At 41.9% G+C, this 227,572-nt stretch overlaps 1 protein-coding gene across 3 annotated transcripts; it reads right to left on the bottom strand.

Annotated features, from left to right (window-relative positions):
* Positions 1–8,824: 8,824 nt before the first annotated feature.
* Positions 8,825–189,607, bottom strand: LOC139378784 (sodium/potassium/calcium exchanger 2-like). Of its 3 annotated transcripts, XM_071121281.1 has the most exons (10): positions 188,671–189,607; positions 76,394–76,435; positions 72,469–72,577; positions 63,209–63,223; positions 28,325–28,423; positions 23,330–23,415; positions 12,499–12,633; positions 12,083–12,172; positions 10,801–10,967; positions 8,825–9,229 (listed from the first exon to the last, which is right to left on the bottom strand). In XM_071121281.1, the coding sequence occupies exons 1-10, from the start codon at positions 189,583–189,585 to the stop codon at positions 8,980–8,982; spliced, it is 1,908 nt and encodes a 635-aa protein (XP_070977382.1). In that variant the 5' UTR covers positions 189,586–189,607; the 3' UTR covers positions 8,825–8,979. The 3 variants fall into 3 exon arrangements, with proteins under 3 accessions (XP_070977382.1, XP_070977383.1, XP_070977384.1); XM_071121282.1 differs by lacking the exon at positions 63,209–63,223; XM_071121283.1 differs by lacking the exon at positions 76,394–76,435.
* Between the last annotated feature and the right edge of the window lie 37,965 nt (positions 189,608–227,572).

Raw genomic sequence — 227,572 nt, 5'->3', positions numbered from 1 at the left:
TGTAATGCTAATTTCTTCTCTCACATTTTTATTACTTCTTAGGCATTGTCTTCTGAGTTTATCAGCAGGTGGGGACTGGGAGCCCACAAAATAGCGCTCCCGGCTGCATAAAGTTATACTACAGGGTACAAACGAGTAATAAGGCCACACCAAGCGTTTGTACAGTGGTTCCTCCTTTAAAAGTTGAGTTTACACCGCGGGACTCAAAAGGTACACAGCGTCACGGCTTCATTGCTCCAGACCACCACAAGGGGAAGTTAGAGCACTTATTATGCGCATTTGGGTCCCAAGGTTTTTATATGACCAATCATATAGAGTGGTTCCAATGACTAATTTTACGCGGGCCACCCATCCCTGGTGACTTCAGCAAATATGGCTGACAAAGCATTATGGGGAAGCTAATTTAAGTAATTATATCGTCATAACGAGTCAATCAAAACATTTACAATTGAGAGGAATATGTCATCAGTACCTAGTGGATTGGGAGGGGTACGGTCCTGAGGAAAGGAGTTGGGTTCCCTCTCAGGACGTGCTGGACCGTTCGCTGATCGATGATTTCCTCCGTTGCCGCCAGGTTTCCTCCTCGAGTGCGCCAGGAGGCGCTCGGTGAGTGGGGGGGTACTGTCATGTGTTGTCATATTATGTCTTGTTCCTGTTCTTTCTCTTCACTCCGTCTCCCTCTACTGGTCGTATTAGGTTACCTTCTCTTCCTCTCCTTCCCCCAGCTGCTCCTCATCTTCTCTAACTACCTCGTTCACCCTTTTCCCACCTGTTCCCTTTTTTCCCTCTGATTAGGTCTCTATTTCTCTCTCTGTTCCTGCTTCTGTCTTTGTCAGATTCTCGTTTGAGTTTCTCATGCCAGAACCTTCATCCTTGTCCTGTCGGAATCTGCCTGTTCATCTGATGTTACGTGTGATCAGGTACCTCTGTCCTCTACGACCCGCGCCTACCCAGAGAGACCAGCAGTCTGTCGCCGCTAACCCAGCTATTCTCCTCTGCTGCTAGAAGGGGACTCTAACCCAGCTATTCTCCTCTGCTGCTAGAAGGGGAACTCTTCTGTGATTATCAGAAGGACTTTATGTTTCATTTGTCGCCCTCTCTGCGGGTTGTTTATTTTGCCATTATATACATTTGAAGAGGATCTATGTCTCACCTGTGTTTTGACATTAAAGGACTCTGTTTTTGTTAAACCGCTTTTGGGTCCTCACTCACGTGCATAACAGTTACATTTCTCCAGAAATAAAAACAAAACTGTCTTTATTTACAAATTAGTGAGAATGTCTCATCCTACAGTGCCTTGCGAAAGCCCTCTTGAACTTTGCGACCTTTTGCCACATTTCAGGCTTCAAACATAAAGATATAAAACTGTATTTTTTTGTGAAGAATCAACAACAAGTGGGACACAATCATGAAGTGGAACGACATTTATTGGATATTTCAAACTTTTTTAACAAACAAAAACTGAAAAATTGGGCGTGCAAAATTATTCAGCCCCTTTACTTTCAGTGCAGCAAACTCTCTCCAGAAGTTCAGTGAGGATCTCTGAATGATCCAATGTTGACCTAAATGACTAATGATGATAAATACAATCCACCTGTGTGTAATCAAGTCTCCGTATAAATGCACCTGCACTGTGATAGTCTCAGAGGTCCGTTAAAAGCGCAGAGAGCATCATGAAGAACAAGGAACACACCAGGCAGGTCCGAGATACTGTTGTGAAGAAGTTTAAAGCCGGATTTGGATACAAAAATATTTCCCAAGCTTTAAACATCCCAAGGAGCACTGTGCAAGCGATAATATTGAAATGGAAGGAGTATCAGACCACTGCAAATCTACCAAGACCTGGCCGTCCCTCTAAACTTTCAGCTCATACAAGGAGAAGACTGATCAGAGATGCAGCCAAGAGGCCCATGATCACTCTGGATGAACTGCAGAGATCTACAGCTGAGGTGGGAGACTCTGTCCATAGGACAACAATCAGTCATATATTGCACAAATCTGGCCTTTATGGAAGAGTGGCAAGAAAAAAGCCATTTCTTAAAGATATCCATAAAAAGTGTCGTTTAAAGTTTGCCACAAGCCACCTGGGAGACACACCAAACATGTGGAAGAAGGTGCTCTGGTCAGATGAAACCAAAATTGAACTTTTTGGCAACAATGCAAAACGTTATGTTTGGCGTAAAAGCAACACAGCTGAACACACCATCCCCACTGTCAAACATGGTGGTGGCAGCATCATGGTTTGGGCCTGCTTTTCTTCAGCAGGGACAGGGAAGATGGTTAAAATTGATGGGAAGATGGATGGAGCCAAATACAGGACCATTCTGGAAGAAAACCTGATGCAGTCTGCAAAAGACCTGAGACTGGGACGGAGATTTGTCTTCCAACAAGACAATGATCCAAAACATAAAGCAAAATCTACAATGGAATGGTTCAAAAATAAACATATCCAGGTGTTAGAATGGCCAAGTCAAAGTCCAGACCTGAATGAAATCGAGAATCTGTGGAAAGAACTGAAAACTGCTGTTCACAAATGCTCTCCATCCAACCTCACTGAGCTCGAGCTGTTTTGCAAGGAGGAATGGGAAAAAATGTCAGTCTCTCGATGTGCAAAACTGATAGAGACATACCCCAAGCGACTTACAGCTGTAATCGCAGCAAAAGGTGGCGCTACAAAGTATTAACTTAAGGGGGCTGAATAATTTTGCACGCCCAATTTTTCAGTTTTTGATTTGTTAAAAAAGTTTGAAATATCCAATAAATGTTGTTCCACTTCATGATTGTGTCCCACTTGTTGTTGATTCTTCACAAAAAAATACAGTTTTATATCTTTATGTTTAAAGCCTGAAATGTGGCAAAAGGTCGCAAAGTTCAAGGGGGCCGAATACTTTCGCAAGGCACTGTAATTAATGCTTTTAAGTGATATCCTCTGGGTCCACATTGTACATTTTTTTTGTATATGTCTGTTCCCCAAAATAAAATAAATTCAATAACATTAAGTGGAATTACACATCCTTTTACCTCAGATTGGTGATGTTAGTATAAAAGTTTAGTTTCCATCTACGTAACAAATATCAGAAACTTTCTGTCCAAAAATGATGCAGAAAAATTAATCCATGCTTTTGTCACTTCTAGGTTACCGGCTATTCCGGCTACCCGGATAAAGCACTAAATAAACTTCCGTTAGTGCTAAACACGGCTGCTAGAATCCTGACTAGAACCAAAAAAATTGATCATATTACTCCAGTGCTAGCCTCCCTACACTGGCTTCCTGTCAAAGCAAGGGCTGATTTCAAGGTTTTACTGCTAACCTACAAAGCATTACATGGGCTTGCTCCTACCTATCTCTCTGATTTGGTCCTGCCGTACATACCTACACGTACGTTACGGTCACAAGACGCAGGCCTCCTAATTGTCCCTAGAATTTCTAAACAAACAGCTGGAGGCAGGGCTTTCTCCTATAGAGCTCCATTTTTATGGAACGGTCTGCCTACCCATGTCAGAGACGCAAACTCGGTCTCAGCCTTTAAGTCTTTACTGAAGACTCATCTCTTCAGTGGGTCATATGATTGAGTGTAGTCTGGCCCAGGAGTGGGAAGGTGAACGGAAAGGCTCTGGAGCAACGAACCGCCCTTGCTGTCTCTGCCTGGCCGGTTCCCCTCTTTCCACTGGTATTTTCTGTCTCTAACCCAATTACACGGGCTTAGTCACTGGCTTACTGGGGATCTCTCATACCGTCCCTGGGAGGGGTGCGTCACCTGAGTGGGTTGAGTCACTGATGTGATCATTCTGTCTGTCATTCTGTCATTCTGTCTTTGGGTTGTGCCGTGGCGGAGATCTTTGTGGGCTATACTCAGCCTTGTCTCAGGATGGTAAATTGGTGGTTGAAGATATCCTTCTAGTGGTGTGGGGGCTGTGCTTTGGCAAAGTGGGTGGGGTTATATCCTTCCTGTGGGAAGGCCCTGTGTCCTCGGATGGGGCCACAGTGTCTCCTGACCCCTCCTGTCTCAGCCTCCAGTATTTATGCTGCAGTAGTTTATGTGTCGGGGGCTAGGGTCAGTTTGTTATATCTGGAGTACTTCTCCTGTCCTATTCGGTGTCCTGTGTGAATTTAAGTGTGCTCTCTCTAATTCTCTCTTTCTCTCTTTCTTTCTCTCTCTCTCTGAGGACCTGAGCCCTAGGACTATGGGCTCAGGACTACCTGACATGATGACTCCTTGCTGTCCCCAGTCCACCTGGCCATGCTGCTGCTCCAGTTTCAACTGTTCTGCCTTATTATTATTGGACCATGCTGGTCATTTATGAATATTTGAACATCTTGGCCATGTTCTGTTATAATCTCCACCTGGCACAGCCAGAAGAGGACTGGCCACCCCACATAGCCTGGTTCCTCTATAGGTTTCTTCTTAGGTTTTGGCCTTTCTAGGGAGTTTTTCCTAGCCACCGTGCTTCTACACCTGCATTGCTTGCTGTTTGGGGTTTGAGGCTGGGTTTCTGTACAGCACTTTGAGATATCAGCTGATGTACGAAGGGCTATATAAATACATTTGATTTGATTTATAGTCATCACGATGACATAAGATTGATTGCTTAAAACAGATCAATATCTTTGGCTTTGTACCATTGACTTTGTCACATGCTCCGGGATGCGCAGGGGGATCTGTCATATGCCGTATGCCGTATGCCTTAACCGCCAGACCATCTCTAGGGACCCATTTATGAACTTTGAGTGGTTATATTTCTGCAGCCCTATCCCTCAGCTGTTTACCAAAACAAGTGGCAGGGTGGCAGTTCTGTTGTTTTTCTAATCCCAGACTGCAGCTTTAACATAATGGAAAATAAAACAAAAGTTCAAGTTTGAATAATTTCCTTGTTACCTTTATTCATTGTATTAGATACTTTGTGTTTTACAGTAATTTTACATAGTGGTTTTACACATCTAGATTATATGGTTAATTGTCTGTATATATGTACACCTTAAATAAATCTTACATTAACACCAATAAAATAAAAACATTTACAGTTAAAAATGTGTATTAGTGTTTGACTCACCCTATAATCTGCAATCAATGTCAGTCTCACATGCTAAACTGGTTGTTTTTGCATTTTTTGCATTCTTGCTTGCACACAATATACCATGTAACTTTGGAAACAGTGCCTCTGCTCATAGGATATTATTTGACAGTACCTTCGACACCAGACATAAATGTCACCGAGGGAATCTGGAAAAGTGAGGCTGAATGAAAAGTACAAGTGCACTATGAAATGGCAGTTTCACTAAGGTTGGGGAAGTTTGATCTCAAGAAATCAACCCCTACCTAAGAGAAAAAGGTTAAGAACAAGTGGTTTGGTGAGGTAAGACTAATGAGAGTGTGGGTAGGAGGGATTCAATGACAGAATATGCCTGACACATTCATGTACTGTATTTTAGCCACACAAACACAGTTCTCCTTTTCTCTGGATCGTACTATAGGATAAGGCAATGGGCACTATATAGCGAAGATTTAAAAAAAGGTGTGTGTGGAAAACATCTGTTATCTTGTTATCTAAATGTGAATGAGGGGATGCTCACAACTTATGTCTTAGCTTTCTAACTTGTGTTTTCATGTGTGTGCATGCGTGCAGGGAAGAAGAAATGGTTCCTTGGCAGTGACAGCCCAATCTGCCCCTTGACTTTTGCACCTACACTTTAAAGACAGGTAGAGGTAAAAGGAAAAAAAATAGTGGTAATAGTAGTGGTATAAATAGTAGTGGTAATAGACAAATAAATATCAGGAGGCAATGTGGTATCTAAAGCCCTAATTTTTTATACTAGCAAAACAATACACAAACGTGGTGTACACACAGGTGAAGTATCCAACCAATCAATCATGATATTACTGAATCCTTGAAGTGTTGAGGGTGACTTCATGTTTGATTGTTTAAAAAAAAATACTATGATAATATGAGAACAAGCTTACTATATCAATATTCTGAAAGATAAAAGTTTTATTACCACTAAAACATTAAATACTATTTTTTTAACACAATACAAACCTGAACCAAGGAGTTTTGTTCTAGATTGGTTCAAGTAAGGAATCTTATAAAGGCATATTTTCTATTTACATGTATTTTCTACGTATTTTCTTATTTTTGCGTTATGCATAAGGTTAACGTACAGTACATAATTCCATTTCATGTGTGCCGCCCATGGGTAACCAGCCCAAATTCCTCACATGCACTTTTCCTCATACATTCACATTATTTAGTTATTCATATTTTACAGTCAATTCTTGCTAATATACAGAGAGAGAACTGAGGTAATGCAGGTGTGTCTGGCCAGTTTAGATGTCTGAAAGTGAGCCACGTGGAGACATTTTGGAGGATTTCAGGAGAAATCGTTTTTAAATGTATAGGTATAGAGGTCACGATAGATGTCACGACAAGTACAGCAGTCAAATGGATGAAAATGCAATTATTAATGACACATACCAGGGTTTGGGCCGATTCTGAATTTCTGGATTTAATTAAATTACATTTCCATTTGAATTTCATAGAATTTTATTCAATTCAATTCCACTTAATTCAATTCAAATTCTTCTTCCTGTGGGGTGTGGCCAATACAATTCTGGAATTGAATTGGACTGTGTGGTCCAATGGTAATACTCGCAGAAAGCAGAAAGCACACATGTACAATCCTGACGGTCACTGATTTAACCCCCCCCCCCTTAACCTTGCTGACTTCCCTCCTCCTTGCCTGTGTTCCCTATCTAATTCTTCAATTTCTAAATAAAGATTCAGAAGATACTTATGGATAATGGAATTCCACTCTCCTTTAAAACATTTTTTAAAATCAGAATTGACCCCAACCCTGACATACAGTATACAGTATATTGCTGTTAGTTTTGTGATGTCAATGTTCCATGTACTGTAGTTTATGGGTGACTGTGAAAATGACTGCATGAGATTTGCTGACTATATAGATAATTATAGATTTCTATAATAGGTTTCCATTTGCTGCAAAATACTGGTAACCTCCATTCATTTGTTATTACTGTATACCTTTTTGTTAATCAAATGTCCATTTTTACATGGCAGAGTATACAGACTTCCCACATGCAGACAAAAGCACCCTTCAATTGAAAATAAATTGCACAAGGTTGATAGACATTAACCATACATATTGTTGTAGTTTTGTACATAGAAGCCTAACACTCTTGCGTCAAAGAAATATTGAAATGCTAAATATTTGAGAATTCATAATTTTTTGGGTAGTGATTATTCTGGCAGGTATAACAAGAAAATGTATCATGCATTTTACTGCTCCTCTAAACTTCTCTAGGAGCCTGCATATTAAAGTCTTAATTTCAAGAGTGTGCTAAACATTCACTAATCTAAGTATAGCATTTTATGACTATTTCAAACATCGAGTGCCAGTTATCTTATCTACTACCGTATTTTGACTTTACATATTGGTTATGAGTGTCCTATCGGAGTCTACACATGCTTTGTTTATTCAGAGTGAAGAATATTGGAAGCTAATATATATTTTGAGAGGCTGCAGATAAGGCCAATATAATCAAGTGCAGATTTTTTTTAAACTACCCTGTGGTTTTACTCTGAATTTTTACACCTGTGTGTCAGAGTTGTTAAATGTTTGAAAATGGACACAACCCCAATCTCTTGGCGTTATTCCAAATTGAGATCAGAAAAAATTATTCATACAAAAGTATCAGTTTCATTCGCTTATCTCAATTTTTAATCGTATCTGTAGTCTTTGTATATTGATGTGCAACCACATCTGTCCTTATATTCCAGCTTAAACATTGAGTCAATTATGTTATGTTTTTTCATTTATCTGCAATTGATTGAATTGGGTTTCAAGTTAAACATTTCCAGTAGAGTTTACATTTCCAATTGGTGTGTGAAGCATGGCAAGCTCTGTACAATATGAACTCTTATGTCCAATGGCGGGTGGAGAAGTGGATAAGATCATAAGTAGGCCTATCAGGACCCAGGAAGAGGCAAGATCCAACACCTAGAGTACATGTTACTGCTACAGTACAACTGGGCTACTACTATTTTAGTAATTAGAGCTATAGTGTCGATCCAAAAATAATACATGAATCTTCTGAACAGACATGTTGAGCAATGACATCCAGAAGGGGAGATGGAATATTTGAACTTTAGTCTTTTGGACAAAGCAAAAGATACATTTGCCAAAATCAGTTCCTATCTCCAGCTCTGCATTCAAAACTGCTTGGACTGCTTCGTATTTTGATGCTCTGTCACTAAGTACACAAGAGAGGAGATAATCATGGCTCCAAACCATATTTTAGTCTTGTGTGAATCCACACATTGTGTGGAGTATCAGCAACATCCCTTCATCATCAAACTCACTATACAACAAACACTGGAGTGACAAGTCGAGTGAAGTCATCCGGTCAGTCAGTGAAACCAGCTAAAGAGTGTCATCCAAAGTTTTATTCAAAAAGGTTTCTCACAATCTGTCCTGAAGCAGAAAGCATTATTGTTGCACCTCTGGTGTTTCATGCCAGGCTCAGCCACCACAGCTTTGTCAGAAGTCTCTTGTGTACTTCCTTCAGCCTCCTCAATCTACTGAGTATTCCACTGAGTAGTCCACTGAGTAAAACAAGTGACATGCATAAGACGGCATAGTTGCTCCTCTACCTGGCTAATACACCCCCCATCCCAAAAAACTACATCCCCGGCCATCTACAACCCCCAACCACCCGCCCCAAAATAATAATATTATTTTGTATTATTACTATTATTATTATCATTATGATGATGATGATGATTATTATTATTATTAATATTATCTACTTCCGCTCAGGTCTAGCCGTCCAGTGAATCAGCCGAGCCTAATCACGCGCCCTTATTCTGAAAGTATTTTTTTGTGTATTTCCTCTATCCCATCCCCATGCTTCTTGTATCCTGTAGAAGGAGTGAACATTTTGTGGCAGGAGTGGAGGGGTCTCAGATGGATATAGGGCAGGCGATGATCTTGTCTTCCAGCATAACGCTGACCACCAGGAAAACTAAGTAGAGCACGAACATGATGAAGCCCAGCAGCTTGCTCATCCGCCACTTGCAGGCAGCAATCGAGATGATGACGAAGATGAGCATGAGAAAGAGCAGCACAATGGCGCAGAACAGCCCGTTAGAGCTCACCGCCACAGGCCGCATGTTGTTGATAATGGACCATAGGAGCCATGGGAACGGCAGGCTGAAACACACAAAATAAACAGACACACGTGTTACATGGTCTTCAGCCATACTTAACGTTTATCTTTCAGCATCACATACATCTGTGTAATAAATCTAGATAATAGCTATTGTTCAGTTTAGACCTGAGAATGGACGCCTCTGGGTTGTAATGAATAAAGTCCCTTGGCAAAATGTCCACAGTGGGAACTTCCATGTCACCACCGATGGGCAAACCTTATTCAAATGAATAAATTTGAGAATACAACAGTTCAATTAAGTTCAATTAACTTTTACATCCTATTATAAAGTATCTGGTGTCTACCAAGCATTTATCATAAATCTGGTAATAATTGTTATCAAAATTATGTGAAGTGTGGTTTTAATTAATCCCAATGAAACCGAAAGCTACTTATAGGATAAAAACAAAGTAATACTGTAAGACTGTTACAATGTAATATGTAAAAACATACCCCAGCACTGCAAAAATGCTAATAAGAATCATCTAATAATAAACAATGTTCAAAATGTGAAAGGAACATATATTAAAATAAATTAGTACTGTAAAATTTAAAGCTGCAAAAAGTAACTTTTTGGGCAACCCAACCAAATTCACATAGAAATGTGAGATAAATATGTCATTGTCATTGAAAGCAAGTCTAAGAACGGTATATCTGTTCTATGTGCACTATTTATATGCTTTCCGTGCTTAAATGACATTTTTGCGTCTTTTACTTTCGGTTTTGTACACCAGCTTGAAACAGCTGAAAATACAAGATTTTTGGTTATGGAAAATATATTTCACAGCGGTTTAGATGGAACAATTATTCTCTACACAATACTTGCTTGTTTTGTCACATAAATTGAAATTAGGCGAACTATTCAACATTTTGCATAGTGCATCTTTAAATTAAAGGCAGTGTCTCAAATATCCGTTGGTATCTTTTTATTAATAGTCAGGCAACAGCGTTCATTTCAGCAAATAAACAGCTGTTTCAAATAAACGCCAGTTCTTGATGAATTGTTTACAAGGTTACCATAAATTACCATGAATTGTTTACAAGGTTTAATGTTTGATTTGTTACGTTAAATAATTCAGTAATGACAAAAAAATGATGGCAATCATACGTTTTTATTGCCAGTAAGAAACTGGTAGCCGCTGAGAACTGCTAGCTAACTGGCAAGCACAAAAACAGTAAACTATTTAGTGGGTACAGACCCCCCCCCCCCCCCCCCCTAGAAATGGTGAAAGCAGGAAGTGCCGAAAGGAGAATAATTATTATTATGTTCTGTAAATTAATTAAATATATTTTTAAATAGAGGCATAATAAGACAAAATAAATGTGAGATAGTGTGTAAATGATAACACATTAGTGTTCAGGAAATCAAAACATTTATTAAAATGCTAGAAGTAAAAGCTGGAACTAAACAATTAACTATGCAAATGAACAAAATCTGTGTGCATTAGAAGCCTGTCTCTAATAAGTGCCTGTTGTGTTCAGTGATTTAAGCAAATAAATACCCTTGCTATTAATTGCAATTTTACGGTAATTAGAAATTAGAGTGAATACAGTACTGATGACAAAAGCGTACCCAACAGTGATGTCAAAGATGTTGGAGCCCACAGAGCTGGACACGGCCATATCCCCCAGCCCCTTCCGTGCAACAATGACACTGGTGATTAGGTCAGGGATGGAGGTACCAGCTGCTAATATAGTCAAGCCCATAATCTCTTCTGTAATCCCAATGGTCTCTCCAACCTGTAAAGAGTAAACAGAAAAAAATGGGGTAAATAAATATTTTAAGTGGAGGTGAGGTTTAAGGAATTAAACAGCTATACTTTGACATATTTTGGGGTTTTCTTTTTTCATATTCTGCTGAAATCCCTGTATTCATGAACTCTGACTATTTAATGTGGTCTAGCTTTGATTGAGAGGTGTAGTTACACAGGCCAAAAAGCGGAAGGCTGCTGATAACAATACCACAGTGTTCTAACCCTCTGAATATCCCTCTCCTTTTCTAACTACCTTTACGTCCTGTCACTTGCTTGTGAACATGCTTGTGTTCTGGTCTGTGTGAGGTGGTTTAGCGTCTTTACAAAAGGAAACATGATTTCACTAAATGTATACTGGACAAAAATATAAATGCAACAATTTCAAGATTTTACTGAATTTAAGTTCATATAAGGAAATCAGTCAATTGAAATAATCTAATCTATGGACTGGGCAGGGGTGCACAGTTAGTTTTTCCTCCACAAAAAGGCTTTATTACAGACAGAAATAATGCCAGTTGTCTAGGTGGCTGGTCTCAGACGATCCCGTAGGTAAAGAAGACGGATGTGGAGGGCTGGCATGGTTACATGTGGTCTGCGGTTTTTAGTCTGGTTGGACGTACTGCCGAATTCTCTAAAATGACGTTGGAGGCGCCTTATGGTAGAGAAATGAACATTCAATCATCTTTCAACAGCTCTGGTGGGCATTCCTGCAGTCAGCATGCCATTTGCACACTCCCTCAACTTGAGACATTTGTGGCATTGTGTTGTGTGACAAAGGTGTACCTGTGTAATGATCATGCTGTTTAATCAGCTTCTCGATATGCCATACCTGTCAGGTGGATGGAGAATATTTGTTTCTTTTTTATCATTTGAAAGAAATAAGCTTTTTTTGCGAATGGAACATTTCTGGGATCTTTTATTTCAGCTCATAAAACCAACATGTTGCGTTTATATCTTTGTTCAGTATAGTACTGTTCTAATCTCTAATTTTTCAGCAACTATGGTGGATGCAAAACTAGGCCAGCTCAGTACAGCTTGGCTCAGTAGTGTGAAAAACCCTTAATGGTTCAATTAATTTAGCCCCCAGTGCACCCCACGTACCTGGTGAGCCCACCACACCATTAAGTAGGAGAATCCAGCAATCCAACAGATAGAACCCAGAAATGAGATGGGAAAGAACTTCTTTGCAGTCTGTTAGACAAAGGAGGAAAAGGCTATGGTTACTCTAAAGGCGTAAATGACAAATGAACATTATTGTTCTACAGGTATCTAAAGCAAACAACACATCACACTTATTATTGACCAGTTATAGCTAAATAAGTATAGACAGATACAATTCATACCAAACATGAGTCTTTCTATGCCTGTGTCCCAAATGCACCCTATTCCCTATACTACTTTTGAGCAGGGCCCATAGTGTGTAGAGCACTATATAGGGAATAGGGTTCCATTTGGGGCTATTTCTCTATCTGACAAACTGGAACAGTAAGAGATAGAAATGGAGGGGAATAACTTACTGGTTTCCTGACATCAGGCAGTGTTAGCCACAGAGGGAAGACGATGGGCATGATGATGAGGTAGGTGAAACGCTTGCGCATGGTATCTGGCCAGGACAGGCTCAGAGGCTGGTCCTCTTCCTCCTCATCCTCAGCCTAAGAAAAGAGAGCAAGTGTGGAAAAGAGAGGCTTTCTGTATCGATACAGTTTCAAAATTAAATACAGCACTTGTACATCTGAGTTCTCGTTGCAGGTGCGTCGGAATAATGCAATAAATTCAAAGAAAAGAGAAACCTGCAGTATTGGTACAGTTAAATGTGAAATTGGTTTGGAGAAATTGGGAGATCTGTGCTCAAATTGTGGTGCAGTCAGGGTCAGCCAGGCCTTTCTGGGGGAAAAAAAATATGAATACTATGATGATGATAATAAATAATAATGACAACTAAGGCCTTCGGAAATGATTATAGAGTTGGTTGGCATTCCCTCACTCTCTGTGACCTTGAGAGAGGGGTGTTTGATGACAGTGGTTTGCTCCAAGCCTGGATGAGCCTGACACTCTACTCATCAGGTGCTCATACATGGCACACGATCAAATGTCTGGACTGCTGCACCTTCAGTGTGGTCATCAGAATGCCAAACAAGTGAGATACCTCAACTTCTAAAGATAAGTAGGCAGTGGCTCACTTTAACACAGAAATCTGTCTCACCACATGACATTAATCCAAGCAGGCCTCTTCTGGCCAAAATTCCAGACCCAGTTACCTGATATATTGCATTATTGTCACAATATTGAAGACATTTTCCTCTCCCTAAAACACGCGGAAGAGGCTTAAGAACCTGAGCAATGACGAGTTAGGTATTTTCGGCTCATCTGCAGGTGTATCTGCACAGATCTTGACAACATCTAGCCTACACCAACAAAGGTGGAGCAGAAAATGTACTGTGTAGTTGCGGTACTTGCAAAAGGGATTCCAGACGTGTAGAGCGTGTTGGAGTAATTTCCAAATATGAAATTATAGTTTTGACTTTGATAGGTCATTGATTTTGTACTGCAGCTAACTAGACATTTTTACAAAGTTCGCAATAAGTGATTGTAATGAAAGTCCACCAGAACAGACCCGAGAGAGCAAGATGTAGTCTGCATTTAAGCTGATCACATAGTAAAAAAAATGTATAATGTCATGATATACTGTAAATTATACATAATATATAACATTATCAATGCATTAATTTGAGCTAACTTCCCTATCTGGGTATGTGATTTTAGTATTTTATTGTACAACTTTCATCAGCAAATTGGAGTTAAAGGACATAGTCATACAAATTAAATACATTTTATTGGTCATATACACATGTTTAGCAGATGTCATTGCGGGTGAAGGGAAATGCTTGTGCTTCTAGTTCCGACAGTGCAGCAATATCTAACAATTTCACAACAAATACCTAATACACACAAATATAAGTAAAGGAATGTAATTAACAATATATAAATATATGGATGGCCAATGATTTCAAGTCTGTGTACAGTATATAGGCAGCAGCAGTGAAGGCTATTTAACAGTCTGATGGCCTTGAGATATAACCTGTTTTTTCAGTCTCTCTGGTCCCAGCTTTGATGCACCTTCTGGATGATAGCGGGGTGAACAGGCAGTGGCTCGGGTGGTTGTTGTCCTTGATTATCTTTTTGGCCTTCCTGTGACATGTAGTTCCTGTATGCTATTACAATTACACCATGAGTCGTTAATCATGTAACATAGACTCCCGCCCTTCTTCTTCCCAGAGAGATGTTTATTCATGTTGGCGCAATGAACTGAGAATCCAAATGGCTGGACCGACTCAGACAATGTATCCCGAGAGAGCCATGTTTCTGTGAAACAGAGTATGTTACAACAGATTGTATTTTTTTAATCATTTATTTCACAGGACAGTAAGAAATGAGAGAGGGAGATAGATAGACCTACATGTAGAGCAGTAGACATATGTATCATAAAAAGTAACTGCCTGTCACGCCCTGACCTGAGTATTCTTTGTTTTCTTTATATATTTTGGTTAGGTCAGGGTGTGACATGGGTGATGTATGCGTTTTAGTACTGTCCAGGGGTTTTGTAGGTTTATGGGGTTGTTTACCATCTAGGTGTTAATGTATGTCTATGGTTGCCTAGATTGGTTCTCAATTAGAGGCAGCTGTTTATCGTTGTCTCTGATTGGGAACCATATTTAGGCAGCCATCTTCTTTGGGTATTTCGTGGGTTATTGTCTATGTGATGTTGCATGTTAGCACTCAGTTGCTATAGCGGTCGTATGGTTAGTTTGTTTAGTGTACTTTGTTTTTTTTTCGTCTACAATTAAAAGTATGTATTCACACCGCGCTTTGGTGTCCTCAATATGACGATCGTGACACTGCCTAACCCATTAAAGACATTGAGTAGTGGCTACTCAAACATCTCCAATGGTCAGTAGAACTCAAATCATAAAAGTGGTAAATCGGATGTCAAAAAGATTTCTTATCACTTAATGTTTTTCATTACTATTAGCAAATGTTAGGTTATTGAGTAAATATAACTATTTGTGCTCTGCTAATCTAAAGTTATTGAGATGTTGCAAGTTATGATTATTTAATATTTTAAAGTCAATCTAACATGGAAAATGGAAAATATTGTTCATACAAATGTTCCTTACAAAAGACTTAAAACTGAAGCAATTTCGATTTCCAGGAACTTCTCTTGGGTAGCCGCAAATGTTTGTTCACTTCAGGTTAAGGAACGTTTTAATATATTTACATAAGTTGTTTTTACTTGATTCTTTTATGTTTTACTTAAAATAAAGGAGTAGTCAGACATTGCTATTTGAGTAAAAAACACTTGGTTTATTTGTGTTGTGCTGATAAAGAATTATGTTTTTGTAAGTTATGAATAGTGCTATTTTGCTCCGTTTTTGAAAGGATTGTGGGTAATACATGTTTTTGGGACTATATGATACTTTTACACAATGTTGTAGGATTTTTAAAATATTTCTAAAATAGTATTAAGCAGTTTGTACTATGAGGTGTAAAGGATCACGATGAACAGATTAAAACCAGGGTAAATTGACGTTCAATAATGAGACAACTCAGACAAGCCATTCCCACCAAGGTCACTCCGCTCTAAATGACAAAGGCTATTGCAGCATCCTGCAATGCTTACAGCTCTACCTCCAACTATTCCTAGAGAAATTATCATTGTGCTCAACAATGCTTACCAAGGTGGGTTAAAATGACAAATCGTCAAATCCATAAAAGAATGTTAAAAATTAAGACATGACCACTAAAAATTACTAATCAGAACTACTAACGCTTGAAAAAAATAATAATTTAAAGGCCCAGTGCAGTCAAACGTGATTTGCCTGTTTTATATAATACCGTGAAAATGTTGATAATGCTCTTTTAGTGTAAGAGCTGTTTGAAAAGAGACCCTGAAATTTGCCTGTTTTAGTAAATGAGTTTATAGACAAAGTCCCAAATCTTTCTGCCAATAACTGTCATGTACTGTCATGTTGTGTCTTGTCTCTGTCCTTTCCCTTCACCCTGTCTCCCTCTGCTGGTCGTTGTTAGGTTACCTTTTCTCCCCCTCTTTCCCCCAGCTGTGCCTTGTCTCCTCCTAACCACCTCGTCACCCCGTTTCCCACCTGTTCCCTTTTTCCCTCTGATTAGGTCCCTATATCTCTCTCTGTTTTTGTTCCTGTCCTTGTCGGATTCTTGTTTGTTGTGTTTCATGCCTGAACCAGACTGTCGTCATGTTTGCTGTAACCTTGTCTTGTCCTGTCGGAATCTGCCGGCCCGTCTGAGCCTACCTATGTTTGGTAATTAAAGAAGCTCTGTTTAAGTTAATTCGCTTTTGGGTCCTCATTCACGCACCGTAACAGAAGAATCCGACCAAGAATGGACCCAGCGACTTCGGATCCTCTCCACTCAGCCGTCGGGAGCCAGGGAGCGATGCTAGGCAGACACGAGCAGGAAGTGTCTGCTGCTCGACATGCCGTTGAGACCCTGGCCACCCAAGTCTCCAACCTCACAGAACAGGTTCACCATCTCCGCCTCGATCCACCGGCCACTTCCAGGGCTTTCGAATCTCCGGAGCCCAGAATCAATAACCCGCCGTGTTACTCTGGGGAGCCCACTGAATGCCGCTCGTTCCTCACCCAGTGTGATATTGTGTTTTCTCTCCAGCCCAACACTTACTCCAGGAGCACTGCTCGTGTCGCCTACGTCATATCTCTCCTTATTGGACGGGCTCGTGAGTGGGGCACGGCAATCTGGGAGGCAAGGGCTGAGTGTACTAACCAGTATCAGGACTTTAAGGAGGAGATGATACGGGTTTTTGATCGATCTGTTTTTGGGGAGGAGGCTTCCAGGGCCCTGTCTTCCCTATGTCAAGGCAATCGATCCATAACAGACTACTCTATTGAGTTTCGCACTCTTGCTGTCTCCAGTGGCTGGAACGAGCCGGCCTTGCTCGCTTGTCTTCTGGAGGGTCTCCGCGCAGAGGTAAAGGATGAGATTCTCTCCCGGGAGGTTCCTTCCAGCGTGGATTCCTTGATTGAACTCGCTATTCGCATTGAGCGACGGGTTGATCTTCGTCACCGAGCTCGTGGAAAGGAGCTCGCGCTCTCCGTCGCCCCCCTCTCCGCATCACTACCATCTTCCTCTGCAGGCTCGGGTGCTGAGCCCATGCAGCTGGGAGGTATCCGCATCTCGACTAAGGAGAGGGAACGGAGAATCACCAACCGCCTCTGTCTCTATTGCGGTTCCGCTGGTCATTTTGTCACTTCATGTCCAGTAAAAGGCCAGAGCTCGTCAGTAAGCGGAGGGCTACTGGTGAGCGCTACTACTCCTGTCTCTCCTTCAAGATCCTGCACTACCTTGTCGGTCCATCTACGCTGGACCGGTTCGTCAGCTTCCTGCAGTGCCTTAATAGACTCTGGGGCGGAGGGCTGTTTTATGGACGAGACCTGGGCTCGGGAACATGACATTCCTCTCAGACAGTTAAAGGAGCCCACGGCCTTGTTCGCCCTGGATGGTAGTCCTCTCCCCAGGATTCAGCGTGAGACGCTACCTTTAACCCTCACTGTTTCTGGTAATCATAGTGAAACCATTTCTTTTTTAATTTTTCGTTCACCTTTTACACCTGTTGTTTTGGGCCATCCCTGGCTAGTTTGTCATAATCCTTCCATTAATTGGTCTAGTAATTCTATCCTCTCCTGGAACGTCTCTTGTCATGTGAAATGTTTAATGTCTGCTATCCCTCCTGTTTCCTCTGTCTCTTCTTCACAGGAGGAGCCTGGTGATTTGACAGGGGTGCCGGAGGAATATCACGATCTGCGCACGGTGTTCAGTCGGTCCAGGGCCACCTCTCTTCCTCCACACCGGTCGTATGATTGTAGTATTGATCTCCTTCCGGGAACCACCCCCCCCCGGGGTAGACTATACTCTCTGTCGGCTCCCGAACGTAAGGCTCTCGAAGATTATTTGTCTGTAGCTCTTGACGCCGGTACCATAGTCCCCTCCTCCTCTCCCGCCGGAGCGGGGGTTTTTTTTGTCAAGAAGAAGGACGGGTCTCTGCGTCCCTGCATAGATTATCGAGGGCTGAATGACATAACAGTGAAGAATCGTTATCCGCTTCCTCTTATGTCTTCAGCCTTCGAGATCCTGCAGGGAGCCAGGTTTTTCACTAAGTTGGACCTTCGTAACGCTTACCATCTCGTGCGCATCAGGGAGGGGGACGAGTGGAAGACGGCGTTTAACACTCCGTTAGGGCACTTTGAATACCGGGTTCTTCCTTTCGGCCTCGCTAACGCTCCAGCTGTCTTTCAGGCATTAGTCAATGATGTCCTGAGAGACATGCTGAACATCTTTGTTTTCGTTTACCTTGACGATATCCTGATTTTTTCACCGTCACTCCAGATTCATGTTCAGCACGTTCGACGTGTCCTCCAGCGCCTTTTAGAGAATTGTCTTTTTGTGAAGGCTGAGAAGTGCACTTTTCATGCCTCCTCCGTCACATTTCTCGGTTCTGTTATTTCCGCTGAAGGCATTAAGATGGATCCCGCTAAAGTCCAAGCTGTCATTGATTGGCCCGTCCCTAAGTCACGCGTCGAGCTGCAGCGCTTTCTCGGCTTCGCGAACTTCTATCGTCGTTTCATCCGTAATTTCGGTCAGGTGGCAGCTCCTCTCACAGCCCTTACTTCTGTCAAGACGTGCTTTGAGTGGTCCGTTTCCGCCCAGGGAGCTTTTGATCTCCTCAAGAATCGTTTTACATCCGCTCCTATCCTTGTTACACCTGACGTCTCTAGACAGTTCGTTGTCGAGGTTGACGCGTCAGAGGTGGGCGTGGGAGCCATTCTTTCTCAGCGCTCCCTCTCTGACGACAAGGTCCACCCATGCGCGTATTTTTCTCATCGCCTGTCGCCGTCGGAACGTAACTATGATGTGGGTAACCGCGAACTGCTCGCCATCCGGTTAGCCCTAGGCGAATGGCGACAGTGGTTGGAGGGGGCGACCGTTCCTTTTGTCGTTTGGACTGACCATAGGAACCTTGAGTACATCCGTTCTGCCAAACGACTTAATGCGCGTCAGGCGCGTTGGGCGCTGTTTTTCGCTCGTTTCGAGTTCGTGATTTCTTATCGTCCGGGCTCTAAGAACACCAAGCCTGATGCTTTGTCTCGTCTCTTCAGTTCTTCAGTAGCCTCCACTGACCCCGAGGGGATTCTCCCTGAGGGGCGTGTTGTCGGGTTGACTGTCTGGGGAATTGAGAGGCAGGTAAAACAAGCGCTCACTCACACTCCGTCGCCGCGCGCTTGTCCTAGGAACCTTCTTTTCGTTCCCGTTCCTACTCGTCTGGCCGTTCTTCAGTGGGCTCACTCTGCCAAGTTAGCCGGCCACCCTGGCGTTCGGGGTACGCTTGCTTCCATTCGCCAGCGTTTTTGGTGGCCCACCCGGGAGCATGACACGCGTCGTTTCGTGGCTGCTTGTTCGGTCTGCGCGCAGACTAAGTCCGGTAACTCTCCTCCTGCTGGCCGTCTCAGGCCGCTTCCTATTCCCTCTCGACCGTGGTCTCACATCGCCTTAGATTTTGTCACCGGACTGCCTTCGTCAGCGGGGAAGACTGTTATTCTTACGGTTGTCGATAGGTTCTCTAAGGCGGCTCATTTCATTCCCCTTGCTAAGCTTCCTTCTGCTAAAGAGACGGCACAAATCATCATCGAGAATGTTTTCAGAATTCATGGCCTTCCGTCAGACGTCGTTTCGGACAGAGGTCCGCAATTCACGTCTCAATTTTGGAGGGAGTTTTGCCGTTTGATTGGGGCTTCCGTCAGTCTCTCTTCCGGCTTTCACCCCCAGTCTAACGGTCAAGCAGAACGGGCCAATCAGACTATTGGTCGCATCTTACGCAGTCTTTCTTTTCGCAACCCTGCGTCTTGGTCAGAACAGCTCCCCTGGGCAGAATACGCCCACAACTCGCTTCCTTCGTCTGCGACCGGGCTATCTCCTTTTCAGAGTAGCCTCGGGTACCAGCCTCCGCTGTTCTCATTTCAGTTCGCCGAGTCCAGCGTCCCCTCCGCTCAGGCTTTTGTCCAACGTTGCGAGCGCACCTGGAAGAGGGTCAGGTCTGCACTTTGCCGTTATAGGACGCAGACTGTGAGGGCTGCTAATAAGCGTAGAACTAAGAGTCCTAGATATTGTCGCGGTCAGAGAGTTTGGCTCTCCACTCAGAACCTTCCCCTTAAGACGGCTTCTCGCAAGTTGACCCCGCGGTTCATTGGTCCGTTCCGTATTTCTCGGGTCATTAATCCTGTCGCAGTTCGACTTCTTCTTCCGCGATACCTTCGTCGCGTCCACCCGGTCTTCCATGTCTCCTGCATCAAGCCCGTCCTTCGCGCCCCCGCTCGTCTTCCCCCCCCCCCCATCCTTGTCGAGGGCGCACCCATCTACAGGGTCCGTAGAATTTTGGACATGCGTCCTCGGGGCCGTGGTCACCAGTACCTCGTAGATTGGGAGGGGTACGGTCCTGAGGAGAGGAGTTGGGTTCCCTCTCGGGACGTGCTGGACCGTGCGCTGATCGAGGATTTCCTCCGTTGCCGCCAGGTTTCCTCCTCGAGTGCGCCAGGAGGCGCTCGGTGAGTGGGGGGGTACTGTCATGTACTGTCATGTTGTGTCTTGTCTCTGTCCTTTCCCTTCACCCTGTCTCCCTCTGCTGGTCGTTGTTAGGTTACCTTTTCTCCCCCTCTTTCCCCCAGCTGTGCCTTGTCTCCTCCTAACCACCTCGTCACCCCGTTTCCCACCTGTTCCCTTTTTCCCTCTGATTAGGTCCCTATATCTCTCTCTGTTTTTGTTCCTGTCCTTGTCGGATTCTTGTTTGTTGTGTTTCATGCCTGAACCAGACTGTCGTCATGTTTGCTGTAACCTTGTCTTGTCCTGTCGGAATCTGCCGGCCCGTCTGAGCCTACCTATGTTTGGTAATTAAAGAAGCTCTGTTTAAGTTAATTCGCTTTTGGGTCCTCATTCACGCACCGTAACAATAACAGCTAGTTTTCTGTTTTCCCCTCCCACAGACAGTCATATCAATATTCTTGCTTGAGAAATTGCTCTTTGCTAAAAAGCTTGTTTATTTACCATTTAAAACAATCAACTGTAAGGTACTTAATTGGTATTAATTAAGGAAATGGGACCCCACATTTTTATGTTCCCGAGAATAAATATTAATAAACTTCAATTGTTATAGTTGAGTACATAATGCAATTTAGTGTAAACACAAAACTGCTAAGTATTTACAACTTAAAAAGATAACCAAATTGGTGGTGATGTCACTATATTACTTTTAGTATTGAACACTGCAATACTTTGAGTTGGGTTACTTGACTGGTTCTAGGCAACAGGTTTCCACAAAAACATGTTAATTAGCAGAACTAATTACTTTTATAGTGTGGGAAGGGGTGAGACTAAATTTGTACGTACATCGCCAAGGGGGATATGTGATCTGGTGTCGGCAGCGCTACCACTAGACCAGACTCCTGCACTCTCGGAATATTGTAATAGGAAATAAACTGAATGTAAAAGTTATAGATATATTTTTTTTATCAACCAGTTAAAAGGTGACATGACTGTAGCTGGTATATAAAAACATCTATCATGAATTAAGTATTTATTAAGGATCCCAATTAGCTGCTGCCTCTTCCTGGGGTCCAGCAACATTAAAGCAGTTATGGTACCATAATTTAAAATAAGGAAAGAGCACAAACACACCCTTTTGAGAGTGGAAAGTACTCAGATTCCCTTGTATCGAATTAAAGAGGAGGACCAGGACCCCCTTTGGGACTGCTGGAGAACAGGTCCTCACACGCCAATCAATGTAGAACACACTAAGGACTATTGCTGTCAGCCAAGTCTGTCCCTGGCTCTGGACAATGATGTATGCAAAAAAACAGGATTGTTTTCAAACCTAGGGGTATGATATCCTGTTCTAATGAGACAAAGGTTCATTCGTTGGGTTTGAAATGTAAAAAAGTTCAAGATGAAGTACCTACGTGGCATATTAAGCGGGTTGGAGCACTATAGAAGATGGACCTGATGACAGCTCAGGCTGCTTAATCTGCCATGAGCGTTGGCGCTGACAAGAGACTTGCTTGTAACCTTGGCGATGAAACAGCAGTAAAACAAAAGGGCTATTCTCTTCCTCCCTCTCCACATCCAGATGATTGAATTGTTATCAATAGCATGGCGTCCACAACCGTGCTATAATCAGGCGAACCAATATATTCTGATGCCATTTTTTTGGTTTCCACTTCTAGTCTTTGGGGATGATATATTATAAACTGTGTGGTTCAAGCCCTGAATGCTGATTGGCTGACAGCAATGGTATATCAGACTGTATACCACAGGTATGACAAAACATTAATTGTTATTGCTCTAATTACATTGGTAACCAGTTTATAAAAGCAATAATGCACATCTGCAGTTTGTGATACTGTATATGGCCAATATACCACGGTTAAGGGCTGTGTCCAGGCACTCCATTTAGCAGACACTTTTTTCCAAAGTGCTTAAAGTGGGCTTAATCTGTGCTTAAACATTACATTTTAATGATTGGAGACAGGCGCAGGAATTCATAATACTCCAAAATATACAATATGCCATGAAAAGGCACGAAGCCCAAAACAAACACGTGTACAAAAACACAGGGAGGTAACCCAAACAAAAGAGCGAGGTTAAACCTCCTAATATATACCTGCAAGACACTACACGGGGCGAGACCCGTAATAACAAGTGCACAATACACGCTGCACGAAAGCCGAAAAAACAACGCACAGGTACTCACAGACCAACAGACATGGGAACAATAACCGACAAGACAATAGTGAACAGAGGGCACATTATATACAATTACTAATCGAGGGAATTGGAATCAAGTGTGTGTATTGAGACAGTGCAGGGACGGCTAGAGGCCGGTGAAGTAGACCTCCGGGAACTGGTGCACGGAATGAGCAGCAGTACCGGGGGAATCCGTGATATGAGCAAGCAGCATGTGAGTGAAGACCCTATCTGAAGAGTCTTTTTATGCTTCACATGAAAGCAACATTTAAGTTAGTCTGTAACCTGCAGTAATACTGTTTTTTTCCATTTAATTATTGTTCAGGTTCGGCATTCCATAACTCTAAGGTTAATATCGTCGAGGTTCTACTGTATCTGACCAGTACCTTAGTAACTATGTGCACAAGTGGGAGGTATGGGAATTATTGAGTTGTGTGCCCACTTGTTTGCGGTCGGGTCTATGGGGGTTTGTGTGTGTGTGTGTGTGTGCCCCTAAAATTGGTTTCTTACCAGAGCTTCCCCTTCTTGTCCTGTAGTGCCATTCATTGGTGGTGTGACTTCCACCTCAACATTTGAGCTGTTTGGAAGATTTTTATCTGCAATAAAAGAGAAAACATAGAGAGCAATTAATGTAATTGTGGTATACAGTGGGGAGAACAAGTATTTGATACACTGCCGATTTTGCAGGTTTTCCTACTTACAACGCATGTAGAGGTCTGTAATTTTTATCATAGGTACACTTCAACTGTGAGAGACGGAAAAAAGTCCAGAAAATCACATTGTATGATTTTTAAGTAATTAATTTGCATTTTATTGCATGACATAAGTATTTGATCACCTACCAACCAGTAAGAATTCTGGCTCTCACAGACCTGTTAGTTTTTCTTTAAGAAGCCCTCCTGTTCTCCACTCATTACCTGTATTAACTGCACCTGTGTGAACTCGTTACCTGTATAAGAGACACCTGTCCACACACTCAATCAAACAGACTCCAACCTCTCCACAATGGCCAAGACCAGAGAGCTGTGTAAGGACATTAGGGTTAAATTGTGGGATGGGCTACAGGAAAATAGGCAAGCAGCTTGGTGAGAAGGCAACAACTATTGGCGCAATTATTAGAAAATGGAAGAAGTTCAAGATGACGGTCAATCACCCTCGGTCTGGGCTCCATGCAAGATCTCACCTCTTGGGGCATCAATGATCATGAGGAAGGTGAGGGATCAACCCAGAGCTACACGACAGGACCTGGTCAATGACCTGAAGAGAGCTGGGACCACAGTCTCAAAGAAAACCATTAGTAACACACTACACCGTCATGGATTAAAATCCTGCAGCGCAGGCAAGGTCCCCCTGCTCAAGCCAGCGCATGTCCAGGCCCGTCTGAAGTTTGCTGATGGCCATCTGGAGGATCCAGAGGAGGAATGGGAGAAGGTCATATGGTCTGATGAGACAAAAATAGAGTTTTTTGGTCTAAACTCCACTCGCCATGTTTGGAGGAAGAAGAAGGATGAGTACAACCTCAAGAACACCATCCCAACCATGAAGCATGGAGGTGGAAACATCATTCTTTGGGGATGCTTTTCTTTGTTTCTTTTCCTGTCTTTGGGGACAGGACGACTGCACCGTATTGAGGGGAGGATGGATGGGGCCATGTATCGCGAGATCTTGGCCAACAACCTCCTAGACTCAGTAAGAATATTGAAGATGGGTCGTGGCTGGGTCTTCCAGCATGACAACGACCCGAAACACACAGCCAGGGCAACTAAGGAGTGTCTCCGTAAGAAGCATCTCAAGGTCCTGGAGTGGCCTAGCCAGTCTCCAGACCTGAACCCAATTTAAAATCATTGGAGGGAGCTGAAAGTCCATATTGCCCAGCGACAGCCCCGAAACCTGAAGGATCTGGAGAAGGTCTGTATGGAGGAGTGGGCCACCCCATGTTCAAGAATGGCCTTTTACACGCTCACTTTAGGTTATTTGAAAATGAAATCATCTCCAAAATATCGTTAGTTTATAAACAGGTCATAGAAAGTTGGTTACAATGACAGTTTAATCCACCAGAAAAGACAGAACAAATAATACAACAAATATTGTGGTTAAACTCAAATATAATGAGTATATTTGAGTTTAACCACAATATTAGTTGTATTATTTGTTCTGTAAAAAACTATTATCAATTGGAACCTTTAACAAGTGGAAGGAAGAAAGTATTATTATTATTAACCCTGTTTTCCACAAGCACAGCAGGCTGTGAATTCTGCAAACAACGTTTCTAGGATGGGCTATTAGCAGCACAATATATATTGATCATGGTTCCTGAGTGGCACAGTGGTCTACGGCACTGCAACTCTGTGCAAGAGGGATCACTACAGTCCCTGGTTCAAATCCAGGCTGTATCACATCTGACTGTGATTGGGAGTACCATAGGGTGCCGCACAATTATTATCAATTCATTTAGAATTATATAAAAGCCCCTTAGATATTCTCACAGATCAGATTTGACCTAACAAAACATTTTGTACAAGGTAGTTGATAAGCATAAAAAACTTTGTGGATGGCGCCTCCTGAGATTCGCAGCAGTCTAAGACACTGCATCACAGTGCAAACTGCGTTGCTACAGATGCTAGTTCGAGTCCCATGCCGGCCACGACCGGGAGACCAATGAGGCGACACACAATTGGCCCAGCATCGTCCGAGTTAGGGAAGGGTTTGGACGACCGGGATGTCCTTGTCCCATCGTGCTGTAGGGACTCCTGTGGCGGGCCAGGCGCATGCACGCTGACACGGTTACCAGGTGTATGGTGTTTCCTCTAACACAAAATGTTTTTTTTGTGGATGGGTATAATTTGTATGTATAAAATATATAATAGTAATATTTAAAGTTACTAAATTGGGTACATTTATATATATTTATTTAAATGTAAATTTGCATCGGCAAGAAAAAATATTTTCTGATATACTGGAGGCCTAGCGTAGGCGACATGAGTATCACTAGTGTTGAGTAATGTGCTGTTTAACCTTTCTAGGGTAGGGGGCAGCATTTGGAATTTTGGATGAAAAGCATGCCCAAATTCAACGGCCTGCTACTCGGGCGCAGAATATATGATATGCATATAACTGGTAGATATGGATAGAAAACACTCTAAAGTTTCAAAAACTGTTAAAATAGTGTCTGTGAGTATAACTGAACTGATTTAGCAGGCGAAAACCTGAGAAAAATCCATTCAGGAAGTCGTTTTTTTGTGGTTTTGTAGTTTTCTATTCAATGCCATTACAGTATCGATTAACTTAGGACTCCATTTGCCTTCCACTAGATGTCAGTCTTTAGAAATTGTTTCAGGCTTGTAATTGTTATAAATGAGGGAGTAAGACCAGTCTGAACGAGTGGACCCTAACGTGTTGCAGAGTTTTTTCAGGCGCATCTGCATTTCTTGTTTACCTTTGATATTGACGACGTTATTGTCCAGTTGAAATATTATAGATCATTTAGGCTAAAACACAACCTGAGGATTGAATATAAACATCGTTTGACGTGTTTCTATGAACTTTACAGAAACTATTTGGATTTTTGTCTGATTGTTTTGACTGAGTTTGAGCCTGTGGATTACTGAAGAAAACGTGCCAACAAAACGGAGGTTTTTGGATATAAAGAGACTTCATCGAACAAAAGGAACATTTATTGAGTAAATGAATGTCTTCTGATTAACACCATATGAAGATCATCAAAGTTAAGGGATTAATTTTATCTCTATTTCTGAGTTTTGTAACGCTTCTGCTTGGCTGGTTACTGTTTGTAATAATTTGTCAACTGGGCTAGGTTCTGGGCTAGGTATGCTTTCTCCGAAAAGCATTTTATAAATATGACACTGTGGTTGGTTTATCAAGAAGTTCATCTTTCAACCTATGTAAAATATGTTTTGTTTTCTGAATTTTTATAATGAGCATTTCTGTAATTGAATTTGGCGCTCTGCAACCTCACTGGATGTTGGCCAGATGGGACGCTAGCGTCCCACGTAACCTAGAGAGGTTAAAGTGGTTTAGGTCTTATTTATTTAAAAAGCATATTGAAGTTAGAAGCAATAGGACTTGAAGCAATAGACTACCCACGTATGGTCAACTATTTCAGCACCGTTTCACGCTGCTCTGGGACAAGCATGGGGACTGGTCTTGATAAATCAATGAGATGTCTATTTTCACTGTATCTCTGTTTGGGTATGGGTTAGACTACAATTAGGGTGTGGAAATGTTATGCTCTTAGTACTGTAGCCTACTCCCGACCGTCACGTTGAACAGTGCCATATTTTCCATTCCATCCTCACAGAAATCCTGAGGGTTTTGTTTTTTGTTTTTCTTGGAATAGAAACACCATAATATTAATCAAATTAATTAAGCAAAATTTCTTAAAATCAATCCCATATACTATGTTCTTACAAAAAAGCTTTAAAATTCTCTAGTACAGCCAGTTTTGAAGGTTATCCAAATGCTTCTCAAAGATGCCATCTGGTCGTCAAACTTGCACTAACTAGCATTAATGGTAACAATGGCTGACAATTAAATAACGCGCCATAGAATTCTGCGGCAGCCTGTAAGCTGTGCTGAAGTATGACGCAACTGTTAAAGGAAGAACAACTGTATTAACCCCTACAAAAATGTCCATTAATTGTAATTCACATAATAATTCACATTTCCTGTTGCTGCTGGATTATTTTCTTGCTGTGAGAAACTGGTCAAATGAAGACAACATATTTGTATCAAGTAACCCATGACTGTGTACAATAATGTATATTTGTACATATGCGAACAAAACAATGGCAATGGTATTTGCGTTTCGCAAAAGCTAGTGAGCTGTTTTAGAAAACGCAGGAGAGCAGGCAAAACCTCAAGGTGGTAGCAATCCAGCATCAGGGGTTATGCGAGTAGGGTGTAGGAATGTTAGATTAGTCTGTTAATTTAAGATAAATTAAACTGAAGTTGGTGGTTACAGACACAGAGCATGGCAAAATGTTCACCATGTTTTTTGTTTTTGTCAGAGCCTGGAGTTGGCATATTGAGATTGGATGTATCAAGTTACAACTGGCACTCCTTCGACAGAGTGGTAATCACTAGATGGGCATGCTAGTAAGGACAGGCATAATGACTGTTTGGAACTTCTGTACTTTGTAACATGGCCAAATAGTGATGATCTCTGCCTGTGTGGTTATTGGAGATTATTGAATAGCGTCGACCTGCATTTCATCAGATAGTAGATTTTTCTGAACCTGTTATATAATAACAAATATCTAACAATTACATGGTTTCAAAACAATATAGAGCATTGAATGGATATATTTAAATGTTTAGCCAACTGCCAAACATACAAATGTTTAGCCAACTTCTAAACATACAAATATTTGAAGAGATCACTCTTCAACTTGTGTGCGTTTCTGATATCATTCACTTGTGTTAACACATGGGAGTACACTAGACCCCCCCCCCCCCCCCCCCCCCCCCGGAGTAGAGACCACTCACCTGATCGGCTGGCTACTCCATTAGCCTTCTCGCTGTCCTCTACTTGGCATTTCTTTTTGGCAATCTTATGAAGGATGGATGCCTTTTCTCTGAATTGTCCTGCAACATAACCATCAGGGAGTTAACTACAGTAGGGGACGTAAAGCCCTGTGTCACCTTCACAGGTCCATTGCCTGGACTCAGGGCTCCTCTGCCTTTCTCATGGTTCCAGACCTATCTAAGTTCAAAGGAAAACAGAAGCAAGTTTTCATATCACTATTCAAATTACAGTTTGAAGTCAATGTCATATAATGTACTAATGACCCAGCAATGTCCTAGATGCATGCCAGTGGGAGAGAACACTTTATGAAGCATAATCGGTCACACCCAATCTATGACCAGGTCTACTAAGCCTTTACGTTAGTTGAACCTAAATTTGTACACTTTTATTTTCTGGAGGCATAGCATTTAGTCTAAAAGATAGAACAAAACAGTTACATACAATTTAAGAGACTGATTAAGATATTGCACTTGATAATATCCATTTCAGAAAAAACATTTTGTTACTAATTTTTTGTGGACAGACTATGTAACATATGGTATCGTAATGTGTGTCAAAAGACTGTGGGATGCAAAAATAAACGAGCAACAGTTGTTCCAGTGGGATGGTTTTTCGTCACTGATTAGTTGTACAAATGACGATTTAGCATGTGTGAGCATCTTTAAAATTTTTACCCATAGACTTTAGAGAAACTTGAAGAGCAAGGGGGGTGGAGCTATCGCCCTTCTTCCGCTCCTCGTTTTAATATATTTTCTCATACAGCTCCCCTCAGAACTTATAGTAGCTGCCGCAAGATATTCTTTCGGGGTTGCCGACTGCCAACTTTGCACCAGGCAAATTCTTAATAAATGTGTCTTGATGAGGTCCATCTATGATCATTAGTAACCTCTTCTTGTCACCGTATTCACATACAACGTACCAAAATATTGTAATACAAAAGACAGTAATGGCATAAACAGAATGCAAAAATAATGACATTCAACATAGAGGTCAAAATGTCCTTACTTTACTACTTTAAATAATAAGGATGTAGATCAGATCATATTGGACAATTTAATAAAGATGGTAACCAACATTATCTGTTTTAAATTGGTGGCTAGCTTACACTACCGGTCAAAAGTTTTAGAACACCTGCTCATTCAAGAGTTTTTCTAGATTTTTTTTACTATTTTCTACATTGTAGAATAATAGTGAAGACATCAAACCTATGAAATAACAAATATGGAATCATGTAGTAACCAAGAAAGTGTTAAACAAATCAAAATATATTTTATATTTGAGATTCTTCAAATCGCCACCCTTTGCCTTGATGACAACATTGCACACTCTTGGCAGTCTCTCAACCAGCTTAATGAGGTAGTCACCTGGAATGCATTTCAATTAACAGGTGTGCCTTGTTAAAAGTTAATTTGTGCAATTTCTTTCCTTTTTAATGCTTTTGAGCCAATCAGTTGTGTTGTGACAAGGTATGGGGGTATACATAAGTCCATATTATGGCAAGAACAGCTCAAATAAGCAAAGATAAATGACAGTCCATCATTACTTTAATAAAGACATTAACATTTCTTCAAGTGCAGTCGCAAAAACCATCAAGAGTTATGATGAAACTGGCTGTCATGAGGACCGCCACAGGAATGGAAGACCCAGAGTTACCTCTCCTGCAGAGGATAAGTTAATTTGAGTTACTAGCCTCAGAAATAGCAGCCCAAATAAATGCTTCACAGAGTTCAAGTAACAGACACATCTCAACATCAACTTTTCAGAGGAGACTGTGAATCAGGCCTTCATGGTCTAATTGTTGCAAATAAACCACCACTAAAGGACACCAATAAAAAGAGACTTGCTTGGGTCAAGAAACATGACCAATCGACATTAGACGGGTGGAAATTTGTCCTTTGGTCTGATGAGTCCAAATTTGATATTTTTGATTCCAACCGCCATGTCTTTGTGAGACGTGGTGTGGGTGAACGGATGATCTCCGCATGTGTATTTCCCACCGTAAAGCATGGAGGAGGAGGTGTTATGGTGTGGGGGTGCTTTGATGTCTGTGATTTATGTAGAATTCAAGGAGCACTTAACCAGCATGGCTACCACAGCATTCTGTAGGCAACACGACATCCCATCTTGTTTGGGCTTAGAGGGACAAATTAATTAGTTTTTCAACAGGACAATGACCCAACACACCTCCAGGCTGTGTAAGGGCTATTTTGCCAGGAAGGAGAGTGATGGAGTGCTGCATCAGATGACCTGGCCTCCACAATCACCCAACCTCAACCCAATTTAGATGGTTTAGTATGAGTCGGACCGCAGAGTGAAGGAAAAGCAGCCAACAAGTGCTCAGCATACTTGGGAACTCCTTCAAGACTGTTGGAAAAGCATGAAGCTGGTGAAGCTGGTTGACAAAATGCCAAGAGTGTGCAAAGCTGTCATCAAGGTAAAGGGTGGCTATTTAATGAATCTCAAATATAAAATATACACTACCTTTCAAAAGTTTTGGGTCACATAGAAATGTACTTGTTTTTGTCCAAAAGCAATTTTTTTGTACATCAAAATAACATCAAATTGATCAGAAATACAGTGTAGACATGGCTAATGTTGTAAATGACTACTGGAGCTGGAAACGGCAGATTTTTTAATGGAAAATCTACATAGAAGTACAGAGGCCCATTATCAGCAAACATCACTCCTGTGTTCCAATGGCACGTTGTGTTAGCTAATCCAAGTTTATAATTTTAAAAGGCTAATTGATCATTAGAAAACCCTTTTGCAATTTTATTAGCACAGCTGAAAACTGTGTTCTCGTTAAAGGAGCAATACAACTGGCCTTCCTTAGACTAGTTGGGTATATGGAGCATCAGCATTTGTGGGTTCGATTACAGGCTCAAAATGGCTAGAAACAAAGACCTTTCTTCTGAAAGTCGTCAGTCTATTCTTGTTCTGAGAAATGAAGGCTATTCAATGCTAGAAATTGCCAAGAAACTGAAAATCTCGTACAATGTTTTGTACTACTCCCTTCACAGAACAGAGCAAACTGGCTCTAAGCAGAATAGAAAGAGGAGTGAGAGGCCCCGGTGCACAACTGAGCAAGAGGACAAGTACATTAGTGTCTAGTTTGAGAAACAGACACCTCACAAGTCCTCAACTGGCAGCTTCATTAAATAGTACCCACAAAACACCAGTCTCAACGTCAACAGTGAAGATGCGACTCCAGGATGCTGGCCTTCTAAGCAGAGTTGCAAAGAAAAAGCCATATCTCAGGCCAACAAAAATAAAAGCGTAAGATGGGCAAAAGAATACAGACACTGGACAGAGGAAGATTGGAAAAAAGTGTTATGGACAGACGAATCGAAGTTTGAGGTGTTCGGATCACAAATTAGAACATTTGTAAGACACAGAAAAAATGAAAAGATGCTGGAGGAGTGCTTGACGCCATCTGTCAAGCATGGTGAAGGCAATGCGATGGTCTGGGGGTGCTTTGGTGGTGATAAAGTGGGAGATTTGTACAGGGTAAAAGGTATCTTGAAGAAGGAATGCTATCACTCCATTTTGAGACGCCATGCCATACCCTGTTGACGGTGCTTAATTGGAGCCAATTTCCCCCTACAACAGGACAATTACCCAAAGCCCAGCTCCAAACTTTCCAATAACTATTTAGGGAAGAAGCAGTCAGCTGGTATTCTGTTTATAATGGAGTGGCCAGCACAGTTACCGGATCCCAACCCTATTGAACTGTTGTGGGAGCAGCTTGACCGTAAGAAGTGCCCATCAAGCCAATCCAACTTGTGGGAGGTGCTTCAGGGAGCATGGGGTCTGCAAGGCTGTAACTGCTGCAAATTGAGGATTATTTGACGAAAGCAAAGTTTGAAGGACACAATGATAATTTCAATAAAAAAATCATTATTTATAACCTTGTCAACATCTTGACTATATTTCCTATTTTCAAGTATGTTTTCATGGAAAACAAGGACATTTCTAAGTGACCCCAAACTTTTGAATGGTAGTGTATTTTGATTTATTTCACACTACATGATTCCATATATGTTATTTCATAGTTTTGATGTCTTCACTAGAAAATAGTACAAATAAAGGAAACCCTTGAATGAGTAGGTGTTCTAAAACGTTTGACCGCTAGTGTATGTAAGCAGCAACGGTTGTCAAAATTGATAAAAGGTCAACAATACAGTTCTGATAAATGTAAGATACTCAACGCTTTTAGAATTGTCAAAATCCATCAAATAATGTCTGAATATCACCTTGATGTGTTTAAACCCCATCCAAAGGTCTGCTTTGAAATGGATGCATATCAAAAACCACATGTTCCATTGTTGCCATTTTGAATGGACTGCCATGTGTGTTGATAACAGACTTTTTGGCGCAATAATACATTCACAGTGAAAATGTGCTTTGCACAAGCAACAGTTTGAATGTCCATGGCTTTTCTTTAGAGATAACTTACCTATGCAAGACACACCCTCTTGATATTCATAATGGTGTTCGCACAGGAAAATTAAACTTCAACATTTCCACATCTAATCACCTATGCTTAATCTAATACAGTGACAAAACAAAGATACCAAAATGTATTTTGTCCAATCAATGTAAACTAAATATGATGTGGCTGTCCATGCTACTGATTTCTGTGTGTGTGCATGTAAGTGCATGCATGTCGAAAAAACACGTTGACTCACCCTACTTGTAGAGTAACGTCATTGCCATCCTCCTCTTTCATGTTTCCTAAAACGGTCTATAACTCTGTCATACATTACATGCTTTTAGTTTATGTTGTCCTAGGCTACCTGGCTAAGATTCTTGATCGGTAGCCTAACTTCCTTTCATGGGCAATGATGCGCCAGGCCAGCTAGTTAACATTAGCATACTACATCTAGCTACATGTTGAACTTCCATCTTCTCAGGCTACAGGCACAATGAATGAATGTAAGGTTGGATCAGAACCACTACTATAATCATTGGTCAGTATGGAGAATTACGTAAAACCACAAGTCAATATCCTTATCTCCATTGTGAGAGAAAAATGATGTATTTACCTGATTGATTTGATATTAATGGTTAACAATTAATACGTAACAAAAAGTAAGACATTTCAGTTCTACTAATGATGTGTTTTTATGGTCTCCACTCTAGGTCCCTGAAGCTAATCTGGGTGTATAGTGAAGAATGGGTTTTACTAGAGATAGCTTAGGTTTAGAATGATCCCTCATTGTCTCATAATCATCCTGGCATCTGGGAAACTAAGCCAGGGTGGGGTTAAGACAATACCACCCGTGCAGATAACGACACGATGAACCCAGAGTGGCTTATGTTGCCCCAATCTGCTTCGGAGGGGTGGAACCAGCCATGACTAAGCATTCTTGGTGTCAGCTATATAAAGAACTCTGCATTTCTGTGAAGGTTAGACTGCTCAGTCCAACAGTCAGTATTGCAATAATTAATCAATATTAAATAAAGATAATTGTTTGAAGAAATGCCAAAGTCTCTCAGTATGAATTTCCACAACACCATCCATGGCTAATTTAGAAAAGGGCTGATTTTAGCTAGCTAGCCACCAGAGGACAACAACACAATGAAATGGAACAATTCAAGTTTTTTTCTGTCAATGATGTTTGGCTATTGATGTGATGTGATTGGTTTGAAGCCAAATTCAAACTGGCTTCCCTTTACACGTTTTTTTTGGTGCTCAAAGACCAGTCACAGCTGAGTTCACTCAGTTTAGATCAACGCTGATTGGCTATAAAATTCATATGAGCACCTAAAACTTAATTTTGGCCTGCACATCAATAAGGCTGCTGTATATTAGCAGGTGTAAAAGCTGAGTTTGCTGGAAATCCCCATTATTGCATGAGAATAAATGTATGCTTAACCCGAAAATGTGGTCAGAGGCACAGTATGGATGGTGTGACGCAATTGTGGAGCCTCCAGAGGCCAAATTGAGCTCCGTACTGCATCGCCATGCACCTCTAAAATGTGGTAACAATACGGAGGGCTCCGTATAGCTCTGCATTGACATGATTGGTTGACGGAAGGTGAGGGCGGGAGACCCTGTATAAACACAAACTCACTTCCTTGAAAACTTCCTTCAGAACAGCTCTGGCAGTAGTCCAGGCAGTGGTCCTGTGTGGCTCAGTCGATAGAGCGTGTTTTTTGCAACGCCAAGTGTTGTGGGTTCGATTCCTGCTGGGGCAACCCATACGTAAAATGTATGCACACGTGACTATAGTGCGCTTTGTATAAAAGTGTCTGCAAAATGGCATATACAGCGCAATCAGAAAGTATTCAAACCCCTTGACTTTTTCCACATTTTGTTACATTGCAGCCTTACTCTAAAATTTGTTAAGTCGTTTTTTCCCTGATCTATCTAAACACAATAACCTGATAATGACAATAAAAAAATATAAAATATCACATTTACTTAAGTATTCAGACCCTTTACTCAGTAATATGTTCAAGCAGGTTTTCATCAAGGATCTCTCTGTACTTTGCTCCATTCAGCTTTCCCACGATCCTGACTAATCTCCCAGTCCCTGCTGCTGAAAAACATCCCACAGCCATGATGCTTCACCGTAGGGATGGTGACAGGTTTCTTCCAAACATGACGCTTGGCATTCAGGCCAAAGAGTTCAAGCTTGGTTTCATCAGACCAAAGAATCTTGTTTCTCATGGTCTGAGAGTCCTTTAGGTGCCTTTTGGCAAACTCCAATGTAAAAGGCTGTCATGTGCCTTTTACTGAGGAGTGGCTTCTGTCTAGCCACTCTACCATAAAGGCCTGATTGGTGGAGTGCTGCAGAGATGGTTGTCCTTCTGGAAGGTTCACCCATCTCCACAGGTGAACTCTGGAGCTCTGTCAGAGTGACCATCGTGTTCTTGGTCACCTCCCTGACCAAGGCCATTCTCCCCTGGTTGCTCAGTTTGGCCGGTCGGCCAGCTCTAGAAAGAGTCTTGGTGGTTCCAAACTTCTTCCATTTAAGAATGATGGAGGCCACTGTGGTCTTGGGGACCTTCAATGCTGCAGAAATGTATTGGTACCCTTTCCCAGATCTCTGCCTTGACACAATCCTGTCTTGGAGCTCTACAGACAACTCCTTTGACATCATGGCTTGGTTTTTGCTCTGACATGCACTGTCAACTGTAGGACCTCAAATAGACAGGTGTGTGCCTTTTCAAATCATGTCCAATCAATTGAATTTAACCACAGGTGGACTCAAATCAAGTTGTAGAAACATCTCTAGGATGATCAATGGAAACAGGATGCGCCTGAGCTCAATTTCGAGTCTCATAGCAAAGGGTCTGAATGTAAATAAGGTATTTCTGTTTTTCACTTTTAATATATTTGCAAACATATCTAAAAACCTGTTTTTGCTTTGTCATTGAAGGGTTTTGTGTGTAGGGGTCAGAACTACATCACACGTGTTACTGAAGTGGTCGTGAATGCATATATGGGCATGCTGCATGAAAGTCAGTGCACGCATGTTGGTCATACTTTCAATCAGGCTAGTGCATTTCAATCAACATGAAAGCTTCCAAGGTCGGCTAATTTGTCAGGACTGCTGTGGTGAGTCATCGAGCTGTACCTTGTCACCATGTGTGACCTTCCAGCGAAATCATTAACTGTTCAACAGCAATCCAGTGCCACAGAGCTCTCCACCCTCTTTCTCTTTCCGCTGTCTGTAGCAATCAACACCCTTGCTCGGCACACACACTCGTTAATACATTCTGACACACTGATATGGATCACACACCCTCCACGTCTACTGCTTCTAGCCTGACTCACCATTGGAGGACAGCCCTTTCCCAGTTATCATTATTACATTATCTCTCTTTGGTTACTAGGTTTTCTGACAGTGACGCCTGTTATGCAATTCCAGGGTGGATGAGCCAAAATCAGTGACGTAAATCTTACTTGCATACTCTGTTCCGTTCTCATTGCAGATTGTGTGCAGAGGCATGGCCGATTTTGTGTCTCCAAGATGAAAGAGAGAAAGGACTGATGTGATGTTCCAATGTTTTTTCGGGGAGTCTGTGTGTGTCCTTGCGTATGTTCTTGCAGGCATGTTTGTGTATATATGTTAACGTGGAAAAGAGTCAGATACCCATACTAATCTTCTATGGTCAATGACAAGGCCCTGGGGCTGAAAGTAACCCCAAACCAGGACAGTACATATCCACTCACAAGCAGATCTGTAGTTGGAAAATAACTTAGCACTTCTGCCTGCTAAATTAGTCATATTTTGAAACATCAGGCAAAACCCTTTAGAAGATCTAAAAAGAGTGGGTGAAAAATCTCACACAAACTTTTCAATAACTGTATGGTTGACACTACACCTATTAACTTCAGTTTGACACATTTTTTTATACTATTAGACAAACAAAACACAATTATACACGTTAACAAATGCTATCAATCACGAAACACTAAAACAAGCAAGAGTTAAATACCTCTGAGCACGAAGAAAAATAAAATATAATGTAGATGTCCAAACATGTAGATGTCCAAGCATTGGAAAATGATTTGCACTTATGTCAGTGAAATCTCGTAGAGAGAGGTAATCAAACAAGCAAAAGCATACATAACAATCACAAAATAATGAAGCATAAGTCAAAGTAATCAAAATGGAGAGAAAAATAAAACAGATGGGAAAAGTGACTCAAAGAATCTATTGAAAAAGCTTACCTTCCTCGGTCATTGTTTGATAATATTTTTGTTTTCCATAAGTCACAAGTTCTACAACATTACAGTAAAAGACAAGGGTAAGGCAATTATGACAGAAATGGAAAAGGTCAAGAAATTCTGAAGGTTTATCATCGTACACACAATACACAAGGACAGTAAAATTATCTCTCACACCAAGACATCCCTGTATAAGTGCAAAACCAAGCAGCAAGGACTACGAAAAAACGATTGAATCCTTACAACTACTTTGAATGAGTAACATTTTCGTATCCGAGATACATATGCAGTAGCTACATGTTCAATCAAATCGGTGGTTGCAGAGATCTCAATAAAAACTGAGTATACAAAACATTAGGAATGCCTTCTCTTTCCATGACATGAACTGACCAGATGAATACGGGTGAAAATTATGATCCCTTATTGATTTCACTTGTTAAATCCACTTCAAATCAGTGTAGTATATGAAGAGGAGGAGACGGGTTAAAGAAGGATTTTTAAGCCTTGAGCCAATTAAAATGGATTGTGTATGTGTGTCGTTCATAGGATGAATGGGCAAGAAAAAATATATAAAGTGCAGAGTATTGTAGTAGGTGCCAGGCGCACCAGTTTCAATTTGTCAAGAACTGAACGCTGCTGGGGTTTTCAATATTTGGAAGGTGTTCCTAATGTTTGGTATAGTTAATGTAAATAGAGGCTCTAAAAGGCGTATAGCACCTCAAGAAATTATAGACAAATGTATGTATGTATGTGTGTGTTTATATGTATACAGTATGTACAGGTGAAGTCAGAGTCTTTAAAACTCGTATTTCAACCACTCCACAAATTTCTTGTTAACAAACTATAGTTCTGGCAAGTCGGATAGGACATCTATACTTTGTGCATGACAAGTCATTTTTCCAACAATTGTTTACAGACAGGTTATTTAACTTATAATTCACTATATCACAATTCAAGTGGGTCTTCATAAAAAATCATACAATGTGATTTTCTGGATATTTTTCCCTCATTTTGTCTGTCATAGTTGAAGTGTACCTATGATGAAAATGTCAGGCCTCATCTTTTTAAGCGGGAGAACTTGCACAATTGGTGGCTGACTAAATACTTTTTTGCCCCACTGTCAGGATGCTTTGTCTGGAAAACCGTGCTTCTTTCCCTTACTGAAAATATTCTATCTAGCCCAGTAATCAGAATTAATGAGTCAGCTGTCTAAACTTATCTGTAACACGTGTAACTATGAGAAACCAAAATAAATTACATTTTGGAATGCATATTCAAATGTTCAGGAGGAACCTTTACTAGAAAGGTTCCTTTCCAACTGGTGCTGAGTGGATGAGATGGACACTCATCCAAATCAAGAGTTGTATTTGTTTATCTGTGTTTAAAAGTGTTTTGAGAGGCTTCTGTAATTTGAAAAGGTTCTGTGGAAATGAGACCTGTTGAGTCCATTAGAGTCCTACTTCCAGGAAGTGGAGAGGTGCAGGTGATGGAGTTGTGAAAACAAAGCAGCAGCTAAATTATATCTGGGTATATTAATGCTGGGAAAAGGGAGCTCAGTGTTAAGTTTAAGTTGATAACCTTCCTAATGGTGTTGTCATCCACTGTTGCCACTTATGGAGAAATATACCTTATTAACAAATCACTACCATGTTTGTTTGCCCTTTGTTACAGGACATAATAACTTTTAGCTGTTTATCAAATGGCTTTTTGTCCTTGTGGCATGACCTCTCTGCTGCAGTTGTTTTTTACGTCATGAAAATTAGTCTGTACTGGAGCAGAAGGCTTTTAACATTGATTATTTCAACAGCCAGCCACGAGTTGGGGGGGGGGTTACATAACTTTGTCAAGGCCCAATTATTCATCTAACTATTTATGTGTGGGGTAGTAAAGGCCTGGGAGCACTGAATGGCTGTAGCAGCAAGACTGCAGTTTTCCTAAAACAAGTATGCGTGGATGGTGGACACTGAACAGGGCAGGGGGCACTGATTCAGCTTCGTGATAAATTAGTTCTGGGTCATAACACAGTACAGGTGCGACAACAACCACACACTATGACCGGATACATGCCAGACATGGGCCACAAATGCAATGATGTAGGGTAGTTGCAGACACCATACAGTGGCCAAGGTTAAGAACACTTTGCCACATTTGACATGGGTTTTATATATAGCATGATGCATGAAAGTTGCATTACTATTTAACTTTCTGGTACAATATCAAATATTTAATGTGGAATATAGAGTATATAGAACATATAATCAAATAGTGATCTGTTATCTCCCTTTACTCAGTTTTGTTTTTATAACCAATTGATTGTTTGTAAAAAATTGCATATTAACAGTTCGAATCAAATCTAGCAGAAAAGCCACTCTTTGTTGAAACATTAATTATTTTGATTGCGTGACAAGATGTAGTTTTGGTGTATGTGTGTGTGTTGAGGGATGAACAATTCATGGTAAACTAGACAGTCTGGTCTGTTCAGCAATGGTCAATGCCATATAGCAATGATAACAGCAACAACATGTCCACACCACAATGCAGCAACTATCTAGTATCCTTTTACTACATAATGGGGTATTGAAAAGAAACCAAAGAGGAGCCTGTCACTTTATGACCCTATCGCCAGTGGCAGACCATCACTGAAGGAAGGGCTTGTACTGCATACCTACTCAAACGTCAGTTTGGCCTTTGTCCCTCCAAGATAAAGCACCAAATTGTATTGTATTAGGTAATGACTAACCAAAGTTGTTGATTTCTAAAGAAATATTCGCTACTCAGCTGCTTCGCACGTCGTTTCACAGCATGCAGTACCAGCATAGCGTTGCTGTTCTCCACCATATGCTCTGCCAGAGCGTGCTCTGTGATGTATAGCCAACACTGTCATTCACATTGTGTTGCAATGATAACATGACTTATATATTGGCACCCTTGCACTTTTCTTAATTAATTTGCTATTTATTCTCAAATAAGTAGAAAAAGATACTGTATATACCTGTATATACACATATTTGGTCAAAACACCTTGTTTTTGATTTTCAACATCGCAGCACCAATTATATTTTTTTATTAAGAAAATAAAAGCAAATGGTATGGACAAAGTATTGGCACCCCGGAAATCGTACTTGGTTGCACAGCCCTTGGACAAGACAACTGCAGACAAATTCTTCTAGTAGCTATCAACGAGCTTGATGCACCTTTTTACTGGAATTTGGCCCAGTTTTTTTAGCATCAAACTGCTTTATAAGTGGCCCTACACTACCTGCTGTTTTCAGATCTCACCATAGCTTTTGGATGTGATTCAGATCTGAGTCTTTGCTGGCCACCCAAGAATGGTCAAGCATCTCTTCTTGAACCATTCCTTGGTGCTTTTTGATGTTTGTTGGGGTCGTTGTTTTGCTGGAAGACACACAACCTTCTATGGAGACCCAGTTTTTGGACACCGGGTTGAATATTGGACTGCAAAACACCTGATAATCTGCTGATTTCATGATGCATTGTGTACATTCAAGGCCCCTAGTACCAGAGGCAGCAAAGCAACCCCACGGGATTATCAAACCTCCCCGTCTTTGATTATAAGGTGGGTGTTATTTTCATTGAATGCTTAATTCGGTTGTCAGTAAACACAGTGCTGATTTATAATGCCAAAGTGCTTAATTTTGTTTCACTGGTCCATAGAACATTTCTCCCAGGATTTAGGCTTGTTTAGGTGGGTTTATGAGAAGTTAAATAAGGCTTTCTTGTGCTTCCTTCAGCAGTGGTGTCTTGCTATGTTTATTAACGACCAAATGAAGCATTCAAAGAAAACACTCTCCACACAATCAAACATGGGAGAGGTTTAATAATGCTGTGGGGTTGCTTTGGTGCCTCCGGTACCTGGGGCCTTGAATGTGTGCAATACATCATGAAATCAGCAGTCAAGTTTTTTTGAAGTAGAATGTTCATTCCAATGTCCAAAAACTAGGTCTCTGTAGAAGGTTGTGGGTCTTCCAGCAGGGCAACAACCCCAAACACAAACACATCATTGCACACATTTCAGGCTACATAACATGAAGTATATGGAGACAAATTACACACAGTAGCCTACAAGTAGCAAAATAGAACTCAATTGATTGAGCATGAAATACTGAAATACCGCCTACTGTTTATATTTGAAGGCAGTGATCTCGGTTTTCATTTTAATCATATTTTATAACTTTGTATTTGTACTCAACTTTGTTCTGGAGTTATAGGCAGTCACAGAGAGCCAGATAAACAATGTGATTAAATGTTTAGTGGAGATCTTCTATGGATAAAGTGACGCAGGAGGGGGGGGGGGGGGGGGAGCATCTAACGATGCACTTAGCTCTTCTATGAGTGGTAGATTATGAGCATTTCCAAGTGTAACGTTAATAATTATGGTTTTGGGCAACAGATCAGAGATTTAACAACGCTCCTCCAAAGCTTCTAATGATAAACTTAGCCTTAAGATGCTTTGGGAAACCAAAATCTGAATTTAAATAGCCAGACTGCTAAATAGTCAATTAATGGTACCCAAACTATCTTGTTGGATTCTAGCTTGAAATATACTTACCATACTATAAGTTGTTGATTACATATTTAAGGAATGTATATGGTGGGGTCAATAGAGGGTGGATAAGAACTAAGGGTATGGAAAATTACTGAGTGATGAAAAAGGCAATCACTGGATGCCGTGGATTAGGGAGGAGTGAAGAATTCAGGCCGAGGTCAGATGAAGTGAGAAGGAACTGTCCTATTACACCCTTAAGTTCCTGCCTAGCAGCAGAGATGTTATGGCTGTTGCCTCTGCCTCGTAGGAGGGTATACATACTTGTGCTGGGGGAAACGTATCTTTGTCTTTGCAGTTGTTTGACCCAGTGGGTGAATAAACTTGATTTGAACTTTTACTAGTTGTCCGTGAGTTTTTACTCTGTTTGTTCAGAACCTAACAGTTGGCGTTGTCGGCAGGATTCACCACGATTTACAGTCGAACTACAGTCCAAATCAGTGAAACAGGAGCCGAAACTAAAAACAATGTAGGCACAGTTCCTACACCTGTTACCACTTATTCTGAAATAATTATAGGATGCAGACCTAGAAAGCCTGAGTTTATTCAGTAGGCCCATTGTGGAATGACCTGTCAAAAAATATATGGTTTAGGGTAGGTTCCGTAAGGATAGGTCCTGACGGGGTGTTCCTCTGCGAGATCCATAGAAATAAATGGTTTAGGGTAGGTTGCATAAGGATAGGTCCCAAGTGGAGATAGTTCTCTAAGAGATCCGTGAGTGACACCACAGTGCAGGGTAGGTTCCGTGTAGGATAGGTCCCTGCGAGGTCCGAAGTGGGACAAAAGTCCCAGCCGCGGTGGTCGTAAGGCCGTAGAGTGTTTGTTTACGGATAAATTGTCATGCTTGTATACTAGTATGAAAGGTTGTAGAGAAGTAGTCCATGTAGAAGGACAAAGGAAGGAAGTGCGTTCGCTGGAGAATAGGAGATATCTGAGAATATATCTTGAGATGAAACATTGTCAGTGAGTGGCAATGTGGATGGTGATAAAAGGTTGCTTACAAGTTATGGAGGAGTGCCTCATTCATGGTTAGAAATGCCAAAGGATATTTGAATGTTGTTTGAACATTATTTGAGTTTATTAGCAGTAGCAATAAGAGAGAGGTTGGTTTATGCCTTATTTACGCGAGGAACCATGACAGATTATGTGGAAATAGGAAGACAACTGTGAATAATTTTGATAATGTGTGTTGTCAACAACAGTGATATTTGAAGCGTGACACTGGTACAAGACATTAGGTCTCCCTGTATTTTCCAGTAGTAAATTGGCAGACGCTTCAGTATTGGTTTGAATACAAGGTATCAGGTGACCAATTAATAGGCACAAATACCATAACTAGTCTCCGGGGAAGTGGGTATCACTACCTTGGAAAATTATTAATAGAGGGCATGTATTAAAGCTGTGAGTGAGGAAATCTAAACATTTGAGCAAATGGAATTAAATTGGTCAGCATTTCCCTGCTGACAGAAAATTCCAATTTAATAAATAATTCAGAGATGCTATTGTGATACGGCATAATGACATAAAATAAATATCAAAAGCTCCATACACCGGCATTTTATGTACTCAGCGTCAAAAGGAATGGGTACCTTGATATAATTTTTAGGTCTGCTTTGATGGCAGGTTTGAAACCTGTTATCAAAACGGCTAATGCGGGGGTAGGGGACCAACATTTTCACTGGGATGAGATAGTAAAGACAGCTTTGAGAGTGGAATCTAATTCCGCTCACTTCGCAGCAGTGCGTGTGGTTAATACAGCCACAGGGAAAGTCAATGGCCAAGGTAAGACAAAGACACAGGGAGGAAAAGGCAGTGAATTGGTCCCAAGGCGCAAGGCATCAGAGCCCTGTTTTAGGTGTGGGGCTGTTGGTCATTGGAAAAGGGAGTGTGGGATGGTACGGGAGCCTACTGCACCCACTGCCTTTGGAGGGAATACTAAGATGAAGGCATTTGCAGCATTAATAGACGAGCAGCGGTGAACTCTCTTGGAGACAGCGGGACAGGAAAACTTCACATAGGGCTGGCTGGCCTCTATACGTTTGATTGTGGTTCGGCGAGAGGATGATTTTACATGGCAATGGGTGTGGAACCTATTATGGGGTTGGATAAGCTATGCGAAATGACAGGGGAATGGATTCTAAAAGGTAACATGTTTAGAATTGGCACAGCCAAACACAGGGCATTGAACATCCAACGGAGATTGGTTATAGTATATGCTGTAACCATGGGGATGCATTAAAACACAAATTATTAATGAGTGGAGGGATTACAGTGGACTCCTGGCGAACAGGAGTTATCATGCTTTGTTTTGACTGTAATTAAAATGTTTGTGTTGCTGATTTAAGATTTAGCATAGTGAATACTACCAAAATTTACATTTTCTCTTCAAATCAAATGTTATTTGTCACTGACAAACTTACAGTGAAATGCTTACTTACAAACCCTTAATGCAGTTGAAGAAATAGAGTTTAGAAAATATTTACTAAATAAACTAGTATTTTTTTTTTTTTTTAAATAACAAGAAAATTACATTACCAATAACCAGGCTATATACAGGGGGTACTGGTACCGAGTCAATTTGTGGGGGTACAGATTAGTTGAGGTAATTTGTAGTGACTATGCATAGATAATAAGCAGCGAGTAGCAGCAGTGTAAAAACAAAGGGGGAGGATAACAGTCTATGACTTGGGTGACTGGAGTCTTTAACAATTATTTGGGCCTTCTTCTGACACTGCCTAGTATATAGATGGTGGAAGCTTGGCCCCAGTGATGTACTGGGCCGTATGCACCAACCTCTGTAGCGCCAACCGGTCAGGATGCTCTCGATGGTGCAGCTGTATAACTTTTTGAGGATCTGGGGACCCATTCCATCTCTTTTCAATATCCTGATAGACCTAGCACCACACTGCTAGGTCTCTGACCTCCTCCCTATGAGCTGCCTAATCGTTGTCGGTGATCAAGCCTACCACTGTTGTGTCATCAGCAAACTTAATGATGGTGCTGGCGTCGTACTTGGCCATGCAGTCGTGGGTGAATAAGGAGTACAGGATGAGACTAAGCACGCAGCCTTGTTGAGGGGCCCCAGTGTTGAAAATCAGTATGGCAGATGTGTTGTTGCCTTTCCTTACCACCTGGGGTGGCCCGTCAGGAAGTCCAGGACCCAGTTGCAGAGGGAGGTGTTTTGTCCCAGGGTCCTTAGCTGAGTGATGAGCTTGGTGGGCACTATGGTGTTGAATGCTGAGCTGTAGTCAATGAACAGCATTCTCACATACAGTAGGTGTTCCTTTTGTTCAGGTGGGAAAGGGCAGTGTGGAGTTTGATTGAGATTGAGTCATCTGTGGATCTTTTGGGGCGGTATGCGAATTGGAGTGGGTCTAGGGTTTCCGGCATGATGGTGTTGATGTGAGCCTACTAGAGAGCGTGTGCCCTCAGGCCTGGAGGGAAGCTAAAGTAATTCCACTACCCAAGAATAGCAAAGCCATCTTTACTGGCTCAAATAGCCTGTTCCCAAACCTTAGTAAACTTCTGGAAAAAATTGTGTTTGAACAGATACAATGCTATTTCACAGTAAACAAATTGACAACAGAATTTAAGCATGCTTATAGGGAAGGACACTCAACAAGCACAGGACTTAACCTCTCTAGGGTAGGGGGCAGCATTCAGAATTTTGGATGAAATGCATGCCCAAATTAAACGGCCTGCTACTCGGGCCCAAAATATATGATATGCATATAACTGGTAGATTTGGATAGAAAACTCTAAAGTTTCCAAAACTGTTCAAATAGTGTCTGTGAGTATAACAGAACTTATTTAGCATGCGAAAACGTGAGATAAATCCATTCAGGAAGTAGTTCTTTTTTTGGTTTTGTAGTTTTCTATTCAATGCCATTACAGTTTCCCTTGACTTAGTACTCCATTTGCAATTCCTATGCCTTCCACTAGATGTCAACATTCTTTAAAAATCGTTTCAGGCTTGTATGCTTATAAATGAGGGAGTAAGACCAGTCTGAACGAGTGGACCCTAACGTGTTGCAGAGTTTTTTTTCAGGCGCATGTGCATTTCTTGTTTACCTTTTATATTGACAACGTTATTGTCCGGTTGAAATATTATAGATCATTTAGGCTAAAAAACAACCTGAGGATTAAATATGAACATCGTTTGACATGTTTCTATGAACTTTACGGATACAATTTGGATTTTTTGTCTGATTGTTTTGACCAAGTTTGAGCCTGTGGATTACTGAAGAAAACGCTGGATATAAAGAGACTTCATCGAACAAAAGGAACATTTATTGAGTAAATTAATGTCTTCTGATTGTCACCATATGAAGATCATCAAAGGTAAGGGATTAATTTTATCTCTATTTCTGAGTTTTGTAATGCTTCTGCTTGGCTGGTTACTGTTAGTAATAATTTGTCAACTGGGCTAGGCATGTTCTGAGCTAGGTATGCTTTCGCCGAAAAGCATTTTATAAATATGACACTTTGGTTGGTTTATCAAGAAGTTAATCTTTCAACCTATGTAAAATATGTTTTGTTTTCTGAATTTTTATAATGAGCATTTCTGTAATTGAATTTGGCGCTTTGCAACCTCACTGAATGTTGGCCAGGTGGGACGCTAGCGTTTAAAATAACATAAAATTGATCAGAAATACAGTGAAGACAGTGAGAAGGCGACTCCGGGATGTTGGCCTTCTAGGCAGTGTTACAAAGAAAAAGCCATATCTCAGACTGGCCAATAAAAATAACATATTAAGATGGGCAAAAGAACACAGACACTGGAAAGAGGAACTGCCTAGAAGGCCAGCATCCCGGCGTCACCTCTTCACTGTTGATGTTGAGACCTGGTGTTTTGCGGGTACTATTTAATGAAGCTGCCAGTTGAAGACTAGACACTAGACACTCTCAAACTAGACACTCTAATGTACTTGTCCTCTTGCTCAGTAGTGCACTAGGGCCTCCCACTCCTCTTTCTATTCTGGTTAGAGCCCGTTTGAGCTGTTCTGTGAAGGGAGTAGTACACAGTGTTGTATGAGATCTTCAGTTTCTTGGCAATTTCTTGCATGGACTAATCTTAATTTCTCAGAACAAGAATAGACTGACGAGTTTCAGAAGAAAGACCTTTGTTTCTGGCCATTTTGAGCCTGTTATCAAACCTATAAATGCTGATGCTCCAGATACTCAACTAGTCTAAAGGCCAGTAGTCTGCGTCTTGCTTTGACACTTGAAGATGAGGATGAAGACTGCATAAAAGTGAGTGGGATAACCAACAGGGAACACATTTTCATAGGAGCCCAGTGAAGCATAGGACAGGACCGATGGACGGTCCTTGCCCCAATCTCATCAAGGGTGGAGTGAAACTATTAAAATTGTATTATCTCTCTTCACTGTTCAAGTCAATAAGTTTTCTAGATGGTGTATATGTGATCATTGTTCCAGATGAGGGATAGTTGGAAACTATCCTACAATGTGATTTTCTGGATTTTTTTTCTCATTTTGTCTGTCATAGTTGAAGTGTACCTATGATGAAAATTACAGGCCTCTCTCATCTTTTTAAATGGGAGAACTTGCACAATTGGTGGCTGACTAAATACTTTTTGCCTCACTGTATGTGGACCATTTTCACATCTCTAAGCACAGAAAATACAAACAGGTCATCAAAATGGCTCATGCTTCAAAACTCTAAGCACATATTCAATTGACTGAGTACAACAAATAAATTCTAAAAGTCACTGGTTCACTGCACCAAATCAATCTTTCTCCCAAGTGGCGCAACGGTCTAAGGCACTGCATCTCAGTGCAATAGGTGTCACTACAGTCCCTGGTTCAAATCCAGGCTGTATGATTGTGTGATTGGGAGTCCCATAGAATGGCGCACAATTAGTTAACTACGCCCAGCGTAGTTATCTGGATTTGCCTCGGGTAGGCTGTCATTGTAAATAATAATTTGTTCTTAAATGAACAAATTAAATCCCTATTTAAATAAAGGTTCAATTTAAATTAATAAATACAAATTGGATACATAAGTATCTGCTTTTCAAATGCAATATTCACATGAATTTTGATATGATTTTCTTGTCATTTGTGAACAATACATGTAACTATAACTCAATCAAACTGCTCAAAACAGAACCAAAGTTATGTAGTGCCTAGATAACTGATATATTTTGATAAATGCTGAACACTAAAATTCTATATTACATCATCAATCTATCAATTGACATCAATTTATATTGTAAGGTCAAAACAATCTTGTATTTTTCTGTTAACCTTTATTTAGCCAATATTTTAAATAATATATGGATGTAGCTGTAAATACTACATCATCCTCATTCTCCATCAGCCAGTGTGCTTTAAGATGAAGGACCATAGGAAAGAGTCACTCTATGTACTACCTTTCGGTTACTGGCCCAACCTCTTAACCGCTAGGCTGCCACTGATCTAAACTTTTTTGTGCATAATATTTCCTATGAAACCTATGACCGAAAACAGCTTCTGGACATCAGAACAGTGATCACTAACCTCGATTTAGATTAAGATTTATACATCAACGGGTCGGCGGCGCAGGATACAGCTCACCCAGGACCAGACTTTAATCCCGACACTCAGAAGAGAACGAGACGGCGATATAGAGGCCGCCGTCAGGGCACCCTGATGAAATTATGACGGCAAGTAAATAAACCGCCTCTACCCTCTGTTCTATTGACGAATGTACTGGAGAACAAACTGGACAAGCTCCATTCAAGACAATCCTGTCAATAGGTACTGAAGAACTGCATTATCCTATGTTTATATGAAACTTGACTGAACAAGGACATGGATAATATAAGCAGATTTTTTTTATGCATCAGCAGGACAGAACGGCAGCATCAGGTAAGCTCAAGGGGGGGTGTGTGTCACTTTGTTAACTTCTTATGGCTGAGATCCCGCTAACAGGATCGATATGACAACAGCCAGTGAAAGTGCAGGGCGCCAAATTCAAACATCAGAAATCTCATAATTAAAATTCCTCAAACATACAATTATTTCACACAATTTTAAAGATACACTTCTTGTTAATCCCACCACAGTGTCCGATTTCAAATAGGCTTTACGGCGAAAGCACCACAAACTATTATGTTAGGTGAGTGCCTATTCGCAGAAAAACAGCCATTTTTCCAGCCAAAGAGAGGAGTCGCAAAAAGCAGCAATAGAGATAAATTAATCACTAACCTTTGATGATCTTCATCAGATGACACTCATAGGACTTCATGTTACACAATACATGTATGTTTTGTTCGATAAAGTTCATATTTATATAAAAAAGTCTCAATATACATTTGTGCGTTATGTTCAGTAGTTCCAAAAACATCCAGTGATTTTGTGAGCCACATCAATTTACAGAAATACTCATCATAAATGTTGATGAAAATACAAGTGTTATACATGGAACTTTAGATAAACTTCTCCTTAATGCAACCGCTGTGTCCGATTTCAAAAAAGCTTTACCAAAAAAGCAAACCATGCAATAATCTGAGTACAGCGCTCAGAGACCAAAACAAGCCAAACAGATATCCGCCATGTTGTGTAGTCAACAGAAGTCAGAAATAGCATTATAAATATTCACTTACCTTTGATGATGTTCATCAGAATGCACTCCCAGGAATCCCAGTTCCACAATAAACGTTTGATTTGTTCAATAAAGTTCATTTATGTCCAAATACCTCCTTTTGTTAGCGCGTTTGGTAAACAAATCCAAACTCACGACATGTGTGCAAGTCCAGCGGAAAGTACGGACGAAAAGTCCAAAAAGTTATATTACAGGTCGTAGAAACATGTCAAACGAAGTATAGAATCAATCTTTAGAATGTTTTTAACATAAATCTTCAATAATTTTCCAAAGGGAAAATTCATTTGTCTGTAGAAATGCAATGGAACAGAGCTCGCTCTCACGTGAGCACGTGAAACTGAGCTCGTGGCTCTCTGCCAGACCTCTGACTCATTCCCCTCTCATTCGCCCCCACCTCACAGTAGAAGCATCAAACAAGGTTCTAAAGACTGTTGACATCTAGTGGAAGCCTTAGGAAGTGCAATATGACCAATATCCCACTGTGTATTCGATAGGGAAAGAGTTGAAAAACTACAAACCTCAGATTTCCCATTTCCTGGTTGGACATCATTCAAACTGTTTTAGAAACTTCAGTGTTTTCTATCCAAATATACCATTAATATGCATATCTTAGCTTCTGGGACTGAGTAGCAGGCAGTTTACTCTGGACACCTCTGGGCACCTTATTCATCCAAGCTACTCAATACTGCCCCCAGCCATAAGAAGTTTAACTTGACTGATGTCTTGAGATGTTGCTTCAATATATCCACATAATTTTGCTTCCTCCTGATGCCATCTATTTTGTGAAGTGCACCAGTCCCTTTTGCAGCAAAGCACCCCCACAACATGATGCTGCCACCCCGTGCTTCACGGTTGGGATGGTGTTTTTCGGCTCAGAAACGTCCCTTTTTCCTACAAACATAACAATGGTTATATTTTTGTTTCATCAGACCAGAGGACATTTCTCCAAAAAGTGTTGAGCGGCCTTTCAGGTTATGTCGACATAGGACTCGTTTTACTGTGAATATAGATACTTTTGTACCTGTTTCCTCCAGCGTCTTCACAAGTCCTTTTGCTGTTGTTCTGGGATTGATTTGCACTTTTTGCATCAAAGTACGTTCATGTCTAGGAGACAGAACGTGTCTCCTTCCTGAGCGGTATGACAGCTGCGTGGTCCCATGGTGTTTATACTTGCGTACTATTGTTTGTACAGATGAACGTCCAACCTTCAGGCATTTGGAAATTAATCCCGAGGATGAACCAGACTTGTGGAGGTCTACAATTTTTTTCTGAGGTCCTGGCTGATTTCTTCATCATTTCCCATGATTGTCTAGCAAAGAGGCACTGAGTTTGAAGATAGGCCTGTAAATACATCCACAGGTACACCTCCAATTGACTCAAATTATGCAATTAGTCTATCAGAAGCTTCTAAAGCCATGACATAATTTTCTGGAATTTTCCAAGCTTTTTAAAAGGCACAGTCAACTTAGTGTATGTAAACTTCTGACCCACTGGAATTGTGATACGGTGAATTATAAGTGAAATAATCTGTCTGTAAACAATTGTTTAAAAAATGACTTGTGTCATGCACAAAATAGCAAAACGAATAGTTTGTAAACAAAAAATTTGTGGAGTGGTTGAAAAACAAGTTTTAATGACTCCAAACTAAGTATGTATGTAAACTTCCAACTTCAACTTTACATAACCCAACCAGAAGCCATTGATTACAAGCAACATCTGCACTGATCTTAACACTATCATTAAGTTTGCCGACAAGACGTCGGTGGTAGATCGGCCTGATCACCGACAATGATGAGACAGCCTATAGGGAGGAGGTCAGAAACCTGGCAGTGTGGTGCCAGGACAACAATCTTTCCTTCAACGTCAGCAAGACAAAGGAGCTGAATGTGGACTACAGGAAACAGAGGGGCAAGCTCCCACCCTGCCATCCACGACCTCTATACCAGGCGGTGTCAGAGGACGACCCTAAATATTGTCAAAGACTCCAGCCACTCAAGTGAAGACTTGTCTCTGCTTCCGCACAGCAAGTGGTATTGATGCACCAAGTCTGGAACCAACAGGAACCTGAACAGATTCTACCCCCAAAACATATGTCTGCTACATAGTCCTATTTGGTTAACTATTTAATTAACTATCTGCATGGACCCATTTTGCAGTAACTTTTTTGACTCGTCACATACGCTGCTGGTACTGTTTACTATCTGTAACTTTATTCCTAGTTATATGTACAGTCGTGGCCAAAAGTCTTGAGACTGACACAAATGTACATTTTCCCAAAGTCTGCTGCCTCAGTTTGTTTGATGGCAATTTACATATACTCCAGAATGCTATGAAGAGTGAATAGATGAATTGCAATTACTTGCAAAATCCCTATTTGCCATGCAAATTAACTGAATCCCCAAAAATGCATTTCCACTGCATTACAGCCCTGCCACAAAAGGACCAGCTGACATCATGTCAGTTATTCTCTCGTTAACACAGTGTTGACGAGGACAAGGCTGGAGATCACTCTGTCATGCTGATTGAGTTCAAATAACAGACTGGAAGCTTCAAAAGGAGGGTGGTGCTTGGAATCATTGTTTTTCCTCTGTCAACCATGGTTACCTGAAAGGAAACACGTGCCGTCATCATTGCTTTGCACAAAAAAGGGCTTCACAGGCAAGGATATTGCTGCCAGTAAGAATGCACCTAAATCAACCATTTATCGGATCTTCAAGATCTTCAAGGAGAGCAGTTCAATTGTTGTGAAGAAGGTTCAGGGCGCCCAAGAAAGTCCAGCAAGCGCCAGGACCGTCTCCTAAAGTTGATTCAGCTGCGGGATCAGGGCACCACCAGTACAGAGCTTACTCAGGAATGGCAGCAGGCAGGTGTGAGTGCATCTGCACGCACAGTGAGGCAAAGACTTTTGGAGGATGGCCTGGTGTCAAGAAGGGCAGCAAAGAAGCCACTTCTCTCAAGGAAAAACAGCAGGGACAGACTGATATTCTGCAAAAGGTACAGGGATTGGACTGCTGAGGACTGGGGTAAAGTAATTTTCTTTGATGAATCCCCTTTCCGATTGTTTGGGGCATCCGGAAAAAAGCTTGTCAGGAGAAGACAAGGTGAGCGCTACCATCAGTCCTGTGTCATGCCAACAGTAAAGTATCCTGAGACCATTCATATGTGGGGTTGCTTCTCAGCCAAGGGAGTGGGCTCACTCACAATTTTGCCTAAGAACACAGCCATGAATAAAGAACGGTACCAACACATCCTCCGAGAGCAACTTCTCCCAACCATCCATGAACAGTTTGGTGACAAACAATGCCATTTCCAGCATGATGGAGCACCTTGCCATAAGGCAAAAGTGATAACTAAGTGGCTGGGGGAACAAAACACCGATATTTTGGGTCCATGGCCAGGAACTCCCCAGACCTTAATCCCATTGAAAACTTGTGGTCAATCCTCAAGAGGCGGGTAGACAAACAAAAACCCACAAATTCTGACAAACTCCAAGCATTGATTATGCAAGAATGGGCTGCCGTCAGTCAGGATGTGGCCCAGAAGTTAATTGACAAACATGCCAGGGCGGATTGCAGAGGTCTTGAAAAAGAAGGGTCAACACTGCAAATATTGACTTTTTGCATCAACTTCATGTAATTGTCAATAAAAGCCTTTGACACTTATGAAATGCTTGTAATTATACTTAATTATTCCATATTAACATCTGATAAAAATATCTAAAGACACTTAAGCAGCAAACTTTGAAAATTAATATTTGTGTCGTTCTCAAAACTTTTGGCCACGACTGTACATATCTACCACAATTACCTCGTACCCCTGCACATCGACTCGGTGCTGGTACCCCTTCTATATAGTCAAGTTATCGTTACTCATTGTGTATCTATCATTATTTATTATTATGTGTTTTACTTTTCTATTATTTCTTTATTTTACTTCTCTCTGCATTGTTGGAAATTGCCCGTAAGTAAGCATTTCACTGTTAGTCCACTTGTTTATGAAACATGTGACATTTGATTAGATTTTCCATTTGATAAAAATTATTTATAAATTATAGCCAAATGTAGTCAAATACTGTATGAAAATTATTTTTATCATCTACTATCTGTCTATTCAGCATTTCAAAAAGAACAGTTTGACATTTGTATCTTGGATTTTTTCAATTGCTTTGGTGCAATTTTCACAAGTACAGTGCCTTGTGAAAGTAATCGGCCCCCTTGAACTTTGCGACCTTTTGCCACATTTCAGGCTTCAAACATAAAGATATAAAACTGTATTTTTTTGTGAAGAATCAACAACAAGTGGGACACAATCATGAAGTGGAACGATATTTTTGGATATTTCAAACTTTTTTAACAAATCAAAAACTGAAAAATTGGGCGTGCAAAATGATTCAGCCCCCTTAAGTTAATACTTTGTAGCGCCACCTTTTGCTGCGATTACAGCTGTAAGTCGCTTGGGGTATGTCTCTATCAGTTTTGCACATCGAGAGACAGAAATGTTTTCCCATTCCTCCTTGCAAAACAGCTCGAGCTCAGTGAGGTTGGATGGAGAGCATTTGTGAACAGCAGTTTTCAGTTCTTTCCACAGATTCTCAATTGGAACCAGGTCTGGACTTTGACTTGGCCATTCTAACACCTGGATATGTTTATTTTTTAACCATTCCATTGTAGATTTTGCTTTATGTTTTGGATCATTGTCTTGTTGGAAGACAAATCTCCGTCCCAGTCTCAGGTCTTTTGCAGACTCCATCAGGTTTTCTTCCAGAATGGTCCTGTATTTGGCTCCATCCATCTTCCCATCAATTTTAACCATCTTCCCTGTCCCTGCTGAAGAAAAGCAGGCCCAAACCATGATGCTGCCACCACCATGTTTGACAGTGGGGATGGTGTGTTCAGCTGTGTTGCTTTTACGCCAAACATAACGTTTTGCATTGTTGCCAAAAAGTTCAATTTTGGTTTCATCTGACCAGAGCACCTTCTTCCACATGTTTGGTGTGTCTCCCAGGTGGCTTGTGGCAAACTTTAAACAACACTTTTTATGGATATCTTTAAGAAATGGCTTTCTTCTTGCCACTCTTCCATAAAGGCCAGATTTGTGCAATATATGACTGATTGCTGTCCTATGGACAGAGTCTCCCACCTCAGCTGTAGATCTCTGCAGTTCATCCAGAGTGATCATGGGCCTCTTGGCTGCATCTCTGATCAGTCTTCTCCTTGTATGAGCTGAAAGTTTAGAGGGACGGCCAGGTCTTGGTAGATTTGCAGTGATCTGATACTCCTTCCATTTCAATATTATCGCTTGCACAGTGCTCCTTGGGATGTTTAAAGCTTGGGAATTATTTTTGTATCCAAATCCGGCTTTAAACTTCTTCACAACAGTATCTCGGACCTGCCTGGTGTGTTCCTTGTTCTTCATGATGCTCTCTGCGCTTTTAACGGACCTCTGAGACTATCACAGTGCAGGTGCATTTATACAGAGACTTGATTACACACAGGTGGATTGTATTTATCATCATTAGTCATTTAGGTCAACATTGGATCATTCAGAGATCCTCACTGAACTTCTGGAGAGAGTTTGCTGCACTGAAAGTAAAGGGGCTGAATAATTTTGCACGCCCAATTTTTCAGTTTTTGATTTGTTAAAAAAGTTTGAAATATCCAATAAATGTAGTTCCACTTCATGATTGTGTCCCACTTGTTGTTGATTCTTCACAAAAAAATACAGTTTTATATCTTTATGTTTGAAGCCTGAAATGTGGCAAAAGGTCGCAAAGTTCAAGGGGGCCGAATACTTTCGCAAGGCACTGTATGTGGTAAATTTCCACAATGCTTAGTACAAAACTCAAAACAGATCATCAAAAACATTGTTGTTTAAAAACTACAAACACACAAATTCACTTTTTCACTAAACTTAAGAAATGTTTAGGTTCATTCCACCAATTCGGTGGCTTTTGTGAAGTGTAACTTCGTAAAAAAAAATAATAATAATTCACTTAGAATGTTAAAATGATCACAAATAACACATTTTCAACACCCTAAAAAACAAGTTTCCCATCTCAAGATGTTAAATAAAAAAATACTAGTGCATAGTAAGTGGCAAATAAAGTAACAGGGTTGACCATAACAGGGTTGACGATGTAATCATAAATCAGCCATAAGTCCACTTGTGACATGGGAATGGAAGATTGTTGTGTGCAACAGGGAGTGTATTTGACTCTCATGGTATTTGGCAATTAAATGCAAGCTTCACATTTCTTTTTATTGTTAAAACATGTCTAGGCTAACCTTAAAATGGTAACAATAATCTTCAGAAATAACTTTCAATGCAACAAAATAACTAGTGCTTTATATTGACATTTTGGGGTTAAGTGGGTTAAACAATCTTCTTCGAGGGGATACAGGGTTGATGGAGGGACATGATGAATTTTGACACTTTAGCAAGTCTTTATTCATATGAAACATCGAAGTTATTGAATTATCCATGGCTGGATTTAGACAGGCAGCCCAATTCTGATGTTTTTTTCACAAATTGGTCTTTTGACCAATCAGATCAGCTCTGAAAAAGATCTGGTGTGAAAAAATCTGATGTGATTGGTCAAAAGACAAATAAGTGGAAACATATCAGAATTGGGCTGCATGTGAAAACACAGCCCATGTGGTCTATATTAAAGGGCACTTCATTTAACAAAACAGGCTTTTAAAATTCAATATTGATGCACAATGTCTACTGACATATCAAAGGGCACCCATTTCGTGGAATGACCCTTTAATCTAGAACTACGTTTCACATTGCAATACATGTTCATATAAAGTAATTTCTTTTCACAATGCAATGCTCACATTTACTTTTGACATGATTGTCTTCTCATTTGTTAAAATACATTTTACTATTACTTAATCTGACTGCTCTTAATTGATAATCACTCCTATATATTTTAAAATGGTTTGTCTACAACAGATTTTGAGAATTACATAATGAAAATGTATGTTTGTAAAGTATAAACATAAAAAGTATTTATGATGTATATTGTAATGTACTATTATGATGGCATGTACTGTATGTAATGCATCCACTATACAGTAAATATGTATCCAAAATGACGTTTTTTTTATGGAATAATTTCACACGGATTTACAATAATTGCATTGGCCAAAACAGTACTGTAAAACGGTAAAATATGTCAGTTATATAGCAGGCATTTTTATACATACATTTTTGTATATGTAACCCCAGTGGGAATAGAACCTACAACTCTATTGTTGCTAATGCCATGCTCTTACTAACAGAGCCTCACAGGACAGCTACAATGTGTAAGTACAATACTGTAAAATACTTGATTACAATACAGGTGGAAGGTGTATGATCGCCACCCCAATGAGCGTGCCACCCTCCTCCAGGCCATGGATGAGGAATGCAATGGCATCAATCCAGACCTACAGTATATCAGGCTTGGATTCGCCATGCCAAAAGGTTTTTCCCCAGGTGAATGAACAATGAGGACATTTACTGCAATGTCAATGAGAACCTATGGCCAAATGCAGGCTTGATATACAAACTAGTGCCTACTAAATGTTATGTTTCCTTAATTCATTCAATTTGTTAATTTGATTACAGTACACTCATTTTGTGATTTATTTTTTGCATCAATGATTGGGAAAGATGTTTTCAATGATTACACCATTGATAATACATGGGATAGAAATTATGGAAATATGATTTTCAGTGATAGTATATTGCCTAATGTTAAAAAAACAATGTTCTGTAAATTACAGTACTGTAGCATATAACATTCAAAGGGCAATTTTGAAACATGTATCTTACTTTAAAAAAAAATTGGATTAATTGGTTGTTAAAATGACTAAATTCAGAAGATATTGCTTTGGTGATTACATCAATGTTCTCATGGTATTTCACAGTAATCTTATATTTTGGATCAATGGTTGTGTGGTGAAAGATGTCTCCAAACAAAACGAATGCACAATAATAGGTTTGGAATACAAAACTGTTACCAGTTTGGAGTTTTTTGTACTAAGAGTTTTGAAAAATCACCACATACTTGAGAAAATAGCACTAAAGCGATTGATAAAACATTTAAATGGTAGTTAAAATGACTAAGTGGTGAGCCTATCATTATCGGATGTATTGGTGGATAAACTAGATGTTCTCATGGTATTTCACAGAAAACATCAATTTTGCATGAATAACTCAGGGGTGAAAGATGTGTTCAACTCCAACTCCAATGCACAATCAAAGGTTATGAACATAAGAGTTATCAGTTTAGAGTTTTGTATTTAGAGTTTGGAAAAAGTAAACAACATAAAGTGACTGAATAGGGTGTTGGGCCACTACGAGCCAGAACAGCTTCAATGCAACTTGGCATAGATTGTACAAGTGACTGGAACTCTATTAGAGGGATGCGACACCATTCTTCTATGAGAAATGTCATAATTTGGTGTTCTGTTAATGGTGGTGAAAAAGCTGTCTCAGGTGCCCCTCCAGAATCTCCCATAAGTGTTCAATTCAGTTGAGTTCTGGTGACTGAGATGGCCATGGAATATGGTTTACATCATTTTCATGCTCATCAAACCATTGTGATCACTCATGCCCTGTGGATGGTGTAATTGTCATACTATGGGAGATAATAATGGCCTGACAAGCATTTCGATACATGACCCAAAGCATAATGGGATGTTAATTACTTAATTAACTCAGGTACCACACTGTTATTTATTAAAGTATTTCCATTATTTTGGCAGTTACTTGTAGATTCTAGTGTTAAGGAATCAAAGTGGAAAGCAACTGTGCAAACACACCACAGATACAGTGGGTAATGGTCGGCCACCAGGGTTGGGTAGGTTACTTTTTAAATGTATTCCGTTAGAGTTACTAGTTACCAGTCCAAAATTGTAATCAGTAACGTTACTTTGGATTACCGAAACTCAGTAAACGTAATCTGATGACTTTTAGTACATTTTTGTTCACTTTCCCCTTAAGAGGCATTAGAAGAAGATGAAAAGGATCCATGAAACGCATTTGGTGTGTCATCACAGTGGATTCTGACTTGTCGTCAGACTCGCTCAGGTGGAACAAACTTAAACTTGCGCCTTTTTTCAATGCTGAATTTGATGTCAATTGAGAAACAGATATGTGTTACAATGTATTTTTTCTCAAACATCCTTTTTTCATTTAAACATTTTTTTAAAGTATTTGTAATATGATTTTCATATTTTTGCTTACATTACGTAAGGGATTACAAAAAATAAAATAAAAAAAGATTACATGTAACTGATTATATGTAATCAGTTACTCCCCAACCCTGTCAGACACTGACTCTTTTCGGTCGATCGTTGGTCCTGTGTCCTCTATGTTTTTTTAATGTGTGTCAAAGAACAAAACATGTAGTCAGCTCTTTCAGTGTTTGGCCCCAATGTATCTCCCAGCCCCATGCATGCGAGATAGTTAGTATAATATGTATTGTTACAATGGTTAGCTTACAAGGGGTAAAACAAGAGGGGAGATGGAAAGGATAATGGAGAAAACAAAAATGGTTACAGAGGTATACATTCACATAAAATAGTAAAAATATGTCTGCATAGAAACTTATGTTTGGACATTCATTGACATAACTGTACAGTGCCATCAGAAATTATTCCACATTTTGTTGTTTCAGCCTGAATTCAAAATTGATTAAATATTTAAAACATTATGACACAATACCCCATAATGACAAAGTAAAAACATGTTTTTGCAAATGTTTGCAAATTTATTGAAAATGAAATACAGAAATATCTCATTCACATAAGTATTCACACCCTTGAGTCAATACTTTGTAGAAGCACATTTGGCAGCGATTACAGCTGTGAGTTTTTCTGGGTAAGTCTCTAAGAGCTTTACACACCTGGATTGTGCAACATTTGACCATTATTCTGTAAAAAAATGATTCAAGCTCTGTCAAATTGGTTGTTGATCATTGCTAGATAACCATTTTTGGGTCTTGCCACAGTACATTTAAGTCAAAACTGTAACTAGGCAACTCAGGAACATTCACTGTCTTCTTGGTAAGCAACTCCAGTGTATATTTGGCTTTGTGTTTTAGGTTATGAAAGGTGAATGAATCTCCCAGTGCCTGGTGGAAAGCAGACTGAGCCAGGTTTTTGTCTTGGATTTTGCCTGTGCTTAGCTCCATTCTGTATTTTTTATCCTGAAAAACTCCCCAGTCCTTAATGATTACAAGCACACCCATAACATTATGCTTGAAAATATGCAGAGTGGTACGAAGTAATGTGTTATATTGGATTTGCTCCAAATATAACACTTTGTATTCAGGACAAAAAGTGAATTGCTTTGCCACATTTTTTGCAGTATTACTTTAATGCATGGTTACAACAGGATGCATGTTTTGGAATATTTGTATTCTGTACAGGCTTCCTTCTTTTCATCTGTCAATTAGGTTAGTATTGTGGACTAACTACAATGTTGTTGATCCATACTCAGTTTTCTATCACAGCCATTAAACTCACCATTGGCCTCATGGTGAGATCCCTGAGCGGTTTCCTTCCTCTCCGGCAACTGAGTTAGGAAGGACGCCTGTATCTTTGTAGTGACTGGGTGTATTGATATATCCAAAATGTAATTCATAAATTCACCATGCTCAAAGAGATATGCAATGTATGTTTAAAAATATACAGTGGGGAGAACAAGTATTTGATACACTGCCAATTTTGCAGGTTTTCCTACTTACAAAGCATGTAGAGGTCTGTGATTTTTATCATAGGTACACTTCAACTGTGAGAGACGGAATCTAAAACAAAAATCCAGAAAATCGCATTGCATGATTTTCAAGTAATTCATTTGCATTTTATTGCATGACATAAGTATTTGATACATCAGAAAAGCAGAACTTAATATTTGGTACATGACCTTCTCCCATTCCTCCTCTGGATCATCCAGTTGGTCATTGGCAAACTTCAGACGGGCCTGGGATGTGTTGGCTTGAGCAGGCGGACCTTGCGTGCGCTGCAGGATTTTAATCCATGACAGCGTAATGTGTTACTAATGGTTTTCTTTGAGACTGTGGTCCCAGCTCTCATCAGGTCATTGACCAGGTCCTGCTGTGTAGTTCTGGGCTGATCCCTCACCTTCCTCATGATCATTGATGCCCCACGAGGTGAGAGCTTGCATGGAGCCCCAGACCGAGGGTGATTGACCGTCATCTTGAACTTCTTCCATTTTCTAATAATTGCGCCAACAGCTGTTGCCTTCTCACCAAGCTGCTTGCCTGTTGTCCTGTAGCCCATCCCAGCCTTGTGCAGGTCTGCAATTTTATCCCCGATGTCCTTACACAGCTCCCTGGTCTTGGCCATTGTGGAGAGGTTGGAGTCTGTTTGATTGAGTGTGTGGACAGGTGTCTTTTATACAGGTAACGAGTTCAAACAGGTGCAGTTAATACAGGTAATGAGTGGAGAACAGGAGGGCTTCTTAAAGAAAAACTAACAGGTCTGTGAGAGCCGGAATTCTTACTGGTTGGTAGGTGATCAAATACTTATGTCATGCAATAAAATGCAAATTAATTACTTGAAAATCATGCAATGCAATCTTCTGGATTTTTGTTTTAGATTCCGTCTCTCACAGTTGAAGTGTACCTATGATAAAAATTACAGACCTCTACATGCTTTGTAAGTAGGAAAACCTGCAAAATCGGCATTGTATCAAATACTTGTTCTCCCCACTGTATATGCATTACAAGTCAAAAGTTTGGACACACCTACTCATTCCAGGGTTTTTCTTTATTTTTTACAATTTTCTACATTGTAGAACAATGGTGAAGACATCACAACTATGAAATAACACATGTGGAATCATGTAGTAACCAAAAGTGTGTTAAAAAACAAATGAAAATATATTTTATATTTGAGATGCTTCAAAGTAGCTACCCTTTGCCTTGATGACAGCTTTGCACACTCTTGGAAATGAATGAGTATGTGTATCTAAATTTTAGACTAGTACTGTATACAGTGGGGCAAAAAAAGTATTTAGTCAGCCACCAATTGTGCAAGTTCTCCCACTTAAAAAGATGAGAGAGGCCTGTAATTTTCATCATCGGTACACTTCAACTATGACAGACAAAATTAGATTTTTTTTTCTCCAGAAAATCACATTGTAGGATTTTTTATGAATTTATTTGCAAATTATGGTGGAAAATAAGTATTTGGTCAATAACAAAAGTTTATCTCTTATATACTCTTTGTTGGCAATGACAGAGGTCAAACGTTTTCTGTAAGTCTTCACAAGGTTTTCACACACTGTTGCTGGTATTTTGGCCCATTCCTCCATGCAGATCTCCTCTAGAGCAGTGATGTTTTGGGGCTGTTGCTGGGCAACACGGACGTTCAACTCCCTCCAAAGATTTTCTATGGGGTTCGAGAACTGGAGACTGGCTAGGCAACTCCAGGACATTGAAATTCTTCTTACAAAGCCACTCCTTTGTTGCCCGGGCGGTGTGTTTGGGATCATTGTCATGCTGAAAGACCTAGCCACGTTTCATCTTCAATGCCCTTGCTGATGGAAGGAGGTTTTCACTCAAAATCTCACGATACATGGCCCCATTCATTCTTTCCTTTACACGGATCAGTCGTCCTGGTCCCTTTGCAGAAAAACAGCCCCAAAGCATGATGTTTCCACCCCCATGCTTCGCAGTAGGTATGGGGTTCTTTGGATGCAACTCAGCATTCTTTGTCCTCCAAACACGACGAGTTGAGCTTTTACCAAAAAGTTATATTTTGGTTTCATCTGACCATATGACATTCTCAATCTTCTTCTGGATCATCCAAATGCTCTCTAGCAAACTTCAGACGGGCCTGGACATGTACTGGCTTAAGCAGGGAGACACGTCTGGCACTGCAGGATTTGAGTCCCTGGCGGCGTAGTGTGTTACTGATGGTATGCTTTGTTACTTTGGTCCCAGCTCTCTGCAGGTCATTCACTAGGTCCCCCCGTGTGGTTCTGGGATTTTTGCTCACCGTTCTTGTGATCATTTTGACCGCACGGGTTGAGATCTTGCGTGGAGCCCCAGATCGAGGGAGATTATCAGTGGTCTTGTATGTCTTCCATTTCCTAATAATTGCTCCCACAGTTGATTTCTTCAAACCAAGCTGCTTACCTATTGCAGATTCAGTCTTCCCAGCCTGGTGCAGGTCTACAATTTTGTTTCTGGTGTCCTTTGACAGCTCTTTGGTCTTGGCCATAGTGGAGTTTGGAGTGTGACTGTTTGAGGTTGTGGACAGGTGTCTTTTATACTGATAACAAGTTCAAACAGGTGCCATTAATACAGGTAATGAGTGGAGGGCAGAGGAGCCTCTTAAAGAAGTTGTTACAGGTCTGTGAGAGCCAGAAATCTTGCTTGTCTGTAGGTGACCAAATACTTATTTTCCACCATAATTTGCAAATAAATTCATAAAAAATCCTACAATGTGATTTTCTGGATTTGTTTCTTCTTATTTTGTCTGTCATAGTTGAAGTGTACCTATGATGAAAATTACAGGCCTCTCTCATATTTTTAAGTTGGAGAACTTGCACAATTGGTGGCTGACTAAATATTGTTTTGCCTCACTGTATACGTATCTACCAATAGGTGCCCTTCTTTGCGAGGCATTGGAAAACCTCCCTGGTCTTTGTGGTTGAATCTATGTTTGAAATTCACTGCTCGACTGAGGGACCTTACAGATAATTGGTAAAAATTTCGACTTTGACATGATGGGGTATTGTGTGTAGCCCAGTGACAAATAAACAAAATGTTATGCATTTTAATTCAAGCTGTAACACAACAAAATGTGGAATAAGTCAAGGGGTGTTTATGCTTTCTGAAAGCAATGTAACTGCAATCAGGGAGCGATACAAACTAAGAGGAAAGTTTGGCAAAAAGTTGCTTCCAAGCTGTGGAGATGATAATGAACAGCATTTTGGCAAAGATAATTAGAAAAGTAACTCACCAGAATCAGCAAATTCTGAGGAGACAGAGGAAGAAAAAGAGATACAAAGAGATAGAAAGGGAGAGGGAAAAGATCAACCAGATTATGTACAAGCAGATAAAACATGATAAAACATTGGACCTTAAAGCTGAGATCTGCATAAGGTGAAACAGTGCCACTGGTCGCCCCAGATGCATTTTTTTATAGTTTTTGTTTTGTTTATGAAACGGAGAAGAGCATCCAGCATCGTGGTAAAAAAAAAAGTACTACATACTAGGCTGTTCTAATTAATTTTATCATGGTTTCATGATACACCTGGTTTTATGGTGCTTGAGTCCACACAACATATCGCTCTGTCACCTACAGTAGACCCTGATGAACAACATGGGGGGGGGGGGGGGGGGGAATTAAGCCACCGACATGCTTTTTTGTCCTACCAGATCCACGATGAGAAGGTTCTAGCTAGTGCATCCCTCTGCCCTTCAACTCTTGTTGGATGTAGATGTCCGGTTTATCATGTCCCAGGCTCCCATGACTGTTACGATTATTTATTTACAAGTTATGTGCATGTGCCTAATGAACTCAATCTAATATAATCATTTAAAACATAATTGATGAATGATCTAATATATATATAGTGCCTTCAGAAAGTATTCATACCCCTTGACTTATTCCACATCTGTGACCTGTTTCAGGAAACTAGGCGTATGTCTAGTTTTTTTGTACCAAAATGCGTTTTTTGGCAGAAATGCCTTCCGCATGACTGATGTGCCCATTGTAAATTTCCTGTTACTCAGGTCCAGACGCCAGGATATGCATATAATTGGTACCATTGGATAGAAAACCCTTTGAAGTTTGTAGAAATCTTAAAATAATGTATGAGACTATAACACAATTGATATTGTAGGAGAAAATCCAAAGAAAAACCAACCAGAATTTTTTTTTTTGTTGAGATCCCATGCTCTTACAATGGAAAGCTATGGGTCCTATGCAATTCCAGCTCCCAGATTGCAATTCCTATGGCTTCCACTAGATGTCAGCAGTCTTTGTTCAAAGGTTAAAAAAAAAAAAACGAACATGACGCGGACTTGCTCATTTTACTTTTTTATTGAACATACTTCTTTCCGTATAACATATTATAGATTAATTACATTTTAGGGTACCTGAGTATTAAATAGAAATGCAGTTTAACTTGTTTTAACAAAGTTTAGCGGTAGCTTTTTGGATTCCTTTGTCTGCATGTTGAACTCAAATCGATGGTGCCAAATAAACTGACTTTTTGGGATATAAAAAATGATTTTATCCAACAAAACGACCATGCATGTTGTAGCTGGGACCCTTTGGATTGCAAATCAGAGGAAGATTTTCAAAAAGTAAGGGATTATTTAATCGCTATTTGCAATTTTATGAAGCCTGTGCTGGTTGCAAAAATATGTTGTGGGGCGCCGTCCTCAAACAATCGCATGGCATGCTTTCGCTGTAAAGCCTATTGTAAATCGAACAATGCAGTTAGATTAACAAGAATTTACGCTTCTAACCGATATAAGAGACTTGTATGTACCTAGATGTTTAATATCCATAATTGTATGATTATTTATTTGAATTGCATGCCCTCCAATTTCACCGGAAATTGTCGACAGGTCCCGCTGACGGGACACCTAGCCCTATTAGGAGGGTGTGAACGATGCTAAATGATTGTAGACAAAGAAGGACTCTCCAATAGTAGTACCAAAACATTCAAAGGCCATTTTCTCAAAAGTGAGTTTACAAATTAAATCAACTTTCAAAGCAAAATTACTTTCCCATTGTTCCTCAACTGTAGTGTTATGATATACCATTTTGTAGCTCTGAGTCTCTACTTTTATCCAATGTACAAAACACAATTTCAAATTTTGCTACATCAGACCGATTTGAGCCGGTCGTCACATTTGCTGTGTTACAGCCTGAATTCAAAATGGATTAAAAAAAATGTTTATCCATCTACACACAATACCCCATAATGACAAAGTGAAAACATATGGTTAGAAATTCTAGCGAACGTATTGAAGATGAAATAGAGAAATACGTAATTTACATAAGAATGACACCCCTGAGTCAATACTTTGTAGAAGCACCTTTCTGGGTAAGTCTCTAGGAGCTTTCCACACCTGGATTGTGCAACATTTGCAAGTTATTATTTTCAATATTCTTCAAGCTCGATCAAATTGGTTGTTGATCATTGCTAGACAACCATTTTCAAGTCTTGCTATAGATTTTCAAGCTGATTTAAGTCAAAAATCTAACTCGGCCACTGCAACTCCAGTATAGATTTGGCCTTGTGGTTTAGGTTATTGTCCTGCTGAAAGGTCAATTCATCTCTCAGTGTCTGGTGGAAAGCAGACTGAACCAGGTTTTCCTCTAGGAGTTTGCCTGTGCTATGCTCCATTATGTTTATTTTTTAACCTGAAAAACTCTCCAGTCCTTACCAATTACAAGCATACCAATAACATGAAGCAGCCACCACTATGTTTGAAAATATGCAGAGTTGTACTCAGTAATGTGTTGTATTGGATTTGCCCCAAATATACTGTAACACTTTGTATTCAGGGCAGATTTACTTTAGTGCCTTGTTGCAAACAGGATGCATGTTTTGGAATAGTTTTATTCAGCCTTCCTTTTTTTCACTCTGTCAATTCGGCAAGTATTGTGGAGTAACTATAATGTTGTCGATCCATTGTCAGAACAGAAATTGCAAGATTATGTTATAATACTGTTATTGCATTAAATGGTTGTTTTATGCAACAGAATAGAGGGTTCTTAACTATATTGTGTCTGTATGAACTGAAAGTGGGCCTCTGGGAGATTTAACACTGATAGTGGATTTACGATGGATTGGTGATAAACCTAACAAGACTGCATTCCATTGCATGATTAGTGTCTGTGTGCCTGACTGGAAGGTACTAGGGTGAGATGGCTCAGAGCCAGACCCTGGTTTCCACACAATGAGGCCTTTTTTACAGCAGATACTGTCTGTAAATTATAAGTATATTTTGTACTTGTGACCCATTCCATGCATCTGTTGTTTGTTATGTAGACTGTATCTTGGCTATAAAATACCTTTGTACCTTTGTCTCGAGGCTCTCAACAAATCATCTGAGGGTGATTCGTCGACCAGCCATCATTATTGCAGAGCACTCAATCGATTCACTTTATATGTGTGTGTTGTATTGACCTGCTCCCTTATTAATAGGTGAATAAAATTTAGTTTAAGTATAACTCTGACTTGTGTGATAAGTTTGTCTCTCCTCATTTGATAGTAAAGTAATTAACTGCCACACCATCCTCAATTTTCTCCTATCACAGCCATTAAACTCTGTAACTGTTTTAAAGTCACCATCAACCTCATGGTGAAATCCCTGAGTGGTTTCCTTCCTCTCTGGCAACTGATTAGGAAGGACATCTCTATCTTTGTAGTGACTGCTTGCATCGATACACCATCCAAAGTGTAATTAATTACTTCACCAAGCTCAGGAATTTTCAATGTCTGCTTTTATTTTTTTAAATTTGCAAGCCCTGGTCTTTGTGGTTGAATCTGTGTTCGAAACTCACTGCTCGACTGAGGGACCTTAAAGATAATTGTAAGTGTGGGGTACAAATATGAGGTAGTCATTAAAAAATCATGTTAAACTCTGTTATTGCACACAGAGTGAGTCGATGCAACTTATTTTGTGACTAGTTAAGCACATTTTTACTCCTGAACTTATGTAGGGTTGCCATAACAAAGGTGTTGAATAATTATTGACTTTAGGCATTACTACAGCTTTACATTTTTATAAATTTGTACAAATTTCAAAAAACATAATTCCACTTTGACATTGTGGTATTGTGTATATGTCACACCCTGATCTGTTTCACCTGTTTTTGTGCTTGTCTCCACCCCTCTCCAGGTGTTGCACATCTTCCCCAGTGTATTTATCTATTTAATGTCTATATAAACAATATTATTCTCTCTGCAAATTGTTTTACCATTCACTTGTATGCAGTTGTTGTATGTGCTATTGGCCTCACGGTTGAGCAGGCTCTTTCTGAGCTTCAATCTGTCTTTACTTCCCTGCAGAAAGCCTTTGTTGAACTGAAACTGGTTCTCAATGAATGTAAAACCATGTATATGCTATTTTCTAAATCACATAAAAATGTTTCTGATTATTTATGCATACGTACATTGAATGGTGCACTCATTGATCATGTCCCTGAGTATACATATCTGGGCTTTTTACAAAAAACATGTTAAGTTAGTTAAGAAATTGAAAATTAAAATAGGCTTCCTATGCAGGAGCAGATCATGCCTTTCATTAAATAGCAGAAAGAAAATAATTTAGTCAACATTTATTCTGGTTATTGACTATGGCGATATCATCTATATCAGTGGTCGCTAACCGGTCGATCGGCCATCTTTCTAGAGCTCTGACTTTTCGAAACCTGAAGATCACTGACGTCGTGCTTTGACCTCGTTGACCATCAGATGCAGGTACCATCAGTCCAGTAAAATAAAAAAGCTAATTTTTTCAATTCATGCTCCACAGTGCCTCACAAGTGCTAAACCAACAGATCTATTTTGTTATCAAAGTTCAAATTTTGAAATATAATATGGTCTTATTTACAATATTGGCAGACCAATCATATAGCCAATATGCTGTGATAATGTATTAGGCCTACTGCCCAAACCTCATTCTTACAAAACTGTTTGTGTGGGGTTAATGTACAACAACAAAAAATCTGAGCAGTAGATCTCAGCTTACTTTTTGACTGCCAAAGTGATCTTGACTCAGAAAAGGTTGGTGACCACTGATCTATATGAATGCAGCTGCCAATTGTATTGAAGCCATTAGATGTTGTGTACCATAGCACATTAAGCTTTATTGGGGGCAATAGGTTCAGCACACATCACTGCATTTTGTATCAGTAAGTAGGTTGGAACTCTTTGAAGTATCGTGGATCAATGCACTGCATTCTCTTTGTTTATATAGTCCTCTTACATAAACTCTCGCTTTACCTTACTACATTGTTGAAGTACAGGCATACGGGCTACCTGACCCAGGCTCAGGGATGGCTAACGTTGGAGATCCCTTCAACCTCCAATGAATTGGGTAGATCTGCTTTTAATTTTTCTGCACCTTTCATGTGGAACAATCTCCAAAACACCCTGAAATTAGAGGAATTGGTGCCGATAGGGCTTTTCAGACATCAGACTTTTTTTTATTGATGAACGTATTTGTTTTTATGATTGTTTTGTGTGTATGATTGTGTGTATATTTAAGTGCTTTTATTGAATAGATGTGTATATTTTTGTATCTACAGGGCTCACCTGTAAAAGAGACCTTGGTCTCAGCTTGACTTCCCTGTCAAAAATAATAATAATGAAAAAAATCCTTACTGATGCCCTATTGGTTTGAAGATAGACAGCAGCTATTGGAAAATAACTGCAATCTAATCCATGGCCAAGATCAATCCTAAACAGAGAATGCCTAAAGCCTTATAAACTGCAAAAAGTTAAATTACATACAGCTAAACCAGCAGGTGTCTTATAGGACTCCATCCTCCCCTGCAGATATGAGATAACAACAGGAAATTAAGACCTCATCTCACATGGGGGAAGTGAGGTGCTCACAGTTAAAAGACCTCGTTTTTTGACACCATGACTCACAGAGGGTACTGCAGTCAGTGGTGGTTGGTGAAACTTTAAATTGGAGGATGGGCTCATAGTAAAGGCTGGAATGGGATGAATGGAATGTATAAATATAAAGTATAAATCAAATCACATTGTATATGTCACATGTGCCAAATACAACAGGTGCTTTACAGTGAAATGCTCACTTACAAGCCCTTTCCCAACGATGCAGAGTTAAAAATAAGAACAATTTATTAAATAATAACACAAGAGGAATAAAACACACAAGAATGATGCTATATACAGGGAGTACCATTTACATTTTCAGGGGTCTAAGGTAGTTGAGGAAGATGTGTGTGTGTGTGTGTGGTGTCAGTATGTGCATATGTGTGTTATGTGTGTGTGTGCATATATAGTGTATGAGTGTGTGTGGGTTTGTGTGTGAGTGTGTGTGGGTTTGTGTGTGAGTGTGCATAGAGTCAGTGGCCCAAAATGGGGTCAATGCAGATAATCAAATGGTTACCCAGACTAACTATTTACCAGTTTTATGGCTTGGGGATAGAAGCGGTCTCGGAGTCTGTTGGTCCGAGACCCGATGCTCCGGTGCTGCTTGCCAGATGGTAGCAGAGAGAACAGTCTATGGCTTGGGTGGCTGAAGTCTTTGGCAAATTATCGCATGATATAGAGGTCCTAGATGGAAGAGAGCTCGGCCTTAGTGATGTACTGGGCCACCTGCACCACCCTCTGTAGCGCTTTGAGGTCGAGAGTGGTGCAGTTGCCATACCAAGCGGTGATGCGTCCAGTCAAGATTCTCTCAATGGTGAAGCTGAATAACTTTTTGCTAAATCTTTTCAGCCTCCTAAGGGGGAAGAGGCACTGTAGTGCCCTCTTCACGTCTGTGCAGTGTGTGTGTGGACTATGTTAAACCCTTTGTGATGTGGACACTGAAAAACTTGAAGGTCTCAAACCGCTCCGCTATAGCCCTGTTGATGTGGATGGGGGTGTCCTCACCCCCCTGTTTCCTATAGTCCATGATCAGCTACTTGGTCTTACTGATGGTGAGGGAGAAGATAACAGTTCTCTGACCTCCCTGTAGGCTGTCTCTTCGTCGTCGGTGATCAAGACTACCACTGTCGTGTCATCAGCGTACGTGATGTTGGAGTTGTGCGTGGCCATGCAGTCGTGGGTGAACAGGGAATACAGAAGGGGACTAAGCACACACCCCTGTGGGGTCCCCATGTTGAGGGTCAGTGTAGTGGAGGTGTTGCCTACACTCACCACCTGGAGGCGGCCTGTCGGGAAGTCCAAGATCCAGTTGCAGAGGGAGGTGTTCAGTCCCAGGATCTGAGCTTGCTGATGATAATGCTGAGCTGTAGTCAATGAACAGCATTCTTACATAGGTATTCCTCTTGTCCAGGTGGGATAGACCAGTGCGAAGTGCACATCTGTGGATGTGTTGGGGCGCTATATGAATTACTGTGGGTCCAGGGTGTCTGGGATGATGGTGTTGATGTGCGCCATGACCAATCTTTCAAAGTACTTTGTGATTACAGATGTGAGTGCTATGAGACGATAGTGATTTGTGACTGACTGGCTCAAATCTGTCTTATGTAGCAAAATTTGAAATTGTGTTTTTCACATTGGATAAACGTAGAGACTCAGAGCTAGAAAATTGTATATCATACACGACAGATGAGGAACAATGGGAAAGTAATTCTGCTTTGAAAGTTGATAAACTTGTAAACTCACTTTTGAGTAAATGGCCTTTGAATGTTTTGGTTCTACTACTGGAGACCACTTCTTTGTCTACACCCATCCAGAATCATTCACACCCTCTTAAATTTTAGCCACTCCCATATCTTTAAGGGTAGATCCGTGCATTCTGTACTAACAACAGCAGTCAAGCACCCAAGCTAACTTGTTAGCTACTTCCGGACACAAATGAGAGAACAGGTCACTGAACATTACTTGCCATGGCAGAGCTGGTTAGGCTGTTATGTTATCCACAGCGTTGGTGACTTTAACTGTCTGTCAGATTGTCTGTTCATAAATTCAAAGCGTTTAGCTTTCGTAGCGTTCAGAGCGCACACTGGACACTCTGCCTGATGAGCAGGGTTGATCAGAATGTTCTGACCTCACAATGATAGTCAAGCCTGCAAGCTAACTGGCTAACATTGGCTAGCTTGCTAGCTACTTCCAGACACAAATGAGACAACACCCCACTCTGACCATTTTTCTCACCCTAGCAGAGCTGGTTAGGCTGTTTTCATGTTATCCAGTGTTGGTGACTGTAACTGTGCTGCTGGCAACAATTTAATTACACTTTTTTGTCAACGTTTACTGACACCGGCCATATTCAATAGGTGTTGAGCATTAATAAGTTATTCTGCGCTCTGGCACACTCAGGCAGGTTACCCTGGAGTTCTTGGGAACAATAACAATTAGGTTTAGTTTGAAACGTGTTGGGATTACAGAATATTGGGACAAGAAGAGGTTGAAAATGTCTGTGAAGACACTTGCCAGCTGGTCTGCGCATGTTCTGACAACGCGCCCTGGTATTCCGTCTGGCCCAGCGGTTTTGCGAGTAATAACAAACTTAAAAGTCTTACTCACATGGCCCATGGCGAGATCACACTGTCGTCCGGAACAGCAAAGACTCACCTGCATGACTCGGTGTTGTTTACATCAAAGCGAGCATGGAAGGCATTTATTTTGCCTGAGAGGCCTGCGTCACTGGGCAAGTCACGACTGGGTTTCCCTTTGTAATCCGTAATCATCTACAAGCCCTTCCACATCCGACAAGCGTCAGAGCCGGTGTAGTAGGATTCCATTTTATCCCTATATTTTCATGTTTGATGGCTCATTGGAGGTCGTAGCAGGATTTCTTGTATGTGTCCCATTAATGGAAAGCAGTAGCTCTATCTAGCGTGGATACTGCCTGTAATCCATAAATTCGACCCTGTGTTTTTGTATAGTGTTTGTTTGGTCTTCGTCCCCATGCCTTTACATGGCACGCCATAATTTGGGTACAATACAAAAAAACTATTACGCATTCCTGCGTCTGTCTCCCGATCCTTCATGCCAATGTGACAGACACATTTCATGGGAACGTTGCAAGACCATTCATGTGTCCAGTTTTATGTGTTTTAAGAGAATATTCCCTCAACTTCCCACCAAACATACACATGGTTACCATGTTCTCAGAATATAGGATATCAAGATTCTAGACATGTTTCATGGAAACATTGCAAGAACATTTGTGCCCAGTTTTCTATGGGATGTTGATTGAATATTCTCCTAGCCCTTTCTAGGCTTTACGATGTGTTCCTAATTTCTTTAATAAATAGCTCATGAAGAAGACGGTTCTATCAGAATCCATCTAATAGCAAAAACGTCCAGTATGTGCAAGAACTATCTTCATTGAATGTTGGCAGAGTGGCAGAGAAACGTTAACCTGGGTTAACCTACAAATGACCGGAATTATGAGCACCAGTTTGCCTCTTAACCTTCTGGCTCTGTATGGAAGTGGAACCAGGCAAAGATAAACAAAAGCATTCCATGTTGCTTTGCGTAAACTCTAGAAAAACAGAGGTAGAGAAACAGTGACCATTTTGTGTGTTGGATAACAGCTTACCTTCACTGAGAGGGTCCAGTGTGTGGATCATAAGTTGGAAGATACTGTTTCTCATCAGGCTGTTGTGCAGGGAGGCTGAGCTACCACCTCTCTGAAGCCGGGGCCTAGCCTGCAAGAGGAGCACATTGCCGTTACACAAACAATGGCACCATTACACAACTCTTTCTAGTCCTTGGTGGTTCCCCTAAGGAAATACCTGAAGGACACTATAACACTGTAGTGTTAGCTGTATTTCTCATACAAAATAATGCAGTATCATCATTTCCAAAGCAAAATGCAGAGTGCTGGCCCTCTTCTTAGGTCATTATCTGTATCAGGTCTAAAGTTTGATTGTCCCTGTAGTGGAAATTCTCTGCCCTGGAATGTCCCCTTAATCTAACAGTCAAGATTTTGAGAGACCTGGGTTCAGATCCTGCCTGTGACAATGGCACCCAACTGTAGGACGGTGTCTCATCGAGGATGAGGTCAAAAGGGGGTGAATCTAGTGACCATCAATAGGGCTCATGGTCTTGTGATGAAATAGTCCTAACTGTGACTTCAAAATTAGTGTCACCCTGGGCCCAAGAGGGAATTTCCCCTTGGTCTAACAGTCAAGATGTTTGTTTTTCCTGTGAGAGCCCCAGGTTCAGATCCCACCTGTGACATCCCATTGGTTTAAAAAATGTATGTTGCCTTTAATTGTGTCTTTAGGTGAAACAATGTGCAAGTCCTTTCCATGAAACCAGTCAAATAACTAAGTGACATGTTACATCTCCAGAACTGCTCTCCAGGACACCTACACCACCCGATGTCACAGGAAGGCCAAAAAGATCACCAAGGACAACAACCACACGAGCCACTGCCTGTTCACCCCGCTATCATCCAGAAAGCGAGGTCAGTACAGATGCATCAAAGCTGGGACCGAGAGACTGAAAAACAGCTTCTATCTCAAGGCCACCACACCATCACTAACATTGAGTGGCTTCTGCCAACATACTGACTCAATCTCTAGCCACTTTAATAATTAAAAATTGGATGTAATAAATGTATCACTATTCACTTTAAACTATGCCACTTTATATAATGTGTACATACCCTACACTACTCATCTCATATGTACAGTATATACTGTACTCAATACCATCTACTGCATCTTGCCTATGCCGTTCGGCCATCGCTCATCCATATATATTTTTATGTACATATTCCTATTCATTCCTTTATACACACAAGTGTAAGGTAGTTGTTGTGAAATTGTTAGATTACGTGTTAGATATTACTGCATGGTCGGAACTAGAAGCACAAGCATTTCGCTACACTAACATTAACATCTGCTAACCATGTGTACATGGTGGTGGCAGCATCATGGTTTGGGCCTGCTTTTCTTCAGCAGGGACAGGGAAGATGGTTAAAATTGATGGGAAGATGGATGGAGCCAAATACAGGACCATTCTGGAAATCAAATTTGATTTGATTTGAACTCAAATATCATGCCCAAATCATATCAAAATAACTTCAACCCAACTCATTGAACTACTGTACACAATGGGCACATGCAAAAGCATGCAAAAGCATGCTAACAGGGGACATTTTACTTTTTGAGGGGTTTTGATAAGAAAATGCTAATACTAGTGGTTGGTGGCAGTGACTAGTTTAACCACTAGGCTATCTGGGTTTGAGCGGGCGGGTGGGGGGGGGGGGGTCAGACAGACTGTCTGCACTTTGTGAAAGGCCATAAGGAGGGCGGGGTACTGTATATTTTCTAAACACGTTTAATGGGAGCTTTGCAAGACCACTCATGTGTCCAGTTTTCAGTGTTTTAAGAGAATATTCCCTCAACTTCCCACCAAACATACACTTTTTTGGTTACTACAGTGCCTTGCGAAAGTATTCGGCCCCCTTGAACTTTGTGACCTTTTGCCACATTTCAGGCTTCAAACATAAGGATATAAAACTGTATTTTTTTGTGAAGAATCAACAACAAGTGGGACACAATCATGAAGTGGAACGACATTTATTGGATATTTCAAACTTGTTTAACAAATCAAAAACTGAAAAATTGGGCGTGCAAAATTATTCAGCCCCTTTACTTTCAGTGCAGCAAACTCTCTCCAGAAGTTCAGTGAGGATCTCTGAATGATCCAATATTGACCTAAATGACTAATGATGATAAATACAATCCACCTGTGTGTAATCAAGTCTCCGTATAAATGCACCTGCACTGTGATAGTCTCAGAGGTCCGTCAAAAGCGCAGAGAGCATCATAAAGAACAAAGAACACACCAGGCAGGTCCGAGATACTGTTGTGAAGAAGTTTAAAGCCAGATTTGGATACAAAAATATTTCCCAAGCTTTAAACATCCCAAGGAGCACTGTGCAAGCGATAATATTGAAATGGAAGGAGTATCAGACCACTGCAAATCTACCAAGACCTGGCCGTCCCTCTAAACTTTCAGCTCATACAAGGAGAAGACTGATCAGAGATGCAGCCCAGAGGCCTATGATCACTCTGGATGAACTGCAGATATCTACAGCTGAGGTGGGAGACTCTGTCCATAGGACAACAATCAGTCATATATTGCACAAATCTGGCCTTTATGGAAGAGTGGCAAGAAGAAAGACATTTCTTAAAGATATCCATAAAAAGTGTTGTTTAAAGTTTGCCACAAGCCACCTGGGAGACACACCAAACATGTGGAAGAAGGTGCTCTGGTCAGATGAAACCAAAATTGAACTTTTTGGCAACAATGCAAAACGTTATGTTTGGCGTAAAAGCAACACAGCTGAACACACCATCCCCACTGTCAAACATGGTGGTGGCAGCATCATGGTTTGGGCCTGCTTTTCTTCAGCAGGGACAGGGAAGATGGTTAAAATTGATGGGAAGATGGATGGAGCCAAATACAGGACCATTCTGGAAGAAAACCTGATGGAGTCTGCAAAAGACCTGAGACTGGGACGGAGATTTGTCTTCCAACAAGACAATGATCCAAAACATAAAGCAAAATCTACAATGGAATGGTTCAAAAATAAACATATCCAGGTGTCAGAATGGCCAAGTCAAAGTCCAGACCTGAATCCAATCGAGAATCTGTGGAAAGAACTGAAAACTGCTGTTCACAAATGCTCTCCATCCAACCTCACTGAGCTCGAGCTGTTTTGCAAGGCGGAATGGGAAAAAAATGTAGTCTCTCGATGTGCAAAACTGATAGAGACATACCCCAAGCGACTTACAGCTGTAATCGCAGCAAAAGGTGGCGCTACAAAGTATTAACTTAAGGGGGCTGAATAATTTTGCACGCCCAATTTTTCAGTTTTTGATTTGTTAAAAAAGTTTGAAATATCCAATAAATGTCGTTCCACTTCATGATTGTGTCCCACTTGTTGTTGATTCTTCACAAAAAATACAGTTTTATATCTTTATGTTTGAAGCCTGAAATGTGGCAAAAGGTCGCAAAGTTCAAGGGGGCCGAATACTTTCGCAAGGCACTGTACATGATTCCATATGTGTTATTTCATAGTTTCGATGTCTTCACTAATATTCTAAAATGTAGAAAATAGTAAGCATTAAGAAAAACCCTAGAGGGAGTAGGTGTGTCCAAACCTTTGACTGGTACTGTATATATATATATATATATATATATTTGAAAGGAACTATAGCAAAACACTCACTGATCAAGAACTTTGTTTTTAGCATTTTGGATGTATAAACTGTTCTTCAAGCGTTTGAAACTGGAGGTGTCATTGCATGCTAACTCACTAGTGACCTACTGAGAGAGTAATTTTAGAATTGCAAGGACAGACGGAGATACTACAGGCACACACGGAGGTTGGATCTAGAAAACAGAAAGCGCATGGTTCTTGAGTATAGTAGGGAAGGAGAGAAAAAAGTTAGAGTAGCTACATAGACACAAACACAAACATAGACAAACCAGACAGGACCTACCGACAGCTTGCTCTCATCCTCTGGTGCCCCGGGACTCACAGCCTTCATATCCAAGAAAAGAGAGAGGAAAAAGTGAGAGAAGGAGAAAGAGAAAGAGCACATAGATGTGAAGCATGTCTTACAAACCACAGATAGACAGATAAAAAGACAGTAGAGAGACATTCCATTGTCATATTGATGATGATTTGACATAGACAGATTCAAGAGACTGACACCACCGCTGTGCTGTGTCACTCACTATCTAGCAGACCAAGATAGGCTTATGGTTAAAAATGTTCTTCTCATCAGGCTTTTGAGATTCATCAGCCACATGGAAAACCATTCTATTCACAGACCATTTAACTCTGCAGGACCCCAACCGACTCAAACAAATAGAGGAAAAGGTAAACCTAGCATTCATGTAATTGTTCACGATTTATATATAAACTAGTACATGTAAAGAAATGACAAGTGTCAATTCCCTCTATCCGGAAGATATTAAAGACTTGCATATTAAACCTACTTATGTGGAATTCCAGTAACTTCAAAGATTGAATGATGTCTCTCAATTGTGTTATTTCTCTTGTTATTTATCCTGTATTGTTTCCTTTGTCTCCACCAATGACATCAGACTCGCCCCCAATCATCATCCTAAGCCACGACAAGAATAACTTGTTTGTAGCATTTTTGTCATCCACATCTATACCTCAGATGCCAACCCAAGCCAGGATTCAAACAAACGCAGATAAACAACCTTTGCACTGTGATCCTGAAGAAAATAACATTTGGAAGTAGGCTTTGGGATTAAGTTAACGCCTGATGTTACACATACAGTTGAAGTCGGAAGTTTACATACACCTTAGCCAAATACATTCAGTTTTTCACAATTTCTGACATTTAATCCTAGTAAAAATTGCCTGTTTTAGGTCAGTTAGGTCACCACTTTATTTCAAGATTGTGAAATGTCAGAATAATAGTAGAGAGTGATTTATTTTCAGCTTTTATTTCTTTCATCACATTCCCAGTGGGTCAGAAGTTTACATACACTCAATTAGTATTTGGTAGCATTGCCTTTAAATTGTTTAACTTGGGTTAAATGTTTCGGGTAGCCTTCCACAAGCTTCCCACAAAAGGTTGGGTGAATTTTGGCCCATTCCTCCTGACAGAGTTGGCGTAACAGAGTCATGTTTGTAAGGCCTCCTTGCTCGCACACACTTTTTCAGTTCTGCCCTCTATAGGATTGAGGTCAGGGCTTTGTGATGGCCACTCCAATACCTTGACTTTGTTGTCCTTTTAGCCATTTTGCCACAACTTTGGAAGTATGCTTGGGGTCATTGTCCATTTGGAAGACCCATTTGCACCAACTGATGTCTTGAGATGTTGCTTCAAGTGCACCAGTCCCTCCTCCAGCAAAGGAGGAGGTGAAGTGGTGAAGTGCACCAGTCCCTCCTCCAGCAAAGCACCCCCACAACATGATGCTGCCACCCCGTGTCTCACAGTTGGGATGGTGTCCTTCAGCTTGCAAGCCTACCCCTTTTTCCTTCAAACATAATGATGGTCATTATGGCCAAACATTTCTATATTTTATTTCATCAGACCAAAGGACATTTCTCCAAAAAATACGATCTTTGTCCCAATGTGCAGTTGCAAACCGTAGTCTTGCTTTTTATGCCGGTTTTGCAGCAGTGGCTTCTTCCTTGCTGAGCGGCCTTTCAGGTTATGTCGATATAGGACTCGTTTTACTGTGGATATAGATACTTTTGTTCCTGTTTTCCAGCATCTTCACAAGATCATTTGCTGTTGTTCTGGGATTGATTTGCCCCACCATCTCCAACATTGTGATTTAGGTAAAATGTAACATCCATGTTGACTCATCCAAGTCTACTATGGCTGCTGACTTCCCTAACTTGCTGGACTGTCAAAACCTTGTGCAACATGTTAATGTCCCCACCCACAACCGTGGACACACATTGGACCTCATTATCACTGGCGATGACTTGGATGTCCTCAAACTTGGCATATATGACCACAAGGCTGTGACACTGTCTCTGACTGTGCCCACTCCTCTCCACTGCCCAACACATCCCTCTTCCTGGCACACATACAGCCCACACTGCACTGAGCTGGCACTCTGCGACATGGTCAACCTGTATAACAGCACTCTGAGTACTACCCAGAACATCCTTGCTCCCCCCCAAAAAACATGAAAAGTAACCTTCTAACGCTTTTCACCCTGGTTCACTGAAGAACTGCTGTGAATTAAGACTCATGGCTGTAAGCTTTAGAGGCGTTGGAGGAAGGACGGCCTCACTGTCCATCTACTGGCCAACAAAGACCACCAAGCAAGCTGCTATGCTGTACGATCAGATTTTATTTTTTGTCACCATCTTCACCTGCTGATCACTCTTCAAAACAGCCGCAGTCACCCCCTTACTGAAGAAACCAAACCTTGATCAGGACATCCTATCCAACTACAGGACATCCTCTCCAACCTCCCTTTTCTATCAATCCCATCTGTCTTCCAAGCAGGTATACAAAGTTTTCCAGTCTGGCTTCCCATCATTGCAAACAGCGCCGAAACAGCTCTGATGAAAGTTACCAACGACCTACTAATGGATGCAGATTCTGGATCACCTAGGCTCCTTCTCCTTTTAGATCTCAGTGCGGCTTTTGACACCGTTGACCACAATACCCTCCTGTGGCATCTCAGAGAGCACACTGCAGTCTCTGGAACTGCTCTGACCTTGTTCTCCTCCTACCTCTCCAATAGGAAGCAATACATAACGATTGGAGTCCAGATCGGTGGAGTCTACAGTGTCCAACAGGAGTCCTTTTTGGGGCCTATTCTGTTCTTAATCTACATGCTCCCTCTCAGTCAAATTCTCAAATTCTCAGAGACTATAATATCTATAACATCATACGCTGACGATACTGAAGTATATATTAACACCAAAACAGGCACCATCTTAGCCCTAGGAAAACTTGGCAGCTGCCTTATGACATCAGAGTATGGATGAAAAAAAAAATCCTCCAGCAGGACAGCATTAAGACTGAGGCTATGCTTATTGGGACACCCAAGCAGGTCGCCAGTGCTGGAAACATCTGCCCTACAACTGACGGTCAAGCCATCCATCTGTCCTCTGTCATCTCCAACCTGATTGAGTGCTACCTACATCAGCCACCTCATTTATATCAATGAGCCACCTCACAGGCCTTAATTTCCAAAGACTATCTTTTTTATATTCCTAATCTTGAATGTGTCACAGGTCAGGGTTTCTTCCTGGAGTGTACTACCTGTGGTTGCCACTGGAGAGCAGTGGAGAGAGTGGGTTTTCTCTAGTATCCAGGTGACCCTGATTGGGCTTATTGGGATCACCTTCCGGATTACCATTTATGTTCCTCTGTGGACTGGGCCAGTTGCTCAGGTCTCATGTGTTGTTCAGTGTTGTCGTGTGCCCTTGCATAACTATTGCTAGGAGTGTTTAAAAAATAATATCCAGAAATGTTATTTGTAGTCGTAATCACTGCTTAATTTACATGCAAAGAAAACTGGGTCTGGGTTTCTAAGGGTTAAGGCTGATTCTGTGGTTCCATCCATGACATACCGAAAACATTCTTCAAGTCAAGTGCAGTGCCATGTCGGTTGTCCCCATAGGAGAAATCTTTGAATAACTATTTTTGGTTCCAGGTAGAACCCTTTTAAACAGAGGGTTCTACCTGGAACCAAAAAGGGTTCTACCTGGAACCAAAAAGGCTTCTCCTATGAGGACAGCCGAGGAACCCTTTTTTCTAAGAGCGTACACATCTCGTTACATACACAGTACATACATTGCACTGTGCTTACACATTCTATCAGTTGCATACTAAGAGAAGCTCTGCGCTTATATATTGCTGTATTTGAATGACATGGGAAATAAGTAAACAAATAGTGATTTGACAGCAGGTATTTTGCCATGGTCCAGCCACTGTGTACATGGTCTGGTTGGCTTATTGTGATTTATTTTCTGCTTGAGATTAGGTAAAGCCCTTGGGCACAGTGAGTCACATCTCCCATGAGTAGGGCCCTGTGTTTTGGACAATTTCATAAGGCAGTGTGCTTTTACCGGTATTTCCAGTAATATCCCGCTAGTGTCGCTGCAGGTAGAAAATCCTATGAAATGTTCTGTAATTGACACAAGGCATCTCCAATCAAAAACAAAGATGAATCATTAATCAAGTGGCCATTCAGAATGTATGAGCATGAACCAATCCAATTACCCATGAACCAAATTCTCAGTCTCAGCCAATTGTTCTAAGGTTACTACAGGTTTACAAATACACTCAGTGGCCAGTACAGACAGTGAGTCACGTGGCCGTGGCTTACTATATAAAGCAGGCAGACAGGCATCGAGGCTTTTAGTTACGGTTTGACTGAATGATAGAATGGGCAAAACGAGTGACCTAAGTGACTTTGAGCATGGAGTGATTGTCGGTGCCAGGCACATTGGTTCCAATAGCTCAGAAACAGCCGGCCTCCTGGTCTTCACACGCATGACAGTGTCCAGGGTTTACCGAGAATGGTGCACAATCACATCCAGTCAGCTGCAGTCCTATGGGTGAAAACAGCTCTTTGATGAGAGCAGTCGAAAGAGAATGGCAAGAATAGTGCAAGCTAACAGCTGGGCCACAAACAGGCAAATAACGGTGCAGTACAGCATCTCGGAACGTACAACTTGCCGGTCCTTGTCACGGATGGGCTATTGCAGCACACGACCCCACCGGGCTCATCTCCTATCAGCTCTCCCTCCCGGAGGACCTGAGCCCTAGGATCATGCCTCAGGACTACCTGGCCTGGTGACTTCTGGCTGTCCCTAGTCCACCTGGTCATGCTGCTGCTCCAGTTGAACTGTTCTGACTGTGGCTAAGGAACCTGTTCACCGGACGTGCTACCTTGTCCCGGACCTGCTGTTTTCGACTCTCTCTCGCTCTACCGCACCTGCTGTCTCAAACTCTGAATGCTCGGCTATGAAAAGCCAACTGACATTTTTCCTGAGGTGCTGACCTGTTGCACCCTCTACAAGCACTGACTATTATTTGACCCTGCTGGTCATCTATGAACATTTGAACTTCTTGAAGAACAATCTGGCCTTGAATGGCCATGTACTCTTATAATCTCCACCCGACACAGCCTGAAGAGGACTGGCCACCCCCTCAGAGCCTGGTTCCTCTCTAGGTTTCTTCCTAGGTTCCTGCCTTTTCTAGGGAGTTTTTCCTAGCCACCCTGCTTCTACATCTGCATTTATTGCTGTTTGGGGTTTTAGGCTGGGTTTCTGTATAGCACTTTGACATCTGCTGATTTAAAAAGGGCTTCATAAATACATTTGATTGAATTTGATTGATTAAAATAAGAAGTGGGTTTCCAGGGGGCATGTGATCACCAACAGTGGACAATTGAGGAGTGGAAAAACATTGCCTGGTCTGACAAATCCTGGTCCCTGTTGCATCATGCTCATGGCAGAGTCAGAGTCCATGGCCCCATCCTGCCTTATGTCAATGGTGCCGGCTGGCGGCGTTGATGAAATGGTGTGGGGAATGTTTTCCTGGCACATGTTAGGTCCCTTGATACCAATTGAGCAACGTTTGAACGCCACACCCTGTAGAATCCATGCCCGACTAATTCAGGCTGTTCTGGAGGAAAAGGGGGGTCCGTCCCGGTACTAGATGGGTGTACCTAATAAACAAACACATTTGTATTTTAAGTCATTCATAGTACACTGTTTCTCATATAATGTTTCACACAGAGCACCATTCCTTCCATGGGTGGCCAGTTTGGGAAATATTTTAGTATATCCACTTCTCCAGGCACTTATCCAGGCCCTGGAGGTAGCAGAAGTGCATAGGGCTCATCTGGGGATCAAACCTGCCACAGGGGAAAGTATATGATTCCAGCGGTGATAGTGTTACCCACTCAACCAGTCCAACACCTGAACATTTTATCTTTCAAAAGGACCTGGACCTCCTTTTTAGTCCAGATTTATCAGGACTAAACCGCTAAAACCTTCTTCTGCCATTCCATATTTTTTGAATAATCCCTGATTTTAAAATAAATCCATTTAAATTATTTGTACCTTTCTTAAAGGCAACCCAGAGAGGCAAATAGAACAGGAGAATGTCAGATAATCTGTTTCTCTCATTAAACTAGTGTTAAATATCATGACTAATAATCACAGGGAGATTTGCAAGTCTTCTGGAGTCACTGTGCGTGCTAATCCCAATAGCTCTGGTTCCACTTCTTATGTAATGTCACATCAGGATCATTCCAGGAAACGGATCATGGAAACATCCTCGATGAAAGCAAAAGTATTACGTGTAAAACAGACCTCCTGTCCACAACTATCCATTAAATGGGGGCTGAACTCAATAATTTCGCCTCACTTTTCATTAAGAAATGCTATGAGTTTGAAGTGGGTGTGTAATGTTCTCTACCATTTTGTGTTCCTTGAAATATCTCAAACAGCCACCTGATCGTGAAGAATAGCTTAGCAGCTGTGTGACGCAGCATGACAACTTGACTTTATGACCAAAATGATACTATTTACACTTTGTAGTCAATTTTGGCAATAAAATACGTTTCTCACTAATATCGATGCCACATAGGCCATAGAAGTTGTTTCTTTCGCTCAGCTCCTCTTAAAAAGTACTGAAAGTAGAGGATTCATAGTGATCTGAATTCCACATCTACTCAATGGCTCCTCTTTCTCTACACAAATGTATTGGAATAAACTTTGTAGTTGCCAAGAATATTGTATTTTTAAGAAACATATTTGTTACGCAAGTGTCAATCCTGTCATACCAAATTACATGGTTGATGAGAAATTGATGTCAAGGAAACATGGTTGAAGAGACAATTGCCAGAAGTGACTATAAAAGTGACATAACAGGGTTGAGGATTTAATCTTAAATCAGCCATAACTCCTCATGTGACAAGGGGACGGGGAATGAAAGCTTGTTGTGTGCAACGCGGGAGGGGGGATTGAATGCAAGCTTAACAACAATATTTGTACTTGTTAAAACATTTCTAGCCGATCGGGTTATGCTCGATGCATTCCATTTTCCACCACATAACACCAGAAAATGTCCAAAAAGAGTAGAAGCAGCTCCCGTTTTTGCACTTTGATTTGACTTTTATATATTTCATGTTTTTTGAATATAATTTTACTATATTAAAACGAAAGTTCAGTTCAAGTTACAGGACTGACCTTAAACCTGGGGGACAAATTTAAATTAATCACTAATGATAACTAAATCTCCAGACTTTCCCATGAAAACAAAATAACTAGGGCTTCGCAATAATGGTGACGACTTTGGGACAATCTTGGGTAAAGTGGATTAAATTCTTCATAGAATTTGGATAAAATATTACGTGGGACAACGCCAACATTGGGATTTGGTTTACAGTAGTTAGAGCATACTGTACATGTATGTAATCCAACTGTTACATGTAGTGTTTTAACACAATTTACACACAATGTCCGACGGACATAAAATAATGTGGAATGAACTAGATAACAACTTAAGCTAATTAGCCATTTTAGTATTCAAGATGATTAGAAAGAAGTCTGCAACATTGGAATATCTCAGAATTGTCTGAAATGTTTTGAATAATACCTGGGACTGGAAGTAGGGCCTAAGTGCAAAAATCAAGGCTCTTACTGCACACAAACTACCTCAGTAAATACACTATCAGAGGCCATTTGATCATGATAAATAAAATAAGTTGTAATGTATGTACCTTAATTTGCAAATGAATAGCAGGGCTGTGATTAAGGCTAAGACTGTATTCTCACTATGAAAGATTCTCTAGAGCCCTCAAACTCAACTCTGGACCTCGAGGCCAGTTCCACTGCTTGTGGCATTGTTCACCTCTAGTTAGGGACTGATTTAGACCTGGCATACCAGGTGGGTACAATTAATTATCAGATAGAGCAGAAAACTAGCAGGCGCCGGACCTCGTAGGATTAGAGTTGAATAACCCTGCTGGGCGAGTTTTGCTTGAGAGTCACCCCCTCCGAGGCATTGGATGTAAACAGAATTGTCTCGTGCAGCCAAATGCTCCTACAGTAAAAATATTAATAGCAGAGCAATGTTTTTGAAACAGCTGAAAAGTATAGACATTTTCCTTATATTTGAGACTTGTTTTATTGAATCTTTATCTGAAATCAGTGGTGGAAAAAGTACCCAATTGTCCTACTTAAGTAAAAGTACTGTAAATATACAGTACCAGTCAAAAGTTTATTTTTCTACATTGTAGAATAAAAGTAAAGGTATCAAAACTATGAAAGAACTCATATGGAAATCATGTAGTACTCATATGAAAATCATGTAGTAACCAAAATTTTTTTAAAGAAAAATATATGCAGCCACCCTTTGCCTTGATGACAGCATTGCATACTTTTGGCATTCTCTCAACCAGCTTCACATGAAATGCTTTTCCAACAGTCTTGAAGGAGTTCCCACATATGCTGAGCACTTGTTGGCTGCTTTTCCTTCACTCTGCGGTCCAACTCATCCTAAACCATCTCAATTGGGTTGAGGTAGGGTGATTGTGGAGGCCAGGTCATCTGATGCAGCACTCCATCACTCTCCTTCTTGGTCAAATAGCACTAACAGTGGTTCCTCCTTTAAAAGTTGCATCATACTGCAGCACACCTTGCAGGCTGCCGCATAATTCTATGGAGCGTTATTTAATTGTTACCATTAATGCTAGTTAGTGCAAGTTTGTCCACCAGAGGGCATCTTTGAGAAGTATTTGATAGCCTTCAATAGTGGCTGTACTAGAGAATTTAAAACCTTTTTTTGCAAGAACATCGTATATGAGATTGATTTTAAGACATTTTTCTTAATTAATTTGATTAATATTATGGTGTTTTTATTCGAAGAAAAATGAAACCCTCAGGGTTTCCGTTAGGATGGAATGGAAAATCTGGAGCTGTACAACGTGATGGTCGGGAGTAGGCTACAGTACTAAGAGCATAACATTTCCATACCCTAATTGTAGTCTAACCCATACCCAAACAGAGATTCAGTGAAAATAAAAATCTCATTGATTTATCAAGTCCCCATGCTTGTCTCAGAGCAGTGCGAAATGGTGCTGAAATAGTTGACCACAGCAGGTAGGCTATTGCTTCAAATCCTATTGCTTCTAACTTCAGTATGTTTTTTAAATAAATAAGACCTACACCACTTTTAACAGCACATTACTCAACACAAGTGATAATCATGTTGCCTACGGTAGATTTACAGTATGTAATTCTATGGAGCATTACTTAATTGTCAGCCATTGTTACCATTAATGCTAGTTAGTGCTAGTTTGACCACCAGCATTTTTTTTTCTTCAAGGACGTGACTCTCCACCTATAATTCCATTTAGAGGATTGGAGGATTCTAAATTAATTTAAAAGGGGCATTTTTCATTAGGGCATATCTGATCTGTGAGAATATATTTAAGAATATTATGGAATATAATTGAACAATTTAATTTCTCCATGCTTGTCTCAGAGCAGTGTGAAACGGTGGTGAAATAGTTGACCATAGTGGGTAGGCTATATATAACAATATGTTGTTTTAATGTTTTTTTTTCTCCAAAAAACGAAAGTGAGAGATTGTAATCTGAATAAAGGCCAAAATAATATGAAGACCAAAACCCCTTGACTCTTTTCACATTTTGTTACGTAAACAGCTGTATTCTAACACATCGATATAAAGCCTAATAAGAAACTAATTCTAAAACACAGACATTTTGTCATTTTATCAATCAGAAACTACAGTCCCTGCCACTGAAAAACATCCCAACAGCATGATGCTGCCACCACCATGCTTCACAGTAGGGATGGTGCCATGTTTCCTCCAGATGTGACGCTTGGCATTCAGGCCAAACAGTTTAAACTTGGTTTAATTACACCAGAGAATCTTGTTTCTTATGGTCTGTGAGACTTTAGGTGCCTTTTGGCAAACTCCAAGAGCGCTGTCATGTGCCTTTTACTGAAGAGTGGCTTCTGTCTGGCCTCTCCACCATAAAGGCCTGATTGGTGGAGTGCTGCAGCGATGGTTGTCTGCAGCACTCCACCAAGCAGATGAACCGATGAACTCTGGAGCTCTGTCATAGTGACCATCGGGTTCTTAGTCACCTCCCTGACCAAGTCCCTTCTGCCCGGATTGCTCAGTTTGGCCGGGCGCTCAGCTCTAGGAAGAGTCTTGGTTGTTCCAAAATTCTTCCATTTAAGAATGATGGAGGCCACTGTGTTCTTGGGGACCTACAATACTACAGACATTTTTTGGTACCCTTCCCCAGATCTGTGCCTCGACACAATCCTGTCTCGGAGCTCTATGGACAATTCCTTCGACCTCATGGCTTGGTTTTTGCTCTGACATACACTGTCAACTGTGGGACCTTACATGTGTGTGCCTTTCCAAATCATGTCCAATCAATTGAATTGACCACAGGTAGACATCTCAAGGATGATCAATAGAAACAGGATGCACCTGAGCTCATTTTCTTTAGTCTCATACCAAAGGGTCTCAATACTTATGTAAATAAGGTTTCTGTTTTTTATTTTGAATAGTTTTGCAAACATTTCTAAAAACCTGCTTTTCCTTTGTCATTATGGTTTTAATCAATTTTAGTTTAAGTCTGTAACGTAACAAAATGTGGAAAAAGTCAAGGGATCTGAATACTTTCCGAAGGCACTGTAGGCAACTTTAAATGACAAAACCTGCCAATTTCAACCGTATACAGGATGACCGGGACTGTGGGTGGAAAGGTCTACGTCTCGTAGATCGATCAAACTTTCGCCGTACTTTACTTCAATGTCAAATTAGATATACAGTACGATTCACCAAACGCGATCACACGGATGGCTAAATCTAGAGGTCCAGTTGACCTCTACATTATTAGGTAAATCTGCAGAGCTGTCTGCACCTTGATGCTCTGTTAACTCTAAGGCAGTTCAGGTTGTGAATGGAAGACCTCCTTGTTGATGAATGTGATTGCTTTTCTTACAATATTTACAAGAAATGTATGTTTTTATTACGTTGTATTTGTAAATGTTGTGTAATTTGGCACATAGCAAATAGCAAATAGCAAAAGAAGCCTTGGTCTCAATCGGATTTCCTGGATAAAATAAAGGTTAAATCAAATTTGATAAAACTACCAAATTACCAATACTGTATGTACAGTTGAAGTCTGAAGTTTACATACACTTAGGTTAGAGTCATTAAAACTCGTTTTTCAACCACTCCACAAATGTCTTGTTAACAAACTATAGTTTCGGCAAGTCGGTTAGGACATCTGCTTTGTGCATGACACAAGTAATTTTTCCAACAATTGTTTACAGACAGATTATTTCACCTATAATTCACTGTATTCACAATTCCAGTGGGTCAGACATTTACATACAGTCAACTTAGTGTGTCTTTAAACAGCTCGGAAAATTCCAGAAAATGTTGTCATGGCTTTAGAAGTTACTGATAGGCTAATTGACATAATTTCCGTCAATTGGAGGTGTACCTGTGGATGTAATATAAAATAATAAATTAGCCAAGACCTCAGATTTTTTTGTTTGTTGTAGACCTCCACAAGTCTGGTTCATCCTTGAAAGCAATTTCCAAATGCCTGAAGGTACCACGTTCATCTGTACAAACAATAGTACGCAAGTATAAACACCATGGGACCACGCAGCCATCATACCACTCAGAAGAGACACGTTCTGTCTCCTAGAGATTCAGTCCTATATCGACCTAACCTGAAAGGCCGCTCAGCAAGGAAGAAGTTACTGCTCCATGAAGGCCATAATGAAGCCAGACTACCCCTGGTCTGAAGAAGAAAAAAACTGTTTGGCCATAATGACCATCGTTATGTTTGGAGGAAAAAGGGGGAGGCTTGCAAGCCGAAGAACACCATCCCAACCATGAAGTACGTGGGTGGCAGCATCATGTTGTGGGGGTGCTTTGCTGCAGGAGGGACTGGTGCACTTCACAAAATAGATGGCTTCATGAGGAAAAGAAAATGATGTGGATGTGTTGAAGAAACATCTTTAAGACATCAGTCAGGAAGTTAAAGCTTGGTCGCAAATGGGTCTTCCAAATGGACAATGACCCCAAGCATACTTCCAAAGTTGTGGAAAAATGGCTTAAGGAAATCAAAGTCAAGGTATTGGAGTGGCCAGCACAAAGCCCTGACCTCAACCCTATAGAAAATTTGAGGGCATAACTGAAAAAAATAACTGAAAAAGTGTGTGCGAGCAAGGACTCAGTTACACCAGATATGTCAGGAGGAATGGGCCAAAATTACTCCAACTTATTGTGGGAAGCTTGTGGAAGGCTACCCGAAACGTTTGACCCAATTTAAACAATTGGGAATGTGATGAAATAAATAAAAGCTGAAATAAATCATTCTCTATATTATTCTGACATTACACATTCTTAAAATAAAGTGGTGATCCTTACTGACCTAAAACAGGGAATTGTTACTCGGATTAAATGTCAGGAATTGTGAAAAACTTAGGGGGTGGAACAACAAGTCAAGAAGCCAGCCACTTGCAAATTAGTACCCCTTCATTTTTCTAACAAGCAGAACTAATTACAGGAGCTGCCAAATCATTGATTTCCCACAAGGCAACGTTCCACATGCCCAACAAAACTGAGCCAAAATTGCTCTCCCCGAATCAGTCTGCTCTTGTTGGTGGGAGGCAAGTGGAGAAATAATGCTGTGCCATTTTCACAAATGCATGCATAAAGCAAACACATTTATTGATGAGTATGAACTGCATTATTACAATATTACCAAGCTCACAGGCAAAAAAATCTGCTTAAAAACCTACTCCCCCCTGAGCGATAGTAACACTTATTAGTACTACTACTACTACTACTACTACTACCACCGTTGCTGCGGCTGCTACTACAACAACTTCAAAAGAGGTTGAGCTACATGGGAATGACAGTGATTTCAATACATAAAGTCAATGGGAGAGAAGAAAACAAGAGTGACCACAGTAGTTCTCCTAAGATTTTGTGTATTATGTGCAACATAAACTGAAACGCTAACCCTCTCTCACAGCAGTCGGTTGGTGCTGCTTAGACCGACAACATTACAATAGAAGGATGCCCGCGCCCCGCAAAGATCATTGTGGCGGGGTCAGGATGTTAAGGCACCTTGGGTGTTTCTGGTACATTGCCAATTTACCATTGTTAAGGGCTGTTTCCAGGCCCTCCGTGTTGCGTTGTGCAAAGAACAGCCTTAGCTGTGGTATATTAGGCATATTCCACACCCCCTCGGGCTTATTGCTTAATTAGGAAGTACATTTCTTTGGAAAGATAACTGCCCCATGCTTCTCCATCCAAGCATAGGCTATAGCCTACTGTATTTATTTGAGACCACACACACACCTGCTCTCACATGTATGGCTACTTAACTTGAAGCAGCAAAAATGATGACAGTGACACTTGCTACATTTTGCATATAGAATTTAGCCCATCTTTTAGGAGGAGGATTTGCAGGCAGAAACAAATAAATGGGTAATCAATAGTTATTGGCACAATGCTTGCTCACTATAGTAGCCTAACCTATGCGCTTTGTGCCTTTTCTTTTTCACTGATGATAAAAATGTTGATTGCACCTCGACTCATGTTGGTTGAGCGCCTTCCACTTCTTTCCATTATCAATATTTATTTACAGACACTTGTAAACTACAGTCTAAACATATTTAGGTTAATTTCATATTTAAGTTAACTGCCACGGGATTCTCCACCCATGTAGGCAGCCAACTCTATTTCAATGAGACCACACATAGGTGCACTTGAACTCGCACACCGAACTAAGAGAGGAGAGGTAGGCTACCAAAGTTTAAGCAGCGAATTCCTTGTGTGAATAATGTCCAAAATACGTACTTTTAATACAATAGGTAGGCTAACACATACAAAGCAGAAAGACCGTTTCCAAATAATCTGCAGGACAACAAAAATATTTACATCCCAAAGTTGTCTGACCACCCGCTCCCTCCTGCAGCATGAATCCCTTATTGCTTTTATATATACTGGTTACCAACATAAAATTAGAGCTGTAAAAATATTTTTTTGTCATACCCGTGGTATATGGTCTGATATACCACGGCTTTCAGCCAATCAGCATTCAGGGCTCGAACCAACCAGTCAATAAATATGATTAGGCTATAGTTTACTACATTGCCTAGAAATAAGTATTGATCACCCGTATTTCTCCGTCTGAAAATCTTCCCATTCCTAAAAAATAAGCTATAAAAATAGCTCAAGAGAAAGTGCAAGTCTCTCCAACTCTGCATTCTTCAAACTATATTTTGCATAGTGGCTGATATAGCCCAGTAATACAGATAACATAATATAACGGGACATGTGATAAACTTTTTTTGAAACACATTGTTTATTGCGCTTAGGGCGCAAAATTGCTGGGACCATGGCTGGCAAATGACATACGCCTAAAATAACATTGTGGGACTGCGGTTGCGTTTGGGACCAGCTGCTGGTGCAGACAGGAGCGGCATGAAGAAATCAGTCCTGCTCAGACCTCTACATTACAGCACAAAATCCCCTCGGGATGAACACTGAGGATACCAGTGCCCTTCAGACGGTGCTTTTACAGTGGCTACATTAGCTTTCAAAATAGCCAGTATCGATTGAGCTTCCAGTTTCTCATTTGTCTCAGTTCTTCACCTTGAGTATCCTTGCCACGTGTGACGTTGAATCTTGAAAAAGTACCAAGGCCAGCAGAATGGCTTTACATGTGTCAAAGAGGCAAGTGCAACCAAATCAGGATGGATTGATGTTATGACCTATTTGACATGGGAGGGGCCCATTTAATTCTAAATACAATTATCAAAGAGAGAATTGCCCCTCTGTATTGCATTGTATCGTCTTGTGTCTTAGACCTAATGAAGATTAAACATTTTGAGGCTATTCTGAGATGAGGTGCTCAAATAGGCATCTGTATCAGCCTGGTTCTGTGTTTGGATATACAGTGCCTTGCGAAAGTATTCGGCCACCTTGAACTTTGCGACCTTTTGCCACATTTCAGGCTTCAAACATAAAGATATAAAACTGTATTTTTTTGTGAAGAATCAACAACAAGTGGGACACAATCATGAAGTGGAACGACATTTATTGGATATTTCAAACTTGTTTAACAAATCAAAAACTGAAAAATTGGGCGTGCAAAATTATTCAGCCCCTTTACTTTCAGTGCAGCAAACTCTCTCCAGAAGTTCAGTGAGGATCTCTGAATGATCCAATGTTGACCTAAATGACTAATGATGATAAATACAATCCACCTGTGTGTAATCAAGTCTCCGTATAAATGCACCTGCACTGTGATAGTCTCAGAGGTCCGTTAAAAGCGCAGAGTTTTATACAGTTTTATATCTTTATGTTTGAAGCCTGAAATGTGGCAAAAGGTCGCAAAGTTCAAGGGGGCCGAATACTTTCGCAAGGCACTGTACATTGTGATACCATGACAACCAGAACACCTGCACAATTAAAGCTAAATCATTGAGTAGACACAGAATTGAATAGAGCATTATAAATTGTTTATGAAAGAGAACTGGCTGCAATCCAGGATTTCTCTAGTCTATGTCTTGCTAAACCTGCAAACAGCTAAATGTATCATTTCAAGGCGTTGATACATTGCTATTACAATTATACTGTGAACTATTTTTACGATTATCGAAGAATCTAACAATATCCTGAAAGCTAGACAAAGATACTCAAAAAAAGATACTCAAAACCATCTGCACACCTCAGTCCTCAGGGCCTAAAACAACAGTGGGACAAACAATGGTCAAATCAATTGAAAAGGCCACTTCAGAACACATGCTCATTAAGCATCAAAGGGAGAGAAGTGGCTCACAGTCTGGACCTATGCAGATTTTCTTCTGTGCAAGAGCCGGAGTCCGGCAGACCATCCTTATGGTTGCCTTACGGGCCAAATGGTTTGAACTGTTTAAACAGTCCTCTTATTGCCTTAATAAGGACCATATAGCATTTAAACAGTTCAACTCTTGCATGGAGGGAAATTGTATAGGCAGTACAATAGCTTTCCCAATGGGGCAGGGGCTGCTAAATATAAAACAGTGAACTATGTTTGTACTGAATGAGCTAAAGATAAAACAGTACATCATATAACATCCCGACACCACCACATATCCACAAAACAAAATGTTCAATACCACCATACAACAATATCACAATTTGTGAGCATGCATGTCTCTGTACTTTTGCATGTCTCTTCACAGTCCCATAAGGTGCATCTTTACCTGCTTTTTAAATCTGAATCGACTGCTTGCATCAGTTACCTGATGTGGAATAGAGTTCCATGTAGTCATGGCTCTATGTAGTACTGTGTGCCTCCCATAGTCTGTTCTGGACTTGGGGACTGTGAAGAGACCTCCGGTGGCATGTCTTGCGGGGTATGCATGGGTGTCCGAGCTGTGTGCTAGTATTTTAAACAGACAGATTGGTACATTCAGCTTGTCAACACCTCTTACAAAAACAAGTAATGATGAAGTCAATCTCTCCTCCACTTTGAGACATGAGAGATTGACATGCATGTCATGAATGTTAGCTCTCCATGTACTTTTAAGGGCCAGCCATGCTGCCCTGTTCTGAGCCAACTGCAATTGTCCTAAGCCCCTCTTTGTGGCACCTGACCACATTACTGAACAGTAGTCTAGGTGCGACAAAACCAGGGCCTGTAGGACCAGCCTTATTGATAGTGTTGTTAAGAAGGCAGAGCAACACTTTTTTATGGACGACTTCTCCCCATCTTAGCTACTGTTGTATCAATATGTTTTGACCATGACAGTTTACAATCCAGGGTTACTCCAAGCAGTTTAGTCATCTCAACTTGCTCAATTTCCACATTATTCATTACAAGATGTAAACTCAGCAAAAAAAGAAACGTCCTCTCACTGTCAACTGTGTTAATTTTCAGCAAACTTAACATGTGTAAATACTTGTATGAACATAACAAGATTCAACAGCTGAGACATAAACTGAACAAGTTCCACAGACATGTGACTAACAGAAATGGAATAATGTGTCCCTGAACAAAGGGGGGTCAACATCAAAAGTAACAGTCAGTATCTGGTGTGGCCACCAGCTGCATTAAGTACTGCAGTGCATCTCCTCCTCATGGACTTCACCAGATTTGCCTGTTCTTGCTGTGAGATGTTACCCCACTCTTCCACCAAGGCACCTGCAAGTACCCGGACATTTCTAGGGGGAATGGCCCTCGCCCTTACCCTCCGATCCAACAGGTCCCAGACGTGCTCAATGGGACTGAGATCCGGGCTCTTCGCTGGCCATGGCAGATTGCCTGCAACAAGCTCAGTCCGATGATGCTGTGACACACCGCCCCAGACCATGACGGACCCTCCACCTCCAAATCAATCCCGCTCCAGAGGTCAGGCCTCGGTGTAACACTCATTCCTTTGAAGATAAAGGTGAATCCGACCATCACCCCTGGTGTGACAAAACCAGGACTCGTCAGTGAAGAGCACCTCTTGGTCCAGCAACGGTGGGTTTGTGCCTAAACAGCTACCCTAGGGAAATTCTGATTCTACCTGGATTAAATTTGAGAGGCTTCCATTAAAGAACACCCTCTGTGTTCTGTTAGACAAGTAACTCTTTATCCACATTATAGCAGGGGGTGTATAGCCAGAACACATACGTTTTTGCAGCAGCAGACTATGATCGATAATGTCAAAAGCTGCACTCAAGTCTAACAAGACAGCCCCCACAATCATTATCATACATTTCTCTCAGCCAATCATCAGTCATTTGTCCTTCCCTATATGCGTGCTGAAAGTCTGTTGTCAATTTGTTTACTGTATTGTACAATATCAAACACAATTTTTTCCAGAAGTTTACCAAGGGTAAACTTATTTGGGCCAGTAAAGGGTGCTTTACTGTTATTGGGTAGTGGAATGACCTGAGGGAACACAATTTCTAGTGGGCTTAAATTGAAGATGTGGCAAATAGGAGTGGCAATATTGTCTCTTAATATCCTTAATTTTCCATCTAGATTTTCAGACCCTGCTGGCTTGCCATTGTTGATAGTCAACAATACTTGTTTCACCTCTTCCACACTGACTTGAAGGAATTCAAAAGTACAATTCTTGTCTTTCATAATTTGGTCAGATATACTTGGATGTATAGTGTCACTGTTTGTTGCTGGCATGTCATCCCTAAGTTTGCTTATCTTGCCAATGAAAAAGTAATTGAAGTAGTTGGCAATATCAGTGGGTTTTGTGATAAATGAGCCATCTGATTCAATGAATGATGGCTTTTCCCCCCAAAATGTCATTTATGTCACACCCTGATCTGTTTCACCTGTCTTTGTGCTTGTCTTCACCCCCCTCCAGGTGTCGACCATCTTCCCCATTACCCCCTGTGTATTTATACCTGTGTTCTCTGTTTGTCTGTTGCCAGTTCGTTTTGTTCATCAAGCCTACCAGTGTTTTCCATTGCTCCTGTCTGTTTCTAGTTCCTATTTTTCCCACTTTTGACCATTCTGCCTCCCCTGACCCTGAGCCTGCCCGCCGTTCTGTACCTTGTCACATCACACTGGATTACCGACCTCTGCCTGCCCTTGACCTGTCGGTTTGCCTGCCCCCTGTTCTAGTAATAAACTTTTGTTACTTCGACGTGACAATTTAAGGTGCTCCAAAGCTTTTTACTATCATTCTTTATATAATTTATCTTTGTTTCATAGTATAGTTTACTTTTATTTTGCCTAGTCACGTGATTTCTTAATTTGCCGTACGTTTGCCAATCAGTTGGGCTTCCAGACTTAATTGCCATACCTTTTGCCTCATCCCTCTCAACCATACAATTTTTAAATTCATCATCAATCCAAGGGGATTTAACAGTTTATACAGTCATTTTCCTAATGGTGTCACACCCTGATCTGTTTCACCTGTCTTTGTGCTTGTCTCCAACCCCCTCCAGGTGTCGCCCATCTTCCCCATTACCACCTGGGTATTTATACCTGTGTTTTCTGTCTGTCTGTTGCCAGTTCATCTTGTTTGTCAAGCTTACCAGCATTTGTCCTGTCAGCTGCTTTCTTTTTCCCTGCCTCTTTTTTTCTCGTCCTCCTGGTTTTTGACCCTTGCCTGTCCTGACCTTGTACCCTCCTGCCTGACTACCCTGCCCGTCCCAGACCCTGAGCCTGTCTGCCGTCCTGTACCTTTGTCCCATCTCTGGATTACTGAACTCTGCCTGACCCTGAGCATGCTTGCCTTTACCTGTTGTTTACCTGCCCCTGGTGTTACATTAAACATTGTTTCTGCACTTGGGTCTCACCTTGATTCCTGATAGTATGAACTGGCCATGACTGACCCAGCAGACCCGGGCCAGCTGCGCGACGCCATCTCCTCCCAAGGAGCCGCCATCGGGAGGCACGAGGGACTGCTTCGTGGCCTTCAATGCCATGACCGGACATTGAACAGTTTGCTGGAGCAATTCTGTGGTTGTCTGGGAGGCAGCCTACCACAGTGGTAACCCCGCAGCTCCTCGGCTGCTAGCAGTGTGTCTCATCGACCACTCCACCTTCTCGGGAGCCCCGTGTACACCCCACCAACACTTCAATTGAGAGTCGGGCACCTGTCGAGCATTTCTAGCTCAGTGCGACCTCATTTTCGTGCTTCAGCCCTCCTCCTTCTCTTGGATCGCTCCAAGGTAACCTATCTCATCACGTTGATGTCCGGGAGGGCTCTCGCCTGGGCTACTGCTGTATGGGAACAACAGCCGTTAGTCTGGAGGGGAAGAGGTGAAGATGGTTTTTTTTGCCCCGTTCTCCAGGAGAGAAGCTGTCCGGAAGCTTTGGCAGGACTTCTGTAGTGTGGCTGACCATGCAGTGGAATTCCGCACGTTGGCAGCAGAGAGCGCTTGAAACCAGGAAGCACTGTTCAATATGTTCCTGCACGACGTCTCAGAGGAGGTCATGGATGAGCTTGCTGCTCGGGAGTTACCTACGGATCTCGATTCCCTCATCGCTTTGACCATCCGTATTGATGTGCGACTACGGGAACAACGGAGGGAGAGGAAATTCCACTTCGCTCACACGCCCAGGGATTTCACCGTACATCTGAGTCATCCCAGTAGTCCCCAATGATCCCATTGCTGAGAGAACCCGAGGCTTCCCAACCTGCCCCGAGAGTCGCTGGAGCCGGCTGAGTCGCCGCTTCCCGAGCCTATGCAAATAGGTAGAGCTGGGTTATCACCAGCGGAACGGCAATACAGGATCAACACGAAGAAGCGTCTGTATTGAAGGACTCTTGGTAATTTTGTGTCCTCTTGTCCTTAAAAGAGATCAGGCTCACTGGTAGGAGCGAGAACTCTGGTGGGCCATATGGAGAACTTTCCTGCTTCCCTTGCTCGCACCCCTGTTCCTGCCTTTCTGTTGTGGGGTAGCCAGTCTAAATCTCTCCGGGTCCTCATTGACTGGAGCCGATGAGAGTTTTTTGGACGCTACCCTGACTTCCGAGCATATGAATCACTACAAAACTTATTGTATGACCTCTTATACACTATATTAGGCCCAGTCTTTGAAACTTTGGTTTTCCTAGATATGGCTATTATATTGTGATCACTACGTCCTATGGATTTTTATACTGCTTTAAAGGAAATTTCTGCAGCATTAGTAAAGACTTGATCAATGCATGTTGATGATTTCATTCCTGTGCTATTTGTAAATACCCTAGTAGGTTGACTGACAACCTGAAACAGGTTGCAGGCACTGATTACAGTTTGAAGTTTTTTCCACTCTGTTGATATCACATACATTATCAAGCATTTCACACATATTATCCAGATACTGACTGTCAGCACTTGGTGGTCTACAATTGGATTTAATAATAATTGGATTTAGGTGAGGCAGATGAACCTGTATCCATATTACTTCAACAGTATTTAACATCAGATCATCTCTAAGCCTTACTGGAATGTGGTTCTTTATATAGACCGCAACACCGCCCCCGTTGGCATTTCTGTCTTTTCGGTAGTCAGAATATGAATGTCATCTGTTACAAGCAGTTATTAACTTAATGGACCTTGTTTCTCAGGCTGCATATGTTAATATGGGATATTTTTAGTACTTTTCTGGGTTGCTTGATTATTTTTAATGCATTACTGGGAAGCTTATCAGAAGTAGACTTGCTCATGTTATTTATATTGGAGCTGATAGTGCAGGGTGAGCTGCACAAAGTGGTCTTCCTACTAGGGCACACCTAGTGTTAACTGTGTAACTCTGGTTCATAGGCTCATGATTACTGTATACAATAGCTGTAAGATCAACAGAGGTATTCAGGTCAATTAGTGGGACATAAATTAAGTTACTTACATTGTGTCTGACAACGCCCCTAGGATAATGTACATTTGATGCAGCATTATGAAGACTCATAGTCACAATGGTAGGGATTAACTGAGCCCGTCTTGGGTCATTGGTAAGTCATTGGATCAGAATAAATCAATAAAACCATTCTCCACTGAGCTAGGTAAATCTGCTTTAGTTTTTTTTGCAACTCTCAAGTGGAATAATCTCCAAAAGTCCTTAAAGTTGGTGGATTTGGTGCCTCTAGGGCAATATAGGCAGATGTTAGAGGGCCTTTTTACTGAAGAATGTGTTTGTTTCATATGATTGCTTTTCATGTTTTGTGTTTTATTTTCATGTATTGTGCAATTGATTTGTATGCCTATATACAGTAGATATGTATAGTGTAATTGTTGTTTATTGATGTGTTTGACAGGTCGTCATGTTAAATAAGAATTTGTTCTTAATTAACTTGTATAAATAAAGGTGAAATAAGATAAAAGTAATGAGGAATAATTATTCCTATTTCAAACTCATCAATAGTGCAGAGCCATTGCAGATGACACAAATAAAAGGCATGTGGATACTCTAGTCTAGATAATAAAGAGAGCCATTGAAAATATAATGAAAGGATTGCAATAATTCCTCACAGCCCACGATAAGGTAAACTCACAATAGGGAACTCATTATTGTCTACTGTATCACGTCTACCTCCTCTTCTGGCGCCGACAGAGATGGCCTACATTGTTACCCCAGGAAAACTTAAGTTTTATTACATACAGCCGGGAGGAACTATTGGATATAAGAGCGACGTCAACTTACCAACATTACGACCAGGAATACGACTTTCCCGAAGCGGATCCTCTGTTTGGTCCACCACCCAGGACAATGGATCGGATCCCAGCCAGTGACCCAAAATAACGGCACGGCAGACGGAGCGGTCTTCTGGCCAGGCTCCGTAGAAGGGCACATCGCACACCGCAACCCGATATGCTAGTCGCCAATGTCCAGTCTCTTGACAACAAGGTAGACGGAATTCAATCAAGGGTTGCCTTCCAGAGAGACATCAAATTTTAACATTCTTTGTTTAACGGAAACATGGCTCACTCAGGATACGTTATCAGAGTCGGTACAGCCACCTGGTTTCTTCACGCATAGCGCTGACAGAAACAAACATCTCTCTGGTAAGAATAAGGGCTGGAGTGTATGCCTTATGATTAACGAGACGTGGTGTGGTCATAACAACATTCAGGAACTCAAGTCCTTTTGTTCAACAGACCTGGAATTCCTTACAATCAAATGCCGACCGCATTATCTACCAAGAGAATTCTCTTCGATTTTAATCACAGTCGTGTATATCCCCCCCCCCCCCCCCAAGCAGACACATTGACAGCCCTGAAAGAACTTCATTGGACTCTATGTAAACAGGAAACCACATGTCCTGAGGCTGTAATTATTGTAGCTGGGGATTTTAACAAGGCTAATCTGAAAACAAGGCTCCCTAAATTTTATCAGCATATCAAATGCACAACCCGGGCTGGCAAAACCCTGGATCATTGTTACTCTAACATCCGCGACGCATACGAAGCCCTCCCCCACCCTCCTTTCGGAAAATCTGACCACGGCTCCATTTTGTTGCTCCCAGCCTATAGACAGAAACTAAAACAGGAAGCGCCCATGCTCAGGTCTGTTAAACGCTGGTCCAACCAATCGGATTCCACGCTTCAAGATTGCTTCAATCACGTGGACTGGGATATGTTCCGCATAGTGTCGGACAATAACATTGATGAATACGCTGATTCGGTGAGCGAGTTTATTAGCAAGTGCATCGGTGATGTTGTACCCACAGAGACAATTAAAACCTTCCCCAAAAAGAAACGATTGGTGAGATGAGGTAGGTAAAGGCAAAAAAAGGCCATGGTGGCAAAGTAAATACAATATAGCAAGTAAAACACTGGAATGGTAGATTTGCAGTGGAAGAATGTGCAAAGTAAAAATAAAAATAATGGGGTGCAAAGGAGCAAAATAAATAAATAAATACAGTAGGGGAAGAGGTAGTTGTTTGGGCAAATTATAGATGGGCTATGTACAGGTGCAGTAATCTGTGACCTGCTCTGACAGCTGGTGCTTAAAGCTAGTGAGCGAGATAAGTGTTTCCAGCTTCAGAGATTTTTGTAGTTTGTTCCAGTCATTGGCAGCAGAGAATTGGAAGGAGAGGCGGTCAAAGGAAGAATTGGTTTTGGGGGTGACCAGAGAGATATACCTGCTGTAGCGCGTGCTACAGGTGGGTGCTGCTATGGTGACCAGCGAGCTGAGATAAGGGGGGACTTTACCTAGCAGGGTCTTGTAGATGACCTGGAGCCAGTGGGTTTGGCGACGAGTATGAAGTGAGGGCCAGCCAACGAGAGCGTAAAGGTTGCAGTGGTGGGTAGTATATGGGGCTTTGGTGACAAAACGGATGGCACTGTGATAGACTGCATCCAATTTATTGAGTAGGGTATTGGAGGCTATTTTGTAAATTACATCGCCGAAGTCGAGGATCGGTAGGATGGTCAGTTTTACGAAGGTATGTTTGGCAGCATGAGTGAAGGATGCTTTGTTGCAAAATAGGAAGCCAATTCTAGATTTAACTTTGGATTGGAGATGTTTGATGTGAGTCTGGAAGGAGAGGTTACAGTCTAACCAGACACCTAGGTATTGTAGTTGTCCACATAGTCAGAACCATCCAGAGTAGTGATGCTGGACGGGCGGGCAGGTGTAGGCAGTGATCGGTTGAAGAGCATGCATTTAGTTTTACTTGTATTTAAGAGCAGTTGGAGGCCACGGAAGGAGGGTTGTATGGCATTGAAGCTCGTCTGGAGGATTGTTAACACAGTGTCTAAAGAAGGGCCAGAAGTATACAGAATGATGTCGTCTGCGTAGAGGTGGATCAGAGACTCACCCGCAGCAAGAGCGACATCATTGATGTATACAGAGAAGAGAGTCAGCCCAAGAATTGAACCCCGTGGCACCCCCATTGAGACTACCAGAGGCCCGGACAACACAACCTCCGATTTGACTCACAGAACTCTATCAGAGAAGTAGTTGGTGAACCAGGCGAGGCAATCATTTGAGAAACCAAGGCTATCGAGTCTGCCGATGAGGATGAGGTGATTGACAGAGTCGAAAGCCTTGGCCAGGTCAATGAATATGGCTGCACCGTATTGTTTCTTATTGATGGGATATCGTTTAGGACCTTGAGCGTGGCTGAGGTGCACCCATGATCAGCTCTGAAACCAGATTGCATAGCGGAGAAGGTGCGGTGGGATTCAAAATGGTCGGTACTCTGTTTGTTGACTTGGCAGTCGAAGACCTTAGAAAGGCAGGGTAGGATAGATATAGGTCTTTACAGGCTAGTAATAGGGTTTGCAACAATTTTGGCAGATCATTTTAGAAAGAAAGGGTCCAGATTGTCTAGCCCCTCTGATTTGTAGGGGTCCAGATTTTGCAGCTCTTTCAGAACATCAGCTGACTGGATTTGGGAGAAGGAGAAATTGGGAAGGCTTGGGTGAGATGCTGTACAGTGCAGTTGACCGGGGTAGGGGTAGCCAGGTGGAAAGCATGGCCAGCCATAGAAAAATGCTTATTGAAAATTTCAATTATAGTGGATTTATCAGTGGTGACAGAGTTTCCTATCCTCAGTGCAGTGGGCAGCTGGGAGAAGGTGTTCTTATTCTCCATGGACTTTACAGTGTCCCAGAACATTTTTGACTTTGTGTTGCAGGATGCAAATTTCTGCCTGAAAAAGCTAGCCTTGGATTTTCTAACTGCCTGTGTATATTGGTTTCTAGCTCCACTGAAAAGTTGCATATCACGGGGGCTGTTCGATGCTAATACAGAACGCCATGGGATGTTTTTGTGTTGGTTAAGAGCAGTCAGATCTGGAGAGAACCAAGGGTTATATCTATTCCTGATTCTAAATTTCTTGAATGGGGCATGCTTATTTAAGATGGTGAGGAAGGCATTTTAAAAAAAATAACCAGGCATCCTCTACTGACGGGATGAGGTCAATAGCCTTCCAGCATACCCGGGCCAGGTCGATTAGAAGGGCCAGGTCGATTAGAAAGGCCTGCTCGCTAAAGTGTTTCAGGGAGCGTTTGACAGTGATGAGTGGAGGTCGCTTGACCGCTGACCCATTACGGATGCAGGCAATGAGGCAGTGAAAACAGCATAGGTGTATTTAGAAGGCAAGTTGGTTAGGATGATATCTATGAGGGTGTCCGTGTTAACGGCTTTGGGGTGGCACCTGGTAGGTTCATTGATAATTTGTGTAAGATTGAGGGCATCAAGCTTAGATTGTAGGATGGCTGGGGTGTTAAGCATGTTCCAGTTTAGGTCATCTAGCAGCACGAGCTCTGAAGATAGATGGGGGTTAATCAGTTCACATATGGTTTCCAGATCACAGCTGGGGGCAGAGGGTGGTCTATAGCAGGCGGCAACAGTGAGAGACTTGTTTTTATAGAGTTGGAATTTTAAAGGTAGAATTGTTTGGGTACAGACCTGGATAGTAGGACAGAACTCTGCAGGCTATCTCTGCAGTAGATTGCAACACCGCCCCCTCTGGCCATTCTATCTTGTCTGAAAATGTTGTAGTAAGGGATGGCGATATCAGAGTTTTTGGTGGTCTTCCTAAGCCAGGATTCAGACACGGCTAGAACATCCGCGTTGGCAGAGTGTGCTAAAGCAGCGAATAAAATAAACTTAGGGAGGAGGCTTCTAATGTTAACATACATGAAACCAAGGCTATTACGGTTACAGAAGTCATCAAAAGAGAGCGCCTGAGGAATAGGAGTGGAGCTAGACACTGCAGGGCCTGGATTCACCTCTACATCACCAGAGGAACAGAGGAGGAGTAGAATAAGGGTACGGCTAAATGCTATGAGAATTGGTCATCTAGGACGTCCGGAACAGAGAGTAAAAGGAGGTTTCTGGGGGCGATAAAATAGCTTCAAGTTATAATGTAAAGACAAAGGTATGGTAGGATGTGAATACAGTGGAGGTAAACCTAGGCATTGAGTGATGATGAAAGCGATATTGTCTCTAGAAACATAATTGAAACCAGGTGATGTCATCGCATGTGTGGGTGGTGGAACTGAAAGGTTGGATAAGGTATAATGAGCAGGGCTAGAGGCTCTAAAGTGAAATAAGCCAATAAACACTAACCAGAACAGCAATGGACACGGCATATTGACATTAAGGAGAGGCATGCTTAGCCGAATGATCATAAGGGTCCAGTGAGTAGTGAGGTTGGTTGGGGTCACGTCGATTCAGACAGCAGCCGGGCCATGGGTAGTAAGCTAGCAGAGGATGGAGGTCGGTTTTTAGCCACCTCGTGCGTTTCCGTCGGTAGATTAATGGGTTTCCGTGTGGTAAAGGGGATCAATCCAATTGGCAAAATAGATATAGTTATAGTGACCCAAGAAAATTGTCGATAGACCTATTCAGATAGCAGCCGATAAGACAGCTAACGATTAGCGGGCCGCCGATGGGCGTTCAGGTAACATCGCGACGGAGGGGCCAGTTGGATAACTCCCTCGGGCAGATAACGTCGGTGGTCCAGTCGTGAAGGCCTGGTGGGGCTCCGCGTTGGCAGTAAAACGGATCCGGATAGGTGATTGTAGCCCAGGAGTAGCTGATGGAACTCTTCAGCTGGCTAGCTCCGGAATAATTTATGTTTTCTCCGGGACCGACGTAAGCAATAGTCACTCGGATAGCTGCTAGCTAGCTGCAAGATCCAGGTGTAAGGAGCTTGCGGTAGAAATCCGGGGATATGGAGAGAAAATAGGTCCGGTATGCTCTGGTCTGAGTCGCGTTGTACAAGACTGGTGATAGCTTTTCAAGCTAAATGATAGCTGATGACCACCAACCGTGGTTAGCTGAATACTAACGTTAGCCAGTAAACTGGCTAGCTTCTGGCTTGTGGATTTCAGATTTGAGGTGAATAATACTTTTTTTTTTTTAATTGGTGAGGCGGGTTAAAAAGATATTGAGGAAAATATGTAAATATATATATAAACGGGACACGACAAGACGAGGACGAAGCATGCCTGACTGCTTTGCCATCTCAGTCATATGTCATATGTGATATCTCATCTCAGTCACAGTCATATGTATATACTGTACTCTATACCATCTACTGCATCTTGCCTATGCCGTTCGGCCATCCTTCATTGACATACTTTTATGTACATATTCTTATTTATTCCTTTACACTTGTGTGTATAAGGTAGTTGTTGTGAAATTGTTAGATTACTTGTTAGATATTACTGTATGGTCGGAACTAGAAGCACAAGCATTTCGCTACACTCGCATTAACATCTACTAACCATATGTATGTGACAAATAAAATTTGATTTGATTTCTGTGGATGAGCTGAAGCTGGAATGGTTGACAAAGACTGAAGACCATACTGAGTTCAAAGCACAAACGTTTCTATTTTAAGACGCTATTGGATCCTGCGTCTGCCATCTTTGGCATAATCCTATATGCTGGAGCTAATCTTTTTAGCATGTGTCTAAATATGGTTGTGTGCGCGTGTGTGTGTGTAGGCAACCTAACCTGCTGATATTTCTCTGTCAACTCACAGTGTGACTTGTTTTTAGGTAAGCCATTGGGTGCATGTATTTTATGATACTCGTTTGATACAAAACCTTGCTAAAATAAGGAGCCACTTAGTTTCATCACATTGTAAAGAGTCCATGTTACTGCGGAAACAGAATCAACCGTGCATCTCATCTTTTTGAATGTCCCCTCGTCAGTCAGCTGTTCCAAAACCCAAAGTTCTAAAACTGGCTAGTTTTGTTTCCTCTCCTCATGTCGACTGTTAGATGTGAACCAGGTTTACGTTTACTTTACTGCTTTTGGGTGGTTTGTCGACTTTAAACAAAAAAATGTTTATAAAAAAAGTTTTCCAAAATGAATGTATTAAAGCGCTTTTCACAATTATTTTAGTTTCATGACGGTCTTCATCCATAATCAATCAACAATTCACAATTATCGGTTACACGGTTATACAATTCAGCCATAGCGAGCAAGGTGTGTGATCCAAGATGGCGTAGCGGTCAGACGTCGTGTCGTGTCCCTTGTATATATTCGTTTTTTTTTACATATTTTTCTTCGCATATCTTTTAAAACATCTAAATACTCTCCTGCAACCCGCCTCACCCAATGTAGCGTGGATCTGCTTTTTTTATTTATATTTACTTCGGATCCGGAACCCCTCAACTGAAGCTAGCCAGCTAACTACCCGCTATCAGTCAGCAAACCATTGCTAGCGGTCATCAGCTAACCTTTAGCTCGGAAAGCTCTCGCCAGTTCGAACAACGCGACTCTAACCAGAGCATCACGGACCTATTATTTTTTATCCCCGGATTCCCACCGCAAACAGATTTTTTTAATCTGGATCTTCACAACTAGCTAACTAGCTAACCGCAACCCCGGATGACTACTCCTGGCTAGCGTTCCCATCCACTTAGCTTGAAGCTAGCCCGGCCAGAGCTCCTGTGCTACCACCGAAGCATACTCCTGGGCTACAATATCCGGACCCACGACCGGTCTATCGATGTCACCGCATGAAGAGGCATAAACAGACTTAACCCCCATCGCGACGTCCCCCAAAGGCTAACTTTCTAGCCCTTGCTATCTGCTTGCTTGCTAATTTGGCCTGCTAACTGCTAGCTCGTTTAGCCCCGGCCTACTAACTGTTAGCTTGTTAGCACCCAGCCCATCCACTCACTGGACCCATATTTACTTTCAATCTCTTTTCGATTTTTAATTCGATTATACCTTCCGGTAACCTGCCTCACCCAATGTGATATGGAATCGCTATTATTTTTTATTTTTAGAACACATTCAAGAACCTCCAGAAGGCTACCAGCTAACTAGCTACAAGCTATTTAGTCATTGTTAGCCACTGCTAGCGGCTTTTACCTTCTGCACAGCCAGCCAGTTTTTTTTTGGCCTGGATAGTACTCGCCAGTCTAGCTTCCCTGTCCCATCCACCGCTGCCCCCTGGACACTGTGATCACTTGGCTACATAGCTGATGCCTGCTGAACTGTCCATTAATCACGGTACTCCATTCTGTTTGTTTATGTTTTATCTGTCGGCCCCAGCCGAACTCAGGCTCTGTGTGTAGTTAATCCGACCCTCTCTGCCTAGTCAACGCCATTTTACCTGCTGTTGTTGTGCTAGCTGATTAGCTGTTGTTGTCTCACCTACTGGTTTAGCTAGCTCTCCCAATCAACACCTGTGATTACTGTATGCCTCGCTGTATGTCTCTCTCAAATGTCAATATGCCTTGTATACTGTTGTTCAGGTTAGTTATCATTGTTTTAGTTTACAATGGAGCCCCTAGTTCCACTCTTCATACCCCTGATACCTCCTTTGTCCCACCTCCCACACATTCGGTGACCTCACCCATTACAACCAGCATGTCCAGATATACAACCTCTCTTATCATCACCCAGTGCCTGGGCTTACCTCTGCTGTACCCGCACCCCACCATACCCCTGTCTCCGCATTATGCCCTGAATATATTCAACCATGCCCAGAAATCTGCTCCTTTTATTCTTTGTCCCCAACGCTCTAGGCGACCAGTTTTGATAGCCTTTAGCCGCACCCTCATACTACTCCTCCTCTGTTCCGCGGGTGATGTGGAGGTAAACCCAGGCCCTGCATGTCCCCAGGCACCCTCTTTTGTTGACTTCTGTGATCGAAAAAGCCTTGGTTTCATGCATGTCAACATCAGAAGCCTCCTCCCTAAGTTTGTTTTACTCACTGCTTTAGCACACTCTGCTAACCCTGATGTCCTTGCCGTGTCTGAATCCTGGCTCAGGAAGGCCACCAAAAATTCTGAGATTTCCATACCCAACTATAACATTTTCCGTCAAGATAGAACTGCCAAAGGGGGAGGAATTGCAGTCTACTGCAGAGATAGCCTGCAAAGTAATGTCATACTTTCCAGGTCCATACCGAAACAGTTCGAACTACTAATTTTAAAAATGACTCTCTCCAGAAATAAGTCTCTCACTGTTGCCGCCTGCTACCGACCCCCCTCAGCTCCCAGCTGTGCCCTGGACACCATTTGTGAATTGATTGCCCCCCATCTAGCTTCAGAGTTTGTTCTGTTAGGTGACCTAAACTGGGATATGCTTAACACCCCGACAGTCCTACAATCTAAGCTAGATGCCCTCAATCTCACATAAATCAGCAAGGAACCCACCAGGTACAACCCTAAATCTGTAAACAAGGGCACAATCATAGACGTCATCCTGACCAACTGGCCCTCCAAATACACCTCCGCTGTCTTCAACCAGGATCTCAGCGATCACTGCCTCATTGCCTGTATCCGCTACGGATCCGCAGTCAAACGACCACCTCTCATCACTGTCAAACGCTCCCTAAAACACTTCTGTGAGCAGGCCTTTCTAATCGACCTGGCCCAGGTATCCTGGAAGGACATTGACCTCATCCCGTCAGTTGAGGATGCCTGGTCATTCTTTAAAAGTAACTTCCTCACCATTTTAGATAAGCATGCTCCGTTCAAAACATGCAGAACTAAGAACAGATACAGCCCTTGGTTCACTCCAGACCTGACTGCCCTCGACCAGCACAAAAACATCCTGTGGCGGACTGCAATAGCATCGAATAGTCCCCGCGATATGCAACTGTTCGGGGAAGTCAGGAACCAATACACGCAGTCAGTCAGGAAAGCAAAGGCCAGCATCTTCAGGCAGAAATTTGCATCCTGTAGCTCTAACCCCAAAAGTTCTGGGACACTGTGAAGTCCATGGAGAACAAAAGCACCTCCTCCCAGCTGGGGGGGGCTAGGTAACACGGTCACCACCGATAAATCCATGATTATCGAAAACTTCAACAAGCATTTCTCAACGGCTGGCCATGCCTTCCTCCTGGCTACTCCAACCTCGGCCAACAGCTCCGCCCCCCCCCCGCAGCTACTCGCCCAAGCCTCTCCAGGTTCTCCTTTACCCAAATCCAGATAGTAGATGTTCTGAAAGAGCTGCAAAACCTGGACCAGTACAAATCAGCTGGGCTTGACAATCTGGACCCTCTATTTCTGAAACTATCCGCTGCCATTGTCGCAACCCCTATTACCAGCCTGTTCAACCTCTCTTTCATATCGTCTGAGATCCCCAAGGATTGGAAAGCTGCCGCAGTCATCACCCTCTTCAAAGGGGGAGACACCCTGGACCCAAACTGTTACAGACCTATATCTATCCTGCCCTGCCTATCTAAGGTTTTCGAAAGCATAGTCAACAAACAGGTCATTGACCATCTCGAGTCCCACCGTACCTTCTCCGCTGTGCAATCTGGTTTCCGAGCCGATCACGGGTGCACCTCAGCCACACTCAAGGTACTAAACGATATCATAACCGCTATCGATAACAGCCGTCTTCATCGACCTTGCCAAGGCTTTCGACTCTGTCAATCACCATATTCTTATTGGCAGACTCAGTAGCCTCGGTTTTTCTGATGACTGCCTTGCCTGGTTCACCAACTACTTTGCAGACAGAGTTCAGTGTGTCAAATCGGAGGGCATGCTGTCCGGTCCTCTGGCAGTCTCTATGGGGGTGCCACAGGGTTCAATTCTCGGGCCGACTATTTTCTCTGTATATATCAATGATGTTGCTCTTGCTGCGGGCGATTCCCTGTTCCACCTCTACGCAGACGACACCATTCTGTATACTTCCGGCCCGTCCTTGGACACTGTGCTATCTAACCTCCAAACGAGCTTCAATGCCATACAACACTCCTTCCGTGGCCTCCAACTGCTCTTAAACGCTAGTAAAACCAAATGCATGCTTTTCAACCGTTCGCTGCCTACACCCACACGCCCGACTAGCATCACCACCCTGGATGGTTCCGACCTAGAATATGTGGACATCTATAAGTACCTAGGTGTCTGGCTAGACTGTAAACTCTCCTTCCAGACTCATATCAAACATCTCCAATCTAAAATCAAATCTAGAGTCGGCTTTCTATTCCGCAACAAAGCCTCCTTCACTTACGCCGCCAAACTTACCCTAGTAAAACTGACTATCCTACCGATCCTCGACTTCGGCGATGTCATCTACAAAATAGCTTCCAACACTCTACTCAGCAAACTGGATGCAGTTTATCACAGTGCCATCCGTTTTGTTACTAAAGCACCTTATACCACCCACCACTGCGACCTGTATGCTCTAGTCTGCTGGCCCTCGCTACATATTCGTCGCCAGACCAACTGGCTCCAGGTCATCTACAAGTCCATGCTAGATAAAGCTCCGCCTTATCTCAGTTCACTGGTCACGATGGCAACACCCACCCGTAGCACGCGCTCCAGCAGGTGTATCTCACTGATCATCCCTAAAGCCAACACCTCATTTGGCCACCTTTCGTTCCAGTTCTCTGCTGCCTGTGACTGGAACGAATTGCAAAAATCGCTGAAGTTGGAGACTTTTATCTCCCTCACCAACTTCAAACATCTGCTATCTGAGCAGCTAACCGATCGCTGCAGCTGTACATAGTCTATCGGTAAATAGCCCACCCAATTTTACCTACCTCATCCCCATAACTGTTTATACAGTGCCTTGCGAAAGTATTCGGCCCCCTTGAACTTTCCGACCTTTTGCCACATTTCAGGCTTCAAACATAAAGATATAAAACTGTATTTTTTTGTGAAGAATCAACAACAAGTGGGACACAATCATGAAGTGGAACGACATTTATTGGATATTTCAAACTTTTTAACAAATCAAAAACTGAAAAATTGGGCGTGCAAAATTATTCAGCCCCCTTAAGTTAATACTTTGTAGCGCCACCTTTTGCTGCGATTACAGCTGTAAGTCGCTTGGGGTATGTCTCTATCAGTTTTGCACACCGAGAGACTGACATTTTTTCCCATTCCTCCTTGCAAAACAGCTCGAGCTCAGTGAGGTTGGATGGAGAGCATTTGTGAACAGCAGTTTTCCAGTTCTTTCCACAGATTCTCGATTGGATTCAGGTCTAGACTTTGACTTGGCCATTCTAACACCTGGATATGTTTATTTTTGAACCATTCCATTGTAGATTTTGCTTTATGTTTTGGATCATTGTCTTGTTGGAAGACAAATCTCCATCCCAGTCTCAGGTCTTTTGCAGACTCCATCAGATTTTCTTCCAGAATGGTCCTGTATTTGGCTCCATCCATCTTCCCATCAATTTTAACCATCTTCCCTGTCCCTGCTGAAGAAAAGCAGGCCCAAACCATGATGCTGCCACCACCATGTTTGACAGTGGGGATGGTGTGTTCAGCTGTGTTGCTTTTACGCCAAACATAACGTTTTGCATTGTTGCCAAAAAGTTCAATTTTGGTTTCATCTGACCAGAGCACCTTCTTCCACATGTTTGGTGTGTCTCCCAGGTGGCTTGTGGCAAACTTTAAACAACACTTTTTATGGATATCTTTAAGAAATGGCTTTCTTCTTGCCACTCTTCCATAAAGGCCAGATTTGTGCAATATACGACTGATTGTTGTCCTATGGACAGAGTCTCCCACCTCAGCTGTAGATCTCTGCAGTTCATCCAGAGTGATCATGGGCCTCTTGGCTGCATCTCTGATCAGTCTTCTCCTTGTATGAGCTGAAAGTTTAGAGGGACGGCCAGGTCTTGGTAGATTTGCAGTGGTCTGATACTCCTTCCATTTCAATATTATCGCTTGCACAGTGCTCCTTGGGATGTTTAAAGCTTGGGAAATCTTTTTGTATCCAAATCCGGCTTTAAACTTCTTCACAACAGTATCTCGGACCTGCCTGGTGTGTTCCTTGTTCTTCATGATGCTCTCTGCGCTTTTAACGGACCTCTGAGACTATCACAGTGCAGGTGCATTTATACGGAGACTTGATTACACACAGGTGGATTGTATTTATCATCATTAGTCATTTAGGTCAATATTGGATCATTCAGAGATCCTCACTGAACTTCTGGAGAGAGTTTGCTGCACTGAAAGTAAAGGGGCTGAATAATTTTGCACGCCCAATTTTTCAGTTTTTGATTTGTTAAAAAAGTTTGAAATATCCAATAAATGTCGTTCCACTTCATGATTGTGTCCCACTTGTTGTTGATTCTTCACAAAAAAATACAGTTTTATATCTTTCTGTTTGAAGCCTGAAATGTGGCAAAAGGTCGCAAAGTTCAAGGGGGCCGAATACTTTCGCAAGCCACTGTATTTATTTATTTTTCTGCTCTTTTCCGCAACAATATCTCTACCTGTACATGACCATCTGATCATTTATCACTCTAGTGTTAATCTGCAAAATTGTAATTATTCGCCTACCTCCTCATGCCTTTTGCACACAATTGTATATAGACTCTCTTTTTTTTCTACTGTGTTATTGACTTGTTAATTGTTTACTCCATGTGTAACTCTGTGTTGTCTGTTCACACTGCTATGCTTTATTTTGGCCAGGTCGCAGTTGCAAATGAGAACTTGTCCTCAACTAGCCTACCTGGTTAAATAAAGGTGAAATAAAAAATACAAAAAATAAAAAAGGTATTTTCGTATTTCTGTAGAAGAAGCTCAGTTTAATTCTTAATTTCTTCATTAGCTCATCTACATGTGTTTTGAATGACAACTTGTCAATGTTCCAAATGCCAAGGTATTTATATGAGGGGACTCTCTCAATTTGGGCTCCATTCAACATGGAAATATGTAAGTCTGTGGCGTCATGTTGTGGGCTCTATTCTAGAGAATAGCATGTACTTTGTTTTATCTAAAGGTCAGCTAAAGGTCAACAGGATAATCAGCATAAAAGTGTAGCTTGCAGTTTTTCACTAAGGAACCAATATTATTTATATATAATGTGTATAATGCTGGCCCTAAAATGTACCCGAGATGGACACATTTTGTAACCTCGAGGAATTGAGTTGACACAGTCAGCAACTATATATTGAGATCTATCACGAAGGTAGTTTTTGAACAGCATGCATTACTATCAAGTCCGACAGAGGACAGTCTATGACAGTGTTTCCCAACTCCGGTCCTCAAGTACAGCGAACAGTACATATTTTTTCCGTGGGCCCGGACAAGCACACCTGATTCTACTTGTTAACTAATCATCAAGCCCTTAACAAGTTGAATAAGGTGTTTTTATCCAGGGCTACAACAAAAATGTGTGTTCTTGGGGTTACTCGAGGACCGGAGTTGGGAAACACTGGTCTATGCAATAATTGTCACGTTCTGACCTTTATTTCCTTTGTTTTGTCATTATTTAGTATGGTCAGGGCGTGAGTTGGGGTGGGCAGTCTATGTTTGTTTTTCTATGATTTGGGTATTTCTATGTTTCGGCCTAGTATGGTTCTCAATCAGAGGCAGGTGTCATTAGTTGTCTCTGATTGAGAATCATACTTAGGTAGCCTGGGTTTCACTGTGTGTTTGTGGGTGATTGTTCCTGTCTCTGTGTTTGCACCAGATAGGGCTGTTTAGGCATTCACGGTTCTTGTTTTGTTAGTTTGTTCATGGGTAGTTGCTTTATTAAAGTACCATGAATAGAAACCACGCTGCGTTTTGGTCCGCCTCTCCTTCACCACAAGAAAACCGTTACAATAATAATGACTGATCCACATTATCAAAACCTTTTGACATGTCTATAAATAAGTCAGTAAAATGCTGTTTTTTGTCAAGAGAGCATGCAATGTCATTGACAACAGGTGATGCAGCTGAGTTGATAGTGTCTCTGTCTAAATCCAGAATGGTATTTAGGTAACAGTTCCTGGTTGAGAAGGAATGAAGTTGAGACCTTAGCAATTATTCTATTTCAGACAAACACAAAAGCTTTGATGTAGGGCGGTAGTCATTTAGGTCACTAGGCTTCCCACCCTTGTGAAGAGGAAAAACATGCATTGCTTTCTAAAGTTAAGGGTATGGCCTATGAGTTTTACAATAAGGGGGACTGGAAACTTTAGAAGACCAGCATCTAATAGATCTGTCCCAGTGGAGTTAACATCTATAGTAAGTAAAGCGCCAAGAACAAGGGATCCCGAACGTCTGTTTAGCTGCTGCATGGATCCACACTGTCCACTGTCTGCATAGAAACATAAGGTAGAGCTGAATTCTCAGAGGTGGAAACAAAATGAGAAATTGACATGATTTGTTGGCGCAGTAAAGGAGCAGAGCTACAGTGCCTTTAGTATTCACACCCTTTTACTTTTTTCACATATTGTTGTGTTACAGCCTGGATTTAAAATTTATTACATTGAGTTTTTGTGTCACTGATCTACACATAATACCCCATAATATCAAAGTGGAATTTTGTTTGTAGAAGATTGTAGAAATTAATACAACATTTTAAGCTGAAATGTCCTGAGACAATAAGTATTCAACCCTTTTGTTACGGCAAACCTTAAGGTGCCCCAAAGCTTTTTACTATCATTCTTTATATAATTTATCTTTGTTTCATAGTGTAGTTACTTTTTATTTCATTTAGTTTAGTCCCATGATTTCTTAATTTGCAGTACGTTTGCCAATCAGTTGGTCTGCCAGACTTAATTGCCATACCTTTTGCCTCATCCCTCTCAACCTTACAATTTTTCAATTCCTCATCAATCCAAGGGGATTTAACAGTTTTTACAGTTTTTCTTAATGAGTGCGTGCTTATTAGTAACTGGAATAAGTAGTTTCTTAAATGCGTCAAGTGCAGCTTCTGGTTGCTTCTCATTACACACCACAGACCAGCAAATATTCTTTACATCAACATATGAATCACTTATTGTATGACCTCTTATACACTATATTAAGCCCAGCCTTTGGAACTTTGGTTTTCCTAGATATGGCTATTATATTGTGATCACTACATCCTATGGATTTGGATACTGCTTTAAAGCAAATATCTGCAATGTTGGTAAATATATGATCAATAGATGTTGATGATTTAATTCCTGTGTTTGTAACTACACTGGTAGGTTGACTGGTTGATCATGCCCAGAGTAAACGGCCTGCTACAAAGCCATACAAGCTAGAATATGCATATCATTAGCATATTTGGATAGAAAACACTCTGAAGTTTCTAAAACTGTTTGAATGATGTCTGTGAGTATAACAGAACTCATATGGCAGACAAAAACCTGAGAAAAAAATCCAACCAGGAAGTGGGAAATCTGAGTTTGGTCGATTTTCAACTCAGCTCCTATTGAAGATAACGTGGGATAATTGGTAATGTTGCACTTCCCATGGCTTCCACTAGATGTCAACAGTTAAAGACTGTCTGATGCTTCTACTGTGAAGTGGGGCTGAAGGAGAAGGGAATGAGTAAGGTCTACCATGAGCTGACCATGCGCGTTCACATGAGAGGAAGCTCTGCTCCATCGCACTTCTGAAGACACTGGAATTCTCCGGTTGGAATATTATTGAAGATTTATGTTAAAAACATCCTAAAGATTGATTCAATACATAGTTTGACATGTTTCTACTGACTGTTACGGAACTTTTTTACATTTCATCTGCTTTTAGTGAACGCGCTTCGTGACTTTGGATTTGTTTACCAAACGTGCTAACAAAAGTAAGTATTTGGAGATACATTACCGAACAAAATGAAAATGTATTGTGGAAGTGGGAGTCCTGGGACGAAGATCAGCAAAGGTAAGTGAAGATTTATAATGCTATTTATGACTTTTGTTGACTGCATAATATGGCAGATATATTTGTGTCTTGATTGGGCACTGAGCGCCGACTCAGATTATTGCATGGTTTGCTTTTTCCGTAATGCTTTTAAAAAATCTGACACAGTGGTTGCATTAAGGGGAAGTGTATCTAAAATTCCATGCATAACAGTTGTATCTTTTAGCAATGTTTATTATGAGTATTCCTGTAAATGTATGTGGCTCCCCGCAAAATCAAAGGATGTTTTGGAACTTCTGAAGGTAAGGCGCCAATGTAAACTCAGATTTTTGGATATAAATATGAACTTTACTGAACAAAACATACATGTATTGTGTAACATGAAGTCCTATGAGTGTCATCTGATGCTTTTTGTGAATCCTCTCTTTGGCTGGAAAAATTGCTGTGTTATTCTGTGAATAGGCACTCACCTAAGATAATCGTTTGGTTTGCTTTTGTAATAAAGTATTTTTGAAATCGGAGACTGTGGTTGGATTTACAAGAAGTGTTTCTTTAAAATGGTGTGAAATACATGTATGTTTAAGGCGCCCTGCAGTTTCACTGGCTGTTGAAGAGGTGGCACCCTACAATCTCACGTATCCTAGAGAGGTTAAGCCTACTAGAGAGTGTGTGCCCTCAGGCCCGGATGGAAGCTAAAGACATTCCGCTACCCAAGAATAGTAAAGCCCCTTTACTTTTTCAAATAGCTGACCTGTTACCAACCCTTGGTAAACTTCTGTAAAAAAATGTGTTTGACCAGATACAATGCTATTTTACAGTAAACAAATTAACAACAGAAATTAAGCATGCTTATAGGGAAGGACACTCAACAAGCACAGCACTTTCACAAATGACTGATGATTGGCTGAGAGAAATTGATGATAAAATGATTGTGGGGGCTGTCTTGTTAGACTTCAGTGCAGCTTTTGACATTATTGATCATAGTCTGCTGCTGGAAAAACTTGTGTGTCCTGGCTTTACACCCCGATATAATGTGGATAAAGAGTTACTTGTCTAACAGAACACAGAGGGTGTTCTTTAATGGAAGCCTCTCAAATATAATCCAGTTAGAATCATGAATTCCCCAGGGTAGCTGTTTAGGCCCCTTGCTTTTTCCAATTTTTACTAACGACATGCCACTGGCTTTGAGTAAAGCCAGCATTTCCATGTATGCGGATGACTCAACATCATATAAGTCAGCTACTACAGCGACTGAAATGACTGCAACACTCAACAAAGAGCTGCAGTTAGTTTCAGAGTGGGTGGCGAGGAATAAGTTAGCCCTAAAAATGTCTAAAACTAAAAGCATTGCATTTGGAACAAAACACTCACTAAACCCTAAACCTCAACTAAATTGTGTAATAAATAATGTGGAAATTGAGCAAGTTGATGACTAAACTGCTTGGAGTAACCCTAGATTATAAACTGTCATGGTCAAAACATATATTGATGCAGTAGTTGCTAAGATGGGGAGAAGGCTGTCTATAATAAAGCAATGCCCTGCCTTCTTAACAACACTATCAACAAGCCAGGTCCTACAGGCCCTAGTTTAGTCGCACCATGACTACTGTTCAGTCGTGTGGTCAGGTGCCACAAAAGAAGACTTACGAAAATTGCAATTGGCTCAGAACAGTACGGCACGGCTGGCCCTTGGATGTACACAGAGAGCTAATATTAATAATATGCATGTCAATCTCTCCTGGCTCAAAGTGGAGGAGAGATTGACTTCATCCCTACTTTTATTTATGAGAGGTATTGACATGTTGAATGCACCGAGCTCGGACACCCATGCATACCCCACAAGACATGCCACAAGAGGTCTCTTCAAAGTCCCCAGGAACAGACTATGGGAGACACACAGTACTACATAGAGCCATGACTACATGGAACTCTATTCCACATCAAGTGACTGACGCAGGCAGTCAAATTTTATTTAAAAACAGATTTAAAAAACTTATGGAACAGCGGGACTGTGAAGCAGCACAAACATTGTCACAGACACACACACACACACACACACACACACACACACACACACACACACACACACACACACACACACACACACACACAATACATACACATGGATTTAGTAATGTAAATATGTGGTAGTGGTGGAGTAGGGGCCTGAGGGCACAGTGTGTTGTGAAATCTGTGAATGTATTGTTATGTTTTAAAATTGTATAAACTGCCTTAATTTTGCTGGACCCACAGCTTTGACAGCAGCTAATGGGGATCCACAATAAATACAAATACAAATAAGTAATACTGCAAAAAATATGGCAAAGAAATGTACTTTTGCCCTGAATAGGAAGAAATCCAACACAACACATCACTGAGTACCATTCTTCATATTTTAAAGCATAGTGGTGGCTGCATCATCTTATGGTATGCTTGTAATGGGCAAGGACTAGTGAGTGTTTTAGAATAAAAAATAAATGGAATACATTTTTGGATAAAAATAAACAATACTGCTATAAGCACAGGCTAAATCCTAGAGGAAAACCTGGTTCAGTTTGCTTTCCAACAGACACTGGGAGATGAATTCACATTTCAACAGCAATAACCTAAAACAAAAGGCCAAATTTACACTGGAGTTGCTTACCAAGACAACATTGAAATTTCCTGAGTGGTCGAGTTACAGTTTCCACTTAAATCGGCTTTAAAATATATGGCCAGACTTGAAAATGTCTTTCTACCAATGATCAACAATCAACTTGACAGAGCTTGAAGAATTTAAAAAATAATAATTGGGAAATATTCTACAATCCAGGTGTGCAAAGTTCTTAGAGATTTGCCCAAAAAGATTCATACATGTAGCTGTAATCGCCACCAAAGGTGCTTCTATAAAGTACTGACTCAGGGGTGTGATTACTTTTGTAAATCAGATATGTCATGACATTTATGACCCCCCCCCATAAATACATTTCTCCCTTCCCTCTCTCTCTTGACTCTACAGAAGGACTCTTGAAGAGCCTTCGTTAAACATATAGAGTCTGGGAACATCAAAAGGTGGGGGGAAAGGAACCATATTTCGGTAATCCAACCAGATGAAAATATGCATTGGTACTTAATGAATATGATGTCAGTTCGGTTGTCATCTGAGACATTTCTATTAATGATAGGACGACATAAACTGTATCTTGGAAAGTCTACACATTATAGTTATCAGATTCACATGGAATTGTTGTGCAATTTAAATGTTTAAATATGAAACTATTTGTGAAAAGATTAAATGTAATTTTAGCTTCCAAATGAGAGAATTGGGTTTGCATAAGGTTAAAGTTTTGCTCACTCAGTGGCCCGCCTATGGGAAGAGACATTGGTTATATACTACGAAACACGCCCTTCTCTCCCCTTGTCACGCCCTGACCTTAGTTATCTATGTTTTATGTATTATTTTGGTCAGGTCAGGGTGTGACGAGGGTGGGTATGTGTGTTTTTGTCCTGTCTAGGGTTTTTGTATATCTACGGGTTTTTTGTATGTCTAGGTCATGTAGGTCTATGGTGGCCTGAATTGGTTCCCAATCAGAAGCAGCTGTTTATTGTTGTCTCTGATTGGGGATCCTATTTAGGTATCCATTTTCCATTTTGGTTTTGTGGGTTATTGTCTATGTGTAGTTGCCTGTCAGCACTCGGTTTTATATAGCTTCACGGTCGTTTTGTTTAGTGTTCTTTCTTTATTAAAGGAATTATGTATTCATATCACGCTGCGCCTTGGTCTACTCGTTATGACGAACATGACACCCCTCCTTTATATAGCCCTTTACGAAAATATAACTTTATGTTCCGATGACATTAGGGCGACGGTCCTATGTTGAAAGTGTTCAGATAATAAGCTGTTCCAGGGACGTGAGGACTTTCGGTCCCTGCGTTGAAAGGACAAAGATCACCTAAAGAACTAAGCCAATCTCAGTGTGAGCTCTGGTTGAACGACAAGGACCTAACGAAATTGGCATAGAATTTCAATGTGAAGGTGACAACCTATACACGCCGAAAGGATTAATTTCGACTATACCAGCCAGAATATTGCATGAGCTAAATAAAAGTATGGCAACTTTGTATGAACTTTGAATTCTTATTCACTCCAGAAGTGATACCTCCTAGCCGTTGAGTTGTCAGCGGCCGCTGTAAATGTGGGCTAGGAAAGGACGGACAAAGGATCTATTCTAACAAACAACATGATATAACCAAGTATCCAGTTACCATCAGAGACACTCTTCAAAGGACAAGGAAGATCTCTGTTGGGCAACACGGCCAGCATCTCCGACCAACCTACCGAAGAGTAAATATTTATTGCCTTTTCCTTTTTCAAATGGTTTGTAATTTAGAACGCATAAGATACTGTATTTACAATAGCATAGCTTCTCCCTCTGTTCCTCAGTCTTCCCGCTCTTTCACTAAAACCCAACCCCCTTTCCTGTGTGTAACCAGCTGTCATGTTGGCTCCGTCCACCAGGGACGTTTTCTGTATGACATATCCATTCTGTGTTTATGTAATTCTGTGTGATTATTTAGTAAATAAAGAATTAAACCAAAGTTTGTATTGCTGATTCAACTTGTTAGCCAGGGTTGGTGAAGATAACCAAGAATTCTACGATGTTCAGATGAGACTGAAATTAGGTGACGATTAATATTGACTGCTATTGATGTAAAAGATTACTAGGTCTTTAATTAAGAGTTTATTCGGAAGGTAACAGCTCTATAAACATTATTTGTGGTGCCTCGACTTTCTAGTTAATTATCTACCTGATTAGCTTAATCAGGTAATATTAATTACAGAGAAATTATTTTATAGGATAGCATGTCATATCACTTAATCCGGCATCTCCAAAGACACGACAGATATTTTAATATTTATTTCTCAATACATTTCTAAAAACATGTTTAAACTTTGTCATAATGGGTATTGTGTGTAGATGGGTGAGAAAATGTTTAATATTTAATCAATTTTGAATACAGGCTGTAACACAATAAAAATAATATGGAATAAGTCAAGGTGTATGAATACTTTCTGAAGGCACTGTATGTTTCCTGTGATTGTTTTCCAGAATATTGTTGGGTTTCCACCACTATCAAAAGCTCTCCCAGAAGCTTGGCTGGTGCTTAAAACCCACAAATTCAGACATACAAAGACGTGTAATGGGTTCGCACTCAACAACATATCACATGAAGCTTACTTCATTATTCAATGTTTTACATTTTTATTGCATCAGGGATAGCGTACACAGACGTTTCGGCTTCACAGCCTTCAGTGTGTAGGTAGAATTTTCTTTAATTCAAAACAGCATTTGTAAAGAGAATCAGGGTTGTGGCTTTTCTGCTTAAGACCTAAAAGTACTTTAATTCCTTTTGTAAATAACCCATCAGTTAGTACATTTTGACGACTGGTAGAAAGTGACATTGACATCCAACTAAAGAAACAAAGTGAAAGTCCACACTTAACACAACATAAACACAACCTTTCCAGGATTTGATGACTTAATGAATAACTTGATTAATATACAGAGATAAGGGAAGTGGGATTTTGATTTCTAATACAAACATGTATATTGAAAAAATGTATAGTATGTTGGCTGATTTTCGATCCAACCTCCAACTATAACATTTAAGTGAATAATGTCCTCAAAGGACTACAAAATAAATGGTTGACAGAACAAGACTTTAAATATCTTTCTATCCCAAAACCTACAGTTCTGATTTATTTATGGTGTGTTTAGGGTTCATAAATCAACTGTATGTTGATTCTTCATTAAGACCTATCGTTTCAGGTACTGGCTCCCAGAAAAAGTGTCTTATGTGGAATTTATCCATTAGTCAGTTAGTCATCAGTTTCCATCTATTTAAAATACCTCACTGATTTTCTAATGAAACTACAAAGTACAGCGTATTCGGAAAGTATTCAGGCCCCTTGACTTTTCTACATTTTGTTACAGCATATTCTAAAATTGATTACATTTTCAATCTACACACAATGCCCCATAACGACAAAGCTGAAACAGGTTTTTCAAAATGTTTGTAAATGTATTAAAACGTTTTTTTTTTTACATAAGTTTTCCGACCCTTTGCTAAAATACTCGAAATTGAGCTCAGGTGCATCCTGTTTCCATTGATCATCCATGAGATGTTTCTACAACGTCATTAGAGTCCACCTGTGGTAAATTCAATTGATTGGACATGATTTGGAAAGGCACACACCTGTCTATATAAGGTCCCACAGTTGACAATGCATGTCAGAGCAAAAACCAAGCAATGAGGTCGAAGGAATTGTCCATAGAGCTCTGAGATAGGATTGTGTCGAGGCAAGGATCTGGGGAAGGGTACCAAAACATTTCTGCAACACTGAAGGTCCCCAAGAACATAGTTGCATCCATCATTCTTAAATGGATGAAGTTTGGAGGAGCCAAGTCCCTTCCTAGAGCCCGCTGCCCGGCAAAACTGGGGAAATGGGCTTTGGGTCAGGGAAGTGACCAAGATCCCGATGGTCACTCTGTGAAAATAGGAGAACCTTCCAGAAGGACAACCTTCTCTGCAAGACACTCCTCAGTAAAAGGCACATGACAGCCCACTTTGAGTTTGCCAAATGGCACCTAAAGACTCTCAGACCATGAGAAACAAGATTGAACTCTTTGGCCTGAATGCCAACCGTCACGCTTGGAGGAAACCTGGCACCATCCCTAAGGTGAAGCATGGTGGTGGCAGCGGCAGGGACTGGGAGACTATTTCATTTTTTTATTTAATTTTACATTGTGCTTCAACAATGTACAGAGTAAAGGGTCTGAATACTTATGTAAATGTGATATTTCAGTTTGTATTTTTTATACATTTGCAAAAAGGTATAGAAACGTGTTTTTACTTTGTCATTAGATTGATGAGGGGAAAAACGATTTAAGCAATTTTAGAATAAGGCTGTAACATAACAAAATGTGGAAAAAGTCAAGGGGTCTGAATACTTTCTGAATGCACTGTATATACCAGTTATTAGTGAAGGAGATTTGTTAGTCACTCTTGATGTCTTATCGCTATATACCAATATTTCGAAAGCTGAAGGCCCTCAAATTATTCCTCTCCAACCGCTTAAGCGATGTGCCTACTAATTATAATTGAACTTGCACAACTAGTGCTTACTAAAATAATAAATATTACTATCTACATACTTTTTGGAACAGTAATGGGAACTCCATTGGCTCCCAACTATGCAAATCTCTTTATGGGGAAATTCAAATTGGATTTTATTTATGAAGATAATCCTTACAAAGATCATGTTAAACATTTTATCCGCTATATCACTTTATGACCTGGACGGCAGGCCCGGAGGCAGGATTAACTCGACAAAGGGGTATCAGTAATAACTAAGGGGGCACAACTATTTTCGCTTGCTGATAACATAGGACGGATAATAATCGAAAGTACAATTACACACAATGTATTTGTAGCCATGCATGGCTTTCTTGCCACAAGAATACAGGCTACTGCACCGCTTTACAAACATGGACCATTCATAACCGGCATGAGGATTTGCAAGTTATGACGCTACACAGCTACATGCATAATACCCATCAATGCAATGCAAAACAGTTGCTAATTACTGTAATAACACTTCCCCATGCCAATACAATGTATTTCCAATCGCGGAAAGCAAACAATAATGTACAATGCACTACGAAGACTTATCGGTACCAAGCTGTCTTCCCACAAGAGTGCCGTACTACGCTGCATATGACAACAGAGAAATTAGTATTCCATTGTAACAAGTTGTTTATGACAACACTATAGCTACATCGTTACTCAACCATTAGTCACGGTCTGCCCACCCTCATCAATGTAATGCAAAGCACCTCTTCTACCATATAAAACAACATTAAAAACAATCCAATTATATTATAAACTAAACATTTCCAATACAATCACATCACAGAAATCAAGCAAGATGGCGCCGACAGAGATGGTCGCCTCGCTTCAGGTCCTTAGGAAACTATGCAGCATTTTGTTTTTTTTATGTATTACATTGTTACCCCAGGAAATCTTAAGTCTTATTACATACAGCCGGGAAGAACTATTGGATATAAGAGCGACGTCAACTTACCAACATTACGACCAGGAACACAACTTTCCCGAAGCGGATCCACTGTTTGGACCACCACCCAGGACAATGGACCTAATCCCAGAAGACGACCCAAAACAACGGTGCCGCAGAAGGGGCAGATGGTGCGGCCTCCTGATCAGGCTCCATAGATGTGCACATCGCCCACCGCTCCCAAGTATCCTACTCGCCAATGTCCAATCTCTTGACAACAAGGTAGATGAAATTCGAGCAAGGGACGCCTTCCAGAGAGACAGATATTGTAAAATCCTCTGTTTCACGGAAACATGGCTCCCTTGGAATATGTTGTTGGGATCAGTTCTGCTTCCAGACTTCTCCATGCATCGTGCCGACAGAGTTAAACTCCTTTCTTGGAAGAGGACGGGAGGTGGTGTATGCTTCATGATTAACGACTCATGGTATAATCATAACAACATACAGGAACTCAAGTCCATCTGCTCACCCGACCTAGAATTCCTTACAATCAAATGCCGGCCATATTATCTCCCAAGAGATTTCTCGTCAGTTATCGTCACAGCGGTGTACATTCCCCTTCAAGCAGACACCAAGACAGCCCTCAAGGAACTTCACTGGACTCCATGTAAACTGGAAACCGTATATCCTGAGGCTGCATTTATTGTAGCAGGGGATTTTAACAAAGCCAATTTGAGAACAAGGCTAGCTAAATTCTGTCAGCATATTGATTGCACTTTGTGCGGGTGTAAAACACTCAATCACTGCTACTCTACCTTCCGTGATGCATACAAAGCCCTCCCCTGCCCTCCGTTCGGCAAATCATACCACGACGCCATCTTGCTCCTACCGTCTTATAGGCAGAAACTCAAAACAGTACGACCAGTGACTAGAACCATTCAACGCTGGTCTGACCAATTGGAATCCAAGCTTCAAGATTGTTTTGATCCATGCGGACTGGGATATGTTCCGGTCAGCCTCAGATAAGAACATCGATCTATACGCTGACTCGGTGAGTGAGTTTATAAAGAAGTGCATTGGAGATGTTGTACCCAATGTGACTATTAAAATCTACCCTAACCAGAAACCGTGGATGGATGGTGGCATTTGTGCAAAACTGAAAGTGAGAACTACTGCATATAACCAGGAAAAGAATATGGCTGAATATTAACAGTGTACTTATTCCCAAGGCAATCAAACAAGTGAAATGTCGCAATTCAAGGGCTCAGACACGAGACGTATGTGGCAGGGTCTACAGGAAATCACGGACTACAAAAAGAAAACCAGCCACGTCACGGACACTGACGTCATGCTTCCAGACAAACTAAACACCTTCTTTGCCCGCTTTGAGGATAATACAGTGCCACCGTCGCAGCCAACTAACAGACTTCTCTCTGGAAGGCAACAATTCTCGGTGCCCGACGTGAGAAAAACATTTAAATGTGTTAACCCTATCAAAGCAATGGCTGCTGGCCCAGACGGCCTCCCTAGCCAAGTCCTCAGAGTAATTGGCAGACCAGCTGGCTGGTGTGTTACGGACATATTCAATCGCTCCCTATCCCAGTCTGCTGTCCCCACATGCTTCAAGATGGCCAACATTGCTCCTGTACCAAAGAGGGCAAAGATAACTGAACTAAATGACTACCGCCCCAAAGCACTCAATTCTGTCATCATGTAGTGCTTTGAGAGACTAGTCAAAGATCATATCACCTCCACCTTACTGGCCACCCTAGACAAACTTCAGTTTGCATACCGCCCCAACAGGTCCACAGATGATGCAATCGCCATCACACTGCACACTGCCCTATCCCATCTGGACAAGAGGAGTACCTATGTAAGAATGCTGTTCATTGACTACAGGTCAGCATACAACACCATAGTACCCTCCAAGCTCATCATGCTGGAGGCCCTGGGTTTAACCCCGCCCTGTACAATTGGGGCCTGGACTTTAACAGGCCACCCCCAGGTAGGAAACAACATCTCCACTTCGCTGATCCTCAACACTGGGGCCCCACAAGGGTGCATGCTCAGCCCCCTCCTGTACTCCCTGTTCACCCACGACTGCGTGGCCATGCACGCCTCCAACTAAATCATCAAGTTTGCAGACAACACAACAGTAGTGCGCTTGATTACCAACAATGATGAGACAGCCTACAGGGAGGAAGTGAGGGAACTCGGAGTGTGGTGTCAGGAAAACAACCTCTCACTCAACGTCAACAAAACAAAGAAGATGATCATGGACTTCAGGAAACAGCAGAGGGGGCACCCCCTATCAACATTGAAGGGACAGCAGTGTAGAAGGTAGAAAGCTTCAAGTTCCTCGGTGTACACATCACAGACAAACTGAAATGGTCCACCCACACAGTCAGTGTGGTGAAGAAGGCGCAATAGCGCCTCCTCAACATTAGAAGGCTAAAGAAATTTGGCTTGTCAGCCAAAACCCTGACAAACCTTTACAGATGCACAATAGAGAGCATCCTGTTGGGCTGTATAACAGCCTGGTACGGCAACTGCACCACCCTCAACCACAAGGCTCTCCAGAGGGTGGTGCGGTCTGCACAATGCATCACTGGGGGAAAACTACCTGCCCTCCATGACACCTACAGCACCCGATGTCACAGGAAGGCAAAAAAGACCATCAAGGACAACATCCACCTGAGCCACTGCCTGTTCACACCGCTACCATCCAGAAGGCAAGGTCGGTACATTTGCATCAAACCTGGGACAGAGAGACTGAAAAACAGCTTTTATCTCAAGACCATCAGACTGCTAAACAGCAATCACTAACTTCAGAGGCTGCTGCCTACATTGAGACGCAATCACTGGCCACTTTAAAAAATGGATCACTAGTCACTTTAAACAATGCCATTTTAATAATGCTTACATTACTAATTTCATATGTGTATACTGTATTTTATACCATCTTTTGCACCTTGCACTCGGCTATCACTCATCCATATACAGTTGTAGTCGGAAGTTTACATACACCTTAGCCAAATACATTTAAACCCAGTTTTTCACAATTCCTGACATTTAATCCTAGTAAGGGAATTCCCCCTGAAATGGACAAAAATGAATGACAAATCATTGGCATTGGACAAACCATATACACGATATCCAATACCACCCAATGTGGCGTTGATTTGTGTAAAGTTGATTGCAAAATGCCATATGGCAAGTGCCAGTTGTAACACTTCAAAAATCCAACGGTGCGCTCCACCGGGGTTTTTCATATTGGAAATTCAACCCAAGTCAACATCCAAAAGCAACATTTTGAAAAAATGTTTTTTTTTGTCAAAAACTTATCACCCCTTAAAAAAGTCCTTTTGGACCGTTTTTCGAAATTCTTTCAATTTTTTTGTCAATTACACATGTGTAAGAACTGTATTAATATACTTTTTGTCAAATTTTATTATATATTTGTTTTATTTTATTACTTGCGCATAAGGCATATGTTTTGTCCATTTGCAATATGATTTCATAGGAAGTCAAAAGTCAAAAGTCAAAAATGTCAAAATTTTGTAAAAAACTTCACACATCCTTAAAGTGCTGTTTTTTTTACTTTTTTTTTTACTTGTGCATAAGTTTTGTCCATTTGCAATATGATTTAATAGGAAGTCAAAAGTCAAAAATGTGAACTTATCACCCTCGTAAAAAAAGTGCTTTCTGGACCATTTTTCGAAATTGTTTCGATTTTAAGTCAATTAATCATGTGTAAGAACTGTATGAATATACTTTTGTAAAATGTTATTATCATAATTTTTATTTTTTTACTTGTGCATAAGGAATATGATTTGTCCATTTGCAATATGATTTCATAGGAAGTCAAAAGTCAAAGTCACTTTTTTTGGGGCCAAAATTGACTGAACTGATGAACTCGGGATGGCCGGGCAGTGATAGTTGTTCCTTTCCATCACTCGTTGTGTTGATTTCATCATGTCCATTTGGTGATGTTTTTTTCACTATTGAGTCGTATTGCAAATGCACGTGCATTTGCAATATGTTTCAATGGGCATTTACCATCACGAATTTGGCATGCTCAAAAATCATGCAGAATTGCAAAATTGACTGACCTGATGAACACAGGATGGCCGGGCAGTGATAGTTGTTCCTTTCCATCACTCGTTGTGTTGATTTCATCATGTCCATTTGGTGATGTTTTTTCACTATTGAATCATATTGCAAATGCATGTGCATTGTTGTGCAACTGGTAACCCAAAAATAAAAATATGGTTGTAAATGCATTTACCGGGACTCCTATTGTCCATGCCCGCTATGGGAGTACCCTACTACGGCCCTCTATCCATGGGTGCCGTCCTGAGTGCTTTATGGACAGTTTAAAATATGACGATGGATGCAGATTGTGATTTTCCTCCGTGCAACTGGTGATTTAAAATGTGCATCTGGTAACCCCAAAATTTAAATACTGTTTTAAATACAGTGCCTTGCGAAAGTATTCGGCCCCCTTGAACTTTGCGACCTTTTGCCACATTTCAGGCTTCAAACATAAAGATATAAAACTTTATTTTTTTGTGAAGAATCAACAACAAGTGGGACACAATCATGAAGTGGAACGACATTTATTGGATATTTCAAACTTTTTTAACAAATCAAAAACTGAAAAATTTGGCGTGCAAAATTATTCAGCCCCCTTAAGTTAATACTTTGTAGCGCCACCTTTTGCTGCGATTACAGCTGTAAGTCACTTGGGGTATGTCTCTATCAGTTTTGCACATCGAGAGACTGAACTTTTTTACCATTCCTCCTTGCAAAACAGCTCGAGCTCAGTGAGGTTGGATGGAGAGCATTTGTGAACAGCAGTTTTCAGTTCTTTCCACAGATTCTCGATTGGATTCAGGTCTGGACTTTGACTTGGCCATTCTAACACCTGGATATGTTTATTTTTGAACCATTCCATTGTAGATTTTGCTTTATGTTTTGGATCATTGTCTTGTTGGAAGACAAATCTCCGTCCCAGTCTCAGGTCTTTTGCAGACTCCATCAGGTTTTCTTCCAGAATGGTCCTGTATTTGGCTCCATCCATCTTCCCATCAATTTTAACCATCTTCCCTGTCCCTGCTGAAGAAAAGCAGGCCCAAACCATGATGCTGCCACCACCATGTTTGACAGTGGGGATGGTGTGTTCAGCTGTGTTGCTTTTACGCCAAACATAACGTTTTGCATTGTTGCCAAAAAGTTCAATTTTGGTTTCATCTGACCAGAGCACCTTCTTCTACATGTTTGGTGTGTCTCCCAGGTGGCTTGTGGCAAACTTTAAACAACACTTTTTATGGATATCTTTAAGAAATGGCTTTCTTCTTGCCACTCTTCCATAAAGGCCAGATTTGTGCAATATATGACTGATTGTTGTCCTATGGACAGAGTCTCCCACCTCAGCTGTAGATCTCTGCAGTTCATCCAGAGTGATCATGGGCCTCTTGGCTGCATCTCTGATCAGTCTTCTCCTTGTATGAGCTGAAAGTTTAGAGGGACGGCCAGGTCTTGGTAGATTTGCAGTGGTCTGATACTCCTTCCATTTCAATATTATCGCTTGCACAGTGCTCCTTGGGATGTTTAAAGCTTGGGAAATCTTTTTGTATCCAAATCCGGCTTTAAACTTCTTCACAACAGTATCTCGGACCTGCCTGGTGTGTTCCTTGTTCTTCATGATGCTCTCTGCGCTTTTAACGGACCTCTGAGACTATCACAGTGCAGGTGCATTTATACGGAGACTTGATTACACACAGGTGGATTGTATTTATCATCATTAGTCATTTAGGTCAACATTGGATCATTCAGAGATCCTCACTGAACTTCTGGAGAGAGTTTGCTGCACTGAAAGTAAAGGGGCTGAATAATTTTGCACGCCCAATTTTTCAGTTTTTGATTTGTTAAAAAAGTTTGAAATATCCAATAAATGTCGTTCCAATTCATGATTGTGTCCCACTTGTTGTTGATTCTTCACAAAAAAATACAGTTTTATATATTTATGTTTGAAGCCTGAAATGTGGCAAAAGGTCGCAAAGTTCAAGGGGGCCGAATACTTTCGCAAGGCACTGTACATTTACCAGTACTCCTGTCATCCATGCCCGCTATGGGAGTACCCTACTACGGCCCTCTATCAGTGGGGGCCGTCCTTGAGTGCTTTATGGACAGTTTAAAATATGACGATGGATGCAGATTGTGATTTTCCTCCGTGCAACTGGTGATTTGAAATGTGCATCTGGTAACCCAAAAATTAAAATACTGTTTCAAATACATTTACCGGTACTCCTGTCATCCATGTCCACTATGGGAGTACCCTACTACGGCCCTCTATCAGTGGGGGCCGTCCTGAGTGCTTTATGGACTGTTTAAAAAATTCTGATGGATACGCATTGTTTTCATGATTTCATTATGTCCATTTGTTTATGTTTTCTGACTTTTGCGAAGTCACTGTGCATTTGCAATATGGTTCAATGGGCAGGTACCATCACAAATTTGTCATGCTATAAAAATCTTGCAGGAATGTGAAATTGACTGGCCCGATGAACTCGGGATGGCTGGGCAGTGATTCTGGTTCATCTCAATCGCTCGTTAGGGTTGATTTCAGAATGTCACTTTGGTGATGGTACCTCACTGTTTAAACATATTGCAAATGGACAAGAGTCAAGTGGACAAGAGTCCATCAGTCAATTAGATATCATTCTGACACCAAACTGATACAAACTGACACCAAACCTTTTTTTCCAACTCGTTTAGTAGCCAACTATGACATACTTTCAGGGCTGGCCCAAAATTCACAACGCCTTCGGTTCAAACCATAAAATAAAACATAAAACACGTAGTTACGTTCTAGCTGCGGGTCCATTTCTTATGTTATGTGTAGGCCTAGCTGAGGCGACCCCGAATCCCAAGTTTTGGCTCGATAGGTCCTTCGGTGCCCGAGTAAAACCCTAATTGGTGCTGAAAATCCACTTTTTTCCATGCCTTGCTACGGGGTCCTTGAATGAGCTATCGGACAGAAACGTTGGGGTCCGTCTCTATGGGCCGAGCCGGTCGCAATGCACCTAGCCTTGCGTCTCTGAGACTTTTCTAAACGTCGTCATTTTCGTAATGGTCAAAATGAATTGAAGTCATTGCAAATGTACGAGGCTGTTTCTCGGTCCGAGAACCTTCTAGAGCCACGTAACTCACCACGCACTATCGACCGGAGGTCTAGAACAGGTTTCTAAAGTTTCGGAACTCTAGGTCTGACGGTTCTTTTTTAGCTCGAACAAAGCTAACTATTGCAGCCACTGTCTGTCTCTACGCACCCCAATACGTCCCTCCTTCCAAGTTGTGTGTTAGTGTGATTTAGTTTTCCTTTGAAATTTTATGGGAAAAATGACTGATTTACAGTTCATGGGGGTTGCCTAATCACACATATGAAGTTTTGGACAGATCTGACTTTTTTAACCCTTTGAAACAACCCCTGAGACACCAATTATGGCACTTCCGGTTGGCACAGGAATGGGAATCCAGTATCTGTGTATATATAGTATATGTAAATAGTTGTTTTTTGGGGGGACTTGAAAATATGTATCTAATGAATTTTAGATTTTAGGGTGTTCCATGATGTCATATCCTGTGTTTAATCGATTGGTTGCTTACTGTGTAATCTGCATTGCCATTGGCTAGTTATGACTGGTTAATCACTTTGTTTTTGTCATGATTTGTATTTAATAAGTCAACATGTCAACATCTTCATTGGGGTATGCTCTTACAGAATTATGAGTTTTAAGTCTTTACGTTAAGAACTGACTGATTTACACAGGGTTGAATGCACTATGTCTATCAAACTGCAGGCAGAGTATGGGTATACACTTTTAGGGTGATTTTAACCACTTCCGGTTGGTCCAGGAAGCTTAGAATCGACACAGGTAGACCTCATAGTGGCCTGATGGACTGTTATCGAAGACAGGTTCATAAGGCATTCATAACCCACATAGGCCTGAGGTTGAAATTAGGGGTGCAGGCAATGTATTCCTATGGGGAGAGAAGTCATTGTAATCTGTGAGATCAAAAAACCCTGTTTTACTGTTAAGGGTTAATGCCACACGGTCAAGGTTTGCAAAGATCGGGAGGACCTTAGGAACATTCCTGTGATTGAATTGTCCTTCTAAACCTCATGGTTTCGCCGCTGTCACCCAAAATCAAATGACGTTGTGGTGCAGGCTTCATTTTGGGCCTACTTTTCGAATGGTCGCTGCGCTTAGACCGAGCGAGCTACGGTCAAGCGGGATATCTCGTTGAACTCGGCACGGCCTAGGGATTATGGTAATGCCATTGCCTGCTCTCTGTGTCTTTAAGCACCGCACTTTGTCACTCCATCCTTGCTGTGTGTGTGTGTGAGAGCTTTTCTTTGACATCTGTTGGAGAAATGACTGACTTACAGTTCATGGGGGTTGCCTAATCACACATATGAAGTTTTGAAAAGATCTTTTTAACCCTTGGAAACAGCCACTATGACACCATTTAAGGCCCTTCCGGTTGGCACAGGAAGCTATAAATAAACTCATATCCTGATTGGGGTATGCCTTTACATAATCCAGAGTTTTAAGTCTTTACGTTAAGAACTCAGTTATTTACGGAGGGTTTAGTGGGTGTGTGTTATTTCAGAAAATCATAGAAAATCACAGAAATCTTGCAGAGCTCCGCAGCACACTTTAAAAAGATTCGTATGAACACCCTGCAACTGGATCTGTAACTGTTGAAAAAAAAAACACTTATCTTTGAACATCCCCAATTTGTCATTGTACGATTTCTCTTAAATGACAATAGATAAATGGCTGGTTCTTTTTATTGACACCGGAGGCTCCTTGACTTTGACGTGAAGTGGAAAAATAATTTCTCTATTTTCATTTTGGACCTTTAATCTCAGAGAAATGGCCATAACTCAAAAACCGTTGAGGCCTAGACGCCATCTTGTTCGGGGCCAACTGCCCATTATGCCAAACCTACGCTCACCAAGTTTCGGCTTCGAAATATTTTCCGTTTTGGAGATAAGGCCCCGTCGTGATTCGTGATGTTTTGTACAATTGCAATATGATTGTGCCCTCTTGTGGGAATTTCCGGTACAGCGGACAAATGACCAAAATTTGATTATTTTATTAAACGGAAACCGAATGTCCGAGAAAGTTCATTCGATGTCTTCCCGGTAGGTCCGGCCCTACCACACGGCCCGACGCCGACCGCGAATTTTACAAACGTTTTCGGACGTCTAGTAAGGGACCGTACAGTTGCAATATGGACTTTCTCACTAACTTTACACGAAATGTCAAAATGTTCCCTTAAGGTATGTAAGAATTCCCTGTCTAGGTCAGATAGGATCACCACTTTATTTTAAGAATGTGAAATGCCAGAATAATAGCGGAGAGAATTATTTATTTCAGCTTTTATTTCTTTCATCACATTCCCAGTGGGTCAGAAGTTTGCATACACTCAATTAGTATTTGGTAGCATTGCCTTTAAATTGTTTAACTTGGGTCCAACATTTTGGGTAGCCATCCACAAGCTTCACACAATAGGTTGGGTGAATTTTGGCGCATTCCGCCTGACAGAGCAGGTGTAACTGAGTCAGGTTTGTAGGCCTACTTGCTTGCACACGCTTTTTCAGTTCTGCCCACAAAGGGCTTTGTGATGGCCACTCCAATACCTTGACTTTGTTGTCCTTAAGCCATTTTGCCACCACTTTGGAATTATGCTTGGGGTCATTGTCCATTTGGAAGACCCATTTGCGACCAAGCTTTAACTCCCTGACTGAGTTTTTGAGATGTTGCTTCAATATATCCACATCATTTTCCTACCTCATGACACCATCTATTTTGTGAAGTGCACCAGTCCCTCCTGCAGCAAAGCACCCACACAACATGATGCTACTACCACTGTGCTTCACGGTTGGGATGGTATTCTTCAGCTTGCAAGCCTCCCCCTTTTTTTCTCCAAACATAACGATGGTCATTATCAGACCAAAGGACATTTCTCTAAAAAGTACGATCTTTGTCCCCATGTGCAGCTACAAACCATAGTCTGGCTTTTTTATGGCGGTTTTGGAGCAGTGGGTTCTTCCTTGCTGAGCAGCCTTTCGGGTTATGTCAATATAGGACTCCTTATGCTGTGAAAATAGATATGTTTGTACATGTTTCCTCCAGCATCTTCACAGGGTCCTTTGCTGTTGTTCTGGAATTGATTTGCACTTGATTCGCACCAAATTGATTCACACCAAAGTACATTCATCTCTAGGAGACAGAACGTGTCTCCTTCCTGAGCAGTATGATGGCTGCATGGTCCCATGGTGTTTCTACTTGCGTACTATTGTCTGTACAGATGAACGTGGTACCTTCAGGCATTTGGAAATTGCTCCCAAGGATGAACTAGACTTGTGGAGGTCAACAATTCTTTTTTCTGAGGTCTTGGCTGATTTCTTTAGATTTTCCCATGATGTCAAGCAAAGAGGCCCTGAGTTTTAAATACATCCACAGGTACTCCTCCAATTGACTCAAATTATGTCAATTAGCCTATCAGAAGCTTCTAAAGCCATGACATCATATTCTGGAATTTTCCAAGCTGGTTAAAGGCACAGTCAACTTAGTGTATGTAAACTTCTGACCCACTGGAATTGTGATACAGTGAATTATAAATTAAATAATCTGTTTGTAAACAATTGTTGGAAAAATGACTTGTGTCATGCACAAAGTAGATGTCCTAACCAACTTGCCAAAACTATAGTTGGTTAACAAGAGATTTGTGGAGTGGTTTGAAAACGAGTTTTAATGACTCCAACCTAAATTGAAGTCTGTAAACTTCCGACTTCAATTGTGTATGTATATATTCTCATTCATCCCTTTTAGATTTGTGTGTGTTAGGTAGTTGTTGGGAAATTGTTAGATTACTTGTTAGATATTACTCACTGTCGGAACTAGAAGCACAAGCATTTCGCTAATCTCGCAATAACATCTGCTAACCATGTGTATGTGACCAATAAAACTTGATTTGAAGCAGTAGACTTGGCAGCAACGCCAATAAAGAAAATCACATCTACTTCTAACATTTGCCACGCATTTCTAAAAGCTAGCAAATAACAAAATAATACAAGCTCCGCCAGGCTGCCTGTTGTTACCCAAATTCAAAAGAGTGGCAGGCGCCTTGATGCTGTGTTGAACCTCCTCGGCAGTCTCTCATTCCACTCCCCACATAATTTGCTTGCAAGATGCCTCTCAAATGCCAGTTGAATCAGCCGTGTTTCCTCCTGTGCAACATGCTCTGTCTGTGCTCACTGAAACGTTTTTCAATGTTGAAAAAGAGTTCTCGCAAGTTGCCGTGGATGCTCCAAATGTTAATCCCAGCTTCAATGCCATCATCACAGTAGGCATTACTGTTAGAGGCCCTGAGTATCTATCCACAATGCTCTGCCTTTGTCCATTTTTCTTCTCCAGATCGGGCACTTTCAGTCTGTAGAAACTGTCGTGCAACAGTAAGCTCAGCTTCCACAAAGTCCCCTGAAATTAAGTCTAGCAGTGGTTTCACCTTTTCCACACCCATAAAGGTTTCATTATCTGGGTGCAAGGCACACAGGGCCTTAACAAGTTGGAAGTTTCGTTCGTAAAATATCTCCCAGTACAGCATCCATCCAGATTGCTGAAAAACAGTATTTTTCACTCCCTCTCATTATCCTCTTCTTGCTGGCCCATTGTTGTTTCGACCACATATTCTTTCAGATTACTACTCACTACTCTTTTCCGTTTACTTGGAGCGGGGGTGTCCACGTGCTTGTTTTTCCAAAACTCATCAAATTTACTGTCACGTCACAGTTTTTCAATGCAATTGTGGGCGCTGGGGACACCTCGGATGCCAGTGTACAGATCAGTTGCTTCAGCCTGAAGTAACTTGTTAGATTTTATAAATTCACTCAACGTGGCCAGGTGACCAGTCCATCGCTGCTCAAGCAGCCATTTCAGTTTCTCTCCCGTATATTGCGAAGCCAGAGTTGGTTTCCTGAGAAACTTGTAAAGGGGATTACATACATTAAAAAAGTAATCCAATGCACCCTCAGAGGACATAGCGTGCACTATGACTAAATGCAGCTGGTGGTTAAAGCAATGCAGATACGGCACTTCCCAATTTAGCTTGTCCTGCACTTTTTCACCTTTTGCATGCCCCCATGTTTACCAGACATCACACTGGCCCCATCATAACATTGACCAAGAATCTTCTCAGTGCTAAGGCCAAAATTTGTTAGCTCTGACATCTGACAGGACCAAGTTAGTCAGCGATAAAGCATCACATTCTTTACTTGTTGCCATTAACAGTAGCTTCTCACAAACACGGTTGTTTTCCCCAATGTTACAGAGTACAATTGAAACATTCTCGCACCCAGTTGGGTCTTTAGTCCTATCCCCTTTAAGTGTGTTCCATGAATCACCTACTTCCTTCACAATGTCCTCTGTGACTACCTCACTCATGAGTCCAATTATTTTGTTTGGGATGTTATGAGATGTGTTTGTGGCATTGCAGGGTATTGTGCTTAAGGCACTAGCAAGTTCCTTGTCTTTCCTGAGCGTATAATCTAACATAGCCAGGAATAGTCCACCGCCCCCCTCCCGTCTTGCATCCAACGTTCCCCTGAGAGGAAGCTCGTTGATAGCAAGACATTCCACAATCGATAACACATATGATTTCTTGAAAGCTGTGCAGAATTCACAAGTGTTGAAATCTCCGCTGCCTGTGCATTCCTAGATTGTCTTTCTGGCCAAAGTACCATACATTTCAAATGTTCTTTGCTTGATGCGTGCCTCCCCAGTCCCTTGTTGCTATCAATGGCATGTCGCCAGTTATTATATCCAGTTTGGGTGAATGCCTTATTGGCATTAGCATTGAAGCTGATGTTACATTTTCGCCATGGACAGCAGAAAGCTGCATCTGCCTTTGAGGAATATTCTAGCCACTCTCTGCCTTTGAACCACACGCAAAATGCCCGTTTGCTCCCACAGTACGGGCGTGTTGGGTATTTCCCCAGACAAACCTGCGCTGGCTCCTCATCCCCGAGGTTGTCACGCACTAACGGAGGCGTCGGTGGTTGTAATATCCTGGCGTTGCTGCTAGGTTCGATCTAGGCGGCTGCAGGCCCCTCCTCGGGTTGGTTACCTCCTATGTCACCAGGCTGCTGGTGATTAGCGTCGGCTTAGCGACCTTGGCCTCTGTGGCAGGCTTCTCCCCCTCCCTGCCACTTTGATCCGATGCTGCCGTTGTGCCATGGCGAAGCCACTTTTTAATATCCATCAGGCTATCAGCTACCTACCTAACTGTTAACAGCTAAATTCCATCCAGCAGCACGGTGAAACATTTAATTCATTGTACTTAACAAATTGACCCCGCCCTTCTACTGTGAAGGCCAATCAAAATGTTGTTTTTTTCAACTGGTAAAATGTGTATGACGTACGTATGATGCATGCAAGGGAGTTGCATGAATGAAGCATACACAACAAATTGGTTGGGCATGACGAAGTGGGCAAATTATGGAACAGATTAGGGGCACGAAATTCCAACTAAGGGGGCATTGTGGCGCCGGGCCTGATGGACAGGTTCCGAAATTAAAATAATTTCTAAACTACATTAAGTCTTGAGTACAATCAATTTCCTTCACAATGGAAAATAACATCAAATCATTATACATATACATTTGTTATATGTACTGGTTAAAGGGACAATCACTAAGTACTACAGTCTACAAAAAACCTACAGATAAAAATACTATATTGACAGCTGATAGTTATCCCCATCTCCCCCTAAAAAGAGGTTTACCAGTAAGCCAATTTCATAGACTGCATCACATCTGTGACACAGAGAAAGGATATGATAGAAAATCAAATTCTCTCCTAGAGCGTTTTCACTTGAGAGGATACCCCAATAAGCTCAAAAACAAGTTAAAAGCTTGAACAGAAGCCATAACTTAAATAAATCCCAACAAAAACAGAATAAATAGTTTTCTGTAAACTATATACTTACTTTCAATGATAGCCGTAATGGCATCAGGTCTATTGTCAATAAACACTGGCACATTATCATCAGACTCCTCTTTAAATTCTGCTTATTTTTTTTCTTCACCTATAAACGAGAAATATATCAAAGATATTGGTTAAATCGATGTGGTCAGGATGCTTCCCATGTGAATCTTGTACCTTTTGTAGCACCATAAGGAAATGTTCTATCTTTGTATGCCCTCAGACTTCTAGGACCTGTGAGATAAAGTAATGTTTAACTTGCACTTCTAAAGGAGTTATTTATATGTTAGTGTTCTTGAGCCCCTCTTTCAGTGTCTGCACAGCTCACTCAGCTAATCCGTTCAAGGCCGGCGGAAATGGAGAGCTGCGAACATGGCGAATCCCGTTTCTCTGCATGAATTCTTGAAGGTTGTCGCATTGTCTGACACTAGAGAATCAGGCAGACCATAGGTTGCACTACTAAAGGAGAACATAAATCCACTATTAGACGTCAAGATATCACCTCGCCAGTTGCGAGACACTTTAAAAAAGTCTTTATAGAACAATATCATTCTATTCATGAATTGCGTTGCGTCGGGATCGAAAACATTTATCCACGATGTCGAGGAGGTGACTATGACAACAAATTACTCCAAAGATAAGCCATGTTGACATATACATTTGAGCCAGATCCTGCTGGAACAGAATCTGGCACCTCTGTTTTGGACTGTTTCCTGCTGGAACCCATTTCCCAGGATCTGGTACCTCGCGTGGCATGACTAATTATTGCAATGTAAAAATTCTAATAAAGCAATCAGAGTTAATTCAAGTTGACTACTCTGTAATTCTCCTGGCTTCCCCCTAAAAAATGTAATGTGAAAACGTGACTGATATTGTAATAATTGGTTTGTGTATGGTTTGCGCAACATTGCCACCCTACTGTATATAGACCAATGCGTGGCTATTGCTATAGTGAGAGAGAAAAGCAAACCTGTATCTCTCACAGAACTAGAATGAAATTCAATTTATGATCTGTTTCTCTGCTCTGATAGCCATAAGCCTGCAACTCTCATCTCTCGAGCATTGCACTTCATCATTTATTTCCTTATAAATGCTGCAGCACCCCTGATAAATTGAAATACATTTGCGAAAGTTATAGTATTACTGCTGTCTGTTCAGAAATAAATTTAATAATTCAGAATACTACAATAGAAGTAAGGCCTATAATTTAGCATATCAACAGCGTATTTAAGAAATTAATAGCTTATTTTTAAAATTTGCCTAGCTGTGGATTGTGTGTATCTGTAACGTTTCTCCTCTTCGTCTGAGGAGGAGTAGGAAGGATCGGACCAATATGCAGCGTGGTAAGTGTCCATGTTAATTTACTAGAACTGAACACACAAAACAAAATAACAAAGTGAATGAAAGAAACAAAACAGTCCTGTCAGGTGAAACAACACACTAAACAGAAAATAACTATCCACAAATCATAGTGGGAAAACAGGCTACCTAAGTATGGTTCGCAATCAGAGACAACGATCGACAGCTGCCTCTGACTGGGAACCATACCAGGCCAAACACAGAAATACAAAACCTAGAACAAAAACATAGAATGCCCACCCCAACTCACACCCTGACCAAACTAAAACAGAGACATACAAAGGGAACTAAGGTCAGGATGTGACAGTATCCCAATCACAAGGCATGTCTACAGTTGGGAACGTGCCTTAAATCTGTTAGTGAACAAACAGCATGCATCCAAAATAGGTATTTCACAATATTTTAAATGTACTGAATAAAAATAAAGGCAACATGCAACAATTTCTAAGATTTTATTTACTGAGTTACTGTTCATATAAGGAAATCAGTCACTTGAAATAAATAAATTAGGGCCTAATCTATGGATTTCACATGACTGAGTCCGGTTGGACGTACTACCAAATTCTCTAAAATGACAGAGGCAGCTTATGGTAGAGATATCTCTCACAACAGCTCTGGTGGACATTCCTGCAGTCAGCATTGCCAATTGCACACTCTCTCAAAACTTGAGACATCTGTGGCATTGTGTTGTTTGACAAAAATTTATATTTTAGAGTGACATTGCATTGTGCCCAGCACAAGGTGCACCTGTGTAATGATCATGTTGTTTAATCACCTTCTTGATATGCCACACCTGTCAGGTGGATGGATTATCTTGGTAAAGGAGAAATGCTCACTAACAGGGATGTAAACAAAGTTGTGCAAAACATTTGAGAGAAATAAGCTTTTTGTGCGTATGGAACATTTCTGGGAACTTTTATTTCAGCTCATGGGACCAACACTTTACATGTTGCATTTATATTTTTGTTCAGTGTACAATTGCAGGAAAACACAGGTTTGAAAGACTTATCTGACTGTAGGCTACCAAGTTATCAACTTCCAAATAGAACTATTGAGCGAACAACATTGTTTTGCAAAGGAAAACAAGAGAGATAAGCTTTGGCACGAGCGTAGTGGCCATTGGCGGTGAGTGAACACCACACCATTGGGTGAGTCAGTGAAACCGGAAAACTTTTTTAGGAATATAATTTCCTACTCATATTATACAATATGTGTCTCCACACACCTAACCCTAGGTTATTGATGGATTCAAGACAAGGTTGTTCTTATTGATCTCAGATTCTTAGTTTGTCGGTTTGTCAGTGTCAAAGTAGCCTGTAATTTCAAACATTTGTGAAGAATTCAAAAAAAGATTCTGCTAAAGTCTCCAGTCATCTAGCCCGATGTAGAAATGCGTTTATAAAGGCCACATTTTTCCCAGAACCTAGGTTACAAAAATAATTTCCCCATGTATGCAACTTCTGCAAGCGCCTCTACTCTACTGCTCTATGCCAGTACACAAAAGCGATGAAAATGCATGCAATGGTCTATTATAAAAGGTGATTATAAAGGTGGTTCCAGTACCTCAGAGGCTCCCAGGTCACCCCACCTCTTGGGCTCACTTTTTGTCCCAGCCCCCTTTGTCCCAGCCCTGAATTTACAACATAAACATTAAGCAACACACACACACACACACACACACACACACACACACACACACACACACACACACACACACACACACACACACTTCTAAGATGGTTGTTAAACTGGATTCAGCAAAAATATTACTGACTAGCATCTCCTGAATACCTTACTTTAGATAAGTGGGACTTAAACAACATCAACACCAGTACCTGCATGTTTAAATCTGCAGGAGGGAACTGCAGTGCTCTGTGCTTGCACACAATCCTTTTTGAAACTAATCTTTGAAGTGCATCCTGATGGTGGAAATTGCTTCTGTGCCTCTATTTATAGATTGGTAATGCACTGGAGGTTGCACCTTCCATCTCTGCACCAACATCTGCCTCAGCACACTGGCTTATCAAACATGGAGGACACAGGCATCTAATATTGTGGATTGGCACAGAATCCTACAGATTTTTTCACCCCTTTTTGACTATTTCCTATGTACCTTCCATCTTATTCATAAAAGCTTTGATGTTTCTTGCCCTACATGCACTAATGATTTTTTTGTCCCCACTCAACTTGCCTTTACTTTTTAATGCAGCGTTTTGGGACCCCAAGGGGTGCACATTTTGTTTTTGCCCTAACACTACACTCAAAGCTTGATGATTAGTTGATTATTTTAATCAGCTGTGTAGTGCAAGGGCAAAAACCAAAACGTGCACCCCTTGAGGTCCAGAGGACTGAGTTTGGCTTTGAACGGCATTTTAGCCAATCAGATTGCAGATTTTCTCCAAGCCTGTCTATATTTTCTCAAGATTTCCACATATTGCAAATTGCCTGACTTTGTATATGACATATTGTTTTCCATGTCTTGTTGGAAGAAAAGCTAGATCCTTCATTTATATAAAAATATCATGGTATTTCAATTAACCTAGCTAGTTAAGACAACTAACTAGATGGTAGGACTTAATATAATTTTCCATTTTAAATCAAGATGAATCCTAATGTTGTTTTATAACAAAAGTTATCTGATAAAGAAAAAAAATCAATTGTCCTACTGTAATATGCCCAACCCATATGCAGCTACTTTTACCAGCCTTCATCATGTAAAGCCCAGTTTCACAGTCAATTTAAATCATGCGCCAACAAGTCTTAATATAAACATTGTGACATAAAATGTATGTAATGTATTGTTTAGACTTTTGGTATATCAACCTTCACACAAAAAGGTCAGGCTTACCAACTTGCCAATCACGAACGTCATCAGGGAAATGACCTGACCAAGGTGCAGCGTGGTGAGTGCACATTCCTTTTTATTATGAATGTCGCCAACAAAACCAAGAAACAAGAAAAACGACGGTGACGCTTACTAGGGCTATACAGGCCACTAACAAAGTCAACTACCCACAACTAAGGTGACAAAACAGGCTGCCTATGTATGATTCCCAATCAGAGACAACGATAGACAGCTTGAGAACCATACCCAGCCAAAACATAGAAACAGAAAACATAGAAATAAAGAAACTAGAATGCCCACCCTAGTCACACCCTGGCCTAACCAAAATAGAGAATAAAAGCCTCTCTATGGCCAGGGCATGACAGTACCCCCCCAAAGGTGCGGACGGCTGGAGGCTCCGGACTGGAGACCGTCATTGGAGGCTCCGGACTGCGGATCCATACTGGAGGCTTCGTGCCATGGATCCTCACTGCAGTCTCCGGGCCATGGACCATTACAGGAGGCTTCGTGCCATGGATCATCACTGGAGGCTTCGTGCCATGGATCATCACTGGAGGCTTCGTGCCATGGATCATCACTGGAGTGAGGAGATGTATAGGCAGCCTGGTGCGTGGAGCTGCCACAGGGCTTACCAGGCTGGGGAGACATACAGGAGGCCTGGTTCTGTGAGCAGGCACAGTACTCACCAGGCTGGGGAGACATACAGGAGGCCTGGTTCTATGACCAGGCACAGGACTCACCAGGCTGGGGAGACATACAGGAGGCCTGGTTCTGGGAGCAGGCACAGGACTCACCAGGCTGGGGAGACATACTGGAGGCTTGGTTCCTGGAGGAGGCACCGAATACACTGGACTGTGGAGGCGCACTGGAGGTCTTGAGCGTAGAGCCTGCACAACCCGTCCTGGCTGGATGGTTACCTTCGCCCGGCAAATGCGGGACGCTGGCACAGGACGCACTGGGCTGTGCAGACGCACCGGAGACACAGTGCGCTGGGCCGAAGAGACGCACTGGAGGCCAGGCGCGCTGAGCCGGCACCATCTGTCCCCACTCTAGCCCGTCCAATGCGGGGAGCTGGAATGTAGCGCACCGGGCTGTGAACGCGCACTGGAGACACCGTCCACCGCATAACACGATGCCTGACCAGTACCACGCTCCTTACGGTAAGCACGAGGAGTTGGCTCAGGTCTGAATCCTGACTCTGCCAGTGGCCTCCCGGTCTTTCGTGCCATCCTTCCACCTGCTCCCATGGCAGGCGATCCTTTGCCGCCAGGATCTCCTCCCACGTCCAGGATCCTTTCCCATTCAGGATGTCCTCCCATGTCCATTCCTCCAGAAAACGCTGCTCCTCCTGGCCACGCCGCTTGGTCCGTTTGTGGCAGTTCTTTCACGGCTCTCGTCGTAATGAGGATCGGACCAAAATGCAGCGTGGTAAGTGTTCATGATTCTTTATTAACCAAAACACGTGAACAAAATAAAAGTGAACAAACCGAAACAGTTCTGTAAGGTGCATAAACTATACAGAAAACAACTAACCACAAAACACAGGTGGGAAAACAGGCTGCCTAAGTATGATTCCCAATGATAGACAGCTGTCCCTGATTGAGAACCATACCCGGTCAAATATAGAAATAAAGAAACTAGAATGCCCACCCTAGTCACACCCTGGCCTAACCAAAATGGAGAGAAAAAGCCTCTCTATGGCCAGGGCGTGACATTGCCAAAACGGTACTCTCTGTCTTTCATAAAACCATCATGAGCAAAGTGCTAGCTAATCTACCAAACCCAGTATTTGTTTGCATATTTCTGAGTGTAACATTTAACTCTTTATGACAATACATACATCATAAGGCATTTCTTTGAGGTCCTAGTTACACCCTAATGCAGGGGTTTGAAACTCCCGGTTTAACATTACGCTGGCTTGCAAAGTGATGTGCAATTCCTATTGGAATCCAGCTAGTGTGAAGATATCCAACAATTTGAACTTTTAATCACCCAGAACCTGCATTGAGAATGATTGCCAGGGTAAAAAAAAAGAGTAACTAATGAAGCTACCTAAATCATATGAACTGGAACAACCATCTCAGTAACGGATACAACAAGTCTAACTACTAACAGATTGGATTAGTTTAGAAAAATTGTATTTATCTTTGTGCAGCATAAGATTAATCAACCAATCAATGTACATGGAAAAAAACACAGGTATTAAGACAAACAATTCTGAAAAACAATGTGCAATAGAGCATGCTGGGAAACATGATAATGATTGGTATGGTTTTGAGAAAACATACACTTGTAGCTTGTTCAAATTCAACATACAATTATTAGGCAACCAGCTGCAATAGGATGGTGAATTTGCTCAACATTTGGACATATAGCTGGATCTTCCAAAGACAAACATGAATTTGTAATTCAACTCAACAAGTTTTTGTACATTCAGCTCACTGTGAGCAAAGTTTGTTAAGTGAACAAATGTTCACATATTAGCTCAATTTCTTGTCCTTCTGAAGTCCAACCAACTCACAGAATAATACTGATTGAGCAATTGGTTAAGTTGGCTTTTTTTACAGTGTGTACAGTACAAAGACACTCTTTTAAAGAGAGTTGTTATTGACAATATTGATGGATGCCACAACGTGACAACAAGGTATGACATTCTACAAATATGACTATAACAACTGCAACTAAAACCCTGAATACAAGCTACGACTTTCACTATTTTAGTCTCTATTTTGCAGAAACTATAATTATGGGATATTTACACACAATGGTTTTATATGAGGGTGGTTAATGTATCGCCAAGCAATGTCCATATGAAGTGTATAGTGAGTCAGGTGTTGTGAGAAATGCAGCAAGGAATGAAAAGGTAAGAAGTCAGCAATAAAGAATATGGCATTGAGAATTACAAAGACTAGTCCTTGAAAACATGGGAATACATGGTCTTGTAAAGCTGCCAATATTTAATTTGTACTGTACATTGGGCAATGTAAATACCTTGAGTCTAAGGAGGGAACAGATAGCTACAAGATCCACCCTTTGGTGTTCATAGACCTCAAATAGATGGATAGGTGTAAGTAAGCATACATTGGCTTCACCGAGGCTCCGATTGGGTAAGTGGAATAACATTCTGTCATGTTTCTTTCACATATCTAGTCATTCCATATCTCTGAAAACCAAGGGACTAGGGTAATGGGCTAGTGACCAAAATTAAAACTATAAACTTGCCAACATATCACATCGCTATGCTTGGCAGAGAAGATGGTCATGCATTGATTGACTTGTAGAGTAGGGGCACAATCTAAAAATGTGGGCCTGGAATACTAATAATGGGGAGGATGTGGATTAGTGACTGCCTCGAGGTTGTCTCTGCATGTGCTGCCTCACCAATGGGAGTGAAGGACAAGGAGAGAAAGGTATACAGGAAGAAATCACACTGTAGTTCCACAGGAACATTCAAACTAGATAGTGCATCTGGCTTGTAAGCCACTGACATGTCTTGCCATGAGGCCAATGAGGCTAGCCATAAAATGACCTTGGACTGTGATATTATCATGCTTTGGTCAAGTGCCTGTTCCACATTCTATCACGTGTGTGCACTCAGTAGTAATGTATGAGGTAGTGGTAGTATCTGGAATGTGTACACTGATATGTGACAAATGTCCTTTTTTGATGCCCTTTACGCACAATGTGTATGGTGGGTGACCCCATGAGCCACAGTCAGACCTCTGCGTGGGCAAAAGTCAACCATGTCCCCTTAAACTGCACAGCTATCAGATTAAGGGGATTAATTGAAAGAGATGACCTTGAAAGTTTGAACTCTTAGCCTGTTGAGCTATGACCCCTATGGCTAGTGTTGCCAAGCCTTGACATTTGGGTCAAAACAATTACTGACTTGTGCTGCTGCCTATTCATAGACCACTGAGTGCAAAATAGAAACCCCTCTTAATCAGCAAACCCTTGGATCTAATGAGTGGGGTTGGCTTGCTATAGATGTGATACTGTACATGTGCCTACAGTAGCAAAATAAAATATTCAACTAACAACAGCCTTTCTACACTTTATGCATATTTGTCACGTTCTGACCTTTATTTTATTTGTTTTGTATTTATTTAGTATGGTCAGGGCGTGAGTTGGGGTGGGCAGTCTATGTTTGTTTTTCTATGATTTGGGGATTTGTATGTTTCGGCCTAGTATGGTTCTCAATCAGAGGCAGGTGTCATTAGTTGTCTCTGATTGAGAATCATACTTAGGTAGCCTGGGTTGCACTGTTTGTTGTGGGTGATTGTCTATGTTAGTTGCTTGTGTCAGCGCAGGTCTCATTTATAGCTTCACGGTCGTTATTTGTTTATTGTTTTTGTATAGTTTGTATTCAGTGCTTTCTTTTATTAAATATTCATCATGAACGCATACCACGCCGCATTTTGGTCCTCCGATCCTTCTCGCCTCTCCTCTTCAGATGAAGAGGAGGACGACCGTGACAATATTCCTGTTTTCTAAACTGAGAATGTGACATTACTACTGTAACCAGATGGGATAATACTGGTTAATAGTACATTTATAATTAGCATAATCACAGGCTCATTATATACAACTCGAGCACAGTTTCCAACTCCCACTTTACATGACTGGCGACATGACTTCTAGGTCTCAGGAAGGCGATGCATTGAGCCATATGCTACATCCACATCCCTTTGATCTCCTTCTCCAGCAGCAACCCCTGCAGCTGTGTAATCCAAGCCATGGCCATTGTTTTATATCAGGTGGCATCACTCCTATGCGGCACTCCCTCAACCAACCTGTCTTGTAGGTCGATGAACTCATATTCAAAATGGAATATTAGAAAGCACTCGCCATATAACATTTTTACATAGTTCCTAATTTCTGAAATTACTTACTGTGCTCTCGTATGACTCTCTATGAAACAGGCAGAATATCTATCTAAATTACTACGCACGTTGTGACAGTAATTTTATAATATGCAATTGTGAGAAAATAAAACAAAATGGTGTCTCTGTACTTTAATATACTATTTATATTTTTGACAACTTTTACTCCACTGCATTACTGAAGAAAATATGAACTTGGGCCGTAGGCAGACCTGGCTCTCACAGGAAACTTCAATGCTTTTTGTCAACTTGTCAATCGTGTCATTTCTGGTCACAACTTGCAGACTTGTTTACTGTGCGTTTTTGTTGCTAACCTTACTTGGCTACCTAACAACTTTACGTTTTTTACTTTTTAATTACCTTTTATATTTTTAGTTTTTCCCTCACTCAACTTTTTTTCATTCAACTTTTTCACTCCGGACGCTTTATCTGGACCTCCAACAGCCGAAGCTAAGTAGTAACATTAACACGATGCCTTCTAATTGTAGTCGCTGTACTCATAATATACAGGAGAACGATTGCCTTACAGCGAGGATAGCTGTGCTGCAAGCCCAGCTTCAGATGCAATCGTTAGGCAAGGGTAATTTCAGTATGGGAAAGGATGAAACAGTGTCTGTGCCACCAGTAAGTACAGATAGTAGTATAAATCCCCTCGCACGGTCCCCGCAGCCGGACAACTTTCTCATGGCTTCTGGAGGGAAATGCTGTAGGAATGCTTAACCAGTGTCGCTCATTCAGCCGACAGAATCTTTCAAACGGTTCTCCCCATTAAGCAGCGAGTCGGAGTCAGAGGCCGAGCCTCTGGTCTCTACTCCTCCCGTTATAGGCTCTGAGACACCGAAGCCTCCCACCATTAGCTCTGACAAAATGAAAACCCTAGTCATTGGCGACTCCATTACGCGCAGTATTAGACTTAAAACGAATCATCCAGCGATCATACACTGTTTACCAGGGGGCAGGGCTACCGACGTTAAAACCTGTAGGGGCAGTATTTTCATTTTTGGAAAAAATATTTTGTCAGGACAAGATGCTAGAATATGCATATAATTGACAGCTTTGGATAGAAAACACTCTAATGTTTCCAAAACTGTAAAGATATTGTCTGTGAGTATAACAGAACTGATGTTGCAGGCGAAAGCCTGAGAAAAATCCAATCCGGAAGTGCCCCAGGTTTTGAAAGCGCTGCGTTCCAATGAGTCCCTATTGAGCTGTGAATGTGCCATCAACGAGCTTACGCTTTCTACGTATTCCCCAAGGTGTCTACAGCATTGTGACGTAGTTTGCGTTATGCTAATTAGTGTCAGGCGGTGATTACGCTCCTGCATGCGGGATGGGGAGTCAGTAGAGGTTTTAATCTTAAACCACAAAAATGCTTATTTGACCACAAAATCTCATCAATCCTTAAACTGACCCAATGGTCTTGAGCCAGATCAACAACATGTGCGTTCCACAATAACAGTCAGCCTACCTGGGTTCAAATACTAATTGTTAAGGACATTTAAAACAAAGTACTTTTAGACTTTTACTCAAGTAGTATTTTACTGGGCGAGTCATTTTCTATTAAGGCATCTTTACTTTTACGCATATGACAATTTAATACTTTTTCTACCACTGTTCCTGCAATAATTATGTGCAAGCACATCAGTGACTTGATCAATTGCTTAGCTGACTTGTGGATACTGACATAGCTTACTATCTTAGTAGCTATATCTTTACTGACATACATGCATGCATAGCTTGTTTAATTACCCTGAGGTTGTAGACATGCTTTTCCAAAATTAAGAGGGACCGGTATCAGAAATCAGTCCTGTTATCTAATGGGGTTGTACATCAGGGTATGTATTGTCATGAGTACGTTCAGAAAAATGGCTGAACTGAATTCCTGTCTCATCATTACTGAATTGTTATAAAGATGTGGTTATGAAACTCACAAGACATAACAAAAGATAGGCGACGAGTAAGTCACTATTCTGCCTCGCCCCAAAAAATTTAAAACTGTTATTTTCTGTGGTACAGTCGAGCCTAATGTTAGCACAGTGTATTGCTAGCAGCGGCAAGTGCATATCCGACCTAGCTAAAAGAGATTTAGCATCGTCAAGGATAGCAGAAAAGGATTTGAGGCAGGCGTCAGAGTGGAATAACAACGTGGTTTCAAAGGGAGGAACATGATGTGTAAAGGAAAGGACAGAGGAAAGGAAATGTATTCAACTGTGAAGACTAACTTTGGAATTAACTGCTTAATAAGCAATCTTGAGGATGAAATGTCAGTGAGTGAAGTGAATGAAGATCACGCGACTGAGGAAAATATTCCCTTGCTAGAAGGGCAGTCAGTGCATACGGAGGTGGACAATGGGGCAGCTGTATCTCGTGTCAGACTGAGTCTACAAAAAGCCACTGAAACACTTTCCACTTCAACCAGCACACACAGGTGAATCAGTCGTCATGAGAGGTCTCACTGAGGTCACAGTTCAGTTAAATGGACAAACTGAAAAGCTGATACTCTACATCGTGAAAGGAGACTATCCATCACTACTGGGACGTTCGTGGCTAGAGAAAATCACACTGGACTGGCCATCAGTGCTTACAATGACACATGGAGACACAGGCCTACCCGCCATCTTAAAGAAACATGGAGGAGTCTTTAATGGAGAGCTGGGTAGCATGAAAGTTAACTTAGCATTAAGCAATGGAGACGGTCAGCGTGAGTGAATGGGCTACACCCATCGTACCAGTCCTTAAGAAGGATGGTGGATTCAGGATACTGTATGTGGAGAATTTAAGTAGTATCTGCTCCCATACATCAACAACCTTTTCGTGGGCTTAGCTGGGGGTCAAAAGTTCAGCAAAATCTACCTATGCCAAGCGTACTTGCAGATGCACATGGATGAAAAGTCAAAGCTGCTGACCGCCACGACAGGTACTGTCGTCTACCGTTTGGAATCACAAGTGCGCCAACGCTGTTGCAGAGGGAAATTGACAAAATCTTGAGTATATTTCCAGGAGTACAATGCTACCTGGATAGCATCCTCCAGAACTTGGATGCGACCTTAAAGAGATTGAAGGACTATGGACTGCAAGTTTGTAAGGACTTGCAGTCTGTAGTTGAATACCTCAGACACATAATTTATAATACGGCTTTCATAAGTCTTCTGTCCAAGGTCAAGGCTATCTTGAACGCTCCAGCTCCTCAGAACGTCAGTTAACTACGTTCTTTCCGGTGGTTACTGAATGATTTTGAACGCTTTATCCTGAGTTTAGCAACACAACTGAAGCCACTGCATCAGTTGCTTTGTCAGGACAAAACATGGAAATGGACAGAACAATGCAAGGAAACTTTTGTGAAGAACACGAAGTAAACACTGCTGAAATTTGAGGCACTAACGTATTTCGAACTGTCATTGCCCATCCAACTGGTGTGTGGAGCTGGTCCATATGGTGTGGGAGCAGTCATGTCCCATATTCAAACCTCAGAACACAAAGAGACAAATCAAACGTTGTGAACTGAGTCAAAGGACAGCACTTTCAATCATGGAGAAACTGTCTTAGCTAGGAACTACCTCAACGGACCAAAGTGGGTTCCTGCAACAGTCATTGCTCATACTGGTCCTATGTCCTACACTGTCCAGACTGCAGAGGACATCATCTGGAAAAGGGACACAGATAAACTACTATTGAGGAAAGCAACACAGACAGAACCACCAGTATTGAATGGTCCAGAACTGTTACTGTGTGACACTCTGACTCAGCCGTCATCACCTAGGGGTTCACATTCACTTTCTCAGGACACGGACTCACACAAGTACATGACAAGACTGTGACACAGGCTACTCACATGCCTACACCTGTGTCAATGCCACAGTCCAAAGATGTTGTTGAGAGTCAGGTTGTCCACCGTTACCCTACTATTGGGAGGAGGTCAGAGAACTGGCATTGTGGTGTCAGGACAACAACCTCCCTCAAGGTCAGGAAGACAAAGGAGCTGATCGTGGACTATGGGAAGCGGAGGGCCGGGAATGCCCTTATCCACATCTATAGGGCTGTAGTGAAGCAGGTCGAAAGCTTCAAGTTCCTCGATGTCCAAATCACGAAGGATCTATCATGGCCCACACACACCAACACAGTTGTGAAGAAGGCACGACAATGCTTCTTCCCCCTCAGGAGGCTGAAAAGATTTGGCATGGGCCCTCAGATCCTCAAAGTTCTACAGCTGTACCATTGAGAGCATCTTGACTGGCTGCATCACCACCTGTTATGGCAACCGCTTGGCATCTAACCACAAGGCGCTACAGAGGGTAGAGCTTACTGCTCGGTACATCACTGGGGCCGAGCGCTCCGCCTTCCAAGACCTCTACACCAGGCGGTGTCAGAGGAAGACCCTAAAAATAGTCAAAGACTCCAGCCACCCAAGACAGACTGTTCTTTCTGCTACCACACGGCAAGCGGTACAGATGCACCAAGTCTGCTAAATAGTTAGTTAAATGTGACCGACCGGCTCGATTCGGTATAACATAGCAAAATTGTAAACGTTTTTTTTTTTTTTTACATTGGATAAAAGTAGTGTATCACACACTACAGTTGAGGAACAATGAGAAAGTAATTTTGCTTTGAAAGTTGATAAACTTGTTACCTCACTTTTGAGAAAGTCCCTTGAATGTTTTGGTAAACCTACTGGAGAGCTCTTTTTGTCTACACTCATTCAGTATTGTTTACATCCTCTTAAAAGCCTTTACCCCCACCCATCTCTTTAAAGATTCACATGTGAAGCCATGTACTAAACAACCAAAGATTTCAAGACTAAAGGCTGGTTTACACTACGTCTATCGACATTTGTCACAGTGACATCATGAACATTCTGTTGTCCTCCGACATCAAACTTGTCATTGTCGTCATGAAAAAGAAACACAAAAACTACAGGCTGCATGACACCAAATGCTATTTGGTGGTCCCAAATAGCATAACTGGCGTATTTTAACACCAATAAAACCACACGCTTAGAAATTAATTTAGTATATGTCAATCTTGCAAACCAGGCAACTAAAAGCAACTTTCTAAACAATGTTTTGGTTTGTTTCTAGCTTGTTAGCTAGCTAGCTAGCTAATGTTAAGTTCGCTGACAACGTGTTCTCTTTAGCTAATTTGTTTTCATTATTAGAGGAAAATAAGATCATTATTTACAAGTTCATGGCAAGCCAATTACAGAATTGTGAATGTGATGAAATAAAAGCAGTGCATTGTAGAGGACAATTTTAAACTTGGACACGGTCTCGTTGGCCTAACGTTATATTCTTATATTGTCACGTTCTGACCTCTATTTCCTTTGTTTTGCATTTATTTAGTATGGTCAGGGCGTGAGTTGGGTGGGCAGTCTATGTTTGTTTTTCTATGTTTTGGGGCAGTTCTATGTTTTCGGCCTAGTATGGTTCTCAATCAGAGGCAGGTGTCATTAGTTGTCTCTGATTGAGAATCATACTTAGGTAGCCTGGGTTTCACTGTTTGTTTGTGGGTGATTGTTCCTGTTTTTGTGTTTGCACCAGACAGGGCTGTTTTGAGTTCTCACGTTTCTTGTTTTTTCGTTAGTTTGTTCATGTATAGTGTCGTCAATAAATTACAATGAACAACCACCACGCTGCGCTTTGGTCCGCTTCTCTTCCTCCTACAGACGAACGCCCTTACAGAATCACCCACCACAACAGGACCAAGCGGTGTGGTAATGGGCAAAGGAAAAAGCAGCAGCAGGAGCAGCGCGAGGAGGTATGGACATGGGAGGACGAACTAGACGGTAAAGGACCTTGGGCTCAGCCAGGAGAGTATCGCCGCCCCAAGGAAGAACGGGAGGCGGCGAAAGCGGAGAGGCGCTGGTATGAGGAGGCAGCGCGGCGTCGTGGATGGAAGCCCGGGAGTCAGCCCCAAAAATTTCTTGGGGGGGGGCTAACAGGGAGTATGGCTACGCCAGGTAGGAGACCTGAGCCAACTTCCTGTGGTTACCGGGGGGCTAGAGAGACCGGGCAGGCACCGTGTTATGCTGTGGAGCGCACGGTGTCCCCAGTGCGGGTGCACAGCCCGGTGCGGTACATTCCAGCTCCGCGTATCGGCCGGGCTAGAGTGGGCATCGAGCCAAGTGCCATTAAGCCGGCTCTACGCATCTGGTCTCCAGTGCGTCTCCTTGGGCTGGCTTACATGGCACCAGCCTTGCGCACGGTGTCCCCGGTTCGCCTGCATAGCCCAGTGCGGGCTATTCCACCTCGCCGCACTGGCAGGGCGACCGGGACCATTCAACCGGGTAAGGTTGGGCAGGCTCGGTGCTCAAGAGCTCCAGTGCGCCTGCACGGCCCGGTCTATCCGTCACCACCTCCACACCCCAGCCCTCCGGTGGCAGCTCCCCGTACCAGGCTGTCTCTCCGGCCCATCCGTCCAGAGCCTTCCTCCTCTCCAGCGCTGCCGGAGTCTCCCGCCTCTCCGGCGCTACCAGAGCCTTCCTCCTCTCCAGCGCTGCCGGAGTCTCCCGTCTGTCCGGCGCCTCTGCCGGAGTCTCCCGCCTGTCCGGCGCCTCTGCCGGAGCCTCCCGCCTGTCCGGCGCCGCTGCCGGAGCCTCCCGCCTGTCCGGCGCCTCTGCCGGAGCCTCGCGCCTGTCCGGCGCCTCTGCCGGAGCCTCCCGCCTGTCCGGCGCCTCTGCCGGAGCCTCCCGCCTGTCCGGCGCCTCTGCCGGAGCCTCCCGCCTGTCCGGCGCCTCTGCCGGAGCCTCCCGCCTGTCCGGCGCCTCTGCCGGAGCCTCCCGCCTGTCCGGCGCCTCTGCCGGAGCCTCCCGCCTGTCCGGCGCCTCTGCCGGAGCCTCCCGCCTGTCCGGCGCCTCTGCCGGAGCCTCCCGTCTGCCCGGCGCCAGCGCCGCCCGTCTGCCCAACGCCGCCAGCGCCGCCCGTCTGCCCAGCGCCGCCAGCGCCGCCCGTCTGCCCAACGCCGCCAGCGCCGCCCGTCTGCCCAGCGCCGCCAGTGCCGCCCGTCTGCCCAGCGCCGCCAGTGCCGCCCGTCTACCCAGCGCCGCCAGTGCCGCCCGTCTGCCCAGCGCCGCCAGTGCCGCCCGTCTGCCCAGCGCCGCCAGTGCCGCCCGTCTGCCCAGCGCCGCCAGTGCCGCCCGTCTGCCCAGCGCCGCCAGTGCCGCCCGTCTGCCCAGCGCCGCCAGTGCCGCCCGTCTGCCCAGCGCCGCCAGTGCCGCCCGTCTGCCCAGCGCCACCAGTGCCGCCCGTCTGCCAGGAGCCGCCAATGCCGCCCGTCAGCCAGGAGCCGCCAGTGCCGCCCGTCAGCCAGGGGCCGCCAGTGCCGCCCGTCAGCCAGGGGCCGCCAGTGCCGCCCGTCAGCCAGGGGCCGCCAATGCCGCCAGTCAGCCAGGGGCCGCCAGTGCCGCCAGTCAGCCAGGGGCCGCCAGTGCCGCCAGTCAGCCAGGGGCCGCCAGTGCCGCCAGTCAACCAGGGGCCGCCAGTGCCGCCAGTCAGCCAGGGGCCGCCAGTCAATCAGGGGCCGCCAGTCAGCCAGGGGCCGCCAGTGCCGCCAGTCAGCCAGGGGCCGCTAGAGCCCCTCCGCCCGGAGCAGCTGCCCCTCTGTCCCGAGCAGCTGCCCCTCTGTCCCGAGCTGCTGCCGCCCCTCTGTCCCGAGCTGCTGCCGCCCCTCTGTCCCGAGCTGCTGCCGCCCCTCGGTCCCAAGCAGCTGCCGCCCCTCTGTCCCGAGCTGCTGCCGCCCCTCTGTCCCGAGCAGCTGCCGCCCCTCTGTCCCGAGCAGCTGCTTCACCTCTGTCCCGAGCTGCCCCTCTGTCCCAAGCAGCCTCTCTGTCCAGTGGGGTCATTGAGAGGGGTGGGCATGGTGAGTAAGCCACGGAGGCGGACAATAAGGCGGACTAAGACAATGGCGAAGTGGGGTCCGCGTCCCGCGCCAGAGCCGCCACCGCGGACAGACGCCCACCCAGACCCTCCCCTATAGGTTTAGGTTTTGCGGCCGGAGTCCGCACCTTTGGGGGGGGGTACTGTCACGTTCTGACCTCTATTTCCTTTGTTTTGCATTTATTTAGTATGGTCAGGGCGTGAGTTGGGTGGGCAGTCTGTTTGTTTTTCTATGTTTTGGGGCAGTTCTATGTTTTCGGCCTAGTATGGTTCTCAATCAGAGGCAGGTGTCATTAGTTGTCTCTGATTGAGAATCATACTTAGGTAGCCTGGGTTTCACTGTTTGTTTGTGGGTGATTGTTCCTGTTTTTGTGTTTGCACCAGACAGGGCTGTTTTGAGTTCTCACGTTTCTTGTTTTTTCGTTAGTTTGTTCATGTATAGTGTCGTCAATAAATTACAATGAACAACCACCACGCTGCGCTTTGGTCCGCCTCTACTTCACAAGAAGAGAACCGTTACATATATTTGACTTTGGTGCAGGTCATGTTCTTCCAGTATATGTATGTACTGTACTCTATATCATCTACTGCATCTTTATGTAATACATGTATCACTAGCCACTTTAAACTATGCCACTTTGTTTACATGCCCTACATTACTCATCTCATATGTATATACTGTACTCAGTACCATCTACTGCATCTTGCCTATGCCGTTCTGTACCATCACTCATTCATGAATCTTTATGTACATATTCTTTATCCCTTTACACTTGTGTGTATAAGGTAGTAGTTTTGGAATTGTTAGGTTAGATTACTCGTTGGTTATTACTGCATTGTCGGAACTTGAAGCACAAGCATTTCGCTACACTCGCATTAACATCTGCTAACCATGTGTATGTGACAAATACATTTGATTTGATTTGATTTGATCTCATGGTAAACACATACTACATCAAATAAAATCTAAGTTGATTTGGTCACATGCACAGGATACAAATGGTTACTTACATGGAGTCTTTTGTTTAGACATGTAGCTAGCTAGCTAGTTAAACAATTAACCATAATCCCAACTCATAATGTTACTGCCTTGCATGAATCTGTAGGTAGCTAACCAACAAGGTTCAATGTTAGCTAGCTAGCTAACATTAGGCTATAACTAGCAATGCAAATGGCTCTGAGATACGAATAATATTATTACACAGATCATACATGTAACGTTAGCTAGCAAGCCGCTTGCCAGCTAACATTAGCACGCTTTAACTTGAAATGAAAACGACTTTCTGACTAAATTAGAAAAGTATAATATCTGAAAATGTAGCTAGCTAGACTTTTACTGTATACATGGCAGGACGTTTCTCCATCTCTGTCACGGATGCCATGGTTACCCTTAGTTTGAAGATGTAATCCGGAGACAGGTGTTTTATACAGCAGCCTTCTGTGTGTTCTTTTCGACTCCTGCATATTTGCAATCAAACGGCAGAATTTTCTCGATTTCCTTAGCTATCATACTCTAAATTCACCGGGCATTCCACTTATTTCAAAACTCAGTCCTCCAGAAAGTTGAGACCAAACCAAACTCATCTCTTGGCATGTCCAGCCCACACATTATCTCAGCCAATCATGGCTAGCGAGAAGATTCCTTTCTTTTTCAGTGGCTAAGCCAACTAGGCTAATAATTTAACAATTATATTCGTATTTACAGATGGCAAACAAGTTTGTTATTGAGGCAAATTATAAAGGCATGTTCCAGAAGGCATTTCTGCCTAGAAAAACTCATTTTAATTAAAAAAAAGTTTATATTCAAATGCCTCTCCTGTGAAGTTGTGGCCCACGACTCAAGCCAAGTTTCCTGAAATTAGTCACAAATAGCTACACGGACTATCCGCATTGACCCTTTTTGCACAAACTTGTTTGACTCATCACATACGCTGCTGCTGCTACTGTTGCAAAGCCACTTTATTCCTAGTTATATCTGCAGTGACTTGCAAAAGTATTCACCCCTTGGTGTTTTTCCTATTTTGTTGCATTACAAACTGTAACTTAAATTGATTTTTATTTGGATTTCAAGTAATGGACATACACAAAATAGTGCAAATTGGCGAAGTGAAATTATAAAAATTACTTGTTTAAAATATTCTAAAAAAAAAATAGAAAAGTGGTGTGTGCTTACGTATTCACAGCCTTTGCTATGAAGCCCCTAAATATGATCTGGTGCAAACAATTACCTTCAGAAATCACATAATTAGTTAAATAAAGTCCGCCTGTGTGCAATCTAAGTGTCAAATGATCTGTCACATGATCTCAGTAAACAGTTGGAGTCGGAAGTTTACATACACTTAGGTTGGAGTCATTAAAACTTGTTTTCCAACCACTCACAAACTATAGTTTTGGCAAGTCAGTTAGGACATCTTCTTTGTGCATATCACTAGTAATTTTTCCAGCAATTGTTTAAGCACACTTCCAAAGTTGTGGGAAAATTTGCTGAAGGACAACAAAGCCAAGGTATTGGAGTGGCCATCACAAAGCCCTGACTTCAATTCTATAGAACATTTGTGGGCAGAACAGAAAAAGTGTACTGTATGTGAGCAAGGAGGCAACCTGACTTAGTTACACCTGCACTGTCAGGAGGAATGGGCCAAAAATCACCCAACCTTTTGTGGGAAGCTTGTGGAAGGCTACCCAAAACATTGGACCCAAGATAAACAATTTAAAGGCAATGCTACCAAATACTAATTGAGTGTATGTAAACGTCTGACCCACTTGGAATGTGATGAAAGAAATAAAAGCTGAAATAAATCCATCTCTCTATTATTCTGACATTTCACATTCTTAAAATAAAGTGGTGATCCTAACTGACCGAAGACATTTTTACGAGGATTAAATGTCAGGAATTGCGAAAAACTGAGTTTCAATGTATTTGGCTAAGGTGTATGTAAACTTCTGACTTCAACTGTATATACACCTGTTCTGAAAGGCCCCAGAGTCTGCAACACCACTAAGCAAGGGGCACCACAAAGCAAGCTGCACTATGAAGACCAAGGAGCTCTCCAAACAGGTCAAGGACAAAGTTGTGGAGAAGTACAGATCATGGTTGTGGTATAAATAAATATCAGAAACTTTGAACATATCACAGAGCACCATTACATCCATTATTTAAAAAATGGAAAGAATATGGCACCACAACAAACCTGCCAAGAGAGGGTCGTCCACCAAAACTCACCGACCAAGCAAGGAGGGCATTAATTAGAGAGGCAACAAAAAGACCAAAGATAACCCTGAAGGAGCTGCAAAGCTCCACAGCAGAGATCGGAGTATCTGTCCATAGGACCACTTTAAGCCGTACACTTCACAGAGCTGGGCTTCACGGAAGAGCGGCCAGAGAAAAAGCCATTGCTTAAAGGAAAAAATAAGCAAACACGTTTGGTGTTCGCCAAAAGGCATGTGGGAGACTCCCCAAACATATGGAAGAAGGTACTCTGGTCAGATGAGACAAAAATGTAGATTTTTGGCCATCAAGGAAATGCTATGTCTGGCGCAAACCCAACACCTCTCATCACCCCGAGAACACCATCCCCACAGTGAAGTATGGTGGTGGCAGCATCACGCTGGTGGGATGTTTTTCATTGGCAGGGACTGGGAAATGGGTCAGAATTGAAGGAATGATGGATGTCGCAAAATTCAGGGAAATACTTGAGGGAAACCTGTTTCAGTCTTCCTGAGATTTGAGACTGGGACGAAGGTTCACATTCAAGCAGGACAACGACCCTAAGCATACTGCTAAAGCAACACTTGAGTGGTTAAAGGGGAAACATTTAAATGTCTTGGAATGGTCTAGTCAAAGACCAGACCTCAATCCAATTGAGAATCTGTGGTATGACTTAAAGATTGCTGTACACCATCAGTTGTACACCAACGGAACCCATCCCACTTGAAGGAGCTGGGCCCAGTTTTGCCTTGAAGAGCTGGCAAAATTCACAGTGGCTAGATGTGCCAAGATTATAGAGACATACCCCAAGAGACTTGCAGCTGTAATTGCTGCAAAAGGTTGGTCTACAAAGTATTGACTTTGGGGGGGGTGAATAGTTATGCACGCTCAAGTTTTCTGTTTTTTTGTCTTATTTCTTGTTTCACAATAACAAATATTTTACATCTTCAAAGCGGTAGGCATGTTGTGTAAATCAAATGATACAAACCCTCCCAAAAAATCTATTTTAATTCCAGGTTGTAAGGGAACAAAATAGTAAAAATGCCAAGGGGGTGAATACTTTCGCAAGCCACTGTAATCTGCAATGGACACGCTAGAGGGGGAATGTTCTGATCAGTGGGTGCTTTCAGATCAGATGCCAATCACGTCACATAAACAACATCGGAGTATCTGTCCACAGTTTTTTGTGCATTTCATGTTTGTTCTTTCTGCTACTATGCATCATCTGATTTTGAAATCACTTCCCAACTGACCAACTCATCAACCTCATTAACTTCGTATTGGGTTGTCCTCGGCGGTAAACTCTTACTAAAGGTTTGCTATAGGATGTTATTAAAGATTGAAATGTGCTGGAGAGAAACTTCCGGTCGACGATGTAAGACGATGTGTTTAAGGTCTCTAATTAGACTTTAATTTTAACGTTGTTAATGTTTATGTGGATGTATTAGTTTATTATATTCTTCTAATCCAAGATGGGATAGCAGTGGGATGTCTGTTTTGATTGTCTTGTCCCGTCCCGTGTATATATCGTTTTTCTTCGTATATATTTCACATATATTTTTTGTCTCAAATTCCACCTACGGACTGAATATACTCTAAATTGTAATTATTTTGCCTCTATGGCGTATTTATTGCCTAACACCCTACTCTTCTACATTTGCACACACTGTACATAGATTTTTCTATTTTTATTTTCTATTGTGTTATTGACTGTACGTTTGTTTATGTGTAACTCTATGTTGTTGTTTTTGTCGCACTGCTTTGCTTTATCTTGGCCAGGTCGCAGTTGTAAATGAGAACTTGTTCTCAACTGGCCTACCTGGTTAAATAAAGGTGAAATAAAATTTTAACATTTAAAAAATATCAATTTCCATGGTACCATGAGCAAGACCAACCCGAGGACAACTGCTACGACCAACACATTGTCGAAGGCCGAAGCAACTACCCGAACACCGAAAATGGCTGTTGTGGCAAGCCCTCCTGCAGAGTCAGGGGCCTTGTCTATAACCACGTTTGTAGCTGAGCAAGCTAAACAAAGAAGTATCCTGAAGGAGGATATGGCTTCTCTCATCAGCACTTCACTGGCACCTCTCCAAATTTCCATTGACGCCTTTTGAGAAACGGTCAACACGTTTGGGCGACGCCTCAGTACACTAGAAGGTTTCTCCACTGACAACACCGAGCGGATTGCCGAGCTAGAGGCAGCTGTCTCTCATATAAAAATGTCCAACACAGCTCTACTTTCCAAGGTAGATTCGTTGGATTTATACCAGAAGGGAAAACATCCAGATCGTTGGCGTCATGCAGGGAATTGAGACTGGAGTCAACCCTGTGAAATTTGTCTCTGACATGCTGGTGGAAGTGATGGTTAACGGGGTCTTTGACAAGCCACCGGAGCTCGACCAATCGCACACATCCCAATCCCAACTCAGGGGAGAGGCCTAGGGCGATTATAGCGCGCTTTCATCATTACCAAGACAAGGAACGTGCAAGGTGCTGGGCGAGGGATCATCAACCAAAATTCCGTGGCCAAGATATACGATTCTACCCGGACCTGAGTTTCAATCTCGGGAAGAAAAGAGACTAATTCAAATACAACAAAATCCTTCTATAAGAAGGGGATAAAGTTTCAGCTCCTACACCCTGCCCGTCTTTGTTTCTTTTATGAGGGAGAGACCCACATTTTTGGCACACTGGCCGAGGCTAAAGCATTCTATGTCTGGCGCATAGAGTAAAGTCGATAGAGGAAGTGGCCCGGCTAGCTGGCCATGGCAGGAGGAATATGTGGCTGGCTACTTTGCTAGCTGGAAACTGACTGATTTTCATCACATTCACTTGGATATTACTTTTCACATTAAAGCAATGGGTTTTTTTTTTTCTCATTCTGGGAGTACCCGATGACATATTTATTTTATTTTACTTTATTTGACTGAGGTGAGTGGCAACATTAGCTTATACATCACAATCAAATTGGCTGGCTAGCGGGAGCTGGCTGGACACACTTGGCTGTTTACTATCTGGCTGGCTAGCTAATGCCACATTTAAAAAAAAACATGTTTTTTTACATGGCAACAAGATGAATGCTGAACTCCAGGAGCACCCAGGGATATCTCTATTACATATATACTTGGCTGAGAAGATTTCAGACAACAGGAATATTGGGCTAACTTGCTAGCATGGCTAGCTACGTACAACAAAAACCGGAGTGCTCAAGCACTGACTGGGCTATCTGAATGTGGCGATGGATTTAGCAAGGCACTTCAACATTTCTAGTGGCTAGCTAGCTGAGATATAGCTTGACATATGGACAACTACCTAGCTAGCTACATCTAAAATCGACTGAACGAAGACCTGTATCCATTTAAGTAACATTGGATGGCTGACTTGCTTAGCTGGTACTAGTAACATGTTAAATATCCAATATGTGTTTATGTTTTTGTTTGAACTAAGTTGGCATTAGCTATTCATTTAACACTACCTTTCTAAAGACTAATGTTTTTTGCTAATGCTACAATCTCAGGGTTTGACTCTGGTTACTTTCTTGTTTGCGTTTGCTTTCCTGTGACTGTAATGCCTTTATTTGTTTGAGTGGGTGTATGGATATATTTAGCTTCCGCCTCTAGAGAGATTCATTGACGTTGGAATATTTTGGCATTCGTGTTTGTGGGGTGCGTTCCCTGCTGTAGTCTTTGTGGTCGCGCTGCTCCTGAGTATCATATTTTACTATCTGTTGATGCAATTGCGCGGTGCGGCTGCGTGGTGTGGAACGCGCTCCTAACAACCCATGGGCCGAAAGTCTTGACCAACAGAAACATTTTATTTGGATATTTGTGTTTGTTAAAGCCAATTGAGGATGTAACTGACTATTGAGTGACTGACTATTGAGTGTAAATCATTCTGTTAATAATTGGGAGCCCTCTTGTGTAGGATATGTTAAGTGACAGATAGTTAACCGGGAGTTTGACCCTATTTGGGGAAGCCTGCAGTCTGCCTTAGAGGCGAGCTTAGGACAGTGTTATTTTATACTGTGTTTATTGTGTTGTGCTATTTTGAGAGTTTTATGTCAGGGGGGTGGGGGGAAGTTGTTTGCCTTCATTAACCATTTGATTTTTACATATTCTACTTCAACAGTATTTATCCAAACTTTTCAGTGCATGCTTTTTATTTTGTCACAAGCTATGATCAGTGGTCTTATTACAGGGTTTTCATGTCTATTCCAGTTTTAATTTAGTAATCTCAACTTTTAATGACTGACAATTCAGATATTGGGGTGGGAATTGGGGGGTCAGCTTTTAGGTTTACGAGCTGGAACGTCAAGGCAATGAACGGCCCAGTTAAACGGGCTAAAGTATTTGTCAATCTTAAGAATTTAAAAACTGATATAGCATTCTTACAAGAAACACATCTGTGTACAGCAGATCATGGTAGACTCTGTAAAATTTGGGTAGAACAAATATTCCATTCAAAATGCAATGCTACGGCAAGGGGAACAACAATACTTAAGAAAGTACAATTTACCGCTACTGACATAATCTCAGATCAACAGGGGCGCTTTGTTATGGTATCTGGTTATCTCGTTCACACCTCTGTTTTAATTGTAAATGTTTATGCTCCTAATTGGGATGATGTTGATTGTATTAACCAATTTATTTCTTTGCTGCCCAATCTCAACTCACTCTATTTCATTTTTGGAGGGGACTTGAATTGTGTGATCAACGCAGTCTTGGACCACTCAAACTCTAGATCATTATCTCCTTAAAAAATGTCCAGTGCTTTGTCTACATTTTTGAGCCAGGCAGGATGTGTAGATCCATGGAGATTCCATTTTCCCAGTAACAAAGAATTCTCTTTCTTTTCACATGTACACCACTCCTATTCTAGAATAGATGACTTTTTCATAGATAAAACCCGTCTCCCCTCTGTTAAGAAAGTAGAATACTCTGCCATTGTTGTTAGTGACCATGCTCTGTCACTCGACCTCTCATTCTCATTGAACTATACAAATCGCCCCCCATGGAGACTTAACTCGTCTTTACTTTCAAACAATTAATTCTGTACCAATCTATCGAATGCAATTGATGTCTTTATTGAGACAAATAAAACAATCTCTCTCTCTCTCTCCATCTACACTTTGGGAAACACTTAGTTGTTCTTAGAGGCAAAATAATTTCCTAATCCTCTCAATAAACATCGGAAAATTAAACAACAGCTGATCGTTGCACTTCTGAAATTAGACCAAAAATACTCCGCCTCTCTTTCACCAGAACCTGACAAAGAAAGGCTGAGTCTTCAAACTCAGTACAATTTACTATCAACAGATAACGCTGAGCAGCAGCCACTCTGTGCACGCAGTTTTGTTTACGAACATGGAGAAAAGGTTGGTCGACTTCTAGCTCATCAACTCAAGTGCAAATCTGCCTCACAGCTGATCCTTCAAATTCACAACACCTTGGGAGTCTTAACAGTTAGTCCTACTGAAATCAATAATACATTCCAAAAAAAATATTCAGATCTTTACACGTCAGAATCACCTGAAGACAATTCAATTATGAAAGATTTTCTTGACAATTTGGAAAGTCCTACCATTAGTACAGAGAAGACAGAGGAAATTGATCAACCTTTGCAGTTAGAGGAGATTATTAATTAAATTACAGCAATGCAAAGTGGGAAATCCCCTGGCCCAGATGGCTACCCAATCGAATACTACAAGAAGTTTTCTGCCATACTTGGCCCCCTCCTGCAATGTGGCTTTGGTGCAATTTTTGAAAATGCCCTGGACCCGGATGTTCTACCCCAAACAATGACAGAGGTTTCGATCACACTTTTTTATGTGTTGCTCATATAGACCGATCACACTTTTAAATGCAGATGTAAAAATATTAGTGAAATTGCTTGCCTCTCGAATAGAATCCACTATGACAGACATCATATCAATGGATTAGACATTATTTATTAACGTCTTATGGGCAGGAGGGACGGTAGCGTCCCACCTGGCCAACATCCGGTGAGATTGCAGAGCGCAAATTTCAAACTACAGTATTATGAATATTTAACTTTCATAAAATCACAAGAGACGAAAGTCAGAAATAGCGATATAAAAATGCCAACCTTTGATGATAATCTTCTGTTGGCACTCCAAAAGGTCACAAATGGTCCTTTTGTTCGATAATGTACTTCTTTATATCCAGAAAAACTCAGTCAATAATCCACCCAGTTTCCCTCCATCAAAATTAATCCCAAACGTTACTAATAAACTTTTCCAAACAAGTCAAACAACGTTAATAATCAAACCTTCGGTACCCTAATATGTAAATAAACAATACAATTTAAGACGGAGAATTGTTATTGTCTTTACCGGAGAAAAATACCAAAGAACGCTCTCTCTTCCAAGCGCTTGGAAACACTACAGCCAAAATGGGAGCCACCTAGAAAAACTACAATTTCTGGCTAATTTTTCCAAAAACCAGCCTGACACTCCATCTAGTGGAAGCCCTAGGAACTGCAATCTGGGAGGACTTTGCCTTATAATAAAGGTGATAGCCATTGAAAATGGTGGTAGGCTGAAATATTTATTTTGGGGGGGATGGTTTGTCCTCAGGGTTTCGCCTGCCAAATCAGTTCTGTTATACTCACAGACATAATTTTAACAGTTTTAGAAACGTTAGAATGTTTTCTATCCAAATCCATATCCATATCCTAGCTTCTGGGCCTGAGTAACAGGCAGTTTACTTTGGGCATGCTTTTCATCTGGACGTCAAAATACTGCCCCCTACCCAAGAGAGGTTAAGGGTCGCCACTCCTTTTCTAACATTCATCATCTACTTAATACCATACACTCTCCTACATTTTACTTTAGCTGGTAAAGTGAATTGTATCAAGATTAATGTATTGTCCAGATTTCTGTACTTGTTCCAATGTCTCCCTCTTTTTTTACTTCAGTGGATAAGCTTATATTTTTATTCAAGGGGCGGTGGGAGTCCAAAGGCGGACATTCCTGAAGTAGTTATCTCTTTAGATGCGGAGAAGGCATTTGACAGGGTAGAATGGGAATATTTATTCTCTTTACTGGGAAAATGTGGCTTTGGTGCAAACTTAATTTCCTGGGTCCGACTGTTGTACTCACCACCCAAGGCATCAGTATTTACAAACAAACTTTGTTCACAGTATTTCCCATTATCAAGGGCCACACGACTGGGATGTCCAATGTCACCTCTGTTATTTGCTCTGGCAATATAACCCTTTTCTATTAAGCTGAAGACCACACCCTCAATACATGGTATCTACAGATTGGGACTGGAACACAACGTTTCCTTGTATGCAGATGTCTTGCTTTTATATATCTCAGACCCCAAGTGTGTGTCCCTGAGGTAGTGGACGTAATGCGTAGGTTTGGTGTGTTTTCGGGCTATAAATTGAATATTTAGGGATCAATATCACCCGTACCTCCCTCTATGATGATAACTTTACTCCCCTGATTAACAAACTTAAACTGGACTTTCAGAGATGTGTTATTCTCCAATTTACTTTAGCTGGTAAAGTGAATTGTATCAAGATTAATGTATTGTCCAGATTTCTGTACTTGTTCCAATGTCTCCCTCTTTTTTTACTTCAGTGGATAAGCTTATATTTTTATTCAAGGGGCGGTGGGAATCCAAGAATACGTAAAGCATTCCTCCAGAGAGATAGAACACATGGAGGATTAACCCTTCCTAACTTAATGTATTATTACTGGGCAGTGACTATACAAAATATTATTTACTGGCTTCACACCCCATAAACTGACTTGTGTCAAACAGAAGCAAACTCCTTTTTCTCCTCCTCTTTGTCAGCCTTACATGCTGACCAGACCGGACACGTCGCGTGCGCGAGCGTCACAAAATACATTTTGAAATCCAAGTTATTCAATTATTACACACACACTGCTCGCGCGTGCCAACGAGCGTCTGCGATGCCAAGGGCTAAAATAGAAGTCATTCCTATTTCTAACGCAGATCGCGCTGCAAGTCCTGCATCTCCCATCTCCTCATTGGTTTATAGAAGCAGGTACGCACGTGCCATCTCCTCATTGGTTATACCCACGTGAGTGATTGAAAGACTAAATGTTTTGCCGTCGTTGTGGTAATACTAGGATGACAATCACCATATAAGTTCAAAGATGAAAAAGCCAGGAAGGAGGAGAGATGACTAGAAACGATTCAGTTGGCCGTTTTATGTGTGGATTAATTGTCGGAGTAGAGGACCTTGTGCATTTCAGGTAAAATAACAACTAAATGTTTATATCCCAGGACAAATTAGCTAGCAACAGCAAATAGGACAAATGAGCTAGCAATTGCAAGCTAACTAGCTAAATTGCCATACATGTTTAATGCTTTTAGACCTGTCCCCAAATTAATGTTTGTTTTGATATTTTAACCTGCGTGTCGTGATCGCGTTTGATGTAGGGGAACAAAATCAATGTATGCACGATAGCGCATGATGGTGCACGCGCGCAGCTGGTTTGGGTTCTGTGTTAGTCACCTCCAATCTCCCTCTTTCAGCTTCGCGCTACACATTCAATCCAATTGTTATCAATACTTAAAACATGTGGACTCAATTCCGTCAACATTTTAAATTCTGTGATTTCTCTATTCAAGGTCCTATAAAGTGAGGGAAAAAAAGTATTTGATCCCCTGCTGATTTTGTATGTTTCCCCACTGACAAAGAAATGATCAGTCTATAATTTTAATGGTAGGTTTATTTGAACAGTGAAAAACAGATTAACAACAAAAAAATCCAGAAAAACGCATGTCAAAAATGTTATTGCATTTTAATGAGGGAAAGGGATAATTGAGCCCTCTGCAAAACATGACTTATTACTTGGTGGCAAAACCCTTGTTGGCAATCACAGAGGTCAGACGTTTCTTATAGTTGGCCACCAGGTTTGCACACATCTCAGGAGGGATTTTGTCCCACTCCTCTTTGCAGATCTTCTCCAAGTCATTAAGGTTTCGAGGCTGACATTCGGCAAGTCGAACCTTCAGCTCCCTCCACAGATTTTCTATGGGATTAAGGTCTGGAGACTGGCTAGGCCACTCCAGGATCTTAATGTGCTTCTTCTTGAGCCACGCCTTTGTTGCCTTGGCCGTGTGTTTTGGGTCATTGTCATGCTGGAATACCCATCCACGACCCATTTTCAATGCCCTGGCTGAGGGAAGGAGGTTCTCACTTAAGATTTGACGGTACATTGCCCCGTCCATCGTCCCTTTGATGCGGTGAAGTTGTCCTTTCCCCTTAGCAGAAAAACACCCCCAAAGCATAATGTTTCCACCTCCATGTTTGATGGTGGGGATGGCATTCCTCCTCCTCCAAACACAGCGAGTTGAGTTGATGCCAAAGAGCTCCATTTTGGTCTCATCTGACCACAACACTTTCACCCAGTTGTCCTCTGAATCATTCAGATGTTCATTGGCAAACTTCAGACGGGCATGTATATGTGCTTTCTTGAGCAGGGGGACCTTGCGGGCGCTGCAGGATTTCAGTCTTTCACGACGTAGGCTGTTACCAATTGTTTTCTTGGTGACTATGGTCCCAGCTACCTTGAGATCATTGACAAGATCCTCCCGTGTAGTTCTGGACTGATTCCTCACCGTTCTCATGATCATTGCAACTCCACAAGTTGAGATCTTGCATGGAGCCACATGCCGATGGAGATTGACAGTTCTTTTGTGTTTCTTCCATTTGCGAATAATTGCACCAACTGTTTTCACCTTCTCACCATGCTGCTTGGCGATGGTCTTGTAGCCCATTCCAGCCTTGTGTAGGTCTACAATCTTGTCCCTGACATCCTTGGAGAGCTCTTTGGTCTTGGCCATGGTGGAAAGTTTGGAATCTGATTGATTGATTGCTTCTGTGGACAGGTGTCTTTTATAAAGGTAACAAACTGAGATTAGGAGAACTCCCTTTAAGAGTGTGCTCCTAATCTCAGCTCGTTACCTGTATAAAAGACACCTGACCTGGGAGCCAGAAATCTTTCTTATTGAGAGGGGGTCAAATACTTATTTCTCTCATTAAAATGCAAATCAATTTATATCGTTTTTGACATGCGTTTTTCTGGATTTTTTGTTGTTGTTATTCTGTCTCTCACTGTTCAAATAAACCTACCATTAAAATTATAGACTGATCATTTCTTTGTCAGTGGGCAAACAAACAAAATCAGCAGGGGATCAAAAACTTTTTTCCCTCACTGTATGTAATAATCACCTCTTCCTTCCAGGCGAACTGGATTCAGCTTTCAGGTTGTGGCAGAGGAATGGCCTTACTAAGTTTAATGATCTTTATATTGATGGCACCTTTGCCAATTTCGAAGACCTCACTATCAAATTGAATCTACCCCATTCAAGTTAATATAGGTATTTCCAAATCTCCCAGTTTATTTTTTTTATTTTACCTTTATTTTACCTTTATTTAACTAGGCAAGTCAGTTAAGAACAAATTCTTATTTTCAATGACGGCCTAGGAACAGTGGGTTAACTGCCTGTTCAGGGGCAGAATGACAGATTTGTACCTTGTCAGCTCGGGGATTTGAACTTGCAACCTTCCGGTTACTAGCCCAATGCTCTAACCACCAGGCAGCCCAACCTTTCCAACCTTTCCAATTCTATCACCCGTATCAGGTCTGGATGCCCTTTTGGAAACACCTTTTCAACTAAAGGGACTAATTTCCCGTATTTTTTAGATAATCATGTCCCTTGATAACCTGTCACTCAATAAAATCCGATCTGAGTGGGAAAGGGAACTTGGTGGAGAGATCACTGATGAAGTCTAGAATGGTCCCTTACTTAGGGTAAATGGAAGCTCCTCTTGTGCCCGGCTCAGCTTTATACAGTTTAAGGTACTTCACCGTATACATTTCAGCAAGGCCAGATTATCCAAAGTCTTCCCAAATATTGATGGTACATGTGACAGGTGTAAAGGCTCCTTGGCGGACCTGACCCACATGTTCTTGGTCCACTATATTTAAAACCCTTTCTGAAGCATTTGATATAAAGTTGCAGCCTAGTGCAGAAATTGCTATTTTTGGAGTACCAAACAACAATCGTTCTCTGACCAATGGACAGCTGGATGCCATTGCTTTAGCCTCCCTGTTGGCCCGCAGAAGGATTTTATTGGATTGGAAATCTATCAATCCTCCCTTAGTCTCTCTTTGGCTCAAATATCTGATGCTGTTCCTAAAATTTGAGAAAATGAATAGGGTCAACCAACTAATTTTATTTCACCTGGGACCCGATGATATCCTATTTTGAACAGCTCCAAACACTTCCCCCAGATTGGTACTCTTGGTCCCACCCCCACACCTTGAGATTACTGCTATAGGATCACCAAATCACCTAAAATCGTTAAGCCATTACATTTTTGCTTGTATTGAAGTAGCATTGTTGTATACTTATGTTTTGTTTTCTGATATGTAACTCAATGACTTTGCCTTTCTTTGTAAATGTGTTTGGAGGCATTCTGGGGGAGGTCAAAGTCGGACAAAAAGGGGAAAAATGTACAATGTCTTTACATGTAATCTTTCATTCATTGTGAATAAAAATATGATATATTTTTTTGAAAGATTGAAATGTGCTCACAAAGGCCTAGAAAAAGCATTCAATCAACTATGCAATTCGAGCCCTTGATTTACTATTGCTTTCCTCAAACGTTCGTCAATCTCCTTTACATTTAATACCAAGTGTCCAGACGTGAGTACACTTTCTGGCACACAAGTGGTTTCAATTTTAAAGCCATTAAAATGTACAGCACGTCTATGTATTGTGTAGTTTTGTTAATTGGATGAATGCTGTATCATGGAATACATTTGATGAAGCAAGGAAACAGTCTACTGTCACCCAGTAAGCTGCCAATAATACTGATACAGTACGTGTGAATAGAACCCTTAGCTGGTTAATACACTGCAGGGGGACCAACTGATGACCAATGGAGGGCTTTCCAGAGGCAAGCACAAAACGTAAGTGGGGACAGACAGTTTCAGTTTGAAGTATTGATGGTGTTATGCATTACCCCCAGGGTTAAATTGAGTTGCTTAACTGACTCGTCTAGTAATCGACAACGGCCGCCAGTTTTCTCCATTTCATGTCCCAGACCTACAGCAATGTGCACTCTTTGCAAGATGCAAAGTGACAGAATGTCATTGTGTTCTAGAAAGATGGAAGACATTGAAACAAACATAATTGTGGTGTTAAATGAACACTGGACTTCCACACTTTACACAATAGGGAATAAAATACTTACTTAAAATTTTGCGGCGTGTTTCGGAGGACGCTTGGCTCTCAAACTTCGCCTCTCCCTAGTCCGTACGGGAGTTGCAGCGATGGGACAAGACTAACTACCAATTCGATATTACGAACTTGGGGAGAAAAAAAGGGTAAAAAGAACATCTAAAATACATCTCGGACTAATTTTCAGATTCAGTAAGAAGTAAATCTTAATAATATACAACATTTTTATATGCCCTTTATACGGCCTACATCAAATATTTACATAATTTTTAAAGTAAAATGTCATACTATAAAGGGTGGCAAAAACATTATGTCACAATCTGCAAAGCACCAGATTTAATGACCTGATGATATCACCCTTATATAGTATGACCTTGGTTTATTGTTGATTTGTGAAGCATCTATGCAGGTCTTTTAAACTAAAGGGTTTATGAATGCTTCGTTAAAGTTACATTCTGGGATTTAAAAAAACAACAAAACAGCAGCCCTGCCTAGGGCTGTGGCGGTCACGGAATTTCATCAGCTGGTGATTGTCAAGCAAATAACTGGTCGGTCTCACGGTAATTAACCACAAAATAAACACATTTAGCATCTCCTGGCTTCCACACATTGCTTACAAGCTATTTTAAAAAGTCTAATAAATCCATGTAATATAGCCTATACCTTCACAATAAATCCATTATTTATTTTAGATAGGTCAAAAGAAGCATCATATGAAGAAAATGTAGTCTATTTCAGAAGAAAATAATAGCATACTCTGAGTTGTCTTGATGTGGCTATGCCAAATGGCTGTGGGCTACACTAGTTCATTTAGCAGACATGATTTGCTTAGAATTCCATGGCATTATTTTATAGTATGAAGAACCCAATTGAACAAAGATGAATAAAATATAAATACTTTCTCCAAACAATGAGGGAGTCCGCACATGAAGCTATTATGTGTTGAATGGTTAACAAAGAAATTGGTATTCATATATGCTTATTTTAGAGTTATTAATGTAACTTTAGTTGTTTTTCAAACATTGGGCTATATGTTAAGATTTTTAATACATTGTAAGGCTGCATGATGAGACTAATGATGATTTGAAAAAAGTCGCTTGAAGGGCATAAGCTCTGCTTTCATTTTTGCGGAGGCTGTACACACTCTAATAGTCTCTCATTCACAATTTGATAAGCACATGATAATGCTTTGAATTGGTGATGCACTGATATGACAAATATCCAATATTTTCCTTGCCAAAAAGAAAGACACCGCTAACCGATATTTACATTTTTTGCAGCCTTTTAAGCATTCTAGTACAGTTAAAAACACATACACATGGACACAGCGATCTAAGGCACTGCATCTCAGTGCAAGAGGCGTCACTACAGTCCCTGGTACGAATCCAAGCTGTATCACATCCGGCCGCGATTGGGAGTCCCATAGGCCGTCATTGTAAATAAGAATGATGCTCGTGAAGTTGTCTTGCGCACCTATAGTGCTGGTTATAAAAAAAAAAGCTAGCTAGATCATGGATGCAATGTTCTTTTCCAAAAACATATCAAAATGACATCTATTTCAGTAGCTATATAGTTAGCTAGCTAACCATATAGCTAGGTGTCATCATCTAAAATAACCCTAATTTATAAGGCAGTTTTTATTTGATTAATGGTGGTCAGATCCATCTATGTGAAGCAAGCCACAATAAGGATTAGCCACAGTAGTGGACTTTCCGGTTAGCCTTCAAAATAAAAGTATGTTATTGACAGTGATGCAAATTAATACAAATAGTAGAATTATTCCATAATTGACTAGATCATGCTAAACAAGGTTGGAATGTTGTTATATAAAATCAACAAAATACAATAATTTGATAATTTGACAAATCTGTTAATTATACTTTAGAATTGCATTGAGGGCATACTTATTTCACTGTACAGCCTTACCTATGGATTGTGGATCAATGCCATGGGGTACCAGTCTACTCAGTGACACCCAGAGAACATTAGCATTGTAGCTCTGAAACATCTGTGAATTGAGCCACATTTATTGTCAACCTATGTGTATTGTACACTATTCTTTGAGGAAAAACAATACTGCGTGGATGTTTAGAGTCTGATAACTCTGAGGAGGATGTTGGAAAAAAATTGCCTGGTTATTGAGTAGGTTGATACCCCATTTCATTGATACCCAATCCTTAGGTAAAGCTGTACAGTGCACTATGAATGTCCATACACACAATAGGCTGACTGGGGAGATGATTTCACACAGTCACAGTCCCGCGATAAGAGCTATAATGCTAATAGTTGCTAAACTCTTCAAATTTCTGTTCTGTGGGTGTCACCGAGTAGACTAATTCACATGATTCACATTCCAACCTTCTTTAACATCTAGTCTAAATATGGCATGATTCCACCAATTGTAACCTTCTGCATCACTTTCAAAGAGGTACTTTTATTTATTTTGAAGGCAAACCGCAAAGTCCACCATTTTGCCTAATCCTTATTGTGGCTAGCTTCACAACACATAACCATGTCCGGTCGAGCCTCAATAGGCAGATGAAGCAAGCTGGCTGCTTATAACGTTAGCTTTGGGCAACAGGGTTAAGTAGCTGGCTAGCTGTTTATTTTCATGAATTGAAGTTCAATTTCAATAAACAAACAACAAGTGTCTACCTAGCTAATACTTACTCACAAGGATTCATAAATCATTGCTAAGAATAATGAAAATTCCTGCAGTTTCTACTGGTCATTGTTTTCAGGCTGGTTGTATTTGGTGCTAGTTAGGTACCAAGCTACACCAGAAGTTGCGGTCAAACAAATCATTATTTATTACCAATGCGGTATTGTAAACACATAGTTTGTGGCCGGTGTTTGCTTGTTTGCAGACTTTTTTGTACAGCTTGATAGTGCTACTGATAGTAGTGGTGGCACTTGTGTTGCATGTGCATAGTTTGTCGTGAAGCTTATAGCAGTGACACTATTACTGTGTAACTCCCGGAGGGCAACATCTGAAAAATTGCGCACTTTGCAGTGTGTACCGGTGCTCGACCAGTTGCGAAAGCCAACATCACCCACAACAGAGAACGGTTGATTGTCAAGTGCAACGAATCTATTATCTTGGCATTAAAGGCGGATTTCTACTTTGAGTTGTCTCGCTGAAACTTTTTTACTCTTTCAAATGATAGCTAGACTTGTTGACTACTCGATCCACACAGCAGACATTTTGGGCAAAGGTTAGGAATGCTGTGTTGCATGTGTAGCGCAAAATTTTACGTGGCGTCATTACGCCATGTACCTATGTTATGTAGGTATACACGTCAGCTTTGACATCGGTTTTGCACATCGGCGTTAAACTAGACATCGGGCCGATACCAATGTTGGCATTTTTAGCTAATATCGTCTGATTCCGATATGTTCACCGATATATCGTGCATCCCTACTTTGAATTTCACAGCGGCACCCCATTTGTGTTCGTAATGCACCCTAAAAAAGATTCTGCATTGTGCCCTTCTCCCGGAGTGTGCTGCGCAATCCGAAGCATCTCTCACTCACACTGCTCTCTATCACATGATCGGGTCTTTTTCACAGGCTAAGTTAAGACAGACACATCGGGGACACTAATGCGAGCGTTCTTATCCAATTTCGAGGTGCATATTGAAGATATTGGATGAACTGTTCTCATTTACTTTTTATCAACCAACAAGATGAGTAGGCCTAACGAACAACAAAAGCACAAACCTATGTCAATCTTCTATCTCCCATAGTACAAAAGTCGACCAATTCAATTCTGTATGAGAAAAAAATAAATAAAACAGTCTCGGGACAGTTGTGGTATGGAATAGATTCCAAATTAATACAACCACTAGCATCAAATCAGAACGTTTAGCTTAAAATGCTAATAAACTATTAGGCTATTTCATCACTTTATAAGCGCAGCAATGCGCACATGGTAGTAGGCTATAAGCACAAATTTTCCATTAGTGGAAAACACCGTTATCAAATGTGACCGCAAATGCAATTATGCATGTATTGCTTTTATTTTAAAGGTGACTTTTTATGGTGAAAATGATCTTCCCCAAACTTGAAACTCACACACTGCTTATATATTGTATGCCAGTGAGACTACACCACTTGTAAAGCGGATTAATGTGCTTAAGTTATTTGGACACTTTAGTTGTGATGCAAACCTTATGAAAACATATAGGCCTGTGGGCTAAGCTACATGAGGTGTGTGACTATGATTCGAACAAGTCGCAAAAACAAGGCACTGTTTCTTATGCTGGGCATCATTCACAAGTGATAGGCTAATATTGTCACCCATCAGACTATTCTTGATATAATCTTGTCTTTACATATACTAAATAATATGTGTGAAATTTGTTTGGATTTAGAATGGACCATTATCATGCACCTATATCAAAACAGGGGCAGCGGGGGAAAAATACATGTCATCTATGCACTTAAATAGTGAATGGAGGATGCTTTTCCCTGTGGTTTATATTTACTCCTGTTGTAAATATAAGCAATGTGCTTAATATTAGGAAAGTTGAATATTATTAGTAGCCATCACTCTGTTTTCTAACACAATTTCATAGCCTATAGCCTACATGAGCTCATGGGCTCTCATGAAGTGGTCTATTAGATTTTCGAATACATTTGCATTGATGTCAGAGTGATTAGAGGGACAATAGAGTGCTGAGTTCCAGGCAATTAGCAAGTTCGGTAGGCTACTAATGACCAGCTGCAGCATCAGGGCTTGGAGAAGCCTAATTACCATGACTAAATGGTCATGTGGAATTTGACTGCCTTCATTACTCATGACTGCCGGTGTGGCGGAATACGGTCACCGCAACAGCCCTAGCCCTTAAGATGGGACAAAAGGGAATGATACACCGTCTCAAATTCATAGACAGCTCTAGATGCAAGGACTGTCAGTCCATGACATCAACATGATAGTTTTAAACATATTTAAAACCTTATATTTTCAGTTATGAAAAAGGCATTTGCCCTAAGGTCATGAGGAAGTTATACAATTTTCAAGAATCAAATAGGTAAATATCAAGAATTGAAATTGGACAGATTCCTGGATCCCAAGCTGTGACCAAAAGCACTAATTCCTTCAAACCTTGATGCCTACAACAGGGTGACGTCAATTCCAATTGAATGCAGTCAATTCAGTAAGTAAACTAATCATTTAAAAAATAACATCTATTTGCAATGACTTCTCAATTAATAGAAAAGGAGAATTGATGTGAGGGAAATGTTGCTGCTTATAGTCAGTTGGTTGATGAATCCATAATCAGAATGCCTCGCTTGACATTTTTATCCAAGTTTTCTGTTGGACTGCCCAATGTAAATTTAGCAAAACCCATTGCATTCCACTAACCATTTCCAATGCATCGCTTTCATTGAAAACTAAGACTGATGATTCATAATTTTCACTGGTTTTGAAATACCCATAGATTAGTTACGAATGCCCAGTTTATAAGATCAACCATAGCACTCCCAGGTTATTCTGCTCTCACACTCTCTGTGGCACACACAATGTTCTCATTAGCATCCTGTAGGTGTTACAGCTTTTTCCAAACCTCATGATCACAGCACAAGTCGCCTCGCCTGAGCCTGTCTATCGCCATGGCGATGGCAGAATGCCAATCACCAACTGAAGGCTCAGTGCTGTCTGAGTTTTCACAATGTGCCCCCCCTCCTTCTGCTCTCCCTGTTTGTTTTATGCTTTTGGCAGCACTGTGTGAGACTGTATGGAGACAACACACTGTCATGCTATTGCTTCAGGGATTCCTCACCCCATGTGCACTATTATTACCAGATGTTCGTGTTACTGCATGTCAAAGGTAATTGACCTTGTGCTACAAGAGAGGATGCCTTAATCATTCTCCACTAGATATTTGTCTAGTTACTGGGCTAAGGCCTACAGTCCTACCTCTGATAAATGCTTGTGGGGATTTATGCTCTTATGCAAATGTTGTCTAAAAGGATGTCTAAGACAAAGACAAAGTTCAGTAAGACTTTACATAAGGAATACAAGCATTATGGCACGAAGTAAATGTGATCCACACATTCTGAGCATGTGTGGATCATGTTCTTTGCATGCTACTCAGGATAATGGTGCTTGTTAAATTAAGTTAGATCAATGTCTGCAAGATCACATATGATAGTATTCTACATAACAGAACCTAATATAATAGTTTAGTTACTGTAAGACAAAAACTCGCTGCATTTTTCACTCATGTGGACAAAACTCAACAGCGCGCCACTAGGCAAAATACAAAGAGACTATGCTACAGTTTGTTGACACCATCTGCTCTAAAAAAAAATGATTGTACATAATTGAAAACAACACTGTATAACTCGAGAAGATCTTGAGCATATCCCCATGAAACTGACTGAGATCAAATGGTTGGTATGCAGATGCCGCATAAAAACTAAACTATGCTATTACAGTGCCCTCCACTAATATTTGCACCCTTGGTAAATATGAGCAAAAATGTCTTTGCTGTTTATCCTCTTGGTCTCTCATTCAAAATATTCACAAAAAGTAACCTTTAATTGAAGTAAAATTATTGGAAAAAATAAAGGAGCGTGTGCCACAATTTTTGGCACCCCTAGAAATTCTTATGAATAAAATCTAACTGAAGTATTTTCCCATTCATATTTTATGTTCTTAATTTCACCTGAGCGATTAGGAATACTTAAGTGGTAATTCATGACATCCTGTTTCACTGGGGTATAAATATGAGGTGACACAGGCCGAGTTCCCATAGTCATCCATCACTATGGGAAAGACACGAGAATTCCAGTAATGATGTGAGACAAAAGGTTGTTAAGCTGCACAAATCAGGAAATGGCTATAAGAAAATAGCTCAACGGTTGAAAATGCCCATTTCCACAATCAGGGCAATAATTAAGAAGTCTAAAGCAACTGGAGATGTTAACAATCGGCCTGGAAGAGGACGTGTGTCTATATTGACCCCACACACAGCGAGGAGGATGGTTAGAGTGGCCAAAAAATCTGCAAGAATCACAGCTGGTGAATTGCAGACGTTAGTTGGGTTTTGGGGTCAGAAAGTCTCCAAAACTATGATCACACACACACACACACACACACACACACACACACACACACACACACACACACACACACACACACACACACACACACACACACACACACACACACACACACAACCGTTCAAAAGTTTGGAGTCAATTAGAAATGTCCTTGTTTTTTTTAAGAAATCAATTTTTTTGTCCATTTAAAAAAACATCAAATTGATCAGAAACACTGTGTAGACATTGTTAATGCTGTAAATGACTATTGTAGCTGGAAACGGCAGATTTTTTATGGAATAGGCGTACAGAGGCCCATTATCAGCAACCATCACTCCTGTGTTCCAATGGCACTTTGTGTTAGCTAATCCAAGTTGATCATTTCTAAAGGTTAATTGATCATTAGAAAACCATTTTGCAATTATGCTAGCACAGCTGAAAACTGTTTTTCTGATTAAAGAAGCAATAAAACTGTCCTTCTTTAGACTAGTTGAGTATCTGGAGCATCTGCATTTATGGGTTCGATTACAGGCTCACAATGGCCAGAAACAAAGACCTTTCTTCTGAAACTCGTCAATCTATTCTTATTCTGAGAAATGAAGGCTATTCCATTCGAGAAATTGCCAAGAAACGGAAGATCTGGTACACCGCTGTGTACTACTCCCTTCCCAGAACTGAGAAAACTGTCTCTAAGGCCCAGGTGCACAACTGAGCAAGAAGACAAGTACATTAGAGTGTCTAGTTTGAGAAACAGATGCCTAACAAGTCCTCAACAGGCAGCTTTATTAAATAGTACCCGCAAAACACTGGTACTGTTTAACAAAGCTGCCAGTTGAGGACTTGAATTTAAAATGGATTGAATTGTGATATTTCTTGTCACTGGCCCACTACACAATACCCCATAATGTTAAAGTGGAATGATGTTTTCCTGAGTATTTACAGATAAATTACAAATTAAAAACTGAAATATATCTTGAGGAAATAAGCATTCAACTCCTTTGTTATGGAGAGTCTAAGATCAGAAGTAAAAATGTGCTTAACAAGTCATATAATAAGTTGCATGGACTCACTCTGTGTGCATACAAAATATATGCTTGGGGAAAATCATTAAGAACTGAGGAGTATTTTTGTTTAAAAAAATAAATGGAATGGTGCTAAGCACAAGCAAAATCCTAAAGGAAAACCTTGTTCAGTGTCACGAACCTCGCCGAGGATGGTGCCTCTTCCTGTTCGGGCGGTGCTCGGCGGTCGTCGTCGCCGGCCTATTAGCTGCCATCGATTCCCTTTCCGTTTGTTTTGGGTTATTGGTTAATTGGGTACACCTGTTTTGTATTAGGATTTGTTTGTAGGGTATTTAGGGGCACTAGGCCCGCTGGGTATTTGTGCGGGCTTGTTGTTGTTACTCTGTGTTTTGTTGGTGTGATTTATTATTGTATTTATTCTCCGGACTGTTTAGTCCTGTTGTTGTTTTGGACTAGCAACGTATTTACGCCCTGTGTGTTGGCGTGACTGTTTTTGTTGCGCTGGGGAATAAATCTGAGGAAAACGACTGAACCCTGCTCTCTGCGCCTGATTCCACCCACCACACCTAGTAGATCGTAACAGAAGCCCGCACCATTGAAATGGAGTCAGCAGGAGCAGCGACCACTCCTCTCCCCACTATGGAGGAGCGCGTTCATCACCATACAGCTGTCCTCCATCGGATTGGTACCGCGATGGACCAGATGATGGAGAGGATGGAACGATGGGAGAGGAGTGGTCTCCCGACATCTACCCCAGCTCCCCCACTCCCGACACCACCTACTCCACCTACATCGTCCTCTGGGTCCGGCGCACTACGTCTCTCCCCCCCGAGGGAGTACGATGGAGCGGCTGCTGGGTGCCAGGGATTTTTGCTCCAGCTGGAGCTCTACCTGGCTACCGTGCGTCCGGCTCCCTCGGGTGAGGAGAGTGTGAGCCTCCTCGTCTCCTGTTTAACGGGCAGGGCCCTGGACTGGGCTAACGCAGTCTGGAACAGTCCAGACTCAGCTCGGGACAACTACCTGGAGTTCACCCGCCGTTTCCGAGCAGTGTTCGATCATCCACCAGAGGGTAAAGCGGCGGGTGAGCGACTGTTCCACCTCAGACAGGAGACGAGGAGCGCGCAGGACTTCGCGTTGGAGTTTAGGACCCTAGCTGCTGGTGCTGGGTGGAATGACAGGGCCCTGATGGACCATTACCGGTGTAGTCTCCGGGAGGACGTCCGCCGGGAGCTGGCTTGCAGGGACACAACTCTCTCCCTGGATGAACTAATAGACATGTCTATTCGATTGGACAACCTGCTAGCTGCCCGCGGGCGTTCAGAAGGGGTCCTGTTAATTCCACCGTCCAGCTCTCCCACTCCCACTCCGATGGAGTTGGGAGGAGCTGCATCTAGGGGGATCAGAGGGGGCTCCTCCTGCTCCTATTGTGGACGGAGAGGACACACTTCGGACCGGTGTTGGAGGAGTCCCTCTGGGAGTCGAGATGGTCGGCAGAGCGCTCCTCGGCCACCCCAGGTGAGTAAGCACCAAACTCACCCAGAGCTCCCTGTTGGTCACATGTTTTTGTTAATTTTTTCCCCTGCATTTTTCCCCTCTCTTCAGCATAAGGCGCTAGTCGATTCAGGCGCAGCTGTGAGTTTTATGGATCGTGGACTCGCCCGTAAATTGGGTATTCCGTTAGTGCAGATAGACCCACCTGTCCCCGTGCACTCCTTAGATAGCCGACCGCTAGGGTCAGGGCTGGTCAGGGAGGCCACGATTCCGCTGGACATGGTAACGCAGGGGAATCATAGGGAGAGGATCAGTTTCTACCTTATTGATTCACCTGGGTTTCCGGTGGTGTTGGGGGTTCCCTGGCTGGCTATTCACAATCCCCTTATTTCCTGGAAACAGGGGGCTCTTAAGGGGTGGTCAGACGAGTGTTCAGAGAGGTGTTTAGGAGTTTCCATCGGTGCCACGACGGTGGAGAGTCCAGACCAGGTTTCCACCGTGCACATTCCCCCCGAATATGCCGATTTGGCTAGCGCTTTTAGTAAGAGGAAAGCGACCAAATTACCACCCCATCGACGGTGGGATTGCGTGATAAACCTCCTGGAGAACGCTGCACTTCCCCGGAGTCATGTGTACCCACTGTCACAGGAGGAGACGCTGGCTATGGAAACATATGTCACGGAAGCTCTGAGACAGGGGTACATTCGGCCCTCCATGTCACCCGTCTCCTCGAGTTTCTTTTTTGTGAGGAAAAAGGAGGGAGGTCTGCGTCCGTGCATTGATTATCGAGGTCTCAATTCGATCACAGTGGGTTTTAGTTATCCGCTACCTCTCATCGCTACGGCGGTGGAATCATTCCACGGAGCGCGTTTCTTCACAAAACTGGACCTCAGGAGCGCGTATAATCTGGTGCGTATTCGGGGAGGAGACGAGTGGAAAACAGCGTTTAGTACCACATCAGGCCACTATGAGTACCTCGTCATGCCGTATGGGTTGAAAAATGCTCCAGCCGTCTTTCAATCCTTTGTAGATGAGATTCTCAGGGACTTGCACGGGCAGGGTGTGGTAGTCTATATTGATGACATCTTGATTTATTCTGCCACACGCGCCGCGCATGTTTCCCTGGTGCGCAAGGTTCTTGGGCGACTGCTGGAGCATGACCTATACGTCAAGGCTGAGAAATGTGTGTTTTCCAAACCAGCCGTTTCCTTCTTGGGTTATCGCATTTCCAGCTCGGGGATGATGATGGAGTGTGACCGCGTTAACGCCGTGCGTAATTGGCCGACTCCGACCACGGTAAAGGAGGTGCAGCGGTTTTTAGGGTTTGCCAATTACTACCGGAGGTTTATCCGGGGTTTTGGCCAAGTAGCGGCGCCCATTACCTCACTGCTGAAGGGAGGGCCGGTGCGTTTGCGGTGGTCAGCAGAGGCTGATGGAGCCTTCAACCAGTTGAAGGCACTGTTCACTGGGGCTCCCGTGTTGGCGCATCCGGACCCTTCGTTAGCATTCATAGTGGAGGTGGATGCGTCCGAGGCTGGGGTTGGAGCCGTGCTGTCTCAGCGCTCGGGTACGCCACCGAAGCTCCGTCCCTGCGCTTTCTTTTCTAAGAAGCTGGGTCCGGCAGAGCGGAACTATGATGTGGGGGACCGGGAGTTACTAGCTATGGTAAAGGCCCTGAAGGTGTGGAGACACTGGCTAGAGGGGGCTAAACACCCTTTTCTCATCTGGACTGATCACCGTAATCTGGAGTATATTCGTGCAGCGAGGAGACTGAATCCGCGCCAGGCTAGGTGGGCCATGTTCTTTACACGTTTTAGATTTACGATCTCTTACAGACCAGGTTCCCTCAACACTAAGGCCGACGCGCTGTCCCGTCTCTATGACACCGAGGACCGGTCTATCGAACCCACTCCCATCCTTCATGCTTCTCGGCTGGTGGCCCCAGTGGTATGGGAGGTGGACGCGGACATTGAGCGGGCGTTGAGGGTTGAACCTGCGCCTGCACAGTGTCCGACTGGCAGAAGTTACGTACCGCTTGGTGTCCGTGATAAGTTGATTCGGTGGGCTCACACACTACCGTCTGCGGGTCATCCGGGGATCGATAGGACAGTGCGGGGTCTTAGAGGGAAATACTGGTGGCCCACCTTAGCTAGGGATGTGAGGCTCTATGTCTCTTCCTGTTCGGTATGCGCCCAGAGTAAGGCTCCTAGGCACCTTCCTAGAGGGAAGTTACAGCCCCTCCCGATTCCACAACGGCCATGGTCCCATCTCTCGGTAGATTTCCTTACTGATCTTCCCCCTTCTCAGGGGAACACTACCGTTCTGGTCGTTGTGGATCGGTTCTCTAAGTCCTGCCGTCTCCTTCCATTGCCTGGTCTCCCTACGGCCCTACAGACTGCAGAGGCTCTTTTTACCCACGTCTTCCGGCACTATGGGGTCCCAGAGGATATCGTCTCCGATCGGGGTCCCCAGTTCACATCTCGGGTTTGGAAGGCGTTTATGGAGCGTCTGGGGATCTCGGTCAGCCTTACCTCTGGTTATCACCCCGAAAGTAATGGGCAGGTGGAGAGAGTAAACCAGGAAGTGGGCAGGTTTCTGAGGTCGTATTGCCAGGACCGGCCAGGAGAATGGGCAAGGTACGTCCCATGGGCAGAGTTAGCCCAGAATTCTCTTCGGCATTCGTCCACGAATATGTCGCCATTCGAATGTGTACTGGGTTACCAGCCGGTCCTGGCTCCGTGGCATCAGAGTCAGACCGAGGCTCCTGCGGTGGAGGAGTGGGTACAGCGCTCTAGAGAGACCTGGCGGGCAGTCCAGGATTCTCTCAGGCAGGCCAGTGAACGGCAGAAGAGAGACGCTGACCGCCACCGCAGTGAGGCCCCGGTGTTCGCACCAGGGGACAGGGTCTGGCCCTCGACCCGAAACCTGTCCCTCCGCCTGCCCTGCCGGAAGCTGGGGCCGCAGTGTGTGGGGCCATTTAAAGTCCTGAGGAGGATAAACGAGGTGTGTTATAGATTGCAACTTCCCTCTTATTATCGTATTAACCCCTCGTTTCATGTGTCTCTCCTCAGGCCGGTGGTAGCTGGTCCCCTACAAGACGGTGAGGTACCGGAGGTCCCTCCACCCCCTCTGGACATCGAGGGGTCCCCGGCGTACACAGTACGAGCTATTCTGGACTCGAGACGCCGGGTGAGGGGCCTGCAGTACCTCGTGGACTGGGAGGGGTACGGTCCGGAGGAGAGGTGCTGGGTACCGGGGAGGGACATTTTAGATCCTTCCCTCTTGAGGGATTTCCATCGCCTCCACCCGGATCGCCCTGCGCCTCGTCCTCCGGGTCGTCCTCGAGGCCGGGGTCGGCGCGCTGCGGGAGCCGCGCGTCAGGGGGGGGGTACTGTCACGAACCTCGCCGAGGATGGTGCCTCTTCCTGTTCGGGCGGTGCTCGGCGGTCGTCGTCGCCGGCCTATTAGCTGCCATCGATTCCCTTTCCGTTTGTTTTGGGTTATTGGTTAATTGGGTACACCTGTTTTGTATTAGGATTTGTTTGTAGGGTATTTAGGGGCACTAGGCCCGCTGGGTATTTGTGCGGGCTTGTTGTTGTTACTCTGTGTTTTGTTGGTGTGATTTATTATTGTATTTATTCTCCGGACTGTTTAGTCCTGTTGTTGTTTTGGACTAGCAACGTATTTACGCCCTGTGTGTTGGCGTGACTGTTTTTGTTGCGCTGGGGAATAAATCTGAGGAAAACGACTGAACCCTGCTCTCTGCGCCTGATTCCACCCACCACACCTAGTAGATCGTAACATTCAGACTGCTTCCACCAGACATTGGCAGATTAATTCACTTTTCAGCAGGACAATAACCTAAAACACAAGGCCAAATCTACACTGGAGGAGACAGTGAATGTGCGTGAGTGGCTGAGTTACAGTTTTGACTTAAATCCACTTGAAAATCGATGGCAAGACCTGAAAATGATTGTCTACCAATAATCAACAACCAATTTGATAGAGCTTGAAGAATTTTGAAAAGAACAATGGTAACAATCCAGGTGTGGAAAGTTCATAGAGACTTAGCCAGAAAGACTTACAGCTGTATAATCTGCTTCTACAAAGTATTGTCTCAGGGGTGTGAATACTTAGAGTACAAGTCAAAGGTTTGCACACACTTTTTATTTATTTGTACTATTTTCTACATTGTAGAATAATAGTGAAGTCGTCAAAAACTATGAAATAACACATATGGAATCATGTAGTAACCAAAAAAGTGTTAAACAAATCCAAATATATTTTTGATTTTAGATTCTTCAAAGTAGTCACCCTTTGCCTTGATAACTCTTGGCATTCACTCAACCAGCTTCACCTGGAATGCTTTTCCAACCGTCTTGAAGGAGTTCCCACATATGCTGAGCACTTGTTGTGTGCTTTTCCATCACTCTGCAGTCCAACTCATCCCAAACCATCTCAATTGTGGAGGTCAGGATGCAGCACTCCATTACTATCCTTCTTGGTCAAATAGCCCTTACACAGCCTGGAGGTATGTTGGGTCATTTTCCTGTTGAAAGACAAATGATAGTCCTACTAAGTGCAAACCAGATGGGATGGCGTATCGCTGCAGAATGCTGTGGTAGACATGATGGTTAAGTGTGCCTTGAATTCTAAATAAAATCACTCAGAGTGTCACCAGCAAATGCCCCTCAGACCATCACATGCACTCCTCCATGCTTCATGGTGGGAACCACACCTACTCTGCATCTCACAAAGACACAGCGGTTGGAACCAAAAAATCTCAAATTTGGACTCATCAGAACAAAGGACAGATTTCCACCGGTCTAATGTCCATTGCTCGTGTTTCTTGACCTGAGCAAGTCTCTTCTACTTATTGGTGTCCTTTAGTAGTGGATTCATTGCTGAAATTTCACCATGAAGGCCTGATTCACACAGTCTCCTCTGAACAGTTGGATGTTGAGATGTGTCTGATGAATTCTATGAAGCATTTATTTCCTCTGCAGCAGAGGTAACTCTGGGTCTTCCTTTCCTGTGGCGGTCCTCATGAGAGGCAGTTTCACATAATGCTTGATGGTTTTTGCAACTGCACTTGAAGAAACTTTAAAAGTTTTTGAAATGTTCCATATTGACTGACCATGTCTTAAAGTAATGATGGACTGTCATTTCTTTTTGCTTATTTGAGCTGTTCTTGGGCTTGGTCTTTTCCCAAATAGGGCTATCTTCTGTATACCACCCCTACCTTGTCACAACATAACTGATTGGCTCAAACGCAATAAGGAAAGAAATTGGACAAATTCACTTTTAACAAGGCACACCTGTTAATTGAAATGCAATTCCTGGTGACTACCTCATGAAGCTGGTTGAGATAATGCCAAGAGTGTGCAAAGCTGTCATGAAGGCAAAGGGTGGCTACTTTGAAAAATCTCAAATATAAAATATATTTTGATTTGTTTAACACTTTTTTGGTTACTACATGATTCCATATGTGTTATTTAATAGTTTTGATGTCTTCATTATTCTGAAATGTAGAAAATAGCTTTTAATAAATGGAATGAGTAGGTGTGTACAAACTTTTGACTGGTACTGCATGTACTGTATGTAAATGAGATATTACTGTATTTCATTTTCATTTTACTGTAAAACATTTCCATTATGCGGTACTGTGTACATTATGGGGTACTGGGTGACATTTAAAAAATATTTGATCAATTTTGAATGCATTTCACAACAAAATGTGAAATAAGTCAAGGGGTATGACTACTTTCTGAAGGCACTGTACACATAATTCTACAAAGAATAAGGACTCTCAAGTGTAAAATCCTCGACATAAAGATATTTAGTGATAATGTCAGAATCTAACAGTCCAACACAATATGGTCTGTAGCCAACAGGGCAGTGGTGGAGGCATTCCTCAGCCGGCCATGATAGGAGAGACTTAAACATGCCATGAGTGATAATTGAGCTGTGGGGATGAGAACAGAGACAAGCATGGTTGATCGACTCGTCTGTGTCTCCACCTTTTTGGACTTGTTTTTCTGTTATTTTCTCCAGTCGTCTCATGCATTGCATCTCAAGGTCAACTGAATCTCCTCTTTGCTCTGGCACTCCCTGTTGCATTCTTATTAGGTTTATTTAACTCACTAGTAGCAGCCAGAAGCCAAAATACATCACTATAGACACAACACACCCATTTTCAAGACCTTATATTTTGAAAGCTTTACTAGATTCTCACTTGGGAATGAACATATCAAGCATCAAGCACCTATTTGATGTTTGATTCCCAGTATTGTGTTGTGTGACCTCCAATGAAATATCCTTTATCTACTTAAAGTAAATCCTGATTTATTTAAAGCTTTATTACAGTACAGCTTTCTGGGATAATATCTCAAAAACTAATTTTCATCTCGTGTCACAAAGTAACCTAAATCCATCCGGATAATCTCAACAACAGTATCAAATTGCTATGGAATATATTCCCTTTGCCCTCCAGTGTCATTGAAGATAGCATTCTATGCTCTGTGAAGTCAATGGATTCCTATAGATATACATGTATCACAAGGAAGATACCAGTCATCATTTGTGAATAAACAAAAAATATTTTACAGCATAATTATCCTGAGGGAGTATTTCAAGATTCTTAGAATTTCTTAATGAGAGCGACTGAAAGACAGATGGAGTAAGACCATTGTACCACAGTGGCAATTTTGTGTACAGAAACTGCTTCTCCTTGCAATGAGGCAATCATACTAATAATCATACTTTAAGGACTGATATCTAACATCTTTTGGATATCTTCATTTTTATATATATTTAAACCCATTTCAAAACAGACCTTCCTTTGACATTGTCAAATGAAATTTGGTTTGTAGAGTTTCCATATATTTCAAGGGATTGTTTGTCAAACTGGGACACAATTTGTCCAGCTTAACCTAGAATGACACTGTCATTTTTATTAATCCCACAGAGGAATACTGTGAGGCAGCTTGGGTGACACAGGCCAATGCCATCTCAACAGAAGAACACTAAGTTTGAAAATATCTAAAACTAAAATAAAGATAGTCACCATTTATTTTATCTATGTTGGGCAATTTGTGTGAAAATAAATTCAAAAAAGGTACATGATGTGTTTTCATCAGACAATATACAAAGAAAACAAACAATCTCCATTTTCCATTTCCCTTTTTTTATTACTAGGATATATTTTTGACGTTGGTACCAACATTTATGTGATAACTACAGTGTGCATTTCTAGGATATACAATGCCTTCAGAAAGTATTCATATCCCTTGACTTATTCCACATTTTGTTGTGCTACAGCCTAAATTCAAAATTGATTAAAATAATAAGAATAATTATCACCCATCTACACACAACACACCATATTGGCAAACTGAAAACAATAACCCATAATGGCAAGCCATTTTCAAGTCTTGCCATAGATGTTATGTCAAATCTGTAACTAGGCACTCAGGAACATTCAACGCATCTCCAGCATATATTTGACTTTTGTGTTTTAGGTTAAAGTCCTGCAGAAAGGTGAATTTGTCTCCCTGTGTCTGCTGTAAAGCAGACTGAACAAGGTTTTCCTCTAGGATTTTGCCTGTGCATTGCTGTATTTCATTTATTTTTTCCTAAAAAATTCCCAGTCCTTGCCGATGACAACCATAACATGATACAGCCACCACCATGCTGGTACTCAGTGATGTGTTGTATTGGATTTAACCCAAACATAACACTTTGTATTCAGCACATAAAGTAAATTTCTTAGCCAATTTCTTTTTTCAGTTTTACATTAGTGCCTTATTGTAAACAGGAAGCATGTATAGGACTTTTAAAATTCTGTACAGGCATCCTCCTTTTCACTTTTCATTTAGGTAAGTATTGTGGAGTAACTACAATGTTGTTGATCCATCCTCAGTTTTACTCCCATCACTGCCATTAAACTCTGTAACTGTTTAAAAGTCACCATCAACCTCATGGTGAAATCCCTAAGCGGTTTCCTTCCTCTCCAGCAACTGAGTTAGGATGGACGACTGTATCATTGTAGTGACTGGGTGTATTGATACACCATCTAACGTGTATGCTCCAAGGTATATTAAATGTCTGCTTCTTTTTTTACGAGGCACTGGAAAACCTCTCTGGTCTTTGTGGTTGAATCTGTGTTTGAAATTAGCTGCTCGACTGAGGAACCTGAGATGTATGTGTGGGGTACTGAGATAAGGTAGTCATTCAAAAATAATGTTAAGCACCTTTATTTCCCAAAGAGTGAGTGATTTGTTAAGAAATATTTACTCCTGAACTTACACTATATATACAAAAGTATGTGGACACTCCTTCAAATTTGTGGATTTGGCTATTTCAGCCACACCGTTGCTGACAGGTGTATAAAATTGAGTACACAGCAATGCAATCGCCAAAGACAAACACGCTTGACCATCTGGCATTCTGAGGGACAAATCTGGGTTTGGCGGATGCCAGGAGCACTACCTGCCCGAAGGCATTGTGTCAACTGTAAACTTTGTTGGAAGAGGAATAATGGTCTGGGGCTGTTTTTCATGGTTTGGGCTAGGCCCCTTAGTTCCAGTAAAGGGAAATCTTAACACTAATGACATTCTAGACAATTCTGCGCGTCCAACTTTGTGGCAACAGTTTGGGGAAGGCCCTTTCCTGTTTCAGCATGACAATTTCCCCGTGCACAAAGCGAGGTCCATACAGAAATACTATTTTTGTACATATTCAACATTTCTGGGATCTTTTATTTCAGCTCATGAAACATGGGACCAACACTTTACATTTTGCATTTATATTTTCAGTGTAACTTGTAATAATTTTGAAAAACCTAATTCCACTGTGACAATATGTGACAGAAAATCTCAATTTAATCTATTTTAAATTCAGGCTGCAGTATAACAAAATGTGGAAAAAGTCAATGGATGTGAAGCCACTGACATTGGAACCTAAATTGATTGAGAAATTCATCAAAAGCCATATGTTGGCCTTGTTCAGACTACCTTTAAAACAATCTATAGTGTAGTAGAGGGCTTAGTGTGTTGGAGTATTGTTTTAATTTCAAAACTTGCATTTTGAGGTTTGAGGATTTGTTTTTACTTGCACCATTGCATGTCCACCAAAACACCTGTAGAGGGAGTTCTGGGAGCTCTGACTGCATTTTCACAATAATTTATTGGTTGTACTAAAAAAGGCCATCATAGTAAATACAAATATGTTCTTAACTGACTTGCCTAGTTAAATAAAGGTTAAATAAAATAAAACAATCATGAAATACACATTTTTCATTTCAGAGCACAAGGTAAGCATTCAAGGCATTTAAACAACACCTGCAGTCTGTAGGTCACAGGCCTAGGCAAGTCCAAAATGGAATAAATATTTAAAATAAATTGAAATGTCAGTCAATTCAGGTCAGTCAGTCAATTCAGGAAGTAACCTGATATTCTAATTCCATAATAGAAAAACAGGCATCACTTCCTCAATTGACTGACTTATTTTGAATTGATCCATCCCTTCATAGGCTGTGTGTGTGAGCATGTGTGTGGTGGGTTGGTGGCTGGGGATGGGGCTCCTGAGTGGTGCAGCGGTTTAAGGCACTGCATCTCAGTGCTAGAGGCATTACAACAGACCCTGGTTTGATTCCAAGCTTTTTACCTTTATTTAACTTGGCAAGTCAGTTAAGAACAAATTCTTATTTTCAATGACGGCCTAGGAACAGGGGCAGAACGACAGCTCGGGGTTTGAACTTGCAACCTTCCGGTTACTAGTCCAACACTCTAACCACTAGGCTACCCTGCCACACCGCCACCCTATGGAGTCCCATAGGGTGGCGCACAATTGGCCCAGCATCGTCCGCGTTAGTGTTTGGCAGGGGTAGGCCGTCATTGTAAATAAGAATTTGCTCTTAACTTACTTGCCTAGTTAAATTAAGGTTACATTTTTTTTTATTAAATGGGGGGGGGGGGGGGGGGGTTTATCCCTTATAAGATCAAGTCTATCCGTTACAGAGCCAACTTTTTATTGTTACATTTGTCTATTGTTGTTTTGTACAATACTTGTGATCTGAGATTCTAACCGCTAGATTCAAATGGTCACATTCATTTGAAAGATAGAGAGGCAGAGGAAATGGTGATTAAGCTCTGTCGGGAAAGATAGATAAAGAAAAATAGGGAAATAGACTCACCTTGGGCTGCACTTCCACCTCCACCACTTGATTCTTGTTCATGCAGCCTTTCACGAAGCCCTCCACGTTGCTGTTGAACTTCATAAAGATCACATAGGTGGCATAGGCTGAAAGTAGCACAATACTTTCCCAATAGGAGATGTAGTTATCCAGGAAGAAACAGATGAGCATGATCAGGTCCATGATGTAGAAGGAGACGTCACGGAAGAGGGGCCACCAGGTCAGATTGAGGATCTCCCTGGAGAAGATGGCGCACATTCCAATGACAAAGAGAATGTTGAAGACAGCTGAGCCCACAATGGTCCCGATGCCCACATTGCTGTGGGAGACGAATACACCAATGACTGAAGTGAAGAGCTCCGGCGCCGACCCGCCTGCCGCCATGAAAGTGGCCCCCGCCACATCATCAGAGATGGCCAGCTTCTCTGTGATGACTGTCAGAGCGGGCACGAAGAACTCATCACACACAATGGCTAAAGAGATGAACATGTACAGCATCCCAAACATGTGAAGCACCACAGCACCCTGGCGCCTCTCCTCCAGCGTGAACAGGTCCGTGGGGTAGTCCCCCTGGCTCTCGTTGCCGTCTGCCGAAGACCTCATTGCCACGGGAATGTCGGCTGAGATATTGGGGTCCCTCTGGTGCTGTGTGGAAAGTAGAGTCCTGTGTGGAGTTGGGCCTGACTGAAGGATGGCCTCCTGGGGCAGGAGCGGCTCTGAGTAGGTCCCTGAGCTCCAGGTCAAGGCACTGAAGGAAAATGAGATTGCGCTTATGGCTACCATGCTGAATACAAAACCCAGGATTCGTATGGGCCTCATCTTTCTGCGCAGGTTCTGGTGGCGGTGCCTATTACATGTTGCACCCAGAAAAGGCCTTTGCACCACCATATCCAAGCAGGGCTGGTCCAAACCCATCTCTGTGGTGTGTGTGTGTGTGTGTGTGTGTGTGTGTGTGTGTGTGTGTGTGTGTGTGTGTGTGTGTGTGTGTGTGTGTGTGTGTCTTCACTCTCAATGGTTTGGTAGAAGGAGAGTGGACTGGTTTTCACCAGACACAATGCATGGTCCTGCCTTAGGCTTCAAACAACATGGGAGGATTCCAGATGCTTTCCAGGGTCTGGCTTGACCATTGATGTCTTCATATTAGCCTCTAAAAACAAGATTTCAATAGAAATGAAAGAGAAAAAGAAAAGGAGGAAGCGTCAACATGTAGAACTCACACACAGCAACAAACTATTAGCTGTCACATGCCTACCTCAATTCTGTAGTGAATTTAACACCACAACGTAGTCCTGACCAGTGGTTATCCAGTTATCCATACATGGGTTCAGAGGCAATAGCTATATCCCACTTTATCTTTTCAGAAATAAGCATATAACATTGGGGAAAAAATCTGAAAATGTTTGAATTCATAATATACTAATTGCCTACTCGGACAAATAGGGTTCATAATATAATATTCATACAAATAAATCAACACTACTAATGGCATGGTATCCAGGTAAAATGTATGCAAATAGCAGAATTCCACAAAATTATAGGCTTACTCGCAATGTGATGCACCAAATGCCCTTGAAATAAAACGAACTTCAGTGATACCTTTATAAAGGTTATAGTTACAGACTAGCCCACTATGCAATTGGATTGCGGTGTTGAAAGCAGATCGTCTATGTTATGTATTAGGGTTGTACCATTTGCACCTCCATACTTACCGTAGTTGTGATGCAGAGTATTATGGCTAATGTGTGTTGAGATGATCACATTCTGGATAAATGGTTGAACTGAACATAATTACAAAGAGGAAATTATCCTGATTAAAATGGTGCCCGACTTGAAAAAATCTAAAATATACACATTGTGAGATATTTGGCGAAATAGACAGGCCTGCCTTTCCATAGGAAAACAACGGGGGGATCTCAGCGTTCCAAGGGCAAAAAGTATTTTGGGGCTAGCATTTGATGACAACCGAGCTCGCTGCCCAGACTTACATAATTAGAAAGAGGAGATTGTCATGATTAAAATGGCGTCCGAAAAAACCTAAATATACACATTGCGAGATATTTGGTGAAATAGACAAACATGCCTATATTTCCCCTATAGGAAACAATGGGACGAACTCCATTCTTTGTTGTTGTTAACATTTAACTATAAACAATGTGAGCAGGTCTCATTGCCAACAATAACGAAGCAGGCATTGTGGCGTAGAACAATAAGCTGGGAATAGAATGTTTGGAAGGCGAGTTGGTGCCACGATGGTCAATAGAATGCCCTAAAATAAGGCCTGATTTTTTGTGACTACTTCAAAACAATGGCAAGCAGCTGAGAAATATGGTCATACGGCAGATGCAATGAACTCGTTTTTATCAGAAAAAAGCGTTGTTAAAAATGTCATGTGTCCAGCATACTATTGAGAAATGAAAAATGGCTGGAACTGTTGAACAGTTTAATGAAAGTATTGAGCAGTGGAGCTCCATATACTGTACGTACAGAACGGTTTGAATATTTTGATTTTGCAAATTACATTCTATAGATTTCGAACCAATTTGCAACCAATTTTCATGTGATTATAAAAAAATTAAAACGCATTAAGAAAATCTGCACATTTTCCCACCAGTGGACTTGTTGTGGATAAAAATCACTGCATTATGACATAAGCTGATTTTTTTTTTGTGTGCACTAAGTTTTCATGTACCATATAAAAATCTTGAATATCTTGAATATGTTTCCATTGCATTTTCAACTCTACAGATAGTTTTGTCACAACAACCGTTGCATTAAATAGCAAGTGTGCCTACTATGGTCTTGGCACGTGCGCTCTAGCCAACAGCTAGCAGATACAGTTCAGGTAGGTTAGGTTGTGCGAGTCTACATGAGATTATTATGGATAGCCTAAGAACAATAATATTTTTATTTGTCAAACTGCAGTCAAGCATCGATCATCATGTCACTAAAATAAGACCCTAGATATTTATTGGAAAGGAGCATCAAGATCACTGCACACTTTCACCACCCTATGAAGTTTATCATAAGATTTTTTTATACAGCATGACTTTACTCGCATAAAAACTGTGGATGGAAGCGTTATTGTTGGAGGATAAAATAGTTGCACATGTTTTTGTGTAATGGGACCAAAGACATTTAATTTACTATGCCGCCTGCAAAAGCTAGACAGGCCAGGTAATAAGACGTATGGGGATATTGTTCACAGATCCCTTGCACCTGCACATAGCCCATCCAAATACCTCATCCCCATACTGTATTTATTTATATATCTTGCTCCTTTACACCCCAGTATCACTACTTGCACATTCATCTTCTGCACATCTACCATTCCAGTGTTTAATTGCTATATTGTTTGCCTTACCTGCCTTATCCTACCTCATTAGCACATACTGTATATAGACTTTTTCTACTGTATTATTGACTGTATGTTTGATTATTCCATGTGTAACTCTGTGTTGTTGAATGTGTCGAACTGCTTTGCTTTTTCTTGACCAGGTCGCAGTTGCAAATGAGAACTTGTTCTCAACTATTCTACCTGGTTAAATACAGGTGAAACAAAACAAAAAAAAATAATTGTGGAAATACTTAAAGGACACTTTTCACCAAAACCAGGGCAGCAGGAAGCCTAGTGGTTAGAGCATTGGGCCAGTAACCGAAAGGTTGCAATATTGAATCCCCAAGCTGACAAAGTAAAAATATGTCGTTCTGCCCCTGAACAAGGCAGTTAACCCAATGTTCCGAGGCCGTCATTGTAAATAAACATTTGTTCTTACCTGACTTGCCTTGTTAAATAAAAAGGTTCCACAGAGAAATCAGGAAAAGGGAGACCTTGGCAAAGGCTATTGAAGTCAGTGTTTCCATGGAACGAGCTGCTAAAGAGGCTCACCAGTTGAGTTCATCACAAAAAGTGTACATAGTAACAGAAAATCAGAGACGGGGAAATCGGGACATCTGATACATGTTTGTGTAAGGACAATGAACACCGAGCTTGTGGTAAAAAGCGGCACATTGAATGAGCCTGCAGAAATTAAAATAGCTCGGATCATGGAGGGCACTTCCCAAATGCGTACTCCGTTTGTATATATTTTGAAGCATGTATCGATGCAAGCTTCAACAGAAATATGACATACACATACAAATTATGCAAATGGGGCCATTATTTGAGCTGAAGCGAGAGCAAATACACCTCATATGTTGCCTGACTGCAATATTCTATCTTGATATGTTAATAAATACAATTGAAGCCGGAAAATTACATACACTTAGATTGGAGTCATTAAAACTTGTTTTCCGACCACTCCACAAATTTCTTGTTAACAAACTATAGTTTTGGCAAGTCGGTTAGGACATCTACTTTATACATGACACAAGTAATTTTTCCAACAATTGTTTACAGACAGATTATTTCACTTATAAATCACTGTATCACGATTCCAGTGGGTCAGAAGTTTCATATACACTAAGTTGACTGTGCCTTTAAACAGCTTGGAAAATTCCAGAAAATGATCTTATGGCTTTAAAAGCTTCTGATAGGCTAATTGACATAATTTGAGTCAATTGGAGGTGTACCTGTGCATGCATTTCAAGGCCTACCTTCAAACTCATTGCCTCTTTGCTTGACATCATGGGAAAATCAAAAGAAATCAGCCAAGACCTCAGAAAAAAGAATTGTAGACCTCCACAAGTCTGGTTCATCCTTGGGAGCAATTTCCAAACGCCTGAAGGTACCACGTTCATCTGTACAAACAATAGTACGCAAGTATAAACGCCATGGGAACACGCAGCCGTCATACCGCTCAGGAAGGAGACGCGTTCTGTCTCCTAGAGAAGTGCACATCAATCCCAGAACAACAGCAAAGGACCTTGTGAAGATGCTGGAGGAAACAGGTACAAAAGTATCTATATCCACAGTAAAACGAGTCCTATAGAGACATAATCTGAAAGGCCACTCAGCAAGGAAGAAGCCACTGCTCCAAAACCGCAATAAAAAAGCCTGGTGATGGTACTTTTTGGAGAAATGTCCTCTGGTCTGATGAAACAAAATATAGAACTGTTTGGCCATAATGACCATTGTTATGTTTGGAGGAAAAAGGGGAGGCTTGCAAGCCGAAGAACACCATCCCAACCGTGAAGCACGGGGTGGCAGCATCATGTTGTGGGGTTGCTTTACTGTAGGAGGGACTGGTGCACTTCATAAAATAGATGGCGTAATGAGGGAAGAAAATTATATGGATATATTGAAGCAACATCTCAAGATATCAGTCAGGAAGTTAAAGCTTGGTCGCAAATGGGCCTTCCAAATGGACAATGACCCCAAGCATACTTCCAAAGTTGTGGCAAAATGGCTTAAGGACAACAAAGTCAAGGTATTGAAGTGGCCATCACAAAGCCCTGACTTCAAGCCTATAGAACATTTGTGGGCAGAACTGAAAAAGTGTGTGCGAGCAAGGAGGCCTTACAAACCTGACTCAGTTACACCAGCTCTGTCTGGAGGAATGGGCCAAAATTCACCCAACTTATTGTGGGAAGCTTGTGGAAGGCTACCCGAAATGTTCGACCCAAGTTATACAATTTAAAGGCAATGCTATCAAATACTAATTGAGTTTAGGTAAACTTCTGACCCAATGGGAATGTGATGAAAGCAATAAAAGTTTAAATAAATCATTCCCCTTACTATTATTCTGACATTTCACATTCTTAAAATAAAGTGGTGATCCTAACTGACCTAAGACAGGGAATTGTTACTAGGATTAAATGTCAGGAATTGTGAAAAACTGAGTTTAAATGTATTTGGCTAAGGTGTATGTAAACTCCGACTTCAACTGTACATGCTGTGTTAATTTTGGCATGGTAACCTGCCTACAATACCCACTGTACAATACCCATTTTGCTGGCTTGAATAAGAACGGTTCAGTGAATGGGTAAGTCAATCGGGCTAACTGGCTAGACATGAAGAACTCTTAGCTAGCCACCCACAAAGAATTGACATCTACCTTGCATAACATTAGCTTTAGATCATTTGAATGAATGAATGTGCACCTGTGGAACGGTCGTTAAGACACTAACAGCTTACCAAGGTAGGCAATTAAGGTCACAGTTATGAAAACTTAGGACACTGAAGAGGCCTTTCTACTGACTCTGAAAAAAACTAAAAGAAAGATGCCCAGGGTCCCTGCTCATCTGCATGAACATGCCTTAGAATGCTGTAAAGAGGCATGAGGATTGCAGATGTGGCCAGGGAAATAAATTGCAATGTCCGTACTGTGAGACACCTAAGACAGTGCTGCAGGGAGACAGGATGGATAGCCGATCGTCCTCGCAGTGGCAGACCACGTGTACCAGCACCTGCACAGGATCGGTACATCCGAACAGCACACCGGCGGGACAGGTACAGGATGGCAACAACAATTGCCCGAGTTACACCAGGAACGCACAATCCCTCCATCAGTGCTCAGACTGTCCTCAATAGCCTGAGGGCTTGTAGGAGAGGCTGGCCTGAGGGCTTGTAGGCCTGTTGTGAGAAAGGTCCTCACCAGACATCACTGGAAACAATGTCGCCTATGGGCACAAACCCACCGTCGCTGGACGAGACAGGACTGGCGAATTTGTCTCACCGGGGGTGATGGTCGGATTCGCGTTTATCGTCAAAGGAAGTTACACTGAGGCCTGTACTCTGGAGCGTTATCGATTTGGAGGTAGAGGGTCTGTCATGGTCTGGGGCGGTGTGTCACAGCATCATCGGACTGAGCTTGTTGTCATTGCAGGCAATCTAAATGCTGTGTATTACAGGGAAGACATCCTCCTCCCTCATGTGGTACCCTTCCTGCAGGCTCATCCTGAAATGAACCTCCAGCATGACAATGCCACCAGCAATACTGCTTGTGCTGTGCATGATTTCCCGCAAGACAGGAATGTCAGTGTTCTGCCATGGCCAGCGAAGAGCCCGGATTTCAATCCCATTGAGCACGTCTGGGACCTGTTGGATCGTAGGGTGAGTGCTAGTGCCTTTCCCCCCAGAAATGTCCGGGAACTTGCAGGTGCCCTGGTGGAAGAGTGGGGTAACATCTCACAGCAAGAACTGGCAAATCTGGTGCAGTCCATGAGGGGGAGCTGCACTGCAAATACTTAATGCAGCTGGTAACCACACCAGATACTGACTGTTACTTTTGATTTTGACCCCCCCCCCCCCTTTGTTCAGGGACACATTATTATATTTCTGTTAGTCTCATGTCTGTCTGTGGAACGTGTTCAGTTTATGTTTCAGTTGTTGAATCTTGTTATGTTCATACAAATATTTACACGTTAAGTTTGCTGAAAATAAACGTAGTAGACAGTGAGAGGACTTATTTTTTGGCTGAGATTATCTTGCTGATAATAAAGTATAATGTTTGCTTTCTTGTTTCATCTCTATTGAGGCATTGTCCTGGCTGGAAGAAGGGTCAGTGAATGGGGAGATGCAGCGTGAGGTAATACAGTAGGGGTAGTGCGAGTGCTTGTCAAATGAAATGTTTTATGCGTTCTCCACACTCTCGTCCTCACAAGAACGTCCTCGAAGAATGCACTTGGAGCATGAGAGTGTGGCGCACGGTAGTATGCATATTCAGAAACACACACAGTTAACCCTGTGTTGTCCGCTGAGCAGTATCTGCTACCACACATCGACAACCTTTTCGCAGGCTTAGGGTCAAAGTTGAGCCAAATTGACTTCTGGAAAGCCTACTCGCAGATGATTGTGTATGAAAAGTAAAAAGAGCTGCTGATCGTCGTGACACACAAATGGATCTTCAGGTACTGTCGTCAACCGTTTGGTAGTGCATCCTCGCTGTTCGAGAGGGCAATGAGTCAGATCTTGAGTGGATTGCCAGGAGTGCAATGCTACCTGGATGACATCCTCGTCACTGGAAAAGATGATGAAGAGGACCATCTTCAGAACTTGGATGCAACCTTACAGAGATTGAAGGACGAGTTCTTAAGGTCAAATGTGCATTCTTCCAATCACCAGTTGAATATAGGGGCGTGAACATTTAAACGTTTAAATGACATTGGGAACCTTAACGTGAAGACAAATCTATAACTTCACCCAACAAAATTAAAATCACAGTGCAGTTATCACAAAACATATTATTTTCTGAGTTATAGCCTAACTATATATACTATGGGCTTTTGCGACCTGGTAAAGTTGTATAATTTAAATAATACCAGAGAGGTGAACTTCAGGAACAGGCGAACTTTAGGCTACTTTGGTGAATTTGTGAGGCATGCAAGATGAGACATTGCAAGGTTCAGATTACCAAAACATATGCGCACCATGGTTATTTCTGCCTACAACATCCTCTCTCTCCCTCGCGCTGGCTCACCTGTGGCGTATTCATTACACCAATTCCATTGTAAAAAGTTTAGGAACAGAAGCAAACATAACAAAACTGGGAGGGATCTACATGAATTTGTCTTATATAAACTCTTGTTTTAGTTGCAAACTGTTTGGACTAATGATTGCAACCCTGCTCTCTCTCTTTGCCAGTGTGTGTTCATTATTCGGTCTGTTGCGTGTAGAATATCGTAGCCTATTCATTGATGATAGGCCCTGCTTTTACTGAAGTTGTGAGACAAGCCAAGAAATTGTAAGATACAGCATTCCATAGCAATAGATAGGCCGAGTGCACGGTTCTGACTGTCTGCCTGGTGGCCAACCTGCCTATACTGTGCCCCTCCCCTCTCTCTCTGTCACTCGCTAGCTCGCTATGAAAGATGCAAGTGTTTGTGTTCTTGGAAGTATGGAAACTAATCAGTCTCCTCCATTCCAAAAACACTTAATCTTAAGAGTCGATAACAAGCGGAATTGAATCTTGACACGAAATGTGAGTCGACACCGGGAGTTGATATGCAAGAAATCAAGGAATAAATGATTTTCGGCATTGTCGCTAACAGTTGGAGAAATGTCAGAGAAAGGCAAGCGACAGCAGCAAAGTCCTGTATGGCAATAGGTTGATAAGTTAAATGATAAGGAAATTAAAACTTTGAGAGGTGGAATTGAGGTACAATAATGGTAGTACATGTGCAATGATTAACCATCTGAAAGGGACCCAAACCGTGCGTGAAACCCAAATCATTGCTGGCAGCATCGCAGCTCTATTGTGAATTCACGTAGAATTGTATGAATTTGTATTATCTTTTTAACGGAAAACCGATTTTAAAAAATTGGTGTTTAAACGTTAAGAAAATTTGTCCATTTGTCACATCCCTAGTTGAATACCTTGGACAAGTTGTCGATGCTACGGGCCTTCACAAGGCTCTGTCTAAGGTCAAGGCCATCTTGGACGCCCCTGCTCCTCAGAAAGTCAGTCAACTGTGTTCTTTCCTGGGGTTACTGAATTACTATGTACACTTTATATGTAGTATGCATCAGTTGCTTTGTTAGGACAAAACATGGAAATGGACAGAACAATGCTAGGAAGTATTCGTGAAAACCAAGCAAACATTCCTGAAATGAGGCACTTAAAACACTTTGATCGGTCATTGCCAATACAACTAGCTTGTGATCCTAGTCCCTATGGTGTGGGAGCAGTCATTACTATGGATGGGTCCCGAAACCCGGTATTAAACAGGCCCCGGGGCTAAATTATGAAAGACCGTAGTATCGATAAGCTCCCACGTTATCGGTTCTGCTTTCGGTACTGGAGAAATTAAGAAAATACATTTCCTATTTATTATTGCTACATAAACATTATCTTGCACATTTTGTCTCACCAACTGTTTCTAATTTGCAATAGGATGAAAACATTAGTCTATGATGCATTTTCGCTATTCCCAATCCAGAAGAGAGATCTCTCTCGCGTGGAGCCTGTGTCTCTCACACGCTACAGCACACACACACACACACACACACACACACACACACACACACACACACACACACACACACACACACACACACACACAAAAGAGCCTGCTCTTAATTAGTGACGATGGTAGAGAGAGAGAGAACTAAACGTTCAAAAGTGTGTAACACTTCAGAGTCGATGCGGACAATGCTCGTTGCCACAAGTGCAACAAGACATTTGCTTGTAATCTGTCCAAACATCTATCAAAGGTGCATCATGTACAGGCAGAGAAATGCACAATTTTTGACTGCCTAGCTCCTAGTTCATCACTCGTTGCCCAATCTACGTTAGGTATGTATGCTAGCAGCCTAGAGCCCACACACAGAGTTAACTAAATTATGCGAACATGGGTTCATGATCAAAAGTAACCATTAGCCAGCTAATTGTTTAGCTATGGGTGCGTTCATAAATTCAATCACCCATTTAAAGACTTTGTCACTTTTTTGTTAATGTTGCAGCCACAATGAAGCAACCCACTCCTCCCTTTAATTGCGCTGGTCCAAGCCAAAAGCCCCTTCACACTGGCAGCTAGTGGGAGGATGACTGAGGAGAGGGTGAATGAGTGCCACCTAGCCTTAACCAAGTTCATAGTGAAAGGCCTACACCCATTTGCAACAGTAGAGTCCAAGGGCTTTAGGTAACAGTATGTCAGTATATATTGAGTTGTATTCATTTTTAGGATATAGTCATATAAAAGGTTTATATGTTAGTCCCATCACTCCACAATACACAACAACACAATAATGATTGTTTTCATGTGTTGAATTATCTTTTTTTTACTGTAGGGAGATAAGCAAGGCACTCAACCCCAAATATACCCCTCCCTCCAGGAATTACCTCAGTGACACAATAATTCCTACCTGGTATGGTGTAGAAAAGGCCAATGTGATCACTGAGCTGAAGGATGTGCCAAAGCTGGCCATCACATCAGACGGGTGGACCAGCCTCTGTCAGGACCACTATCTCACTGTCACGGTGCACTACACAAGCCAGGGCAGTGTAAAACAGAAGGTCCCCCATACCAGGGCAGTGTACAAATCGCAAACTGGCGAAGTAGTGCCAGAGCAAGATTGTAGCTGTGACTGTTGATAATGCTGGCAATATGGATGTTGCCATCAAAATAGGATGCTTTGCACACACATTGAATCTGGCAGTGAAGAAAATCGACAATATTACTTCAATTGATAAATGGGCAGCCCGAATCAGAGCAGTGGCCGTGTAATTCAAGAGATCCTCAATGTTCTAAACAGTCTTGAAGGAAAAGCAGCAGCTCCTTGGTAAGAAGCCAGTTCAATCTATTAAAGTATTATTTTGAAATTCCCAAATGTAACAATTTAATTCAATATTCAAGTGTGCTGTAATTAAATGCATGTTGTTTTTTGTTGTCGTTTCAGGCCTTCCGCAACACTTACTCATCCTTGATGTCAAGACCAGATGGAACTCGCTCTATCTAATGATAGAGAGATTCATGGATCAGTTTCCAGCGATCCAAGCAGCAGCCTTGGACCCACAATTGCGAAAAGCAATGACCAAGGACAACCTTCCATAAGGCTGAGGAGTTTGACAATCCTCTATACATCCACACTGTGTGTGCCATGTGAAAAGAATGCCACCTGTCGACAGATCATACCCATCATCCAAAAACTGGAAGAGCACTTCACTGTGAAGCATGAAGTCATAACGTTTGTGGCAACCATCAAAGTGAAGGTGTGGGAGAATCTCTCCGAGTGCTATCAGGATGAGGACATTCAAGCCTTCCTGCATGAGGCCACAGCAATGGACCCCAGAATTAAAGGGTGAGTGACACCACCTGGGACAGGCTAAAGAAGGCAACTGTTGAGGCCAATGTGACAGGAGCAACACCAGGAGCAATCTGAAGGAAAGGAAATGGAGGAGACAGTCCAGTCCCTCTGTTGTACAAAACAAGGAGTGCCTTGGAGGAGCTGTTCTCAGAGGAGAACAGGGAGTTGAGGTTGACGATCCAACAGGACACCTTGCACCCTCAGCGAGCGTGTTGACCTAGAGGTCGAGCTCTACAAAGGCCTGCCTCCCATCCCCATGGCTGAAGATCATGTAACGGTGGGAGAAGAGAGCCACTCTGTCCCTCCTCACAAACATTGTAACAATCTACCTCTGTGCTCGAGCCTCCTCCACCCCTAGCGAGAGGGTATTTTCGACTGCAGGGAATATAATAAGTCAGGAGACGTCCCGACTTCTGCCAGAGAAGGCAAATATGTTGATCTTTCTCCAGAAGAACTACTAAGGACTGTTAGTCCTTTTGCAGCCTACCTGCATACCCCACACGTTTTGCTCTACATGTATACCACTGTACTTTCATTTGCAGGAAAAATAATTTTTAAAAAAAGAATAATTTTGCACGCCCAATTTTTCAGTTTTTGATTTGTTAAAAAAGTTTGAAATATCCAATAAATGTCGTTCCACTTCATGATTGCGTCCCACTTGTTGTTGATTCTTCACAAAAAAATACAGTTTCATATCTTTATGTTTGAAGCCTGAAATGTGGCAAAAGGTCGCAAAGTTCAAGGGGGCCGAATACTTTCACAAGGCACTGTACCATTAAAATCTTAACGATACCCATCCCTAGTCATTACCATATCATGCCTTCAGATGAAGAGAAGCTGATCGCTTTCGCATCGAGAACATTGAACAAATAACAATGCACAAATAGAACGGGAAGCCCTAGGCATCGTTTTTGGAGTGCGTAAGTTTCACCAGTGTCTGTACGGGAGGAAGTTCACCCTTCTTACAGATCATCGTCCACTGGCGTGCATCTTTGGACCGTATACAGGGATTACATCACTTACTGTAAGCAGAATGCAAATATGGGTTTTGTTGTTGTCAGTACACACCTACGATATCAAGAACTGCAAGTCAGAACTATATTGCAACAGTCACGCCAAGTAGACATTTTCTACTTCAGAGAAGTGGAAAATGCACCAGTCACTTCAACACAAGTGCGCAGAAACACCAGAAACGACTTATCATCAAAGGCAGAGCTGCAAGGGATGCCACGGAACTGAAACTTTACCTTTCCAGGAGAACTGAGCTGTCAGTACAGTCCGGTTGTCTTCTGTGGGGGAGGAGAGTTATCATTCCGCCTTCGGTGAGGAAACCCCTTTTGCAACAGCTACACTCAAGTCATTATGGAATGGTTCACATGATGGAAATCACACAAAGCTACTTCTGGTGGCCAGGGGTGGACTTGGTGATTTGGAGGCCCAGGCAGAGGCCAGTCTTTCTGGCCAGACAGCATCAGATACATGAGCTACACATACATGTCCTCTGATTCTGTCTTGACGACGCTGGCAGTATTATCAGCAGCACCTGTCTTTTTACTAAAGAAATGCATTAATTTACTGAATTTTAACAGACAAATTACATCTTAAAAGAACCTCATTGCTGCATCTGGAATAGTTCATTATTATGAACCAGTCCATGGGTGATTAATGACACTTGTTTCTACTATTATCAAGGTTGGAGAGTAACAGATTACATGTAAAGGGCCTCATTGAGGATTACATGTAATCCGTTACATGGAACAGATTACAAACAAACTGTAACCTGTTTTACATCACCAGCAAAAATAGTGTAATCAGATTACAGAAACGTTTTAAAAACTAAACGATTACTTGTAGGATTACTTAACAATTCAGAAAATATGTTTTTGGAGACCTTTCTGTTTTCTCAATGATATTCAAATTAACATTGAAAAAAGGAGCAAGTTTAAAGGGCTACTTAGGTATTTTAGCAATGAGGCCCTTTATCTACTTCAGAGACCACTATGATGACATGCCAAATGTGTTTGATGGATCGCAAGAAAAGAGCAGGAATTGGCTTTTGTAGGCTACAGTCCAAGCTACAGTGCCTTCAGAAAGTATTCATACCCTCTCCACATTTCGTTGTGTTACAGCCTGAATTCAAAATGGATTAAAAATGTGTTTTTTCTCAACCATCTATACACAATACCCTAGAATGACAAATTGAAAACATGTTATTAGAAATTTCAACACATTTCTTGAACATTACAGAAATATCTAATTTACAAAAGTTTTCACACTCCTGAGTCAATAGTTTATAGAAGCACCTTTCGCAGCGATTACAGCTGTGAGTCTTTCTGGGTAAGTCTCTAAGCTTTCCACAGCTGAATTGTGCAACATCTTCCCATTATTATTTTCAAAATTCTTCAAGCTCTGTCAAATTGGTTGTTGATCATTGCTAGACAACCATTTCCAGGTCTTGCCATAGATTTTCAAATAGATTTAAAACAAAACTGTAACTCGGACCCTCAGGAACATTCACGGTCTTCACGGTAAGCAACTCCAGTGTGTTTTTGGTTATTGCCCTGCTGAAAGGTGAATTCCTCTCCCAGTGTCTGGTGGAAAGCAGGCTAAACCAGGTTTTTCTCTAGGATTTTGCCTGTGCTTAGCACCATTCAATACTTTTTTCTCCTGGAAAAACTCTCCAGTCCTTAACGATTACAAGCATACCCATAACATGATATAGCCACCACTAAGCTTTTTTTTTTTTTTTTTTTTTTTTTTTACCCATCTACAGTACCAATAGGTGCCTTTCTTTGCTAGGCATTGGAAAACCTTCCTGGTCTTTGTGGTTGAATCTGTGTTTGAAATTCACTGCTTGACTGAGGGACCTTGCAGATAATTGTATGTGTGGGGTACAGAGATGAGGTAGTCATTCAAAAATCATGTTAAACACTATTATTGCACACAGAGTGAGAGTCCATGAAACATATTATGTGACTTGTTACGCATTTTTTATTCATTTGTAAAAGCATAATTCCACTTTGACATTATGGGGTATTGTGTGTAGGCCCGTGACAAAACAACTCAATTTAATAGATTTTTTTTCAAGCTGTAACAGAACAAAATGTGGAAAAAGTCAAGGGGTGTGAATACTTTCGGAAGGTCTTCCAATTGTGCAACTGCTGTTAGCATCCAAAGATTATCCAACTGGAATAAATGCTTGGAGGTAAGGACGACAGCAGTGGTGTAGCCTACCGGCGATATGGGTATCACTTATTATTGATAACTAGGCCACATTGACGTGAATCACACTCCTGCTCTCTCATTTAACTATTTGCACCTTACAGATTGTGGATGTTGTGGATGGATGTTAATTTGTTAACCCAATAATGGTTGAATTGAAGAAGTTTAAACTGCTTGTCAATCATTGTTTTTGCTACCAGGGTTGTATTCATGACGGGAAAACTTTTACTGTTTACGAACCAAACGGAAGCTAACAGAGCAAAAGGAGAGTTTCTATTGGACAAATTCAGGTAGGTCCCTTCCCGTTTCGGTCGGTTTAAGAAATGTTTTGCAACAGAATCAGAATAATGATTACGCCCCCCAGTGGACAGCCAGTGAAAAATTAGCTCTAGCAGCAGCCGCATATAGTGCGTATCCCAGCCTATGGAATAAGAGTCTGAGTTCCTCCCTTCTGAGTCTCTCCCTTCTCCCTTCTCCCTCATAGTATTGCGCTCCATACTGTATGATTTTATTGCTTAATCTAATTTGTGCTTATTAAAAAAAATCCATAGACCTAACGGACAGATGCTCAAACTCCAACTTGCACTTTGATAGACTAACAGCTGCAGATTATTGAGATATCAAAGTGTCACAAACAAAAATGTAAACAACAGGCCTATAGCAAATGCAGCATTTGGAATACATTTTTCTTATGCAATTAGCACTTTTCGGTAGTGCTCAAAGCATGCCATTCCAAGAGCAGTATTTTTTCCCCCACTCGAAGCAATGAACCTAATCAGTCCTCCGAGACAACAAAATCATAAACAACAGAGTCGGCTAATTAGTCCTTAGTTTTGGGGTTATGCTCAGATAAAACAGGTTGGCTATTCTATATTTCCAAGTCCTATTCTTGAAGATCAAGGGTATTAAATTAATTGGAATTGGATCTGAGCGATTTCGGTTAGATGGGCCATCTGTTTAGGGTTAGCAGTATGGTTAAGGTTCGGGTTAAGGTTAGGTTTAAAAGCAGATTTTATGACTTTGTGGCTGTGCCAGCTACTAACCTGCACCTCTTAAGGGGAAAGTAATCATATTACGTTACTGAGTTTGGGTAACCTAAAAGTTATGTTGGTAATTACAATTTTGGACAGGTAACTCTAACGGATTACATTTAGAAAGTAACCAACCCAAGCCTGACTATTAAAACTTGGATTATATTAATATTGATATGAAATATGCATGGAAATAAATTATTGATCTATTATGAATTTGGCTGAATGGATTCATAAACTTTTTGGGGGGCCTTTTTTTGTCAACAATGCGGCCTCATTAACCTGGGCACAGTGGCCAGGCAAAACCCCCCTCGAGTGGAGCAGGGGGGGCCTCATAAAAAAAAGATTACCACTATTATTATTTTTTTAAACTATGCCCAGCTCACGAGGCCTCTTGATGATGTGAGGCCTAAAGCAATTGCCCCTCCTGCCTAATGGTAAGTCTGGATGGAAGCATTGAGGAGAAAGCTAAAACATGTTCCTCATGTCAGAAGGGTCACAACATACCTCAACTTGCACCTTTTTATGCGTGGGGTTGGCCGGGGGAGGCATGGCAACGCATACACCGACTTCACAGTTCCATTCGAAGACAGAATGTTTCTCATGGTCGTGCAACCTCATGGCAAACGGTTGCCATCATGAGGTCTACTACTGCTGAGAATAACATCAAGAAGCTTGGGGAAGTGTTTACTCGGTTCGGATCACCACTCATTAGCAACAACAGAATGCAGCTAGTGTCCCAAGAAATGGCCATGTTCCTACATGTGAATGGCATACAAAACAACAGGTCCGCGACGTATCATTCATCTACCAAAGGGCTGGCAAAAAGGTTCGTACAGACGATGAAACATGCCTTGAAAGCGTCTCATGGTCAAAGGAGACTGCACCAATGCTTGAACAGCTTCCTGCTATCCTACAGGAACACACCTCACGCAACCACCAAGGCTTCACCTGTATCGCGACTCATGAAGCGAGAGCTACGCACAAGCTTCGACCTACTCCAACCTCAGAACAAAAAGGAGACTGTAGAGTCAAGTCAAACGTTGTGAACTGAGAGCAAAGGACAGAGCTGGAGAAACTGTCTTAGCTAGGAACTGCCTCAAAGAACCAAAGTGGGTTCCTGCTTTGGTCGACTGGTCCTGTGTCCTACACTGTCCAGACTGCAGAGGACATCATCTGTCAAAGGCACACATATCAGTTACTGTTGAGTAAAGCAACATCAGCAGAACCACCAGTCATGAGTAGTCCAGAACTGTTATTAAGTGACACCCTGACTCAGCAGTCCTCGCCTAGGAGATCACAGTCACATTCTCAGGACACTTACTCAGCCACACCCACAAAAGTACACAACAAGACTGCGACACAGGCTACTCACATGCCTACACCTGTGTCAACGCCACAGTCCAAGGAGGTTGTTAAGTCAGGTTGAACGCATTACCATATGAGAAAGAGGCTGGCACCTAGATGCTTAGACTTGTTTGTTTTGTACTAGGGTTGTACCATTAGTACCTCCATATTTGTGCTGCAGAGCATCATGGATAATATGCGCGTTGAGACGATCATTTTCTAGATAAATTATTGTCAGAATGTTACATTTTTTGTTGCGTCGATTTTTTTTCGTGACGCAAACGTAGTTAACCAACAGACTACTTGCGGCAGAATCTTTATTTTTACAAATAAATAACAAACATTGCTGGAAATGTACGTTTAAGTCAGTCAGTAACGTTAGGCTATTTGCGTTTAAATTAAATAGCCTAAACGCAAACATACTGGCCTTGTCTTGCGTACGCCTATAGCCTGCATCGTGCAATGAAATATCAGCATTTTATCTCATCATTTATACTAGGACCAGCAAACAGCTGTTGTAACGTGCGCCTCTGTCCTTCAATAAAATCGCCCTGCCGGTTAACAATAGTGCTCCAAAGCTGCGTAATTATTAGGCTGTTCGTTAACATTGTCTGTGTAAAATGTATGCGTAAACGCTTAACATTGACAAATGTGTGAGTCATTATGAATGTCTTACCTTATATAGAGGTACATAGAACGGCACGTTATCGCACCAGGTCGAAATTCAGTATCCTCTCTCGTGTCCTTATGCTCTCATTGAGCAAATGTGATGTTACTATCCTATCCGACGATTGATGCGGAGCTCTGACAAACTGGTTGCAAGCTGCGCTCACCTCAGCATCATCCCTCCCATATCACAGAGAAATCCGAAAGTACCTTGCTAATGTAAGAGAAGAGACTGTAACCCAATGTAGGGTCGGTCTAACCACGTGAATACGGAGGCTATAGCCTACAATATCAGACGGACAAACCATTTGTCTGGTAGACTACGTACAGTGTAAACCGTCAAATGATACCATATACCACGGAAATACTAGACTTGGATGGAGTTGCCGTGGTTACAGCAATGGCACCATTTCAACTACACAGATAGGGCTGACATAGATGGATGGATTTGTTTGAAATAACGTGCAATGATGTTACTTAGTGGTCTGCACGTGATCCTTCATATGAAGGTCACCCTTACGAAAAAAAATTGCAGTCAGAGTGCAGTACTACTGCAGTTAGTGCAGTATAACTGCTGTATGCTGCAAATACTGCGTCCAAATTTAACTATTTTTACTGCAGTAATTTTGCAGTGTAACTGCAGTTAGAGTGCAGTAGTTATTCTGCAATTAATGCTTCCAAAATATCCCAAAATATCCCAATTGACTGCAGTTCACTTTTACTGCAGTTTCAAACTGCAATCTTTTTTGTATAGGCAATGAAGGGTAGTCACCAATGGAGCTAAAGCAGAGCCTTATTCACAAAGCAGAGTAAGAGCTATGATCTGTTTTTCCTTTTATTATAATGAATAAAACGGGGGACTTGATCCTAAATCAACACTTTGTGGATATGGGCACAGATGGTTTTGAATTTGTGAGTCATCAATGAGTTGAAGTGTTTTGAAATTACATCAATTGATGTGGTATAGCCTACCACATTGGGTAATCTGGATATTATTAATCTGAAACTAGGTTGAAACATCAGGATTTTGGGACATGAGATCCATAAAGGAATGCACTGCAGTCATGACTTCAAGGTCAAACAGTGTGTGGGATTTGGTGTTGTAGGATCTGTCTGTTGCTCAGCCCTCAGTAGACGTTACATCCATCTCTACAAACCTGCTTCTCATGTTTACTTTCAGTTCCTCTTACATCAAACCCCCCAGCAGGATTTAGCATTAGCAGACATTCCAAACAAGCCGTGTTAGATAAGACAGCAATCTCTGCACAGCATGACAAGGTATGTGTGACACTAATGCCCTCGTGGTAGATAATATATCACGATTCACTGACCTAATTGATTACCCTCCCTTCCCACCTGCAATTAACCCAAAATGGGCACAGAGACAGACAGTAACTTGTCTGCATTCCTGTTATCAATATCCACTTACCATTGAAAGACAGATGCGTTCATGGACAATTCACACCGATTGACCCACCCACGGTGTAAGAAGCTCAGACCTACAAATTGAGATGGACGGCTTGCTTTCTCCCCTCAAAGCCTTAAACTCTTGTCTACTATTCCAAACAACATATTGTGCACTTCCATAGTGGCTTGTTATTTTATTTTTGTTCATGCATAGCCTACTAAATACACAACTCTTTTCACATTAACAAAAAAACGCCTTTCATAAAGAGAATGCAAATTAAAGAACACTTCAGTAAAATGTTCTATGAAGCTCAATTCTAAATCAAATCGAATTGTATTTGTCATATGTGCTGAATACAACAAGTGTAAACTTTACCGTAATAATGCTTACGAGCCCTTCCCAAAAATGTAGTTAAAAAGTAAGAAAATTAACAAATAGATCAAAAGATTGTTCATCATCTACTGTATAATGATAATAATGATTGTACATGTTTACGAGCAGCTATAACATTACAGTTATGTTATGCATTACATTATATGTAGCATAAGGCATTATGACAATTAATGACAATTATGACAATACATTATAAACAGGGTACTCGTAGGAGGTGTTACCAAACTATAATTCAACAGTATGACTAACAAGAGTATTGGACTTCATTTGATCAGGTCAAAATGGTGACATGACTGTTCCATGCCCATACTCCTGATACTAGGAGAGATTGAGTCTGACGAAAAATCCAAAACAGAGGCTTAAATGCAAAAATAGATACGATCACGGAATATTCCACTACAGGAAGCACATTTAAATGTTTGTATTTGTATTTATTAATTAAGGATCCCCATTAGCTACTGCCAAGGCAGCAGCTACTATTCCTGGGGTCAAGCAACATTAAGGCAGTTATATACAATTTAAAATATTACATGACATTACATTTCATAACTATATACCCAATACATTTAGTGTGTTCCCTCAGGCCACTACTCCAGTATCACATATTTACTACATGCGTGTCTTATCATGAGTGCGTGTCTGTGTGTATGTGTGTCTATTTTACAGTCCCCGCTGTTCAATAAGGATAATTTTATCTGTTTTAAAAAATATATATGATTCTACTGCTTGCATCAGTTACCTGATGTGGAATAGAGTTCCATGTCTCTATGTAGTACTGTACGCCTTCTATAGTCTGTTCTTGACTTGGGATTGTGAAGAGACCTTTGGTGGCATGTCTTGTGGGGTATGCATGTGTGTCCGAGCTGTGTGCTAGTAGTTTAAATAGACACCTCGGTGCATTCAGCATGTCAACACTTCTTACAAAAACAAGTAGTGGTGAAGTCAATCTCTCCTCCACTTTGAGCCATGAGAGATTTATATGCATATTATTAGTGTTAGTTCTCCGTGTCCACTTAAGTGCCAGCCGTGCTGCCCTGTTCAGAGCCAATTGTCATTTTCCGAGGTCCCTCTTTGTGCCACCTGACCACACGACTAAACAGTAGTCCAGGTGCGACAAAACTAAAGCCTGTTGGATCTGCCTTGTTGATTGTGTTGTTAAAAAGGCAGAGCAGCACTTTATTATGGACCGACTTCTCCCATCTTAGCTACTGTTGTATCAACATGTTTTCACCATGATAGATTACAATCCAGGGTTAGTCCAAGCAGTTCAGTCACCTCAACTTGCTCAATTTCCACATTATTTATGACAAAATGTAGTTGAGATTTAGGGTTTAGTGAATGATTTCTCCCAAATACAAATCATTATAATCATTATATTATATATTATATTATATATATTATATTACAATGATTATATACAAATCATTATATTATAAATACAAACCTGCCCTCCAAATACACCTCTGTTGTTTTCAACCAAGATCTCAGCGATCACTGCCTCATTGCCTGCATCAGTAATGGGTCAGCGGTCAAACGACCTCCACTCATCACTGTCAAACGCTCCCTGAAACACTTCAGCGAGCAGGCCTTTCTAATCGACCTGGACGGGGTATCCTGGAAGGATATTGATCTCATCCCGTCAGTAGAGAATGCCTGGTTATTTTTTTTAAATGCCTTCCTCACAATCTTAAATAAGCATGCCCCATTCAAGAAATGTAGAACCAGGAACAGATATGTCCCTTGGTTCTCTCCAGACCTGACTGCCCTTAATAACCAACACAAAAACATCCTATGGCGTTCTACATTAGCATCGAACAGCCCACGTGATATGCAACTTTTCAGGGAAGCTAGAAACCAATATACACAGGCAGTTAGAAAAGCCAAGGCTAGCTTTTTCAAGCAGAAATTTGCTTCCTGCAACACAAACTCAAAAAGTTCTGGGACACTGTAAAGTTCATGGAGAATAAGAACACATCCTCCCAGCTGCCCACTGCACTGAGGATAGGAAACACTGTCACCACCGATAAATCTACACCACCCACAGCAACTCGCCCAAGCCTTCCCCATTTCTCGTTCACCCAAATCTAGTCAGCTGATGTTCTGAAAGAGCAGCAAAATCTGGACCCCTTCAAATCAGCCGGGCTAGACAATCTGGACCCTTTCTTTCTTGTATGATCTGCCGAAATTGTTGCAACCCCTATTACTAGCCTGTTCAACCTCTCTTTCGTGTCGTCTGAGATTCCCAAAGATTGGAAAGCAGCTGCGGTCATCCCCCTCTTCAAAGGGGGTGACACTCTTGACCCAAACTGCTACAGACCTATATCTATCCTACCCTGCCTTTCTTAGGCCTTCGAAAGCCAAGTCAACAAACAGATTACCGACCATTTTGAATCCCACAATACCTTCTCCGCTATGCAATCTGGTTTCAGAGCTGGTCATGGGTATCACCTCAGCCACGCTCAAGGTCCTAAACGATATCTTAACTGCCATCGATAAGAAACAATACTGTGCAGCCGTATTCATTGACTCTGTCAATCACCACATCCTCATCAGCAAGCAGACTCAATAGCCTTGGTTTCTCAAATGATTGCCTCGCCTGATTCACCAACTACTTCTCAGATAGAGTTCAGTGTGTCAAATCGGAGGGCCTGTTGTCCGGGCCTCTGGCAGTCTCTATGGGGGTGACACAGGGAACAATTGTTGGACCGACTCTCTTCTCTGTATACATCACTGATGTCGCTCTTGCTGCGGGTGAGTCTCTGATCCACCTCTACGCAGATGACACCATTCTGTATACTTCTGGCCCTTCTTTGGACACTGTGTTAACAGCCCTCCAGACGAGCTTCAATGCCATACAACTCTCCTTCCGTGGCCTCCAATTGCTCTTAAATACAAGTAAAACTAAATGCATGCTCTTCAACTGATCACTGCCTGCACCTGCCCGCCCGTCCAACATCACTACTCTGGACGGTTCTGACTTAGAATATGTGGACATCTACAAATACCTAGGTGTCTGGTTAGTGATTTCACTCGCTGTAGTAGCTGATGTGTATAGTGTTGAGTCATGCGCTTACACAGACACACTGGCTTTACTCAAGGCCAGTGGCATGTCATTAGTAAAGATTGAAAAAAGTAAGGGGTCTAGGCAGCTGCCCTTGGGAATTTCTGATTCTACCTGGATTATGTTGGAGAGGATTCCATTAAAGAACACCCTCTGTGTTCTGTTAGACAGTTAACTCTTTATCCACAATATAGCAAGTGGTGTAAAGCCATAACACATACATTTTTCCAGCAGCAAACTATGATTGATAATGTCAAAAGCTGCACTGAAGTGTAACAAAACAGCTCCCACAGTCTTTTTATCATACCTTTCTCTCAGCCAATCATCAGTCATTTTTGTAAGTGCCGTGCTTGTTGAATGTCCTTCACTATAAGCATGCTGAACTGTCTGTTAGCACTGTATCTGGTCAAACACATTTTTTTCCAAAAGTTTACTAAGAGTTGGTAACAGGCTGATTGGTCGGCTATTTGAGCCAGCAAAGGGGCTTTACTATTTACTAAATTACTTTAGCTTCCCTCCAGGCCTGAGGGCACACACTTTCTAGTTGTCTTAGATTGAAGATATGACTAATAGGAGTGGCAATATCGTCCGCTAATATCCTCAGTAATTTTGTCAGACCCCAGTGGCTTGTCATTGTTGATAGACAACACTTCTTCCTCACTCACTTTACGGAATTCAAAATGACAATGCTTGTCTTTCATAATTTGATCAGTTGTACTTGGATGTGTGGTGGCAGCATTTATTGCTGGCACGTCATGCCTACATTTGATAATCTGGCCAATGAAATGACATAAAGGTGCAGTTTTCAAAGAATTGTATAACTTCTCAACATGGTGACCCTACTTTACTCAAAGGTGCAATCTGCAGTTCAAACAACAACAAAGTAGACACCTTGCCACTGTTTTTGTAAACAGCTGAGGAATGGGGCTGGAATAATGTAAGGACTCTCAAATAGACAGAACTATGGATGCAAGGACATGAAATCAAAATAGTTTTAACATTGGCCGGGATTCTATCTGTTGGCCAGTGCTCTGCACAGCAGACAATGCCATTTTTAAAGGTAATTCCCAATTTATCCGCATTTACCGTGAATGTGTAAAGGACGTCATGCTGCCTGTTCAGTGAGTACTGCTTCCCCCTGATTCAGCTCATACCGAAGCTCGAACACAAGACTGCCTTCCTGAAAAGTCTTACTAGTCGCGTCACCAAAAAGCTAGCTATTCGGCAGTTCAAGTGGGTATACTTCAGGTTGAGTGGGTTTCACAGATCCTCATCTGTGCAAATGCAACATCCACAATGCTGGAACACAAGCTTTTTTATTTTGTATTTAATCCTGGCTCATGATTTTAGGCTATACAGTGTTTGTTTAGCAGTACATGGTTTACAAACAATGGAGTACAACAAGCTTATTTTGGGAGTTCTGATGGAATACAACAGTTGTTATGTATATGTCATGTTCTGACCATAGTTCTGTTATTTTATTCTTTGTTTTAGTATGGTCAGGGCGTGAGTTGGGGTGGGCAGTCTATGTTTGTTTTTCTATGTTGGGGTTTGTGTTCGGCCTAGTATGGTTCTCAATCAGAGGCAGGTGTCATTAGTTGTCTCTGATTGAGAATCATACTTAGGTAGCCTTTTTCCACCTGTGTTTTGTGGGTGTTTGTTTCCGTGTGAGTGTTTGGGCCACACGGTACTGTTTCGGTTTTGTAAATTTCACATTTATTATTTTGTTCCAGTGTTCAGTTGTATTTTTGAATAAATCAATATGGACACTTACCACGCTGCGTTTTGTTCCGATTCTTACTCCTCCTCAGACGAAGAGGATGAGATCCGTTACAGAAACACCCACCACAAGAGGACCAAGCAGCGTAGTAACGGGCAGCAGCAGCAGCGGCCGAAAACATCAGACTCCTGGACTTGGGAGGAAATTTTGGTCGGCAAGGTACCCTTGGCACAGGCAGGGGAATATCGCCGCCCTAAAGCGGAGCTGGAGGCAGCGAAAGCGGAGAGGCGCTGGTATGAGGAGGCAGCACGGCAGTGCGGCTGGAAACCCAAGAGGCAGCCCCAAAAATGTATTGGGGGGGAGCACACGGGGAGTGTGGCTAGGTCAGGTAGGAGACCTAAGCCAACTCCCCGTGCTTACCGGAGAGCGAGAGGGACCGGGCAGGCACCGTGTTATGCGGTGGGGCGCACAGTATCCCCGGTGAGTGTGCATAGCCCGGTCCAGTACATTCCAGCTCCTCGTATCGGCCCGGGCTAGAGTGGGCATCGAGCCATGAAGCCGGCTCTACGCATCTGGTCTCCAGTGCGTCTCCTCGGGCCGGCGTACATGGCACCAGCCTTACGCATGGTGTCCCTGGTTCGCCAGCACAGCCCAGTGCGGGCTATTCCACCTCACCGCACTGGCCTGGCTACGGGGAGCATTCAACCAGATAAGGTTGGGCAGGGTCGGTGCTCAAGAGCTCCAGTGCGCCTGCACGGTCCTGTCTATCTGGTGCCATCTCCACGCACCAGCCCTTCAGTGGCAGCCCCCCGCACCAGGCTGTCTCTCTGTCTTCTCCCTACAGGTGCTCCCGCCTGTCCAGCGCTGTCAGAGCCTTCCTCCTCTCCAGCGCTGCCAGAGTCTCCCGTCTGTCCTGAGCTGCCAGAGTCTCCCGTCTGTCCTGAGCCGCCAGAATCTCCCGTCTGTCCTGAGCCGCCAGAGCCTCCAGTCTATCCTGAGCCGCCAGAGCTGCCAGTCTGTCCTGAGCCGCCAGAGCCGCCAGTCAGCAAGGAGCCGCCAGAGCCGCCAGTCAGCCAGGAGCCGCCAGTCAGCCAGGAGCCGCCAGAGCCGTCAGCCAGCCAGGAGCCGCCAGAGCCGTCAGTCAGCCAGGAGCTGCCAGAGCCATCAGTCAGCCAGGCGATTCCAGAATCGCCCTTCACTCCGGAGCTGCTGGAGTCTCCTGCCTGTCCGGCGCTGCCAGAGTCTCCCGCCTGTCCGGCGATGCCAGAATCTCCTATCCATTCGGGACCCGTTGCAAGGGTCCCCAGTCCGAGGTCTGCGGCGAGGGTCGCCGCTCATAAGAGGCCACGGGGGCTGTTGAGGCGGCGGACAAAAACGATGGTGAAGTGGGGTCCACGTCCCGCTCCAGAGCCGCCACCGCGGACAGACGCCCACCCAGACCCTACCCTATAGGTTCAGGTTTTGCGATCGGAGTCCGCACCTTTGGGGGCGGGTACTGTCACATTCTGACCATAGTTCTGTTATTTTATTATTTGTTTTAGTATGGTCAGGGCGTGAGTTGGGGCGGGCAGTCTGTTTGTTTTTCTATGTTGGGGTTTGTGTTCGGCCTAATATGGTTCTCAATCAGAGGCAGGTGTCGTTAGTTGTCTCTGATTGAGAATCATACTTGGGTAGCCTTTTTCCACCTGGGTTTCGTGGGTGTTTGTTTCCGTGTGAATGTTTGAGCCACACTGTACTGTTTCGGTTTTGTATATTTCACGTTTATTATTTTGTTCCAGTGTTCAGTTGTATTTTTGAATAAATCAATATGGACACTTACCACGCTGCGTTTTGTTCCGATCCTTACTCCTCCTCAGACGAAGAGGAGGAGATCCGTTACATTATATAAGAATCAATGGGTATTGTAGCGATCCTCGCTATATGAGCCACGTTACAATTCCCACCAAGTGTGTTAACCCTATTGGCGCGGTGTGGCCTTTCACGCCAGATACCCGGATTCACTTCCCTGCCCTGTCGTTTGCTACACTGGTGTCAGAAGAGGGATTGTGTCCATGAAGTGGGATTGCGGTACGTCATAGCACGGGGACATGCCTTCCCGTTCGGATTTGGAAGAGTAGCAAGAGTAGTGATCCTTGATTGGGAAGAGTAGCGATCCTTGCTATATGAGCCACGTACAATTCCCACCAAGTGGGCAAACTCTATTGGCGTGATGCGTAGGGTGTTTGCCTTTCACGCCAGCACCCAGGTTCACATCCCTTCCCTACCGTTTGCTACATTATCATTCATTTAGAAACCCCAAAATGTATGTACCAATCACAGATTGGCAATATGCAGTTCAAACAATAACAAAGTAGGCACCCCACCAAAAAAAGCTGAGCGATGGGGCTGGACAAATGTAACCACTCTCAAATTTAAACCTTAATTGAGGCTATACATTGTTTGTTCACATTTACAATTTTTTACAAACATTGGAGTTAAAAAAGTTTATATATTGGGTTCTGATGGGGTACGACAGTTGAACGAAGCATTTCTAAGTTATGTTATTCAATAATGAATCGATGGGTATATATAATTAATTTAATGTCCAAAAATGAATGTGCCAATCCCAGATTGCCCCAAATAAAAGATCCCATAAAGTGTTTTAAAATCATATTAAAATATATCATAACAATTATTATTATTAGGGCTGTCAGAGTTAATCAATTAACTCAAGTTAACGTTTTGTCATTTTAGTGAACACATTTTGTAGTACCATGAATAATTGCATTCACTGAAAGCGTTCAAAATACACATCCAAAATGCATCGTCTATACAGCTAAAAATAACAATGATGTCTGTTATTTTGGACAAAATCAAGATTTGAATTTTCTTATAATACTTTAAAAATATATATCTTAAATTACAGTTAAATTTAAGCAAATTCTGCATTTGCGATTAATCGTGATTATTCACTGCAAATCCTGCGATTAACTCGATTACATGTTTTTATTGTTTGACAGCCCTAATTATGAATGTTGCTCAGCTCATTATCGAAAACAGCAACAGGAGGTATACAATATGCATGCAGTAGACAAGTTTTAACTAACGTTCCCTCTAAACTGTGCATGCTAGCGGGCGCACGGTAACGGAGACTGCCGGGCAGCTCCCCCGGGACTGCTACACAGAGTGCAGTAGAAATATCAGCCCATGAAGAAAAGCACGAGATTGAACATCATGTCTCTATTTTGGTTTGGTCAGGGTGTGATTTGGGTGGGCATTCTATGTTCCTTTTTCTATGTTTTTGTATTTCTTTGTTTAGGCCAGGTATGGTTCTCAATCAGGGACTGCTGTCTATGACTGGGAACCATACTTAGGTAGCTTTTTCCCACAGGGTTTTTGTGGGTAGTTGTTTTCTGTACAGTTTAGTTTCCTTACAGAACGGTTCGTTTTCCTCTTTGTTATTTTTGTTCAAGTGTTCTGATTTAATAAAATATAATGAACACGTCCCACGCTGCACCTTGGTCCTCTCCTTTCATCAGCCGTGACAGAACTACCCACCACCAAAGGACCAAGCAGCGTGGAAGAGAGGATTGGACATGGGAGGACATCCTGGACGGCAAGGGATCCTACACATGGGAGGAGATCCTGGCTGGAAGGGATTGCCTCCCATGGGAACAAGTGGAGGCAGCCAGGAGAGCAGAGGCAGCAGGAAAAGGGAACCAGCGGTATGAGGGAACACGGCTGGCAAGGAAGCCCGAGAGGCAGCCCCCAAACATTTTTTGGGGAGGGGGCACACGGGGAGTGTGGCGGAGTCAGGTTGGAGACCTGAGCCCACTCCCCGTGCTTACCATGGCGAGCAGGCCCCGGGCCTTCACAGGCCAGTGTGCTCGGTGCCAGCGGCCCGCATTTGCCGGGTGGAAGTGCGCATCCAGTCAGAATGGGTGGTGCCAGCGCTGCGCTCGAGACCTCCAGTGCGCCACCACGGCCCAGTGTATCCGGTGCCTCGGCCAAGGAAGAGGAGCTTTTTACATCTCTATTTTGGTTTGGTCAGGCTGTGATTTGGGTGGGCATTATATGTTCCTTTTTCTATGTTTTTGTATTTCTTTGTTTTGGCCAGGGATGGTTCTCAATCAGGGTCAGCTGTCTATCATTGTCTCTGATTGGGACCCATACTTAGGTAGCTTTTTCCCACAGGGTTTTTGTGGGTAGTTGTTTTCTGTATAGTTTAGTTTCCTTACAGAACTGTTCGTTTTCCTCTTTGTTATTTTTGTTCAAGTTTTCTGATTTAATAAAATATCCGGAACACGTACCACGCTGCACCTTTTATCAGCCATGACACATCACTTATCTTTCTAGAGTTTTCCCTGTTAGTTAACACTATCAATGTTTCCCTTTACTGTGGCAATTGTGGTTAAATCAACCAAATATTAGCCACTTTCAATGTGGCATACTGAAACAAAACAAACTATGCAAGAGATTTTGCTGTAGGCAGAACGCTTCGGAGTAGGATTCTGTAATAATGGTATGGGAATAATAATGCATTTTGTTTTGTAAAATCCCATGGCATGTAGGCCTACATTGAACACCACACATTGGCTGCTACTGTAGGCTGAATGATAGAACAGCTATTTCCATGTTAAAATATTATGGGATGCATTTTCTCCATTGTTTTTGATGGTAGGATTATGATATTATGATTAAATAGCCACAGTAGGCTACATGGTCACTGTTAAAACTGTAACTTAAAGATTAAACTTTAAGTGTACAGCCTGTGTGCTGGAAGTTTTTTTTAAAGCTTGTGCACAGCAGAATTTTTTTTGAGGGAACATTGGTAATAACACCTTTATCAGTGTCGCAGTATCCTCCATAACAACCTAAATGGCACATTTATTCAAAATCATTCATTAGGAGTTTTCATAATAATTCCCAGGAGTAATGATAGCCTGATGACAGACTTCAGCTATGGCCTACTACACTTTGCCTGCATTATAACCCATTATGTGTCTGTTTAATTAATGCATTATCTATGGACTTAATATGAAGTGCTATCAAGGATTCTTTACACATCTTGTGTGTAATAACATACATTTCTCCCTTGGAGAAACCAACATGGTCTCCCAGGGACTTCTAATTCAGCTTTGGTTTGAATGCTGTCCGATGCAAAAACCCACTGATTTATTTGCAAAGTGTTTCAGAGTTTAATTGCTTTGCTCGACCATTATGCACTGGCGCTCACTCCTCATAATGGATTGGGCAATGCCTCTCACAATCAGGCTCCCTAGCCATCCGACTCCAAAGTTTTTTCCTGAGAATGTCTTCACCCGTTAGACAAGTTAATTAAAATGAGTTTTTGATTGATGGATGGGTAGATACAGTGCCTTGCGAAAGTATTCGGCCCCCTTGAACTTTGCGACCTTTTGCCACATTTCAGGCTTCAAACATAAAGATATAAAACATTTATTGGATATTTCAAACTTTTTAACAAATCAAAAACTGAAAAATTGGGCGTGCAAAATTATTCAGCCCCTTTACTTTCAGTGCAGCAAACTCTCTCCAGAAGTTCAGTGAGGATCTCTGAATGATCCAATGTTGACCTAAATGACTAATGATGATAAATACAATCCACCTGTGTGTAATCAAGTCTCCGTATAAATGCACCTGCACTGTGATAGTCTCAGAGGTCCGTTAAAAGCGCAGAGAGCATCATGAAGAACAAGGAACACACCAGGCAGGTCCGAGATACTGTTGTGAAGAAGTTTAAAGCCCGGATTTGGATACAAAAAAATTTCCCAAGCTTTAAACATCCCAAGGAGCACTGTGCAAGCGATAATATTGAAATGGAAAGAGTATCAGACCACTGCAAATCTACCAAAACCTGGTCGTCCCTCTAAACTTTCAGCTCATACAAGGAGAAGACTGATCAGAGATGCAGCCAAGAGGCCCATGATCACTCTGGATGAACTGCAGAGATCTACAGCTGAGGTGGGAGACTCTGTCCATAGGACAACAATCAGTCGTATATTGCACAAATCTGGCCTTTATGGAAGAGTGGCAAGAAGAAAGACATTTCTTAAAGATATCCATAAAAAGTGTAGTTTAAAGTTTGCCACAAGCCACCTGGGAGACACACCAAACATGTGGAAGAAGGTGCTCTGGTCAGATGAAACCAAAATTGAACTTTTTGGCAACAATGCAAAACGTTATGTTTGGCGTAAAAGCAACACAGCTGAACACACCATTCCCACTGTCAAACATGGTGGTGGCAGCATCATGGTTTGGGCCTGCTTTTCTTCAGCAGGGACAGGGAAGATGGTTAAAATTGATGGGAAGATGGATGGAGCCAAATACAAGACCATTCTGGAAGAAAACCTGATGGAGTCTGCAAAAGACCTGAGACTGGGACGGAGATTTGTCTTCCAACAAGACAATGATCCAAAACATAAAGCAAAATCTACAATGGAATGGTTGAAAAATAAACATATCCAGGTGTTACAATGGCCAAGTCAAAGTCCAGACCTGAATCCAATCGAGAATCTGTGGAAAGATTCAGTCTCTCGATGTGCAAAACTGATAGAGACATACCCCAAGCGACTTACAGCTGTAATCGCAGCAAAAGGTGGCGCTACAAAGTATTAACTTAAGGGGGCTGAATAATTTAGACTGACCAGGTGAATCCAGGTGAAAGCTTTGATCCCTTATTGATGTCACTTGTTAAATCTACTTCAATCAGTATAGATGAAGTGGAGGAGACAGGTTAAAGAAGGGTTTTTAAGCCTTGAAACAATTGAGACATGGATTGTGTATGTGTTGCATTCAGAGAGTGAGTGGGCTAGACGAAAGATGTAAATGCCTTTGAATGGGGTATGGTAGTAGGTGCTAAGCGCACCGGATTGACTGTGACAAGAACTGCAACGCTGCTGGTTTTTTCATGCTCAACATTTTCCTGTGTGTATCCGTTTTTAGTATGTGATCTCCGCGGGACTTGGCCATGACCTGGCTATGCTAGCTCCATGCTCATGCCACACTGGACCAATTCACAATAGATGGCCTGTATGTAAGTGTCCGTGACTGAAATACTTGTTAATTTCAGTCAGCTTTGTGGTCATAAAGAGAGAGACTAGTCAAGGACCATATCACCTCCACCCTACCTGACACCCTAGACCCACTCCAATTTGCTTACCGCCCCAATAGGTCCACAGACGACACAATCGCAACCACACTGGAATACCTATGTGAGAATGCTGTTCATTGACTACAGCTCAGCATTTAACACCATAGTACCCTCCAAACTCGTTATCAAGCTCTAGACCCTGGGTCTCGACCCCACCCTGTGCAACTGGGTACTGGACTTCCTGACGTGCCGCCCCCAGGTGGTGAGGGTAGGCAACAACATCTCCACCCCGCTGATCCTCAACACTGGGGCCCCACAAGGGTGCATTCTGAGCCCTCTCCTGTACTCCCTGTTCACCCACGACTGCGTGGCCATGCACGCCTCCAACTCAATCATCAAGTTTGTGGATGACACTACAGTGGTAGGCTTGATTACCAACAACGACGAAACGGCCTACAGGGAGGAGGTGAGAGCCCTCGGAGTGTGGTGTCAGGAAATTAACCTCACATTCAACTTCAACAAAACAAAGGAGATGATCGTGGACTTCAGGAAACAGCAGAGGGAGCACCCCCCTATCCACATCGATGGGACAGTAGTGGAGAGGGAGGTAAGTTTTAAGTTCCTCGGCGTACACATCACGGACAAACTGAATTGGTCCACCCACACAGACAGCGTCGTGAAGAAGGCGCAGAAGCGCCTCTTCAACCTCAGGAGGCTGAAGAAATTTGGCTTGTCACCAAAAGCACTCACAAACTTCTACAGATGCACAATCGAGAGCATCCTGTCGGGCTGTATCACCGCCTGGTACGGCAACTGCTCCGCCCACAACCGTAAGGCTCTCCAGAGGGTAGTGAGGTCTGCATAACGTATAACCGGAGACAAACTACCTGCCCTCCAGGACACCTACACCACCCGATGTCACAGGAAGGCCATAAAGATCATCAAGGACAACAACCACCCGAGCCACTGCCTGTTCACCCCGCTATCATCCAGAAGGTGAGGTCAGTACAGGTGCATCAAAGCAGGGACCGAGAGACTGAAAAACAGCTTCTATCTCAAGGCCATCAGACTGTTAAACAGCCACCACTAACATTGAGTGGCTGCTGCCAACATACTGACTCAACTCCAGCTCACTTTAATAATGGAAATTGATGGAAATTGATGTAAAAATGTATCACTAGCCACTTTAAACAATGCCACTTAATATAATGTTTACATACCCTACATTACTCATCTCATATGTATATACTGTACTCTATATCATCTACTGCGTCTTTATGTAATACATGTATCACTAGCCACTTTAAACTATGCCACTTTTATGTTTACATACCCTACATTACTCATCTCATATGTATATACTGTACTCAATACCATCTACTGCATCTTGCCTATGCCGTTCTGTACCATCCCTCCTTCATATATCTTTATTTACATATTCTTTATCCCTTTACACTTGTGTGTATAAGGTAGTAGTTGTGGAATTGTTAGGTTAGATTACTCGTTGGTTATTACTGCATTGTCGGAACTAGAAGCACAAGCATTTCGCTACACTCGCATTAACATCTGCTAACCATGTCTACGTGACAAATAAAATTTGATTTTGATTTGATTCATAAAGGTAGTGTAAATACCTAGATTTGTGTTCGAAATATCTGTCAAATGACAAATGTACGCATTGTACCTGAAATATGTTTCCACTCGAATATTGATTTGATGTTCTTGGAATGTTAAACAAGCCAAAAATATATATTTATAATAAGTAAGTAAATAATTAATGTAACTATTCTATTCAATCCATTAAATGCAGAATTTAGTTGTTAAATTAGAAAACCTTTTCTCAAGGTCTGTCCCCTGACCCCCCTACTATGGTTTTCCCACTGAATCTAGACCATTTCCACTACTGGGTAACAATATCCATGCATTGTATGTGGTGAATATAACTGTAATGTAAAGTAACAATGGCCAATGGCATGTGTGTGCACAACACTTCCTGACTACAACCAACCCCTCTTCAATTGTGGCAATGATTTTGCCTATCAAATGAGATCCCGACATTAAGTCAGCTCTTTTTCCACAATGGGCACCCAGCCTCCTCCTCATTGAGTGGCACATATCTGGCTGCATCTCCAGCATAAAAGTGATGACTGGTCATGGGACTTGTTTTGATTTGTCTGAAATCTGCACGAAACAAAACAACAGAATGATCCACCCTGGCCTTACCCCCCATACCACCCTTAGTTTGGGCCAGCGGCTAAATCCGTGCTTTTGTGTGCCACATAGTTGTGTGCATTTGTCAGCAATGGTAAAGGGGGATAGATGCGGGGAGGGGTCTGTTAAGCTTTCCCAACGAAGAGAGAGAGAGAGAGCGATGCAGCCACCAAAGCAAATTAAACCTCACTAACCACAATTATTGCCAAAGGTTTGTGGCTTGGTGGTCGAAACAGTAAAAGTGTAGGGTCATCCAAACAGGATTTCTTTCTGGGGGACTCTGGTATGGGATTAAATTATGGCTGTATGCTAATCCCCCTACTCAACCACAATACTGACCAAAGAGGCTTGGATAGGCCTGTAAGAGACCAGCTGTGCTTACTGGATGAACACCACATACTACAATTAACTGAAATGTGTTTTTATATATATTTTTTTATAAATGTATATGCTGCCTTCTGCCTCTAACATACTGTATGTATATTCCTGCACTTTAGCTGCCTGTTTAGGTGTACAATCGACGCCCACAGCTATTCACCAGAGATTTGAAGTTGGAGCAGAGTGGGGAATGTTTGCTCAGTCTGAGATATTAGACGTACAGTATACATATTTGGAATGGAGAAGCAAAACCAATGAGCACAGAGGGATGAAATGTGAATATTCATTTTTGTCATCCAGCTAAAGAGATTATTGGAACGATAAATCCACAGGAAGGTCTCTTACCGGTAAATCCTAGAGCTGATTAGACTGCAGCACAAGGGAAAGTGAGACATCAGTGCTCATTCGCACCTCAAACATACAGTGGGGCAAAAAAGTATTTAGTCAGCCACCAATTGTGCAAGTTCTCCCACATAAAAAGATGAGAGAGGCATGTAATTTTCATCATAGGTACACTTCAACTATGACAGACAAAATGAGAAAAAAAAATCCAGAAAATCACATTGTAGGATTTTTAATGAATTTATTTGCAAATTATGGTGGAAAATAAGTATTTGGTAAATAACAAAAGTTTATCTTAATACTTTGTTATATACCCTTTGTTGGCAATGACAGAGGTCAAACGTTTTCTGTAAGTCTTCACAAGGTTTTCACACACTGTTGCTGGTATTTTGGCCCATTCCTCCATGCAGATCTCCTCTAGAGCAGTGATGTTTTGGGGCTGTTGCTGGGCTACACAGACTTTCAACTCCCTCCAAAGATTTTCTATGGGGTTGAGATCTGGAGACTGGCTAGGCCACTCCAGGACCTTAAAATGCTTCTTACGAAGCCACTCCTTCGTTGCCCGGGCGGTGTGTTTGGGATCATTGTCATGCTGAAAGACCCAGCCACGTTTCATCTTCAATGCCCTTGCTGATGGAAGGAGGTTTTCACTCAAAATCTCACGATACATGGCCCCACTCATTCTTTCCTTTACACAGATCAGTCATCCTGGTCCCTTTGCAGAAAAACAGCCCCAAAGCATGATGTTTCCACCCCCGTGATTCACAGTAGGTATGGTGTTCTTTGGATACAACTCAGCATTCTTTGTCCTCCAAACACGACGAGTTGAGTTTTTATCTATTTTGGTTTCATCTGACCATATTATATTCTCCCAATCTTCTTCTGGATCATCCAAATGCTCTCTAGCAAACTTCAGATGAGCCTGGACATGTACTGGCTTAAGCAGGGAGACACGTCTGGCACTGCAGGATTTGAGTCCCTGGCGGCGTAGTGTGTTACTGATGGTAGGCTTTGTTACTTTGGTCCCAGCTCTCTGCAGGTCATTCACTAGGTCCCCACAGGGTTAGATCTTGCGTGGAGCCCCAGATCGAGGGAGATTATCAGTGGTCTTGTATGTCTTCAATTTCCTAATAATTGCTCCCACAGTTGATTTCTTCAAACCAAGCTGCTTACCTATTGCAGATTCAGTCTTTCCAGCCTGGTGCAGGTCTACAATTTTGTTTCTGGTGTCCTTTGACAGCTCTTTGGTCTTGGCCATAGTGGAGTTTGGAGTGTGACTGTTTGAGTTTGTGGACAGGTGTCTTTTATACTGATAACAAGTTCAAACAGGTGCCATTTATACAGGCAACGAGTGGAGGACAGAGGAGCCTCTTAAAATAAGAAGTTACAGGTCTGTGAGAGCCAGAAATCTTGCTTGTTTGTAGGTGACCAAATACTTATTTTCCACCATAATTTGTACATAAATTCATTAAAAATCCTACAATGTGATTTTCTGGATTTTTTTTCTCATTTTGTCTGTCATAGTTGAAGTGTACCTATGATGAAAATTTACAGGCCTCTCTCTTCTTTTTAAGTGGGAGAACTTGCACAATTGGTGGCTGACTAAATACTTTTTGCCCCACTGTATATATATTTTTTTATGTTTTTTTGTGGATCACATTTTATTTGACGTACCCCCGACTGCATTGCGCGTACCCCTGGGGGTATATTTGGGAATCACTATAACAGTTGCTGTTTCTGCCAGTTTATAGTTTCGCTCAGCACTCATTGACCAACAAATGCTTTTTTCGAGTCTCTGCTCACCTACTTCCTTCTATAGTGGATTGCCTCTATGGAAGTCATTATATCCTAATATTACACCAGCATGCAGAAATGCTGAGGTCACTTTGAGCGTCCTACAAGATCACCCATATAATATGACAGGCATGCCAAATAGGTTTCATATTATCAACACAATATACAGGCCAGGGCCTTCTTACAGCAAAATCATACTGAATATAGATCAAATGCATTAGTTAATTTTCCATTTTGTTTATGAATGTTTTTTTTATCCATAGAATTGTATTTGAAGTAGAAACATGTTCTATACCCCTCAATACCTCATTTTATTATGGCATTGCATGGTTGGCCTTGTATGTTCTTGTTATGAGCTCAGTGTGATAAACTGTTTTGCTTCCTTGTCATTTTTATTATTTAAGTAGAAAACTGTTCTATAACTTTTATTTAACCTTTATTTAATCAAGCAAGTCAGTTAAGAACAAGACATTATGTACTTGTATACATCTGAAGTTATTGTTTGACAGGCTTATTAGAAGTAAAAGTAATGTACTAAGCATGTACTAAGCATGTTCAATGTAAAAAAAAGTAAGGGGGAAAAGTATACCCCACCGGAATAGCACCGTCTTATCGATTTCATTGTCCTATTTTAAATTTCCCATTTGCGGTCCACACTCAAAGCATAAAAGCAAAATGCTATTTTTTTTCTAAGTCACTGACAATGTCAGTGACATAGTTACAAGTGCACCAATATAGTTAATGACATCCACGTTTACACAGATCTGACTATAAAATCAATCATTACAATAACGTATTAGTTATGTATTCAAAATATCACTCTAAAGCTTTCATTTTATATACAGATATACACTGAATGTACAAACATCGGTTTGAGTGTGTCAAGAACTGCAACACTGCTGGATTTTTCACACTGAACAGTTTCCCATGTGTATCAAGAATGGTCCACAATCCAAAGGACATCCAGCCAACTTGACACAACTGTGGGTATTATTGGAGTCAACATGGGCCAGCATCCCTGTGGAATAATTTCGACACCTTGTAGAGTCCATGCCCCAAAATTGAGGCTGTTCTGTTCTGAGAATAAAATGGAGTGCAACTCAATAACAGGAAGGTGTTCCTAATATTCTGTACACTCAGAGTGTGCACCGTATTATAAGGTTAATCTTCATCACCCGACACTACTATGGACCAACCTGCTGGGCCACAGACAGAAGATAGGAAGTATGGGGCAGGAACTGGAAATTTGTCCCTGTCGTGGACGATGTCAATGACTGAAAAATTAGGGAGAACCAGGCAAAAATAAAATGTTTCATGATCCAATGTTATTGGCAGAGCTCTAATCCTATTTTAATCGCAGTGGGATTTATTAAACAGAAGCAGCAGGTTTAAATCTCAGCAGATTACACGGCAGCCCTAAGGAGATGCCCAGTGAGTTTGTGTAATCAAGTGCACTTAAGGTAAAACAGTCCTGATTGCAGTCCTCCTTTCTGTGGTCACCATTCAGACAAGACGGTCCAACCCTGGAATGAGGACAGTGAGTAAAACCTATTTGCAATTAATTAATTCAACACATGGGAATGCATATAATTCAAATCAATTACATCAATGAAAAAATGCCCATTATGATTTTTTTCTTTACTTCATATTCACTTCCTGAGTTGAGTGAGTTTGTGGTATGCACAGTATTTACACCAACTCCCTTTTGACCCAAACAGTCTTTTGACATGTTGGACCTCCTACAGATGGCTGTGTTTATTTGGAAACATGGGTGTGTGGGTTCTGTGCTCCTTGGGATCATGACATGGATTACTGAGACTGTGTATTAAAGGTCCAATGCAGTCGTTTCTATCTCAATATCAAATATTTTCTGGGTTATTTGGAAACATGGGTGTGTAGGTTCTGTGCTCCTTGGGATCATGACATGGATTGAGTGTATGTAAACGTCTGACCCACTGGGAATGTGATGAAAGAAATAAAATCTGAAATAAATCACTCTCTACTATTATTCTGACATTTCACATTCTTAAAATAACTGGTGATCCTAACTGACCTAAAACAGGGATTTTATACAAAGATTAAATGTGATTACTGTGATTGCTTTCAATTAAAATGTTCAAAAATAAACAAAAATATATTTTTAGCAAAGGGCAAATTCTCAAGCAAGAATTTTGCTAGGAATGTCTGGGAGTGGTCTGAGTGGGGAGGGGAAAACTGAAATTAGCTGTTATTGGCAGACAAGTTTGGAACACACCTTTCTTATTGGTCTATTAATCAATTTACTGCATGGAGATGTCACCATGGAAGGCCAAAACTCCATCCCACCAAAACAGGCTGAAATTTCAGGCAGTCTTTCAAAACAGCTTTTACAGTAAAAGGGCATTATCATCATTTTCACAATTTCACGGTATTATTCCAACCTCAGCGTGGAAATATAAATAAAACACAGGATATCATGTTTTTGACTGCACTGGGCCTTTAAGTGAAATTAGTGCGCACAGCCCTATTGGACTAGTTGGACAGAGGAAATAGGTTAATCCAGGACTTGGTATGTCT

This window comes from Oncorhynchus clarkii, chromosome 21, assembly GCF_045791955.1.
Source record: "Oncorhynchus clarkii lewisi isolate Uvic-CL-2024 chromosome 21, UVic_Ocla_1.0, whole genome shotgun sequence".
In the NCBI taxonomy this organism is placed as follows: domain Eukaryota; kingdom Metazoa; phylum Chordata; class Actinopteri; order Salmoniformes; family Salmonidae; genus Oncorhynchus; species Oncorhynchus clarkii.
Note: the sequence above shows the minus strand (reverse complement) of the source record. Positions and strands in the feature narration are given on the sequence as shown.

What these genes read in the sequence shown, in the direction of transcription:
- LOC139378784 (XM_071121281.1), bottom strand. Translation starts at nt 189,585, where the DNA reads ATGGGTTTGGACCAGCCCTGCTTGGATATGGTGGTGCAAAGGCCTTTT. An exon ending in TGGAGTAGCCAGCCGATCAG is followed by an intron (nt 23,416 to 28,324) that starts GTGAGTGGTCTC and finishes CTTTTATTGCAG; the next exon opens with ATAAAAATCTTCCAAACAGC. An exon ending in ATCTTTGACATCACTGTTGG is followed by an intron (nt 9,230 to 10,800) that starts GTACGCTTTTGT and finishes TGTGTGTTTCAG; the next exon opens with CCTGCCGTTCCCATGGCTCC.